This window comes from Schistocerca cancellata, chromosome 10 (genome assembly GCF_023864275.1).
Source record: "Schistocerca cancellata isolate TAMUIC-IGC-003103 chromosome 10, iqSchCanc2.1, whole genome shotgun sequence".
Lineage (NCBI taxonomy): Eukaryota > Metazoa > Arthropoda > Insecta > Orthoptera > Acrididae > Schistocerca > Schistocerca cancellata.
Window position 1 is genome coordinate 11100977 of NC_064635.1, and position 288358 is coordinate 11389334.

At 43.9% G+C, this 288358-nt stretch overlaps 1 non-coding gene across 1 annotated transcript; it reads right to left on the reverse strand.

Moving 5' to 3' along the window:
• Positions 1-116633: 116633 nt before the first annotated feature.
• Trnas-cga (transfer RNA serine (anticodon CGA)) lies at positions 116634-116708 on the reverse strand. The gene has a single exon. It is a non-coding gene; the product is annotated as a tRNA-Ser (tRNA).
• Between the last annotated feature and the right edge of the window lie 171650 nt (positions 116709-288358).

A 288358-nucleotide genomic window follows, 5' to 3' on the forward strand; every position in this document is an offset into this window, starting at 1 on the left:
TTTTTTTTTTTTTTTGAAACGAGACGTCAGCAATAGCGTTGATTCCGGAAATACGAAAAGAAGTACAAAGAAGGAAGATGAAAAATTAAAAATGCTAGAGCGAAACGTTTTTAAGAATAAAATACTGTATTTAGAGGGCTTTCAAATCAGAGAAATAAGAAATCAGCAAGAACATAAACAGATGAACAGAAACGGGGGAAGCAGATGAAATAGTACTGCGAAATTACGAAATAACAAGGAGAGGAGAAGATGTGAAGTTGCTGCGTGATCCTAGTTGGTCAGCAACAAGATGAAAGAAAAACAGTGGCCGGGGAGACAGTATTATTCATCGCTTGGTTTTACACCTCTTCCAGCAGCCGCATTTGCACACAACATTGCTATCAAATCCGCCTGTTATGCAAGCAACTTTTTTCTACAGACAACCAAATATGTTTCAGCACCTTTGTGCAACGTCAGGGTGTACCCTTTAATTAATTCTGTAAAATGTAAACGTCTTTCAGTTAATAATTATTCTAACAAAAGTAGGCCTAAAATAGTGTTTGTCGTTATCATTTTCCTAAATTTTTCTACATGATTGGGTGGAAAAGTGTTCTTTGCGAGTGTAGTTCCGCAAGATATGTAAGGTGTTTGTGTGTGCAGTTAAAAAAGAGATGGGAAGATGGCTGACAACGGGTATTTCGAAACTAGCACTAAGTAATCGCAAAATATATCGGCAAAACAAAATTAGGTTTACAGATTGTGAATTTGTTTGGCGAGTAAACAAAAAAATGTCTCTGAGCACTATGGGACTTAACATCTGTGGTCATCAGTCCCCTAGAACTTAAGAACTACTTAAACCTAACTAACCTAAGGACATCACACACATCCATGCCCGAGGCAGGATTCGAACCTGCGACCGTAGCAGTCGCGCGGTTCCGGACTGAGCGCCTAGAACCGCTAGACCACCGCGGCCGGCGGCGAGTAAACAGCTCAGTTACATAATTTGATTGCAGCTGACAAGCTACTAACATCCAATAGAGTGCACAAGCTGAAAGGTCTCTGGTGGATTACTTTCATGTTAATTTCTTAAATCTGTTGTCATTTACGGCATACATTCCACTTCTAAATTTACTGTGGTGTTTTTGACTCTATCTGGGAGGAGACTGAGCAGTGGAACGTGTTACTTTTACACATAATCAAGAACGATCTGTCACACTACTACACTTTAAAACACACTTTATATGTAATTCATGTCACACAGTCTCATACGAACCCTACATGTGCTTTCTTTTATATACTGTATATGATAAGATACTGTCATCCCCCTTCCCTTCTGTGTGAAAGGATGAATGAGCAAATATGTTTCTAGTTGCATGCTGGATGGTAGGAGACAAGCCTGTCTGCTAGAGAACAGTAGGTGTTAGTATGGTCCTGTCCGTCCCTTGTCGTGTTGGTATAGGAAGCTGCCTCTCTGGTCACTTCCGTTTGTATCTGTGAGCCACCCATTGGTAGGGGCCCACGCCAGTCTGTCCGCGGCGAGCGTCAGAAGTGGTAAGATCTCCGGCTAAGCGCGTCTCGCTAAGTCTGTAGGACAATGGATATCTCAAGTTCAGCCTAACTGAAAATTTAATCACCTTTATTTCAGGTTTAGTTCTAAAATATCTTATCTTAAATTGCAACCCAGTGTAATTTGAGTGTGAAGTTCAGAATATCTTCCAGTAGTTGCTTTGTCACTACTTTGTGAGTAAACTGGAACCACGTGTTGATGATCCGTAACTGTTACTAAGATCATCAATCTTAAATGCGAATGTGCGTGAGATTATAACATCTCGTCTTGACAATATTTTTCAATATAGCAACTTTTCTTTATGTTCAACCCACGTGGGGTGTACTTTGTGAGACCAGTACCACGTGCTTATACAATTGTTTGACCCATCAGGTTAATAGTAAGACGATAGTAACCAGTTCGAGGTTTTTCTTTTGTAAATTGCGTATCGATGTAATTTATTTTAATTATCAAAATTATTGTGGAGTTACACTCTGTGTGTAAACCAAGTTGACCACGTGAAGCATGTGGTGTAAGCATCAAAGTAGCCCTGAGCTATTCTTTTCGGGAAGATTTCACAGAGAGACAGTATGAATTTAGTATACCAGTGTGTGGTAATTTGATGACGGACAGGATTGCGCTACGAACGTAACTTCTTTGGGTGAAAATTGAATCGGTTGGTTGTGGTTAATTTCCTCTTGCATATGTTTCAACGTTCCTCGTGTGTTATTTTATGAATGCAGTGTTGTATGTAGTCTCCGAATCTTGGCTCCCTATTTGATGTGTTCCATAAGATTACAAACTCACATTTTCACAGTCCTAAATAAGGCACCAGCTTAGTTATGACTCAAGTTTAATATGCTGAAATTTTAACGGAACAATGATCAATGTTAAAATAAATGTCCAAATATAAACTGATTTATTTCTTTTTATTTAAATTCTCTTTATACAGGGTGAGTCACCTAACGTTACCGCTGGATGTATTTCGTAAACCACATCAAATACTGACGAATCGATTCCACAGACCGAACGTGAGGAGAGGGGCTAGTGTAATTGTTTAATACAAACCATACAAAAATGCACGGAAGTATGTTTTTTAACACAAACCTACGTTTTTTTATGTGGAACCCCGTTAGTTTTGTTAGCACATCTGAACATATAAACAAATAAGTAATCAGTGCCGTTTGTTGCATTGTAAAATGTTAATTACATCCGGAGATATTTTAACCTAAAGTTGACGCTTGAAACCTCCGACGTTCAGTTGCGTGTTGTAACAACCACGGGCCACGGTCGGCGAGCAGCATCTGCAGGGACATGTTTACGATGACGACCGTGTTTACGAGTGTGGCTGTAGTGCACTGTTGTGGTTTGGTCTAGCTGTCGCAGTGTCCGCATGTAGCGCTTGCTGCTATTGTTATTCTGCATTCGTCTCCGCACGCAGACCAACTGTAGTACACCGTGTTACCAGACGTCTGTGATAGTGTAGTGTTGTAGGAACTGTGACCATGGTGTATTCGAACTCTGAAAAGGCGGAGATGATACTCATCTATGGCGAGAGTCGACGAAATGCAGCTGAAGCCTGCAGGGTGTATGCAGAACGGTACCCTGTCAGAGAGCATCCAACGTGCCGCACATTGCGAAACATCTACCACCAACTGCATGCAACAGGTATGGTCGTAGCACGCAAACGGGTCCGTAACAGGCCCGTCACAGGAGAAGCGGGTGCAGGTGGTGTGTTAGCTGCTGTTGCCATGAACCCACACGAGTACACGGGACATTGCGAGAGCCGGTGGACTGAGTCAAAGTAGTGTCATGCGCATACTGCATCGTCACCGCTTACACCCGTTTCATGTGTCGCTACATTAGCAATTACATGACTTTAATCATGGAGTGCATTTCTGTCAGTGGTCATTAAGAGAGAATGCGTTGCAGTTCTACCCGTTTACCGATGAAGCGGGTTTCACAAACCACGGGGCAGTGAATCTACGGAACATGCATTACTGGTCCGTGGACAATCCTCGCTGGCTCAGACAGGTAGAGCGACAGCGACCGTGGACTGTAAATGTATGGTGCGGAATCATTGGCGACCACCTCATTGGTCCTCACTTCATTGCAGGGGCCCAAACAGCTTTAACATACATCGCGTTTCTACAGAATGATCTGCCAACGTTGCTCGAAAATGTCCCACTGGAAACGCGTCGACGTATGTGGTATCAGTATGACGGTGCACCTGCACATTCCGCAATTAACACTAGGCTGACCCTTGACAGGATGTTCAACGGGCATTTCATAGGACCCATAAATTGGCCAGCCCGTTCTCCTGATCTTATACCTCTGGACTTCTTTCTGTGGGGTACGTTAAAGGAGAATGTGTACCGTGATGTGCCTACAATCCCAGAGGATATGAAACAACGTATTGTGGCAGCCTGCGGCGACATTACACCAGATGTACTGCGGCGTGTACGACATTCATTACGCCAGAGATTGCAATTGTGTGCAGCAAATGATGGCCACCACATTGAACATCTGTTGGCCTGACATGTCCGTACACACTCTATTCCACTCCGTAATTGAAAACGGAAACCACGTGTGTACGTGTACCTCACCCCTCACGGTAATGTACATGTGCGTCAGTGAAAAAGACCAATAAAAAGGTGTTAGCATGTGGACGTAATGTGCTGTTCCAGTCTCTTCTGTACCTAAGGTCCATCACCGTTCCCTTTGGATCCCTACGTAATTCGGTGCTCTCCGATACACACGATCGAACAGCGGAGGAGTGGTACTCAAGCGTCAACTTTAGGTTACAATATCTCCGGATGTAATTAACATTTTACAATGCAAGAAACGGCACTGATTACGTATTTGTTTATATGTTCAGATGTGCTAACAAAACTAACGGTGTTCCATTTTTAAAAAAACGTAGGTTTGTGTTGAAAAACATACTTCCGTGCATTTTTTTTATGGTTTGTATTAACCAATTACACTAGCCCCTCTCCTCACGTTCGGTCTGTGGAATCTATTCGTCAGTATTTGATGTGGTTTACGAAATATATATATATATATATATATATATATATATACCAATCACCGGTTGTCGTACGGTGACTGTTAAAAGATTATAATTAATGTTAGTCTGGTTGGGATTTTGGTAAGCTAGACTGGATACCTGGTGAAACAGTTGCTCAGTAATGCAAGGTTAACTTTCCCAGATACCTCACAGCTGTTAACCCGCTTCTATTGTCTTGAATATCAGCACCGCTTTCAGAACAACTTAATGCATCGACATTACAAAGCTCCTATGTAACCCAATAATGTACATAAATTAAGGTAGCCGGCCGGAGTGGCCATGCGGTTATAGGCGCTACAGTCTGGAACCGCGCGACCGCCGCAGTCGCAGGTTCGAATCCTGCCTCGGGCATGGATGTGTGTGATGTCCTTAGATTAGTTCGGTTTAAGTAGTTCTAAGTTCTAGGGGACTGATGACCACAGCAGATAAGTCCCATAGTGCTCAGAGCCATTTGAACCATTTTTTTAAATTAAGGTAATGAAAATAACAAAAACTGTTTATTAATTTCGCTAGAATAATTATTACTGAAAACATTATCACATTTTCCAGAGCTGAATGAAGAGTATCCACTGACGGCAGCACAAAGGTGCTGGAACGTAGTCATTACCATCGTATTAAACTGAGTTGGAGAAAGTTTTTCATGTGTATAATGCTCTTACGATGTAGGGTAACGGATCAAGGCTGTGCTGTGATCAAGTGATACAAACGAGTTACCGCACGCGTGGCACAAGTACGTAAATAAAAGTAAACAGTGACATGCAGCAAGGAGGGGTGGTCCCGCTGCCTGGGAGGGGCCGTGTCGGCTACGGCTGTCCTTTACTGGGGTGTGTGGCTCGCGTGTGTTTGCGAGAAACAAGTGAGGCGCCAGACGCGGCAATAAAGTAGGCAGCAGATGCTCAGCGGATAGCGCGTGAGGTGCCGCTTCGCCATCGCAGTATTTTCGTCTCCTCGACGTGGTTGTGTTGTAGAAGTACTGAAACGTCTTGGCCGATTTGTACCTCACACCACTTTCCACGGTTTCTCTGCCCCTCCCTACAACGTTTGACAACCTCTCACGCATCAGCAGATTGTGATGTAAGAGCAATCCTGGTCCTTTGTAAGTAGTCACACGCTTTGACGTATGCAGTGAGGTGGAACACAGCAGTTGCATTCCAGTCAGCTTCTTGTTTATGTATACGTGTGTGTGTGTGTGTGTGTGTGTGTGTGTGTGAGAGAGAGAGAGAGAGAGAGAGAGAGAGAGAGAGAGAGAGGGGGGGGGGGGTCACACCTTCGCAGGGCTTGCTAGCAGCAGCGTTAATTTGCGTACAGGTGAGGTGTGCCAAACGAATCGCGGTCAGCGAAGTGTATGTCTTTTTTTTTTTTCTTTTTACTGAACGGAATCCACTCGACAAGGGAGCTGAACTTTTGAAAACGGTTAGTGGGCAGTCGTGGTGCGTATTTGTGCCATACCAAATTATATTTTGGGGTTTGCTGAAATTCACCACTTTGTTCGCATATGCTTCACAATTAAGTGTCTTCAAATTATTTATCTCAGCAAAGCACACTTTTTCCGTCTTATATCCGCGTCGACTTACATGTTTAGCAACACACTGCACACTGTGTGGCAAAGACCATTTGGTAGTGTCCGCACAGAATATGGTTCGTTGCTTGATTTGGAATGAGGACCAAACAGTGAGGTCATCGGTCCCAGCGGATTAGGGAAGGAAATCGGGCGTGCCCTTCCAAAGGAACCAGCCCTGCATTTACCTGAAGCGATTTAGGGAAATCCGCAGAAAACCAAAATCAGGACGGCCGGACTCAGGTTCGAACCGTCGTCCTACCGAATCAGAATGAGGTGACCGGTAGATGTGTAGTCTTCACAGCACGTGTGGAAGGAGCAGTAGTGGTGGGGGTTATGGGCAGACGCTGCAGGGGAAATGCCGAGCGCTGTAGGGGAAGTGCCGTTCTAAACCGAAGCCTACACCCACACTTTTTGTAAATATTAATTGGAGCTCGTCCATGCCCACACAAAAAGACCCACTGTAACCTCTGCTTTTGTTAATATCTAAAAAGTATTCCACTGAAAATGCAACTAAACGAGCTATTTATTATTGTCTGGCATGTTAACAATTTGTAGCTTTCAGAAAAGCGACATTAGGGAATGGCAATTGAATCTTAATGTGGACAAGTGCAATGTGCTGCGAATACATAGAAAGAAAGATCCCTTATCATTTAGCTACAATATAGCAAGTCAGTAACTGGAAGCAGTTAATTCCATAAATTATCTGGGAGTACGCGTTAGGAGTGATTTAAAATGAATTGATCATATGAAGTTGATCGTCGGTAAAGCAGATGCCAGACTGAGATTCATTGGAAGAATCCTAAGGAAATGCAATCCGAAAACAAAGGAAGTAGGTTACAGTACGATCGTTCGTCCACTGCTTGAATACTGCTCAGCAGTGTGGGATCCGTACCAGATAGGGTTGACAGACGAGATAGAGAAGATCCAACGGAGAGCAGCGCGCTTCGTTACAGGATCATTTAATAATCGCGAAAGCGTTACGGAGATGATAGATAAGCTGCAGGAGAGACGCCCAGTAGCTCGGTACGGGCTTCTGTTAAAATTTCGAGAACATACATTCACCGAGGAGTCAAGCAGTATATTGCTCCCTCCTACGTATATCTCGCGAAGAGACCATGAGGATAAAATCAGAGAGATTAGAGCCCACACAGAGGCATACCTACAATCCTTCTTTCCACGAACGATGCGAGACGGGAATGGAAGGGAGAACCGATAGAGGTACTTAAGCTACCCTCCGCCACGCAGTCAGGTGGCATGCGGAGTATGGATGTAGATATAGATTAGTGGCAAGTTTAGAGTAAAACTTACACATTCCTCTTGTTGCCAAGTTAAAATTTGCTTCTTTTGCTGCAACACAGCAAAGTTTGTGCAGTGTCGCTTCACTAACGTGTTGTGCAGACGCAACTGCGAGAGAATTCTGAAACAGTAGTTTGTTGAGTAAGGAACTGAGGAAAAGCAAGATCAGTAGATTATGAAAAGGCATATTCTTGGTGCAAAAATAAATGTGGTATGTCTTCACTTGCGTAGTTCCAAAACCCACAGCATTTCTCGTTTCACCAGCTGTCGATGGCTCTTAAAAATTACATTCTTTTCTCGAAAAAGTTCGTAATTGTGCAATAATGTAGTTTTGCATAATAATCATATGGCAAAATACTCCTCTTTGTATTCTATCATTTGACGAAATCTCATTTCGATATCTCAAATCATTTATTGAACTTGAGGAATGTTGTGGCTATTTCGCTCTGGCTTTGCTGCTGCCACTCGCGAGCGCAAATGAGTGCGTTACGTCAGATCAATTTTCTCGAGATTGGTGACCAGTGAAGTCTCCGCACAAGTCTAAAGGAAAATTCAATATGTTAGCGAAGTTTCATACACACCAACATATTATGTAATATTCACCAACCGCAAAATCGTTGCAAACATTTCGAATTTCACGCTGCGTGTTACTTCCACGTACGTGAGTATCACATTAACAATGACCAGTAACGATAGATGGGCACGTAGTTCTCAGCACAAACATTGGATGTTAGAAACACTTTGCCAGCACGTGGTACAAGTTAGCGTACAAGGTGTGTCCCGATGGTGAACTGGAGAAGGTCGTTATGCCACAAGTACGCGCTCACCGTCTGTCGTATGGTATCGTAGAGACTCAGTGAACATTGGACGTCACCTCAATGTTAAGTATGTCCATCGCATTCTTAAAAAATGGACTATAGATGCCTCACAGAGGCGGAAGGAGCGTGGTAGAAACGCGGAGGAGGCGGCAGATATTTTACAAGGCGTGACTCAAGAGTCCACAAGCCACTGCGCCGCTTGTCAGCAGAGCCGATTACACCGTACACAACATGTCGGAGGGTTGTCACACAGTACCTTGACGTGTGTATTCAGCGCACGCAAGCGCTGACAGCTGAATGACGCCGCTCAACTCCAGTCTGTTGAGGCGGTGTGTGAGCGGCAGGAAGCGGACGACAAGTGGTTAAAACGATGGATTTTCACGGACAAAGGCACATTTCATGTGACTAGCCGAGTCAGCGCACATAACTGCATCATGTGGGGAAACGAGAATTCGCAGTCTCATACGAACTCGAAAGAGCCAGCCCTGAAGTGAGAGTGTCTAGTGCGGGGTGACCCACCAAAAGGTTTTCCACCCATTCTTTTTTACGGAGGAGACTTTTCTGCTACCGATTACCTTGACATGAGCGACTAGTATGTGCTCGTTCAGTTACAGCAAGATGGGATATTGGACAGTATTATCTGTTAACGAAATGGCGGTGCACTGCAAGGTGGCCTCATAGTGCTCGAACAATTAAACCAGATACATGAAACGTATTCGTTTTTGAGAATATGGACAACTATCAGATGTATAACGGAATGACGACAGCGAAAATTTGGGCCAGAATGGGACTCGATCCTGGATTTCCAGTGTGTGGGGGCTGTCGTCTTATGATTAGGCTATCTGTGCACGACTCACAGCCAGAGCCAAACTACAATGTTTCGTCAGCCATTTGTCGACAACCAGTACTCGTACATTCATATGTACTGTATATTCCCGTTGAGGCGAGACATTTTAATTGAAGGTGGCATGTCCGGAGTCAGCGAATAAATAAGATATTGCAGTTGCATGTCCGAAGGAAATTTGGTTCGTATTTCTGAACAACACAGGCTCTGAAATACCGTAATTAAAGCAGATATTCGACGACCGCTGATGCGGCCTTGCCGGACCTATCTTATAGCTTTCTAATAGCCCTGACCTAAAGCCTACAGGTTTTTTTTGCGCGGTGCTGCGACAGCACTTTGTGCACCAACACCACATAATCTGGCTGACCTATGGAGACAGATTACAGCGGCCTTCCACCAAAGCACTCCAGAAACGCTGCATGCCTCAACATGGATGCCAGGTACGGTATATGCCGCATCCGCAATGGCGGACATATTGAGTGCTAACGGGGTGTGACACAAACTCCAGGCTCTCCTGCACATGTATATACCGTTAACAATCGATATATTCACTTAGTTTCTTGTAGATAGTACAGTGGGCCCCACTCAAACCTCCCTGATTTCAAAGACACAGGAAGGGGGGGGGGGGGGACACAGCAGATACGACAGTGAAAAATGCACCACATTGTAGAGCATCTCAAGGAATTTATTTATTTATCAGCAGTGTGAACCATTTGTAGCACGAAGAATATCGAGTCTATATTCAATTTCTTGCCAAGTTCTTTGTAACATTTCCTCTTATTGTTGCAAGCGCATCACTGATGCGATGTCGCAACGTAGGAACATCGTCCACATTGGTCGCATACACGCGGTCCTTCACGAATCCCCACACGAAGAAATCAAGCGGCGTAATATCAGGTGAATGTGTTGGCCAGGCAATGGGTCCCCCGAGTCCTATCCAACGACTGGGGAATTTCCTATCCAGGAACTTGCGAACAGCCGTTGGCCAATGCGGCGGAGTTCCATCTTGTTGAAAAATGATGTTGAGTTGCAAGTCTTGTATCTGAGATTAAACAAACAGCTCCAATATGTCCCGATACACTGACCCATTCACTGTTTGTTCCGCAAAGAAGAACGGTCCAACAACCCTGTCGTGCATTGCCCCACACCAGACGTTTAGTTCAGAGCTATCACGAACATGTTCGATGACAACGTGCGGACTTCGCGAACCCCAAATCCGAATGTTATGCCTATTAAGCCTTCCTGATAGATGAAAGGTTGCCTCATCCGAGAATAAACATCTTTCCAGGAAGATGGCATCCACATCAATACACTGCAGCATATCCGCAGCAAATTGTTGTCGGCGTGGTTTGTCGGTCGATATCAGATGTTGCAGAATTTGAACTTTGTGAGCACGCATACGAAGACGCTGGTGAACTACACGATACAATGTTGATCGAGGTGCATCAAGCTGCCTAGATGCTTGACGGATTCACTTACGTGGCCTTCTGAGAAACGTTTGTCTGATGTCTTCCACTGTCTCTTCTGAAACTCCGTAACGTGCACCGCCAGAATGTTTCAGAACATTTCCTGTTGCCAGAAACTTCCTGTACCATTCCCTAATTGTTTTCAAATCAGGTGGATCACATTCGTACACACGACGACAATTTCTTTGCACAGTAATCGGCGATTTTGTTCCTGCAAACCACACTACTGCTTGCGTTCGCTGCTGTAGGGTAGCCATTTCATGCGACCATGCTGCACTCTGGCGATGATAGTTGGCACTTGTGACGCGTGAATATAAATTCTTTGAGATGCTCTACAATGTGATGCATGTTTCAATGTCGTATCTGCTGTAGTTTTTCTCTCCTGGGTCTTTGAAATGAGGGAGGTTTGAGTGGGACATCCTGCATTTTACGTTTCTGACATTTCAAACGGATCACATAGCAAATCGGTCAAGATCTTTTCGAGAGTCTTGGTAACAACGCTAAACAACGACCTTCTTTACGTAGTAGCTAGTACTAGCAGAGAAACCCGTGTTGCCCAGGTGTTTATTTACAACTCAGCGTCCGCGCCCGTACGGCGCAGAGTCTGGCCTTGTGCGTAATGTTTATGGCGTCATGTCCCCTGAAATATGTGTCGTACAATCATGTAATTCTGTAGGTACATTCCGCGGCATATGTGGATACTGTGTGCGAAATTTATTGCGAATAAAGTTAAGTAGCAAAGAGGTAATAAATTTAAACGTCGTGGATGATGCGGCAGTTATTCACGCGTCTCATTGTTCACGACGTCATATTTCCTGAATAACGTGTCGTAAAATGATATATTTTGCAGTTACATTCAGTGGTAAATGTGCCTAATGTGTCGCGAATACAGTTAGTAGTAAAGATGTCATAGATTATAACGTAATGCCTGATGCGGTGCTTTGGTTGAACAGCGGAAAAGTGGTAAGTGATAAACTTTTTTCGTTTCATAATTTTGTGGGGGTTACCAGCAGGAAGAAATTTCGTATAGGTTTGAAATGTGCACAGTTATTTGCATGTCGTTAAGTGTTCTTATTCTCAAACACAGGATGAAGAAAGTCTGGGAATTCATACGTCGCGGTCTATGTTTCTCTCTCACCACTCCACCCTTTATCCTTTCCCCTTTGATAGGTAGGGGGTTCTTACCCTCACAGCGATTGTCCCTTAACAGTAAGGTATATGAGCACCAAGCTGAAATCGGTCGAGTGGTTTAAGGGGAGATGTGGAACACCAAACACACACACACACACACACACACACACACCTTTTGTAATATGTATGGATACATTCCGGTGATGCATGGAGCGAGGGGGGAAATGAATTCCTGTATGTGATTAGAATTTTCTAACACAGTCAAAACAGTCGTTAAATATTTCTAATAAGAAAATAAATAGTGGAAATAAATATACAAAAACAAGAAAAGAAAATAAGGACGCGAACCGTAAGGATTGGGACAGAATCTGGCAGCATTAATCAAGAAGCCAGGCGAGACTGCCCACAGTTTCCCTACCCTATACAACGTGTATATTCAGGGCATCATTCATAAATACTTGATTATGTTAAACGGCACATTAAAAAGCGAGAATTTTATCTACATGACTCTACAACTTGCTGATCATCAGCGAATAAGAAGAGAATCTGAAGGTAAGGTTCAGATTGCAGTACGTAAGTTGCGTCAAGTTGCCGGAATGAGAGTATCTACAGATTAAACAAAAGTGATGCCATTTCAAGGGTTGGAACCTATAAAATCTGAAACTGTTATGGACGGACAAATAACTGAACAAGTAAGAGAGCTGAAATATCCAGGGTGCAGTTTTAAACTGCCCGAGTCAGATGATGTAGAGCTAAAATTGGACACATTGAGACATATCTTTGAAACCGTACAAAGCGCATCGAAAGGTCACGTACGAAAAAAACATTACGTAAACTTTACAGAATAATAGCCTCGACCTTGCTGCTGTAAGACAGCAAATATTGCACTTTAACATTTGATCACTTCCGATGAATTGATTTACTACCAATGAAGTTCCTTCACTTCGTAGCAGAGTATTCGTTATTGGACCATAAAAGAACGAGATATAGAACCCATTACAGCTATAACTGACAGATACACACAGAGTTTGAGACACTATGTCCAACGTACGTCTAATAATAGAATAACTAAAGCAGCAATACTGTATAGTCTAATAGAGGTGGCGTGAACGATTATGAGGTGGCGTGGGCCAAAAACGCCAACTCCTTGAGTACCTGAACATGTTTCGTGATAAGTTGAAATGAAGGTTGAGTTGCTGTTATGACCAGGTGAAACTACAACTGCCTGGCCATAACTAGGGTTCACTGATTGCTTTGGGAGATGGCTCATTGGAAGTACAACATATGATATTTTAGTTCACTTTATTATATGAATACCGGCCGGTGTGGCCAAGCGGTTCTAGGCCCTTCGGTCTGGAACCGCGCGACCGCTACGGTCGCAGGTTCGAATCCTGCCTCGGGCATGGATGTGTGTGATGTCGTTAGATTAGTTAGGTTTAAGTAGTTCTAAGTTCTAGGGGACTGATGACCTCAGATGCTAAGTCCCATAGTGCTCAGAGCCATCTTTTTTATTACATGAATGACAAAAAGATTTGCTTAAGTTGACACAGTCCTCTGCCACAGAAGTCCTTGATAATTTACAACTCTCATTGACTATTAAAGCATCACTTGATGGATTAATTAACAAACTGTTTTGAACTATAGTGTTCAACATTTATAAAGGTACATTTACATCTAAGACTTGAGTAACTCAGTAGTCCTATTTCATGATGTTGACTGATTCAGATGATGACACGAATTGGACAGAGCGCTTCTGTGCTCAGCTCTATATTGACCTCCGTGCGAGGACGCTGCCATGCAGAGATAGATAGATTGATAGAGAGAGAGAGAGAGAGAGAGAGAGAGAGGAAGGGAGGGGGGGTGGGGGCGTGATTTCTTCAGCCCCTCCCGTTCGTCATTGTGGATTGCAGCGAGAGATGGCTAAAGTCTGTGGTGTCAATGCACGTAACCGGCTTTGGTGTGACACCGCGATCCAGAGATCTTTGGACGATTCCACTTATAGCGAACGCACACCTTACTACCGTGTACAACTGATGTGGCCGTCACGGCCTCCAGAAAACGGCATGCCCGCTCCTTGCTCTGCCGACCACTTCACGCACTAGATGCGTGACGCCACAACCGGCAGGTACGGAGCGTACTTTCTGCATCTATACTCCACAAGCTACATTACGGTGTGTGGCGGAGGGTACTTTGTGCACCACTGCCACTTCATCTTTTTCCCGTTCCATTCATGAATGGAACGACAATTGGTAGTAAGCCTTCGTGTGAGCTCGAATCTGGAAGTCTACATTCTCGGTCTTTTCGCGAGATTTACGTACGAGGAAGCAATGTACAGGTTGACACACCAACAAACGTGCGCTGTCTTGCAGTGTGGGCCACTGCACTCACTACACTCGTTGGACCGTTTCTCGAGTATTTTTCGTCAGATTAAGACCTTCTAGGAGTAACAGAAGATCCGTCGACGAGGGGCGCGTTTCGTCATGGGATCGTTACGGAAATGCTACGAAAAAAAGAGAAAGGAGGAGGAGGAGAATAAGAAGAAGAAGAAGAAGAAGAAGAAGAAGAATGCAGTGTCAGACGCTACAAGAGAGGCGTTCTATATCACGGAAAGGTTACAGTTTCGCGAGCTTATGTTCCAAGAAGTGACTGTAGGAAAATACAAGACGACTTAGACAAAATTTCCAGTTGGTGTAGAAAAATGTAAGTTAATGCAGATGAGTAGGAAGAATAAACCTGAAATGTTCGGGTACAGCATTACCAGTGAATGTCCTGCTTGTCACTGTCACGTCGTTTAAGTACTTTGGCGCAACGCTGCGAATCGGTATAAGGTGGAACGAGCATGTGGACTGTGGTACAGAAGAGTGGTTCACCTGTAAAGGAGACAGCATAAAGGACGCCCGTGCGACCTATTCTTAAGTACTGCTCGAGGGTTTAGGATCTGTACAAGGTCGGACTGAAGAAAGACATCGAAGCAATTCAGAGGCCGGCTGCTAGATTTGTTACCCGTAGGTTCGAACAACAGGTAAGTGTTACTGACATGTTTTGGGAAACCAAATGGGAATCCCTGGAAAGAACATGACGTTCTTTTCGAGAAACACTATTGGGAAAATTTAGAGAACCGGAATCAGAAGCTCACTGCCGAACGATTGTACTGCCGTCAACATACATTGCGCGTAGGGACCATGAAGATAACATACGAGAAATGAGGGGTCATACGGAGGCTTACAGACGGTAGTTTTTCCCTCGCTGTATTTGCGAGTGGTACACGGTAGTAGTGGTACACGGTACCCTCCGCCACGAACTGTACAGTGGCTTGCGGAGTATCTATGTACATGTAAAACAATGGGGCAACATATTAGTTCCCAGAATGAGATTTTCACTCTGCAGCGGAGTGTGCGCTGATATGAAACTTCCTGGTAGATTAAAACTGTGTGCCGGGCCGAGACTCGAACTCTGGACCTTTGCCTTTCGCGGGCAAGTGCTCTACCAACTGAGCTACCCAAGCAAGTTTGGAAGGTAGGAGACGAGGTACTGGCAGAAGTAAAGCTGTGAGGACGGGGCGTGAGTCGTGCTTGGGTAGCTCAGCTCACTACTCAACTACTTGACTTCTAGGTATTGTACTCGATTCTTTTCATCTTCCTAGTACCGGTCATTGTACTAACCGGTTTGCTGGCAGCACTTTGGAACTCACGAGTGGATCCTTCCGCTGATTTCGTGCGTATTTTTTTATTTTATTTTTTTACAACCACATTCCGCAGTGCTCGACGCTCACTGTCGGTCATGTGAGCAGCTTCAGAAGGTTTGAAACGTCTCCGATGTATTTGTGACTCAGGTCTCGTCCAATCACCAGATCACGTTCGGAGTCGCTGACCTCTTCTGACGGACCCATTCTGCTGTTACTGCTTCTAAGCTGATAACTCACCTCCTTGTCTATTGACGGGCACGTCTTTCGTGACATCTAATGATCAATCCCGCGTCGTATAGGAGTGTCCGGACGCGTTTGGGTGATAGTGGACGTCTCTTTCCTACACCCTTGCCGGCCTGTGTGGCCGAGCGGTTCTAGGCGCTTCAGTCCGGAACCGCGCGACTGCTACTGTCGCAGGTTCGAATCCTGCCTCAGGCATGGATGTGTGTGATGTCCTTAGGTTAGTTAGGTTTAAGTAGTTCTAAGTTCAAGGGGACTGATGACCTCAGATGTTAAGTCCCATAGTACTCAGAGCCATTTGAACCATCCTACACCCTTCTGTGATACACACTGGTGTCCAAAATTAAGGTAACAAAGCGCTGTTTCCCCGTCCTCTGTCTAATTCACGATATAATGGTACGAATTGTAAACCAACTCTCTGTACGATCGTGTTCTGGACGACAGAAGTCATTCCGGCAAAGAACAACCGTGCCAACGATGACGTCACGACACCTATCAGATGGAATACTGTTTCCCGGGTAGTCCCACATCCACAATCTCTGTGTACACAGTCACAGACGGTGCAGTATGGCAGAGAGATGACGCCTACCAGGCTCCCTGCGGTGGAGAGACAGAGGAAGAAAGGAAGCAGGGCAGCCGCAGACCGATTTGCCCCGATGGCTTAGCGTGAATCGATCTGTTATTTCTCTGATCTGGAGACAGTGTATAGAGACCGAAACTGTATCTCGAAGACCAGGGCAGGGCCGACCACGTGTGACTTTAGAAGAGACGACCTTATCTGGTACGACATTGCCGTCTTGATACTGCACGGCAACTGGCATGTGAGGTCGCAGCATCCACTGGCCGTGTTATATCGAGGCACACGGCATGCAGAAGGCTTTGGCAGAGTGGCCTTCGTTTTTGGAGACGTGCTGTACGTCCACCTCTGACGCGTCTTCACAGAAGTCTTAGAGTGGAGTCATGAACATGCCACCTGGGTGGCCAAACAGTGGGCCAATGTTAGTCTTCACAGATGAGTCTTGCTTTGGTTTGGAGGGTGATTCTCCCGGAGTGGCCGAGCGGTTCTAGGCGCTACAGTCCGGAACCGCGCGACCGCTGTGGTCGCAGGTTCGAATCCTGCCTCGGGCGTGGATGTGTGTGATGTCCTTAGCTTAGTTCGGTTTAAGTTCTAGGGGGCTGATGACCTCAGATGTTAAGTCCCATAGTGCTCAGAGCCAATTGAACCAATTGACGGTGATTCTCGATGGATTCGCATCTGGAGGGAACGTGGAACACGATTTCCGGAGCCAAACATTGTGGAAAGAGACTGATATTGAGCAGAATCCCGCGTGGTGTGGACAGGGATTATGTTGACCACTCTAACACCTATTCATGAAATTGTACGGGTGAATCGGCAAAGTTTGACCGCTGTCAGGTGTCGTGACGCGCTCTTGGGACCGTATGTGCGGTTGTTGCGAGGTCCTGTTGGTACGAACTGATGGACGATAATGGTCGATCTCGTATAGCACGGGTGGTTGATGTTTTCTCGGAAACGGAATAATTTGCACGCATGTCCTAGCCTGCTCGCTCTCCCGATTTAAATCCCCTACATCACGTCTGGGATGCACTAGGGGGCAGGGGTTCCATCACGTCAGCATCCACCAACCACTCTCTAAGACTTGCGAGCAGCGCTGGAGGAAGAATGGGTGTTACTGCCTCAACATGAGACTCATGACATAGTTCACAGCATGCCGCCTCAGGTCTGTATTGGTGCCACAGGTGGTACTGAACACGTTAACCAGTTGTCGGAATGTGTCTGCAAATCCGTTAAATAGGAAAAATCGAAGAACATTTTTGCCTACCGTTATGCATGTTGCATTTGGTTACGTTCTGTATTCTTTACATTGTTTCCTCTTTGGTATCACCTGCTTACACTGTTTTGTGGCAAAATAAACGCTGCCTTACAAAATATCCGTTTCTTGCGTAATTTTGGACAGTAGTGTAATTTGTACCTTTTGTTAGACATCGGAGTGTTTCGCTAGACCCACAGATAGAAACACAAGAATGTGCATATTTTTACGGTGGGTAATGAGTGCGACTGCTGTAATCCAGCGTCGCGTTCCAGCAGGTTTAGGCAACAGTAGCGGTGTCCAGTGCTGGCGACCACAGGCCAGCGCGGCCGTGCGTGGACTGCGTTTCGGCCGCGGGCCCGCGGGCATTTTCAGGCGCGCCTGCGTCGGACGCGATGCTGCCGAGCAATTAAAGCTGCCGTAAAAATTAAAACGCCGCGTTGCGCGCAGGCCGCGGGCCCAGTTGGTCTCAAAGCGGCTCGCACGCCGAGACGCCTGTGCCGACCCTCTCTCCCTGCAGTTTTCCCCCTGTTTGTGCCGCATTTCTGTTCTGTTTTGCTTCCGACGTGCACGTATTAGCGTAAGCAGCATGCCGCTGCCCAGGCGCACAGCGTAGTCGCGAGAATGAAAAGCGCAAAACTTTCCGTGTGTAACGCGCCGGACGCTCTACTGGGGAACAGGCCTCCAGATCGAAGGTTGACCATACGTAAACACGCCTCACCGTAAAATTCTGCAGCTTTGGCAGTCCCAGTTGCACTGACTGAGTCACCACATTTGCGACCAAGGTACAGCGACAAGCCGTAAGTATGTATGATGAAAATTCATCACCTGGATCTGTGACGTTGAGCGGGCTGTTTTCGTTTCCTTTTGTACAACACATTGCACCCTGGCTAGAACAGTGGCACTACTAAAAAATGCGCTATTTGAGATAAATCGGCGTAAAGAATTCTGTAAAAAATTTATACTGAAATGGAATGAACGTCCTTGAAATTTAAAGTTAAGTAATTTTGCTACTAAAGGCATTATACTCTTTACAGTGGTAATATGGACATTTAGTACTGTTCTTGTACAATGCGAATTTTTTATCAGGCATTTATTAATTAATTATTTAAGTTGTGTTACATTTGTTAATTTTCTAATACGTTTCTTTTTTGTTTTTTTTTCTTATGGTCCTTTATGTTAAACGTTTGCCACATTTCACCCCCAAATTATATTTTTCTTACTTACTCTAACATGAGACGACATTCAAAAATGAAAAACAATTTCAAATTGTTGTATTAGAAAAAATACAAAATTCAAAACTGTAATTCATGAAAATTAATACAATTTAATAAGGAACAGGAACTAGGTAAAATTTACGGAACACACTTTAGGAAAACATTGGATCATAAATGGGCTTATATAAGGTAGGAATACTTTTCACCAAGAAAAGGAATTCAATATTAACTTTCTTAATAGCAGAAATGTCCATTTTTTTTTTCGTTGTACGTTGCAGTGCACGAAATTTCGTAATATTTACAACAGCTGTAATCGACAAACAAACGTCCGAAGGAAGGATATCGTGATGCAAGATACAGACTCTTTATAAACAAAGGCATTACAAAATTCAATGATATTAAAAATTGCATTTAACTTGCCTTATTCATGAAAAGTCCCACCATTCACAATGTGCTGCTCTTCCTGAATGAGCGATGCACCCCTGCGAGTACCAACGCTGAAACGACGCTGTTTTTGCCTTTGGCGAACCATGAAGAAGTGTGCAAGAGAATCGACACAACTGTCCTGAAGTGGAGAGGACAGACTGCCAGATAGATACGTACACGTTGGGACACTCCACACCCATTTTCACCGACAAAAACTAAAAATTGCTGCTTTTGGCTTGTGTCACTTTCCTTGCAAGGATGCGATATGATGCTGTACCAGTTAAAGTAAGATAATTTAATTCCTGTTCTTGCCAGCCCGGATAGCCGCATGCGTTAGCACTCCGATTCTGGGATCTGGGGAGATGCGCCGGCCCGGGATCGAATCGGCTCGGCGGATTAACGACAGGGATGAGAAAGAATAACCGGTTAGAGCATATACCGGTATTGGGGTTCTGAATAACCGGAATTTGTTTGCTCTGGACTGTAACAACTTTGATCATTTTTTTGCTAACAAACAGGTAGAATAATGGCCACATCAATCTAGCATTGCAGCAGTACAAAAATATTCAGTTCTTAAATAAAAGAAAATAAGAGAACCACTTGTATGAACATCAAGAGCTCAGATGGAAACCCAGTTCTAAGCAAAGAAGGGAAAGCAGAAAGGTGGTAGGAGTATACAGAGGGTCTATACAAGGGCGATGTACTTGAGGACAATATTATGGAAATGGAAGAGGATGTAGATGAAGATGAAATGGGAGATAAGATACTGCGTGAAGAGTTTGACAGAGCACTGAAAGACCTGAGTCAAAACGAGGCCCCCGGAGTAGACAAGATTCCGTTGGAACTACTGACGGCCTTCGGAGAGCCAGTCCTGACAAATCTCTACCATCTGGTAAGCAAGATGTATGAAACAGGCGAAATACCCTCAGACTTCAAGAAGAATATAATAATTCCAATCCCAAAGAAAGCAGATGTTGACAGATGTGAAAATTACCGAACAATCAGTTTAATAAGCCACAGCTGCAAAATACTAACACGAATTCTTTACAGACGAATGGAAAAACTGGTAGAAGCCGACCTCGGGGAAGATCAGTTTGGATTCCGTAGAAATGTTGGAACACGTGAGGCAATACTGACCTTACGACTTATCTTAGAAGAAAGATTAAGGAAAGGCAAACCTACGTTTCTAGCATTTGTAGACTTAGAGAAAGCTTTTGACAATGTTGACTGGAATACTCTCTTTCAAATTCTAAAGGTGGCAGGGGTAAAACACAGGGAGCGAAAGGCTATTCACAATTTGTACAGAAACCAGATGGCAGTTATAAGAGTCGAGGGACATGAAAGGGAAGCAGTTGTTGGGAAGGGAGTAAGACAGGGTTGTAGCCTCTCCCGAATGTTATTCAATCTGTATATTGAGCAAGCAGTAAAGGAAACAAAAGAAAAGTTGGAAGTAGGTATTAAAATCCATGGAGGAGAAATAAAAACTTTGAGGTTCGCCGATGACATTGTAATTCTGTCAGAGACAGCAAACGACTTGGGAGAGCAGTTGAACGGATTGGACAGTGTCTTGAAAGGAGGGTATAAGATGAACACCAACAAAAGCAAAACGAGGATAATGGAATGTAGTCGAATTAAGTCGGGTGATGCTGAGGGAATTAGATTAGGAAATGAGACACTTTAGGTAGTAAAGGAGTTTTGCTATTTGGGGAGCAAAATAACTGATGATGGTCGAAGTAGAGACGATATAAAATGTAGACTGGCAATGGCAAGGAAAGCGTTTCTGAAGAAGAGAAATTTGTTAACATCGAGTATAGATTTAAGTGTGAGGAAGTCGTTTCTGAAAGTATTTGTATGGAGTGTAGCCATGTATGGAAGTGAAAAATGGACGATAACTAGTTTGGACAAGAAGAGAATAGAAGCTTTTGAAATGTGGTGCTACAGAAGAATGCTGAAGATTAGATGGGTAGATCACATAACTAATGAGGAAGTATTGAATAGGATTGGGGAGAAGAGGAGTTTGTGGCACAACTTGACCAGAAGAAGGGATCGGTTGGTAGGACATGTTCTGAGGCATCAAGGGATCACCAATTTAGTATTGGAGGGCAGCGTGGAGGGTAAAAATCGTAGAGGGAGACCAAGAGATGAATACACTGAACAGATTCAGAAGGATGTAGGTTGCAGTAGGTACTGGGAGATGAAGAAGCTTGCACAGGATAGAGTAGCATGGAGAGCTGCATCAAACCAGTCTCAGGACTGAAGACCATAACAACAACAAATAAAACTTTTTTTAAAAAAAAACTAGTAATGTTTATTCGTAAAGTTTCCACTGCTTTGAAATACAATGAAGTGACATCGTGGGACAGCGATAGATACAGATGGCGGTAGTATCGCCTACCACAGGGTATAAAATGGCAGTGCATTGACTGGGCTGTCATTTCTACCCAGGTGTTTCAAGTTGAAAAGGTTTCCGACTTGATTATGGCCGTACGATGGGAATTGACAGACTCTGAACGCGGAATGGTAGTTGCAGCTAGACACATCGGGCATTTTATTTGGAAATCGTTAGGGGATTCAGTGTTCCGAGGTACAAGGTGTGAAGAGTGAACCCGGAATACCGAATTTCAGGCATCACCTCTCACCACGAACAACGCAGTGGCCGACGGCCTTCACTTAACGACAGAGAGCAGCGCCGTCTGCGTAGAGTTGTCCTTCGTACCAGACAAGCGACACTGCGTGAAATAACCACAGAAATCACAGCGGAACGTACGACGAACGTATCCGTTTCGACAGCGCGGCGAAATCTGGCGTTACTGGGCTGTGGCAGCAGACGACCGACGCGAGTGCCTCCGCTAACATCACGACATCGCCTGCAGCGCCTCTCTGGGCTCGTGACCGTATCGGTTGGATTCTAAACTATTGGAAAACCGTGGCCTGGTCATATGAGCCCGGATTGCAGCTGGTAAATAGTAATAGTAGGGTCCGAGTGTGGTGCAGACCTCACGAAACCAGATTGTTGTCAACGCACTGTGCAAGCTGGTGCAGTGGGCTGTGTTCTCGTGAAATGTACTGGGTCCTGTGGTCCAAATGAACCGCTTATTGACTAGAAATGCTCATGTTCGGCTACCTGGAGACAATTTGCAGCCATTCATAGAGTATACGTTCCCAAACAACTATGGAATTTTTATGGACGACAATGCACTAAGTCACCGGGCTACAATTGTCTGCGATTGGTGGTCTCAAGAACATTCTGGACAATTCTAGCGAATGATTTGGCACATAGATCCAACGACGTGAATACCATCGGACATTTGTGGGACGTAATCGAGAGAGAGGTCAGTCCGTACACAAACTCCTGCACCGGCGACACTTTCGAAATTGTGGTCGGCTATAGAGGCAACATGGCCCAGCGTTTCTGCAGGGGACTTCCGACCAGTTGCTGAGTCCGCGCCACGTCGAATTGCTGGACTACTCCGGGAAAAACAAGTTCCGACGCGGTATCCCAGTGACTTCTGTCACGTTAGTGTGTTGTGTTAGTCGAGAATACGTGGAAAACGATCAGTGCAGATTTTATAACAATGGCAACAGCCAGAAATTAGTATCGGATCAGCACTGTTCGTGTTGACGGGTGGCGTAGCCTCTTAGACGATACGCCTGCACGTGCAGCGACCAAGACTTGTCCATATTAGGTCTGTACGGTAGTTTCTCGTTCTCGTCCCTGGGCATCGGTTGTATTGTGGAATGGCACCGTTCCTAGTTTGGAAGTATTTTACGAAGTGTGGTAACAATGAAGTACAATGCTCCATTTGCTTAATAAGGTTAAAAACGGGAGGAGATATAAGAAACTTTCGACTTCATCAATCATTGTCCGAAGCCGACATTTATTACTGGAAACAACAGTAATAAAAAAAAACGAAAGATCGATTATCTCAGGAAACGGTTAATCTGAGGGAGGCCGAGAGGAGGGTTGACATTAAGGCCTTCCGGTCTGACATTCTATTTCTCATTGATACGGTATGTATTAAGTGCTTCTCTTGTAATATTGTTTTCAATTTAATCTGTGAGGGTTCTTTAAATTATTTTTCTATTTCATTTTATTTTACTTTTTTTCTGTCCATGCAGCGTTTAGCTACAGTTAGTTTGCTACTCAGAATGGCTACTGTAAATTTCAGAAATGTATTTCTTTTATTTCTTCTCAGGACGCAGCTCACAGGCCTATCTCCATGGGAAACTTTTGTTTGACATAAGAAATCTATTTTTTACGATAGTGTTGTTGGGAGTTTCAGACTACTTTCATTTGCAGGTGAACAAGATGGCCACTAGAACCGAGCTACACCTTAATAGCTTGGAATTGTATACTTTTAGGGATTCAGAAAACAGAAACGTGCATACAGAGACTACAAATACATTATAAAAATATCATGTCAGAAAGAACACAATAATTTTTATTATATTGCGGATGTTAGGATTTTGTAGTCCTAACTTGATGCTGACAAAACAGGCGACAGTAGCCAATAGTGATATACAGTCAGTAATGTTATTTTTTATTCTTATAGAAAAATAGTTTCATTTAACGAATTTGACATGGATGTAGACTAATATTTTTTCTCAAATGATGCAATGACCTGAACTGAAATACTATTTCAAATGAGGTACAAAAATACTCAATCACACATTGTTAAGACTTTTATAACGGTGCATAGACTGGCAAAGTGTTTTAAATGTTCAAAAAAGTAAAATTGTGTAAAACGCAAGTAGTAGAATATGAATGAGTCACAGCTGAAATTATTCAACTCCTAAAAATACTTGGATATAACAATTTGCGGAGGTACGAAATGGAACGCTCGCGTGGACTGGGACATACATAAAACAGGCGGTAAACATTGGTTCATTCGCAGAATACTGGGCACATGCAGTCAGTCAGCAAAGGAGACTGCTTACAAATCACTCGTGCGATCCCTCCTAGAATACTGCTGAGTTGTGTGGAATCCGAACCAAATGCGACATTTTGGAGGCGTACAAAGAAAGGACAGCTCGTGAATATAACGTGCGGGTGTTTGTCTGAGCCACGGGAGGACGTCAAGGAAATGCTGAAGAGCTTGAACGCGCAGAAGCTTGCAGATGGAGGTCTACTATCTCGACGTAGCCTATAAGTGACTGATTAATCCAGTAATACAGTATCTGATCAGAATTACCCTGACTCCTCTGTGTAATGGGGGAATGGACGACAGGATGTCTCGGGAGGCGCACCCGCCGGTATACGAAGAGGACGAGAGTTGGTCGATTGACTTTGTGGTGGGGGAAACCAAAGAGCGAGGTCATCGGTCCCAGCGGGTTAGGAAAGGCCTGGGGAAGGAAATCGGCCGTGCTCTTTCACAGCAACATCCCGGCATTTGGCTGAAGCCGTTTAGGAAAATCACGGAAAACCTAAATCAGCACGGCAAGACGCGGGCTTTGACTGTCGTCCTCCCGAATGCGAGTCCAGTCAGACGGAGGGTAGTGTACTGTCAGCAGAGAAGCGCTGACAGCAGAGTGGGTCGGTGTCGAGAGCTCAGTGATTTCGAAAGTGGACTAGTCACTGCATGTCACCTGAGCAACAAATCCGTCAGGGACATTGCAGCCGTGCTACAAACTGGCCAAGTAGACAGCTGACTGTGAAGCTGAAACGCGGAGGAACAGCCACGGCCAAAATACCAGGCAGACCTCGTGTAGTGGTGGACAGCGGTCGCGGAGCATTGCGGAGGGTGCTTTTACAGACTAGCATGAAAAGGGCGGAAGGAATCGCTCGCGACTTGCAGAGTGGTACCAGCGGTGCAGCTTGCACAGTGGCTGTGAGAAAGAGAATAGGGGACAGGACAGTGGCCGAGCAGCTCTTAGTAAGCCACGCATTTCTCCAGTCAGTGCTATCGGCGCTGGAGGCGCTTTAAGAAGCAAAACCACTGGACAGTGGATGTCTCGAAATGAGTGATTCGGAGTAACGAGTGACGCTGTACGTCCTGCCAGTCCGGCCGATGAATTCGGGTTTGGCCTGGAGAACGTTACCCGCCAGCACGTGTAGCGCCAGCAGTGAAGGGTTCCGGTGTGGGCGTACTTTTCTCGGTTAGGGCGTGGCTCCCTTATTGCCCTTAACGAAACTCTACATGCGGAGAGATATGAACAGATTTTTCAGCACTGTCTTCTGCATACAGTAGAGGAACAGTTCGGAGAAGATCGTATCAGCATGAGAAGGCGCCCTGTCAGAAAGCAGCACTGGTTTGTGGATAAAAACGTTACTGTAGTGGACTGGCCTGCTCAGAGTCTGGAGCTGAAGCCAGTGGAACGTCTTTTGGGATGAATTGTTGCGTCGACTTGGCTGCAGTCCCCAGCGTCTGCTTTTCATAGTTTCACGGTTTCGGGTCTCGAGGAACAGTGGGGAGCAGTTCCTGCTCAGACATTGGCACACCTTACTGAAAGTGGGTTGTGGGATTAAAGGGACCAGACTGCTACGGTAATCGGTCTAAAGCGTCCCTAGCAGAGTTCAAGCAGCCATAAATGGTAACTGTGAACCCCCAGTGTTGACATCCACTAACAGGAGTCTTCTGCCCCTACTCTTCAGCCAGTAGATCGAAGGAGCAATAACGGAAGTAAAACAAGGTGTCAAGAGTGTGATTAAAATTCAGAGAGGAAGTGAATGACAAGATTCGCTGATGGCATTGCTATAATCAGTGAAAATGAATAAGAGTTACAGCATCTACTGCACGGAATGAACAGACTAATCAGTATTGAATATGGATTGAGAGTAAATCGAAGAGAAACGAAAGAGGTGAGAAGTAGCAGAAACGAGAACAGCGAGAAACTTAACATCGGAATGGGAGTGACGAAGTTAATGAATTATCTTACCTCGGCAACAAAGTAATCGGTAACAGACGGCGCAGGGAGGACATCAAAAGCAGACTCACTCACACTCTCTCTCTCTCTCTCTCTCTCTCTCTCTCTCTCTCCGTCCGAACAGGCTTTGCAAGGACCAACGGTACCGACCGGCCGCCGTGTCATCCTCAGAACCACAGGCGTCGCTGGATGCGGATATCGAGGCACATGTGGTCAGCACACCGCTCTCCCGGCCGTATGTTCTGTTGGTTCAAATGGGTCTGAGCACTATGGGACTTAACTTCTCAGGTCATCAGTCCCCTAGAACTTAGAACTACTTAAACCTAACTAACCTAAGGACATGACATACATCCATCGCCGAGGCAGGAATCGAACCGTCGCGCTGTAGCGCCTAGAACCGCTCGGTCACTTCGGCCGGCGCCGTATGTTGGTTCACGAGACCGGAGCCGCTACTTCCCAATCGAGCAGCTCCTCAGTTCGCCTCGCAGGGGCTGAGTGCACCCCGCTTGGCAACAGCGCTCGGCAGACCGGATGGTCACCCCACCGAGTGCTAGCCCCGCCTCATAGCGCTTAACTTGGGTGATCTAACGGGAACTGGTGGTACCACTGAGGCAAGGCGGCTGGCCAAAAGCAGACTAGCCCTGGAAAAAAGGGCATTCCTGACCAAGAGAAGTGTGCTCGTCCAAACAAAGGCGGCCTTAATTTGAGCGTTCTGAGAATGTGCGTTTCGAGGGAACTACACAGCAAACATAAACACAGACAAAGCCTTGCAGACAAACAAAAATTACGCGAAGCGAAATTTAGTGTGAGGAGGGCTATGCGAGAGGCGTTCAATGAATTCGAAAGTAAAGTTCTATGTACTGACTTGGAAGCAAATCCTAAGAAATTTTGGTCTTATGTCAAAGCAGTAGGTGGATCAAAACAAAATGTCCAGACACTCTGTGACCAAAATGGTACTGAAACAGAGGATGACAGACTAAAGGCAGAAATACTAAATGTCTTTTTCCAAAGCTGTGTCACAGAGGAAGACTGCACTGTAGTTCCTTCTCTAGATTGTCGCACAGATGACAAAATGGTAGATATCGAAATAGACGACAGAGGGATAGAGAAACAATTAAAATCGCTCAAAAGAGGAAAGGCCTCTGGACCTGATGGGATACCAGTTCAATTTTACACAGAGTACGCGAAGGAACTTGCCCCCCTTCTTGCAGCGGTGTACCGTAGGTCTCTAGAAGAGCGTAGCGTTCCAAAGGATTGGAAAAGGGCACAGGTCATCCCCGTTTTCAAGAAGGGACGTCGAACAGATGTGCAGAACTATAGACCTACATCTCTAACGTCGATCAGTTGTAGAATTTTGGAACACGTATTGTGTTCGAGTATAATGACTTTTCTGGAGACTAGAAATCTACTCGGTGGGAATCACCATGGGTTTCGAAAAAGACGGTCATGTGAAACACAGCTCGCTCTATTCGTCCACGAGACTCAGAGGGCCATAGACACGGGTTCACAGGTAGATGCCGTGTTTCTTGACTTCCGCAAGGCGTTCGATACAGTTCCCCACAGTCATTGAATCAACAAATTAAGAGCATATGGACTATCAGACCAATTGTGTGATTGGATTGAAGAGTTCCTAGATAACAGAACGCAGCATGTCATTCTCAATGGAGAGGAGTCTTCCGAAGTAAGAGTGATTTGAGGTGTGCCGCAGGGGAGTGTCGTAGGACCGTTGCTATTCACAATATACCTTGTGGATGACATCGAAAGTTCACTGAGGCTTTTTGCAGATGATGCTCTAGTATATCGAGAGGTTGTAACAATGGAAAATTGCACTGAAATGCAGGAGGATCTTCAGCGACTTGACGCATGGTGCAGGGAATGGCAACTGAATCTAAATTTAGTCAAGTGTAATGTGCTGCCAATGCATAGAAATGAAGATCCCTTATCATTTAGCTACAATATAGCAGGTCAGCAGCTGGAAGCAGTTAATTCCATAAATTATCTGGGAGTAGGCATTAGGAGTGATTTAAAATGGAATGATCATATAAAGCTGATCGTCGGAAAAGCAGATGCTAGACTGAGATCCACTGGAAGAATCCTAAGGAAATGCAATCCGAAAACAAAGGAAGTAGGTTACAGTACGCTTGTTCGCCCACTGCTTGAATACTGCTCAGCAGTGTGGGATCCGTACCAGATAGGGTTGATAGAAGAGATAGAGAAGATCCAACGGAGAGCAGCGCGCTTCGTTACAGGATCATTTAGTAATCGCGAAAGCGTTACGGAGATGATAGATAAACTCCAGTGGAAGACTCTGCAGGAGAGACGCTCAGTAGCTCGGTACGGGCTTTTGTTAAAGTTTCGAGATCATACCTTCACCGAAGAGTCAAGCAGTATATTGCTCCCTCCTACGTATATCTCGCGAAGAGACCATGAGGATAAAATCAGAGAGATTAGAGCCCACACAGAGGCATACCGACAATCCTTCTTTCCACGAACAATACGAGACTGGAAGAGAAGGGAGAACCGATAGGGGTACTCAAGGTACCCTCCGCCACACACTTCAGGTGGCTTGCGGAGTATGTATGTAGATGTAGAGCACTGCATTGTATGGTAGTGAAAAATGGACTGTAGGGAAACTGGAACAGAAGAAACTCGAAGTATTTCAGATGTGGTGTTACAGATTAATGTTGACAAGCAGTGGACTGGTAAGGTAGGTGATAAGGAGGTTGTGCTCAGAATCGGAGAGGAAAGAAACACATGGAAAACACTGACGAGAGGACATTTGTTAAGACGTCAGGCATTAACTTTTCATGGTGCTATAGGGGAGATATAGAAGGTGAAAACTGCAGAGGAAGACATAGGTTGCAGTACTTCCAGGAAACAACTTAGGACGTATGTTGCACGTGGTACTCTGAGATGGAGGGGTTGCACAGAAAAGAAATTCTTGGCTGGTCGCATCTAACCAGTCAGATGGTACTGTTGCGCAATTGAGAGGTTTGTCCAGGACTGAGCTGGCCCCTTCATCGAATTCCTCTGATGCAAAGTTCACGTTTTAGATCCAGAGTGATGTCTTTTTGTGAGCAGAGTAAAGAACTCACTAATGACAGGCGAAATGGGGAGTTTCCCTGACCAGTTGTGGGCCCTATCGAGTCCCGCTGGTAACCCGCCACCGCGTAGCGTCGCTGACGCGTCCCTCCCCGGTGACGGCCGCTGCCGGCCGGTGCTGAGGTCCAGTGAGGCTGGTTCCGCCTCGCCTGCACCCGGGGCCACCCACGCCGTTCCCAGCAGGAGGGTCGGAGGGCCGCCCGGACCCTCTGCGTGGCGGGAACGCCCCCACTCAGCACTGAGCAGGCTCGTCCTCCTGCCGAAACGCCGCCTTCCTGGAAACGGCGCGAGCTGGCACCGCTTTCTGCTGCACTACGGCGCTGACAGACTCCACTCGCGGTCCGGATCGTAATCAACACGGCAACAAAAGCCCGTTTCGCACGCGCGGCTCGTGGTTACTACGTAGAAGGTTGGGCTACAGCACTGTGCAGTACAAGCTGAACAATCCACCATTTTGAATCCCAAGTTGAAGGCGTCCGTTTACAACATGGAGGTAAAAATAAGAGGAGTTGTCATGACGTCACAAACTTGAAGCCGACCTAAGTCAATATCCGCCATGTTAGCTACCCCAAAACATTCGTTTCCGGTAGTTTGATTCCATGTAGTCGTGAGTGTTTTGATAAAAAATGCCGGGTTGCGTCGCTTACTGGTGTACTAATCGTTCTGATTGTAGCCTAAAGTTTAAACAAACCCCATTTCATTCGTAAGTGGACTTATTTAAGCGCTGTTTTCGTATATATACTTGACATTCTGATGCACTGTGAAGTTCTACAGTATGGTTTTATTTCTGTGATTTGACTTTTAGATTTCCTATCAGTCCAATGCGAAGAACTCTCTGGAGGTGAACAATACACTTGGTTTTCATTGTTTGGTTATTCCCAACTAACTGAAAAGTCCTGGCAAGAAATATCCTGGAAATGGCGACTAATGTTTTAAAACGCGGTAATTTAATATAAAAATTGTGTAACTTCATGTAGTTAATTAAATCTTCGGTAAAATCTATGGAACACATGTTACAGTGGTTCAATTATGAGTACTTAAAGGGTTACATATTTGTTAAAGCAAAGTTCCCTATCTATGTCCAGGCTATTTACATCATTACATTAATTACTGTGTTGTCGTGTCACCCTGTAAATTGCTGTTATTTGCCACACTGAATGTCACTTGGTAGGCACAATTTAAAAACAAAGTAGATGTGTAAACTACAATGGGCCTGCAATCCTAAATTCCGTTCTTTTCCTTCGTAATTTAACGAACCTTTTACTTTGTTGACATGACAGCTGGCTTGTTTATATCATCGCTGCATGCATCTATGGGACACCAAAGGAAATAAGGCAAGTTTCTTGCAAACATGAACATTTAAAATTTGCATTTGATTTGAAAATGCAACGAATACAAATCGGTGCCTCTAAACTAACAATCATTGCTTTTGGAGTTCCGGTATTATCAATTATCGACACAGACACAATGAAAGTGAATAGAAATGGATTAGGAAAGCACGTTTTTTATAGCACGTACTTCTCTTCTCGGTTATTCGAAGTGTATAAACAAAAAGGAATTACAGTACTGAGACCAGAAGCTTCATATTTTGGTGTCATATTACTGTATCGAATACGCATTTAAGACCAGAAAAACGTTTGAAGTTGCGTTCCTTAAGCTGTGATGTTCACGAAAACAGTGTAACATTTACTATATAAAATAAATATTGCGTGCACACGACAGAAATAACGAACGAGAAGGAATTGTAAACACTCGTCTGCTTATGTTTTGGGGATCCAAGATGGCGGCAGGCCCCGCCCACTGGCTTCAAAACAACGTACAGCGTGTCTGTAGCGCCATCTCCCCTTATTCTACCTCCATGGTTTAAACTCTACGCAACACTTCAGCCCGTCTCACACGGAGCAAGTTTCGCTGCAAGTTGGCGTGCATGCCTGCCGGCTTGCATTACTGTTTGACATTATAACTATACGAGTCATCATCATCATCATCAGCCAATTCAATCATTAAATGATGTGGCCTCTTCGAGTCGTGGATTCAGGTAGGCTTTCAGAAGTCTTCTCCAAGTGGGACGGTCTTGGGCAGTTCTCTGCCAGGTGTTACCAGCGATCTTCTTGATGTCTTTGTCCCATCTGTCTGGTGGCCTTCCTCTAGGCCTCCGGTGCTCTCTCGGACTCCACTCCAGTACTAGCTTCGTCCATCTGTTGTCTTTTCTTCTTGCGACGTGGCCAGCCCACTGCCATTTCAAGGAACCTACTCTCTCTAAGATGTCATTAACCTTCGTCACAGACCGGATGTCATCTGCCCTTTTCCTGTCCTTTCTTGTATAGCCCAGCATTGATCTCTCCATAGCTCTCTGTGCTGTCCTAAGTTTCCCTTTTGTGAATGAGTTCAGTGTCCATGTCTCGCATCCGTACGTCATCACAGGAAGAATGCATTGATCAAATACTGCTTTCTTCAGATTTACTGGCATTTTTGATCTGAATACTTCTGAATTCTTCCCAAATGCTTGCCAACCAAGCTTGATGCGTCGATAGATTTCTGGTCTTATGTCTCCCTTCATATTTATAATCTGGCCAAGGTAGACATATTCACTGACCTCTTCTAGTAGACTGTCCTTGACTTTCACATCTCCAGCTGGGACCCATTTGTTGGATATTACTTTTGTTTTGGAAAGGTTCATGTTCAAGCCAACCATCTGACATTCCGATGCAAGATCTGTAACTAAGTTTTGGAGCTCTGCGAAGTCTTTGGCCAGTAAGGCAATATCATCAGCAAATCTCAAGTTGGTAAGCCTTCTTCCATTAATTCTAATTCCCTTACCTTCCCAGCTCAGCTTTGACATAGCCATTTCCAATACAGCAGAGAACAGTTTTGGGGAGATGGGATCGCCTTGCTTGACACCCCTCATGATGCGGAATTCTTGAGTTGATTCGCCGATGTTAACATAAGCTGAAGAATTCTCGTAGATTTTCCTGAGCACTTCAATGTATGCTGCTCCCACTCCTTGCTCACTCAAAGCTTGGAGGACAGCTACATGGCTAACGGAGTCAAATGCCTTTTCAAAGTCAACAAAGGCAATGCAGAGAGGCAGTTGGTATTCATTCGCTCTGCTTATCACTTCACTAACGGTCAGAATGTGGTCAATAGTGCTAAAATTGTTTCGGAATCCAGCTTGTTCTATAGGTTGGGCTGAGTCTAGGGTGGAACTAATTCGGTTTAACAAGATCTTTGTAAAAATTTTGTACAAAATTGAGAGCAAGCTGATAGGACGGTAGTTTTTAATATTGTGAATACTTCCTTTCTTGTGTATCAAAATAATCTTAGCCTTGTTCCACGATTGTGGGATTGAAGCACAGTGCAGGCAGGAAGTAAATACTTTTGCCAAGTGATTTATTGTTACCTCTCCTGCCAGTTTGAGGATGTCAATGCTGAGCTCATCATCACCCGGCACTGTTCCCTTCTTCATGCTATCTAGAGCACACTTGACTTCCGATGGGAGTATATCTGGAACACTAGATATATTATTTAAATTAGATACACTCAAATTTTCCCCTGGATTGCTATACAAATTGCTATAAAAGTCTCTGATGAACTTCAAAACCGCCTCCTTTTCAGTGATTCGACTGTCATTTCCATCGAGTGCGATAATCTGCTTTTTACCAATTGTGAGTTTGCGTTTGGCTGACTTTAAACTTGTCTTGTTCTCCAAGCTTGCTCGTAAGGTGTCTTCAGTGAATTTCTGTATGTCAGTTTTCATTTCTCTTCGCACTGCCTTACATAGTTCGGAATACGCCACCATGTCACGATCGGTTTGGATCTTCATTTCTCTCCTCTGTTGTAAAAGGGTTTCAGTTTTGGCACTGAATTTCTTTGGTTGTTTATTTTTTTGGCATAGGCCACCGACTTCTTGTGCACTTGAAACAATCATTTCCGCCAAATCACAATCTTTAGTTACGTGGAACTTGCTTTGGAGGACTTCTTGGAATTTAGAGGAATGTTCTTCCAGGTTTTTGAGGTTGATTACCCTTCTCTTCCCTTTCATAAGTTTACTCCTTTCATTTCTTACGTTGAGTTCGACCCTTGCTCTCACAAGACGGTGATCACTGCCAGTGTTGAACTGATTTAGCACTGATACGTCTTTTACAATCTGCGGAATATTTGACAGAATAAAGTCTATCTCATTTTTGACACTGAAATTTGGGCTCCTCCAAGTCCATTTTCGGTCAGGGTGCTTCTTAAAGAACGTATTCATGATGGACATACTGGTGTACTCAGCGAACTGGACTAATCTCTCACCTCTATCGTTTCGGTCATCAATCCCATAGTTGCCCACCACTGTGTCGCCTTGTTTCTTGGTGCCAACTTTTGCATTGAAATCGCCAATGACCATCTGGAAGTGACAATCGCTACCTTTTTTACAGGTGTTATCCAGACTTTCATAAAAGGATTCAATTTCTTCGTCAGGGTGACTTGAGGTGGGAGCGTACACCTGAACAATCTGTATTTTATACCTATTCGACACCTTCAGGACCATTCGAGCTGTCCTGCTGGAAGTTCCTTCTAAGACAGATACTCTATCAGCAATATTCTTGTTGATTAAGAACCCAACTCCATTGAGTTTTCCTTCTGGGTCGCCACAAAAGTAAAACAAGTTGCCAGAGCGCAAACGGAGACAGTCTTCCCCTTTTCGGCGAACTTCGCTTAAACCAACAATACTCCAGTTGATTTTTGTAAGCTCTTTCTCGATCTCTTCTAGTCTGTCGTTGCCTATTAGAGAGCGACAATTATATGTACAGACGTGAAGAGTCTGTATCTTCTTCTCAGCACCACTTGGTGTTTGGGACATCAAAGTTGCTCCCACCCGGAGATCCGACTGTGGGGCTATTACTCCGGAAAATTTAACATTAATGTCACACAACATAACTCGAAGGTGAGAAGCATAATCGCCACGCTTGCTTCAGAACGGATTGGCGATATAATTTCCAGGCCGCCCCTGACATGGGGTACAGACACCTTTGGTAGGCCGCTCCACTAGAGTACAGACGCCACCACACTATACGAGTAATGACTGTTATATACGACTTTATTTTATACGATAGAAGATCGTACATCCTTTGCAAATTTTATACGAACGGATGTATTGGTATTTGAAGAACTGCTTTTCGATGATTTTACTTTGGCATACTCCACTTCAAATTTAGTAAGTAAATTGTGTATTTTGCTATAGCAGTCCTTGCTCGTCGTATATGGTCGAACAAGACACACGGCACTGGCAACTCTTTCGAGTGCTTCTGCATGCAAGTATTTATTATAATAGTTTGCGCAATTCACGACGTACAGACACTGTTCTTCCCTATAAGTACATATCAGTGCTTCAATAGCTTCCTTGGACCGCTGCGGTGCCGTCATTTAATAATTATGAGAACTTCTTACCGCACCTCACAACCGCAGAAAAGCGACTATCAACAAAGTCTTCCCGTCCAAGCTTTCCGCGTCTGACGTCACAAACGAAACGTCTCATGATTGGCCAACGCAGGTAGTACGCAGGGACCCTTACAAGAAAAATAGCACCGGACGTATCCTGGAAATCTTGCAAGGTTGCCAGCAAGGCAGCCCGCTAGCAGACGACGGAGCCCGCAAGGTAGCCGCCGCGCGAGCCAGCAGGGAAACTTGCAGCGAAACTTGCTCCGTGTGAGACAGGCTTTACACTTCTTAACACGCTCTTAAGGCCACGAAATGCACATTCCTTGCGTTAATAATACACTGAAGCGCCAAAGAAACTGGTATAGGCAGATTACAGCGCTTCAGTCGGCAACGGCTATGTAAGGCAACAAGTGTCTGGCGCAGTTGCTACACTCCTGGAATGGAAAAAAGAACACATTGACACCGGTGTGTCAGACCCACCATACTTGCTCCGGACACTGCGAGAGGGCTGTACAAGCAATGATCACACGCACGGCACAGCGGACACACCAGGAACCGCGGTGTTGGCCGTCGAATGGCGCTAGCTGCGCAGCATTTGTGCACCGCCGCCGTCAGTGTCAGCCAGTTTGCCGTGGCATACGGAGCTCCATCGCAGTCTTTAACACTGGTAGCATGCCGCGACAGCGTTGACGTGATCCGTATGTGCAGCTGACGGACTTTGAGCGAGGGCGTATAGTGGGCATGCGGGAGGCCGGGTGGACGTACCGCCGAATTGCTCAACACGTGGGGCGTGAGGTCTCCACAGTACATCGATGTTGTCGCCAGTGGTCGGCGGAAGGTTGCTCGTGCCCGTCGACCTGGGACCGGACCGCAGCGACGCACGGATGCACGCCAAGACCGTAGGATCCTACGCAGTGCCGTAGGGGACCGCACCGCCACTTCCCAGCAAATTAGGGACACTGTTGCTCCTGGGGTATCGGCGAGGACCATTCGCAACCGTCTCCATGAAGCTGGGCTACGGTCCCGTACACCGTTAGGCCGTCTTCCGCTCACGCCCCAACATCGTGCAGCCCGCCTCCAGTGGTGTCGCGACAGGCGTGAATGGAGGGACGAATGGAGACGTGTCGTCTTCAGCGATGAGAGTCGCTTCTGCCTCGGTGCCAATGATGGTCGTATGCGTGTTTGGCGCCGTGCAGGTGAGCGCCACAATCAGGACTGCATACGACCGAGGCACACAGGGCCAACACCCGGCATCACGGTGTGGGGAGCGATCTCCTACACTGGCCGTACACCACTGGTGATCGTCGATGGGACACTGAATAGTGCACGGTACATCCAAACCGTCATCGAACCCATCGTTCTACCATTCCTAGACCGGCAAGGGAACTTGCTGTTCCAACAGGACAATGCACGTCCGCATGTATCCCGTGCCACCCAACGTGCTCTAGAAGGTGTAAGTCAACTACCCTGGCCAGCAAGATCTCCGGATCTGTCCCCCATTGAGCATGTTTGGGACTGGATGAAGCGTCGTCTCACGCGGTCTGCACGTCCAGCACGAACGCTGGTCCAACTGAGGCGCCAGGTGGAAATGGCATGGCAAGCCGTTCCACAGGACTACATCCAGCATCTCTACGATCGTCTCCATGGGAGAATAGCAGCCTGCATTGCTGCGAAAGGTGGATATACACTGTACTAGTGCCGACATTGTGCATGCTCTGTTGCCTGTGTCTATGTGCCTGTGGTTCTGTCAGTGTGATCATGTGATGTATCTGACCCCAGGAATGTGTCAATAAAGTTTCCCCTTCCTGGGACAATGAATTCACGGTGTTCTTATTTCAATTTCCAGGAGTGTAGATCGGTTACTGCTGCTACAGTGGCAGGCTGTAAAGATGTAAGTCAGTTTGAACGTGGTCTCTGCTGCCGGCCGGTGAGGCCCAGCGGTTCTAGGCGCTTCAGTCTGGAACCGCGCTACCGCTACGGCCGCAGGTTCGAATCCTGCCTCGGGCATGGATGTGTGTGATGTCCTTAGGTTAGTTAGGTTTAAGCAATTCTAAGTTCTAGGGGACTGATGACCTCAGAAGTTAAGTCCCATAGTGCTCAGAGCCATTTGAACCATTTGAAACCGTGGACCCTGCATGTCAGCAGGGGACTGTTCAAGCTGGTGGAAGCTGTGAAACGGTGTGGGGCGTGTGCAGTTGGAGTGATATGGGACCCGTCATACGTCTAGATACGTGACACGTACGTAAGCAACCTATCTGATCACCTGCATCCATTCATGTCCATTGTGCATTCAGACTTGGGCAATTCCAGCAAGACAATGCGACACTGTACACGCCCAGAATTACTACAGAGAGGCTCCAGGGACACCCTTCTGAGATTAAACACTTCCGCCGGAAGCCAAACTCCTCAGAGCACATCTGGGATGCCTTGCAACGTGCTGTTCAGAAAAAAATCCCCACCGCCTCGTACTCTTACGGATTTATGGACAGCCCTGCAGGATTCGTGGTGTCAGTTCCCTCCTGCACTACTCCAGACATTAGTCGAGTCCACGCCATGGCATGTTGCGGCACCTCTGCGTGGTCGCGGACACCCTACAGGCCTACACGATATTAGGCAGGTGTGTCAGCTTCTTTGCCTGTTCAGTGTATTACAGCGTAGTAAACGTATTGACTTACATTAGACTTTAGGGGGCAAGCAAATGAAAGTACATGATTATACGAGGAGTTTGAAATACGATAAATTCTCTTACGTCCCGTATAATGTATACATTGCTGTTTTAAACATTTACCAAATACAGTTAAACTGCGTTACCAGCATCGTATTTTCTGGTTTATGTATGGTATATCCACTTAAATTGATGGTAACTAAGAGCTGCATTCGTAAACAATTACGGAATAATGTTATAATGGAACACAACAGGCATAAAAATTTCATGCCAGCACAAGAGGGAATTGCATGGGATCTCAAAGTGTATTACTGATCCCAGTACTATTCACTATTTCAAAAGCTTTAAAAGAAATCTGTCGTAAGTTATTCAAAAAGTGAAAATGACAATCTGTTTGGGTAAGAATTATTAATTTACTCTCTCTCTAAAATTAACAGCTCCTTGGGATAACTTGTGGTTTTATACTGTTATTGTAACGCAAATCAAGAATACTAGCTTACTTTAAATTTGCACCGTTACGTCGTGTTATGTAAACATTGATTGAAGATTGATTAAAGATTGAAACGGACACACTTCTTACGTATACAGTTTCATTACCACCGCTCTGTGAGCACGTGTATTTCTAAAACGAAGAAAAGAAGCTTTTTTATTTACATTACACGGGTGGTTGCTCGATATTGGTCATGCGACCTCGAATTAGCAAGAGTCCTTTTATGCCGATCTGTATCTGAAGGAAACTGATAAAACTTACAGCGACCAGTTGTTCGATCTACCAGGAACTCCGCACCGAACCATTGGACGCTGTGGAACAATAAAATTTAGCAAAATTTGCAGACTCACATTCCGACGCCACGCGAAGTATACATTAAAACACTGTCCTCGCTTTGGGATTCAAAATGGCGGACTGTTCAGCTCGGTATATCGAGTGCTTTAGGCGGCTGGGCCACTGCGTTCTGGCGTTCCTGCGTGACGTCACTGCCGAGACGCGGCAGCGGCGCGAACGACTGTCTCACGCTCTGGTATCGCACTGTTCCGCTTAACCCAACACTTCTTATTTACTACAACTGAGCAACAATGTTATTAGTCACTCGGATGCCAGAAATATGTGTAGGGGTAGGTTGCTATCGATGGTCCACCTAAAGAAAATGTGTAATAACAGCTTCGGATACCGTAATAAATGTTTTATTTTCACTATAGCTTAAGCATTACCTTTTGTAAATTACTATAGCAGGCACAGAAGTCATAAATTTCCACTCTTAATGAAATAGTTCAAAAATAAAAACATGTTTCATTGGCCCAATCAGTGGAAGTCGTTTCCTTCACTAGGATAGGCGGTTTCCTTGATGGGCTATAGTGTAATAGCTGTTAAATACTACTCACATCTAAATAAGCGTCAATACATTTCACACTTTTTTTATTTTAAAGAGTTTTTCGTTGGCATCAGAAGCCAAACAACGTGTATTCAAAACCAAGGAGACTAAAAGTAGAAACGTCGCTTCCGAAGGTATATAAACAGAATCGTTTGATTGGTCATCAAAAATTCAATTTGTTCATGGAACGTTGCGAAACATAGGCGATGGACCCAGAAACCCGTAAATCTAAGGTACGGTTCGGGTACGTTGATGACACCTGCGTCATGTGGAGCCGTGCTGAGGAACACCTCGGTGACTTCCTAAGACATCCGAGCAGTCGCCACGCCAACATAAAAATTTACCATGGAGGTGGGAAAGGACCAACAGCTACCCTCTCTAGGAGTGTTGGTTACGAAGAGTGGCGAGAACCTGGGACACAGCGTGTATCGCACACTGGCATCTGCACAAACTGCCAAACCAGGGTCAGTGTTTTCCAGTGCACTGTGGAACATGTCGATTGTGGCTAGGTGGTAAAGTGCAGTGCAGTAAACGTCACTGGAAAACATTCATTATCTTTCCCAAAATGCTGTGTGCACCAACAACCAATCAACGGGTACTAATAACTGTAAGCAACGCAGAAAAAACCGACCTCATAATGTGAATAATTCTCGCCACACTCAGTCCTTACATGTTTCGTCTATACATCTTGCCACAGCTACACGACTCCCACACTACTGCAGACAAACAATATATATATGTACCATCTGATGATGAATCGCTAGGCGGTTCGAAAACGGTAGGGGAACAATAAAAAAGGTTGAAGAATGAAACAATATGTGACTGGTTGCAATAACTTCAAGAAACCTTTAATAATAGATTTCTCTTTCGTATCACATACAAATTTTTGCTTTTCTTATCAGTTCTTTGTATCAAATTTTTATCAATTTTGAACCAAGTTCTTCGCAAAATTTTCTAAAATTTGAATACTTCTGGTGAGATTTTTTCACGTCCGACACAACTTACATAGCTAAAGGGTATCTTATGTGTAACACCTCAGTATAAAATTGACGCTTTTTTTATATTTCTATGCCATTCTCGCTATAGAAAGTAAAAGAATGTTGAATTACAGGGTTCCATTGTTAAACTAAAAAAAAAATTATAATTTCACACTTTCCTCTCAGTTTGTTAGGTAGCATGTTTTTAATCAAAGTTGGAGAACACAATAGGCTTACTTCTTCCTGAATTTACTAAAGACTTTTTAACGTTTTGGAAGGACCATAAATGGAACTGAATACATTGGTACCTAGCTCAAGAATAAGATTCAAAAATTTATTTCTGTTACAGATGAATGTTTATATAACATTGCAAAAACAGACATAATGTCTGATGGGATAACAGCAATCGCCGGCCGCGGTGGCCGAGCGGTTCCAGGGGCGTCAGTCCGGAACCGCGCTGCTGCTACGGTCGCAGGTTCGAATCCTCTCCCGGGCATGGATGTGTGTGATGTCCTTACGTTAGTTAGGTTTAAGTGGCTCTAAGTCTAGGGGACTGATGACCTCATAAGTCCCATAGTGCTCAGAGCCATTTGAACCATTTATGATAACAGCAATCGGTGATTTTATAATGTTACTTATAATCCGTCTTGATTGCAAATTTTTTATTCATATGACCGGTTTCGGTTCATCCAGAACCATTTTCAGATCTGATATTTCATTTACAAGAGTAACCCGTCCACATCCAGCAACTTTCACATGCTGCGTCACATCTGAATGAACCGGAACCGGTCACATGAATAAAAAAAAAATTCAATCAAGACGGATTATAAGTAACATTATAGTCTATATAACATTTATTTTAAAAGAAGAAACAATCCATTTCCACGACCGCAACGTTCAGATTTATTTTTAGTCTTACCGAGAGTTCGAGGAAAGATAAATATGGTGTTGAGGAGATGGTGAATGGAGGGGGATGGGGAAGATAAATAATACGTCGCTTACGTGAGAGAATGTTGTCGAACCGGCCATGCGTTTTCCTCTTACTAAGGAAAGGTTTGAAAATTTGCTGCCAGCTTTCTGACGGTGTTGTGGACAAAAGTGGGCCCGTACGTCTTGATGAGGACGTGCAGAACCGGCGGTGTTGTGGCCCCCCTGCTCGCGCACACAAAGGCGCCGCCGCCGCCGCCGCCTTCCAGGTAGAGCGGGGACTACCTGCCAGCTGTGATGACGTCACGGCCTGCGGCGGCGCCTGTGTTGTCGCCCCCCGCGGTCGAACTCAAACAACTGGGCGGGCCGCGGCGTCTGCCTGGTGGGGAATCCTCGTCTGCAGCCCCAGCCCTGACAAAACAACCTGTCTCTCGGTAATATATGAGCTGCACCTACGGTAAGCGTACTGCGTAAACCGCTGCTGGTACTGCTGCTCGACTCGTGTATAAAGTGGCCAGATGTCTCGATTTTCGCAGGAGGTCCCGATTTTTAGGGCTGTCGTCACCTGTTGCACTTAAGCCACGTGTGGGATGCCAGATGCAGCGACGTTCGGGCACTGCTGGTTGACGCGCAGCTAGGGATGCAGTCCCCTGGAAGGAGGTACCAAAACTTTCCGGGGTTCTGTGGCATGAGTCATAGTTAATTTTTTTTTAAGTCGTTTTATTCCTAATACTTAGAGAGTGGGCGGGTAACTAGAGAGCCGATAATGTTTAGAACAGCAACGTATGATTTACATGGAACGTAAGTGAATGTATCATATCTCGAAATACTGGCCTAATCTCCTACTTCAATTTGCTTTGATCTTACAGTCAAATGTAAGCCCATACAATTACTACGCTTTAATATCATCTTCTCAAGGAATGTACTGAAAAGTGTAAGTGTGCCGTAGAGCCTAAACGAGCTCCTTCAACGTGGAATTCAAAATGGCGGATTGTTCAGCTTGTGCTGTACAGTGCTCCAGTCAAGCGTATCCGAGATGCGTTCACACGGAGGGAGCCCTCGGCAGTTCGCTAGACGGCAGGTCAGTAAATTCAGCTTCCTCAAGCAACAGAAGGTATGAATTTTGCACATCACTTCTTCAGGATATGACACTTGTTCTTAAAGACTCATCTTTTAGGAGAAATCGACGTCTCATTTATCGCGTAAAGTAAACCGCCATAAGGTAAGAGTTTCGGGGCCGCAAAACCCTGGCGTCATCGTCCAACAGGAAAGAGACTCACCGAAACTCAGAGTTTTGTGCCGCTTCTGTTCACGAAGTTTATGGACCTTTCCTTTTTGTGGAGGAAACGGTGACAGCAATGTCATACCTGCGCACTCTGCAAAATTGATTGTTTACTTAACTCCACGAAGATTTCAATGAGATCATTTTTAAGCATGTGGCTCCCTGTGTCAATTTCACCTTGAGGAGCGGTGCTACCTTAACACCACTATCCCCGAACGTTCGACTGGAAGAGTTGGACAACAGGATCTTGTTCACTCCTTGCGGCCTTCCAGGTCACGAAACCTCACATCCTGCGAATTTTTTCTGTATGGAGGGGGGGGCGGGGTGCATCAAAGACAGTCATTGTCCCACCTATTGCAGCTAACCTTGAAGAGGTGAGAAGTGCGATTGTTGAGGCTGTCGAGTCAATAAACAGGGACCTGTTGATTTGTGTGTGGAATGAAGCGGTCTTTCTTCTCGATGTTTCTGGAGTAACACGTGGTGTTCGTGTTAAGTATGTGGTATGGTGTCTCGGACAGAAAACTTGGAACATTCCTCTTTCCAGTGAAAAGCGCAATTTTTTTCTATCTTTAATGAGACTCGCCAACAATGAAAACGTTTTGGGCTCAAAAATAGTTAATTCTTATGTATCTTGGATGCAACATGTCCAATAAAATCCGTTTTATCAACTCCCATCTAGACTTTTTCCCTCCTGTGGAGCTGTCAGTGATGAACCCGGAGGAAGATTCGACCAGGACATTTCTGTTATGGAACAAAGATAGCAGGATCATTGGAATGAAGGAATGCTTGTGGTCTTCGTGTAGCGATGCTCCGGAACTCTGTTCCAAGAGACAAGCTAAAACATGACGAACTCATGCAGCGACCACGCGATTCTCTTCAGACCTATCTGCGAGTATTCTTCCAGCAATTTAGAACTCTTAAAAAGTAAATAGTAGTGAAAAAATTTAACTCCACCTTCGGCAGAACACGGCGCTGCGGTCGGCAACGCCTATTTAAGACAACAAGTATCTGAGGCAGTTGTTAGATCGGTTACTGCTCAAAAAATTGTTCAAATGGTTCTGAGAACTATGGGACTTAACATCTTAAGTCATAAGTCCCCTAGAACTTAGAACTAATTAAACCTAACTAACCTAAGGACATCACACACATCCATGCCCGAGGCAGGATTCGAACCTGCGACCGTAGCAGTCCCGCGGTTCCGCACTGCAGCGCCTAGAACTGCACGACCACCGCGGCCGGCTCGGTTACTGCTGCTACAGTGCCAGGTTACCAAGATTTAAGTGAGTTTGAACGTGGTGCTATAGCTGACGCATGAGCGATGGGACACAGCATCTCCGAGGTGAATTGGAGTCTCATATTGCTTCATTCTTCAACCTTTTTTTATTGTTCCCCTACCGTTTTCGAACCGCTTAGCGATTCATCATCAGATATATATTGTTTGTCTGCAGTAGTGTGGGAGTCGTGGGTACCGTGAATGTCAAGAATCCGGTAAAACATCAAATCTCCGACACCGCAACAACGGGACCACCGACGACTGAAGAGAATCATTCGACGTGACAGAAGTGCAAGTCTTCCGCTAATTACTACAGATGCAGATGCAGATATTGAGCATATCTGGGATATATATATATATATATATATATATATATTGTTTGTCTGCAGTAGTGTGGGAGTCGTGGGTACCGTGAATGTCAAGAATCCGGTAAAACATCAAATCTCCGACACCGAAACAACGGGACCACCGACGACTGAAGAGAATCATTCGACGTGACAGAAGTGCAAGTCTTCCGCTAATTACTACAGATGCAGATGCAGATATAGAGCATATCTGGGATGTCTTGTAACGTGCTGTTCAGAAGAAATCTCCACTTCCTCGTACTCTAACGGATTTATGGACAGCCCTGCAGGATTCATGGTGTCAGTTTGTAGCAGCGCTGCTTCAGAAATTAGTCGAGTCCGTGCCGCATCGTATTTCGGCACTAGTCGCGGCTGTCGGTAAACTGAAGAGCGAGCGAGTCCCCACTCTGCCAACCCAGCTACGTCACGAGGCGCTTCCACAGGCTGTTTCACAACACACTGTAGTACCGGCCCTGCCGCGGCGCGCGCTTTAAATCTGTGGCGGCGCCGTGTAGAGATAGATACGTCTCGGTTGCGTTTATTTTTAGAAAAATGCATTAAGAGCATAAGGAATACAAAAAACGATGGCTTCTTCCTCCAAAACACAACTTTATAGAGTAAATATTATTAACATAAGAACGGAAGTCAGGATTCTACTAAAACATAGAACCAAATGCCAATTCATTTGAATGTATGTTCCTCTATTGCTATTCGTAAGACGGACCCCATATAATGCAATCAGTTTGTACAATTTAAGGCTTGTTCTCATTTTGTGTCTCTACTAAAAGGTAGAAGTTTTCTTTGAAGGACTGCGTTGAAACTTAACAATTCTTGCAAGACGAAGAGTGTTTAAAAAGTGAGCAGAAATTTATAATTTTGTGTGTTGTATTAGTCCGATTTGCACCACTTTCTTGTCACTGCCTTTGTAAACGTGCCTCAAAAGTATGTGCACAATGTTATGCATGTTGGGTATTTGCTCTGTTGTCAGCTGTCAGAAAAGTTACATGTGTTTTGGTAGCATCCACGATTATTTGTTTTGTATAAAAATAAATTAGAGAATCTGTATTAAATTTTGTTATAAGAATGGAATAAAGTGTATGAAGTTTTTAGAAATGGTAAATATTGCTTTTGGTGAGCCTGTTATGAGTAAACCAAGGGCAGACAAGTGGTATAAACATTTCAGAGCAGGCCTTAAAGGACAGCGATTTTTCAAGCATGGATGAGATTAAAAATGCACAGTTAAGAGACCTATAAACTATCCCGAAGAAACAGCTCATAAAGTGTTTCGGGAACTGGAAAAAGCACTGGTATAGTATGTATTCGGGAATATTTTGAAGAGGATAACATTGCTGTTGATTAACAAATAAAGTTCTTACCAAAAAATAAAAATGAATATGTCAACTCACCTCGAATGTCAAGCTTTTTTGCTTAGAAGTCCAGAATCGGTGGTTATGTTTCGAAGGAAATTTCAGCAGTGTTTAGAATAGCTATTGCGCACATGTTTTAAGCAATATGTCTTAGACTCAGACGGAATAGTGACCGGGATACAGATTTAGTGTTCCATAAGCATCTAAGGTTTTACGTGATTTTGAAACTGTCTATACCGATAGGTTTCCTCCCAAAATTATTAGTTTTCCTTCGTGGCGATTCCAGCAAACCATGCGGCTTATTTTTCCGTTCCTTACTTATGTGTCCTATTGGGTCAGGCTGACGTTTGCATAGATTGCAGCCCTTTAATTGGGACTGGTAATATTAGCCAACAGTTCTTTTTGGGTCGCCCCTTTAATACACGTTGCAATAACATTAGAGACGATCGAACGCTCGTTGGCCCTAAATACCTCCACTTCTTCGTATTCTGCACATTTTATTGCAATGCTAGACGAATATGCATCACTTCCAGAAATGGAAGTACATCAGTAAGTATACAAAGTTTACTCACTGATACTGGCAACTAAGATCATACGAACAGAAACGACGTGTATCACTGCACGCCGATATACGCCACTAGACAGGTAACGGGCAACAGATTTTGGGTGCCCCTGTAGGCCTGTGGCAGGGTTCTTCCGGGAAAGGCCACTTCCCCCACCAAAAGCGCTGCTCGCTCTTGACAGACTATACACGATATTAGGCAGGTGTACCAGTTTCTTTGGGTCTTCAGTGCATAAGTAAAAGCCCAAGGTAGGCAATTAATGAATGGAGGAAAGGGGGGCGGGCAAGCGGGGAGGGCACGTAATGATACGTCGCTTGTGTGCAGAAATGTTGTGGAGGCGGCGGCCCTTTAGCAGGCAGCAGGCGGCTGTTTACCTGGTGCAGCTGGAGGCTCCAGCAGCAGGGGCTGCCAGGGCGGCGCCAGCCACTGTGCGTGGGTGGAGGTGGAGGCGGAGGCGGAGGCGGCTGCCATGTCGGCGAGCTGGACGGCCGAGCGACACTGGACAGCGGCCACCGGCGCGGCCTTGGCGGGGTCCCGCTAAACGCGCCGCCGCGGCTGGAAGGCCACCGCGGCTAACTTCTTCCTTCCCGTGACGTCGGCCTGCGCAGGTGCCCGTGTGACGTGTCCAGTGGCATGGGGAGGGGGGGGGGGTACCACCCACGCAGCCGCAGGCCGCTGGGTTTTTTCCTGTGCGCCGAGGCATTCCTGCCGGCGGTACACTGACCACGGGCCCTGGTCAGAGCCACCGCGGCAGGTGTACACTGAGGTGGCGAAAGTAATGGCGTAGCGGTGTACACGAATACACATGGTGGTTGGTCGATTTCGTGGAGGGGTTCCAAACAGCGACGTGATCGGTCTCATCGGATTACGAGAGGATGTGGAAGGATGTCGGCCGTCCCCTTTCAAAGGAACCGTCGCTGAAGCTGAAGCGATTTAGGGAAATCACGGAAAACTTAAATCAGGATTTCCGGACGTGCGTTTGAATGTTTGTCCTGCCGAATGCTAGTCGAGTGTGCTAACCACTGCGCCACCTCGTTCGGTATACAGGGTGGTCCATTGATCGTGACCGGGCCAAATATCTCACGAAATAAGCATCAAACGAAAAAACTACAAATAAAGAAGCTTGTCTAGCTTGAAGGGGGAAACCAGATGGCACTATGGTTGGCCCGCTAGATGGCGCTTCCATAGGTCAAACGGATATAAACTGCGATATTTTGAATAGGAACTCCCATTTTTTATTACATATTCGTGTAGTACGTAAAGAAATATGAATGTTTTATTTGGACCACTTTTTTCGCTTTGTGATAGATGGCGCTGTAATAGTCACAAATGTATAAGTACGTGGTATCACGTAACATTCCGCCAGTGCGGACGGTATTTGCTTCGTGATACATTACCCGTGTTAAATGCTCTGAGCACTATGGGACTTAACATCTAAGGTCATCAGTCCCCTAGAACTTAGAACTACTTAAACCTAACTAACCTAAGGACGTCACACACATCCATGCCCGAGGCAGGATTCGAACCTGCGACCGTAGCAGTCGCACGGTTCCGGACTGAAGCGCCTATAACCGCTCGACCATCGTGGCCGGCACCCGTGTTAAAATGGACCGTTTTACAAATTGCGGGAAAGGTCGATATCATGTTGATGTATGGCTATTGTCATCAAAATGTCCAACGGGCGTGTGCTGTCTATGCTGCTCGGTATCCTGGACGACATCATCCAAGTTTCCGGACCGTTCGCCGGATAGTTACGTTATTTAAGGAAACAGGAAGTGTTCAGCCACATGTGAAACGTCAACCACGACCTACAAAAAATGATGATGCCCAAGTACATGTTTTAGCTACTGTCGTGCATAATCCGCACATGAGTAGCAGACAAATTGTGCGAGAATCGGGAATCTCAAAAACGTCGGTGTTCAGAATGCTACATCAATATCGACTGAGCCCGTACCATATTTCTATGCACAAGAAATTGCATAGTGACGACTTTGAACGTCGAGTACAGTTCTGACACTGGGCACAGAAATTACGGGACGATGACAGATTTTTTGCACGCGTTCTATTTAGCGACGAAGCGTCACTCACCAACAGCGGTAACGTAAACCGGCATGATATGCGCTATTGGGCAACGGAAAATCCACGATGGCTGCGACAAGTGGAACATCAGCGACCTTGGCGGGTTAATGTATGGTGCGGCATTATGGGAGGAAGGATAATTGGCCCCCATTTTATCAATGGCAATCTACATTGTGCAATGAATGCTGATATCCTACGTAATGTTCTACCGATGTTACTACAAGATGTTTCACTGCATGAGAGAATGGCGATGTACTTCCAATATGACGAATGTCCGGCACATAGCTCGCGTGCGGTTGAAGCGGTATTGAACAGGATATTTCATGACAGGTGGATTGGTCGTCGAAGCACCATACCATGACGCGCACGTTCACTGGGTCTGACGTCCCCGGATTTCTTTCTGTGGGGAAAGTTGAAGGATATTTGCTATCGTGATCCACCGACAACGCCTGACAACATGCGTCAGCGCGTTGTCAAATGGTTCAAATGGCTCCGGGCACTATGGGACTTAACATCTGTGGTCATCAGTCCCCTAGAACTTAGAACTACTTAAACCTAACTAACCTAAGGACATCACACACATCCATGCCCGAGGCAGGATTCGAACCTGCGACCGTAGCAGTCGCGCGGTTCCGGACTGAGCGCCTAGAACCGCTAGACCACCGCGGCCGGCAGCGCAATGTCAATGCATGTGCGAACACGAGCATTTATTGCATTAATGTGGTATTTACAGGTAATCACGTTGTAACACCATGCGTTCTCAGGATATCAACCTTTTCCGCAATTGGTAAACGATGCATTTTAACACGGGTAATGTATCACGGAGCAACGGAGATACCACGTACTTATACGTTTGTGACTATTACAGCGCCATCTATCACAAAGCGAAAGAAGTGGTCCAACTAAAGCATTCACATTTCCTTACGTACTACACGAATATGTAATAAAAATGGGGGTTCCTATTTTAAAAGACGCAGTTGATATCTGTTTGACCTATGGCAGCGCCATCTAGCGGGCCAACCTTAGCGCCATCTGGTTTCCCCCTTCAAGCTAGACAAGCTTCTTTATTTGTAGTTTTTTCGTTTGATGCTTATTTATTTCGTGAGATATTTGGCCCGGTCACGATCAACGGACCACCCTGTATATTAATGGCGGTAGTATCACGTACTCGGGGCATAAAAGGGCAGTGGATTGGCGGAGTTCTGACTTGTACTCAGCTTGTTCATGTGAAAACTTTAGCGGCTGATTATGGCCGCACGGCAGGAATTACCGCACACTGAACGCGGAATGCTACTGGATGCATGGGACCTTCCATTTCAGAAATCGTTAGGGAATTCAATATTCCGAGATCCACAGTGCCAAGAGTGTGTCTAGAATACCAAATTTCGGGCATTACCTCCATCACGGACAATAAAGTCGCCAGCGGCATTCTCCTTCCAAGATGCTACTGCTGGCAGGTGTGAAATGAATGTGCGCCCTGTCTGACTACCCCCTGAAGCAGATCTTAGGATCTCTTAATGATGATACCTCCTCCTCCTTGCTCTTTAACGTATAAATTACAACATAAAAATAAATGGATGATTAAGGGAACTAGTAATTGTAAAACTGTAAATGCTATTTCCGCTTATATATTTATTGTAGATTAAGACCAGTTTTTATTACAACTATTTATACATCAATGTCCAATGGACATAAAGAGATACAAATGAATTTCCTAACTAATAGTATTGATCAGTTGCCCAAATCTGCCCCTATTTATGGCTGCGCGATCTAAGACAAATAACGCGAGACGACTGACATCATCTACGTACCAAACGATAGAAGACGCTACTTTCAAAACCGACCGAGGTGGCGCAGTGGTTAGCACACTGGACTCGCATTCGGGAGGACGACGGTTCAATCCAGCGTCCGGCCATTCTGATTTAGGTTTTCCGTGATTTCCCTAAATCGCTCCATGCAAATGCCGGGATGGTTCCTTTGGTAGGGCTCGGTCGACTTCCTTCCCCGTCGTTCCCTAATCCGATGAGACCGATGACCTCGCTGTCTGGTCTCGTCCCCAAAACAACCCAAACCACTACTTTCAAAGATGGTCTACAGTGGTGTGCAACCTCAGTGGAAATAAAATTTACGTGATCACAGCTTTTAGCTTTATAGCCCTAATAAACCGAGGCAGTTAGCAATATCACCGTATGTACTGCGTTCGGTGTGTCGGAGTGATGTTTCTCGTACTCGTCTGCGACGACGGAAGAACTCCAGCCAAAAATAAACTCTTTTTAAACGCTAGGACGGCAGAAGGCGGTCCTCTGACTAGTATACTCTAACACTGTCGTCTCCTGTCTGTGATCTACAGACAAGAAAGACGAACTCCCAGCCACAAGGACGGACTTCAGATAACATCTCAAACGTGAGTATGGACAGAGGAAGTGCTCTCAATCACTGAACGCTGCGTACTCAAAGACGACTCCCTACCCGGAGGCGATGTTCAGATTCGTATAAGCTCACAACAGTACAGTGCCTAACCGTTCTAACCATAAAATCTGCTGAGAGCAAAGACAGCAAGTCCGTCCGTACCAACAAAAGCTGACACTGAGCTACCGTCAAACATGGGCGCTCAAAACGGAAGACCTCCCTCTCTCTTCACCGCTGGATTCCCAGCAAAGCTCGGCTCCTCTCCCTCGTAACTCACATCGCGAGTCGTATTCTCGAAACCACGGAATATTCTCCCTCTCTACAGACTCTTCCGAACGCCGACCAACGACATTTTAGTCTTCTGTCGTCCAGCGCGGAAAGTTTGCGAGGAAATCTTATACTCATACAATGGTACGCTTCTGAGAGTAAAAAATCCTCGGAAATGAGCCAGCCAGCGAGTACAAGGACACGTTTTCGCCCGGGAAAGTGTAGCGCAATATCCATGCATTAGAATCTGGGGCTGCACCTGAATCCGGTTTCGGACGGGCTGGTACAGCACAGTGTTCGTACAGTAGAGTATAACACTGTCCCCGGACATGGTTTCGGAGGGATGGTGCAGCACAGTAGCTGGACGGACTAGGGTGTCGTGGGGTTTCCTACGTGCAGTGGCGCTCTAAGCCTGTCAGAGGCCCGGGCCGGCAAAACAAATCGAGGCTCCCCTTGCTGCCCCCTCCCACCCTCCTCACCATACAGGATTTCTCCGAGAGTTTCAGACGCAAACGGAAGGAAGTCCCACATTGCTTATCATCTTCATTTTGGCTCTAAGCACTATGGGACTTAACATCTGAGGTCATCAGTCCCCTAGAACTTAGAACTACTTAAACCTAACTAACCTAAGGACATCACACACATCCATGCCCGAGGCGGAGTTCGAACCTGCGACCGTAGTGGTCGCGCGGTTCCAGACTGTAGCATCTTCATTTTGTGTCGTGATAATTCACAAGGTATAACGTTATTTTACGTAACATTGAAAGTGACTGCTCTCGTAATCTCGTTACCATTATTTAACAGATATTTTGCCCCTTGTACGACAGAAATCATTACTTGATTTCTGTTGTTCGAATGTATTCAAAAAAATGGTTCAAATGGCTCTGAGCACTATGGGACTCAACATCTGAGGTCATCAATCCCCTATAACTACTTAACCTAAGTAACCTAAGGACATCACACACATCCATGCCCGAGCCAGGATTCGGACCTGCTACCGTAACGGTCGCTCGGTTCCAGACTGTAGCCCCTAGAACCGCACGGCCTTACAGTTAGTAATTAGATAAAGATTTACACGACAATGGGCGTGTTCATCTGAAAGAAATTACACAATATTTCCCTATGGTTAGATGCGGCGTATAAAGTGTCGATGACTAGAGAGTTGTTCTTGATGTCGCTACAGATGATAAAATTCGTTGCTTAATGTAGATGACTCCATCAAAGTTCATCTAGTTGGAATTTCATCTTTATAAAATGAACTACACAATAATCAGCTGAAAAATGCTCCTGTTGGAGCACAATAAAGGCAAATATGATCGTGTTTAAAAGTCTCTGACAGAAAAGTGGGCAACCAGCTGTCTGGGTCCTCATTCCGCCTTCCTCACCAAAAATTCTGGGAGCTTCACAGGATGAGTGACCATGTTATCTAAGAACTTTACCAAGTAAAATTTCAGATTTGTTGAGATAAAAATTAATAAATAGCAGATTGTGTATTAGAACTTTAGAAATACCGTTAAAAGCGTACTTTTGTGAATGAGATCCGTCAGATACAAATAATTAGTTTCATATGACATATATGACGAAACTCAGCAAGTTGACTTTGCGAAATTATTGATGCTGATCGACGACGACACTGTCTGAGAGACGGTGACAACACCTGCACTGGGGGTGAGCGACTGGGGCAGACAAGCAGTGGGGGAGGCTCAGTTCGCAAACACCTCGTTACGGAACCGGTTGCTCTGGGCTGCCTCGCTACCTGCTGCACCCTTGTACGAAACCCCACGGTAGGAAACCCCACGTAGCCCGGACTAGTGTATCGTAGTATCCGGGCGTGGTAGCGGTGTTGTGTGGTGCAGGATAGGGTGGTACTCGCGGGGGGCAGTCGCCTTCCCTCCCACGGACATCTTGCGCACAAAATAGTGCAAATGGGCTAGGATCTAAGCTGAGCGTATGACCGGAAATCACGTGACCGGAAGTGCACTTATCCCGGATTTGTAGAGTATAAAAGTATGCACGTTGGCCGCATCTAATCAGTCTTCTGTGGTAGTTGAAAGTGTCAACATGGATTCCTCTGAAGTGCTTAACATGCCTCAAGTATTAGGGAGGAGGACGAGACCAACTGACGAACGCTTCGGTTTATGGTTACTACTGGAGAACCTGGACAATCTTGTTACTGACGTTGGTAACACAAATTACAACGAAAATGGTACGCTCCTTAGCAAGAAGAATTAAAATGTGCTTACTCCTATTACAGAGCCCTTTTGCGATAACATTATGGTACTTAAAATCTGTGCTCAAGAGGATTGTCAGGAGCAGTTGGAGAAGGGACGATCTGTAAGGTTAAATAAGGAGGTGTGTGGCTCATTTAACTGTTATCTACGTAGTAAATTCTCCAAGTTCGTCACCGCGAGACATGGTATCAAGGCGAAGCTACCATTTCTCCTACATGGAAGCGACAGTGTGACGGCAAGAGAAGTACTGGACAAAATCGGCAAGGAAGCACTGGAGACGATATACAAGGAATATAAAAATCCTGTGGCTATAGCATATAAAGTGGAATTAGCGGACGTTAAATTGGATGTTCTAATGGAGGAGTTGTCCGGGATATTGCAGCAGCTACTTGCAGACGATTATTACCTTTTGGATTTAGACATAACGCAAGACTTGGCCGGAATTTTTAATAAAATGGAGATCTGCGACTACCTAACATCAACCCCCGACTTCTGCGTGGAAGGAGAGCGTCAGGAACGCAGCAATATGATTGTGGACAACGATAAAACAGCTGGAATAGACTGTTTGACGTGGATGAGCTCCAATTGTAGGGTAAAGGTATATAACAAATTTATATGTCAAATGACAAGTCCGGGAGTAAATAAAGTTATAGAAAGTTATAGGTAACCATCTTATAGATTTTATTAAGTGTCCAGACACGCGACTACGGGAAACTTTTACGTCTTCTTTGGTTAAGGAGCATGGCATTACCATGCTGGAGGCCACAACATACAACTACAGAATGGACCGTGTGATCGACGCAGTGCAAAGCTGTTTAAGTGTATTAGACAGCAGCAAGCAGTATTTACAATGCGCTCCACTTTACTCTGTGCCAATTGCATCCATGTGGTGTCAGCTAACTAATAATTTACAGAAACGTTGCTCTGTGGTGTTTACCAACGTTCTACAATTTGTCTACTGGGGTAATAAGAACCCCCGAAAATTGACTGGTGTGCAGGTAAGTCTGCTTGACTCTCAGCACCGATAAAAGCTTATAAGTTATGCTCTGTCTGCATACAGTTTTAACTATCTGCCTGTAAACTACGTGGAGGTTCTTAACTCTGACTCCAACTAAGACAATACAATATTACGCATACTGATATAGATATCGCCGCATTGGGACTGGTTACTACAAATAATGTTATACGTCAAGTCTTAAGAAAGAGGACCAATTTATCAAACAGGCTTAAACCGTTTCCCATTAAAGAAATTACTCCTGTAAGTGCAGGTAATGCATTAAGTGTACGGAAACGAAAACTGGAAATGGAGGACCTCGAAGTAAAGAAAAGGAAACTGGAGTAAATGGGGAAGACAACTGCTAAAAAGGAGGACTATAAGCTGCAATTTGAAAAGGAAGAAGCTATTGTTCGATGTGCAGGCCAGGTTTACGTACGGATTTAAACATTCTGTATGGAAAAATCTGACTACGAAGGGGGAATACAAGATAATAGCGTTTACTGTAAAGAGCAGTGGTAGGTGGCCGTGTGTTGGTGTCCTGGCCGAAATCAGTGGGATCGAGAAAGTCTACTATATTAAGGGACGCACGAAAAGTGTGTTTATCAAACTCCATTCCTCCTTAGAGCTGCTTAAAAAGGGATACATTATAGCGAAATGTGGTGGGCTCGATGCCATACACTTAGCAACAGAACAGCCGTTTGCAGAGCTTAATACCAACGGAATAACAACCTTTAATGGCTCTTCGTTTGCTACAATTGTAAACTTAAAGTTCTATACCTAAATACCGCAAGAATGTGCAGCAGAAGAACTTGCAGCTTATACCCAGGAGGATGTGGAGTGTTATAACAACAGTATCATGCAGGAAATAAAAGGAGAAATTAAAGTCCCCGAATGCTCTCGTCTAGAAGAACTGCCGGAAGGAACAGAACTAATTATTAAAGCCTTAAAAGAAGTAGTTTACAGAAAAAAAATTAGATATATACTGGAGTTCGAAAACGTACCTTCTCTGTATTTGTCAAATTACTGGCTGGAGAAAGAAATCGATGATTCAGATGTGGATTTAAGTTATAATTTAAAAATTAAACTGGACATTATTAAAGCTACACCTACCAAAAATAAGGAAAGAGTTGTTTTCTGTAGGTAAATGTATATGCAAAAGTTAATAAAGATTTGGTACTAGAATATTTGTTTGTCTTATTCGCTAATCTACCAAAATTCCTAAGACATTTCCTATATACTCTGATCCATGGGCATATATTTTGATTGTGGAAAGTGGGTAGTGGGATGATCTTGAAAAGTAGTTGAAACTAGGTAGTTGAAAGTACAATAACCCCCTTTCCTTACCTGTATGAACCATAATCGGAAGTGAACAGTGGACACTATACATCTCTGGAAAGTCCGCCCCAGTAGCTGAGTGGTCAGCGTGACGGATTGCCGTCCTCCGGGCCCGGGTTCGATTCCCGGCTGGGTCGGAGATTTTCTCCGCTCAGGGACTGGGTGTTGTGTTGTGTTCATCATCATTTCATCCCCATCCGGCGTGCAGGTCGCCCAATGTGGCGCCGAATGTAATAAGACCTGCGCCAAGGCGGCCGGACCTGCCCCGCGAGGGGCCTCCCGGCCAATGACGCCAAACGCTCATCATCATCATCATCTCTGGAAAGCCATATTGTGCTCGTATCACACAGAGCCAATGTTTTAAGGGAGTAGTTATTTCATTTTACTGTTCGATAACATAGTTTATCGTAGAGAAACCTGGAAGGAGGATGTATGTCATGCGCTTGAAGCATATTTATTACATTGGAATATTAACAGTGCTACATTCCTTACGGGCGATAGGTCGGAAGAGCAAGCGTTCTAACACTGTAGCCCGTTTTAAGTGCAGTACTTTGTAGCCTTAGGAGTGCGTGTGTTTATGTTCGCTCTTACCTATAACCTCCTAGACTCTGGGATAATACTTTAAAATTGATAGCTTGGTTGATTCAGGTGAAAATGCGTCGAACTCCATCCATCTGGAGCTCGATGCATAAAAATCATGCATTTTTTTGTTCTTAACTGTCTGCTATTACATGACGACACTTTCAAATATGTTAATATACATTGATAATGAGTACTAACCTCCTCGACATGGGCTCATCTCGACAAATATTGTGCGTTTGGATGCCCTGTGACTACCATCAGCGTAAACTAAGTACTATGCTCCATGTGTTACAAATATGTAGAGCGTTGTCTGATGTATGTGTTCGAGAATTAACAATGAATGAACGTACTGCCCAGTAATCTACCCACATTCGCAATCATACTCGCAAAGTGATGTAAAAGGGGCGGTTTAGCTGTGATGCTGAAATTGGGGGCCATGCTGTCACATCATTGGTCGGTGTTGAAATTAGTGTAAAAGTGTTAAAATTGTTCACACTATCAACTAAAATGCTTAATATTAGAGTGTATCGGTGGTGTATTTTCCACCCCATCTGTCCACTGACATGCTGTTGGTTACGAAATAATGATTGAGAATGCTTGTTTGAGTTGGAGGGAGAGTTCTGGCGGCTGGGCTATATACCTTCTGGCCTGGGTAGCACCGAAACGGTGATCGCTTACATGAATGCAATGTGATGAATCAGTCGAAATGGAACGTAGAGTTATCAGCTATTCTGTCAGTGTGGGAGATGAGTCTGAATGTAGAGCTCGTGAATCACCTTCGGACTGTAATGTGGAGACTCTACACAATGCGAGCAAACTCTTCCGGTTTACTTATGTTGTAGCTGTCTTTTATTTAAAATAATCTGATGTGTGGCATGTTATGCTATCCTCTGTAAGAATATGATTTACATCGTGCAACGTCTAGTTTCCTGCGAAAGCCCGTGGATCAGAACTTCGTAATGTCGGTTTAGAACCTGGCGCAGGCCTCGAGGTCGTGGAAGACAAACGAAATGTTTGGCAGTGTACACAGCGTGTTAGAAAACAGTGTTCCAAACAACTAAACGAGACCACAGGGGGAGTTTCTTGCGATTTACAATATATAGTATGTGGGATACGATCATTCTCGTAGAGTTGAGGTGATGAAACTTTAAAACTACCCTCTGTAGTGTATCAATAGGTCAGTAATAGGTTCGTTACACGCAGGGAGCAGTAGCAGCAGCAGCAGCAGTTTGACTGATAAATTCAGCGAGGGTCGAAGTATGCCGTTAGGTATGCTAGGAGGGCTGCACGCTGTGCTATTCTGGGAAGCATTGCGAAATGTCTCTCTCTCTCTCTCTCTCTCTCTCTCTCTCTCTCTGTCCTCGCGCTGGACCCCCACCGCGCGAGTAATGGCGTCTATGTGAGTTCTGTATCGGATGAAGTTATTTGAGCTTCTATAGTTGTTAATTTTTCTCTGTTGGGGGGCTAGAGAATAACGATGATAGCATGTTGGGCTGATAGATTTGAATGGACGTGGATCTCTAGTATTTGTATGTAGTTTGGGAACGCTCCACAATGCGCGCATTTCCGCCGAATCCTGTCGTACTAACTCAGTTCGCTCTGTTTCTAGACGGGTTGCAGAAGGTGGTGGATAAGGATTTGTCCGACTTCTGCTCGGTTTCGACTTAAAATGGAATGATCACATAAGCAAAGCTGTAGAAATGGAATCAGTTGCAAGATGTATAGGGACTGACTAAGACCATGTCGGATTTTTACTGTGCAGATAGGTACGAGAAAGGTGACTCGTTTCGAGATATGAGAGCGCGAGAAATGTGATTCGCCTGTAGCTGTGATCCGGCGCAGGTATCTGGCTGAATGGGAGGACCTGATTCCAAATCATAGACATCATTTCTGGCGGATAGCGTAACACTGGAGGTGTGAAAAGCTAGTGTACATTTCTACGACTTCAATAAGCATACGATTTATTACTGTTTATAATCCTTCTCAATCAGTCGTCGCCTTTAACTCAGTGGACATTTAACGGAACCTCTGACATGGTATAGAGACAGAATACGTTAGACATACTGGATAAATATCTAGCAGCGTGAGGGAGTTGCAAATACCGGTCACATACCGCGTTCCTTAGCCAAATGACTTTCAAAATACACAGATTTTATAACGAGGTTGCATAGTTGGCTGTTAATACATACATTTCTACGATCACCATCACCGTGTATGTCCAGAAAACACCACCTCATTCAGAGGTAATGTCGTACCTCGATTCGTAAATTCAAATGGCTCTGAGCACTATGGGACTTAACTTCTGAGGTCATCAGTCCCCTAGAACTTAGAACTACTTAAACCCAACTAACCTAAGGACATCACACACACCCATGCCCGAGGCAGGATTCGAACCTGAGACCGTAGCGGTCGCCCTGTTCCAGACTGTAGCGCCTAGGACCGCTCGGCCACTCCGGCCGGCTCGATTCGTAAAGCGGGTATAGGTTTTAACACGGATACTTGGGTGCACCTGTAGAACCAAGAGCGCTTGTGAGAGTAACATGCAGTAGTTGTTGGGATCGGGATTTTTTTCTTTAACATCTGCTCGAGTACGTCTATTACACGATGGTATGACTCGCAGGAAGAACGTCAGACATATGGACACCTGTCGTAGATTTTCGGTCGGTATTATTTGGTATCGTATGCTTCCACTTACTGACGAGGTAATATTATACTTAGTATTGGTGCTGGGTGTGTTATATGCTCGCATTTGATTATCGGGTTTATAAAGTATATGTGTTTGTGTAAAGGAAATGTCTATGTGCTGTTGTAGGGAGGGTGATGTTGTAGGGAGGATATGGATTTGACTTGGAGTACTGTGATAGGAAAAGGAAGAGTATATCAAGTCATAAGAATGGTAGTGATATTTTTATTTCCAGAGCCACTGCCGACAGCAGGGTGTATTTTCGATACTTTGCCCGTTGTGGAATGCCGCTGAATTGAGACCGCGATCGTAAGATTTAATTGTAAGTATAATGATAAAACATATATGGGAGCGGTTTTCTAGAGTGATTCCGTGTATGCATGGTCTGTGGTCGGAATGATTCACGTTTCCCGTTAACGGCAGTAGCCGTCCGAATGCATAGGCCTGTGGGACTGTATCTAACTTTGCCCTCCTCTAGAGGAGCGAATAGCGAACTAATACATAGTATATAGTATGTGTTGGGCGGCTTTCGTCATCAAGTGGAAATCTGAGATGATGGTGCGTTTGTGGTGGAACATTATTGCCTCCTATGTAAATTGTTTGGTTGACTGCTTCTATACATTTCACGCCTTTATTTTATTTGTAAGAAGATCGATTGTGGTGTGTTGGACACACGTTTGACTGTTTTCTAGACATGGGAAAGACCTTAGTTGGCTGATAAATTATAGCCGGCTGCGGTGGTCTAGCGGTTCTAGGCGCTCAGTCTGGAACCGCGCGACTGCTACGGTCGCAGGTTCGAATCCTGCCTCGGGCATGGATGTGTGTGATGTCCTTAGGTTAGTTAGGTTTAAGTAGTTCTAAGTTCTAGGGGACTGATGACCACAGATGTGAAGTCCCATAGTGCTCAGAGCCATTTGTAAATTATACGGATGATTTGGAATCTGTTACATCACCAACATCGGTATTCGAGAGTGGAAATATCAGTTTCCTGTATTTGTTTCTAGTTACTCAGTGGTTTACAGCACGCTGCACCTCGCCAAAGTTTGGGGTTTGTAGATAAATAATTTCCAGTCTATGTCTTTGGACTTATGTTGCGCTAGCGATCGGTAGAATGCTGCCTAATGCTTGAGAAGTACCGCGAAAATGGTGTAATATTATGGCGAAAATATGTGTGTTCTTGTAATCCCAGAGTCTGGAGATGTGTGTAGAAAAGCGAGCAAGCAGGGAAGCAGGTTCGGAGCAGAAACAGTAACGCGATTGTGCCGAGGGCAAACGAGTGCGCGTTAGTACACGTTAGTGCACGGTAGTACACGTTTATGTGCGTTAATGTATGTGACAATCTTCCCTTGAAATATATAACTTGGAGTTCATTCTGCAGTGTAGCTGTCGTAGCTCAATATTCAAGCTCCTGTCCTCAGTGGGAGAGCAGTGTAATTGAGTAAGAGTCTTTCCGTATCTGACGGTATGTATGGCACTTTGCGAGGCTTAGATGTCGGTGCAATATGGTGATCAGTGTAGAATAACCGCTGAAAGTCTCGTCCGCAGGAGGAAAAAAGGCGGACAGTGCTTCGATATCGGAGGTATCAGTAATTCGATGGGAAAATTCGATAAGAGCGAATAATAATGCTCGATTGATTGTGGCGGGATATAGGAGCGGTTGTTGAGAGCAGGAAGGCTATCACGTTATATCCGGGAGGGAGGCTGGATTCGGCGATATTTTGGTAAACAGGTTCTGTTAGGGCAGGAATTTTGGCGCACAGGAGCTGAGACAACAAGAAAGCGAGCGTCAACTATTTCTGGGACACTATAAAATTACGGAGAGCTGGACTTGGCTGATATTTTTTTTTTTCACAAACCCATGTGAGGTAATAATAACATTGAGAATGTTTTAGATGGCGATGTGTCATTTAAGCTGGGGCGGGTACGTGCGGTTGAACGCGTGTATCAACACACTCTGTGCTGTTCTGCCTTCAATGGTAAAGGCAAGTGGCGCCTGGGGACGCCTCGAATAGGAGACTGGCGTGAACGCGCTTTGGAATGCTACGACTGTATAACGGTGACTGTATAGAGGGACGCAACTTTCGCCGGTGTTCGGTGGCGGCGGCTGGCGTGTGCGACGGAGCGCGCGTCCGTGGCCGGTCGCGCTAGGAGCTGTGTCTGGGTGAACACGTACTGGGACAGGAGTTTCTGTGAAATGATGTATGAAAGGGATGTGGTCGCCTGATGCCCGCGGGACCAGAGCTGACAGCTAACGAACGCGTCACTTCGTGGTCCTGTGGACAGGGTGTGGCGGAGGGTGCTTTCGCGCGTTGATTGCATTATTTTGCGAGCGGCCCCGTAGTCTGTGCTATGCGTTATTTGGACAGTTTACGAGTACCGAGCGTGTTTGCAGATATGTGTACTGCATTATTTAGGAGCAGTTTGCTATTGTGTGATGAAATTACGATTTGGTTGCGTGTCCGTGGGCTGTGCGACATGGCCCCAGGCACATCTGGGTGGGTGTTTTGTGACAGATATACTCTATCGTTAAATAAGTTGTTTCAAAATAAATAGAGTGCTGTCAATCCTTACTCTCCCCAGCAGGCTGAGTCGTTTTGCCACCATCTTCCCTAACCATCTCGGTTTACGTCAGGAAACGGACGACAGCGTCCTCTGCTGGTGGTACAGAGTACTAGACCTAGTGGAGAACATAGTGGAGAACATACTGTTTCCCGCCATCACGGATAACTGTACTTGCGTGATCAATTGGTGTCACGGTGGCGTCCTCCGGCGGCGACGAGATGTACTAAACCAGGTGGGGTCTGGAGCCAGTCGTGAACCCACTAGGTAGCGCCATCTAAGATTACGGTACTTGTGTCATAACCTGACGTCACTACAGAGTCCTCTAGTGGCATCGATATGAACTAAGTCAGTTGGGCAAATACACTTGGTGCTGCCTCTAATCGTTTAAATAAAGACTGGTGTATGATTTAGACAGTTGAAGATTAGCAAGGAGAGTCTTTTGGATGGATTATTATTTTGACAAGTTAAGAGTTGTTTGACTATCTGGACGTAAATGTATTACATTATTTACAAGTGGTCCGCATGTCTGTAGGCTGTGCAGTGCGTTATTTTTGACAGTTTACAATTAGCAAGCATGTGTGTAGAGCTTTATACATGAGCTATGTAGGGGTAGTTTGCAGGTCTGTATAATGTGGGGCATGTCAGAGCGTGTGTTCTGTGATAAATATGCCCCATCCCTTAAACAAATTGCGTCCAAATAAATAAAGTACATTCCTTTCTCCCTTCATCACGCTAGTGTGGGCTGAGTCCTTTTACCAGCAACCCCTAGGAAGAGGCGGCGGCCTGGGGAGCTTCGTTTGCAACAATGTTCTTACGTTGGCAGCGAAAACAGAAGTGACGTTTCTTTACTGCTAGAATTCTAACTTGGCGGTCGGGTGGCTGAGGTTAGTACAAGGGTCCTTTCTTTCCCACAATTTTCTTACATAGAGTCAAGTGACTAGTGCTGTATCGAATAGGAGAGCAGCATTCTAGGGGTGGGGGTTGGTACGTCATGAAGGACCACAGCGCCCATAATGCAAAAATGTGAATGTTGTCATTTGTTCATTCAATATCGAAGTGGTACATTAAAATTGAAATGGAATTAAGTACTTGGGTAATTCATACGCTAGATGCGCGATGTGGGTGTCAGAATATTTACGAAATACCATGTCCAGAGCGTGTATGGAGGGGGCGCTCGTCCGCTCGCGGGCCTGTGACGTCAGGAGGTGACTCCAGATCGTCAGCTTTCTCTCTCGCGCTACGTCACGGTGGCGACCTCTGAACGCACGGATATGAACTAAGTCAGTTGCAGTTCAGACTCAGAGCCGAACACACATGCTTGAAAGTGGTTAAATAATAAAGACAAGTGCGTTTTTCTCCCCATTACAGTTCTGAAATTTGAAATTCCCGCCATTTTCTGGGGGGGAGGGGGATTAGGTTAGTGGAGGCAGCCCAAGTGTCGTATCTTCCCGCCAAAATCCACCATCTTGGATGACGCCGCAGTGGCGCTCTCTGGTGGCAACGATATGAACTAAGTCAGTTGGATCCCAGACACAGTGGAGAACACACATGCTTGAAATTGGTTACATAATAAAGACAAGTCCTTTTTTCCCGCCATTTTCTTTGCTGGGTAGAGTTAAATGGCGTGTGAGGCATTATTATGTTGGAATTTGAACTTTCCGCTATTTTTCTGGGCGAGGAAGGAGTGGCACTTTCCCACCAAAATTCAAACTTCCCGCCAAAATCCGCCATCTTGAATGATGTCACGGCTGCCATCTTGGATAACGGTAGTTTGTAGCAAAAACCTGTTGTTCCAATACTCACGACATCCCCTGCAGCGCCTCTCCTGGGCTGGTGACCATATCAGTTCGTCCTTAGACGACTGGAAACCGGGGCCTGGTCAGGTGAGTCCCGATTTTAGTAGTAGATCTCACGAAGCCATGGACTCAAGCTGGTAACAAGGCACTGTGCAAGCTGTTTCTGGGTCCATAATGCGGTGGGCTGTGCTTAAATGTGATGGACAGGTCCTCTGTTCCAACTGAACCGATCATTGACAGGAAACTGTTACATTCAACTACTTGCAGTCATTCATAGACTACATGCTACCAAATAACAATGGAATTTTCACGGATGACAATGTGCCTTATCAGCGGGCCACCATTGTTCACCGTTGGTTTGAAGAACACTCTGGACAATGTGAGTGAATGTTATCCACCCCATGCGACATGAATCCCATGCAATAATAAAAATTGTAAACTAAGAAGCAGCCCCTACAAAAACTCAATAATCGTGGCGTGAAATGTTGCAAGAATCAGTAGGAATTAAGTATAAGTAGCATTGGCTGAAGTAAAGAGAAGAGCTGCGAAATAATGCATGCACGACAAAACGCTACCAACGTTTCAAAGCTCTACGAAACTAAAAGAATTTAAGCATGTTTTGACCGAAAATAAATTTTCTACGACATAGTGTAGCAGTTTCCGAATAAAACGCAGTAAAAGCATTTTGTATTGCTTAAAAATAAGGTGATCTTCCTAACAATTATTTGTATAACAATTTTCGGGTTAGTTTAATTTTCTGCGTGGTCATCGATTAAGCTTTAAATGGTCGATCTAATTGTATATCGTTCTGTACGGCACAAGACGTAAATCTGGTTTGGTACAGGTATTGTTTTGCACGTTCAAAGATTTTTCCACCATTTTAAGTCACTGTTGAATAAAATCTTTAACGTATAAACGACGAAACGATAATCAGCTGTAATAAAAGTGTATACAAATGCAGCGCTTAAAATGCAACGCATTTCTGCGAAATACAGTTTCATGTGCAGACCCGTTATTTTCGGCACGTAAAAGCCGAAACGCTTCTTAATGTTACCGTAAGAAAATACCTTTTATGATTATCTGTATAACTTTCAACCGTCTCAGCACGTGCGATTCTCATATAACCGAATTTTACCTGCATTTTATGTGCAACTTTAGACCACTATATCGCGGCAACGGATAAAGCTTTCCGCAAAACAGCAAAACTCTCATTAATTACATGCATTTATCTACCTTCCTGCAAAATTTGAACAGATCGGCACAGGTCTGAAACACAGACGTGGCGCGCGTAAGAAAACTCTCAGAAAACGTTCGCATCTAAAATCCGAATGAAGGTAGATTTTTCAAAATGAGTTTTCAGTTTTATCGTAAGAATGTATTTTTTATTTATCTGATTCATTTTAAACCGTTACCATGGATTCAGTTTACCTGTTACATTTAGCTTGACTTCGAGAAATCGTATCTCGACAATGGATAATGGTTACTGTATGGAATAATTCGTTTTGACTTTATCCATTTATATATAGTCGTGCAAAGATTGAATCGATTCGTGCAAATTTAAAGTACGGGAGTGACGCACTTCAAAAACCGCTCAGAAAAACGGATTTTCCACACGTAAAATCCAAACGAAGCAAGATTTAATAAAATAAAATGGTTCAAATGGCTCTGAGCACTATGGGACTTGACTTCTGAGGTCATCAGTCCCCTAGAACTTAGAACTACTTAAACTTAACTAACCGAAGGACATCACACACATCCATGCCCGAGGCAGGATTCGAAACTGCGAGCGTATCGGTCGCGCGGTTCCAGACTGTAGCGCTTAGAACCGCTCGGCCACTACGGCCGGCAGATTTTTTCACATGATTAAATTTATCTTAGACCAAGATCCGATACATGGATGGACCAAATTTGAACCATATCCCGCTGCAGTCCAAATTATCTAAGGGAGACTAATTCTGCAGGCAAAATCCGAACGAGGATGCCACTTTTCGCTCGTTAATACGAACGGTGCCATTAGCTGAGGGTTAATTTCAGGGCAATTAAAATCTTTTGCAAAATGAATTAATCGATTCGCACAATTTGCCTGGGCACCAGCTCGGATTGGTCTTTCAAATCCTGCTTAATATGCTGCAACATAACTGCAGTGAGACAGGTGTTCGAGAGGCTATTCAAATGGCCGATGGTCTGGGCAAAACCAAAAGCTTTTCACCCCATGTCCCTAGCTCAAATAGGAACCGAGCTACAAGCGCCGAGCAAACGGCGATTCTGCACACTGGCTTTTCATACAAACTTGTTGCATCGCTTCCGCGTATAGGTAGCAGAACAATAATGGGGCAAAGCGTTTTCTATACAGGCACTGAAAGCCCCACAACATGACAAAGTACAGATGAGTATATAAACATGGATTCGGATTTTGTGCTACAAGGACTACGTTATAATGGAACTTTTAATAATGGTAGGTTTACAAGGAATACATAAGTACTGGACAACATACATAATTATTTCCGTACCAACGTGGTAACTGTGACAATTTAGGACGTTTATGTATGTACTGGCCACTCATACCGTATCAAATATGGAGCGGATCTCCTGCCAAACCGTTTTAGTTTGTAGATCACCGTGAATCGTTGTATTCCTAACCACAATCTGAAGTTTGTTGTGATGCACGGACATTGCAATGCCGCCATGCTGACCACCAGCAGCATCAACGTCCTGCTGCCGGAAATACGGCGTCTCCAAATGGCGACGTAATGATGTTCCGTATGCCTTCTTTATATGCCCTCTTTCATAAGAATACTGCACTTGTTCTATTTGGTTTGACTTTTAAATCCTGCTTCTCCTTCTTTCATGATGCCTGCTCTGTACCAAACTGAAAAGTCATGTAATTCTTGTCATTTTAAATTTTTTTTGTTATTAAGTAAGTTATTTTACGATGCTTGAGAATACCATGCTTAATATATCCACTCTCAGACACAATAAAACAAAACAAATAAAGTAAAAACGACGCAACACGAAGGAATTATTCGAACGGGACGGAATTCTGTAGACATGAACATGCATAGGAAAAAATTTTTACAATTTCAGAGAAATTGGATGATTTAATCTAGACAAAGAACGTCATAAATTGTGGAAGTCAGTAACTCGTTGGTCCACCTGTGTGGCCTCATTCTCCTGCTGCTACATTCGCCTGGCGTCCAGAAGTTCTCTGCTCGTCTCACCGGAAGCTAAGTTACTTTCTACTAATTATTAATTGGTGTAGTGGAATTGTTTGTAGTGTAATTTGTATTTGTGTTGATTGTTTGTAGTGTAATTTGTATTGTTTAATCTGCCGTCATGTGTGACATGTGGATGTTGTCGTAGATTAGTGGGTACGGGAGTGAAATGTCAGGATTGTGGGTTGGTGTTTCACTGGAGTGATCGTAGTGGGGAAGCTGTTATAGTGCCAGATGAGGCTCGCCAATGGAGTTGTAGATTACGTAGGCGTAACAAGAAAATAATGGAACAGGGGAAAAAAGATTTGTGCCCTTCAGGCTGAACTAGAAACGGTGTACGTTGAATTAGACAGGTTGAAGGGGGAAAGGGACAATGGGAGCTGGGAACAGGTAACAAGTCGTAGTCATAAAGGAGAAAACCCCAGAAATCACTTTTGAGATTCCAGTGAGCAATGTTTGAAATGATACCTGAATTAGAAGAGCCTCAAACAGTTTTCGAGCAAAGTAGGGTGCAGCGGACTCGTAGTAACAATTGTAATGCTAGGTCGGGGGTAAAGTCAGGCAGAAAGAAAAGAGTTCTGCTGCTAGGTAGCAGTCACGGGAGAGGTGTAGGCCAGCTGGTACAGGATAGGCTAGGAGTCGAGTACCAGGACACAAGCATTATGAAACCTAGTGCAAAGCTTAGCCAGGTTATAGAAAACCTAGGGGCCTTGTGCAAAGATTTCGATGGTGAGGACCATGTTCTTACAGTAGGAGGATAAAATATAACTTTCTATTTATATTACTTCAAAGAATGTTAAATCTTGTTAAACAGAGAGAATAATTTATAATTGAGATGACTTCTATTGACAGTAAATAGTAACTTTTATAGGTTAAGTTAGCAACATGAGATTTACCTTTTGTAGTATCTGTAGCAAAGTTCTGGAAGAAGTCATTCAGCGGTAAATATATCATTTTGGTGTGTATGATGGCTAGCTTTTAAAGAGCAGGGTAAAACTTAGCAAAGAAAAGTATTTTTTCGTATTAGTGTCCAGAAGTGGGGTCGTCTAATGATGAAATATAGAATATCTGAGACTCTGGAAATATAACTACTAAATAATTTTGTGAAAACCCTTTTTTTATAGCATTTGAGGTTATTATTTAGAAAAATTATTTCGTACATTTTCAAGTTTCATGGCAGACATTTTCTGCAAAGAAAAAACAATTGAATGTGCGAACTTACGGCAAAAATTAGTTATTGTTAATAAACTTTAATTAGAAATTAGATTGCTCATCAGCAGAGCAAATCATTGTGGGAAATAATAATGTCGCGGTAATTGCGAAGAATAATACGTCATAAGACAAAAATAATAATTACTATATTAAGAACTAGAGCTCACTAGAGCTAAAATGACTGACAAGATAGAATGTGATAGTTCGAGAGGCTAACAGAAAAGCGCTAGAACAACAGAGAGCGCAAAATCGTAATTTATAGTCGTAACACAGATGTTAATGACGCGCCGATCACAGTAAGCTTGGCATTAACAATCAATCAGCGTTATATGATCGCTCCAGTAAACGCAAAATACACTCCTGGAAATGGAAAAAAAACACATTGACACCGGTGTGTCAGACCCACCATACTTGCTCCGGACACTGCGAGAGGGCTGTACAAGCAATGATCACACGCACGGCACAGCGGACACACCAGGAACCGCGGTGTTGGCCGTCGAATGGCGCTAGCTGCGCAGCATTTGTGCACCGCCGCCGTCAGTGTCAGCCAGTTTGCCGTGGCATACGGAGCTCCATCGCAGTCTTTAACACTGGTAGCATGCCGCGACAGTGTGGACGTGAACCGTATGTGCAGTTGACGGACTTTGAGCGAGGGCGTATAGTGGGCATGCGGGAGGCCGGGTGGACGTACCGCCGAATTGCTCAACACGTGGGGCGTGAGGTCTCCACAGTACATCGATGTTGTCGCCAGTGGTCGGCGGAAGGTGCACGTGCCCGTCGACCTGGGACCGGACAGCAGCGACGCACGGATGCACGCCAAGACCGTAGGATCCTACGCAGTGCCGTAGGGGACCGCACCGCACCGCCACTTCCCAGCAAGTTAGGGACACTGTTGCTCCTGGGGTATCGGCGAGGACCATTCGCAACCGTCTCCATGAAGCTGGGCTACGGTCCCGCACACCGTTAGGCCGTCTTCCGCTCACGCCCCAACATCATGCAGCCCGCCTCCAGTGGTGTCGCGACAGGCGTGAATGGAGGGACGAATGGAGACGTGTCGTCTTCAGCGATGAGAGTCGCTTCTGTCTTGGTGCCAATGATGGTCGTATGCGTGTTTGGCGCCGTGCAGGTGAGCGCCACAATCGGGACTGCATACGACCGAGGCACACAGGCCCAACACCCGGCATCATGGTGTGGGGAGCGATCTCCTACACTGGCCGTATACCACTGGTGATCGTCGAGGGGACACTGAATAGTGCACGGTACATCCAAACCGTCATCGAACCCATCGTTCTACCATTCCTAGACCGGCAAGGGAACTTGCTGTTCCAACAGGACAATGCACGTCCGCATGTATCCCGTGCCACCCAACGTGCTCTAGAAGGTGTAAGTCAACTACCCTGGCCAGCAAGATCTCCGGATCTGTCCCCCATTGAGCATGTTTGGGACTGGATGAAGCATCGTCTCACGCGGTCTGCACGTCCAGCACGAACGCTGGTCCAACTGAGGCGCCAGGTGGAAATGGCATGGCAAGCCGTTCCGCAGGACTACATCCAGCATCTCTACGATCGTCTCCATGGGAGAATAGCAGCCTGCATTGCTGCGAAAGGTGGATATACACTGTACTAGTGCCGACATTGTGCATGCTCTGTTGCCTGTGTCTATGTGCCTGTGGTTCTGTCAGTGTGATCATGTGATGTATCTGACCCCAGGAATGTGTCAATAAAGTTTCCCCTTCCTGGGACAATGAATTCACGGTGTTCTTATTTCAATTTCCAGGAGTGCACGAAGCCGGCCGCGGTGGTCTAGCGTTTCCGGGCGCTCAGCCCGGAACCGCACGACTGCTACGGTCGCAGGTTGGAATCCTGCCTCGGGCATGGACGTGTGTGATGTCCTTAGGTTAGTTGGGTTTAAGTAGTTCTAAGTTCTAGGGGACTGATGGCTAAGTCCCATATTGCTCAGAGCCATTTGAACCATTAATTGCACAAAAGAGAGCAGTGAGAATAATTAGTGGTGTTCACCCAAGGACGTCATGTTGGGTATTGTAACTGCACCATCAGAGTACATATATTCGCTAATGAAATTCGTTATAAATAATCCATCAGAATTCGCGAAGAACAGTGATGTTCACATGTACAACACTAGAGGGAAAAATGACCTTTCCTATCAGTTATTGAAACTGTCAGGTGCTCAAAAAGGAGTACATTATTTAGCAACAAAAATCTTTGATCGTTTGCCCAACAACATACAGTGTCTGGCAGGTAGCAGATTAAGTTTTGAATCTAGCTTAAAATCATTTCTTTTGGGCAACCCCTTCTATTCCATGGACGAGTTTCTGTTTCAGAACTGTTAAAGAAAAGAACACATTTTTAGCTCTAAATGTAGTTGCATGTGCAGAAATAAAAATTTCAGTAAAATTAATATTAGCAGTTTTCATGTGTGTGTGTGTGTGTGTGTGCGTGTGTGTGTATGTGTGTATCTGGTAATCTGACTTGTTCCACATCATATCGATAAAATAATCGTGAAAATGATCTACGGAACATGACATGACATGACAGGACTAAAGTAAAACTAGAATGAATGCAAGCCGTTGACTGACAGAGTGGTCGGATGCCCTCGTGAGGGATGTCGCGCCACATTCTCAGCAGGTGGCGCCTCAGATCATCAGAATCCCGAGCGGGTTGGATGGCCCTGGTCATGACGCTCCAAACGATCTGAACTGGTCAGTGGTGCGGAGAGCTTGCTGGCCAAGGCAGGGTTTGGCAAGCGCGAAGACGAGCGGCAGAAACTCTCACCGTGTGCGGGCGGGCGTCGGCGGCTTCCTGAAATGTAAGAGCAGCGAGGGCAACAAAAAGGGGCGTGGAACATCGTTGACATATGGCTGTGCTGTAATGGTGCGGCGGAAGGTGATCGAAAGCGTCCTGTTATCAAATGTAATAGCACGGCGGGCCAGCACTCCTAGATATACGGCCGTATGGCGGGCCGCGGTCAGGGTGGTATACGCAGGGTGTCACAAAAAGGTACGGCCAAACTTTCAGCAAACATTCCTCACACACAAAGAAAGAAAATATGTTATGTGGACGTGTGTCCGGAAACGCTTACTTTCCATGTTAGAGCTCATTTTATTACTTCTCTTCAAATCACATTATTCATGGAATGGAAACACACAGCAACAGAACGTACCAGCGTGACTTCAAACACTTTGTTACAGGAAATGTTCAAAATGTCCTCAGTTAGCGAGGATACATGCATCCACCCTCCGTCGCGTGGAATCCCTGACGCGCTGATGCAGCGCTGGAGAATGGCGTATTGTATCACAGCCGTCCACAATACGAGCACGAAGAGTCTCTACATTTGGTACCAGGGTTGCGTAGACGAGAGCTTTCAAATGCCCCCATAAATGAAAGTCAAGAGGGTTGAGGTCAGGAGAGCGTCGTGGCCATGGAACTGGTCCGCCTCTACCAATCCATCGGTCACCGAATCTGTTGTTGAGAAGCGTACGAACACTTCGAATGAAATGTGCAGGAGCTCCATCGTGCATGAACCACATGTTGTGTCGTACTTGTAAAGACACATGTTCTAGCAGTACAGGTAGAGTATCCCGTATGAAATCATGATAACGTGCTCCATTGAGCGTAGCTGGAAGAACATGTGGCCCAATCGAGACATCACCAACAATGGATGCCCAAACGTTCACAGAAAATCTGTGTTGATGACGTGATTGTACAACTGCGTGCGGATTCTCGTCAGCCCACACATGTTGATTGTGAAAGTTTACAATTTGATCACGTCGGAATGAAGCCTCATCCGTAAAGAGAACATTTGCACTGAAATGAGGATTGACACATTGTGGGATGAATCATTCGCAGAAGTGTACCCGTGGAGGCCAGTCAGCTGCTGATAGTACCTGCACACGCTGTACATGGTACGGAAACAACTGGTTCTCCCGTAGCACTCTCCATACAGTGACGTGGTCAACGTTACCTTGTACAGCAGCAACTTCTCTGACGCTGCCATTAGGGTTATCATCAACTGCATGAAGAATTGCCTCGTCCATTGCAGGTGTCCTTGTCGTTCTAGGTCTTCCCCAGTCGCGAGTCGTAGGCTGGAATGTTCCGTGCTCCCTAAGACGCCGATCAATTGCGTCGAACGTCTTCCTGTCGGGACATCTTCGTTCTGGAAATCTGTCTCGATACAAACGTACCTCGCCACGGCTATTGCCCCTTGATAATCCATACATCAAATGGGTATCTGCCAACTCCGCATTTATAAACATTGCACTGACTGCAAAACCACGTTCGTGATGAACACTAACCTGTCGATGCTACTTACTGATGTGCTTGATGCTAGTACTGTAGAGCAATGAGTCGCATGTCAACAGAAGCACCGAAGTCAACATTACCTTCCTTCAATTGGGCCAACTGGCGGTGAATCGAGGAAGTATAGTACATACTGACGAAACTAAAATGAGCTCTAACATGGAAAGTAAGCGTTTCCGGACACATGTGCACATAACATCTTTTCTTTATTTGTGTTTGAGTAATGTTTGCTGAAAGTTTGGCCGTACCTTTCAGTAACACCCTGTATATATGCCACAGCGGTCTGGGACGTCTGTCTTCGCTGGTGTTTGGGGCTCAGTTCGAAGTCATCAGTGAAGACAGTTCAGTCAATGAGAGTTCAGACCGAAGACAGTGGTGGGACACCACCAACCTGAGCGTAGCCTGTCATACGGCCTGACAACAGGGAGTGAAGGTTTGGGCTGCCATCTGTTTGGTTCTCATCCGAGACACTGTTACAGGACAGCGGTACGTCGACAATATTCTACGCACCGTTTTGTTGCCCATAATGGCAAACCATCCTGGGGTTAAATTTCTCCAGGATAAAGCCCGCCAGCACTGGACGAGGGTTTCTCCAGCTCGTCTTCGTGCTTGCCAAAACTCAGCTTGACGAGCAAGGTCGCCGGATCTTTGAGCGGTTCAGATGGCTTGGAGCATCACGGGCAGGGCCCTCCTACCAGCTCGGGATTTTCGTGATCTAACGAGCCAACTGGATAATATTTGGATCTTTATCCCTCAGCAGGACATGCGACAGCTCTTATCAATCAATGCCAAGCCAAATAACTTGTTGCATAAGAGCCGAAGGTGGACCAACGAATTAATGAGTAGCTCAATTTGTGAAGTTTTTTCTCTTAAATAAACCATCCAATTTCTTTGAAACTGTAACATTTGTTTGCCGTACATGTACATCACATTTACCGATTTCCGTGCGACTCGATAATTTCTGCGTGGTGCGTCGTTTTCATTTCTTAGAGATTATTATGAGATCTTGTTGGAGACGTGGTCATCCTATGCAATCGAGTGAAAAAGAGCCGCTTATTCAGTAGCATAGACAGACCACGTGTCCAGGAAAGCAGTTGTTCTTCCTGGCCTTTATCCCGTAGCTCGAAGGGGTCGGCTTCTTAATTATTCGGTTTAGCAGTGTTAGTGGTAGAAAGGGCCTCTTGCTCCTTTAGTCACGACGGGTGCCATAAGCGAATTCGGATGACAATCATTAAAACAAAGGCGTCTTTCTCTGCGACGAGATCTTTCCTCGAAATTTCACTCCACTTTCTCCTTCAAATCGCAAAATATTTTTCTGACTCGCAGTTACATAGGGAGAAACTAGAAATGGGCATTGTGATAAAATAGGAGAAATCAGAACCTGCGCGGAAAGATTTAAGTGTTCATTTTACCCAGACACTCGTCTAGAGTCGAACGATCGAAAGATAGCCCGAAAATTATTCTACGGATCCTCTGCAAAAGAATGAAGTGTGAACTGCATAATGGTGATGTAGATATAGGTGTAGGTTAAGATTCGTAAGGAATAACCATGGGGATTGGGTGAACAGGGAGACAACCATAGCACCGGCAAGGGCGCGAATTTTCTACGTCGATTGGTTCAAATTGCTCTGAGCACTATGGGACTTAACATCTGTGGTCATCAGTCCCCTAGAACTTACAACTACTTAAACCTAACTAATCTAAGGACATCACACACATCCATGCCCGAGGCAGGATTCGAACCTGGTACGTCGATTGATCTTATTCACTTACGGCTGCTAATTAGTTAGACAGTTGGAAATGAAAGCAGAAAAAAGACTGCGCTATCAGTGATCATCAGGTTTCACAGGTTGACAACAATGGTTACTGCCATATCTTCGATACGTATCATGAAAAGCAATGGAGCAAGTACAGACAGCTGTTGCAACTCCTACTTTACGTGACCTGCAGCCAGATTCAGACTTCTTCCCTGTTTGTGTACACTGCACGACTACCTATTTCTTATTTTCTAGATACAAAGTAAACTGTTGTCGAGCTTGTTTCCTCATCCGCCAGTGTTCAAACTTCTGAAAAAATTTTGCGTGCTCCACATGGGCTTGTTACGTGAAAGAAAACACCTATGGCCTCATCCTATCCTTATGCCCTGCTAGTGCCTCACACGCAGAAGAAAAAATTAGCAGTTTCTGTGGATACTCCTCCAGTGATGCACAACACAGAGTCTGCCAAGAAAGATTATTGTATATTTTGCACAGCTCTGCTAGATCACTAATAGATTCACTTTGACACAAGAGAGATGTAGTATACTGACATTCCATCCTTCTACCTGTTTCACAGTCGACAGTTTAGTTTTAATCTTGTTCTGAGATCTTTCTATTCTCTCGATGCAATGTGTTGTATTAGGCCGTCTGCTGCAGTGCTGTCTGTAGGGAAATTTTGTCACACCACGTCCCAGTGAACAGGAACTCTTCGCTGACAATCAAATGGTTCAAGTGGCTCTGAGCGCTGTGGGACAACATCTGAGGTCATCAGTCGCATAGACAGAACTACTTAAACGTAACTAACTTTCGCTGGCTCTTTACTATTTGCTTTGTTTTACTATTACTCGCGTAACAACTAATATATGAGATAAAATATGTTGCTACGAAAAGAGCCCCGAAATACCTTTTAGTGATGCTGTGCTGTGACTTTCTTTGGATCATTAATTTTCAGCAAAACAAAATATATTATGTTGTTATTATTCTGGATCTGGCTTTCTATTAAAGGAACATTTTTTCGTTACTGTAACTCGCTATAAAGTTCAACATATCTTCCTTGCTTTATACTTATTGAAAAGGTTAATGAAAATTACTTCGTTATCAATGCTGATGTTACAGTACGCAATGATCGTTCAACATCAAAATTTTGTAGTGGATTTTTGTTCACAGTAAAACACCAATAAGTACCACGACTAACACGAGAACATGAGACTATTGTCATAGAAAAAGATGTTTTTACTATAAGATTGGCCAGACCAGAACTACGCACAGCAAGATTTCTTTTATGTTATGAAGGTAAATTATCTTTTTGCGCTGTTAATAATATATTGTCAGCAGCCCGCGTCAACCTGTAAAACACATCGTAAAATCTGCTGCTCTGCTCTGCAATTCCGAAGCTGAAAGAAACAATTTTAGTTCACTATTACCTGCCCGCTTCTTTGCGGTATGATGGATTTCATTTAATGCAGTTTGAATGCGCCGCGGCAACGGCTCGTTCGTTCGTAGCGCAGCTCTGCACCACGAATAATATTTAAATAACTGAAAATGTCTTAAAGGGATGGGATAAAATACCAGGCAAGCTTATTACAAATCATAATGCAAGGTTTCACTAACTAACTCTATTCAAAACATTTAAACAAATCTAGTTATTACACACCTTTCCAATGCTATGTCTAATGGCGTCCCTCTCACAATCTTGACAAAAGAATGCTACGCAAGCGTACAATATGAAACGTCACAGGCTCTTCCTACTCACGTAACTCCAAGAAGACGACAGAGAAATTAATGTTCGTTCTGTACGTTTTATAGTAGTCACATGTTCTGATCTTTGTTTGATATTTAATAAGTATCGTCTGTGGCGGTTTCAGTACTCGCCGACACAGATATTATCTAAAAAAAAGAACAGTACATAATTCTATACAAGAACAAAGCATGACACACAATGCTTTCTCTTTGTTACATAATATGTCTTTTGCTAAGAGACGATACATAACCTAAGGACATCACACACATCCATGCCCGAGGCAGGATTCGAACCTGCGACAGTAGCGGTCGCGCGGTTCCAGACTGAAGAGCCTACAAGCGCTCGGCCACAGCGGCCGGCGCTGACAACCACATCACGAGTGTGATAAGCCCTTGTGCGCGGCTGACTGGGCGCCCACGTCACGCTCGGAAGGCTCGACAGGATTGGCCCGACATTACACGGCCGGCGGTGAGTTCCGCAGGGGTCAGTTCACGGGCCATAAAATAAAAATCACAGTCTCCCGGACGCCGCGCCTTAAAAGCAGAGTTGGTCGACAGTTCTGGGCTTTAAGTGGCTCCGTTACGACCAGCGCGTCACTCTGTGTGGGGAGAAGAGGGCGCGCGCGGGCGCGCGTGTGTGTGTGTGTGTGTGTGTGTGTGTGTGTGTGTGTAGCTGCGAGATGTCGGATTCCAGCCGAGCAAATAAATAAACCACCATCCGAAGCGGCGGCAGTTTTTTAGGGGTCGTGGTAGTAGCGGTGAGATGTTGAGATAGCGTGTTTGTGTGTGTGTGTGTGTGTGGGTGGGCGGGTGGGTGGGTGGGTGAGAGGCACTCCATTATTTGTTTATGGCTCAGTTTAGTGCGTGTGACGCTTCGATTTCGTCGTCGTCTCGTCTTGCGTCGGGAGCGGATAACGCAGTGAGAGTAACGATCTCAGAGTTTTGACAGTTAACTGCGGCTCGTCCTGAAGAACTTATCTTCTCTCAGCGGCGCCAGCACACTTTTCCTTTTTGCTGTTTTTATGAACTCTCTCGAGCTGAGAGTTGAGGTTGAGGTCTACAGGGATCGGTGCGTGGTCACACACTGGATGACGTCAGCACGGCAGAGTCCAAGAGCGAGACGACCTTGAGCGGCCAGGGTCGACCACACCTTGAGGACATGTCCGACACAACAGGCACCACTGGTGTTACAGTGGCCGTAAAGAAACTGTATTACGAGGAATCAGGACTTCGGCCACCTGAAGGCATTGGAATAAATCAATGATAATGACTGGAAATTTGTATCAGACTGGGACTCGAACACGGATGGTCCGCTTCTCTAGAACTTCTCACGAATTTGGGGTTGGACGAGAGGCGTGTCCGGATGGCTGAGGTAGTTCAGGCAACTGCTCTATACAAGCAGAGAGTCCAGGATCGAGTCCTAGCCTGTCGCAAATTTTCAGCCATCACCATTGATTTATTCCAATGCCTGTAGGTGGTGAAGACGTGGTTTCTCACAATAGTTTTTTTTTTTTCAAAAATTTCACAAGGCTTATTCTTTCATTTCTGCTCTCTTTGAATCTAAGTCCACACACAGCTAGCAGACGGAGTGGGAGTTACAAGAGGATGGATGGTCCATGTAGATTTAGATCCAGCCATTGGCGATAGAAGTAGGAGAGGTACATCTACATCTACGTAATTGCTGTGGATCAGTGGCCTGAACCAAGTCTTCCTACCGGACGCCAGCCGGGGAAAGGGGGTCTTACAGTTTATTAACATGGAATCAGAACCAGTAACACGAAAACGAAGACTGAAAAATCCGCGGTCTGGCCGGGTTTCGAACCCACATATCTCGGCTTCCGTGCAGGGCTTCACTGACCCCAGTGGTGGGAGGGGGGCGGGAGGGGAGGAGGGGCAGTAGTACTATACGGCTTAAACGATGAGAAACTGTAATAGCGAGGATCACTGCGGTAACTAGAGCGCTATATTCACACAACAAATTACTGTTATCCGATGGTTTTTTTTTTCCTTCCAAGAGGAACCAAAATAAGGATGTATCCATACATGTCATATAAGCTAAATGTGTGTGTGTGTGTGTGTGTGTGTGTGTGTGTGTGTGTGTGCGCTCTTTTTTTTCCAACATCTCCTCGTAAACCACTGGACGTATTTGAAGCTTGGTACACATACCCCTCACTGTCAGAGGTACGAACCGCCTACACATGATAATTCGGGAGATACGACGTCATAAACAGTGACGTACGTGGAAAACGGCCGTCTCTTGTATGAAGTTCAAATTTATTAGTTCTATGGTACTAACTCTATTCGCAGTACATAAAGCAGACAGTAAACACATATGCGGAGAAATGTAGCTACAAAATAACATCAGGATTACAAGACGCACTTTTTTCTCCGCTAAATTGGCTCCAAAATTAAAGTGCGTCTTGTACTCGAAATTAATACAAAAATATCGTGTGTTTGATTTCAAATTCCCGCCGGTCTTAAAAATGGCCATATATTCGATGCAGCGGCAGACCTATCTCTATCTTTTGACTAAAGTTCAGTCTTGATCACTCATGTATGTTTTAATGATACAGGTAACCGGTTTCGGTTCTTTCTACAGAACCATCATCAGACCCATGGCTCCCTTAGGATGGTAGGCGGAGCTCTCCTCGCTGCTACGCAGTTACGTGCTTTACCTTTCGCGTAGAAGGCTGCCCACATCACAACACTTCACCACGAAAACTTCTCCCCATTCTTACCTGCTGCTCTGTTCTCAGATCATGACAATCATACTGAAATCTACCAGGCCCATCTAAATTAAACTGCTTCTCAGCCCTGAAACTCACTTTTCCTGTTGTGACGTCCGTGGCATCTGTTTTTGATCAAGCTCCAATCTAACCTGCTTATATTTGGGTGTTAGAGGAGGCTTCTGCAGTCGTTTCTTGAATACATCATCTTTGTTTTGTAACAAAATTTCTTTTACGCGTCTGGCAGTTGCTGGTAACTGTAAATCAGCAACAAGTTGAGGAAAATAACGGTTTGTGGCCTTTGCTTCGGGCAAACATAACTGATCCGATGCCTCAGATAATTTCTACTCCAGCCACATTTCCCTCTCCATCCACATTGTGCGCGAAATCTAAAGAAATTATCAATCACTGCACTCTAAAGGCTCAACTTTTTGGCGATTTGACGGTTACAGGGTCCCATTTCCTTGTACACATTGGTTTTTGCTTTATCACATGTAACTTTTTTCCGTGTGGCTGTGTCAACCGTTCATGTCTTGTTATGAACTGTACTACTGTCATTAAATGCTATACCATTTGACTGCATTTGTCAGTATACTCGATCTATTGCATGTAGTGTGTGCGCAACTGTTCGGACCGACAATGTTAATTTTCCTACAAATATTGATACTTTACACTGATGTCTGCTACTTTATAATATTGTCTTTCTGTGTTAAATCTTTAATGTATGGTTATATTTTTTAATGAGTAGATTATGACAACATTTTAAAGCTTTAAATTCGTTCTGTGATTAGGTGAAATACTATAAATATAATTCTTGTTGCCCTAGGAGCCGGCAGAGAGGCAACCTGCAACTGGGGTTGTCCACTGTGAATCGGGTTAGCCATTTGGTAATATACCCTGGTGTGGCAACTCTAAGTGGAAAATTAGCTTTCCGATGATGCTTCATTGCCAAATAACACAATTTTTGTGGACCACACATAGGAAGAACTGCTACAGTATACTACAGAAAGAAACTGAAATATGTACACAATGAGCCGGCCGATGTGGCCGTGCGGTTGCGGGCGCTGCAGTCTGGAACCGCGTGACCGCTACGGTCGCAGGTTCGAATCCTGCCTCGGGCATGGATGTGCGTGCTGTCCTTAGGTTAGTTAGGTTTAAGTAGTTCTACGTTCTAGGCGACTGATGACCTCAGATGTCAAGTCCCATAGTGCTCAGAGCCATTTGAATCATTTGTACACAATGATACGAAGTGACACTTTTATTCAGGGACAATAATCACATTGAAGTCAGTGGAATTCATGATGCCCATCCACACACTGCAAAAGGTGAGACATGATTCTTAATAGAGTGTGTGAACCACGGGTGGCACGTAATAAAAGTGCGTGTGGACTTGACCAAGAGTAAAAAACATGCTGCATTCCATATGCACAACAGTTTTCTAATTACTTAAGTTTTACAATATACTTTTCTAATTCACAAAAGAATCAGAGGTCTGCAGCAGTGAAGCCGCGATGTTGTTGCGATCGATGGCTCTCGAAAGATCGCATTAACATATACACTGAAGCGGCAAAGAAACTGTTATGGACATGCGTATTCAAATAGAGAGAGATATGTAAACAGGCAGAATACGGTGCTGCCGTCGGCAACGCCTATTCAAGACAAGTGTCTACAGAAGTTGTTAGATCGGTGACTGCTGCTACAGTGGCAGGTTATCAATATATAAGTGAGTTTGAACGTGGTGCTATAGTTGGCGCACGAGCCATGGGACACAGCATCTCCGAGGTAGCGATGAATTGGAGATTTTCCCGTACGACCATTTCACGAGTGTACCGTGAATATCGGGAATCTGGCAAAACGTCAAATCTCCGACATCGCTGCGGCAGGAAAAAGATCCTGCAAGAATGGGACCAACGACGACTGAAGAGAATCGTTCAACGCGACAGAAGTGCAACCCTTCCACAGATTGTTGCAGATTTCAATGCTGGGCGATTAACAAGTGTCAGCAAGCGAACCATTCAACGAAGCATCATCGATATGGGCTTTCGGAGCTAAATGGCCACTCGTGTACCCTTGATGACTGCACGACACAAAGCTTTACACCTCGCCTGGGCCCATCAACACCGACATTGGAGTGTTGATGATCCAAAACATGTTGCCTGGTCAAACGAGTCTCGTTTCGAATTGTATCGAGCGGATGGACGTGTACGGGTAGGGAGACAACCTCATGAATCCGTGAACCCTGCATGTCAACTGTGGAGTGTTCAAGCTGCTGGAGCCTCTGTAATGGTGTGAGGCGTGTGCAGTTGGAGTGATATGGGACCCCTTATACGTCTTCATACGCCTCTGACACGTCACACGTACCTATGCATTCTGTCTGATCACCTTGCATACAGTCATTAATATTGCGCATTCCGACTGACTTAGTCAATTTCAGCAGGACAATGCGACGCCCCATACGTCCAGAATTGCTACAGAGTGGCTGCAGGAACCTCTTCTGAGTGGAAACACTTCCGCTGGCCACCAGACTACGCAGTCATGAATACTATTGAGCATATCTGGGATGCCTTGCAATGTGCTGTTCCGAAGAGATCTCCACCCTCTCGTACTTTTACGGATTTATGGACAGCCCTGCAGGATTCGTGGTGTCAGTCCCCTGCAGCAGTACTCCAGACATTGAAAGGGTCCTGTAGCCACCTTTCATTAGTCCGGTAGCCCATTTTCACTAGTATTTCTCCTTCTTTTCCTTGTTTCTCTTTCCTCATAACTCTCATAATGGTGCGATTGAATGGATGTGGTTGTGTGTCACGTTGCTAGACGGTGGCGTAGTCTGCTGAAGAAAGTCTGCGATAGTGATACAGAGTCAGCAGCAGTTGTACAGAATAGCCAACTCTCTTAGTGGTCAAGTAGGCAAAGAGGTTTGCGCTACTTGTGAGAAATCCACCTGCGTTAGGTTGGTGGCGGAAATGGCATCCTTGGGTTTTCCGGTCCACGCGGAGCGTGGAGGAGGCTGGAGAGGAAAAAGGGAGGCAGTCTGCCGCCGGTACGGGAAGCGTCCACAGCTGTGCTCCAGTCGAAGAAGGGTGAGTTAGACTGACCGCGTGGCGCGTCGTTACTGGGCTAGAGGAGAGCTGTTAGCTTTTGGTCTCGCTTTTCAGCTCTGAAAGATTGCTTTGCCTTGTCGCAGCGAGGAATGCAAAACGTCGGCACATTTTTCTTTTAGTAAATTTCTGTAGCAGACTTGGATCCGCCGGAAGAGCGCCACACAAAGGTGTTAATAAGAAGTGAGCCCTCGCTTCTGTATGAATGTCTGTTTGCCTTCAGCTTTTATTTTCCTAAATATCAATAGCTTTGCCTTCTCGTAAATTTTCCTTGCTTTATGTATCTTTCGTCCGTGGGGAGCCAAACACGTGGTTGAACATTAGTTTGTTGGGCTACCGTCATCGCCAACTGTCCGGTCTTATGTTTGTTTTAAAGAATGTTAACTGTTCATGATTGTGTGATATGATATTGTTATAACTTGGCCACGATACCTAGAAATTGCGTCTCCACAAACCACGTGGTCACGCGGACGTACTGCGAAACGTGTACCGTTTCACGAGTTATTGCTATCAGTTATCAGGCAACAGCAGTTGTATGACATCTACATCTACATCTACATTTATACTCCGCAAGCCACCCAACGGTGTGTGGCGGAGGGCACTTTACGTGCCACTGTCATTATCTCCCTTTCCTGTTCCAGTCGCGTATGGTTCGCGGGAAGAACGACTGTCTGAAAGCCTCTGTGCGCGCTCTAATCTCTCTAATTTTACATTCGTGATCTCCTCGGGAGGTATAAGTAGGGGGAAGCAATATATTCGATACCTCATCCAGAAACGCACCCTCTCGAAACCTGGCGAGCAAGCTACACCGCGATGCAGAGCGCCTCTCTTGCAGAGTCTGCCACTTGAGTTTGTTAAACATCTCCGTAACGCTATCACGGTTACCAAATAACCCTGTGACGAAACGCGCCGCTCTTCTTTGGATCTTCTCTATCTCCTCCGTCAACCCGATCTGGTACGGATCCCACACTGATGCGCAATACTCAAGTATAGGTCGAACGAGTGTTTTGTAAGCCACCTCCTTTGTTGATGGACTACATTTTCTAAGGACTCTCCCAATGAATCTCAACCTGGTACCCGCCCTACCAACAATTAATTTTATATGATCATTCCACTTCAAATCGTTCCGCACGCATACTCCCAGATATTTTACAGAAGTAACTGCTACCATGAATGATTCACACCAATGATTTGAGGTGTACATTATAACGGTGAATGTATCGATGCTTTTCTTTAATGTTTTAGGAATTAATGTTATCAGGAATTGTGTACATGCCTCACATCCACATCTTAGAAATAAATGATTTTATCCACAATTTTCTCTTGCATTCCGAGGTTACGTTTCTGCACCTAAGCCACTCACCTCGTAGCTTTCCCGTTAGCACATCCAACGCGTTTCCTTACGCATTGGTCCAGTGATTAGTTTCCCGTTTTATTTTAAAACAGATGCTTTAGATTAAGTCTTATTTTCAAGTGTGTTGCTGGGACCTGATTGTATGCACAGTGTTAATGTATTTTCTATTTTATTTTAAATATTGGATTCTCGTGAACAGTGCACGGGCAATACTATTAATTACATCGCATCTCCTATGAGCGATATGACAACGTATGCATTTTATGAGTTTTTGGTCTGTGATCAAATTAATCTATTTTCCGACTCGGCCAAACCTTTGGTTAGTTGTATGGTTAGAGTCGGTGGCGACCCTAATCTTAACGTAATAGCCCGTAGAAACAGGTTAGTTACAACAGACAAGAAAGAGAGCTATAAAAGCGTGTTAAAGTACATATCGCCGCTAAGATGTTTACTGTGCAGTGCATATAGAAGCAGCATTTACTGCTGTCGTTAGACACTGCTGGCCACTAGGAGTGCAACATCACGAGGAATCCACACAGGCGTGACGTGTGACGCAAGCTCAGGCACGCACGCGATTAGCGCCTCATATCAGCCACGCAGTAAAGGTAGCAGTACAGCCGCCTACAGTCTGTGTATAAGGAAAAATTACGTAGCGAACTTCTCATTCATCCAGATATCGCATTTGAGTATCGGCCGTTTGTGCGAAGGTCGTGATGTGCGTCTCCTAAGGAGGAGGAAACTGCGATTTGGACTGCGGCCAGCACAGCGGTTGCAAGCATCATCTTTGTCAGCCGGACGGTGCATTACCTGAAGATGGCCTGCTACTAGAGCTCGAAATCGGTCATCTTTTTAGTAAATGACTGTGCGATCGAGACTGCTTCTTTTACTAATTTAACATATGTTGTGTCCGCCCCCGGTAGCTGAGTGTTCAGCGCGACAGAATGTCAATCCTAAGGGCCCGGGTTCGATTCCCCGCTGGGTCGGAGATTTTCTCCGCTCAGGGACTGGGTGTCGTGTTGTCCTAATCATCATCATTTCATTCCCATCGACGCGCAAGTCGCCAAAGTGGCGTCAAATCGAAAGACTTGCACCAGGCGAACGGTCTACCCGCCGGGAGACCCTGGTTACACGAAATTTTTAACATATGTTGTGTCACACCAACTATTCTGAGTTTTCAGCTTCGCAGAATATCACCATGTTCTTCTCAGCATCATTATGCCAGAACAAACGCACCCCATATACAGTTTTCACACTTAATGTGTTCAGATCAATATGAAATTCCCGAATACTAGTAGGTAATTTCAGCAGGATTTTACGGCTGGCTTTGTAAATCGAGTTACGTAGGCAATCGATATCTACTACGGTTTTTCTTTGCGTGTGTTCTCCTTTCTGGTGACTATCTACTAGTTTCAAAGGTCTCTCACATATATCTTCTGCAGTTTTCCTCTTTAGGTCACCGACTATTTTCTGCCTCTGAATTTTATAACTAGGTATGTCTTGATGTTGTAGTCGTCTTCACTCTGAACGTTATCGAACTATCAATGTAATAAGACATGGTTGCAAATTCCAACACGAATGAGAGAACTGGTACAAGCCGATCTCTGGGGAGATCAGTTTCGATTCCGTAGAAATGTACGAACACGGGAAGCAATACTAACGCTACTAGAAAGAATGAGGAAAGGCAAACCTACGTTTCTAGGATTTGTAGACTTGGTACACTTAGAGAAAGATTTTGCCAGTGTTCACTGGAATACTCTCAAACTCTGAAGGTGGCAGGGGTAAAATAGAAGGAGCGAAAGGCTATTTACAGTTTGTACAGAAACGAGATGCCAATTACAAGAGTCGAGGGGTATGAAAGGGGAGCAGTGATTTGGTACGGAGTGAGACAGGGTAGTAGCCTAGCCCCGATGTTATTCAATATGTATATTGGACAAGCAGTAAAGGAAACGAGAGAAAAATTTGGAGAAGGAATTAAAACTCAGGGAGAAGAAATAAACATTTTGAGGTTTCGCGATGGCATTGTAATTTGTCAGAGACAGCAGCGCGCGTGGAAGAGCAGTTGCTGAACGGAATGGACAGTGTCTTGAAAGGAGGATATAAGATGAACATCAACAAAAGGAAAACGAGGATAATGGAATGTAATCGTATTAAATCAGGTGATGCTGAGTGTATTAGATTAGGAAACGAGACACTCAAAGTAGTAGACGAGTTTTGCTATTCGGGAAGCAAAATAACTGATGATGGTCGAAATAGAGAGGATATGAAACGTAGACTGGCGGTGGCAAGGAAAGCGTTTCTGAAGAAAAGAAATTTGTTAATATCGAGTACAGACTTGAGTGTCAGGAAGTCCTTTGTGAAATTATTTGTATAGAGAGTAGCCATCTATGGAAGTGAAACATGGACGATTAACAGTGTAGACAAGAAGAGAAAAGAAGATTTTGAAATGTGGTGCTACAGATGAATACTGAAGATTAGATGGGTCGATCGCGTAACTAATGAGGAGGTATTAAATAGAATTGGGGAGAAGAGGAATTTGTGGCACAACTTGAGTAGAAGAAGGGGTCGGTTGGTAGGACACCTTCTGAGGCATCAAGGGATCACGCTGGAGAGAAGCATGGAGGGTAAAAATCGTAGAGGGGAATCGGAGATGAATACACTGAGCAGATTCAGAAGCATGTAGGTTGCAGTAGTTACCTGGACGTGAAGAGGCTTACACAGGATACGGTAGGATGTATAGCTGCATGAAACCAGTCTTTGGACTGAAGACAACAACGACAAAAACCTTAGTGAGGTACCATTTTCCTTCCCATTCTACTAACTATAACTGTAGTCACGTTAAAGGGCATGTTTACTAAATGATCTGACATAAACTGAAACCTGAGACCTCAAAATACCACTCCAAGGACTCTGGGAGGCCTTGGGGTGACTACCCCCTGGTGGTGAGACTGATTCCAGAGGCAAGGACCCCACTACCTGCTGAGCGCACCTGGTTACGGCTGGCGTGGATCCTGCGCCCCCAGTGACAGTAGTGGACATGGGTGTTTCGCACGAGTCATCATAATGGCTGTAACCATATGTGGAGATGCCAAGGAAACCTACAGAGGTTGTATTTCTCATCGACGTACGGGCTGAATAACTGGAATGGTGGTGTGGGGTGCCATTGAGTACCGAAAACGATCACCTCAGGTGATCTGAGAGTAGCCGTTTCATTTTTTACGTTTTATGTCCTGTATCGGTGGTCTCCACGACATAATGTTTGAATAAGCTGACCAAGACCGCATGTTGCCCTTGCTGTCCTGATCTACCTCCATGCAGAGGGCGTTCGACTGCTTTCGTGATCCCTCAGTCACCGAAAACGTCTGGCCATGAGTTGAAGAGAGACGGCACGCCATCCTTCACCAACCATTACAGATGACGAACTCGGGCGCAGAGCTGAAGCGGCAGGTTACTTACATGTTCCGTAGATCACTTGAACAATCCTTTGGTCGAAATGATGTGGAACGAGTCAGTTCACAGGATATGTACATATGGTTACTTCTGGTCGTACACATGCAACTACACTTAAATAAATAAAATTATTTTATTTTTTTACAGGCTAGCAGTCTTTAAGTAGAAATTCGTCAATGGAATAGAAGGAGTTGTCCATGAGAAATCATTTTAAATCAGATTTAAACTTACTTCACTACCTTCTAGACAATGGTTCAAATGGCTCTGAGCACTATGGGACTTTACAGCTGTGGTCATCAGTCCCCTAGAACTTAGAACAACTTAAACCTAACTAACCTAATTACATCACACACATTCATGCCCGAGGCAGGATTCGAACCTGCGACCGTAGCGGCCACGCGGTTCCAGACTGTAGCGCCTAGAACCGCTCGGCCACCCCGGCCGGCCCTTCTAGACAGTTTATGATTTTGGACAAATGATCAGACACTGACAGCTTTAACGGTGGGTAATAAAGGCAATTTTTCCCCTCCAGTGTTGTAGGTGTATAGATCACTGTTCGTCTCAAATTGTGATGGATTACTTATGATGAATTTCGTATGTACTGTTACGGCGCAGTTCAAATGCCGAGCTGCTTGAAGAGGTACCTACACGACATTCATGGGTGAACACCACAAATTATTCTTATTGCTCGCTGTTGTGCAATCGCTACTGCCTTTCTAATGACGAGTAAGAGAGTATTGAGTCGAAATATGCAAAACATGTCAGGAAGGTGATATGTTTGTTTACAAGATTAGCAATTATACAAAGAGCAAAAGTAACTGCATTTTTAAGATAGGATTTCGGCAAATTAATGCCAGGTGCTTGAAATAAGATGGTAAATTTATAGTAATTAATGTCGACATACTAAACTAAACGATGTTGTTGACGCAAATAATATACAAGAATAATGAAGTAAATTATCCGTTGCTCGCCTTGTCACAAGCAGTGCAGTTGAGCATGCGCAGAACACCTCCGCAGATTCTTCGTGTCTCACATCAGACAAAAAAGGGCATAATGTCTACCTTTGGTCGCCGGCCGCAGTGGCCGTGCGGTTCTAGGCGCTACACTCTGGAACCGCGAGACCGCTACGGTCGCAGGTTCGAATCCTACCACGGGCGTGGATGTGTGTGATGTCCTTAGGTTAGTTAGGTTTAAGTAGTTCGAAGTTCTAGGGGACTGATGACCTCAGATGTTGAGTCCCATAGTGCTGAGAGCCATTTGAACTCTAACAAAGTTGACACAAAATACTTACTGTCCCGCAGAGTGCATCACTATATGACCTTAATCACTGCTAGCTTGATACCTCCTACATTTCAGGCTGTCTTTCTTCCACATAAAAAGCGTTCACAAAACTAAAAACGACAAGGCACACCTTTCAACCTATTTCGACGCTGTCCACTGGGTCAGCCTATTGTACTCTTGAAGTAACGTCCCTCATAGAAAAGGCGCTCACAAAACAGTACGACAAGGGAAGAAGTTTGGCTTTGAATACTGCGGTTTTCGTAATAATAACATATAAGATCGTTAGGAAGAACTCAGATTTTATAAATACGATTGTTTTAAATTCTTAAACTCAGCATGATTCATCTGCCCCTACCCATGGATTTTACGCAACTCACAACGCCGCGAGGGATTAGCCGAGCTGTCTTAGGCGCTGCAGTCATGGATGTGCGGCTGGTCCCAGCGGAGGTTCGAGTCCTCCCTCGGGCATGGGCGTGTGTGTTTGTCCTGAATATAATTTAGGTTAAGTAGTGTGTAAGCTTAGGGACTGATGACCTTAGCAGTTAAGTCCCATAAGATTTTACACACATTGAACATTTCAATTTCATATTCTCTCGGCTGCCATGCGCAAACTATTAGTCCTGCAGAAAAAATGAATAGGATCTTTTTGTACGGAATTTAATGTAGTTAAGTTTTGTACGAGAATAAATTTTCGCTATAGTGCATAGTTTCCGGATTATTCAAGAAAAACGTACAAAAGTGACCTTAAACGAGTTTTTCATAATAACTCGAAAACCGTGCCTTTCATCGAAAATGTATCACAAGATTTAACTGCATTAAATTTCCTACAAGAAAGGTCCTGCTCATTTTTTGTGCAGGATTACCAATTTGCAGGTAGCGAGCGAGAGAACATGAAAATTTCGTATGTGGTTTTTGAATGCACTGCGGGTTGCATAAAACCTACCGGTAGGGTAGCCGAATCGCCCTGTATTTAACACTGAAATCAAAGTGCAGCTGCTAATCACAATTTACTTTTACAGTTGTTTCGTAACATTTCTTCCTCATAATACTAATCAAAATTCACGACTAAAAGTAATTTCCAATAACGGTAACACGTTACATGAATGTGAAAGTAACACGGTTCCATTACAAGATACTAGGCCCCGATCGCGGCTTATTTAGAAGGATTGCAGAAAGACCGGAGACAAGTTCTGGTGTCCACAACAAATGGCTCTCAGCACTATGGGACTTAACATCTAAGGTCATCAGTTCCATAGACTTAGAACTACTTGAACCTAACTAACCGAATGACATCACACACAGCCGGCCGGGGTGGCCGAAGGGTTCTAGGCGCTTCAGTCCGGAACCGCGCTGCTGCTACGGTGGCAGGTTCGAACCCTGTCTCGGGCATGGATGTGTGTGATATCCTTAGGTTAGTTAGGTTTAAGTAGTTCTAAGTTCTAGGGGACTGATGACCTCAGAAGTTAAGTCCCATAGTGCTGAGAGCCATTTGGACATCACACGCATCCATGCCCGAGACAGGATTCGAACCTGCGACCTTAGCAGCAGCGCGGTTCCGCACTGAAGCGCCTAGAACCGCTCGGTCAAAGCGGCCGGCTATCAACAAGAGCCCAAGGACAAGCTAGTGGGCTAGGTCAGCAAATGGCGTGAGTCAGGCTGTCTGGTGTCAAGTTTTCGGAGAGACTAGGGACTGTGCAGTTACGGCCATCTACTAAACTATTGCAAGAGGTATGAGCCCTATGACAGCTCGCCACGTACGCATGCTTTGCGAGGAGCCGTGTGTGTGTGTGTGTGTGTGTGTGTGTGTGTGTATGTGTGTGTGACACTGGCCTTGAGGTTGACGACCTCTTTACTCAGATCCGAGCGTCTGCGTCGTATTTGACGTGACGTAACGGCAGCCGTGTGGCTGTAAACACCGCGGCTTGTGTTTGTGTTTGCGTTGGCGATTACGCCTGTGCGGCCTTAAGCTGCTGCAGGCGCCGCGAGCGGTCTACACTTCTTTATACTGTTTCCCCACGCAGAGGCGCCGGCGGTGTGCCGAACCGTACTCTCGAGTTGTTCTTCCTTCGACGAAACGAGCTCACGGTACTTCAGCACAGTTGGCTGCGTCTGATCGCCGTGCGGCGCCTTTAAACTGGCTCTAGGGAAGTGTAAGCAAATCATGAGAACGTTTGTCGGTCTTGTTAAACACAGACTTATTTTACTGTAAAAATAGACGTAAGGATGTCTTCAGCCCCAAGGTCGATTTCTACAGCACAGCACTTTGCTAGCCACAGTCCTGTTGAACGAGCTACGACCTTGGCTTGCCTTGTTAGGACCTCTGAGCCGCCTTAGCCAGACAGTTACAGTATGCGGACCAACACTGTAACCTGGACTTCGAACCGCGGTGCAGTCGACATTTTTTCACATTTAACGAAAATTGTCAGAGCTGAGTGAAACGGAAAGTGAAGAGAAATAATATTTGGACCAATAGAGGACTGAATTTTGAGACATTAGATTTGTAGCCTTCGGCGCACAGCCGTATTTAAATTACAAGTTGTAATGGGATATCCTCCTCTAGCATTACTTTCCCTCCACAGTAATTCTCGATACCAGTATTATCTTTCGAATTTTGTACAGATCAATATTATCTCGGCTGCTTTTCTGAAAACTTTCATATAATTTATACACTATAGGTTATATTTCAAGCTGAAATTTATGTCGGCAGCTCGCGGTCTAATGGAAAAAAGAAGTGGCTATCGTTGCTGCCTCTGGATCACCGGATCCCGGGTTCAATTCCCTGCCGGATTGGTGATTTTCTCTGCCTGGGGACTGGATGTTTGTGTTGTTCTCATCATATCATCATCATCTTCAAGCTAAAATTTATGAAAGTAAATTAGTTTATTTTCGATGTTATAATCGATAAGTACTAGCTCTGAATGTACAGTTGAAATTATTTTTTAGAGACATTTGAAATAACAATTTATTGTCACACTTATAATTTTTGTTATTAATTATGCTATCTAGTACTGTTTACTATTTTTATTTCTGGAGTCATTTATGAAATAATAATCGAAATTAATATAAATTATTTTGTCAAGAAAAACTGTACACGCTTTGGAACATGTTTATTCCTGCAAAATGAAATACTAGTAAGCATGCTTCTGATGTGATTGGACGTATTTTGGGCGACACTGTGATTTCGGCTTTGTTAATGCGAAAATTAAAAAAAAACTGTATCATATACTAAATTGTGTCAAAATGTACTAACATAACAACAAAAATTCTCCAACAACCATCTTCAAATTTATTTAGATCAATTCAACCATGAGGACCTAAAATGTTAGATTTTCAGGTTCAAGAATCAGACCCCTAGACAAGAAGAACTGGAGCCAACTCTACAGGAAAAGCTATGTAAACGAGAAAGTTTATTGTAGGCTTCGCTCCTCTCAAATTTTTTGTAAAAGACATTGGTTATTGTAGACAACAGTGGCAATTAGGAGAGAGGGAGAGGGGGCATTTCAAAGTGCAGCTTATTTTTCTGCTGTGTACCGAAAAACGTTAGAGATTTTGGAAGATTCCAGGAGGAAAATAAACTGAAAGTGGAAACCTTGCATGGGGGCTTAATTATGATCAAACTTGAAAAAATTTTCTGTCGCTGTATGTCCGATTACGCTGTGTCTTGTAAACGGCTGGCCCTGACTAGTTTTTGTACGCAATCTGACTGCATGGAACAACAACAAGGAATGAAATGAAATTTCCGTTAACACAATTAATTAATTAAGTCCCCAGCAACTATAAAATCTACGAAGCCAACAAAGCACAAGTGTAACTGTTCTGTGTGTGGAAGTGTGACTCAACGTACATCTGGCACGGTTCTTCTTCAACAAGACAAGAAATTTCAAGTACCAATTATACTGACGTGATAAAAGAAAATTAGAAATACTATAATTGCGTAAGGAAAGCAGAATTACACTCTAATACAAGAACACAAGCCAGATGCTTTGTTGACTGAACCTGTAATGATGCATTATTTGAGATACAGAAATATTAAAAAGAAAAAACAGGGAATTTGTTACCTTCATATATATCTTAGATCATTACAATATCTCCATTATAATAACATCTGCTATCTCTCCCATCAAATAACTGCATAAAACATGGAACAAACACTCCCTACTACCACATTCAACAACTCTCCACTACATCTGAACAAGAAGTGTCCACAACAACGTCTTGGCAAGAACTCTCCACTACATCTGAACAAGAACCGCCTAGCACCGCTTCTCGACAAGAACTGCCTGCCGCTACTTCTCGATAATCACTGCCAGTGGAGGCGGCAGAACAATACTCTCTGGCGCGATCTCTGGCGCTGTGGCTCAGTGTAGCCACCTTTCAACCTGTGTCTGAAGCTGTCATCCACTGAGGCAACGGAATTCACATGAGACCAGGCATACCTATGCATCATCCAGCTCCACCTTCTCCACTGGCAATCAGTCGCAATGGCTGAACACCAGACAACATTGCGAGACGTTCCAACTGTGGAACGCATCCTATAGCCACGTTTGCTGCCGAACGGGTGGCCTAGTTGCAGGTGCCGACGCCTATAACTTCGAAGCTCTGTGGCGTCTCCAGATGACGTTTCCAGACACAGGTTCCCATCCCTGATTTGTTCCCCAAGAAACCCTCTACAGCCCCTCGAAGTTTGTCGCAACATCCTGTAAAAAAGGACGTCAGTTTTGAGAATGGTGATCATCTTTCTGCAATCTTGTCGTCCTCTTGATTCCTTGACACTGTGCTGTCTGGTTACTGATTGCATGTGATAGTGATCTGTCATGTTAAAGGATGCTGACATCGTTCTGTCCTCGCCTTAAGTTAAAACTGTGCTAAACAATGATTAGAAGCCGCTGCTACTGATTTCTTATCCTGACTTTTAAAGGTAGTTATCTTACGACATACACTCACTAGAGTTGTTCTCTTAGCAAAGCAATCATGCAGCTCTTGTCACTGGGGCACTGAATAACAAACTGTGTGCTTTTCCTAACTTAACCGTTACTTGGGAAGCCTGATTAAAGGGCAAGGTCTGTGCAGTAAGCTTCTCGGTGTGCTAATTAAGTTTTTTAAACTGATGGTCATGTGTTTGAAAAGGCAAAGAATTGTTGTTGTCTAATGTGTGAAGCGTTTATCATCAGTGCACCGAATAACTGTTGTGTTTAGTTAATGGTCATGTTTTTTTAAAAGCGCAAAGTGTTTGTCGTGAGTAAACAAAATTGCGTGGCACCTAGTGTATGGCACAACCTTGCCTCATGTTTTGCAGAGTGTTCTGGTAATGTGGTTTTTGTGTGTCCAGTGTTTTCAAAGAGTGTTTCTGGTAAGAGTCCCTCTGTTTTATATAGTTGTATTTTGTTGTTGTGGCGCGCACTGTTTCGAGGAGTGAGTGGCTGAATGTTCAGTGAACGCCTTGTAGAAACTTAAGGTGCAGCCTTTTGAGTCCTCGCCGCGCGTGCCTGTTTGTAGGCCGGCGTTACTTATGTGGTTTCTTGCATTGCTGGGATGGAGTCCTCTACTTAAAAGCGTCGTTGTTTATTAAATGGCAATGCCTGAGTAGCGCTGCATGCTTGGCGGGCCAGAGGGATGCTGTCGCTGATGGAATATTGATTATTATTCCTCGTGTTTTACTGTCTCTGTTAACATACATCGATAAACGAATATCGCACTAAAGTGGGCCTTCGCTATCGAATGGGCACGTAAAATTCCGCTTTAAAATCATTTTGTATGTAACGAGAAACAAACCGACGTGTATATATATATATAAGCTGTTGTTGCGATCAATTATCAAGTGTACTTACTGCTGACGTGTACAGGCCAAATATTGTGTGAAATAAAGATAACTAACTGTGTTTGCTTCTGTGGGCTAAGTGGCATCCACTCCCAGATCCCGACATCCTGTTATCACTTCTCAGTAGGCTGACGGAGCTCGTAACAACGGCAAACGATAAGGACGTAAATGTGAGCATCTGCTTAAAAGTCGCTGGAACTGCTAATTCACGACTAGCCTTCCTGACTGACTCTCCCATTCGTTCAGCACATTCCTCAACTACCCTCGGTCGTCTCGTGCTCTTCGCTTTGCAAAGACAGCCCATGTGTTCAGATTGATGATTCCACCTACGGATTTTACTGTCACTTGGAGGGTTACATTGGAACGCGTTCTGCGCTGCAACTACAGATTCAGTCCTTGCCAACTGCGGAAAACAAAAAGCTTTCTGTTCACTACTCGCCATCTTTGTTACTAGCGCGACACATAGGTGCCCATTTGAAACGGTATGCAAAAAATTTTTTCATTTGACTTGCTCTTCATTATTTATAAACGTGTGTTGACTCTAATAAATGCTAGAAAGCCTTAAAACTCCACTATTCATTTTGAAACACGTGGTATTATAAACACGAATTGCATGGGAAGAGAATCGGCAATTTGTGGGGGACTACAAATATTATTAGGATGCATTGTATTATCTGTCTACGAGACCGTCAGCATAATTTAAAATTACATTAAACTTAATTTGATTTATAAGATACCTCGTACTTCTGACGTGGGTCTTGTCTGGTGCCCGTACGAATTACGTCACTACCCATTAGAACATGGACTAAGATAAATACAGACCTGAGCGCATGCATGTGTGACGTCAGCAGCGTAGTGTTTGTGGCCAGCGATAAATACTTCTCAAAGCTCCTTCGTCAAATCATATGGTCTACGTTTGACTATGTAGTAGGGAAGCTTGTAGCAAAGATATTTGATAGCAATTGGAACGAGCCGTTGCATACGTGTCGCTTTGCTTGGTTTAGCGCATTTAAGCTATAAAATGACGTATTATATTAAGTGCGTGACTACCGCCGCAGTGATCATAGCAAATTATGAAGAATATGAAACTCTTCTTAACACAGAGCACGCTAACTACAAAAGCCGAATAAGTCGTTGGACTCTTACAAAGAAATAGCTGCAGCAGTCAGCTCCATTCGAGATGGCTACACTATGCATGATATTAAGCTTACATAAAGAAAGGAAGGATGTGGAAGGAGATGGAGATCTGAAAAGCCAAGTTTGTTCAGAGTGAGCATAAGTAAAATAAACGTATTGATTTGTACTACAAATACCGGCTTAACCTTCACAAATTCCTCCTTAGGTGAATTATATATTAGTTCACACGTTTCCGAAGTAATACGTAAAATGGTACACTGTGGGAATCGAGATCTATATTACAAGCGGGAATAGCTTTCTCCGGTTTATAAAAAACTTAATCTGACAATGAGACGATCTTTTACTAGAAATTGCTTTCATTATTTTAATAGTGAAACACAGCACCAGTTTCGTACTTTTTTCACGAATCGCACAACGCTTCGCGAGAATTTATTCTCATGTTCAAGCATACATTTACTTAGTATTTTAAGTGAGGTTTCGAAAAGTGGGACAGAAGAAATCAGTCTGATTGCAGTAAACCACAGAAAGGGCAAGAGAGGCAGAACAATACAGGTAAAAACACCTTCAATACCCATGTAAATATTTCCTCTTCGTAATGAGAATAAATTCTCGAAACGTGTCATATTAAGCGTGAAAAAATACGTAACTAGTGCAGTGTTTTATTATTTCAGTCTTGAATGACAGTTGCAGGCTTTCCAAAAACACTGATTATGATCAATGAGCCGGCCGGAGTGGGCGAGCGGCTCTAGGCGCTACAGTGTGGAACCGCGCGACCGCTACGGTCGCAGGTTCGAATCCTGCCTCGGGCATGAATGTGTGTGATGTCGTTAGGTTAGTTAGGTTTAAGTAGTTCTAAGTTCTAGGGGACTGATGACCTCCCATAGTGCTCAGAACCATTTGAACGATTTTTGATTAATGAAATTAATAAAAGGTGTTTCTTCAATGAGCACCGTATTTGTAAATATGAGAGGTCAGTTTGATGAGGGCAAACTGAAATGTTTGTTCGTCCATTCTCAAGCAATTTTCGTTGCTCTTTATGTCCTCACACTGCAGCTGACGAAGAAAATTCGGAAAACATTTCGAGCTTCTCGCCAAACACGGTTTCACCCACAATCGTTTCCATTTTTCTGTCTTCTAACGTAATGCGCTCGCCACCAACATATGTTGTACAGTCGATTAACTGTTCGGCATATATTCCCAGACGGCAATGATGAACAATTTTACGAGTATGTAATAACTCGAATGAAGTAGTTTGGTGTAACACATTCGACAAAATCTTTGACAAGCTTTACAGTGTTGAAACGTCCCCATTGAAAAATTTATGAATGACTGTGCTGATAAACCTCTTACATTGTTTGATTTTCAAACAGCTGAGCGAAACTCTACGTACTCAGACATTTCTCTCTTTACTTATTCTGATCAACACTAAACTGACACACAATATTTATAGCGCAACGCAATCTGACTTTCAAAAATCCCTACAAAAGAATAGCCCTGACTAACAATAACCTATACCTTTCACGAATCACTTACCTCACAAAAATCTTAGTTACTCGAACTACTGCAATACAGCGAGCGCCAATACTGCCAGCTAAATAAAAGATTCTAACTACTGAAGGCACTAACTACTGATAGGCATAGTTAGCAAATGAAAGATTTTCATAGATAACAAAGAATGTATTTAGTTTAATAGTGTTCACTTTAATATACATATATATACATACACACACACACACACACACACACATATATATATATATCTCAGTTCATGACATGCAGTCTTACAAATTTGCTGTCTCTGATGGACACACGTCCAGATCATCCGCTCTCAAAACTCCATCTCTCACCCCACATCCACCACTGCTGGCGGCTCACCTCCAACTGCGCAACACTACGCGCTGTTCACATCCAGCTGCCCAACACTACAATAGCTAATATTACAACAATGCCAACCAGCCATAGACTGCACACAGCACAAGTCAGTGATTTTCATATCGACCGCTACATGGCGTTACCAACATAAAAACCTAAACTGCCTACTTACAGTGTACACGAGCCGCAGTATTAATGCGTTTGTGTCGGCGGGGAGTAACACAACATTGCTGACGTCGCACACGCGCCTGCATTTATCGTAGGTCGCACTACCAGAATGAAACAAGCACCGTCAGCTGAGTGGGGCACTTGTGGTATCTTGGCACAGCATGATACTGGCAGCTACAGGTGACTGTTTTTCAAGGTGGTTGAAGTGGCTCTGAGCACTGTGGGACTTAACATCTGAGGTCATCAGTCCCCTAGAACTTGGAACTACTTAAACCTAACTAACCTAAGGACATCGCACACAGCCATGCCCGAGGCAGGATTCGAACCTGCGACCGTAGCAGCAGCGCGGTTCCGGACTGAAGCGCCTAGAACCGCTCGGTCGCATCGGCCAGCTTTTCAAGATGGCGCTGTATTCTTTTTGCCCAGGATGAATGTGGAGGCAACGAGATATTTCCGTGCGTCGTGCTCGTGTTACTGCTAGTATCAACCATTGACTTCAGTTTGGGGGGAAAAAATTCTGAAAATGCACATTTGGAAGCAGCGCACCGTCTGGAAGTTAATCGTGGGCTGCCGGAAGTCGAAGCGTTTGAAACTTGGTGCTGTAGAAATGTGTTGAAAAACAGTTCGATTGATAAGGTAAGGGATGAGGAGAGGAACTTGTGGGAAATATTAAGGGACATGACGATAGTACACGTGTTCAGACGTCAGGGAGTACAGGGAGCCGTATAGGGTAGAAACTGCCAGGCAAAACAGACATTGGAATATGCCCAACGGATACAGTGGTTTGGAGAAAAAGAAATAGATTGACCCCGAAAAATGCGTGCTTCAACATGAATACAAGTGCTAGCCGAACTGCAGGCTGCACTGACGTGTTTGACCACTGACGGACTCGCTGCGCCGCCCTCAATACGCTACCAAGTGTAACTAGTGGTCAGAACAGGGTTCTCTGTAGTTGTGATCGTATTATGTCGAAGCTTAGTGGATTCGAGTTGTTGGCTGTTGTTCCGAAACCAAGGTAGACGAAGTGTTTGTGCTTTGAGAGGGACTGCATCGGATACTTATACCACACTGAAAAACACACGTCACAACGCAGAGGAAAGAGTGTCTATGGTGACGGCGACGAGGCGGTCATTGGAGATGATTATGACGAAAACTATGTAAGATGGCAAGAACTATGCCCCTTACATGAAGTCATTAAAGATCACCTAACTCTCGCTGAGTGAACAGTAGGGCTGAACAAAAATGACTGACAAGGGACAATGCACTTTGTAGAGGGTATAGTATGGACGTATTGGAATAATTAATGTTGGGTGATGGTTTTAAAGTAATTCACACGACATGAAAACTTTGTGGAAACGCGTCGATTTACTAGAAGCTAGTAGAGAACTTGTACGCCTGTTGATAAATGTCCGTCGTCCCGTTTTCAGTGAAACATGCGAGAAAGCCACGCAAAGCTACGGTGGAGCAGTCAACAGAGGTCAAAATATGTGTGTTTTGACTATAGCAACTTCACGCTGAATTCACAGTCTGCAGAGTCTGAAGTAAATCAGGTGGAGAGCGACAGAATGAAATACGCCGGCCTCCGATGGAACGTAGGACCGAGGAATCTGAAGTACTCTCCTGGAAGTCAGAATTCCGGAAAAATTGGTGTTTGTGCAGACGCTACCTTGATGGGTGGCCTGGGAGGAGCTAAATATCAGAAGTTGAGAGGAAGGGAAATTTTGTGGGAATTTGTTCACTTCCCAGAGCAGGCATTCGTCGGCACTGGGAAGCGACGCATAATTAACGCGACTTGCGCTGCAATTCGCGTAAGTGATTTTGCTGGAGGGGAAAACGAGGTGAAGAGTGGACTGGGAGAAGTCTCCGTAGAGGTCTTCCGTTCCCAGCTTGCCTAGAGTGCAGACGTGGCGATCTTGACTCAGCTTGCCTGAGAAAGAGTGAGCATCTCTGCAGTTTAGGGCTTAGCAAATGGAACGATTGAGCTTGGAGATAGGAAGTTTGGGTTCAGCTATGTACTGAGCAAGATAGCTAGGAGCGAATAGACGAGGGCAGCACCACGAGGTCGGCCGACGTCCGCACAACGACGCCGCTCCGCCACGCTGAATTCCGTGACATTGCGCCCGCTCCAGCCACTGATTAATTTGCTGGATCACGTCGGCAGTTTCGTCCAGGGTTTCATGGGCCGTGTATTGTAGAATTCTTCTCGCACTTCGCGTTACGCCTGGGTCAGTCGATAGGAATTACTTTTGATTTATCGCGCTTTACTCCACGCAAACGCAATTTATTACCACTGCCTGTTAGGAGAGTCATGTAATGTGATCATTGAAGGTCGTGAGTTAAAATAAATCTGTGCTAATCGACTGCGTCTGTTTTCAATCAAGTAGTTGAAATCCCAAGTCACTTTCTTAATTAATTTTATGTTCAACATTTGCATCTGGTGTTCAATAGCTGAATATAACATCAATGTGCACCTCTTTTAATTAAAAAGTGGTCAATTAATGTCAACACTGCCACCGCAGTTCAATCAGGAGTCACAGGGCCTTATTACTTTCTTTGCGTTATCCGACATTGCGGCAGTTTTGCACTCTCTGTTGATCTGTTAGTCAATTACCTGGGGTGAACACACACGAAAACCAGATAAGTGACGGGTGGGGTGTTACAACTAACACGACGTGTGTTGTAAAAGTCACTGCGGAGCTGAATGACGTACTCTAGAGGCCTGTAAGCGACAAATCAGCGCGAACGGAGTTGCAGAAGCATGGAATTTCAGCGTTAGCTGGAATGCAAAACCGCTGATCAGTGATGCTAATGCCCATAACACGGAAACGTGGTGCCGAAGCCATAAAACCTGGACTGTGGAGCAGTGGAAGAAAGTCATTTCGTCGGTTGAGTCTCTTTCCAACTTCTGGCCGAGTTTACGTCCGAAGAGTGAAACAAGATGGGGGTTCGGTAATGATTTGGGCTGCCATATCGTGGTACTGCATGGGACCCTTGGTTACTGTGCGAGATCGCATTACTGCCAAGGGTTATGTGACAATTTTGGTTGATTAGGTCCATCCCATGGTACAGTATTTGTTCCCCAACGATGATACTGCGCTTCAAGACGACAGTGCCCCTGACCACAAGGCTCGCATCAGCCAGGACTGGTTTTGTGAGCACGAAGATGAATCATCGCATCTCCTCTGGATACCACTGTGCCTTTGTGATCTACTTAGCAGCGAAGGGTACACGATCGCTGTCATTATTAACTTAACTTTCCATTACTTTGCAGCAAGAGTTGTATAACATTCCCTTGAAAACCACACAGGACCTGTATTGTATCCATGCCGAAGTTACTGGAGCCTACTCTGTATGCCAATACTTTTCCTACAACACTTTAGTCACGGTAATGTGTTCTGTATGCGATGTTTCGATATTTTGGTCCAACCCCTGTACCTGCTACTCTCAGACGAAATGTTTGGTACAAGGGAGGAATTCGTGGGGGGTGGGTGGGGGGTGGGGGGGGGGGAGAGGAGGAGTGCTGGAAATGGAAATTTGTGGTAAGTCCTATAGGACCAAACTGCTGAAGTCATCGGTCCCTAAGCTTACACACTACTTAAACTAACTTTCGCTAAAGACAACACACACTCCCATGCCCGAGGGAGGATTCGAACCTCCGACGGGAGCAGCCCCGAGGAGTGCTGCATCAAATCTCTCTGAAGACGGATAAATACCAGTAAATGAAAAGAAAACATCGAGACAGTTCCATGAATAATTATTCCTCCCCATCGGAGAGCGGTAGGAACTCACATTGCCCATGTGACTAGGTGTTACTCAGTTTTCCTGTCGTCTTTATAACAGAACATTGATTGCTGCGTAAGAGCAATCTGTGGGTGCTAGTGTCCAGGAGAAGGACTATTGTCCAATCTGGAAATGATCGATCAGAATCACTGCAGTCCTCCTACACAGGTTCTTGTCAGAGCCAACTACGATGGTCTAAGGGCCAGTCGCTTTGCCACGATGTGTAAATGAACGATCGAAAGGTGCCAGTAGAAAACAGCACTCTGCAGAGAAATGCTGTTAATGGGAGCAGGAACTGGCCAGTGCAAATGCCTGCACTCTGTTCCTGGGGATCACTGGTTGAGACGCACCGATGTTGAGACAGTTTTTCGTTCAGCGGCTGGAAGCTCTCCAAATCGTGGAAGTCAGGCAGCAGCCCTCGCGGGTGTAGGAGCCAGCCTGTGTGCCGGCAGGGGTGGAGCTCATCTCCTAAACTCGCCGACTTTCTGAAGTTAGAAGTGTACGCACCCTAATCTAAATGTACATCTACGACGGGTGTTCAGTAAGTACAGCAACACTCTTTTTCCTCTGCCGATTTCGGTTGAAAAAATGTGCAATTTGTTGTGAGACACGTTGGAACGCCTCCACTGCAGCCGCTTTTGGTTTATTGGTAGCAGTGGTACACGCAGCCTTTAAAGTGGTCTTTAAGATGATCTTGGTTTGCGTAAGGCTCGGGTCTATCGTATTCCTTGCAGTTGTGGCATGTCATATATTGGTCAGACAATCAGGACTGTGGAAGACCGGTGTATTGAACATAAGCGTCACACACGCTTACAACAGGCGAGCAAATCCGCTATTGCAGAACATTGCCTTGACACCGGTCATCCTATGGAATACAACAACACGGAGATTCTGGCTTGGACGTCCAGCTATTGGGATAGTGTTATTAAGGAAGCTGTTAAAATCAGACTATCAAGCAACCTTATTAACAGAGATGGTGGATTTTGTGTAAATGCTGCTTGGAATCCGACTCTGTCTCTCATCAAAAAACAGAGGGACAGAATTAGTGCTACCTCACCTGTTGATTAATAGTAACTATCGATATTTCTGACGTTGGTTATCTTTGGTTGTGTTGACACTTGTCCTGTGTGTGGTGTCTTCCTTGTTTCTCCTCTGTCAACCGAGGTATTAAATTTGCTTGTACATTTTTTCTTCCTTGCATTTGTGCCTTGAGAATGGCAGGGTGTGCTCCTGTCGAAATATCGGCTGTGTTCGACGACGTCACCCGGCAGCGAAGCCGTAAGTTATTTGAACATTCGATTCGCCGGGAAAAGTTAAGGTCTCACATAGGTTTAAGTAGTTCTAAGTTCTAGGGGACTGATGACCTCAGACGTTAAGACCCATAGTGCTCAGAGCCATTTGAACCATATATCTACTATTGTGCTATTTGGTAGGGGTCCCAGAGCGATGAGCAGTACTCAAGAATCGATCGAACGAGTGTTTTGAAAGCCACTCCTTCTTGGATGAGTTAAATTTCTTTAAGGTTCTTCCTACGAATCTCCGTCCGGCATCTGCTTTTCCTGCTATTTGTTTTATGTGGTCATTCCACTGAGGGTCACTCCGGAGGGTTACTCTTAGCTGCTTTATGGTAGATAATGTTTTCAGCAATTTGAGATCGATGGTATAGTTGTACGGTAGTGGATTTCTTTTCCTACGTAAGGGCAATATGTCACACTGCAAATCGATCCTGTTTTCTGGCGTTGCTACTTTCTGTTAGACCACCGCATCTTCTGCGAATAGCTTAATGGAGCTTCCGACACCTTCTGGTAGATAATATATCTATATTATAAGCAGTAGCGGTCCTACGACATTTCCTTGGGGTACTCCGGAAATTACCTTTACATCTGTCGATTTTGTTCCGTTAAGAACGACGTGTTGAGTTTTTCCTGGGAGGGTCTCTAATTCAGTCTGCAAACCTGGTCCGATACTCGGTAAACTCGCGGTTGTTTTCGCTAACCGGCAGTGCGTTACGAAAAGCCTAGCTGAAGTCAACGAACACGGCATCAACGTGGGGGCCGTTGCCTACAGCGCTTTGGTTCACATGGAGGAACAGAGCGAGCTGAGTTATGCAAAGTTCTCTGTTTGCGGAGTCCATGTTGTAGGCGAGATTTTCGTTCTCCAAAAACGCCAAAACGCCATAATACGTGAGCATAAAACATGTTCCACAATACTACGACAGACTGACGACAGCGGTACTGACCTATAATGAACTGTACCAGTCCTAGAACCCTTCTTGAAAACGAGAATGACCTGCGTTTCTTTTTCCAGTCGCTCGGTACCCTAATCGCTTGCCAAAGTGCGGGTTAGCGCTTTCGCATCCCGGCTGGTGCCGTAAGCCAGTCAGAGGTAGACTCACCGCGCACATATGTAGGGCACTGCAAATAAAGAGGGGAGGGGGTGGGGGAGGTGAGAACGATGCTGGCACTCAGTTGGTTAAAGTCACTCTCCTCCGCGTTGGTTGACACTTCAGCCATTCTCCACGCCTCTTCCGTAGAGCACTTGCACAGCGGGCTGACTCATGCTGCTCTAACAACAAACGCACTTGCGTATATTCTGAAAGTGCTTCAGTCAAAGCATTGAGTTACTGAGGTACTGCACACGTTTGGAGGCATTACTCCTCATGTTAGTGCTTCAATGCTGTTTACCAAGCAGGTAAACAAAAATTCCTTCTTTTATGGTTCAAAATGGTTCAAATGGCTCTGAGCACTATCGGACTTAACATCTGAGGTCATCAGTCCCCTAGAACTTAGAACTACTTAAACCTAACTAACCTAAAGACATCACACACATCCATGCCCGAGGCAGGACTCGAACCTGCGACCGTAGTGGTCACGCGGTCCCAGACTGTAGCGCCTAGAGCCGCTCGGCCACCCCGGCTGGCCCTTCTTTTATGGCTGAATGTTTTGTTTGTGTGTGCCAAACATGTTACACCTATACATAATAGGTATCATGAGTACTCTCTAATACTAGGTTACTGCAAATGATTCATTCGTTTGCAAAACTCTGTATTTTGCAAAGTAATACGTGTACGAACATGTTTGCGGCATGAATAGAACCGTAAAACCACCATATCTGAATTTTACATACTAAACATGTCCTATGAGCGCCCCTATTGTCAAACGATACACGCCCAAGCGGCAGTCAGATTCGTTCCACATGTTATGTAGCTGCGTCCTAGGGGAAAAGTTGAAATACTTACGAGTGTTAAAGTTAAGCTGAATTACTGGCGTGTGCTATAAGTTGGAAATATTTAAGAAATGGCGCGTGCAGGACTTGAAATTAGAGACGAGTACTTCCACGTGATGAGTACTGTGTGAGTCTCAATCTGTGTGTGAGACAAAGGATAAAGAGAAGTACTCGTCCATGGTATCAGTTGAGGACTCGCGTGTGTGACGAATATGTTCTTAATATTACTTTGCGTGTTATGTTACCGTGTGACGCTGGATTCAAACTCTAATACTCTGAGAGTGAAGCAAGGTGAGTCAGCCGTCTATCCAGCAACGCCACTTGGCTTGTATTGCACAGGAAGACATGCATGTATCCTCCAGCGTTCATAATAGGAAAGAAAAGTTACGAAGTGGGGCAGTGTCGTGTGAAACTGGGATGAATTCTAATTGAAGTGGGGAAGCTGAACGTGATGTGATTCTAACGTTGTGACTATTCTTTGTGTTGTATTGTATGTTGCCAGTGTGATGTATTTCGTGTAATTTAAGTATGTGTGGTTTGCATGGGAGAGCAGCAAGATAGGTTCAGAGTCAGTGAGTTATGCATGTTCCTTTTTGTACCACTCCGTCTGGAGTAAAATTTCGTGATGATGGCTGTGAGAGTCGAAGTGTGAGATATAGCAAAAGATCCACCATCCTATCCAGGAAGTGCACTGTAGCGTTAGATAATTACGAGACCATAAGATAGAGAGTCACCAATGTGAAGCCATGCCCACTGGGCGCAGTTTCTCATGTGTAATTGTTGTATAAAATGTAATGGTGTGTTTAAGTTATCTTTGAACCATAATAGAATTTATCGGAATAAATAAGATAGTGAAAAGAAAAAGATTGGTGGCCTTTCCTTCGAATTGTATGTTGTCATGATACCCAGAATTTATAATGTGTGCGCCATTCACATTCAGTGCGATGGCCACGTGTTGAACAAAGCCGTTGAGCAAGAAAGAAAATGTGGTATTGGCAGTGCGTAGTGAACAATCAGAGTTGTGTAAATTACTAATAGTCAGGTGTGCGTTATCCGTTTCCGTTGCGTAATATTCAACCATGAGAATAATTTGTAGCTTAATTGTGAGTACTGGAGCTCATAATCAGTCATTGATGTTTTGCGATAAATAAGAATAAATCCACTCGCTTGTCAGACCACTCATCTTGCAGGCCTGACTGCTTGATGCCACAGTATGAGCAAGGCATGTGGGTGCCTCTCAATAATAGATACCATCAGTAGTCTGTAATACTAGGTTACTCTAAATAATTCATTCGTTTGCAAAACTCTATATGTTCAAAATGGTTCAAATGGCTCTGAGCACTATGCGACTTCAGCTGAGGTCATCAGTCGCCTAGAACTTAGAACTAATTAAACCTAACTAACCTAAGGACATCACACACATCCATGCCCGAGGCAGGATTCAAACCTGTGACCGTAGCGGTCGCTCGGTTCCAGACTGTAGCGCGTAGAACCGCACGGCCACTCCGGTCGGCTACTCTGTATGTTCCAAAGTATTTCGTGTACGAACGTGATTGCTGCATGAATAGAACCGTAAATCCACCAGATATGAATTTTACATTCTGAACATGTCCTATGAGCGCCCGTACTGGCAAACGATAAACGTCCAAGCGGCAGTCAAATTCGTTCCACATGCTATGTAGCAGAATCCTGTGGGAAAAAAAAATCACAAAGCGTTAGGTGAGGCGATCTGCAGCGCCGACGGAACAGAGCCACTTCATCTTCACCAATAGGCCCAATCCAATTCGTCGTTCAGGTTGCAGTCAACATCGGTACTACAGCGAGGGGTTGTCTCGTGTTGTTGGAGGATGAAATTCTCGGAATCAGCAATCAGCTGTGGAAACAGCCGCGACTGCAACATATCGAGGTGAGAGGTACCCGTCACAGTCTTCTCACAGAAGAAGAACGCCCCCTACAGCTACGTCTGTGGCACTACGCAGAAAACATAGCCTTCGGCGAAATTCGTGCATGCGCCACAGTTTCACGAGGACTTTCAGCCCCCCCCCCCACTCCCACACCGTGGCGGCTCATCTTTCCAGATAAATGGAAGGCCGCTTCTTCGCTGATCATCATATTGGAGGCGAAATGTTTATCCTCAACTCCTTCCTGCATTGTGAGGCGTCGGCCGTAATCTTCCGGTTTTAACTGTTGCTCTAGCAGCAGGCTGTAGAGTCTGAAATGTAACCGCCGTTGCGAAATGTTCCACATAGTTGCCTGCGGAATTCCGAGTTCGTCGCTTGCGAGGTCCGTTGATATTCTGTTGACTGCCGCTCCAAACTCACCCCCCCCCCCCCCTCTCCCTCACCTCACCTTCTCAAAGTTTGCGTCTGGCACACTTGGTCCACAGATATTTTTCTCCAGGCACAACCGACGTCCCTAAAATGTGAACAGCGACGCACGATGCTGTGTTTACACCGCGATTCTTTTCTACAGTGCCTTGCGAATATGTATATGCTGCGCTGTTGTGGTGTAGAAAGAGCGAAGGAGACAATGGCAGTGTGAGAGAAAGAGAGAGACACAATGGCATTGGGGTGTAGTAGACAGTGAAGGAATGAATGAGACAGCGGCAGTAAGAGACAGCGAGAGAAGACAATAGCAGTAGCACAGAACATAGGCGACTGTGGCTAGGAAAACTGTATTATGTTCGAGTATAATGACTTTTATGGAGACTAGAAATCTACTGTGTAGGAATCAGCATGGGTTTCGAAAAAGACGGTCGTGTGAAACCCAGGTCGCGCTATTCGTCCAAGAGACTCAGAGAGCCATAGACACGGGTTCACAGGTAGATGCCGTGTTTCTTGACTTCCGCAAGGCGTTCGATACAGTTCCCCATAGTCTTTTAATGAACAAAGTAAGAGCATATGGACTATCAGACCAATTGTGTGATTGGATTGAAGAGTTCCTAGATAACAGAACGCAGCATGTCATTCTCAATGGAGAGAAGTCTTCAGAAGTAAGAGTGATTTCAGTGGTGCCGCAGGGGAGTGTCGTAGGACCGTTGCTATTCCCAATATACATAAATGACCTTGTGGATAACATCGGAAGGTCACTGAGGCTTTTTTGGGATGATGCTGTGGTATATCGAGAGGTTGTAACAATGGAAAGTTGTACTGAAATGCAGGAGGATCTGCAGCGAATTGACGCATGGTGCAGGGAATGGCAATTGAATCTCAATGTAGACAAGTGTAATGTGCTGCGAATATACAGAAAGAAAGATCCCTTATCATTTAGCTACAATATAGCAGGTCAGCAACTGGAAGCAGTTAATTCCATAAATTATGTGGGAGTACGCATTAGGAGTGATTTATAATGGAATGATCATATAAAGTTGGTCGTCGGTAAAGCAGATGCCAGACTGTGATTCACTGGAAGAATCCTAAGGAAATGCAATCCTAAAACAAAGGAGCTAGGTTACAGTACACTTGTTCGCCCACTGCTTGAATATTGCTCTCCGGTGTGGGATCCGTACCAGATAGGATTGATAGAAGAGATAGAGAAGATCCAACAGAGAGCAGCGCGCTTCGTTACAGAATCATGTAGTAATCGCGAAAGCGTTACGGAGATGATAGATAAACTCCAGTGGAAGACTCTGCAGGAGAGACGCTGAGTAGCTCGGTACGGGCTTTTGTTGAAGTTTCGAGAACATACCTTCACCGAGGAGTCAAGCAGTATATTGCTCCCTCCTACATATATCTTGCGAAGAGACCATGAGGATAAAATGAGAGAGATTAGAGCCCACACAGAGGCACACCAACAATCCTTCTTTCCAAGAACAATACGAGATTGGAATAGAAGGGAGAACCGATAGAGGTACTCAAGGTACCCTCCGCCACACACCGTCAGGTGGCTTGCGGAGCATGGATGTAGATGTAGAAAGAGAGAGTGACAGTGGGAGCGGAAGTAGTAGTAGGAGGAGTAGGAGTAGGAGTAGGAGGAGGAGGAGGAGGACAGAACGAAGGAGACAGTGACAGTTGGGGAGCCACAAACAGGTGAAGACAATGAGGTGGGGTGAGTGAGTGAAATTGGTCAATTGGAAGTAGATGGATCTGAGAGAGTTACGGCGACAGATTAGTGCTTGTGAGCGAGTTACAGTTAGGGCAGCGTGTGGAAGTCTAACGACAGTTGCATGTTAAGAAAAGCGCAAATTTGTTCCCGTGCGGAACTTCTGGGAAAATTTTTGAAAGGACTGAGAAAGGTAGAAATTGGCAGCTCATACCCCACGTCTCAGTCAGTGTCTGTTAATGAAGAGGAGCATAGTCGCCTTTTCTGCGCTCCGCTATGAACATTTTTCCGCTGGTTAGTTTTCGTTCTATGGTCGGCCTCGTGGTATGAGACGAGGGCGCACGTATTGCTTCTGTAATCACTCACTGTCTCTTCACTAGATAATAATACGGCGCAAATTTCAGGCAATAAAGAGCACGCTTTCACGTTATTAAAATCGCCCGCTGCACTCGGTGTCAAACGCCACGCTGGTCGTATGCCGCCAGAGCCGTCTGCCACGACGCGCTGTTTGGAATACCCCGACTCGTCCTGACCCAGATTGCTGGCGCGGAGGCGGCGACACGACGGCAAAAAGAGGCGAGAGGCTGCGCTCCGCAGTGTGGGACTGGGCGCCCGGCCTCAAGTGTCGGCGAGCCTGGAATTACGTCTACGTACACTGGCCGGAATGCGAACCGGGTAAGATAACCGAACCGTCAGCATTTTCTCACACCTTCTGTGTGTGTTACAGGGATTAACTAAGTGCGTGACCGATTTCTAAAGTTCATCTACTCCGTACGTATTTAGGGGATTGGCCACACGCCTGTTTATTTATTTATTTATTTATTGTACATGGAGAACTTCGAGGAGCAAGCCCTGTCGTCATCCGGATGGAAACCTACTTGCTTTTTCCGTTACGTGGACGACACCTTCGTCACCTGGCCACATGGTATGGATAAACTCCTTGACTTCCTTACACATCTAAACTCCATACACCCCAACATCAAATTCACTATGGAGACTGAAACGGAGGGTAAATTACCTTTCCTTGACGTCTTGGTCAAGAGAAGGGCTGACGGCACCTTAGGTCATGGGGTGTATCGGAAGACAACGCACACTGATCTTTATTTGCACGCAGACAGCTGCCACCACCCTTCACAGAGGAACGGGGTACTTAAAACTCTAGTACATAGGGCGCGCACTATCTCTGACGCAGAGAGTCTACCCCAGGAATTGGAACACCTGAGAACTGTATTTCGAAAAAATGGGTACTCAGAGTGGAAGATTCAACGTGCTCTCCGCCCAACCACTGCAGCACAACCTGTGGAGATGGATGAAATCACGAGGGAGGAGGTAGGCACTGCGTTTATTCCATATATAGGCGCACTCTCGGGGAAAATCGCCCGCATTTTGAAGAAACACCGGGTCGCAACTGTGTTTTGTCCTCCGAATAAAACTCGTGCACTGGTGGGGAGCGCCAAAGATGACCTCGGTTTGAGGAAGGCCGGCGCGTACCAGATTCCGTGTCAATGTGGCAAGTCGTATATTGGTCAGACGATGCGTACCGTCGATGATCGATGCCGTGAACACCAGAGGCACACTCGACTGATGTATCCGAGCAAGTCGGCGGTCGCTGAACATTGTTTGTCGGAAAATCACGCCATGGAGTATGAACGCACGATGATTCTGGTACAGACGTCGAGATACTGGGACAGCGTTGTTAGAGAGCCCATCGAAATTCGCACCTATGATGACCCCATAAACCGTGACTGAGGCTATAATCTTAGCAAGGCTTGGGAACCAGCGATTGGGTTAATCGAGAGTAAATCGAGCAAACGTATAGTTGTGACGACTACGGCGGACAGAGCCATCACACCGACGTCATCTCAGACGCCGTCGCAATCTGTTCCACCGCGCGACCGTGGCGCGGACAGCGGAGGGAGCGCGCCGCGGGCGGAGGGTATTTAAATCGGCCGCCGCCGCGACCGAACACAGTTCCCCCTGAGCAGCCATAGCGTACGGATCTCCGTGCCGGCACGTTCACAGGAGCTCAGTCCGTCAGTTCACCTGATGATGGCGACATGTATGATCGCCGAAATATTGTGCCCGTAGGACACTATAGACCGGCAGCACACTCGTGGATATTTTGATTATTTATTTGTTGTTCCGTGGGACCAAATTAAGGAGAAGTCTCCATGGTCGTGGAACGAGTCAATACATGAAATTATAACACGATAGTAGAAACAGATAAAATGAAATATAAAAAATATATTCAGGCGACAAGTCGTAAGCTTAAATAAAGAAAATCAACAATGTAACATTGGAATTTCCTTAATTTTTTTAGCTCTTCCAGGAGCTCCTCGACAGAATAGAAGGAGTGAGCCATGAGGAAACTCTTCAGTTTAGACTTAAAAGCGTTTGGGCTACTGCTAAGATTTTTGAGTTCTTGTGGTAGCTTATTGAAAATGGATGCAGCAGAACACTGCACTTCTGTCTGCACAAGAGTCAATGTAGCGCATTCCACATGCAGATTTGATTTCTGCCTAGTATTAACTAAGTGAAAGCTGCTAACTCTTGGGAATAAGCTAATATTGCTAACAACAAACGACATTAAAGAAAATATATACTGTGAGGGCAATGTCAGAATTGCCGGACTATTGAATAGGGGTCGACAAGAGGTTCTCGGACTTACACCACACATAGCTCGAACAGCCCGTTTTTAGCCAAAAATAGCCTTTTTGGATCAGAAGAATTATCCCAAAAAATAATACCATACGACATAAGCGTATGAAAATATGCGAAGTAGACTACTTTTCGTGTTAACTATCACTTATTTCAGATAGTGTTCTAATGGTAAATAAAGCAGCATTTAGTTTCTGAACAAGATCCTGAACATGGGCTTTCCACAACAGCATACAATCTATCCGAACGCCTAGGAACATGAACTGTGAGGGCAATGTCAGAACTATTTACAACAGTCTGCTAACGCTTGCGTAACTGTTCTATTCAGCGACTGCACAAGTCACGTGGTTTTGAGGCGAAAAACTAGTCAAACCATGGTCGGAGGGCATTTTCATCCAGAAACGATGTTCCATGAAGGTTGTGCGAGAGACTATCACCTTGCTTTCAATTGTTCTGCTAAGGATCTTTACTGTGGCTCTTGTCTCTGTCATTGTCTTATTAGTTTAGCACATATACGAACGTCTTTCAGTACTCTACATAGTTATTGCCGATTTATGCTGTCAAAGGCTTGTTTGAAGTCGATGAATAGGAAATGCAGATCTATATCATATTCATAGAACTTTTCCATCATTTGTCTTATCATAAATATTTGATCAGTTGTTCGTCTGGTCGAAAGCCGTACTGATATTGCCCTAGTATGCCTTCTGCACAATTCTGTATCCTTTCATTTAATATACTTGTGAAGATCTTCTAAGCTGTGCTTAGGAGTGTTGTACCTCTATAGTTTTCACATGCTGTTCTGTCCCCTTTCTTATAAATGAGGATTATTATTCCATTTTCCAATTATGTGGCATAGTTTCTGTTTCCCATATATCTCATATTAATGTGTGCAGTTCCTTTATTACAGCCTCACCAGCAATTTTTAATAATTCAGCGATTATGCTGTCTTTTCCAGGGGCTCGATTGTTTTTTGACTTTTACACAGCCTGGGGGACCTCTTGTAGTGTTGGCTTTCTTGCCTCATTGGTTTCATTATCTACTTCCAGCTCCATTCTTTGCTCCTGTGCGGCTGTCTCTTCATCTTCTAGGCTGGTTTGGTTCAAATGGCTCTGAACACTATAAGACTTAACATCTGAGGTCATTAGTCCCCTAGAACTTAGAACTACTTAAACCTAAGGACATCACACACATCCACGCCCGAGGCAGGATTCGAACCTGCGACCGTAGCGGTCGCGCGGTTCCAGACTGTAGCGCCTAGAACCGCTCGGCCACTCTGGCCGGCTCTAGGCTGGTGCTTAGTGTATCTTTGAAATACTCTGCCCATGTTCCCACTATCTGTTCTTTCTCCCTTATCATTTTCCCATCTTTACTGGAAAAGGCCATTGTTTTTGGTTGGAATCTATTCTTCATTTTGCCTGTAGCATGATAGGACTTTCATATTTCACTCTGTTCCTTTAATTCTTCTAGTTCTTGGAATTTCTTCTTATTCCACTCTCTTTTCTTTCTCTTGCAGAGTCTTTTAGCTCTTCTCCTTAATTCTCTATATTGTTCCACATTATTTCTGGTTTCTCTCTGTAGCACTTTTGTTCTTGCCCTCTTCTTTTCCTCTATTGCTAACCTGCAATCTTCATCAAACCATTCCCGAGTTCTTCTATCCCTTCTTGTGCCTGTTATTTCCTCTGCAGCATCCTTAATGGCTTTTTTAATCCTGTTCCCCCTTTCGTGTACTCCTAATGCGGTCTCTTCATTGGTCAACTTTCTGCTTAGTGTTATTTTTTTACTTCATCAGGGATGTTCAGTTTGTCTGTATTCCATTTCATCATCTTTCCTATTCGGTTGCCATTTGTTAGTGGCAATTTCTCTCTCAAGACTGATTTTATCACAAAGTTGTCTGAATCACAGTTTGGTCTTCTGCAGCTCCGAACATCCGTAACTGACGTGGAGTGGCGTGCAGTCACTAAAACACTCCATTGGCTGCAGACTTCCAAGTACCCAGATGTATCGTTTTGTGTGGAAAGCAGGTACTGCATCTTCTAAATTACGCTTCTTTAAAGAGACTTACACCTTTCTGACGTTATTTCAGAAAGTAATGAAGGTAAATAAATCTGTCTTTGCAAATAGAAGAGAATGCATATTTTTGCCACCAAATGCGTTTCTTTTTATTGAAATAAAGCATCATCAGCTGGCTGCAATGAAACATTATTATAATCTGGGCTTGCTTTCTCAATCTAAAAACAAAATAGGTTGGTGTTGCTTACGATATATTACGTCCGATTTCTGCTCACATCAGGAAACTGTGTCTGCTTGCCTGTTATTGAGATAACCCCTCGTTTGGCAATGCTTTCAGTTTTGGTAACACTGTCCTCCAGAGTTGGAATACTGTCTCGAAATTTTTCAAACCATCTATGTGTACGCCATATTTTTTACATTTCTGTGTAATGTTCACGTGTCAGTCTTCATAAAAAAAAAATATTTCGCGATATAGTTGTATAAATTTTTCAGTTTGGTCAAAATCGTTCAAATGGCTCTGAGCACTATGGGACTTAACAGCGGAGGTGATCAGTCTTCTAGAACTTTCACGACACTTATAGCTTTATTTGTTAGCTCCCTGATGAAGTGTCTATCATTTCGCTAGTGGTCACAGCTAATGTGATACTTTGCATGTAAGTAACACACTGCGTAAAATTAGAAAATTTTGCAATGAAAAATAGGGGCCGCTATGAATTTGTGTTTGGTGCATAATACATCGCTGCGTACGAAATTCAGCGAACATGTTCACGTTTCCTTTAGACTTCGGAGGTGGTCTCCGTTTATCTCGGGAAAACATGTTACGTATCAGGCTCATTTGCGTTTGTGCGTGTTGTCAATAAAGCTGGAATGAAGTACTGACAGCAATCCTCATATCTCAGAAAAAGTTTGAGATATTGAAACGAGATTTTGTCAAACAGAGAGAACAGTATTTTTCCATAGGTAGACAAGCGGAATTTTCTTACATATCGGGATATGCGAGTAACTGCAGACTTTTGCGATGGGATGACGTAATTTTTTAAGAGTCATCGGTAGGTGGTGAAATCAGGATTAGTATCGCCTTTGCAAGAAAGTAAGTGAAGAAGTTACACGTTTATATTTGTACCAAGAATGTGTTTTTTTATAAGCTTTTCACCTAAATTACCTAAGTTCTTCGTTTGACAAACCACTGTTTCAGGATTCTTCATTTGGATGTTACGAAGTGTAAACTCTGCTTTTTTTCTGACAAAAGGAGCAAATTTTAACATCCCTCAGCAAGTGATATGTACATTAATTTCGAAATTCACCACTGATCAATGTGTGGTTCTCAGGTTAAAGCAAGTTTTAGTTACTACAAGTACGGTAAAAATGATGAAACTAAAAAACTTACACACCTGTACTGTCAAGTACTTCGTTTGTGAAACTTGACACCTCAGTGTTACACAAACAACAACGTAAAAACATACGGTGTACAGAGAGATATACAGCCGGCCGCGGTGGCCAAGCGGTTCTAGGCGCTTCAGTTCGGAACCGCACGACTGCGACGTCGCAGGTTCGAATCATGCCTCGGGCATGGATATGTGTGATGTCCTCAGGTTAGTTAGGTTGAAGTAGTTCTAAGTTCTAGGGGACTGATGACCTCAGAAGTTGAGTCCCATAGTGCTCGGAGCCATGTGAACCGAGAGATGAATACAATAATGGGTGTCGGTTGCAGTAGTCATTCGGAGACGCTGGGACGGGATGGAGTAGCTTGGAGAGCTGCATCAAACGAGTCTTTGGATTGACGACCACAACGAAAATAGAATTAGCTGAAGGAGTTTTGTGTAGATGAACATCCATGAAACTTAAGACGCAGAAATACACGTTGGTAACGCTACACATTAAAAGATTACCGTCAAACCACCTTGCCTAGAGACGCCAGATGGAAGTTGATGTCGTCAAGCCCTGAATGAAAATTGCGCAACGGATAACTGTGGAGGGGAGCTTGAGAGCGCTACCCAGAGAGCGTGCCCTTTCTGTACGATACTAGGCAAGGGGCTGGAGGGCTCACACGCTCATGTGTGGCTCCCTGCATTCTATATCTTTTATTTTAAATGAATTTCTTTTGACTCTTTTGTGATTTTTAGGGTATGCTAAAGATTGATGACAATTGAATATTTATTTATTTTAAACATTATCACTCGACCTTACAGCGATTGATCCAGTTTAAAGATATTTCAATTTTACAACTTGTATACTAATCTGCACGCAAGACGGAATTGCGTTGGCCAAATGTATACCACCAAAATCTCCCAATATTTTACATAGGACATCCACTATGTGAGGAGGATGACGGACAAACTAGGGACCAGATACATTAACACAGGCGTCAAATTTCCGAAATTAAACGACAACATTCATTTCCTTACACAATCCGAAGCTGGAAATAAAAGAATTAGTACAAATATTCAAATACCTCTCTTCCATGCGTGAACACTGAGACAGACGCACTGAGGGCACGTCTGCTCACTTACCCGTCTTCTGTAACACTCCCAGGATATGGCGGGCACCCGGAGGTCTTCCTGGGCCCCGGTGGAGGGGGTGGCGGAACCACTTGGCCGTGACCAACCTCTCCACCCCAAATCTTGTGACACTGGAACGTCTTTGACATTTACCTGCCTGTGATGTGTCTCTCTGATCCCCTGCCCAGGAGTAAGGTTGGCACTACTGTACTACAGAACTACTTCCCAACTAAGATTTGGCCACGCTTTACGGAAAGGTGTTGAAGAGGATTAGAAAAGTTCATGTGCAGATTCTCAAAAAATGGTTCAAATGGCTCTGAGCACTATGGGACTCAACATCTTAGGTCATAAGTCTCCTAGAACTTAGAACTACTTAAACCTAACTAACCTAAGGACATAACACACACCCATGCCCGAGGCAGGATTCGAACCTGCGACCGTAGCAGTCCCGCAGATTCTCATTCACGTACAATAAATGTATAATACGCGACATATATAAATATGTATTATGAAGCTTGACACATTTCTTTCCACCCGTCCACATGGGTTCTGTTGCAACCGCGGCCGGCCGCGTCGTGCAATAAAATTGGCGGCGGTGCGAGCGAGCAGCGAAACTACCGTACCGTTTCAACATTATGGGTGAAACAATCAAGCTCACACTGAAAAATACCGAGAATGTGTGTGGTGGTTTGGCGGTTGGGTAGCAGCAGTGTTGGGGACGCGCGCAGACGGGACAAAGAGAAGTGTGGCGTGAGGGGCTGCCGCTGCTACAGGTGGCCTTCAGATAAGGGCCTTATCTGGCGGTGTTTACTGCCCGCCATCACGTGCGCAGGCTCGGTCCGAGTTTAAAGCTCCGGCGCTGCTGGGCGATCGTCTTCTGTCCGGCGACCACCAACGGCTACTGTGCGTTAACGACACTGCGGTCGTCGATAACGCCGAACAAAAGTGGACCTCCTTGCGGTCGCTGTTTCTCGCAGCAGCTATACTTGGTGTAGACGATAAGACGTACCACAGTGGTGTACAGGAAGTCATCACATCGCCACGGTACGGGAATACGTCACACCTTCACCTGCCCATGTTAGGCAAAATTTCTGCCTGACTCATGTAGTACTATCACCGTCAGAGGGTGGTACGGGACTACAAGTCCCACCGCCACACCTCCAAAGTGAATTGCAGTGACGCAGTCACTGCCCTGTGGAAATTTACTGCCTCACCAACAGTTAGACCGCAATAGACCGGTGATGCTGTATTGTAACATATCACCCCGGACTACAAGTCCATTGAAAAAAAAAAAAAAGTACAGGAAGTCGAGGTGGACGAGTTAATACTGGATACGTGCCTCGCTTCCTCAAACAGACCTTCGAAAGCCCCTTATAAGTATGTCCATAGAAACACAAGTGAGGTGCGAGAGCGCTAATTATGTCGCAGAAAGTATGAAACTGTCACTTAGGCATCTTGGCAGTTTCGTATTTCATGCAGCAAATGCACTGCTTTCGTATCGTGTTTCATACTTTTCAATTGGCTGAGGACAGCCATAGCTTAAGACAGAAGAACCACCACGAACGGAACTGGAGGTGGGAGCAAACTGCAGAAACAACGTATATGCTACTGGGATTCCCACATTCCCTTAGTATGGGTAATATACCCATCCTGCTAATTTCCATGCACACAAAGGGAATCATTGTGGGTAATAGGCACAGTGACTACAGACTCACAAATAACGCCAAATAATTCGAATAAATAACAAAATAAATTTTGTCTTTCAAGGTGTTTCGAACCGTTACTATAAATTCACCATGCTTCCCAGCCCTTCCCGTTCACCATTACACTATCAGTGATAAGTCAAACAGATTGCTTGCAATTATACCTACATCAAATTTATGTATATGTCTAATAACGGTCACTCTACGCCTTGTTTTTATTCAAAATGTTGTGGGCTTACTTGCGTTTCTAAATATGATTACTGTACATGAACAGAGAAGCGTTGGTTTAAGAAAAACGTAATTAAACTGAATGATTTTGACATATTTATTATTTTGAATCTGAATACTATGCGTTGTTTTATTGTTTGGTTAGTGTTTATAAAGCAGATGTTACGCCATTACGGAATAGGACAGTCAGCTAGAAACGAAGCTTTATTTTCGGATTACTTAAGCTTCATGCTATTGCTTGTCAAAAAGATTTCGACACTCTTAAAAGTGTTTCATGAAGTGGTATGTTGTCTTTCAGTGCCTGTGCCGAGCCCGCATCTCGTCCGACACAGAGCGGAATGAAACATTTAGTCCGTTCCAAGCACAGGTGGACTGAAACAGCTTTATTTTGAAACAACGATACAGTTTCTGTGTCTGGCTTGAGATCGAATCTGGTCCGGTTATCCGAGACAGGGGCGGAATGAAACGCCACTCTTTCGAAACAGTGAACCACAGCCGTTCCGAAACACTGAAACAGTTCCACGTATCGATACACTGTATCGAAACATAGAAACAGTGGCCAAGTCTAATTTGTAGAAAGTTTAATGTTGTAACGAAATAAGCTTCGCTAGAGGCGTTACTCTCACCCCCCCCCAATCCCCCGGTCAGGGCTTTGCCCCTCTGAGGCCCACTGTTAGTGCAACTAGCTAGCTCGCCCAGCTGCAGACTGGCAAAACATGTGGGAGGGTTATTAGCACCAAAACTGCACTTTCTGAACGCCCCGTCTTAAACTCGCAGACATTAAAAGAGACACTCCGGAAAATGAAAATAGGCCGAAACGACTTAATTGTTAGTCTGAGAGTCGTGTCACATTTTACGAGGGTGGCAGTACAAGACACGCTGGATCTTTTGGCCCAGCGGCTTCCGCAAGCAATCAGGTTGTTGCGCCATGTTCTAACGATGACGTACATCTTGTACTGCGACGAATACTATGAGGTGATGGATGGTGATGATACCTCCCTGATACTGCCTCACGGTGAAAATGCACTGCAGCAGTTTGTCTCGGATGTTTAAGTTGAGAGGAAGGCAGGAGGCCGATTTGGGCATTCAGCGTAGAGGAAACTGACTCATACTGATCGATATGAAACTTCCTGGCAGATTAAAACTGTGTGCCCGACCGAGACTCGAACTCGGGACCTTTGCCTTTCGGGGGCAAGTGCTCTACCAACTGAGCTACCGAAGCACGACTCACGTCCGGTACTCACAGCTTTACTTCTGCCAGTACCTATCCTTTCTTTCAGGAGTGCTAGTTCTGCAAGTTTCGCAGGAGAGCTTCTGTAAAGTTTGGAAGGTAGGAGACGAGGTACTGGCAGAAGTAAAGCTGTGAGTACCGGACGTGAGTCGTGCTTCGGTAGCTCAGTTGGTAGAGCACTTGCCCGCGAAAGGCAAAGGTCCCGAGTTCGAGTCTCGGTCGGGCACACAGTTTTAATCTGCCAGGAAGTTTCATATCAGCGCACACTCCGCTGCAGAGTGAAAATCTCATTCTGCATACTGATCGATACTTTAACGCCGATAATTTTCAGCACCCCTGTAAGCAAGAAGGTGGTCCTGAACATATTAGTACATTAGAGCAATGATTATTTCTGACGACGACCACGTACAGTCTGAATTGCAGGCATTTGAGACACGTGTGCAGAGACATACGAAATGTGCTGCACCCTGTTAAACTCTTGCCGTGTGCGGGCGCGAATCACCTTGCTGAAATGTGAGCTGACGACGGCAGGACAACAAACCTGGGCGTAGAATATCGTCGACTTACCGCTGTGCTGTATGGGTGCCGCCGATGGCAACCAAAGGGCTTCTGCCGTGAAAAGAAATCGCAGCCCAAACTATCACTCCTGGCTGTCCGGCCGCGCAGCAGGAGACAGCCGTGTTGGTACGCCGCCATTGTCTGGAGCGTCGTCAGACATCGCTTGGTCATAGCACAGCGGTACGTTGACGGTATTCTACGGCCCATTTTGTTGCCCTTCATGGCAAACCATCCATGGGCTTACATTTCAGCAAGATAGTGCCCGGCCGGGCACGGTGAGAGTTTCTGCTGCTTGTCTTTGTGTTTACCAAAACCTACCTTGGCCAGTACGGTCGCCGGATCTCTCTCTAACCAGCTCGGGATTCTGACTATCTAACAGGCCAGTTGGACAGAATTTGCCACTGTGTCCCTCGGGAGGACATCCACCAACTGCATCGATCAGTGCCGCGCCCAGTAACTGCCTGCATAAGGGCCAGAGCTGGACAAATGCTTTATTGACTTCCTCAATTTGTGAAGCTCTCTCTCCTGAATAAATCATCAAATGTTGTTGAAATTGTATTCATTTGTTTGTCTATACACGTACGTCACCTCTAACGATTTACGTCCCATTTCGATAATTCCTTCGTGGAGAGTCGTTTTTTTGTGCTAGAATATACAAAATTCTTCTGTAACACCACATTTCGAAAGCTTCTATTCTCTTCTTGTCCAAACTACTTATCTTCCGTGTTTCACTTCCGTACATGGTTACACTCCATACAAATACTTTCAGAAACGAGTTCCTGACACTTAAATCAATACTCGATGTTAACAAATTTCTCTTCTTCAGAAACGATTTCTTGCCATTGCCAGTCTCCTTGTATTTTACCCCTGCCACCTTCAGAATTTGAAAGAGAGTATTCCAGTCAACATTGTCAAAAGCTTTCTCCAAGTCTACAAGTGCTAGAAACGTAGGTTTGCCTTTCCTTAATCTTTCTTCTAAGATAAGTCATAGGGTCAGTATTGCCTCACGTGTTCCAATATTTGTACGGAATCCAAAATGATCTTCCCCGAGGTCGGCTTCTATCAGTTTTTCTATTCGTCTGTGAAGAATTCGCGTTAGTATTTTGCATCCGTGACTTATTAAACTGATTGTTCGGTAATTTTCACATCTGTCAGTCTTTGGGATTGGAATTATTATATTCTTCTTGAAGTCTGAGGGTATTTCGCCTGTCTCATACATCTTGCTCACCAGATGGTAGAGTTTTGTCAGGACTGGCACTCCCAAGGCCGTCAGTAGATGGGTAGATCATATAACTAATGAGGAGGTACTGAATAGGACTGGGGAGAAGAGAAGTTTGTGGCACAACTTGACTAGAAGAAGGGATCGGTTGGTTGGACATGTTCTGAGGCATCAAGGGATCACCAATTTACTACTGGAGGGCAGCGTGGAGGGTAAAAATCGTAGAGGGAAACCAAGAGATGAATACACTAAGCAGGTTCAGAAGGATGTAGGTTGCAATAGGTACTGGGAGATGAAGAAGCTTGCACAGGATAGAGTAGCATGGAGAGCTGCATCAAACCAGTCTCAGGACTGAAGACCACAACAACAACATACAACATTCAGAAAAGATTTGAAGGAACTCCATGACAAACTGCTCAAAGGTTTTGGACGAACAGAATGAGTTAATACAAGTTGCATCTAATATCAAAGATACTTGTGGTGTCGGTGTGTTAACTTCTGTAATTACTACATGCAACTCAATCTATGAGCCAGTCCAACCGATCTGCAAACTGATAGACAGTGCCAATGAAAAAAAAATTAACAATTGGAAGGATTTTTGCTCATTGCCAAGACTAACTCCTGAATAACTTACTATCCTGAGAGGGTATCATGAAGAGACGAGTCCATCGCTACAAGGTTTGCTACAGGGTGAACAAACATGTTCGTGCGTTCTTCTCCCAGTAAAAGCTGAAGCTGAAGCTGTCCACTAAGCTGACACTGTTCTTCTAGGATTGCAGAAGAGGTTTGGACATGCATTTCAAAATAAAGCTCTAATCCTATCTGTATGCTTCCTCCAAGATTCAAAACGAATGTAGCGGAGGTTTTGGACACCATACTGCAAACAACAGCTGTGTGGCACACTGCCAGCAGAGAAGCACAAGTAGTGGAGGGCGAGGAGGATTTTTTTGCTACTTTGAGAGACAAAATGCGCTTACCTCATGTGCTCAGCATGATCTTGGACAATTTTTACTAAATTCTTCAACAGACATACAAATCTCAGTAGGTTTCCCCACAATCGAGACCCCCTTCTATCAAATATAATACAGAGATATCGACTAGGGGATCTACAGAGGGAGTTTTCAGCATAGGGGCTACTGCGCTGAGGCCAATGAGGGGAAAATTGGGGGATGAAACATTTCAAAAACACTTTTTGTTGAAAATGAACATGTAGTTCAAGTGGGATGCACTCAGACAGAAGAGGCTATAGAAAATGTATTTAATTATTGGTCGAAGTTAATGGTTGTTTCCTTTTAGATAGATTTACAGACGAGTTATAATTTTTTTGAAGTTAAGGAAGTAAGTGTAATGATAGCAGTAACTGATGCTGTACATGTATAGTAACTATAACTGCAACTAATCTTTTCCTGTAACTTAGTTACTTTCCCAACTCTGCTCTCGACGAATGGCGAATATAAATTTCGCTTTTTGACACCAGATTCATGTGGCACTCGTGCTACGCCCTCCTCTCTCTTTCTCTCTTGCAAGTAGAATCTCCGACACACTTTATTCCAAACCAGTGTGGCGCGGTGGTACAGCAATCTTGTATTGTGAATAACATTAAAAGAAAGGCCTAGGTACCACAGTATTTATTGGCTCAAAAACAACCGTTTCATCCGCACAGGGCATCCTCACCAGTACTACTGTGTATTCACTGTGTGAGCGCCGATCGGCCACCGACACTTTGATCTGGAGCCACGTTTACAGTTTACGTGCCTGCTCATACCCTGATCTGCTTTCACTGATGACCAGCATCGCGTAGCTCGCATGATGACGCCCTACCTGGGTGAAACGCGTCGGCTTTGAGCCAACAAAGAGCACTGTGCAACCCACGACCGTCTTTTACCGTCACAGCATATTTATTGTGGTCAGGCACGTACCGTACCGAAGAAGAAATCCACGCCCTCCAGGAAAGCTGCGATGTAGTCAACGGCTCAGTTCACTTTCAACAAGCGTTGCTCACCTGAAAATTAAACAGGGCACAGCATTAGTTACGGTATTAGCATCTGAGCTTAGTAGCAACATTAGTTGTATGTAATTTCTTGGGCTACACTTCTGTTTAATAAAATACTTTGGTGTGGTATAGGAATCTTATTCAATAAAGGAAATATATATTCAAAAGCGAATCAACCTTTACTCGGATATGAAAGTTATAGCGACACATTTAAAAAGAATGGAACCAACAAGGTTAACTGGGCAAGGTGTGAAATTCTACGAAAGTCGCAGTACAGCTAATACTGGAACAATAAAATGAGTCGGTGCAATAAAAGAAGACCTGTACGAAGTAGGAACAACTAGGGACAAGACAAAAAAATTGTTGTTTAATGGTCAAATTCGGTGTTATTTTTCACCGCATCCGGTGTTACTATTTACAAAAAAAATGCTATTTTTTGGCAGATTCATTGTTATTTTTGTAAATCACTTAATACTGCTTACGAAATCGTTGTTATTGTGTGCCAAATTGGTGCTACTTCTTACTCAATTTGTTATATTTGTATGCCAAATTCGGTGTATTTTTGGGCAAATTTGGTGTACTTTTATGCCAAATTCGGTGTCTTTTCGATAATTCGATGTTTTTTTCGAAATATTCGATGCTTTTTGGGCAAGTTCGATGTTACTTTTTATCCAAATTATTTGTTTGCAAAATTCGCTGTTTTTTGCGACATTCGGTGTTATTTTATGCAAAATTCGGCGCAAATATTTTACCAAATGCGATGTTATGTTTCCACCAAATGCAGTGTTTTTTTTTCAAATGTGTTAGCTTTTTGCCAATTGCAGTGTTATTCTTTTCCCAAATACGGTCTTTCGGTGTTTTTTTTCTTTCCTAATTGGCTTTTTTTACCACGTTCATTATTAATTTTTGGCAAATTCAATGATATTTTTTGCCAAATCTGGTTTTATTTTTTTACCAAATTCGCTTTTTCCCGAATTCTATGTTATTTACTTGCCTAATTTCGTGTTGTTTTCTTGTAAAATTCGCTGTAAATTTTTGCCAAATGAGTTACTTTTTGACTAATTCATTTTTTTGTCAGATTCGGATTATTTTTGCCAGCCAATGCTTTTTTTTGCAGATTCGTAGATATCTTTTTAGCCAGAATTGGTATTATTTTTTTGTATATTCGGTGTTTTTTTTGCAAAATTCGGTGCGATTTTTTACAAACTCGGAGTTATATTTTTCCCATATTGGTTGTTATGTTTCTGTCAAAAGCAGTGTTATTTTTTGCCAAGTACATTCTCGTTTATTTTGAGAAATTCTGTGTTGTGTGTTTTGGCAAATTCGATGTTTTTGTCAAATTCGGTGTTCTTTTGACAAATTCTGTGTTTTCTGTCAAATTCCGTGTTATTTTTGCTACTTTCGGTGCTACTTTCATCATCACATCGAAGTTAGTTATATGGGAAATGAACTGTCAGTTGAAATTATACAATACTCTCAGCCTTGGGGAGAAATTACAGACTTCGCGATCTAGTGAAAATCACCGCTTCGCGTTATTTAGCTAAAAACCGCATTTTTTTCGTGGGACAGGGAGCCCAGTAATGTGGGCACAGAAAGCCAGAATAAATCTCTGAATATGCTTCATGTCGGAGATTTCGCGTCCCACTAAGACTAAATATAAATAACAATAATAACAGCAATAATAATAATAATAATAATAATAATAATAATAATAATACCATGTTCAATTACCCGAAAGTTCCTAAATGCAATGTAACATATACCGTACAGTTAAAAGGAAGTCACGTTTGATTAAGGTTCGCGTCACTTTCCATTTTTAACCAGACATAATGTCTGAGAAAGGAAAGAAATAATAATAATAATAATAATAATAATAATAATAATAATAATACTTGCTGAATTGAAACCAGCACTCATCCACCCTCTGTACAAAAAGAGTGATTGAACTGACGTCAATAATTATCGTGGCGCTTTTATCGTACGTCAGAGTTACAAAGTAGTCTCCAAAGCACTGCAAGCCACGCCTGTTGAGCAAGTATGAATGAATATCAAGAGGGAGTCAGGAAAGATAGTCATGTGTCGAGAAGATTTGGAGCCTGAAAAGAGGGTTGGAAAATTACATCAAACCGATCAATGTACAGATCACTGATCGGCCACTCTAAAAGGGCTGCTACGGTGGGCAGGAAAAGAAAAGTGATGCGGAAGAGGCAGGTGGCCAGAGGCACAGTGAAGTGCTACTGGCCCGCGAAAAAGGCTTCCATAAATGTCTTTTAGTTCCTTGATATTGTCTCTAATGGTCCTAAATGAGAGGAAAAAAGTCTTACTTCAGTAAATCACAATTATTATTGTTAAAATAATAACATAAAAGTTTGAGTGTCAACAGTTTTTTTACGTAATCTATTTGTCATTTGGAATACACAGTTCTGTTTGACATCGGGCGCGACTCTTCCGCACCATGCTCCTGCAAGGGCCTGCTATCCAGATTAGTCGCAGTCGAACTGTGTGGTCCTCGATTCAAAGTTCTCTGCTGACTTCACAGTTACCCAGGCGCATCACCGAGCACACCGACTGAGCGAAACTTAGTGCGAGTCTACTGAGAGGATTGTAAAGTCCGTTCGTAGTACGTTTTCCGATTCTTTAATGGGTGATTCCAGTGCCGCACTGTCCAGATCTTCGGCATCTGCTAGGAGTTCAGTCGTGTCCTATTGGTAGAGGTTAAAGAGCGCAGGTGGCAGTATCGACCCGTGTGGTACACCGCTTGGCCTCACACGTTTCCTGCTCCTTCAACCACCCAGACGTCATGTAAATCCGCGTTCCCACGCCGTGAGTCCGTACGAATAATGACTGGCCTCGCAGCTGGACACCCCATCCACAGAAAGGCTCACCCTTCGGAGGCAGTGAAGGTGCAACCCCCTCTGTATAAGGGGGAGGGTGCGGCAGAGCCGGCCCCCGTCTTTTGTATGGGCTCCTCCTCACGCAATCCTGTGTGCTGTTTCGCCTCGGGTGGAAGAAACCATACTTCACTTACACTCTCTCTTGTGGGTCCTTAAAAGCTCCCAGTGACTCTTAACGCTCTAGCACGTCACTCGGTAATACAGCTTGTACGGTATTTGTTGATGCGGACATTCTGAAGTATTGAAATGTTTCGTGCAAAAACAGTAAACAAGACGGTAAATTTTTTACTCTATTAGGGGAATAAGACAAGGGACTTAGGAGGAGCAGGTCGACATCAGATGAATTTACAATTAAACAAATAATCGAAAAACAGATAGAATGCAATAGGAAACATATTTAGCATTTATTGATTTCATTAAGACATTTGATAATGCAGATAGAGGGAAAATGTGGAGGATTATGAGGAGAAGAGGGTATCCGTCAAATAAAATAAATATTATAAATGGTTCGAATGGCTCTGAGCGCTATGGGACTTACCTTCTGAGGTCATCTGTCCCCTAGAAGTTAGAAGTACTTAAACCTAACTAACCTAAAGACATCAAACACATCCATGCCCGAGGCAGGATTCGAACCTGCGACCGTAGAGGTCGCGCGGTTCCAGACTGTAGCGCCTAGAACCGCTCGGCCATCCCGGCAGAGGGAGGCCATACCACCTGTACAGTAGCGTGCATCAACTGAGACAGTTCGTTGTCCAAACGAACCTCAGGCTTGTCTACGCACGTGTGTCTGAGTGGGTGTGCATGACACCTCATGTACGGCCACATCTACATCTCATCTGCACAATCCACAGTGGAGTGGATGGCAGAGGGTACTTCCCTTTGTACCTCACATTACGTCTCCTTCCCGCTTGACTAATGTCTGGAGCGCTGGAAAGAACTACTGTTTAAACCCTTCTTTGCGCACTATCTCATTGAAAGTATTTGGACACCCCTTTGTACTTCGGAGTTTTGTGCAACCCGGAATGTTATAGCTCACCTTCATTAACCACACGCCAGATTTTCATATTATCCCGCTCGCTACGTGCATACCCTTACTCCTACATAAAAAATGAGCAGGACCTTTTGCAGGAAATTTAATGCATTTGAATTGTGTACTGGGATTCGTTTTCGCCGGAGGACATAGTTTTCGAGCTCTTCAACAAGATCGTAGAAAAATCAGCTTCAAATGCATCTCCACCCCACACTCATCCTTCAGCAGTCACGATCTCTGGTACGTTGTTCGACGCAATCTCACCTACCACGTACAAAAATTTTCGACTACACGAAATATTCCCGATATTCGACCGTTTTTGGTCTCTATTGATTAGGCTATTTCTCCACCAGCGGCTACTTCGCTAACATTATTAATTTAAACGTACCTGGGAGAGTAATGAACGAAAAACGACTTTTGGAAACGTTACGGTAAAACTAATTACGTTGAGAGTTCGATTCAAACTTAACCCTTACAGTTGCAGCAGTTCCGTAGTCAGAAGGCCTGACTAACACAACGATATAATTGTTTATTTTATGCAGTTAAATTGACAGAGTTGTTACGTAATGTTTACACAAACGCCAGTTTTACAGTTTTAAGTGCTCGACTAAGTTGGTCGTAATAACGCCAGTCAATGAAGTGCAAAGAAAGTAGAACGTGGGAAATAATTCCTGCAGTCGCAAGTGAAGTGCCATGAACAACATAGTAGAAATAGTGACTGGTGGGGGCAAAAGTGTGGGAGCGGGGGTGCATTAACAGGTCACTTTTGTAAGTTTCTCTCGAACAACTCGAATACTATGGGCGCTAACGAAATTTATGCCGGCCGGAGTGGCCGAGCGGTTCTAGGCGCTGCAGTCTGGAACCCCGCGACCGCTACGGTCGCTGGTTCGAATCCTGCCTCGGGCGTGGATGTCTGTGATGTCCTTAGGTTAGTGAGGTTTAAGTAGTTCTAAGTTCTAGGGGACTGATGACCTCAGAAGTCAAGTCGCATAGTGCTGAGAGCCATTTGAACCATTTTTTTGAAAATGTATCCCAGCACAAAATTTAACCACATTAAATTACCTACATAAATGTGCTGTTTCTTTTTTCTGTAGGACTAATAGTTTGCGTGTAGCGAGCGAGAGAATACGAAAATCTCGCACTTGTTTTATGAAGGCCAGAATAAAATGGTGGGTTGCATAAAACGGCAGCACTAGGGGCAGCTGGGTCACCGTGTGGCGCAGCGGTCAGCATACTGGACTCGCATTCGGGAAGACGACGGTTAAGATTCCGCCCCCCCCCCCCCCCCAAAAAAAAAAAAATAAAAAAATAAAAAAATTAAAATCTGGACTTTAAATACCTAGGAGTGACATTGCAACCAAGAGCCAAATGCTTCACAAAACATACAACAGAACGTACAGCCCAAGCAATAATAGCAATACAGGACATCAAAAACATTCGCCTACTCAGTCTAGAAACAGCCACGAAATTATTCAACACAAAAATCTTGCCAATCCTGGCCTATGGGATGGAGGTTATATGGGACCACCTGACAGAAAAAAATCTAGAAACACTAGAAAAGGTAAAATCGACCTATCTAAAAAGAGCACTAGGTCTCTCAACGACAACAAGATCTAGACCAGTGTACCTGCTAGCGAGATAGACATTCCTAATTGAAGACATCAGACTTCGATATATGATGCCACACACCAGGGCTTCCAGGAAGCAACTGAAGTTCATGGAGGACAAACGAGAAAAAATATGGCCGGAGTTTTATGGCACCGAAGCAATGACGAACCGCTCATGGACAGTACCAAACTTCGAACAGCGACATGTCGTTACTAGACTTTCTATTCACGGCTTTCATCATCTAATCTGCAAAAACAAAACTTATCACGACCCAACCACAACATGTGTGTGTGAATTGTGTAACGAAGCCTGTGAACGATATCACATAGGACTGTGCAGTAAAATAGTGAAATCGATAAATAAATATGTAAAATGTAAATGTAAAATGTTAACCAAAGTAACTGTATATGGCTATTTGGCTGAAATTTTATTACGAGTTGCATTCAAGTTCTAAGGCCCCCAATTTTTTTTCTAATTAACTACTCACCCGAAATCGATGAAACTGGCGTTACTTCTCGACGTAATCGCCCTGCAGACGTACACATTTTTCACAACGCTGACGCCATGATTCCATGGCAGCGGCGAAGGCTTCTTTAGGAGTCTGTTTTGACCACTGGAAAATCGCTGAGGCAATAGCAGCACGGCTGGTGAATGTGCGGCCACGGAGAGTGTCTTTCATTGTTGGAAGGAGGCTAGGAGCCAGGTCAGGTGAGTAGGGAGCATGAGGAATGACTTCAAAGTTGTTATCACGAAGAAACTGTTGCGTAACGTTAGCTCGATGTGCGGGTGCGTTGGCTTGGTGAAGCAGCAGACGCGCAGCCCTTCCCGGACGTTTTTGTTGCAGTGCAGGAAGGAATTTGTTCTTCAAAACATTTTCGTAGGATGCACCTGTTACCGTAATGCCCTTTGGAACGCAATGGGTAAGGATTACGCCCTCGCTGTCCCAGAACATGGACACCATCATTTTTTCAGCACTGGCGGTACCCGAAATTTTTTTGGTGGCGGTGAATCTGTGTGCTTCCATTGAGCTGACTGGCGCTTTGTTTCTGGATTGAAAAATGGCATCCACGTCTCATCCATTGTCACGACCGACGAAAAGAAAGTCCCATCATGCTGTCGTTGCGCGTCAACATTGCTTGGCAACATGCCACACGGGCAGCCATGTGGTCGTCCGTCAGCATTCGTGGCACCCACCTGGATGACACTTTTCGCATTTTCAGGTCGTCATGCAAGATTGTGTGCACAGAACCCACAGAAATGCCAACTCTGGAGGCGATCTGTTCAACAGTCATTCGGCGATCCTCCAAAACAATTGTCTCCACTTTCTCGATCATGTCGTCAGACCGGCTTGTGCGAGCCCGAGGTTGTTTCGGTTTGTTGTCACACGATGTTCTGCCTTCATTAAACTGTCGCACCCACAAACGCACTTTCGACACATCCATAACTCCATCACCACATGTTTCCTTCAACTGTCGATGAATTTCAATTGGTTTCACACCACGCATATTCAGAAAACGAATGATTGCACGCTGTTCCAGTAAGGAAAACGTCGCCATTTTAAGTATTTAAAACAGTTCTCATTCTCGCTGCTGGCGGTAGAATTCCATCTGCCGTACGGTGCTGCCATCTCTGGGACGTATTGACAATGAACGCGGCCTCATTTTAAAACAATGCGCATGTTTATATCTCTTTCCAGTCCGGAGAAAAAAGATCGGAGGCCTTAGAACTTGAATGCACCTCGTAAATAGAAGATCCCCGTCCGCCGAACCAGCTTTAGGTTGTCCGTGATGCCCCTAAATCGCTTGAGGCAAATGCCGGGTTGTTTCCTTGAAAAGGGCATGGCAGATTTCCTTCCCCTACCGTTAAAATAATCCCTGCTTGTGCTCTGTCTCTAATAACCTCGACGTCGACGGGACTTTAAACACTAATCTTGCTTCCTTTCGTCCGCCAGTACGAAAGGAGGCAGGGAGGAATGCGTTATCAGTAGAGAAGGAGTAACCGCAGAATGTTTTTGTCAGAAGGATGACGCCCGAGTGAAGAATCAACGAGGGACAGTTCAAGCGTTCTAAAACTGCCCAAATCGATGGAAGAGCTTGGGTTTGGGGAATGCCTGGAGAAAGTTTTTTCCATCGTGTGTAGCGGCAACAGTGAAGCACGGGGGAGGTGGTGTTAAGGTATGGGTGTTCGTTGTCAGGGTCTCGTCCGCTCGTTGCACTTAATAAAGCGTTAAATGAAGATGGATATGAACTCACTACATAGCATTATGTACTGCATACAGCGGAGGAAGAGATCAGAGTCAGTGATTGATTGTTTATATCGGATTGACAGTGCAGCCTGTCTAGAATCGTAAAACTACAGTAGGCTATTATCACCTGTCACAAGTAAACTGAGACTACGGCAGATTTCCTAGTCCCTTCGATCTGTCAAGATCGTAACCGCGTTACCTGTACACCTATCGGGTGTTGCCGTATTTCGATCGCTTTGTCTACATGTGCGACCAGTGTCTTACCAGATTCCCACAGAAACTGAGTGAGGATATATAAAGGACCACGTACGCTACGGAACATTTTTGTTCTACATAGCTATCCACCTGTTTCTTACTTAAGAGTAAACAATATTTATAGCAAAATTTAAATTGTCAACATTTCATTCAAGTTTTATCCGAAAATTGTTGATTTGCGATGTGAAACAGACGGATGTTGCAGTAAAAATAAAAAACCATACATATTTATCATACAGAGCAAGAAGTCGCAATTTCCTCAATAACCAGGTAAAATTTTTAAAAAAATACATAATAAAAACACATGAAACATCTCTTCACTTCTTCAGTATTTCATCGGGCTTATATAAAACATGTTCGTGTTATTCATAAACAACTTCCGCACTTCTCAATAATAACAGGAATCTCTTGCCTTTGGTCATGATGAAGAACGTCCTCTTGAGTACACAATAATTTTATATTTTTCATGTCTGTGCATGTAAACCGTACCTGCATTACAAATAACTGCCTTGGTTACATAAAATCGCAGAAGTTACGCGATCACGTAATTTTTATTACTTATAAAATACAATTTATCTTTTGTAAGGATATGTTGGACTTGTTGTTGTCTTCAGTCCAAAGACTGGTTTGAGGCAGCTCTCCATGCTACTGTATCCTGTGCAAGCCTCTTCATCTCCGAGTAACTACTGCAACCTACATCCTTCTGAATCTGCTTACTGTATTCATCTCTTGGTCTCCCTCTACGATTTTTGCCCCCAGCCCCTCTCCCCACGCTTCCCTCCAGTACTAAACTGGTCATCCCTTGATGCTTCAGAATGTGTCCTACCAACTGATGCCTTCTTCTGTTCAGGTTGTACCACAAATTTTTATTTTCCAAAATTCTATTCAGTACCTCTTCATTAGTTACGTGATCTACCCATCTAATCCTCAGCATACGTCTGCAGCACCACATGTCAAAGGCTCTATTCTCTGATTGTCTGAACTGTTTATCGTCCATGTTTCACTTCCATACATGGCTACACTCAATACAAATACTTTCGGAACGGACTTTGCCGGCCTGGGTGGCCGAGCGGTTCGAGGCGCTACAGTTTGTAACCGCACGACCGCTACGGTCGCAGGTTCGAATCCTGCCACCGGCATGGATGTGTGTGATGTCCTTAGGTTAGTTAGGTTTAAGTAGTTCTAAGTTCTAGGGGACTGATGACCTCAGCAGTTAAGTCGCATAGTGCTCAGAGCCATTTGGACCATTTGAATGGACTTTCTGACATTTAAATCTGTACTTGATATCAACACACTTTTCTTTTTCGGAAACGGTTTTCTTGCTATTACCAGTCTACATTTTGTATCCTCCCTAATTCGACCATCATCAGTTATTTTGCTTTCCAAATACCAAAACTCATCTAATACTTTTAAGGTCTCATTTCCTAATCTAATTCCCTCAGTATCACTTGATTTAATTCGAGTACATTCCACTATCCTCGTTTTGTCTTTGTTGATTTGTAAGGATATAGAGTACACAATGGACAGACACTAAACGATGTGCCGTTCCAGTTGTCTGCAAAACAGACAAACAAAAGCCAAAGAGAAGTAGTCGGCTCCAATTTCTCTGTCACGCATTCATTTATGTTTCGTTCCCTGCCAGTGCTACAAATACTAGCGGTAATCCTTCCATTTACTACATCATTTACGTATTGTGCCAAAACAGACTGAACCGTAGTTTTGGTACGGCACAACTCTAACCCTGCCATAAAGCAGCATCTGTGTCGCGATAGCTTTTGGACAGTCACGTTCCTGCCCAGAAACCTTACGTGAACCCAGAGTGACACCTTCGGGGATGAGTCAGAACGCCGACTTCGCTGCTGACCACGGAGTCCAACATCGCTGCCTTCCCTGGTTTCGGGCATTGAATCGGCTGCCATTCCCCCCCCCCCCCCCCACACACACACAGACACAGAACCCCCCCCCCTCCCCGCCTCCCCCATCCCCATCAAGAGTCTTCCAGCGGAGGTCAGAGACGACGATTAGGGGTAGACACGACCTGTATTAGTGTCCACTGACAGGCTCCGGGTACTTTTGATCACGTATTTGGCCTGCACTCCAGCTGGTCTGCGGCCGCTACTGCAGCAGGCAGCAGGTAGCAAGTAGCTCGGTGCTGTTTGTTTACACTCTGGGCACGCCTCGCCGCTGTTTACCCGCGTGTTCGCCGCGGCTGCCCGCAAACATCTGCCCACGGTGCAGCGCGCCCTGGCCCGCTCAGCCGCCGCCTACACCTGCACCTGCACCACTGCTCATTTACTCCAATAAACCTAAAAACTGTCATCTAATGCCCTCTACATCTGTATATACGTACAAAAGAAAGTCGTGTTATTTACACTATTTATAACTCAAGAACTGCTGGACCGATTTGGCTGAAAATTGGTGGAGAGGTAGCTTAGAATCAGGAGACGGACATAGGATACTTTTTATCCCGTTTGACCGCTATAAAACGTAGTATAACAGAAACGCAGCTGACATGGAATAACAAAACGCAAATGACAGCTAAACGCCTATGGTTAAATTTTTGGCCAACATGGTTGTGGAGAGAAGCAGCGATTAGTATGATTAATCAATAATTCAAGAACAGTCTTAATCGCATTTATTCTTGTTATAATGCCGCCAACCGGTTTCAACCCGACGTAGGGGTCATCTTCTGGGCGGTTACACTGTGAAATTATAGATATCCGTCAGAAAGGCTCTATTATACAACAGCTAAAGTTACGTAAATTTAAAGTATGTTACCCATTGGTCTACTGCTGGTGGTGTCACTCCTGTCTACATAACGGCAGGAAATTATACGAGACTAAACCTTCGTATGGGCTTAAATAGCGTGCTGAGATCACGTGAATAGACGGCAACACCCCCAGCGGCGATCAACGGCATTTAATACAGTTTGTTATATGTAATTACTAGTCACCTTGGTTTAAAACAAATTTAAGTGACAGTAAATAACAGAAAACGGAACCATTCCATTTAAAAAGAGTTACAATTGTAGTGTTAATTTTAAAATAATAATGATAAGTGTTTCATAGTCAACTCGTAAAATTCGTAAAAGCATATTACATTATGTGTCATAATATAAAGTAAAACAATCTGTGACACACAAAAAGTGGTGTCGTCTTGTATTACAATATACATTTACATAGAAAACATTTGAGTCAACTTACTAAAACGGTTAATATGGAAGGACTACAACGCCCTCTACTCCTTGTGGTGAGGACGCTGTTGCCATGGATTACGAAGCGTATATCAGGCGCCGTCTAGTCTGTCTAGTGGCGGCTGAAGAGCGGCGGATTGTGCCGCTGACAGCCCTCCCCTGCCCATATGGGGCAGGGGAATGAAATCACAATAAAGAAAAAAAAAAGATCTGTCTAGTGAGGACGCCGTCCTAGATGAAGAGCCATGACATACTGCTACCACGGCAACGGACGCCGTGGCCGGGGCAAAGATAACACCATATGAACACACCAGCTGCTACCATGATGACGGCGTCCTCGCTAGACAGACTAGAGGGCGCCTGATATACGCTTCGTAATCCATGGCAAAGGCGTCCTCACCACAAGGAGTAGAGGGCGTTGTAGTCCTTCCATATTAACCGTTTTAGTAAACTGACTCAAATGTTTTCTACGTAAATGTATATTGTAATACAAGACGACACCACTTTTTGTGTGTCACAGGTTGTTTTACTTTATATTATGACACATAATGTAATATGCCTTTACGAATTTTACGAGTTGACTATGAAACATTTATCATTACTATTTTAAAATTAACACTACAATTGTAACTCTTTTTAAATGGAATGGTTCCGTTTTCTGTTATTTACTGTCACTTAAATTTGTTTTAAACCAAGGTGACTAGTAATTACATATAACAAACTGTATTAAATGCCGTTGATCGCCGCTGGTGGAGTTGCCGTCTATTCACGTGATCTCAGTATGCTATTTAAGCCCATACGAAGGGTTGGTCTCGCCCAAAACCCAGGCGATCATTGTAGGCAAAACCACCCCTTCTTTCCGCCTCCTTGATTTCTATCTCACAATCTATGGCCGTCCTATCGCCCTCACCCCCACCCTTAAGTACCTTGGCGTCACCCTCGACCGTCGCCTCTCCTGGACTCCCCACCTCCGGACAATCCAAGCCAAGGCACGCTCCTGCCTCAGTCTCCTCAAGCTCCTCTCTGGCCGTACGTGGGGTCTGGACCCCTCCACCATCCTCCACACCTATAAGTCCCTCATCCGCCCTATCCTTTGTTATGCCCATCCGGCTTGGATCTCCGCCCCCCCCCCTACCTTTTATAAATCCCTCCAAATCCTTGAACGTCATGCTCTCCGCCTCGCCTATGGCATCCGTCTCCCCTCCCCCACGCGGATCCTGTACAATCTCATCCCCTTCCCCCACCTCCTCCTTTTCCTTGAAAGGATACGGATCCTGTACACCTCCCGCAAACTCGATCCTCCTCACCCACTCGTCTCCCCGATCCTCTCCCACCCCCGCCCGCTGCCGCGCCTGTATTCGCACGTCCCACCCGGTCTCCATCTCTCCACCCTCCTTACCCTCTCCCAAGGTGGCTTCCGCCAGCTCCCCCTCCCTGATGATGCCCTCCTCCCCTCCATCTACCCCTCCTACCAACTTTGATCCTCCTGCCCTCCTCCTGTGCTTGCTCCTCTGGGCACCCTCCCTCCCTTCTCTCCCTTTTTCCCTCCCTCCTCCTTTTCTCCCCCCTCCTCCCCCGGGCCTCCACTCCCCTGTCCCTCTCCTCCTGCCCCCGTCTCCTCCGCCATTGGCATCCTTTTTCTCCCCTCTCCCCCACCTCACCCCTGTTCCCCTCTTGGCAGGTCCCCGGACTCGCACACGCTAAGTGGACATTCGCGCGTCGGAGATCACCGCCATCAGTGTTTCGTGTGTGCCGTCGTCCTCAGTGTTCACCGTCACACTCCCTCGTTCACCAGTGCCATCGTCATCTTCAGTGTTTGTGCGTCGTCTCATCAGTTAGCAGTGTGGATTATCGACGAGTGTGAACGGCTCCGTGTTTGTCTCTACGTGTCTCCTGTTTTATTGCCCACCGTTCTGTCACTTATGTGTCTTCTCACTGTTTTTGCTCCTTGTATTTTCTATGGCTGAAGAGCAGCGTAGTGTGCTGCTGACAGCCTGCCTGTTGTATTGGCTTTAAATAACAATAAAGTAAAAAAAAAAAAAAGTTGGTCTCGCATAGTTTCCTGCCGTTCTGTAGACAGGAGTGACACCACCAGCAGTAGACCAATGGGTAACATATTTTCAATTTACGTAACTTTAGCTGCTGTATAATAGAGCCTTTCTGACGGACATCTATAATTTCACAGTGTAAACGCCCAGAAGATGACCCCTACGTCGGGTTGAAACCGGTTGGCGGTATTATAACAATAATAAATGCGATTAAGACTGTTCTTGAATTATTGGTCTATGGTTAAATATGAGTATATAGCATTAATTAAAAATTGAAAGATGTAAGTTGTATTTTCTTTGAATCATTATTAAGAATGCCGCGACCAAGACGAAGGCAATTAATAATGGAGATGGTGTTTTATATTTCCTGGATGCCCCTGGTGGAACTGCCAAGACATTACTCATGTCATTAGTTTTAGCCACTGTTCGTGCGAGATCCAACATTGCGGTTGCAGTTGCTTCTTCTGCAATAGCAGCCACATTGTTAGACGGATGCCGTACGGCTCATTCAGCACTAAAATTACCGTTAAATATTCAAGCTACTGAAGAACCAACACGTAATATTACAAAAAACTCAGCAATGGCCAAAGTTTTATCAGCATCCAAGATCTTGGACGAATGCACAATGGCGCATAAACGTGCATTAGAGGCACTTAACCGAACATTGAAAGGTCTACGCAACGACTCGAGATGTTTTGGAGGAGCAATGATTTTAATGTCTGGCGATTTCCACCAAACACTGCCAGTACTTCCAAGATGAACGGCTGCAGACGAAATAAATGCTTTTCTCAAATCGTCGAATCTGTGGCGCACGCTGTGAAGAAACTTCAGCTGACAGCAAACATGAGAGTTGCATTACTTAATGATACATCTGCTGAAGATTTCTCTGAGCAGTTGCTGACTGTCGGTAATTGTCGAGTACCTGTCGAAGAATCGAGCGGATTGATTTCATTTCCTCATAATTTCTATAACTTTGTCTCATCGAAAGACGGACTTATCAACAAAATATTCCCAAACATCATTACTAACTCCAAAAGTATTGAATGGTTGAGTGAGCGAGCAATTTTAGCGGCTAACAATAAAGATGTAGATGACCTAAACTACATACTTCAGAATGAGATCATTGCTAAAATGCATTCATTCAGATCTGTTGACTGTGTAAGAAACGAAGATGAAGCCACCAACTCTCCAATTGAATTTTTAAACTCCTTGGATGTGCCTGGCTTACCAGCGCACAATTTACGCCTAAAAGTTGGCTCCGTAGTAATCATGCTTCGAAACATAAACCAACCAAAACTGTGCAACGGTACGCGTTTGGTGGTAAGTAAATTGATGAACAATGTTATTTGCGCGACCATACTCAAAGGAAAGTTCGAAAGTGAGGGAGTTCTCATTCCGAGGAGCCCGAGGGTCCCAACCGATGTGCCGTTTGAGTTTAAAAGACTTCAATTTCCGAACCATCTTGCATTCACCATGACCATTAACGAATCACAAGGCCAGTCCTTGAAAGTTTGTGGTTTAAATCTGGAATGTCCATGTTTTTCACATGGTCAATTATATGTTGCAAGTTCACGGGTCGGAAGACCATCTCCGTTGTTTGTTCTTGTGCCTGATAATAAAACAAAAAATGTCGTGTATCACAAGGTAATTAATTGAAGAGTGGAAGCTATGCACCACAAAACATAAAGAATAAAGAATCATTAAAATACTTAATTTTTTTATTTGTGTTTCCTAATAAAAAATTGAACTTAACATCCAAAATCTGACTATTTATTGGCTTTAAGGCGGAACCGTATAATACCAAGTCTATGGTTGAGCAAGCAGACGAATAGTACAACATCGATTAACATGTCAACTTTGTGTATTTGGTTTCATCTACACACAGTGTATTACAGAAGAGTAAAGTGTACATAGAAAATAGTAACGTGAACTTCTGTGTTTGTTTACCTGTGTGACGAATGAATGCTCATTCCACATTGCCCTGTTTTTCCCTGTCGTGCTGTGGTGTCCGCAGTGTATTTCCAGCAGTGGTACGATACCTACTAAATGGTTACTGGACTTGAGTGCCTAAATGACAATTACCAGCATGCAGTTCGTTATGGCTCCAAACGTGGAGGGGTGGAAAATTGTGCTGCAGTTTGTAGCGTTTACAGTTAATCGTGGTAAACACTGATATGTTCTGTTGAGCTACGCCAGGCACGTATAAATAGGTGTTACAATCTTGTATCATAGATGAATTGTTGTACTAAAAATACTATGTCTATTCCTTGTTTCATGCTCTACGATCGAGTCCAGGCAAGGTGTTTCAACGAGAAATCAAGAAATTGTAACTAGTATTGTATCTGATGTCTAGGTATGTTCTACCAGATATCTGTCTTTTGGTGATTTATTTCATGTGCGAATTCCTAAGAAGAAAGAGAGGTACGAAATTTAATTTTGAGGGTTTTTAGCTGCAGGCAGATTCGATAAGCAACTTCAATAGAAATTCCCTTGGCTCGTACGAATTCGTAAAGAAGCTCGATGGAAGTTTAATGACGATACACATTGTTACGCATTGCATGTCATCGGAAGTGAAAAATAATGTGTCTGACGGTTAATAGTGAAAAGACTCAATTATTATTTAACAGGTCAGTGTGCAATCACCTACTGAAAAGTGAAACAAGTTTTCTGTATTGCAGAGGCTCATGAAGCTATCATCTGAGCGGATTGCTACTTAAGGCACCAAAGAACTATTTAATAGAATTCTGAATTCAGTGCATGTGAGTTATGGTGAGTGGTCTGGATTGACTTATTAAAGGTAATTAGGCTTTGCTAAAGAAATTACACGACCGAATTGTGACTAATATATTTGCTGTTATCTTCCAAGCCCACTGTAACAAATATCGAGGTGATATTTTAGCAACTATATTCCGCTTCTTAGTGTGTATGCTGTCTCTGACTGCGGTTCATATCTGAAGTGAACAAAAGTACCTAACCTTTATTAACGAAGTTCAGATAGCGATACCAAATTGTAGGCAGTCATTTTGGTGCTCATGGACCCTGAAGGAAGAACCCTTTTTTCTAGATATGGACGAAAGAAGCCGTTGTCACAAGAGATTAATGAACTGTGTGAATATCGATTGACTGATACTTTGTTTGTGCCACGCGGAGTGGCCGCGCGGTTTGAGGCGTCATGTCACGGACTGCGCGGCCCCACCCGCCGGAGGTTCGAGTCCTCCCTCGGGCATGTGTGTGTGTGTGTGTGTTTGTTTGTTTGTTTGTTTGTTGTTCTCAGCATAAGTTAGTTTAAGTAGTGTGTAAGTCTGGGGACCGATGACCTCAGCAGTTTGGTCCCTTAGGAATTCACACACATTTGAACATACTTTGTTTGTTTCACAAAATTGCAAACTTTTTCATACTATCGGACTTCAACATTCTAGGACCTACATTATCCCTGGGCCCCCTTCTTGTTATCGAATTGAATCGGCTGTTGAAAAATAAAATTTGATAGGAGAAGATTTTAATTACTTCAGTACTGATGCAGGTTCGTCTAATTCCTGGTTAGACTACGTTTTGTACCTCCACCGTGCCGACACACCATCACAACACCAACTACGTAAGAAATAAAAGCCCTTATCCGCTAAATAATTCGTCGCAGGTAGTCTTTAGTGGGCACAATGACAGGCGGAACAATGCGAATTGTAGCACTCAGAGAGCAGGTTAATGTACGAGGTGCATTCAAGTTCTAAGGCCTCCGATTTTTTTTTCTAATTAACTACTCACCCTAAATCGATGAAACTGGCGTTACTTCTCGACGTAATCGCCCTGCAGACGTACACATTTTTCACAACTCTGACGCCATGATTCCATGGCAGCGGCGAAGGCTTCTTTAGGAGTCTGTTTTGACTGGAAAATCGCTGAGGCAATAGCAGCACGGCTGGTGAATGTGCGGCCACGGAGAGTGTCTTTCATTGTTGGAAAAAGCCAGGTCAGGTGAGTAGGGAGCATGAGGAATCACTTCAAAGTTGTTATCACGAAGAAACTGTTGCGTAACGTTAGCTCGATGTGCGGGTGCGTTGTCTTCGTGAAACAGCACACGCTCAGCTTTTCCCGGGCGTTTTTGTTGTAGTGCAGGAAGGAATTTGTTCTTCAAAACATTTTCGTAGGATGCACCTGTTACCGTAGTGCCCTTTGGAACGCAATGGGTAAGGATTACGACCTCGCTGTCCCAGAACATGGACACCATCATTTTTTCAGCACTGGCGGTTACCAGAAATTTTTTTGGTGGCGGTGAATCTGTGTGCTTCCATTGAGCTGACTGGCGCTTTGTTTCTGGATTGAAAAATGGCATCCACGTCTCATCTATTGTCACAACCGACGAAAAGAAAGTCCCATTCATGCTGTCGTTGCACGTCAACATTGCTTGGCAACATGCCACACGGGCAGCCGTGTGGTCGTCCGTCAGCATTCGTGGCACCCACCTGGATGACACTTTTCGCATTTTCAGGTCGTCATGCAGGATTGTGTGCACAGAACCCACAGAAATGCCAACTCTGGAGGCGATCTGTTCAACAGTCATTCGGCGATCCCCCAAAACAATTCTCTCCACTTTCTCGATCGTGTCGTCAGACCGGTTTGTGCGAGCCCGAGGTTGTTTCGGTTTGTTGTCACACGATGTTCTGCCTTCATTAAACTCTCGCACCCACGAACGCACTTTCGACACATCCATAACTCCATCACCACATGTCTCCTTCAACTGTCGATGAATTTCATTTGGTTTCACACCACGCAAATTCAGAAAACGAATGATTGCACGATGTTCAAGTAAGGAAAACGTCGCCATTTTAAGTATTTAAAACAGTTCTCATTCTCGCCGCTGGCGGTAAAATTCCATCTGCCGTACGGTGCTGCCATCCCTGGGACGTATTGACAATGAATGCGGCCTCATTTTAAAACAATGCGCATGTTTCTATCTCTTTCCAGTCCGGAGAAAAAAAATCGGAGGCCTTAGAACTTGAATGCACCTCGTATGGCCCAAAATGCGAAACAGTATGGCTTGTGCAGGAGAAACGCCATAAAAACTTCACTTGCAGAAGACAAGTAGCAATAACGACCTACCACGACCAGGAAGATCTAGTAAAGCAACTTAAAGTGATGAAAATTCATCAGCATTTCTAGTAAGAGAAATACGTTCAAAACAGCGGCACAAAGTCGCGCAGAACTGGTAGAAATGAACCAGAAAAACATTTCTGTTGCAATAGTAAAAAAGACTGGTTCGAAAAGACGTGTGGCAGTTAGGGAACCGCTTCTGAAGGCCGTAAATAAAGATAAGTGACTCGGATGTGTTAGGAAATATAGTAAGTGGGCACACGAAGAGTGGAAGTGTTATTCACAGATGAAACAAAATTCAAGAGTTTTGGTATCAGGTGGAGGACATTTGTTCGTCGATCTGATGGAGAAAGGGTTGTCCAGCAGTGCATTCTACTTAAACACAGTAGAGGGTGTTTTGCAGGGGATGGAGTTGGCGACTTTGTGAAAATAGGAGAGTGCATGGACCAGAAGAACTACCACCACATACTTCAGTATTGTACGCCATGCGGATTGCGCTTCTTAAGGAAAGGCGTCACATTACAACGGGATAATGATCCAAAACATCGGTCAGCGGTCTGTAAGAAGTACCTTGCACCAAAGGAAAAACAGAAGGTACCGAAAGATGTGGAGTGGCCGTCACGAAGCCTTGACTGTAATCCTACTGAAATGGTCTGGGACGAGGTGGACGGACGTATCTGGAAAGATCACATAACAGGCAACGAACATTTCTGGAACGTCGTTAAGGCTGCATGGAATCGTATCGAGTCGCAGTACCTATAAAAACTTATTGACAGCATGCCTCTAGTTTGTGTGCGAGGCACTGAGGGTTGCATTTATCATTTTAAAGCCGGAATTCACAGCTGTGTAAGTACGTTTATTGTCATTTAACAATAATACCAAACGTAATTCATATAATTAATGTTTTTATGTGAATCGCCCTAACTAGTGATGTATATGCAAGGTGTGCCCGTTGCCACCACGTTCATAAGCAATCTGTGATAGAGACACCGTTTGGTGCAGCTGCCTCCATCTGATACGTGGAAAATAAGATATGTAGTTATAGTTTTTGACAATGACGGAGATGTGTTTTTACTTATATTTCTGACTTTATTTTTCTATCCTCGAACTGGCTATAACTTTTGACATGTTTCACTACCAGACAGCTTGAAAATTCCCAAGGAGACGAAATTAGCTAATAGCGAAAAATCATGAGAAAAGGATTTATTTCCAAATTAAAAACAGCCTACACAGGGCAATGACTTCCCTGAAGATATTCACAGCGTCTGTTGACCTATATATATACAGAATACTACTTCCTTTCTGTTGAACCCGCTTTATGATGCATCTACATGGTTTGACATTGGATATTCACCTGTTGGGCTATCTTGTTTTGGGTGTTCTAGGCGCGAATTTCGAACTTTGTAATGACAGTAGGCTTTGGTGTGTAAGTGTTTTATGTTCCATTATCTTCTGATCTTTCACGACTGAGAACGGGGTTCCACTGCAGTATGGTTATTTTCTTCTGTTATAGTTTCTGCTGAGGGCTGTTTTGCAGTTAAGAATTCTTAGGGCGATGTTTGTGTCCGTCAGTCTGTGATTCATATCGGCAAGGTGATCCGCAAAAGTTGAATGACTGCCGTTACTCTTGAGAGGTGGCATGAGCCCCCTCTCATATTTCTATGTTACTCTGAGTAATTCGATTTTCCTCTCTAATTGGATGCGGTGAAAAGTCGCTATTCCTTCACATGCGGACTTCCCACGCAGTGTCTCTCGTCACCCGGGTGGTCCGGTGGCAGGCGGGTTCTGCTGATCTTGAAAAGGTTCTGCCGACGGGTGTGAGGGAGTCGAGTGGATGCTTTCCAGACGCCGACATTGCCATAAGAGTGGCGGCGACACGCCCACAGGGGCCTGACGGAGCGGCTGGGCTAGAGAGATTCCGTTACTTTGCAGAAACTTAGTGAAAACACTTTCCCGCGTTTTCTGCAAAATCATAATTGTGATTGGCTAGCTCCATGACATAGCACAATCGGCGCAGAAATTGGCGCCGAAAATCTCCATTGGTGTAATAGTAATGCGTCAGCAATAGAGTGGAATTTTCCGCCGGTTTTCGAGTTTCTGATTGGAACGTTTAACTATGACCACTGTCGTTGGGGCGGGAATGTTCTGTGTTCGGCTTGTACAGGTGCTCTTGAGAGGGTCAGCTCTCGCCTTTCGGTCGGAGTAGGTTACAAGACTGAGCTCTCGCTACTCTGGACAGCCTTTCATTTAATTGTAACTGTTTGACGGAGTTGCTGAAGTTTCGACTTCAACGTATGTTTCTGAGTACTGTTGGAAATTGAGCGTTCTGCGTACAAGCGGCCTATGTTGTCCATCTTGAGCAGTTTTGGCTAAAGTTGACTGTATCGGGGCTACTGTGTGACTTCGCTTGTTAAAATAAATCACTGTACCGTCAGTGATGGTGTGGCGAGCCTCCTTCGTCTCCCTCAGAGGCATTTGTATTGCTAGCAAGGCTTTAGTCTGGAACAACCAGACCAGCATAATTTGTTTCGGGCTATACTCGCGACATTATCATCACCACGACGGGACGTTGAAGTAACCAGCCGTCGCTTCCGGTACGCCAGATCGTGTGCTTGCAGTTAAGAAGACAGCTTGGTAATGTATGTCCGCAGCTCCGGCAGATTAGGGAATTTGCTCTGTGATAATCGGAGCTCAGCAGAGCGCGCCTGTTCCCGTCTTTTCTTACGTGGTTCTGTCTTGGATGTTCATTGTCTGAGTTCACACTACTGTAGCAGCAATTAATGTTGGGTTGGCTGCGTGTTTCTCTTAAGATTTGAGTTGCAAGGAATTGGCTCCACATATCACTTGGTCATAAATGTCACAATCTGGTTTATGGACAACTTCACCTTCACAGAATTTATCTGAGTATCCAATTCGAGCCAATTTGATGTATTGTAAATGTTTCATGTGTTTTGTTTATTATTTTGAGGTTAGTCATAATAAATCATATTGTTATTTTGGACAGAACTTTCATTGTGTTAATCGGTAGAGCAACCATTTGATTTCTCACTACGTTAATGAAACTTTCCTTTATCTAATTAATTTCTATCAAATTAAATTATTGCAGGTGCCAAACTCTTTTCTACACCACTCGCAGGGTCGATTACATTCAGTTCGCGTTTCTTCTTAATCCGCGTGCAACAGCAAAAGTCGGAGTTAGAAAAGGGGGGGGGGGGCTTAGAGCATCATTTCCATATGAAGATTCTAGAAGAATTTAGTGTTAAATACACTGCTAGCTCCGTCACCTCACACTCTTAAGCTCCCTCATGTGTTCGAGTGTATCTAACGTTGAAATTCCTACCTGTCTGCAAAATTATAAACTGTGTTGCAGTCTTGAAATGTGAGTGTATAGATTCAAGACTTGTTGTCTTTGTGTGTCTTAGACCTGCTTGTCATCAGCTTCTTTCGTATAGAGTTGTTGTTCTGTACGCTATTCTCAGTCCGTGTTTTTCGAAATATTTCTCTGGAGTATTATTTCGGGTGCAGGAGTAAACGGTAGACGCTAGATTCACCTCGGTGACAGTTCCCTGTTACGTCAGTACGCTATGACGTGTACACGCGCGATGTCGACCGTCGGGGACGTCGGTCGTCTTTCGCGTTCGTATTGAGTCTGAGCGCAGTGAGCCTGCCGTGGTACGGACATCAGTTTTGTGTTTGTGGAGGGCTGGCGCGCCATTGTAATGTTGAGACATGCCAGCACCTGGGCAACGCTTTTGCAACAGCAGTATACCGATCTGAAATAATGTGACTGGTTGCTGCTTTCAACACCTAATTATTTCCAAGCATGAAAGTAATGCGTGGATAGCAAAGGTATGTTCTTTTCAGAAATGGTCTGCAAATACGGAGTCATCGTGTCTACCTCGGTAGTGTTAAAAACTGAAACATATTTACTGGCTGCGTACCAGTACATAAGTCACATCTTTCATCATCTTATTCGATTTTTCCTTTTTACTGACTTCGTTTTATTTGATACATTTACTCATTTAAGGAGATAAGACATAACTTATTTTTTTCTTGTTACATGTAGAAAGTTATATGTGCTTTGCACACCAGAACAATAAATGTAGTACTACCGCAACAGTCCTCTGAAATCCCAAAATGAGCGCAAATACGAAGTATGGTTGTGAGTCTGGTATTCATTCTTGCTCACGAAATAGAGAAGCAAACTCATATCTTCAGTTGATATATTCACTGAAATTTTGGAAACTATTTTTGCGTTTTCTTTCTTGGAAAGAACCCACCAACTTCATAAACGTTATTTAGATACTGTAATTATGTATTACCAAAAGTACTTCCTTATTAAGCTTCCCCTATGTTAAAATTGTGCTGTTTGTGAAAAGTACGCTATGCTCTAATTTCTGCGAATAATTACTATTCACTGCGAGAAATATGAACTACTTCCTTAGAACTTTTGAAAGTAAATGAAATGACGAGAAAGAACTGTGGCTGGTACATTCCTGTACCAGTACCAAAATATATTACGCCTGCATACGTATTTGACGTTCTTGTTTCGTAATCTCCTAAAATAACTAGCTTGTAAATTTTCGTTTGTACTCCATAACCGGCTGAGATTAATTTTGAATTCTTTTTCAGGTGTACCAGTACTTGCTAAGGTTTTTGTTCTGGATGGTACAATAGGTACTTTGCTTTACAAGATGATCAACGTACTCTGAAAATTTACTACCGTTTTCGTGTTTGATGCTTCATTTGTAAATGATTGACAGTTTCATCTCGCTGCTGGGAAAGAGCGCTCTTATACAATGACGGAAGAAAATCGCAACAGCAAATCAGTAATGAAATTTCGAGAATACATTTGGCTAGGTAACGTATGTAAGTGATTAAAATTGCAAGATCACAGATCCTCGATTCACTGGCAGAACACTTAGAAGGTACAGCTGTTTGTCCGCCCTATTCCGGGGAACTGCTGTGCGGCGTGGGATCCGCATCAGGTGGGACTGGCAGGTGACATCGAAAAAGTTTAAAGAAGGGCGGCTCATTTTGTACTATCGCGAAATAGCGGAGATAGTGCCACAGACATGATACGTGGAGTGGCAATCATTAAAACAAAGGCGTCTTTCGTTGCGACGGGATCTTCTCATGAAATTTCGATCACCAGTTTTCTCCTCCGATTGGGAAAACATTCTGCTGGCACCCACCTACATAGGGAGAAATGATCATCACGATAAAATAAGAGAACTCAGGGCTTGCACAGAAAAATTTAAGTGCTCGTTTTTCCCGTTCACTGAACCCTATGCGAGGCACTTTATTGTGAGTAGCAGGGTAATCACGTAGATGGAGATTAACCTCAGCGCGAGGTAAGCCGTGGAAAATGTGTGAAACTCTGGTACATTAATAACCGTGTAACCGCCAGATTGTTGAATGCAAGCGTGCGTGCCTTGTGACGTACAAGTGCCGTATGTCAGTTTGTGGGATGGAGTTGCACGCCTCTCGCACTTGGTCGGTCGATACAGGAAGGGTTGAAGCTGTTTGTGGAGGAGGCTGGAGTTGTCGCCCGATGGCGTCCCATACGCTGGAGTCGACTGGAGACAGATCTGGTGATCGAGCAGGACAAGGCAACACGTCGACACTCCGTAGGGCATATTGGGTCACAACAGCGGTATGTCGCCGAGCGTTATCCTGTTGGAATACCCTCCCTCCACCCTCGACGATACTGTTCATGAATGTCAGCACAACATGTCAGAACACTAAACAGCAGTACAATTTTGCAGTCACTGTTCGTGCGATGACCGCTCGAGTACTCTTGCTATCATATGAAGTCGCAGCCCAGATCAAAACTGCAGCCAGGTCTAGGTCCTGTGTGTGTAGCACGCAGACAGGTTGGTTGCAGGTCCTCAACTGGGCCCTGTCTAACCAACACACTTCCCTCCATCTCTGGCACCGAGTCCGCAGCTCGTGGTCGTGTGGTAGCGTTCTCGCTTCCCACGCTCGGGTTCCCGGGTTCGATTCCCGGCGGGGTCAGGGATTTTCTCTGCCTCGTGATGGCTGGGTGTTGTGTGACGTCCTTAGGTTAGTTAGGTTTAAGTAGTTCTAAGTTCTAGGGGACTGATGACCATAGATGTTAAGTCCCATAGTGCTCAGAGCCATTTGAACCAATTTTCTGGCACCGAGAGAGAACCAGTTCTCATCACATAACAGAACAGACGTCCACCATGCCCCGCAATGAGCTCTCGCTTGACACAACTCGAGTCGCAAATGGCGGTGGTTTGGAGTCGGTGGAATGCACGCTGCAGGGCTTCCGGCTCTGAGTGTGCTTGAGGTAACCGATTTGAAACAGTTCGTTGTGTCACTGTGGTGCCCACAGCTGCTAAAATGTCCGCCTCAGATGCAGTTACGATGGGTGTCCAGACATTTGCCACGCCGGACATTTGCCACGATTTTCCCTGCTCCGAAGGGTTGGGTCCCTTGCCTCCCCCTTCCCCTCCTCCTCCTCATCGCTTACTGAGCCTTTTACACTGGTTTTCTTAACATAGGATCAGAATCTCTTGTCTCCCCCTCCTCCTCCTACTCCTCCTCCTCATCGCTTACTGAGCCTTTCCGCTGGTTTTCTTAACATAGGACAAGAATTTCTTTGGATTTTCCGCCACATGTGTAGAGAGAGTTTCGTTGTGGAAACTATTAAATGCATCTCGCATTGAAATCCGCACCAAATTTCGAGCGTCAGTAAAACTTCGCCAATCTTGGAGATTTTGCGTTCGTCTAAATTATACGTGCCTTTTTCGGTGCTCCTGCAGCAGATTTCTGTCGTGTGTTTTGTGTACCATGGGGGATCAGTTCCGTCTCTTATTAATTTATTTGGTATGAATCTCTCGAGTGCTGTTGATAATATTTCTTTGAACTTAAACCACACGTGGTCTTCTCTTACATAGTTTGGAAGAACTGGAGATTGTCTCCTTAATACGTCAACCGAATTTTTAGTTGCTTTTATAAATACATATATTTTGCGTTTAGTTTCGGTGAATTTCTTTGTTACGGAATTGAGCCTAGCTACGACTGTGTGTTCACTAATCCCTGTATCCATCGTGATGCTCAGGATTCTTTGTGGCTAAGAGGTCAAGTGTGTTTTCGCAACCATTACAATTTGAATTGCCTTGTGAACTAATTCTTCAAAATAATAATAAAAAAAGCATTTAGAACAATTACGAAAGTCGTTTTTTTCTACGATAAGGGTGTGAAAATGTATTTTTGTCAACATATGGAGGGTCGATTGAAGTCATTGCCAACTATAATTGTATGATTAGGGTACCTATTTGTCATGAGACTCAGGTTTTCTTTGAACTGTTCGGCAACAGCTTCATCTGACCCCGCGGATTGGTAAAAGGAGCCAGTTATTGACTTATTCCGTTTGTCGAACATAACCTCCGTCCATACTAAGTCACAGGAACTATCTGCTTCAATGTCGCTTGTGAGCCGGCCGGAGTGGCCGTGCGGTTCTAGGCGCTACAGTCTGGAACCGAGCGACCGCTACGGTTGCAGGTTCGAATCCTGCCTCGGGCATGGATGTGTATGATGTCCGTAGGTTAGTTAGGTTTAATTAGTTCTAAGCTCTAGGCGACTGATGACCTCAGAAGTTAAGTCGCATAGTGCTCAGTGCCATTTATTTGTTGCTTGTGAGCTGAAACACACATTACATTATTTTCCTTAAGTTGTGCTTCTTGTTTCTATTGTAGGGCAGATCATAACAATTACGACTTTTCCCTCCAAAACCTAAGATGCTTTCTCTGTGGCCCTGTAAATACCAGAGCTAAACAATGTAGAACAACAACGTACGTTACAAGCACATCATTCTGTAACACTTCATTTCCTTATTTCAAACATTTCAAAACTGTACGTCGACTTTAGATGGCATGTCAATCATATATGTTCTGATCTCTATTTAGTGAACGTATTTTCAGTCATGTTTTGAAAATTGTCCCGCTACACTTTATTAACTAATGTTTCGCCGTAAGGGATATAGAGAGTAAATTGATATGGAGTATGTCGTTCTTCTTTTCAAACATTCACATACCCATTTCTTCTTTCCTTTTTGTCTTTTTGGTATGCAGTTGCAGTAATTAAAGTAGGCACAAATGCGGTGGTCAAAAAGAAATGACTAGCGTAGATTCGCACTCTCGTTACATCGGTCCTTTCTTGTTGCTCCCATGGCGATGGACTGTTTCTATCGCAATCAGTAAACCGTACAGTCAGAGGGATCTTATATTTATACTTGGCAGAACTGATTACATACTGACGTAATCGTCGGTATTGCTTTCGTTTCCCACACGTTATAAATATTTCTATTTCGGAAAAGAAGCTCTGTATTTGGCCAAGATGTCGAAGAAGAAGGTCCCTTACGTACTGGTTGTATCGAGTAAGACGTGGAGACGGGGATTTGAAAGCGGACAGAAGTAGTACGAGGAAGGGCGTCCCTTACCTGAGGGATCGCTACTCAAGCTACCTGGCGAAGGGGCAAGTGCGGGAAATGTCCGGCGTGGCAAATGTCCGGCATTCGTTGCGATGCGCCACCGCCGTACGCAGAACACGGCGCTCTTCCCTCTCGGTGTTGCCACGTAGCCGTGCCCAGCCCGGCCTTCTTGCGACCGCCCATTGTCGTCACCACCACTGCCACCAGTCAAGTACAGTGGCTACATTCCTGGCGAGTCTTTCTGTAATATCGCGGAAGGAACATCCCGCTTCTCGTAGCCCCATTACACAACCTCATTCAAACACACTGAGTTATTAATAATGCTGTCATTCTCACCATAAACCATTTATAATGGATCAAATCGGAACATAAAGGAATCCTCAACCATAAATTCAACACCTACATTTTCCAAGGTAACTATCGCTCGCGACCCTTACAGCGCGTGTTTAAAGCAAACCTGATTTGTCTCCTCTTAATGGCGCTACTGGGGCCACTCTTACGCGACTGGCGCCAAATTTGAACAGCCGTCGCCTGTCAGATATAGGAACACACCTACGAACTTCCGTTTATGTCGCACAAATCCTTCTATCGATTATTTTTCCGTCAGTGATGTTAATATAACATCAACTACACTACTGGCCATTAACATTGCTACACCAAGAAGAAATGCAGATGATCAACGGGTGTTCGATCGACAATACGCCTGGGCATTGAGTCAAACAGAGCTTGGATGGCGTCTACAGGTACAGCTGCCGATGCAGCTTCAACACGATACCACAGTTCACCAAGAGTAGTGACTGGCGTATTGTGACGATCCAGTTGCTCGGCCACCATTCACCAGACGTTTTCAATTGGTGAGAGATGTGGAGAATGTGCTGGCCAGGGCAGCAGTCGAACATTTTCTGTATCAGAAAGGCCCGTACAGGACCTGCAACATGCGGTCGTGCATTATCCTGCTGAAATGTAGGTTTTTGCAGGGATCGAATGAAGCGTAGAGCCACGGGTCGTAACACATCTGAAATGTAACGTCCACTGTTCAAAGTGCCGTCAATGCGAACAAGAGGTGACCGAGACGTGTAACCAATGGAACTCCATACCATCACGCCGGGTGATACGCCAGTATGGCGATGACGAATACACGCTTCCTATGTGCGTCCACCGCGATGTCGCCAAACACGGATGCGACCATTATGATAGCGTAAAGAGAACCTGGATTCATCCGAAAATATGACGTTTTGCCATTCGTGCACCCAGGTTCGTCGTTGACTACACCATCGTAGGCGCTCCTGTCTGTGATGCAGCGTCAAGGGTAACCGCGGCCATGGTCTCCGAGCTTATAGTCCGTGCTGCTGCAAACGTTATCGAACTGTTCGTGTAGATGGTTGTTGTCTTGCAAACGTCCCCATCTGTTGACTCAGGAATCGAGACGTGGCTGCACGATCCCTTACAGCCGTGCGGATAAGATGCCTGTCATCTCGATTGCTAGTGATACGAGGCCGTTGGGATCCAGCACGGCGTTCCGTATTACCCTCCTGAACCCACCGATTCCATATTCTGCTAACAGTCATTGGATCTCGACCAACGCGAGTAGCAATGTCGCGATACGATAAAACGCAGTCGCGATCGGCTACAATCCGACCTTTATCACAGTCGGAAACGTGATTGTACGCATTTCTCATCCTTACACGAGGCATCACAACAACGGTTCACCAGGCAACGCCAGTCACTGCTGTTTGTGTATGAGAAATCGGTTGGAAACTTTCCTCATGTCAGCACGTTGTAGGTGTCGCCACCGGCGCCAACCTTGTGTGAATGCTCTGAAAAGCTAATTATTTGCATATCAGAGCATCTTCTTCCTGTCGGTTAAATTTCGCGTCTGTAGCACGTCATCTTCGTGCTGTAGCAATTTTAGTGGCCAGTAGTGTATTACAATACGTAATGAGATTTTCACTCTGCAGCGGAGTGTGCGCCGATATGAAACTTCCTGGCAGATTAAAACTGTGTGCCGGACCGAGAGTCGAACTCGGGACCTTTGGCTTTCCCGGGCAAGTGCCCTACCATCTGAGCTACCCAAGCACGACTCACGCCCCGTCCTCACAGCTTTACTTCCGCCAGTACCTCGTCTCCTACCTTCCAAACTTTACAGAAGCTCTCCTGCGAAAGGCAAAGGTTCCGAGTTCGAGTCTCGGTCCGGCAAACAGTTTTAATCTGCCAGGAACTTTCATTACAGAACATACTTTCCTTAAATTCATAGGGTCCCAGAATCTCTCAAAAAAGCGAAGGAGAAAAAATGTAACATAACAGGGCAAAAACCGACGCACCAGCTAAATTCCTTTTCGTGCCCCTACACACTAACTGGTATGTCACTGTAGAACGTTGCAATTACCATCTCGGTTTTAAAATTCAAACACCGTGACGACTTCAACTGCTGTTATGTTTTTACTTTATATTTAATTATAACAAATCGTATCAAGAGCGACGCGGTTTCGAGGGGTCCTCGATATTTGAAGCAGCTTACATTTATAGGGCATACGTAGCACGAGGGTAAGTCAATTATTATCCGCAATTTAGTTATATTTTTGTTTATTTTGGTAGTACTGTCGTTTTACGTTGATGACACATGCTTTGTTTATTTGTTATTATATCTTTGCAATTTTCAAGCTGCTAAGTTAGTTTCGTTATCGCTGCCGTACTGTTGATCATGGTTGCTCCGCACCAACGAAGAGCAACGTTCAGTGATCCGTTTTTTGTGGTCGGAAGGTGTTTCAGGGGCCGAAATTCATCGAAGACTTTAGGTACAGTACGGGAACAGTGTTTCGGAACAATGGAGTGTCTGCAAATGAATTGAAAAATTCCGAAATGGTCGCACAAGTGTTACGCACGATGAAGAAGCCGGACGACCGTTTACCACCACAAATGAAGAAAACATTGAGCGTTCACATGAAATGATTCTCTTAGACAGACGATTAACTATTCACGAAGTGGCACATCGTCTGCAAATTTGTCACGGTTCTGCGAAAGAAATCATCCACAACAGACTTGGGTTTCATAAAGTTTGTGCAAGATGGGCCCCAAAACAACTCACATAGTTGCATAAACAAACGCGCTTGGACATCTGTAAAAAAACATTTGGGTCGCTATGGTAAGAAAGGGGACAAATTCTTAGACGGGATCATTACTGGTGACGGAACATCGATCCATCAATTCGAGCCGGAGAGTAAACGGCAGAGTATAGAATGGAAACATCCAAATTCGCCGTGCAAGACCCAACCGTCCGCAGGAAAACTGATGCTTGCGGTTTTTTTGGGCCGCACAAGGTCCTGTACCGGAACATTATGGGGAAAGGGGCACAACAGTAAAGAGTGTACGTTACAGTGATCATGCTTACTGCCTGGCAAACGCCGAGGATTGCTGTCGAAAGGTGTTGTGTTATTGCACGACAATGCCCGTCCGCATACTTCTGCCCACACCGTTGAAAGGCTCCATAAACTCAAATTTGAAGTACTGGATAATCCTCCATACAGTCCCGATGTTGCCCTTTCTGACTGTCACTTGGAAGGTCCACTCAATCAGGCATTAAGAGGCCGGCGATTTGCCTCGGACCAAGCAGTGAAAGAAGCGGTGCATTTCTGGCTCGCAGCTCAACCGAGAAACTTCTTTTATGAGGGCATCAGGAAGCTTGTACAACGATGGACCAAGTGCGTTGAAACGCAAGGCGACTATGTTGGAAAAGGATGTTCTTGTAAGTTTCCTATTTGATTACAATAAAATTTCATAACTACTTTGCGGATAATAATTGACTTACCCTCGTAGTTCAAAGCTATCTTACATGGCTTCAGCCCACTTCTCAGGTCTCGAAACGAGCACGGAAGTCTGTAGACCTCCCGACGGTAGGAAGTGGGCGTGAGCACGGTCATTGTGACGTCACGGAAATTCGCAACTAAATTGAATCTAGCGTGTCCCGGGATTAAAAAAAAAAAGTTCAAATGTGTGTGAAATCTTATGGGACTTGACTGCTAAGGTCATCAGTCCCTAAGCTTACACACTACTTAACCTAAATTATCCTAAGGACAAACACACACACCCATGCCCGAGGGAGGACTCGAACCTCCGCCAGGACCACCGGGATTCAGTGGCCTTTTTGTAGCCACCTACAGTTAGCGCGCTCCATCCAGAATATTAGTGCGGGAATGTGCCTGGTGGGGACTAAAAGGCAATAGACATAATCTTTGAAAACTTAATAAAACATAAAAAATTGTCAATTGCAGAACTATCAAAAGTCAAGGACACGCTAGAGCTAATATTGTCTCACAATTACTTGACATTTAATGGGAAAGTTTACCAACATAATGAGAGTCTTCCCATGGGCAGTAGCATTTCAAGTTTTCTGGCAGACATATTTCTCAATCACCTGGAAAGTAAGCTCTTTAATGAAGACAGTAGACTCAAAAGTAAAATAGTATTACTGGAGATATGTTGATGACACCTTGCTGCCATTTGATGGAACAAAAGATCAGCTCGAAGAAGTACTAGCAGTATTCAATTCTTTCCACAAAAACATAAAATTCACAATAGAACATGAGGACAACAAAAGCATAAATTTCCTGGATCTTAAAATCACCAACCACCAACAAAAACCCAAGTTCAGCATACGCAGAAAACGCACATACAGAGACATAACGCTGGACAACTCATCATGCCATCCCACCACACAGAAACATGCTGCATTTAGATCCATGCTACAGAGAGTACAGTCCCTTGATTTAGAAGAAAACACTGTGAAGAATGAGATAGATAGAATAAAGAGCAGTGCCATAAGCAATGGCTACACAGTCAAAACAATTGACAATTTAAGCAGACAAATACACAAAAGTAAGACAACGAATGGACACACTGTGAAAGAAGAGAAAATATTTGCCAGTATCCCATTCTGGGGCACCATATTAGAAAAAATGGCCAACCTTTTCAGAAAAACAAATGTAACAGTTGCATTCTCAACCAATAATAGGAAACATACTTACCCATAATGTAAAATGAAATACACAAACATCCAATAACAGCGGAATGTACAAATTATCATGTCCCAGTTGTCCTGCCTACTGTGTAGGGAAAACAGGCAGAAACTTGAAGACCCGTTTTCAAGAACATGTAAGTGCTTTCAAGCTCAAGAATTTCGAAAAATCAGTGATTGCACAACATATGTTGCAAATGAAGGATGTCATCAACAGTCTAGAAAACAATATGGTAGTACTAGATAACGAACCAAATAGTAAGACCTTAAGTCTGTTAGAACAACTGGTGATATACCTCCACAAAATCAAAAAACCAGAATCTAAGTTAAATGAACAAACAGGTTTCGCAAGAAATAGTGTTTTCAGTAATTTTAAAGACTTATTCTAAAGTTATTTCTTGCAATTGTCAATTGTTTAATAGTTATATCTTTAGCACTACGAATAAATTCATCTTAGACAACACCATGTTCAAAAACATCTGTGAAGTGTTTATAAATATGTGTGTGTGTGCAAATGTACAGTACATCTTGAATGAAGTGAGATGTACTAAAACGACGGAGACAAGAATGTTTGCCGGCACTAAAGCGTTAAAAATGCTTTCCTTGTGTTATGTGGTAAGTTTGCACTGTTCATTTTCCACTATTTTGCTCATATTTTCCGCGTTCGACTTACGAATTTCATAACCTAACATTAAACCTTTTCGTGACAGGAATATGCATTTCAACTAAAAAATGTTCAAATGTGTGTGAAATCTTATGGGACTTAACTGCTAAGGTCATCAGTCCCCTAAGCTTACACACTACTTAACCTAAAGTATCCTATGAAGAAACACACACACCCATCCCCGAGGGGGGACTCGAACCTCCTCTGGGACCAGCCGCACAGTCCATGACTGTAGCGCCCTAGACCGCTCGGCTAATCCCTAGCGGCCTAACATTTCAACTCATTCAGGAGAAGAAGTGAAACATGTATCGAGACAAATTAACCTGACGATGGACCCGCAGGTTAATGAAACACGAAAAAGTTGTGACTGAGGGCGTTGTTTGATTCATACCTCCAATGTTTTGAATACAGTCACGTTTTAAGCTGAAAAATTTGGATAAAAGTAAAGTAAAAGTGATCGCTGCGAGTTTGGGTTACGCGAAGCTGTTGTAACAGCAGGTAAGTATACCTGTAGGGCGCTGGGTGGCGTGACCAGGTGGGGACACTGCGGGAGAGACCCGCCCCTGAGGGTGGCAAGAAGGGCAGGAAGGAAGGGAGGAAGGGTGGCCCAGGTGGACGGCTGAGCGAGCGGGCCGCCACGGAGTCACGTAGGCCTGGCAGGGGGGGGGGGGGGGCGGAAGGAGACCGACCTGCCCCAGCTGCGAGGCGGCCCCACGGTCACCGCAAGTGCGGGCTGGCACTTCGTACAGCTGCCATAGGGCACTCAGAGAGGTGCTGTGGGGTGAGGTATACGTAGAAAGAAATGTTAATGACAGATTCAGTTTATTCCACAGTGAAACTGTGTCAATATGTAAACGTAGCGTGTCCCAAAGAACATTACATCGAACTATACATGTACGAGGGCTGGAACTTTGATAGTTCAAAACTGGTTCAAATGGCTCTGAGCACTATGAGACTTTACTGCTGTGGTCATCAGCCCCCTAGAACTTAGAACTACTTAAACCTAACTAACCTAAGGACATCACACACATCCATGCCCGAGGCAGGGTTCGAACCTGCGACCGTAGCGGTCACGCGGTTCCAGACTGAAGCGCCTAGAACCGCACGGCCACACCGGCCGGCTTTCAGATCTTAAGTCAGCGGAGTGCAGTAGGTGGTACAGCACTTAGCAGCCCCATCAGTCAAATAAACCAGTAACAGCTTGCACTGTACGTCCTTGAGCATTGTCCTGCAATATCATGGTCATGTCTTGCAGAAAGTGTCATCACTTTTGTCTCTATACTGTTCATTTTTAGAACACAACCTACGACCAGCTTAGAGGCAGAAGTGATGACGCTTTCTGCAGGACCTGACCATCATTTTTCAGGAAAATGCTCAAGCACGTACAGTGCAAGCTGTTACTGATTTATTGAACTGATGGGGTTGCTAAGTGCTATACCACCTACTGCACTCCGCTGACTTAAGCCCTCGTAACTTCAACTCGATTTCTAAACTGAAGAAAAGACTTCACGGCATTCGCTTAAGAACTGCTGGGTTCGCAGGAGAGCTTCTGCGGAGTTTGGAAGGTAGGAGACGAGGTATTGGCGGAATTAAAGCTGCGAGGACGGGTCGTGAGTCGTGCTTGGGTAGCTCAGTTGGTAGAGCACTTTCCCGCGAATGGCAAAGGTCCCGAGTTCGAGTCTCGGTCTGGCACACAGTTTTAATCTGCCAGGAAGTTTCATATCAGCGCACACTCCGCTGTAGAGTGAAAATTTCATTCTTCCTACAAATTCCTCGGGCAGTAGACCGCGCCGCTCGAACTGTCAACACAACTGGCTCTGCTAAGAGTATCCTACGACTTCCACATCGCTGGCGACGGGTTATACACAATTCTGGTGACTACTCTGAAGGCCAGTACAACTTTGAAATACGTATCTATTTTTTACGAGCTGTAAATAAATAGTTGCCACTATTAAAGTTCCAATCCTCGTACTTTAAGATATATACAGACACTACCCTACTGTATTTCATGCCAAAGTAAAGCAGTCTGACGAGCAAAAGAATTTCTCTCCCTGTGTGGGAACCATACGATTTGTATGCGAGCGCTGTGGGATGTAGGCACTGGGACATACAGAAATTTGGGTCTGGCCGTGCCGTGAGTCTTGCACGGACAGCCAGAATGGTTAAGGCCACCGCTGGCGTAAAGCCCGAATACGTGTTGAAACCCGATCCAGCACAAATTTTCACATGTTAGCAGTAAATCGAACAACTGCTGTATATCGTATTCGCAATATCGCGAATGCACTTCATAGTTATCCATAAAGTCGATGAGAAAAAAAAGCAAGTTAGCCATGGATAATGCACGAAATTAAAATTTCATGTAAGAGGAAGTAGGTAGAGTAATGGTGGTGAACGCGTACGTGGAGAACTTGTTTGCGCAGCAATCGGCGACATGTGTAGCTGAGGCGGAATAAGGGGAACCAGCCCGCATTCGCCGAGGCAGATGGAAAACCGCCTAAAAACCATCCACAGACTGGCCGGCTCACCGGACCTCCACACAAGTCCGCTGGGCGGATTCGTGCCGGGGACCAGGCGCTCCTTCCCGCTCCAGAAAGCCGTGCGTCAGACCGCTCGGCTAACCGAGCAGGCTAGATCCGACGTTACTTGCATACTGCAGAAAAGACTGCTATTTTAAGGAAAGTCATTAAAATGTTAAGAAGTATGCACATGCTGACAGACATAAATAACGCAGATTAAAACTATGTGGGATATTTATTGAACGAAAAACCAGTCCAAGTTGCATTTTTTTTCATTCAATGACTAGTTTCGGACCGAGACCCATTTTCAAATCGACATAACAATGTCGAAAATGGCATTTCCAAAAATGTTAAAAAATGTGTAATGTTCATTTATAGTGCATACAGATTTTTTGACATCTTCGGAAGTCCCATTTTCGATTTTGTCACGTTGATTTGAAAATGTGTCTCAGCCCGAAACTAGTCATTGAATTAAAAAAAGAAATTTCAACTTGGACTGGTTTTTCGTTCTGTTGGTTAACAGAAGTTGCTGATCCAAGCTACTCCAGCATGCTGGAAGTTCCTTTAGCATGTGGGATATTGTCAAATAGGAGATAGGACAGCCAGTCAGCGAACAGTAAACCATAACAATTACACGAAATGACAGTGTTGTGACAGATAATGCAAAAATTGTGAGTACTTGTAACAGTCACTCCCTAAATGTAGCAGCGAAGTTAGGATAGCCGGCCGCGGTGGTCTAGCGGTTCTGGCGCTGCAGTCCGGAACCGCGGGACTGGTACGGTCGCAGGTTCGAATCCTGCCTCGGGCATGGGGTGTGTGTGATGTCCTTAGGTTAGTTAGGTTTAAGTAGTTCTAAGTTCTAGGGGACTTATGACCTAAGATGTTGAGTCCCATAGTGCTCAGAGCCATTTTTTTGAAGTTAGGATAAAATAGTGCAGCTGAAGAAGCCAAAAATATATGTTTAAAATGTCATTCCACAAAACGTTTAGCAGCTAGAAGTAACACCAACACCCCTCACAGAAATTAATAGAATTGTAAAAACTCTAAAAACGAAAAGCTTGTATGTTGTTGATGGAATTTCAAACAGAATTTTGAAAGTTGCTCTAACTTAAGGAGATCATTAATGACAAATGTAATGCATGACCAGGCCACGAAATTTTTCCAGACACGTTAAAATATGCAACTATAAAACCTCTTTATGAGAAAGATATCAGGAAAGAGTTCGGTAATTATCGTCCAATTTCCTTATTGACATCTCTTTTCCAAATTATTCAAAAAAAAAATAATGTTTTCAAGAATAGTCTCACACAATTAGTCACACTCAAGGAAGACAATTTACTCAGCATATCACAGTTCGGATTCCAGAAGTGTTGCTCAGCCGAGAATGCTATTTATACATTCGCTCACCAAATGTTAGAAGACTTAAATAATCAAACATCCCCAGCTTATTTTTTGTGGCCTTTCCAAGCCGTTTGATTGTGTAGATCATCTTGCACTTTTAGAAAATCTTAAGTTTCATGGAACAGATGGCTTTACACACAACTCGTTTAAATTATATTTAACAAACAGAACGGAAAAAGTTACACTGAATAATTCAAACAATGTTGGAAGGGTAGAAAATTTTAGTGACAGGGGAGAAATCAGAAACGGAGTCCCGCAAGTTCCAATTTTGACTCCACACCTATTCCTTATACATCTGGAAGAACTTCCATTTAACATGCGACAAGCAGAATTGGTCTTCTTTGAGCCGAAACTAGTACTGAAATAAATCCCATTAAAGCGCAAGCAACAGAAGAGAGTTTTAATGATGTTTGACAAAGTATTATTAAGGTGTTCTCTGAAATTCGACTATCCCTAAGTTTTGAGGAAACACGCTACTCATTGCATAGAACTGAATTTTGTATAGAATTGAATTTAGAGGTATTTCAACAATCGACGTAAACATCAAGAGGAGTAAGTAAACAGGCTAGATTTCTCCAAACCTTTAGATACACGTGTCGATGAAAGGGAGGCTATTACAGAGCTGCTCAGACAATTAAGTTCAGGTGCTTTTGCTCTTCGTGTAATTGCTAGTCTTGGAAACAGAGGAGTCCACCTCTTGAGATATTTTTCTTGCATGTTTCCACTCAGTTAAGTCTTACGAAATAATTTTTGGGGGTAAGTCATCACTTGGAAACAAAGTATTGATTACACAAAAGCGATCTTCACGCGGTGCTCACCAGCAGTCGCAATGTATGCACCTCTTCAAGGAGTTGGGCTTTTTAACTGCACCACCAGAGTACGTATAATAGCGAACGAAATTCGTCACAAATAATCGACCACAATCTGGAAAAAAAAGTCACACTAGGAAGCAAGAGGCCACGCTCGAGACAGATCCGCGCACTCAGCGTTCCGTACGAACTTAATTATGTACATCGAATCGACAATGTTAACGACTTTTGCCTATTATCAGTATCGATACTGGCAACATGGTGTTCCCGGGAACCCCAAAATCTACAGTAGTTCCTGAGACTAGTCCGGACAAACAAAAGGAAGCGAGCAGGAGACTTCAGTTTGCATATGTTGAGCGAGAAGACTTAATAAAACGTTTTTGTATTTACTTACTAAAACGTGACTGCAACTTACAATTTATCTTTGCATGAAGTAATGTTTGTCTGTCGACAGGTCATGAATGCAATCTGTATTCTAAGGGCGAAAAATATTTTTTGTGTAGTATTATTACAATTTAACAAGTTTCAGATTTTTACATTAGTTGCACTGTGAAACAGGATGGGTTTTCGAGTATCAAGATACTCCATTGTCCGCCCCGGTAGCTGAGTGTTCAGCGTGACAGAATGTCTATCCTCAGGGCCCGGGTTCGATTCCCGGCTAGGTCGGAGATTTTCTCCACTCAGGGACTGGGTGTTGTGTTGTCCTAATCATCATCATTTCATCCCCATCGACGCGCAGGTCGCCGAAGTGGCGTCAAATCGAAAGACCTGCACCAGGCGAACGGTCTACCCGACGGGGGGCCCTAGTCACACGATATTTTTATGTGACATAAACGGCCGTAAGTTTTAGGTCGAGTGACTTCAAAGTGCCTAGACTTCCAAGGGACCGTAGGCCTTAACATCTGACATAAATCTGAACTTGACACGTCTACTCGTTTCCGAGAAAAAGGCTTCATAATAGACGGAAGCACACAGACCTAAAACAAAGTGATCGTACGATATAAGGATTCCGTTTTTACAGTTTCAGGCACGGAACCCTAAAACTGACATTGATTACAGATTATTAAAGCTGTCAGTGACTCAGGAAGGAGTTCAATATGCAGCAAGGAACGTTTTTGATCATTTTCCCAATAGCATAAAAATGTCTGGCGGGTAGTAAAGCAAATTTGAAATCTAACGTAAAATCATTTCTCCTGGACAAATCCTTTCTAGTAAAGCAGTAGGTGGGTTGTTAAAAAATAAAAAAAGAACTAATTTAAATGTAGTTACATGAGTGGGACTGAAAAATAAGTGTTTATCAAAGTTAACACGAAACGTGAAACGTGTATACACTTCCTGTAAAGTGACTTGTTCCAAATCATTAGATAAAAGAATGGTTCAGATGAACTGTGGGACGTCTAACTAAATACACTCCTGGAAATTGAAATAAGAACACCGTGAATTCATTGTCCCAGGAAGGGGAAACTTTATTGACACATTCCTGGGGTCAGATACATCACATGATCACACTGACAGAACCACAGGCACATAGACACAGGCAACATAGCATGCACAATGTCGGCACTAGTACAGTGTATATCCACCTTTCGCAGCAATGCAGGCTGCTATTCTCCCATGGAGACGATCGTAGAGATGCTGGATGTAGTCCTGTGGAACGGCTTGCCATGCCATTTCCACCTGGCGCCTCAGTTGGACCAGCGTTCGTGCTGGACGTGCAGACCGCGTGAGACGACGCTTCATCCAGTCCCAAAGATGCTCAATGGGGGACAGATCCGGAGATCTTGCTGGCCAGAGTAGTTGACTTACACCTTCTAGAGCACGTTGGGTGGCACGGGATACATGCGGACGTGCATTGTCCTGTTGGAACAGCAAGTTCCCTTGCCGGTCTAGGAATGGTAGAACGATGGGTTCGATGACGGTTTGGATGTACCGTGCACTATTCAGTGTCCCCTCGACGATCACCAGTGGTGTACGGCCAGTGTAGGAGATCGCTCCCCACACCATGATGCCGGGTGTTGGCCCTGTGTGCCTCGGTCGTATGCAGTCCTGATTGCGGCGCTCACCTGCACGGCGCCAAACACGCATACGACCATCATTGGCACCAAGGCAGAAGCGACTCTCATCGCTGAAGACGACACGTCCCCATTCGTCCCTCCATTCACGCCTGTCGCGACACCACTGGAGGCGGGTTGCACGATGTTGGGGCGTGAGCGGAAGACGGCCTAACGGTGTGCGGGACCGTAGCCCAGCTTCATGGAGACGGTTGCGAATGGTCCTCGCCGATACCCCAGGAGCAACAGTGTCCCTAATTTGCTGGGAAGTGGCGGTGCGGTCCCCTACGGCACTGCGTAGGGTCCTACGGTCTTGGCGTGCATCCGTGCGTCGCTGCGGTCCGGTCCCAGGTCGACGGGCACGTGCACCTTCCGCCGACCACTGGCGACAACATCGATGTACTGTGGAGACCTCACGCCCCACGTGTTGAGCAATTCGGCGGTACGTCCACCCGGCCTCCCGCATGCCCACTATACGCCCTCGCTCAAAGTCCGTCAACTGCACATACGGTTCACGTCCACGCTGTCGCGGCTTGCTACCAGTGTTAAAGACTGCGATGGAGCTCCGTATGCCACGGCAAACTGGCTGACACTGACGGCGGCGGTGCACAAATGCTGCGCAGCTAGCGCCATTCGACGGCCAACACCGCGGTTCCTGGTGTGTCCGCTGTGCCGTGCGTGTGATCATTGCTTATACAGCCCTCTCGCAGTGTCCGGAGCAAGTATGGTGGGTCTGACACACCGGTGTCAATGTGTTCTTTTTTCCATTTCCAGGAGTGTATGATAACGCCATTAATGAATGCATATACTAGATCAGTTGAAAAGAGACTGCCTGAAAAAAAAAAAAAAAAGTGAAGCTCCCAGAATGGGAAGAGGAGGAAACGAAATGAAACTTCACGGGTTGAGAAGGTATGCGATGTCACTTCAGTGTCCAGCATTAGCAGCCCACTTGTCAGTATGAGGCTGGACTCTCACTGTGCTGGACGCGTGCACCGGTCTGGTTGGGAAGAGCGTCACAGGGTGGTTGGAGGCAAACTGGACCACAGCTGACGTAATTGGTTCATCATGGCGTGAATACAGGCAGTGGGACGCAGTTGATGTTCTATCGGGGACAGCTGTGGGGGATCTTGCTGCCAACATCAGCGAGTCAGTTCACAGAGACACGAGCCACACGAAAAGTGGCGCCACAATACAGTCCCACGAGGGCCGCACGTGAGGACGCAGGATGTCCTTGACGTACTGCTGTGTCGCCAGTGTGTCCTGCTGTACTGGGTACGTACGATAAGGGTAAAATTTCGTTACTTGGTATTCTTCCCAGTGTTGCATTTTTAGAAGCCATCACTGTACTGAAGACGAGGGGTGATTAGAATGTTGGTGTCAGCTGTAACACAGCGACCAGTCAGAAATAGAATGATGGTGTCAGCTGTAACACAGCGACCAGTCAGAAATAGAATGTTGGTGTCAGCTGTAACAGAGCGACCAGTCAGAAGTACCGGCTGTTGGAATCCTCTTCACACGCCACAAACAAAGACGTGATTCGCAAATGGTTCTGTTTCTGAACTGTAAAAATTTCCGTCCCTAAAAAACTGCTGGCCAGGCCACCTAAGTGACTGTGCTAGGGGTCTCGTGACCACCCGCTGTGAGGGGTACAGACAGGCTAATGCGGTGGGAACCCCTCAGCCCCTCGCGCCCCCCTTTACCACCTGCGGGCGCGCTCCAGGCGCAACAATGGCTACTCCTCCAGCTGGGTGCGAGGAAACCCGTTCTCGTGCGAGCCGGCGGTGACCCAGTGATCGGTTCAAAATCCCAACGGACCCCTGTCGAAAGGAGCCTTCGCGTCGCGGATGTTAACTTCCTTTGCGTAGCTGCTGACAGGTCTGCGTAAAGAAGCGACTCCAGCAGTGGTTAAGGTGGAATTAAACCCTGCTCTTCCTTTCCTGCCCTCCCCATTCGCGAAACCAGCGTCGTGTCACCGCTGACGCAGCCGCCCCCGACCGCTGTCAGCCCCGAGGCCACAGCGGAGGGTGTTACCGTCGGCGCCGAACGCTTCCTCAGTGCCGTCTGATGTACTCTTTCTGCGGGGTCAATCAAACTGATCTCCCAACCAATTCCAGTAACAAATGACAAACAGTCAGTTATCTTTAAAGGTATTGATAAGGGAAAGGATTAATTCGCCCCAATGCTTCACTTTCGATTTTGAATTTATTGTCACACCCTTCAGTGCAGACCACAGAACAGGCAAGTGTAACAATCAGAAAATTTTTGCACTCGTAATATTTGCTATATAACTTAAGAATTACTTAACAAACAATAGGAATCTAAGATTATTCATTTTTAACAAACATACATTTAAGACCATAAACGATAAAAATCAACGGTTAATAAAGTCCCATAAACGTGAGCAAGGATCACCTTTTCTGTCTTTGAATGAAGTCAGTAGGTGACATATGGGACAATCGGACATACATTACATGTTAACTATTAAGGATGATCACTCATAAAGAATATTAACCACAGATTAAAGAAGTTTCATTTAAAGCAATTAACATCAATAGCAAATAATCAAGTCACGTAGCAGCAAATGTATCAAAACCAAATGTTTCGGTTCAGTCACAATGTTGGATCGTGGATTACGCCGGATTACCAACACAGAAGGCTAAATTTTGCAGAAGAACAATTTGTCCAAAGCTAGAACTATCTTAGTAGTTTACAATACCTAGGTTATACAGGACTACTCTAATTCGCCTTTCTTCGGCAAGACGGTGGCGACGAGGCTACTACGGTGTGGCCATATCGTCCGTGCTTGCTTTAAAATTCCTGAGGGCATCTTAATTCCGTCGTTACAACTACCATACAATGCGTCTTTTTATCAGCAGATTCGCTTTATTGACGTGAAGCATCATCAGTGGTCTGTAATTAAAGATATTTGCAATTTGATTTGTTGTCTGCCCCCAGTGACTGAGTGGTCAGCGCGACAGACTGTCAATCCTAAGGAGCCGGGTTCGATTCCAGGCTGGGTCGGAGATTTTCCCCGCTCAGGGAATGGGTGTTGTTGTGTTGTCCGAATCATCACCATTTTATCCCCATCGACGCGTAAGTCACCGAAGTGGCGTCAAATGGAAAGACTTGCACCTGGCGAACGTTCTACCCGACGGGAGGCTCTAGTCACACGACTGTGTGTATATATATCGAAACACAGTTCATTAACAATTTTTTACTTACGCAAATTTCTGCTTCGTTTGTCACCTACTTCAGGAAACGCCATCTGCTAGCACGTCTTTTTCTTCTCGTCATTAGGCACTTGTGGTCTATTTTCCGGTGCTTCTCTTACCTATGCACGGTTTCATACACCACTGTTTTCTATTTATTTGTATCCTTCTAAGTCTGCATTGAGTTCTGTAGTGTTATCAACACTGCCACTACTTTGTCTCTGACCTGTATTTTTCTGTTGTTTTTTTTTTCTGTAGTCATATGTGTGTTATGCATCAACACTGCTTACAAAACAAACAAGAAAACTCAATACAAAAGCACATCCCAAAACTGAAATGAAAACCAGACTGATACCTATCAGCTGAGCTGCAGAGACTGGAATGACTGGCGGGACATTTGACACAAGATATAAAGAACAAATCAGAGCACTGAAATACCGTACAAACCATTCAGCATTTGCAGTCCATCTAAAACTGAAATACCACAGACCAAGCACTGTTGAAAAAGATACGAACATCACAAGAATCAGTGAAGACAGACACATCCTCCCTTTCCGAGAAAACTTCCACGTACAGAAAGCATTAATACAAAATAAAAAATAAATGTTGGAAACCAGACGCTATAGGAAATAACTAAAGAAATCACATGAAAAAGAAAACGGCCTTTTCATGCTTTACCCTTCCCCCCTCCCCAATTTCATTTCACTTTTTGCTCCTCACGTTTTCTTCCAACTCACTCTCCATCACACTACTATGCACTTATCTCCACTTGAGTTTTCGTCTTTTCTTCTCCCCCCCCTCCCCCTACCTAAACACGAAAAAAAGCAGCTCCATCACTATTCCGTTACTACTCTTACACGGTACAAACGCACAGCAACATAATTAAATAGAATAACACACATGTAATTAACTACAGAGAAAAAGACAAAAAGTGTAGGACGAAGACAAACTATTGGCAAAGTTAACAACACTAAAAAAACACAATACACACTTACAAGTATACAAATTAACAGTAAACTGTGGTGTACGAAAAGTGTGCTTGTGTAAAACGTAAGAAATGCATAGTTCTGTAAAGGAGTGGAAAATGACCACAAGTATCACTGTCTAATGTAGAAAGAAAGCAAAGACATGCTAGCAGACAGTCTTTCCCGATATGGGTCAAAAACCAAGCAGACATTTCCATAAGTAAACATCACAAAATTGTTAACGAACTGTTTTTCGATCTTAAAAAGAAATCGAAATGTAAGTATCTTTAATTACAGACCACTGATGATGCTTTACAGCAATAAAGCGAAACGCGTCTGGTGATAAAAAAACAAGCATTTTTTGTAGTTGTAACGACGGGAGAAAAATCCCCTCCGGTAGTGTAGTTCTGTTTCGATTCGCTTTGCCCTATGTCACTACCTGATATATTACTATAATTTTCTTTTGTAAACACTAGCATTTTCTGGAAGTCGCGAACACCCAGAGCAGTGCATCTGACAGCAGGTAAGATTCTTGAAAATCAAGGGCGTGTGTCTCTTGAGGTGACAGTGAGAGAAGCGTAATTTCTAGTGTAAAATAGTATGACCAAAAGCCAGCCACAACTGCATCGACCAAGACTGGGTAGCAGCCTATGGGTCAGTGTAGAAGATGGACGAAGCAATATGTAAAATACGTTCACGTTCCCCGCTCAGCAGCGAACGGCTGCTGCAATAAAAATATGGATGGCGCGGACCTGATTGACAGGATGATGAGGTTTTAGATCGTCTGCACCAAGGCCAAAACGTGTGCTGAAAAACTATATTTCACTTCATAGATCCGATAATTGTAAATAGCTTTATTCACCACATGATTTACCGCATTAAGAATTTGTAGATCATTTGTTAAGTGGCCAAGAGGGACAAAATTATCAAGAATCCTGAAAGGGGAAGACTATTGCCGTTACAATGACGCTCAGCTGCTGTAGCCCATTTGCCAGAAATGACGCCGGCCGAAGTGGCCGAGCGGTTCTAGGCGCGTCATTCCGGAACCGCGCGACTGCTACGGTCGCAGGTTTGAATCCTGCATCGGGCATGGATGTGTGTGATGTCCTTAGGTTAGTTAGAACTACTTAAACCTAAGTTATAGGGGACTGATGACCTCAGATGTCAAGTCCCATAGTGCTCGGAGCCATTTGAACCAAGCCAGAAATGACGGAGTTGAAAAATAGTTCGAGGTGCGAGAACACTGGCTACACGAAGAAAACCAAAATAAAGTGCCAAGGCTCTTCAGCTTTCGTCATAGAACATTCTCGAGTATCATCAGAAATAAAATCGTCACAGTTTATGTCTCTTTTAAAAATTTATAATCAGTATACAAATGATATCTGCCTAATAACTCTGTATTTTTTAAGTAAACAGCCAATACAGAACTTTTGTTTTACATTTTTCACTTTCTTCCAAATGCTAACTTACTCTGTCTCCAAGATCCAGCAAATCGTGATTTTTTTTAGTTATACAATTTTTGTGAACTGAATTTCCCTGTCTTCTGTTTAACAGGTACATAGATCTATTTCAAATAAATCCATGGCAGTTGCCGCCATGTTTCAGGAGGACGTAACACGGCTGCGGCAGAATGAAACCAAACAGGGTACCTGTGACAGGGTGTGGAATTGTACGGAACTCACAGTAAACCAAAAACTGAAACAATAATACAAAATTCATGACAAACATAAAAAATACACCAGAATTCGTAGAAATACAAGTAGGTAAAAGTAGAGCGAGTCAATAAAGTCAGATATGTTGGAGAAACTGTACAACAGAATGGCTGTAAGAGTTAACAAAATGGTGAGAACACACGGTTTGACAAAGAATATTTACGACAAGAAATGCATATCTAGAAAAACAGAATTAAAACATTATACCAGTGGTACGAGAAGAATGCGGATGTGAATGCGTAACACTGAACTATAACTGGACAGAACAGAGGCACTTGAAAGGCCGATAGTTAGAAAAATAATGGGTGCAATACAAACTACAGATGCCTGAAAAATGAGAAGTAATGAGGAGATCTACAAAAATATAGAGGAAATGGAAGTAATGGCTAAAAGAAGATTAATCTTTTTTGGTCACATCTAGAGAAGGAATGAGAACAGGCTAACGAAACAAATATTCCTGTACTTCTGGAAGAAGAAACCGACAGTAGCATGGATTACAGAAATAAGGAAAGATCTAGAAAGAAAGGTCATCAAAGAATCGGAAATAACAGACGGAAATATTTCAAGAATAATATATTAAATGGAAAAGGCCTTCGATGCAGAAGAAATACGCAATCGGGAACAACATGGACAGAAGAAATTAAAAGACAACAAGGGGAGTAGATGAAGGCGTACAAGGGAAGAAAAGGAACTGAAGTTGTTACGTGATCCTAGTTGGTCTATACGAAAAAAAAGATTGATACAGTACAAAAGACCAAAACGAATGAGGAATAAGATTACTAGATATAGCATACAAAAAAACTCTAGGCAGAAAATTCATAATTCGACAATACGTATCTTTTTAGGTAGGGTCCCGCCTTTAGCAAAACACAATTTTGTTTTTTAACCCAAACATGTTTCACTGCAGTTGCAGCATCTTCACTGGGCTTTAATTTCTCATCTGTTAAAGATAAAGAATATTCTTTACTGTTTCTATACATGTAACTATTAGGTTTTAAATCGTAATTACAGTTATTTGAAAAAACACATATATTATGGATTAATACCTTTTTATATGGTGTGGTTTTTCTGATGTGTTGTGTTTCTATAGTGACTGTTTTGTTCCACAGTTTGTCATCTGCAGCCACTTACACCTTAAAATAGATAAATTGTTTAAGCCAAAATTACGATTTGAAATTGTTATTTCTATGCCTGAAATTAATTAATTGTATGTGTGTGTGTGTCTGTCTGTGTGTGTGTCTATTTACATAATGTTTCACTTACGCTTTCTTTCTCCTCATCTTCATCACTGACATACACTATATATAGAGTTGCCACTGTCACTGTCACCGTTTCACTGTTTACCAGCTGTAAAAACAAACATGGCGGGCAGTGGAACAGTTGAAGGTGTAAAAACAAGATAGCTGACAGTGGAACAGTTGTTTTTACACCTTCAACTGTTCCACTGCCCGCCATGTTTGTTTTTACAGCTGGTAAACAGTGAAACAGTGACAGTGGCAACTCAATATATAGTGTATGTCAGTGATGAAGATGAGGAGAAAGAAAGCGTAAGTGAAACATTATGTAAATAGACACACACACAGACAGACATAGAATTAATTAATTTCAGGCATAGAAATAACAATTTCAAATCTTAATTTTGGCTTAAACAATTTATCTACTTTAAGATGTAAGTGGTTCCAGATGACAAACTGTGGAACAAAACAGTCACTATAGAAACAACACACATCAGAAAAACCACACCATGTGGTAAAAAGGTATGAATCCATAATATATGTGTTTTTCCAAATATCTGTAATTACGATTTAAAACCTAATAGTTACATCTATAGAAACAGTAAAGAATATTCTTTATCTTTAACAGATGAGAAATTAAAGCCCAGTGAAGATGCTGCAACTGCAGTGAAACATGTTTGGATTAAAAAACAAAATGGTGTTTTGCTAAAGACGGACCCTATCCAAAAACATACGTATTGTGTGGTGTCACCGCCAGACACCACACTTGCTAGGTGGTAGCCTTTAAATCGGCCGCGGTCCGCTAGTATACGTCGGACCCGCGTGTCGCCACTGTCAGTGATTGCAGACCGAGCCTCGCCACACGGCAGGTCTAGAGAGACGTGCTAGCACTCGCCCCAGTTGTACAGCAGACTTTGCTAGCGATGCTACACTGACAAATACGCTCTCATTTGCCGGGACGATAGTTAGCATAACCTTCAGCTACGTCATTTGCTACGACCTAGCAAGGCGCCATTACCAGTTTATATTGAGATTGTACTTATGTATCCTCAAGAGCAATGTTCTCCAATTATGGATTAAAGTTAAGTATTACATCAACTACGTACTTTATTTATTAGACTCAACTCCTTTAATTGTTCCAGACCTCACGCCAGTTTGCGTGAGCTTAAACGCGTGCATTTCGGCCTCCTCTAGCAACACGGTGTTGGCTCTTCTGCCAACACATCATATTGTTAAAGCAAATACGGAAAAAAGACCTTCAACCCCAAGATGATCATAATTCGACAGTTGGTGGTCATAATTCGACAATTGGCCTCGCAGCAGAATCCAAGAAAACCGGAAAAAGTTCATATGAGGAACGGGACAGAGCCTATTCTGATTGTGAGGAGAGAGTAACATGGCCACAAAGAAAAGCCAAAGCAAACAAAACTTTGGAAATGCCCCTTGTTGTACACCGCATAGTCCAGTAGGGCCAAACCATGAATACGTAGTGTGACGTGGGGAAAATCAAACAGAAATCTCGTTTGCCGCCTCGGTCGGCTGTTCCCTTGGCTGCTACCCCGACACCCTCAGCTGCTGACAATTTGCTCCAGATGGGGTGGGTCGGGCCTCAGGAGGGGTGAGGGAGGAGAGGGGCGACACTTGTCCTGCGCGCCGGCCCTCAGCCCTCAGCCCTCGCTCCTCACCCTTAACACACCGGCCCATGCGGCAGCTCTCCCTCTCTCACAAAAGCGGCCCTCTCCCAGAAACCCAGCGCCACAACAAGTAGCTCTGTTCGGAACAGTTCGGCCCTGCCGCACACACTGCACATGTCCTTCGCTTCTGACTGGGGAGAAATCACTACGGAATTCCAGAAGGCTTGATTTTAGGTCCACTGTTGCCTCTCGTACAGGTGAACGACCTCCCATCCGACATACAACAAGCACAATTAGTTCTTTTTGCAGTGCTGATGACACTAGAACTGTAATCAGTCCAAACCTACAGGCGCCAAGACACGAATACCAAATAATACACTTTGTCTTCTTTTGTTTTTCGGCCTCTTTTTTCCTCAGTTGCAGATGTTGTCAGTTTTATAGATAACGACTTTTGCATCTGTGATGAAAGTCTTCTTAAGATCAAACGCGTTTCACATTATTCTAAAGCATCGTCGGCAGTCACTGTAACAATAAATGTCTTTTTATCTTACAATTTTGTTTGCTAGAGTCATGCTTTAACTTACTACTATAAACGGTATTAGTTATTATCGCTGCTCACGATTTTTTTTTTGTTCTTCACGCCTTTATTCTGTTCTTCGACATATTTGTTTTATATTTTCGCACATTGCGCTTTCACCAACACTAAAGATAATCACATTTTCGTGTTGTGAACAGGCCGGCCGCGGTGGCCGAGCGGTTCTAGGCGCTTCAGTTCGGAACCGCGCGACTGTTACGGTCGCAGGTTCGAATCCTGCCTCGGGTATGGCTGTGTGTCATGTCCTTAGGTTAGTTAGGTTTAAGTAGTTCTAAGTTCTAGGGGACTTATGACCTAAGATGTTGAGTCCCATAGTGGTCAGAGCTATTTGAACCATTTTTTGTGTTGTGAACAACCACTGTCATTTCGCTATTTGATGTGAAAGTAGGCAGATTCAGGAACAAGAAACATTTCCTAAACCTACAACACAACTTCCAAATTCGAAAAGTAATAACAGAGAAGAAACACATAATAAATGACCAGACAAACATCAGCAACCAGACGTTTTAAAGAAAAACATATTGTAGAGGAAGAGACACACAAGACAAATCACAAACTACATCATCAACCACTGTATCCCACTAAAGCAATAATTTGCACATACAGTAGTGAAAACATGTTAGCTCCCTTTACACATACACACATACACACGCACAGAGGAATAACATACGCTCCCACCACAACAAAAGAAACATAAGACGAACACTCCCGCAATAACAAAACAAAACACACGAAACAGCGAGAGACCAGAGTGATTCTGCTAAACACAAAAACACCTGGCAGAACAGGTTAATTGTAAGTTATAATAAAATTATATCATTACAGCGATCACTGAAGATTCTTTAGAATAAAGTGAAACGCGTTTATTTTTAAGAAGACTTTCATTACACTTGCAAAAGGCGGAATTTAACCTATACAACTTGCACTCAATAATGTTCTTAAGGTATTATTGAGCTGTTTCCTGCAAATAGCTTCTCTCCCAATTTCAAAAAGATACAACATATTCATCTCTGCATAATTACAATATACATGTAACACACAGGTGGATACTAGCTGGATGGGAACTTCAAGACTTTTAGTTGTCCATATCGAGAAGAATTTGTACTGGAAAGAAAAAGAAACATATTTCAGAGTTGTTAAAGTAATTCACTTAATGTATATTTGCAATTAGAATCATGGCACTTTTTGTGGAGAGACAAATCAGCACGTTAATATGTTGCTGCTGTCTTCATTCCGAAGACTGGTTTGATTCAGCTCTTCATGCTACTCTACCCCGCACAAGCCTCATCATCTCCAAATAACTAGCGCAACTACATCTACTGGAACGCGCTTGCTATATTCATCTGATAGTCTCCCTCTACAATGTTTACCCTCCATACTACCTTCCATTACCAAATTGACAATTCGTTGACGGCTTAAGGTGTGTCATATCAATCGATCGCATCTGAAAGCCAAATTGTGCCATGATTTTCTGTTTTCCTCAATTCGACTCCGTAACTCAAGTTCACTAAAAGAAATTATCGACTGGTAGGCATATCCTAAGGCATCAAGAACAATGAAACTGAGTGATGGAGAGAAATGTGGGCTATAAAAACTGAAGAAAGAGATAAAGAGTTGATACAATAAACAGGTTGTAGTGGATGTAGGATGCAGTAGGTATTCGGAGATTAAGAGGTTTTTACGAGATACAGTAGTACGGAGAGATGCATCAAACCGATCTTCGGAATGAAGACCAGAACAGCAACTACAGAAACCTCTTCATCAGTTACTCCACCTACACATCTAATCTTCATCATTATTTTTAATGAATTAAAGAAGATTCGACTTCTTGCCAGAACACAAAACTTTTTGGCTTTGTTTAGTCGCGAAAAGTGTTTCATAACCGTTGTGAAATCTTCAATGGGCTTCTTCTTCCATTTTTTTTACAATATGTACGTACAAATTTTGTGTACGTTAGGAATACAATGAAATATGATGTTGTTGTTGTTTATATTAAATACGTGGTTTAGCTGTTCTAAGATTGTGTGTACCATGTGCCTGCAAACAGCAATGATCCACAAGTCTATATTAATACTGCACTTCATTTGTAACACAGGGGGATGTTAGGACAACGTCTGAATTGAACTTTTGTTTAGAACAGAAACTCAGAACTACGTAAGCGTAGATCTGTAGTTAGCTGACTACATCGCATAAAGAGCCATACAGCAGGTTGAAGGAATGACTTTACTGATGAAAAATCACTGATGTGCCTTGTGAGTTATGTTATTAATTACACACTGGCGATTAATCTGTCTTACGGTTATGTACTTTAAGGTACATTTGACACTGCTATTTTAATATGGTCTCTCCTTCTTGTCCCCTCTTCCACTGCTCCCCAACGCTCACTCCCTGCAACCAACCCCTCGCCCTTCTACTCACTCCCTTCCTGCCCCCTCTCCCCCCTTTCCCCCACCCTTATTTTCAATACCTTACCTCATTTGCATGGATCTCTATCCACCACCTCTTCCCCCAGCTTCCCACCCTTATCTCCATCGGCCACATACTATTTCATTGGCTACTTATTTGTTGCTTTTGTGTTTTAATTCTGTAGTATAACATTTTAAACCTATACTATTAACGTTTCGTTATTTTAATGCCCTGCTATTCGCGCATCCATACGCCTGTTGTGTTGAAAATGTCAGCTTTATTGTGATGGTTTTGTTCCACTATATGTTCAGGTATTACCATAGCAAATTGTTAATGTTGGCTGCAAATTGTTAATGTTGGCTGGACACTGCTTGACAATAAATCATACGATTCTAACTATTAGTGGTCAGTGACCTACATACTTGGAACATATTATCTATATGCCACATTTTTAATGTTTCCCTTATTATGTTATTAAAATATCTCGTTACACTGTATTATTTCCATGTGAACTTTTAACTTGGTCACTTTATGTAATTTATTATCATAGTACCTATGAGACGGTGGCACCATGTTTACCCTGCTGCCATCTAGCGCCGATTTTGACTTCCATTCCTGGTTATTCTGAATATATGGTTAATAAACCATCCATTTTTCTAATGAAAAGAGTGTGATTGTGATTGGCGATTTCAACAGCCACAGTAATGTTTGGGGCTATGATCATGAGGATGAGAACGGGGCGGTAGTAGAAGAGTGTCCAGAAGTAAATGAGTTGCATTTAATCCACGATGCATAATTATCAGCATCATTCAACAGCGGGAGGTGGCAGCGAGGCTGTAATTCTGACCTCATAAACTGAAGAACCAGAAAAACTGGTACACCTGCCTAATATCGTGCAGGGCCCCGCGAGCACACAGAGGTGCCACAACACGACGTGGCATGGACTCCACTAATGTCTGAAGTAGTGCTGGAGGGAACTGACACCATGAATCCTGCAGGGCTGTCCATAAATCCGGAAGAGTACGAGGGGGTGGAGATCTCTTCTAAACAGCACGTTGCAAGACGTCCCAGATATGCTCAATAATGTTCATGTCTGCGGAATTTGGTGGCCAGCGGAAGTGTTTAAACTCAGAAGAGTGTTCCCCAAGCCACTCTATATAACTTCTAGGCATGTGAGGGGTCACATTGTCCTGCTGGAATTGCCCAAGTCCGTCGGAATGTACAATGGACATGAACGGATGCAGATGATCAAACAGTATGCTTACGTAATTGTCACCTGTCAGAGTCGTATCTAGACGTATCAGGGGTCCCACATCACTCCAAGTGCACACGCCACACACCATTACAGAGCCTCCACCAGCTTGAACATTACCGTGCTGACATGCAGGGTCCACCGATTCATGAGGTTGTCTCCATAACCGTACACGTCCATCTGCTAGATACAATTTGAAGCGAGACTCGTGGGACCAGTCAACATGATTCCAGTCATCAACAGTCCAATGTCGGTGTTGACGGACTCAGGGGAGGTGTAAAGCTTTGTGTCGTGCAGTCATCCTTGGGCTGTCTCTCCGTTTGCCCACCCGCGGAAAGGTGGTTATTTATAACTTGGGTGGTCCGTTTTTTTTTTTTTCCTTTGTGGAGTAGGGGCGGGTTAGAGAAACCTGTGGTTCGGGTTGTTCGGTAATCTCCGTATCAATCTGCCGTACGTTAATAGCTGCCTCTGTCATGTTTGTCGGATTCGGTGTGTTGTCGAATTTATTGCTTGAAGTGTAACGGCCTAATTCCTGAAATATGTTTTTATCTTGCCTATCATCTTGAGAGGCGGTATATGTGTACTGTAGAGCATGTTTGGCCAACCTTGTATAATTTTATGTAAGATTGCATTTCATGGGCTTTTATTTAAATGGTCATTTTACTATATAAAGTTGCCACCCTTCCACCGTAAGACTTTTCTTAGAAGTTAAAATCAAGTTAATCTTATAATTTTAGTGTTTTTTACCATTTCCATCTCTCCTACGGGGTGCATAGTTTGTGTCCTTGTGTGAATTGTTAAAACTTTTACTTTAAGTTAATCTGGTGTGACAAACTGCCTATTGGCTTCTGTCTCGGGTTCTTCGGCCGACGTTCATCTAATGATTTTTTCTGACGTTTCGCCAGCACGAGTGGCTGGCATTGTCAGAGCTTCACCCTCCATTGCCGGCGGTGAACTGGAGGCGAGCTCGCGGCCGCAGGCTATATGTACCTGGCGCGCCAACGTCCGAGGGCTTCTCCGCGGTCATTTCCGGTGCGTTTCTCCTCTTGCTACCTGCGACGGTCGATCGCTGCAGTACGGGAAGCCGGAATCCGTTTACCTTAAGGCTTTCCTCTTTCTTGTTGAAACTGTTCGCGTGTTTTTGGATTTCTACAGCTTCTCTGAACAAGCGCGTGTGGATAGTTTTTCTCTACAGCCAGAACTTCCGTGTCGGCGAATTTTATTACGTGGTCGGTCTCATTCAGTGCGTGCTCTGCCACGGCCGATTTCTCCACCTGCCCCAACCTGCAATGTCGCTTATGCTCTTTGATCCTGGTGTTAATGGATCGTCCAGTCATTCTGACATGAGCTTTTCCGCATGTGCAAGGTATACGGTATATTCCCGACATTGCAAGTGGGTCTCTTTTCTCCTTCGCCGATCTAAGACACTCTTTGATCTTCCTTGTCGGTTTGAAAATCGTCTTTACGCCGTGTTTGCGCAGAGCAGGACGAATATGTGAGCCTCAACACCTCATACGAGAAATGCAACACCTGGAAACTGTTCTAAGGAGCAATAGGTACTCCACAAATTACATTAGAAGTGTAACAGAGCCAAACACTCGGCGAAGTAAGGAACCAGAAAAAACTCTTCTGAGTTTAAACACTTCCGCTGGCCACCAAATTCCCCAGATATGGCCTTTCTGCCATACATTCCCAGAGTGACGGACAGAATCGGCCGTATAAATCTCTGTCTTACCATTATATAATCTATCTGATACCTTTTAGTATCTCCAGGGTTCTTCCATGTATACAACCTTCTTTGATGATTCTTAAACCAAGTATTGGCTATGATTAAGTTATGCTCTGCGCAAAATTCTACCAGGCGGCTTCCTCTTTCATTTCTTAGCCCCAGTCTATATTCACCTACTATGTTTCCTTCTCTCCCTTTTCCTACTGACGAATTCCAGCCACCCATGACTATTAAATTTTCGTCTCCCTTCACTACCTGAATAATTTCTTTTATCTCATCATACATTTCATCAATTTCTTCATCATCTGCAGAGCTAGTTGGCATATAAACTTGTACTACTGTAGTAGGCGTGGGTTTCGTGTCTATCTTGGCCATAATAATGCGTTCACTATGCTGTTTGTAGTAGCTTACCCGTACACCTATTTTTTTTATTCATTATTAAACCCACTCGTGCATTACCCCTATTTGATTTTGTATTTATAACCTTGTATTCACCTGACCAGAAGTCTTGTTCCTCCTGCCACCGAACTTCAGTAATTCCCACTATATCTAACTTTAACCTATCCATTTCCCTTTTTAAATTTTCTAACCTACCTGCCCGATTAAGGGATCTGACATTCCACGCTCCGATCCGTAGAACACCAGTTTTCTTCCTCTCGATAACAACGTCCTCTTGAGTAGTCCCCGCCCGGAGATCCGAATGGGGAACTATTTTACCTCCGGAATATTTTACCCAAGAGGACGCCGTCATCATTTATCCATACAGTAAAGCTGCATGCCCTCGGAAAAAATTACGGCCGTAGTTTCCCCTTGCTTTCAGCCGTTCGCAGTACCAGAACAGCAAGGCCATTTTGGTTAATGTTGCAAGGCCAGGTCAGTCAATCGTCCAGACTGTTGCCCCTGTAACTACTGAAAAGGCTGCTGCCCCTCTTCAGGAACCACACGTTTGTCTGGCCTCTCAACAGATACCCCTCCGTTGTGGTTGCACCTACGGTACGGCTATCTGTATCGTTGAGGCACGCAAGCCTCCCCACCAACGGCAAGGCCCATGGTTCATTGGAGTGGGGGGGGGGGGGGGGGGAGTAGAAAGAGTTTCGTTGTGGAAACTGTTAAATGCATCTTGCATTGAAATCCGCACCAAATTTCGAGCCTCAGTAAAATTTCGCCAATCTTGGAGATTTTCGTTCGTCTAAATTATACGTGCCTTTTTCGGTGCTCCTGCATTAGCTTTCTGTCGTGTTTTGTGTACCATGGGGGATCAGGTCCGTGTGTTATTAATTTATTTGGTATGAATCTCTCGAATGCTGTTAATACTATTTCTTTGAACTTAAGCCACATATGGTCTTCAGTTACATAGTTTGGAAGGATCTCTTAGAAAGATGTCAACCGGATTTTCAGTTACTTTTATAAATAGACATATTTCGCATTTAGTTTTAATGAATTTCTTTGATACGGAATTGAGCCTCGCTACGACTGTGTCTTCACTAATCCCTGTATCCGTCGTGATGCTCAGGATAATTTGTGGCTAAGAGGTCAAGTGTATTTTCGTAACCATTTACAATATGAATGGCCTCGTGAACTAACTGTTCAAAATAATTTTGAAAAAAAGCATTTAGAACAATTACGGAAGTTGTTTTCTCTGTACAATAGGGTCTGAAAATGTTTTTTTGTCAACATACGGAAGGTAGATTGAAGTCACTGCCAACAATAATTGTATGAGTAGGGTACCTATTTGCGATGAGACTCGAGTTTTCTTTGAACTGTTCAGCAACTGTTTCATCTGAGACCTGGGGTCGGTAAAAGGAGTCAGTTATTAATTTATTCCGGTTGTCGAATATAACCTCTGTCCATACTAAGTCACCGTAATTATTTGCTTCAATGTCGCTTTTGAGCTGAAATTAACATTACATTATGTTTCCTTAAGTTGTGCTTTTTGTTTCTGTTGTAGTGATCATTACAATTACGGCTTTTCCCTCCAAAGCCTAGGATGCTTTCTCTGTGACCCTGTAAATACCAGACCTAAACAATGTAGAACAACAACGTACATTACAAGCATAGCGTTCTGTATTACTTCATTTCCTTATTTCTAACATTTTAAAAATGTACGTCGACTTTAGATGATATATTAATGATAGCTGTTCTTATCTCTGTTTATGGACGTACTTTCAGTCATGTCTTGAACATTGTCCCACTACGCTTTATTAACTAATGTTTCGCCGCAATAGATATCGGATTTTAGAGAGTAAATTAGTGTGGAGTATGTCGTTCTTCTTTTCAAACATTCACATACCCATTTCTTCTTTCCTTATCGTCTTTTGGGCATGCAGTTGTAGTAATTAAAGTAGGCACAAATGCAGTGATCCAAAAGAAATGATTAGCGTACATTCGCATTATCTTTACATCGTTCCTTTCTTGTTGCTCTCATGGCGATGGACTGTTTCTGTTGCAGTCAGTAAGGGTAAAAGGAAGCTACCGTACAGTCAGAGGGATCTTATATTTATACTTGGCAAAACTGATTACATACTGACATAATCGTCGGAATTGCTTTCGCTTCCCAAAAGTTATAAATATTTCGATTTCGGAAAAGAAGCTCTGTATTTGGCTAAGATGTCGAAGAAGGAGGTACCTTATGTACTTGTTGTATCGAGTAAGATGTGGAGACGGGGGTTTGAAAGCGGACAGAAGAAGTACGAGGAAGGGCGACCCTGTTATCTGAGCTACCTGGCGAAGCAGCAAGTGTGGCAGATGTCCGGTGTGGCAAATGTCCGGCATTAACTGACGGGGGGAGCGGGGGGGGGGGCGAGGGGGAGGGGGGGAGGGAACGTGCACAGCCGGTATTTTATACAGGCGGGGCGCATCGCTTGTTAAGACTGGGCGTCGCGTCGTGGCGCTGGTTGAGCGGATTCTCTGGCGAATGCGGGCAGTCTGTTCGGAGCGCAGGCAGCGGCGGCGGCAGCGGCTCGGACTGACTGCTCCGCGTAAACGCAGGCGGAAGCGAACCGGTTCTCTCCGTGGCGAATCGCGCACGGTAGCGTGCTCCAGCTAAAGGCTTCTCCGACAGGCACACCAACATAGAGCCCTGTAACACTAGAAAGGAGTACCGAGAGAGAAGTGCTCCGATTGAAAAGGGTGTGAGGAAGGGCTGCACACTTCTACCCCTACTGTTAAATATATCTTGTTGTGATCTTCAGTCCGAAGACTGGTTTGATGCAGCTCTCCATGTTACTCTATTCTGTGCAAGCCTCTTCATCTCCAAGTAGCTACTGCGACCTACATCCTTCTGAATCTCCTTAAAGTATTCATCTCTCTACCTCCCCCTACGACTTTTACCCCCTCGCATGTCTCCAGTAGTAAATTAGTTGAAGAATGAAATTTTCACTCTGCAGCGGAGTATGCGCTGATATGAAACTTCCTGGCATATGAAAACTGGGTGCCGGACCGAGACTCGAACTCGGGACCTTTGCCTTTCGCGGGCAAGTGGACGGGGCGTGAGTCGTGCTTGGGTAGCTCAGTTGGTAGAGCACATGCCGGCGAAAGGGAAAGGTCCCGAGTTCGAGTCTCGGTCCGGCAGACAGTTTTGATCTGCCAGGAAGTTTCAGTAAATTAGTTATCGCTTGATGCCTCAGAATGGGTCCTATCAACCGGTCCCTTCTTCTAGTCACGTTGTACCACAAATTTCTCTTCTCTTCAGTTCCATTCAGTACCTGCTCGTTAGTTATATGATCTACCCATCTAATCTTCAGCATTCTTCCGTAGCACCACATTTCGAAAGCCTTTATTCTCTTCTTGTCTAAACTATTTATCGTCCATGTTTCACTTCCATACATGGGTGCACTTCATTCAAATATTCCAGAAAGGACTTCCTGATACTTAAATCTATACTCGACTTTAACAAATTTCTCTTCTTGAGAAACGCTTTCTTTGCCAGGCTACATTTTGTATCCTCCCTATTTCGACAGTCATCATATATTCTGCTTCCCAAACAGCAAAACTCATTTACTACTTTGAGTGCTTCATTTCCTAATCTACTTCCGTCAGCATCACTTGATTTAATTCGAATACATTCCATATTAATGCTTCTGTTTCTATTCCCAGGTACATTTCTTTCAGGGTATCGGCATTTCTTCTTGCTCTTCCAATGTCGTCAACATATGCACATATATAGACAATTTTCATGAAGATCTTGCCTCTTTTGTTGATGTTATTTACTACGCTGTGAGGCACTGTATTGGATAAGACGGTAGAGAAACTGTCACCTTAGTTCACTCCTTTATTCAAGACAAAGCTTTCACCTGTCCTACTCAATATCACAGTAGATCGTCATTCCCGTGTGTGTGGCTACGAAACGAACGAAGCGAATGAGAGGGTTGTAGACTATCCCTCATGTTATTCAATCTGTACATTGAGGAAGCAGGAAAAGAAAAGAAAGAAAAATTTGGAGTAGGAATTAGAGTCCAGGGAGAAGAAATAAAAACTTTGAGGTTTGCCGACGACACTGTAATTCTGTCAGGGACAGCAAAGGACTCGGAAAGGCATTTGAACGGAATGGACAGTGTCTTGAAAGGAGGATATAAGATGAACATCAACAAAAGCAACACAAGGATAATGGAATGTAGTCGAATTAAATCAGGCGATGCTAAGGGAATCGAATTAGGTAACGAGACACTTAAAGTAGTAGATGAGTTTTGCTATTTGGGCAGCAGGATACCTGATGATGAACGAAGTAGAGAGGATATGAAATGTACTGGCAATGGCAAGGAAAGCATTTCCGAAGAAGAGAAATCTGTTATCATCGAAGTGTTAGGAAGTCTGCCGGCCATTGTGGCCGTGAGGTTCTAGGCGCTTCAGTCCGGAACCGCGCTGTTGCTATGGTCGCAGGTTCGAATCCTGCCTCGGGCATGGACGTGTGTGATGTCTTTAGGTTAGTTAGGTTTACGTAGTTCTAAGTCCAGGGGTCTGATGACCTCAGATGTTAAGTCCCATAGTGCTTAGAGCCATTTGAACAATTTTTTTTAGGAAGTCTTTTCTGAAGGTATTTGTCTGGAGTGTGACCAAGTATGAAAGTCAAACTGGACGATAAACAGTTTAGACTAGAAGAGAATAGAAGCTTTTGATATGTGGTGCTACAGAAGAATGCTGATGATTAGATGGGCACAACCTGACTAGAAGAAGTGATCGGTCGGTAGGACACATCCTGAGACATTAAGGAATCACCAGTTTAGTACTACAGAGAAATGGGGGGGGGGGGTAAAGATCATAGAGGGTGACCAAGAGATGAATACAGTAAGCAGATGTTAAAGGATGTAGGTTGAAGTAGTTACTCGGAGATGAAGAGGCTTGCACAGGATACAGTAGCATGGAGAGGTGTACCAAACCAGTTTTCATACTAAGACCACATTAACAGCAGGTTAAATTTGGACATTATAGTTGAAAAAAAAAACGAATGTCCTACACAATAAAAAGACAGAGAGTCAGTTGCATAATTTAAAATCTAGAAGGATGGTTTCTTTACTCCGTAACATAAACGAATGGAAAATGAGTGTTACACACGAATATACACTGAGGTGATGTATGTCTTGGGTTGGCGATATGCACATACAAGGATGGCTGTAGCATCGCACACACATGGCATGTAAGCGCAGCACATTACCCGAGCTGTCATTTTGTACTCAGGTGAGTCATGTGATAAGGTTTCCGACGTGTTTATGGCCTCACGACGGGAATTAACAGACTTTGAAAGGGGGATTGTAGTTGGGTCTACACACGTGGGACATGCGGTTTGGGAAATTGCTGAAGAATTCAACATTACGAGACCTACAGTGTCAAAAGTGTGCCGAGAATACGAAATTTCCAGCATTACCTCTCACCACTGGCAACGGAGTCGCTGACGGACTTCACTTAACGACCTAGAGCAGCTGTCTTTGCGTAGAGAAGTCTGTGCTAATACCCAAGGAACATTGCGTGGGCCAACCACAGAAATCAATGTGGGAAGTTACCCGTTAGGACAGTGCGGCGAAATTTGGCGATAATGGGCTATGTCTGCAGACGACCGGCGCGAATGCCTCTGCTAACAGCAGGACCTGCTGGGCTGGTGATCATATCGCTTGGACCCTAGACGAATGATCAGATGAGTCCGGAATTCAGTTGGTGCGAGCTGAAGGTAGGGTTAGAGTGTGGGGCAAACCCCAGGTGGCCACGGACCCAAATTGTCAACAAGGCACTGTATACGCTGGTGGCGGCTCCATAACGGCGTGGGCTGTGTTTACGTGGAATGGACTGGACTGCGTCCTCTGGTCCAACTGAAGTGACTGGAAATGTTTATGTTAGGCTACTTGGAGACTATCTGCAGCCATCCATTCATGGACTTATCGTTCCCAATCAGCGATGTCGTAGCACAGGACCACAATTGTTCTCGACTGGTTTGAAGGATACTCTCGTCAGCTCGAGCGAGTGATTTGGCAGCCCAGATCGCCCGATGTGATTCCCATCCAACATTTATGGGACGTGGCAGAGAGGTGAGTTCGTGCACAAAGTCCTGCACCGGCGAAACTTTCGGAGTTATGAACGATTATGAAGGCAGCACGCCTCAGTATTTCTGCAGGGGGACTTCCAACGACTTCTTGAGTCGGCGCCATCTCGAATTGCTGCGCTACAGCGCGTAAAAGGAGGTTCGACACGATATTAAGAGGTATCAAATGACTTATGTCACCGCAGTGTAATGAAACAGATTTGTTTTCTCGGGCAATTTCCGTTGAACAGATGCAGAATTTGGTGTCGGACAGTGTGGAATATTCCCGATTCAGCCTTTATAATTTCATAAAATTCCGATGAGTGACGGCGCTGTACGTAGCCTTCAAAATAGCGTCTTTAACAGAGGTGCGTTCCAAACACAGACCTGCCATTGAATTTATTTTGGCGGAAAAGCAGAGCATCACCGATAGTCATATGCTGTTGGAGAATGATTACGGAGTCTTGGCAGTGAACAAAAGGAGAATGTCTACGAAGACCTGGCGGTGAACAAAAGCACGGTGAGCCGTTGGGCGAGGCGTCTATCATCGCAACGAGGTCGCGCAAACCTCTCCGACATTCCGCGTGCCGGCCGGTCGCAGGCAGCTGTGGCTCCCGCAGTGTAGGAACGTGCGGACACTCTCACTCGAGGTGGGCGCTTGATCACAGTCAAATACGTCGCTGCACAACTGGACGTCTCCTTGGTAGTGCTGAGACACTGATCCACCAGTTGTTGTGTACTGAACGGTGTGTGACCGCTGGGTTCCCCGTCACTTGACACGAGACAATAAAGAGCAGTGAAGGACCACCTGTGCGGAACTGCTTGCGCGATACGAGGCTCATGGCGACAAGTTTTTGGTGCACATTGTCAGAGGTGATGAGGCATGGGTGGTACCTGCCAGTAAGGTGGAGTAAGACCGTGCCACTGGACGGAGATTATGTTGACTAATAGGGTTCCGTAGCCAAAAGAGTGCGGAAGAACATGGTGTATTGGAAACCTGAATAAAAGCAACTTCTTTCAGAAAAAAAATGTTGCATTACTCATTGTACGCGACTCGTGTATTTAGTAGATGTCTTGTTAATCTCTAATCTCGATGTCCCAATGGAAATGGAAATGAGCCCTTGGCGTCATTGGCCAGCAGGCCCCTTGTGCGGCAGGTCCGGCCGCCTTGGTGCAGGTGTTATTACACTACTGGCCATTAAAATAGCTACACCAAAAAGAAATGCAGATGATAAACGGGTATTCATTGCACAAATATATTATACTAGAACTGACATGTGATTACATTTTCACGCAATTTTGGTGCATAGATCCTGACAAATCAGTACCCAGAACAACAACCTCTGGCCGTAATAACCGCCTTGATACGCCTGGACATTGAGTCAAACAGAGCTTGGATGGGGTGTACAGGTTCAGCTGCCCATGCAGCTTCAATGCGATACCACAGCTCATCAAGAGTAGTGACTGGCTTATTGTGACGAGCCAGCTGCTCGGCCGCCATTGACCAGACGTTTTCAATTGGTGAGAGATCTGGAGAATGTGCTGGCCGGGGCAGCAGTAGAACATTTTCTGTATCCAGAAAGGCCCGTACAGGACCTGCAACATGCAGTCGTGCATTATTCTGCTGAAATGTACGGTTTCGCAGGGATCGAATGAAGGGTAGAGCCACGGGTCTTAACACATCTGTAATGGAACGTCCACTGCTCAAAGTGCCGTCAATGCAAACAAGAGGTGACCGAGACGTGTAAGCAATGGCACCCCATACCGTCACGTCGGGTGATACGCCAGTATGGCGATGACGAATACACGCTACCAATGTGCGTTCACCGCGATGTCCCCAAACACGGGTGCGACCATCATGATGCTGCAAACAGAACCTGGATTCATCCTATAAAGTGACGTTTTGCCATTCGTGCACCCAGGTTCGTCGTCGAGTACGCCATCGCAGGCGCTCCTGTCTGTGGTGCAGCGTCAGCGATAACCGCAGCCACGGTCTCCGAGCTGATAGTGGATGCTGCTTCAAACGTCGCTGAACTGTTCGTGCAGATGGTTGTTGTCTCGCAAACGTCTCCATCTGTTGACTCAGGGATAGAGACGTGGCTGCACGATCCGTTACAGCCATGCGGATAAGATGCCTGTCATCTCAACTGATAGATACGAGGCCGTTGGGATCCAGCACGGCGTTCCGTATTACCCTCCTGAACCCACCGATTCCATATTCTGTTAACAGTCATTGGATCTCGACCAACGCGAGCAGCATTGTCGCGATACGATAAACCGCAGTCGCGATAGGCTACAATCCGACCTTCATCAAACTCGGAAACGTGATGGTACGCATGTCTCCTTCTTACTCGAGGCATCACAAGAACGTTTCACCAGGCAATGCTGGTCAACTGCTGTTTGTGCATAAGAAATCGGTTGGAAACTTTCCTCATGTCAGCACGTTGTAGGTGTCGCCACCGTTGCCAGCCGTGTGTGAATGCTCTGAAAAGCTTATCATTTGCGTATCACACCATCTTCTTCCTGTCGGTTAAATTTCGCGTCTGTAGCACGCCATCTTCGTGGTGTAGCAATTTTAATGGGCAGTAGTGTACATTCGACGCCACATTGCGCGCCGGATGGGGATGAAATGATGATGAACACAGCAGAACACCGAGTCCCTGAGCGGATAAAATCCGCGACCCAGCCGGGAATCGAACCCGCGCGCTTAGGACGGCAATCCGTCACGCTGGCCACTCAGTTATCGGGGCGGACGATGTCCCAATAATACTTTGTCACCATTCGAGAATGTGGCATAACAAAATGGAATATCTGTTTCATGCCGGTGGGGACTTTTAGACGGATCATTTGACAAACTTTCCAGTGTGGTTGTGAAGCAGTGCACAGGATATTGGAGCTGCAGCCGACAAAACAGCGGGCCGCGTGCAGCCGGCGTGCCGTGTCACGCTCCTCGGCGTTCCCGCAGCCCCCCGCGTGACGGAGCAGGGAGCGGGCCTCGCTCCCATATGGCAGCCCCCAGCGCTGCGCCGCTACGCAGGCCTATTGTCTGCCGAGTGCGTGTGTGCGTGTGTGCGTGCCTGCGTGAGCGTGCGTGCTCTGCCGGTAGCGGCGGGGGCTGTCCCGCCGGCGAAAGAGGCAGGATTAATTACTGTTCTGGCCGCGCCGCGCAGTCCCGCCTGTGGAGTCTGGGTTAAAGGCGCGCGTGGGGGTGGATGAAGAGTGGTGGAGGGGGGGGGGAGGGGGGGGGGGCGCAGCGGCGTCGACAGGGCGAGTCGTGTCTGCCAGGGCGGCAGTCGATAACCGGCGCTCTGTTGTCGCGTCACACGCCTTTAGGAGACGTTCAGTGGTTAAATCACCCACAGTACAAGCCGGCACTTGCCCCTCCTGATGATGGGCAGTCAATTACAGAGGGTCCGCCTTTCCGCAAAAAACACGATTTTTGATTTGTTCAACACGGGAACATTTTTTGCCCCAGTGTGGCGTCATTAGCCAGTTTCTTTCTTCTTCTATTGTTTACGAAATGTATAGGGAAGTTAATCCACGGAGAAGAAATAAAAATTTTGAGGTTCGCCGATGACATTGTATTTCTGTCAGAGACAGCAAAGGACTTGGAAGAGCAGTTGAACGGAATGGACAGTGTCTTGAAAGGAGGATATAAGATGAACACCAACAAAAGCAAAACGAGGATAATGGAATGTAGTCGAATTAAGTCAGGTGACGCTGAGGAATTAGATTAGGAAACGAGACACTTAAAGTAGTAGAGGAGTTTTGCTATTTGGGGACCAAAATAACTGATGATAGTCGAAGTAGAGAGGATATAAAATGTAGACTGCCAATGGAAAGGAAAGCGTTTCTGAAGAAGAGAAATTTGTTAACATCGAGTATAGCTTTCAGTGTCAGGAAGTCGTTACTGAAAGTATTTGTATGGAGTGTAGCCATGTATGGAAGTGAAGCGTGGACGATAAATAGTTAAGACAAGAAGAGAATAAAAGCTTTCGAAATGTGGTGCTACAGAAGAATGCTGAAGATTACATGGGTAGATCACATAACTAATGAGGAGGTATTGAATAGAATTGGGGAGAAGAAAAATTTGTGGCACAACTTGACAAGAAGAAGGGACCGGTTGGTAGGACATGTTCTGAGGCATCAAGGAATCACATATTTATCATTGGAGGGCAGCGTGGAGGGTAAAAATCGTAGATGGAGAGAAAGAGATGAATACACTAAGCAGATTCAGAAGGATGTAGGTTGCAGTAGGTACTGCGAGATGAAGAAGTTTGCACAGGATAGAGTAGCATGGAGAGCTGTATCAAACCAGTCTCAGGACTGAAGACCACAACAACAACAACATAGGGAAGTTGAAGTAAAGTGGCAACTCTAAGCGAAACAGAACTTTCACCAAACGATGGTTGCTGATACAAACTGACCCGCTTACACATTTTGAATCTCTATATCTTTTATAACGTATCACCGACAATATTTTAAAGTGAAAAATAAAATTATGTGTAGGAACTATACGCATTTTTCAGAAACATACATATGTTGTTGTGGACTTCAGTCCGAAGACGTTTGATACAGCACTCCATGCTACTCTACCCTGTGCATGTAACTACTGCAACCTATATGCTTGTGAATCTGCTTTCTGCGTTCATCTGTTGGTCTCCCTCTACGGTTTTTACCCCTAGACGAGTCCCTCCAGTACTAAATTGATCATTCCTTGATGCCTCAGAATATGTCCTACCAATCGCTCCCTCCTTCAGATTGTGCCTCGAATTCCTTTTCTCCTCAATTCTTTGCCGACCGTTGTGGCCGAGCGATTCTAGGTGCTTCAGTCGGGAACCGTACTACTGCTACGGTCGCAGGTTCGAATCCTGCCTCGGGCATGGATGTGTGTGATGTCCTTAGGTCAATTAGATTTAAGTAGTTCTAAGTTCTAGGGGACTGATGACCACAGATGTTAAGTCCCATAGCGCTCAGAGCCGTTTTTCAGCATTCTTCTGTAGCACTACATTTCGAAAGCTTCTATTATCTTCTTGTCTAAACTATTTATCGTCCATATTTCAGTTCCATACATCGGTACACTCCATCCAAATACTTTAAGAAAAGACTTCCTGAGAACTCTACACTTAATGTTAACAAATTTCTCTCTATCAGAAGCGCTTTCCTTTCCATCGCCAGTCTACATTTTATATCCTCTCTACTTCGGCCATCATCAGTTATTTTGTTTCCCAAATGGCAAAACTCATCTACTACTTTGTCTCGTTTCCTCATCTAATATCCTCAGCATCATCTGATTTAACTGGACTACGTTTCATTATTCTCGTCTTGCTTTTGTTGATGTGTGGACACTTTTCCGTATCAGTACATGTTCTTAGTATAAAAACCATTTGGTCTTTCGTTCCGCTCTGTCAACTGTTATGCTGATATCCGTAGATCAATGGATCCTTAAAATTTGTTTTCCATTTAAAAAATATAATTAAGGATTTCTTGTCCTTCGTTTACATTGAACACCACGTTAAGCTATCCCATAATCCTTTTACCACGTACTACGCCTCTTTTTTTATTCGAGAACTCTCCTTTTCAGTATTCTACGTTGAAAATCAAACTGCTTCGGTTCTGTAGAAAAAGGCATTTTGTGATTCTTCACTGCCTCAATTGCATTTCCTACCCTGCAGAGATCCACGTTTGTTGCTCCAATTTCCGACATGTTTCGAGACATCTTGATGTTATAATACGCAAAACGATTCCAAGCGGCTGATAAGGCTATTTCCAATCGGTTATTTGTATTAAGTCAACTGTTTACGTAACAGAGATGTTTGTAAATATCATTAATTAATTAATTCCAAATAGTCACAAAGAGATAAAATGACAGATGGTACCTTTCGTTATACAAGAATTTATAAATCAGTCTGTAGTATTATGTACGATACATGGAAGTAAATAACTCTTAAGGGGGGAAAACAGATCAAATATGAACTACTGAGAAAAGATGCAATCTTCGCCACGCACACCTGAACCAACAAGAAGAATGTGAGTCACTTGCTGTGTATCAGTCGAATGAATATCAGAAACGTTTTTAATAAAGCAGAACGAAACAAGCCTCCTCTGTCACACTCACTGACAACAATCATGGTGCCTACTTCTCGGCAGGCAGCAACACCGTACAAGACAAAATATAAGCAATGGCCACTTCTGCCAATCTGGCCACTTTACCCCACTTTCCCCTCCATACTAATTTTATGTAGGTTGAGAGTACGTTAATCAGATTTAATTGTTGTTTCAGTTACATATGTACATTACATGTTTTACGTTATGTGTGCCCTTTGGCCGCCACCAGAAATTAGTCCCAAGTCTAAATAAATACAGCATGTCACCTCCAACACGGGGATCTTAGAGTAACATCTAAATTTTTGTGCAGGCTATATATTCTGATAAAATAGTGCCACATGCCCCATTTCTAACGGTTACCATTGCAATGTTGGACTTGTCCTGAGCTTCTTGTTTGCCTACTAAATGTGACCTGTGCACATCGGCAAAAATTTTGTGAGACTTTGATATGGAGAACTCTTTGGTGTGGTTTGTTGTTGATACATCATGTTGCATGTTTTATCAGCGTTTACTTATAATTTCCCCTGCTCGCTGGCGAGGCCTGCATCTTATTATGTTGCTGTGGCTTAAACATATTGTTAATTAGAGCATTAGGTTACTAATGTTTTCGAAAAGTGCGCATTCGTCTGCCTAAACGATATGTGGTGTAGTTCTGTTATTTATCACGGGTCTGATCGGGACATAGGGCTGAATTTTGTTTTATGGGCATTAGGTACCGTTCAAGGCTTCTGACTGCACCTAATGTGTCGTCAACTAAAGCTGCAGGCATCATCAGAGGCAATCAGACATGAGTTTCAGCAAGCCGAACTGTTTATACGTATCAGTGCAAAGATCGTGAAAGGTATCTGTTGGATTCCTTTCCTGTTAATTTCTTAAATCTGTTGTCATTTACGGCATACATTCCACTTCTAAATTTACTGCGGTGTTTCTGACTCTATCTGGGAGGAGACTGAGCAGTGGAACGTGTTACTTTTACACATAAAAAAGAACGATCTGTCACACTACTACACTTTAAAACACAGTTTATATGTAGTTCATGTCACACAGTCTCATACGGAACCTACATTCGCTTTCTTTTATATACTGTATATGATAAGATACTGTCAACCCCCTTCCCTTCTGCGCTACGGTCGCAGGTTCGAATCCCGCCTCGGGCATGGATGTGTGTGATGTCCTTAGCTTAGTTAGGTTTAAGTAGTTCTAAATTCTAGGGGACTGATGACCTCAGATTTAAGTCCCATAATGCTCAGAGCCATTTGAACCAGCCTTCCCTTCTGTGTGAAAGGATGAATGAGCAAATTTGTTTCTAGTTGCATGCTTGATGGTAGCAGACAAGCCTGTCTGCTAGAGAACAGTAGGACCAACATCGGAACAGGTAGCTACACTTTCTAAAAGCAAAGAGGTTTCTATTCTTGGTATGGTCCTGTCCATCCCTTGTCATGTTGGTATAGGAAGCTGCCTCTCTAGTCACTTCCGCTTGTATCTGTGAAGCACCCTCGGTAGGGGCCCACGCCAGTCTGTCCGCGGCGAGCGTCTGAAGTGGTAAGATCTCCTGCTAAGCGCGTCTCTGCTAAGTCCGTAAGCCAATGGATTTCTTAAGTTCAGCCTAACTGAAAATCTAATCACCTTTATTTCAGGTTTAGATCTAAAATATCTTACGTTATCTTAAATTGCAACACAGTGTAATTAGAGTGTGAAGTTCAGAATATCTTCCAGTAGTAACTCTAACTAAGATCATCAATCTTAAATGTGAATGTGCGTGAGATTATAACGTCTCGTCTTGACAATATTTTTCAAAATAGCAACTTTTATTTATGTTCAACCCACGTGCGGTGTACTTTGTGAGACCAGTACCACGTGCTTATACAATTGTTTCACCCATCAGGTTAATAGTAAGACGATAGTAATCAGTTCGAGGTTTTTCTTTTGTAAATTGCGTTTCGATCTAATTTATTTTAATTATCAAAATTATTGTGGAGTTAGACTCTTTGTGTAAACCAAGTTGACCACGTGGAGCATGTGGTGTAATCATCAAAGTAGCCCTCAGCTGTTCTTTTCGGGAAGATTTTACAGAGAGTTAGTACGAATTTAGTATACCAGTGTGTGGCAATTTCATGACGGAGAGGATGGCGCTCCGAACGTAACTTCTTTGGGTGAAAATTGAATCGGTTGGTTGTGGTTAATTTCCTCTTGCATATGTTTCAACGTTCTTCGTGTGTTCTTTTATGAATGCAGTGCTGTATGCAGTCTCCCACTCTTGGCTCCATATTTGATGTGTTCCGTAAGATTACAAACTCACATTTTCACAATCCTAAATAAGGCACCAGTTTAGTTATGAATCAAGTTTAATGTGCTGAAATTTTAACGGAACAATGATCAATGTTAAAATAAATGAACTGATTTATTTCTTTTTATTTAAATTGCCTTTTTATATATATATCGTCGTAAGATGACTATTAAAAGATTACAAATAATGTTAGCGTGGTTGGCAATTTGGTAAACTAAACCGGATACGTGTTAAAAAAACAGTTCTTCCCAGACAGCTCACAGCTTTTAACCCGCTTTTATTATCTTGAATATCAGCACCGCTTTCAGAACAAAATCATCAACATCACAATCGTTTCACGACCTGTTAAGACGCGCTGCCTGAGATCGCACAGTCGCACCGACGTGTGTTGCGGAGCTCCTGGAGTGGAAGAGTTGGTGCTGTTTGCTTCATAGTAAGATCCGCTATTACCGTGGACCCGACACTACCCATATCACTGGCATTGGAACCTCACTAGTATCACGTGATTCCGCAAGCTCAGTAGGGGTATCTCAGTTATCAGAACAATGTAGGATTTCGTTTCAGAGCACTCGATTTGTACGCGGCGCTGGCTGCCCGAAGTCCCTGTGAGGTGTGCTCTGTGTAAACGGTTCTGGGGGTGGAGTCGCCAGGGCCTTCGTTAACAGGTCGTAATAACAGACTCTCTCTCTCTCTCTGTCTCTGTGTGTGTGTGTGTGTGTGTGTGTGTGTGTGTGTCCGGAGCCATTTAATCGCCGCGGCACACAAAGGGCTCCAGGGTATCGGGTTATAAGGTTAACGACCACAGCTGCTGCGTATGCGGCCAGCGCGCATGCGCGGACAATTGCAACTCGCCCCCCCCCATTCCCCCCTCCCCCCCATCACGACAACACTCACGCTGCACCGACATTCGATTGTTTTCAAATGAAGCCGCAAACGGGTGGGGGGGCAGCGCAGCGCGATAGCAAAGCGAAGTGGACGGAGGCATCGCGGGGTCTTAAGAGCCTTCAGCGTTCGGCGCCGCCACGGGTTGCGTGGGTGGTCTGTTATTGTCTGTTGCGTTTCGGCGGTAATCGTCCAGGATTTTAAAACAAATACACTCCTTCATTAAGATAACGCCGGGAACAAAAGTGCCCCCTACCCACCTTTCCCTGTACAGGGTGTATCGCAATTAATAGCGGACACTGAAACGCCTGAAAGTATAATACAATAGAAAAACGCCCCAGTAAACACTGACACGAGGGCGGTCCGTTTACGAGATACAGTAACTGCGAATGCGCGATTATAGTCTGTTCATCATAAGAATAAACGTGATGTAAACATTGCGCCTGTATTCTTCCGCGTTTGCTTGAATCTCATTGGACTTCGTTTCACGTGAAGCGGAAGCCAAGCTGTGAGCAGTACAGTCAAGTACGATGACGAGGATACGTTCCACGCTGGGTCACACGCACGCAGACTGAGCGACAGCACTGGCCAACCAGTTGATCCAACTAACGAGCAATGGTGTCAGCCGTTGCGGTTCAGACTTGAAAACAGACGAGCAAAGAAACAACATAGCTTCGCATGTCATTTAATTTTTAAACAGAATGAGATACTATTCGGCAAAACTCCAGCATTACCACGCGCTTCTTAAGTAACCAGCCGGAAAGCATAAAATGTTCTCTTTCTCACCTTACGTAGTATTCTAATTACAAACAAGGGTGATGAAACTTCATAACTAAAACACAGGGCAATCCTTCTGAGCGAGCTGTGTGTGGTGCAAAAGCGTACTGCAGGGATTTCACCGTACTGTTGAATACTGAAGGCAATGAAGGTATGAATTACAATCAAGTCGTCAGGTAATCTCTTAACTCCTTCCTTCTCCCAATCCGAGAAATACGTTTCAGTTCTGCAACTGTCACCTGCTACGTCGGTAACGAGTCGACCAACAACAGAACCCACGAAGCCAACCAGGCGCCGCACTTTGTCCTCTTCTTGGATGACCTGCTGTTCTGAATCCCGCCAGCGTTCGGCAGTGACGTGTGAAACAGCCGAGTGCGTTAGTTCCAGTAAGTCTGGCAGCTTAACAGTCTTACTATTTCTCGCGACAAATCCCTTAACTCTTCCCCAGATCAGTTCCGTTGGGTTCCTATTGTTATGGAACAGCGGCAAGTGTAAAAATGCAGCATTTGTATAGTCTGCTCGATGTTGTGAAAATGATTGTTTTCCATGTTTCTACGACACTTATCTACATCTGTGGTATAAAACAATGCACATCGTCCAAATAAAAATTATTTCCTTTTTCATTTTTTCCTTAAAAATTAAATTTTTATGTTTTCTTAATTTAAGAAACATTTGTATTTCATAAAATATCGATAATTAAGAATTTATATTTGAAATCAATACAGGAATTTCGCGAGAAATATGTAATTAGAAACAAGAAGACGTGCATTATTCATAAAAAATTATGATGAATTTTACAATTACGAGTTGTACGTATTTCGAACTGAACGAGAAAAAAAAATTACTTAGGCGAGACTTGCACTAGAGAACCATGAACTGGACTGAACTACCAGTCTACTACGCTACCATTACTACGCTATACATACAATGCGAGTTTTTGTGTCAACTGTATGTAACAGAGTCACTCGGAGACCTTCAAAGCCGATTATCTCTGTAAATGTATGCCGGCCGCGGTGGTCTAGAGGTTCTGGCGCTGCAGTCCGGAACCGCGGGACTGCTACGGTCGCAGGTTCGAATCCTGCTTCGGGCATGGGTGTGTGTGATGTCCTTAGGTTAGGTAGGTTTAAGTAGTTCTACGTTCTAGGGGACTTATGACCTAAGATGTTGAGTCCCATAGTGCTCAGAGCCATTTGAACCATTTTTTGTAAATGTATGAAAAACATTAATAACAAGCTATTTCTCGGCATTTTTTAACGTGTTTAACTACGGGACAGTAAGCAGCCTCAGCCATTTTCATACTGCGTACTAACAGCGCGACAGTCAGGGCACTACAGTATAAGGGCTGTGACTGTACACGATTATTGAAATAAAAACTGCGTAGGTAAAGCGTGTCTGAGAAATACCTTGATGGTTGTTAATACTTTTGCATATCTTAAAGTTTCGTTTAACTTAACATAGTAATAAGATATCTGACACATAAGTGGGACCTACTTCCAAGAGCGTAACAGCACCAGAGCACGTGTGCTACGGCTCCTGACCAATCATCGCGTTTGTTTGTTTACATCAAGTTTAGTCTCATGGCGGAAAGAGTATAGTAGCCGAGACCGATTTCAGATCAAATATTGTCACACTTAGCACAAAGCTGTTTAGTGAGACAATATGTTTCCAGAGACCTTTTCAAGTCAAAAGCATCTATGACACATACACACAGACGGAAGCACCGAATGAAAATTTGTACGAAGGCAGGGATTCGAACCTGGGTCTCCTGCTCTCTAGGTAGCACCCGTGCCTGGGTTTCAGTCAGGATCCTCCGTTTCGAAGAATTTTTAGCATATTGCAGCCCCGTCAGCAACTGCGAAAGACTAATATTTTGAAGGATCAGCCTCAGTCGCGCAAATTTTGTGGTCTTCACCAGGTTTCGGCTAAATTAATCTAGCCTTCTTCAGAAGCATAAAATTACTATAACATGCCACAGTAAAGGACAGTCAACATTAAAATTAGAACCTATAGTACCGTGGTACCATGTCGAATTAAAACTACTTAACTGAAGTCCAGCCCCGGCATCTCTTCACCACGCGGTCGGTTGTCACAAATATCCTATTACTTTCAAACTTGGTGTGCTTATTAAACACAAACTCCTTAATTTAAAACTCTAGAAATTTCCAAATCTATCAAAAACTGTGGTAAAAGTTGAGGTAATTAACTATAAAATTTGAATTTTTTCTAAACATGTAGTTTAAAATGTAATAACTCATTCATTTTTTCATAAATTTCATAAATTCTAGAGTTTCATACGCCTGTAAGTATGGTTTGTATGCTGTGCAGAATTCATCGAAGAATCTCTCTTACTTATGCTGAAAAGTGTACGTATAGCAACAAATGCAGCCAATAGCAACTGAAAAAAATGATGAAATTTCACATGTAAAAAAAAAAATATTTTGTCTTGATTTCGAAGTTCCACTGCTATGAATGTGAATCCTGAATCCTTCGTGGCCACGCTGACGAAGTTTTATGAATTTATTTGTGAACGTATAGACAGTGGAAATTAAAATGTCCTGTGGTGCCTCTCCTGCTCCAAGTCGGCCGGTTTGGCGTTCTTCCCTCCTTAAGAAAGGGTAGGACGTCAAATGGTTCAAACGGCTCAGAGCACAATGGGACTTAACATCTATGGTCATCAGTCCCCTAGAACTTAGAACAACTTAAACCTAACTAACCTAAGGACAGCACACACATGCATGCCCAAGGCAGGATTCGAACCTGCGACCGTAGGAGTCGCACGGCTCCGGACTGAGCGCCTAGAACCGCTCGGTCACAGCGGCCGGCCGGTAGGACGTCAAACGGGCCGACTTGGAGCAGGAGAGGCATCACAGGACCTTTTAATTTCCAGTGGTTATACTTTTACAAATAAATTCATAAAACTTTGTCAGCATCACCACGAAGGATTCAGGATTCACACTCATTGCAGTGGAACTTCGAAAACATATCAGCTTTTTTTTCTTTACATGTGAAATTCAGGATTTACACTCATTGCAGTGGAACTTCGAAAACATATCAGCTTTTTTTTATTTAAATGTGAAATTTCATCATTTTTTCACTTACTGATCGCTGCATTTGTTGCTATGGGTACACTTTTCTTCATAAGTTAGAGAGATACTTCGATGAATTTTGCACAGCATACAAACCATACTTACAGGTGTATGTAACTCTAAAATTTATGAAATTTATGAAAAAAAGGATGAGCTGCTATATTTCAAAGTTCATGTTTAGAAAAAACACAAATTTTATAGTTAATTACCTCAAATTTTACACAGTTTTTAATAGATTTGGAAAATTCTAGAGTTTCATACACCTTTAAGTATGCTTTGTATGCTGTGCAAAATTCATCGAAGAATCTCTCTTACTTATGAAGAAAAGTGTACGTATAGCAACAAATGCTGCCATTAGTAAGAGAAAAAAATGATGAAATTTCAGATATAAAAAAAATTACTTCGTTATGTTTTCGAACTTCCACTGCTATGAGTGTGAGTCCTGAATCCTTCCTGGCCACGCTGACAAAGTTTTACGAATTTATTTGTAAAAGTATAGACAGTGGAAATCAAAACGTCCTGGGGTGCCTCTCTTGCTTCAAGTCGGCCCGTTTGGCGTTCTTCCCTCCTTAAAGCCACGAGTTCCATGTAACCCTTGTTTCTGTAGGAGAGGGAAGTGATCTGCGCAGTCGAACCCCTACTGACAGCTGCCGATATTTTGTTAATTAAGGTAAGTAATATGCGGCTAGTGAATGTACGAATGGCGTTCTCAGTCGACCGTCCCGTCCACATTGCGGTGTGTTCAGTGAGCCGTGGGAAAAATTGCTGTTTTGAAGAGCGCGTAGAGTGAAGCAGTCGCCCTCCGTATCTGGCGGTGGCGCCGCTGTGCCAATCGCAGCTTTGGTGTCTCCCTCTGGTGGGAAAGGTTGCCTGTTCACGTGCATTTAAGGGGCGCTATGAGCTCGCCAGTGAGTCAGTCTGAGCCGGTCAGTCCCTCGTCCCCAGCTTGCTAGTCTGTCTCTCGTCCGCATTTGTTAGGCAGTTAGTGTCCGTCTGTCGTTCGGATCAACCTCTAATGCCGGGAAAATGAGATGAAAGGGTCCTGTAGCCACCTTTCATTAGTCCGGTAGCCCAATTTCATAAGTATTTCTCTTTCTTTTCCTTGTTTCTCTTTTCTCTTTACTCTCATAGTGGCGTGATTGAATGAATGTGGTTGTGTGTCACGTTGCTAGACGGTGGCGTAGTCTGCTGCAGAAAGTCTGCGATAGTCGTACAGATTCAGAAGCACTGGTACAGAATAGCCAACTCTCGTGGTGGTCAAGTAGGCAAAGAGGTTTGCGCTACTTGTGAGAAATCCACCTGCGTTAGGTTGGTGGCGGAAATGGCATCTTTGGGCTTTCCGGTCCACGCGCAGCGTGGAGGAGGCTGGAGAGGAAACAGGGAGGCAGTCTGCCGCCGGTACGGGAAGCGTCCACAGCTGTGCTCCAGTCGAAGAAGGGTGAGTTAGACTGACCGCGTGGCGCGTTGTTACTTGGCGAGGGGAGAGCTGTCAGCTTTTGGTCTCTCTTTTCAAATCTGGAAGATTGCTTTGCCTTGTCGCAGCAAGGAATGCAAAACTTTGGCAGATTTTTCTTTTAGCCAATTTCTGTAGCAGACTTGGATCCGCCGGAAGAGCGCCACACAAAGGTGTCGATAAGAAGTGAGCACTCGCTTCTGTATGAATGTCTGTTTGCCTTCAGCTGTGCCTGCATAAGCTTTCACCTTTCTAAATATTTAGAGCCTTGCCTTCTCGTAAATTTTCCTTGTTTTATGTGTCTTTCGTCCGTGGGGAGCCAACCACGTGGTAGAACATTATAGTTGTTGGGCTGCCGGCATCACTAACTGTCCGATCGCATGTTTGTTTTAGATAATGTTAACATGATTGTGTGATGTGATATTGTTGGAATTTGGCACTATACCTAGAAATTGTGTCTCCACAAACCACGTGTTATCAGGAATCGTGTACATGCCTCACACCCTTATCTTAAGAATAAATGATTTTATCTACAATTTTCTCTTGTGTTCAGAGATTACGTTTTTGCACCTAAGCCACTCACTTCGTAGCTTTCCCGTTAGCACGTCAAATGCGTTTCCTTATGCACAGGTCCAGTGATTAGTCTCCCCTTGTATTTCATAACAAATTCTTTAGATTAAGTCTTATTTTCAGGTGTGTTACTGGGAGTTGATCTTATGCAGTGTTCATGCATTTCCTATTTCATTTTAAATGTTTGATTGTCGTGAACAGTGCACGGGCAATACTATTAATTACATCGTATCCGCTATGAGCGACCTCACAACGTATGCATTTTTGGGAGTTTTTGGTCTGTGATCAAATTAATTTATTTTCCGACTCCACCAAACCTTCGATTAGTTGTATGGTTAGAGGCGGTGGCGACCCTAATCTTCTCAAGTTAACTTCACAAGCAATAAGTATTTACATTCCCAATAATAATGTAATAACCCGTAGTAACAGGTTAGTTACAGAGAGTCTTTCCACTCCACCAGTAACAGAACTCAGCCAGTGGTCGCCCGGTCGGGGCTGAGTTCCTGCATCTGAGTCTGCGCGTTAGGCCTTCAGTCTGCTCAGGCAATGGTCATTGGCGGTTGGATCGATCGATCGGTTGGTCGGTCGCGCACTGAGACAGATGACTTGTCCACCTTGAGCGTCGGCGCATGTGAGGTCGCCACGTGAGTCCAGTGGGCCGCGCAGTATACCGAGGGGTAGTGACTTCGCGGTGGACACGAGGGTAACAGGAGTCAACCCGTGACATCGGTCTGGCCGGAGCGAGCTGCGACGCCGTGACACGGAGATCGGCGCGCCTTCTTGCGTCCGTTGGAGCGGCTGGCAGCGGACGGTTCGGGAGAGCGATTTGGGGGTGCTGCGCCAGGTCTTCTCGAGAAATCGCAGTTTATTAGAAGTTAAGTGATTGGTGATATGTTGCTTCATTTACTTGTTTTCTTGGTGAGGTCGCCAGCCGTTTTGCTGTTACGTCGTCCCACCATTCTTCTCCGTTTGCCCACTCGCGGGAAGGTGGTTGTTTATAAATTGGATGGTCCGTTTTTTTCCTTGTTGAGCAGGGGCGGGTTAGAGCAACCTGCGGTTCGGGTTGTTCGGTAATCTGCCTATCAATCTACCGTACGTTAGTAGCTGCCTCTGTCATGTTTGTCGGATTTGGTGTGTTAACGAATTTATTGCTTGGACTGTATCGGTCTAATACCTGAAATATGTTTTGATCTTTGGAAACTTGGATATATTGCCTATGATCTAGAGAGGCGGTATCTGTGTACTGTAGAGCATCTTAACTATTGTTTGGCCAACCTTGTAGAATTTTATATAACATTGCATTTCATGGGCTTTTGTTTAAATGATCATTTTAGTATATAAAGTTGCCACCCTGTAAGATTTTTCTTAGAAGTTAAAATCAGGTTGCACTTTCGGTGCAAAGGTTAATATTTTAATTGTTAGTGTTTTGTACCATTTTCATCCCTCCTACGGGAGGTGCATAGTTTGTGTGCTTGTGTAAATTGTTGAAACTCTTAGTTTAAAGTTATCTGGTGTATTGCAGATTTGCACCCGTGTAGTCTTTCAAGAGGCTGTTGTGAGCGGTGGTAACTACAGCCGTGTCAAAAGGGAGCGGCAAGGTTCTCTGCGCGAAAGCTCATACAGTCAAAACTTGTCTCTTTCTGCCTCTGAATAAATTGTAACTTTGATATTTAGAGGGTGCTTTCCGATTATAATTTTAAATCTGTTTCTTAAAAAAATTGCTTTTAGGCACTATCACAGTGAATAAAATTCCTATTTGTTAACAGGAATTTGGTTATGATTTCATCAGTTACTCCCTGGCAACTACTTCTATGCTTACATAGTGTGATTAAATGTGTTAACGTTTTTGATGAGCCGCTAGTAAATAAAATAAATTCTTAAGAATATTCTTTGAAAATAAATCACGGTTCATTCAGTAAATTGTTTCTGCTCGGATTTGAGATTGTTCTGCCGGCCGATGTGGCCGAGCGGTTCTAGGCGCTTCAGTCTGGAACCGCGAGACCGCTACGGTCGCAGGTTCGAATCGTGCCTCGGGCACGGATGTGTGTGATGTCCTTAGGTTAGTTAGGTTTAAGTAGTTCTAAGTTCTAGGGGACTGATGACCTCAGATGTTAAGTCCCAAAGTTCTTCGAGCCATTTGATCCATTTTGAGACTGTTGTCGAGTGCGCCTCTCTTCCGGATGGCTGGTGGGCAGGTCGCCGGCTCCACCGCCTCACTGCGCCGCATCGACCCGCTGAGACAATCGGGCAGGCCTCGCTCACAGCCAGCCCCCGCCGCGAGGGTTCCCCTACCCTCAGCTGGGGGCGCCGTAATCACGCCGCCAGCCCCCTCCCCCTGCACTGCCCTGCCGGTACCCCAGCTCCTGGGGAGACTCGTCCCACCCCTGGCTGGCTGGCGGCTTTTCGCGACTCGCCCCTACCCAGGTCCCCGACGACACCCTCCCCCCCCGCCCCCCCCCGCCAAGGCGGACAGCCACCCCTAGCCGCGCATTATCCCCCTCGGGGGCTTTCAAATTAATTTCTAAAATCTCCACTGTTTAATATTCTAATCACGACCGTGCCACCAATTACGCCACAGTTCGCGGCTTGCCGGTGATCGGCGAGAGAGCTGCAGTCATTGCCCTATCTCTCCCTCTACTCCCGTCACCGCAGTAGCAAATCCGCCAAACCTGTTGTGGTGGCTCAAGTCTAAACACCGTCCCACGCGTTGCAGCTTTATACAGGGTGATTTTTCTCCACCGTGTACAAACTCTGGGGATTGATCGATGAGAGGATATGGAACAAAAAAGGTCTAATGAACTTATGTCCGAAAACGCATGATTTCCATGCTACAGACCAGTTATTCAATCTCACTTTGTTACAGAGACTGCGGTCTAATATGCACAGTATCCTGCAGCCACACTTAAAGATCACTGAACTCACATAGAGCGAACAGTAGGGCTGAACGAAACTGACTGACAAGGCACAATGCATCTTGTAGAGGGTATAGTATGGACGTATTGGAATAATTAATGTTGGGTGATGGTTTTAAAGTAATTCACGCAACATCAATACTTTGAGGAAATGCGTCGATTTACTGGAGGCTAGTTTGTCCCAGGGAAGTGTTCAGAGTTAGGGAAGTGTTCAGAGTTGCCGCCGCCGGGCGGTGGCACGTGGCTGGGGAGCGGCGAAGGGAAACGACAATAGGCAGCTTCGGCGGCTCGAGCTCTGAGAAAGCGGTAACGGGGCGCGGCCTCCGGCTGCCTTAAGATGAGTGACAGCGATGGGGTGGTTGACCCCAACTCCATGCTGGTGTACCGGGAAGCAGACAGAGAACTGATAAGCCTGTTGATAAATGTCCGTCGTCCCGTTTTCAGTGAAACATGCGAGAAAGCCGCGAAAAGCTACGGTGGAGCAGTCAACAGAGGTCAAAATATGCGTGTTCGTGATTATAGCAACTTCACGCTGAATTCACAGTCCGCAGAGGCTGAAGTAAATCAGGTGAAGAGCGACAGAATGAAATACGCCGACCTTCGATGGGAACTTAGGACCGAGGAATTTGAAGTACTCTCCTGGGAGTCAGAATTCCGGAAAAATTGGTGTTTTGTGCAGACGCTAACCTTGATGGGTGGCCTGGGAGGAACTAAATAGCAGAAGTTCAGAGGAAGGGAAATTGTGTGGGAATTTGTTCACTTCCCAGAGCAGGCATTGGTCGGCGCTGGGAAGCGACACATAATAAACGCGATGCGCACTGCAATTGGCGTAAGTGATTTTGCTGGAGGGGAAACCGAGGTGAAGAGCGGACTGTGAGAAGTCTCCATTGAGGTCTTCCGTTCCCAGCTTGCCTAGAGTCCGGACGTGGCGTTCTTTACTCAGCTTCCCTGAGAGAGCATCTCTCCAGTTTAGGACTTAGCAAATGGCACGATTGAGCTTGGAGATAGGAAGTTTGGGTTCAGCTATGTACTGAGCAAGATAGCTAGGAGTGAATAGACGAGCGCAGCCTTGCAGCACCACGAGGTCGGCCGACGTCCACACAATGAAGCCGCTGTATTCGGTGATATTGCGCCCGCTCCGGCCATTGATTAATTTGCTGGATCACGTCAGTAAAATTTCCACGAGGGTTTCATGGACCGTGTATTGTGGAATTCTTTTCGCACTTCGCTTTACGCCTTGGTCAGTCGATAGGAATTAATATTGATTTATCGCGTTTTACTCCCTGTAAACGCAATTTATTCCTACTGCCTGTTAGGAGAGTCGTGTAATGTGATGATTGAAGGTCGTGAGTTAAAATAAATTTTTGCTAATCGACTGCATCTGTTTTCAATCAAGTAGTTGAAATCCCAAGTCACTTTCTTAATTAATTTTATGTTCAACATTTGCATCTGGTGTTCAATCGCTGAATACAACATCATTGTGCACTCCTTTTTAATTAAAAGGGATCAATTCTGAATCAATTAATGTCAACACTGCCACCGCAGTTCAATCAGGAGTCACAGGGCCGTATTACTTTCTTTGCGTTATCCGATATTGCGGCAGTTTTGCACTCTCTGTTGATCTGTTAGTGAAGTAGCTGGGGTGAACACACGCCAAAACCAGATAAGTGACGGGTCGGTCGTTACAACCTAAATTGGAACGATCACATAGATAATATTGTGGGTAGAGCAAATCAAAAAGTGCGATTCATTGGCAGAACACTTAGAAGGTGCAACAGATCTACAAAGGAGACTGCTTACACTGCACTTGTCCGCCCTATTCTGGAGTACTGCTGTGCGGTGTGGGATCCGCATCAGGTGGGGCTGACGGATGACATCCAAAAAGTACAAAGAAGGGCAGCTCGTTTTGTATTATCGCGAAATAGGGGAGATAGCGTCACAGACATGGTACGTGAATTGGAGTGGTAATCATTGAAAGAAAGGCGTTTTTCGTTGCGACGGGATGTTCTCATGAAATTTCAATCACCAGTTTTCTCCTCCGATTGCTAAAACGTTCTGTAGGCACCCACCTACATAGGGAGAAATGATTATCACGATAAAATAAGAGAAATCAGGGCTAGCACAGAAAAATTTAAGTGCTCGTTTTTCCCGCGTGCCGTTCGAGAGTGGAACGGTAGAGAGACAGCATGAAGGTGGTTCATCGAACCCTCTGCCAGGCACTTTATTGTGAATATGGCTAATGGCTCTGAGCACTATGGGACTTAACTGCTGAGGTCATCAGTCCCCTAGAACTTAGAACTACTTAAACCTAACTAACCTAAGGACATCACACACATCCATGCCCGAGGCAGGATTCGAACCTGCGACCGTAGAGGTCGCGCGGTTCCAGACTGTAGCGCCTAGAACCGCTCGGAAAGTCCGGCCGGCGTATTGTGAATAGCAGAGTTATGACGTAGACGTAGATGTAGACAATAAAAAAAGCGTCTGAGCAGTGGACGTGACTCTTCGATACGTTGCAAAAGGGATGCTGATGATTTCTGAACTAAGATACTGTCCGGGTCAGCTTATGAAACACTTCAATCGAATCGACGATCAGTGAATAGCAGGCACACTGCGTCACCAGTAAAGACTAATGCGAAGGAAATCTCGACAACTCGAAGAGAGATGTGCATAGTATTTTGTGTGAGACACGACTTTCATGAAATTTGCGAAGCAGTCAATGCAAATGTTTATCGTGTGACACTTAGAACATGGCGTCGCGCAGTACAGAACAGACGTCGCTGAAAGCTCACGCACGGTACTGTTCACTTTATGTGAATGAATCTTAAAAACAGACTCTATAAGGAACATTTTAAGCCAATAAAAAATTAGGCTAACAAAATTTCTGCCCTGGTCTACCCCCGCAATAAGGACCTTCTAAGGCCAATGTCAGATAATTGTTTCCTTAGTTAAAACAACCGGTTTCGACAAGACGCTGTCACCTTTCAGACTGTAACAAAGCGAATATGCATGGAACGTGTCTCACAACATGAGTTAAGACGTAGTATTTGAGATAAAAATTTTAGTTTGGCATAGTCACTTGCACAAGGAGCGTCATGTATTTAATATTTTACTTATCACAGCCCTTTTATAATGTGCCGTTTTTTCTCCAGATGACAACATGACGTGAGGTTCAACTTTAAGACGTTTCGTAACAAAAACATTTTTTAAACATTTAAATGCACAGTTCCATTTCCGTTTTTTGTAAAGGCAAACTAAATTTTTATGAGATTCTTGAGGTTTTCCCGGCGCACTCAATAATCAATGAGGTTTCGGGATTGCAGCCGGATGATGCTCACTTCTTGCCACAGTGTTTCGGCTGACAAGCTTCCAGCCACCTTCAGGTCAGTCTTTTCTTTTTTTTTTTAGCACGTTTCATTCCTTCTCCTGAGGGGAGAAGGCGGGCTGTTTTAAGGCTTATCTTAGTGCCCTTCATCATACAGAGTTTATATCTTTATTTTATTTATTGTACATAATTTATATTTTTTAATACATGCTATACATAATATTGTTTTTTGGTTCATTAACATATAAATAAGTGATTGGTAACATTATAAATGAAAATAATTGAAATAAAAATATATAGGTGATGTTTCATTGAGCAGTGGTTTACATTGTTTTTTTTTTCCTGCTTGCTTGTGCAGGAGTGTTATGGGTTGTGGTGTTCGTAATGTTGTGTTTTCACTTACTTCTACATTACAGGTTCTCCTTTCCTGTTACTAGAGTACTCGGAGTTGGGTATTACAATATTTTCCTTAGTCTATGATTGTTCTTGTTCTCTTTTGTTGTGTTTTATGTGTGTTGAAGTGTTTTTGTGTGTGATACTTGTGTGTTTGTGTGTTTTGTGCGGTGTGGAGCCGTTGCGGTGTTTTGCATGTGGGTTTTGGTGCGTTATACTTCGTGTCATGGGCTTTTGTTATGGTCTTTCGTCTAGGTGAGGTGGAGTTGTTTCAAGATGAGTCAGTTGTGTCATTGTTGGTGCTAGGTCGGGGAATATTCTGGAGGTTTTTTGAGCTACTGTACGCGCTGGATAGATGTATTTAAATTTTGGTCGTCGTGTCGTTGGTGCTTTGTTTGTCAGTATGTCTTCCATGTCTGGTCTTTGGTGGAGGATATGGGATCCATATCTTGCTCTGAGTTTGGCGAGCCTTGTCTGGAGCGGTGTCATGTCTGTGATCTGGTATACTTCGTTGCTTGGGGTGCGAGGTGGTAGTTTTGCGATGCTGCGCAATAGTCGTCGCTCTGTTGCGTATAGTTTTTTTGCTATAGTCTTCGGTATCAGGTGAGTCTCGATAGAGGACACTCCTTTGACGGCCGCCGATGCGCGTGCGTTTCCGCGCCAACTTCTGCTATAAAGCTGATACCGCAAACTAGCAGTCTCACCTGAAGATGGCTGGGCGGTTGCCAGCCGAAATACTGTGGCTGAAAGTCAACACGGTCCGTCTGCAATCTCGAAACGTCATTGAATAAAACTTTTATCTCAAATGTTACGCCTTAACTCACGTTAAATAGATATATGCAATGTATATGCACTTTGTTACAGACCTGAAGGTAACTGCAAAATCTGTCGAAACCTGTTGTGTGAAATGAAGAAATACTTACACGATCTTGGCCTTTGAACGTTAAAAACGTTCCTTCCCGCTTCTCAGAATGAGACAATTATACCGTCTTCCGTCGAGCTGTATCGAGTGGAAACCCCGCTTAACGGCGGTGTGGGCGGGCCGACGTGTCGGTCAGTTACCCCGCAGTGCCGGCCGTGTAGGCGCCGCAGACTTCTGAAATAATAACAGCAATTGACAGCCGCGCAACAAAGCTGTGGGGACTCGTCAGCGCAGGGGTTGGGGAATAATAGCGTGCCGAGTGGCGAGGAAAGCAGAGGGGAGGGGGGGGGGCGGTTTGCGGTGAGTGGCGAAGGGGAGGGGAGGGACCGCTGCCTCACTCAAGCGTCCACTCCCCTCCCACCCTTCTCTGGCGCGATACATCTTTTATAACCCGACATTCACCCGCCATCGACACTCGGTTTTTAAAAATATCCGTGGCCGAACTAATCGCTGGGGTGGAGTGGGGGTGGACGGGGCTGAGTGGGTCGAGTTAACTGCGCTGTTGGCGGGCGGCGAGACGCGAACGCCGACGAGGGGAGCGTGGCTCCGTGTCGACAACGGCCGGGTGTCCGCTCACATGACCCGCCAAGTGCGGGCGACGCGAACAGGCGGGCGTAGTGACCGCGTAGTGATGTGGGCGGACCGTGTCACTGTCGCTGTGATCCAGTCGTGTGCGAGGGCGGCGCGAGGGTGCGACGAAACGGGGGAGAAGTCAGCGTGCTGTTTCAGCCGGTGTCTCATCCTCAGGCACGAAGGCAGCTCCGACTGCACCCGGTACTGCGCGTCACAAATTCTGGTAACCCACTTGCTAGCTCTCCATTACGTGTAGTCATTTAAGTTGCGAGGTGCCGAGGCTAACAGTGTATTTAACACTAAATTCTTCTAGAATCTTCATATATAAATGATGCTCTAAGCCCCCCCCTCCTATTCTAACTCCGACTTTTGCTGTTGCACATGGATTAAAAAGAATCGCAAACTGACTGTAATCGACCCTGCAAGTGGAGTGGAAAAGAGTTTGGCACCTGCAATAATTTAATTTGATAACTAAGTTAAATAAAGGAAAGTTTCATTAACGTAGTGAGAAATGAAAGGGTTGCTCTACCGATTAACAGAATGACAGTTTTGTCCAAAAGAACAATATGATTTATTATGACTAAACTCAAAATAATAAACAAAACACATGAAACATTTACAATACATCAAATAAGCTCAAATTGGATATTCAAATAAATGGTGTGAAGGTGACGTCCCTAAACTAGATTGTGACATTTATGACGACGTAGTATGTGGAGCCAATTCCTTGCAACTCAGATCTTAAGAGAAACACACAGCCAACCCAACATTAATTGCTGCTACAGTGGTGAGGACTCAGACCATGAACACCCAAGACAGAACAAAGTTAGAAAAGACGGGAACAGGCGCGCTCTGCTGAGCTCTGATTATCACAGAGCAAATTCACTAATCTGCCGGTGCTGCGGACATACATTACCAAGCTGTCTTCTTAACTGCAAGGACACGATCTGGCGTACCGGAGGCGATGACTCGTTGCTTCGACGTCCCTCCGTGGTCGTCATAATATCGCGAGTATAGCCCGAAACAAATTATCCTGGTCTGGTTGTTCCAGACTAAAGACTTCCTAGCAATACAAATGCGCCTCTGAGGGAGACGAAGAAGGCTCGGCACACACTCACTGACAGTACAGTGATTGATTTTAACAAGCGAAGTCACACAGTAACTCCGATACAGTCAACTTTAGCCAAAACTGCTCAAGACGGACAACATAGGCCGCTTGTACGCAGAACACTCAATTGCCAACTGTACTCAGAAAGCTACATTGAAGTCGAAACTTCAGCAACTTCGTCAAACAGTTTCAATTAAAGAAAAGTATATTAGACAGCCAACGGAAGGCAGGCTGTCCAGAGCAGCGAGAGCTCAGTCTTGTAACCTACTCCGACCGAAAGGCGAGAGCCGACTCTCCAAAGAGCATCCGTACAAACCGAACACAGGACATTCCCGCCCCCACGACAGTGGCCGTGGTTAATCATTCCAATCAGCAACTCGAAAACCGGCGGAAAATTCCACTCAATTCTGAAGCACTACCTTTCCACCAATGGAGATTCTTGGCGCCAATTTCTGCGGCGATTTTGCTATGTCACGGAGCTATCCCCTGAGCAAGCCAATCACAGTTACGATTTTGCAGAAAACGTGGCAATTTGCCCGACAAGACTGCCTGGGAACACAAGTCATTCCCACGTCTCGCTGGTAGCCCGCCAGAAAGTGTTTCCATTAAGTTTCTGCGAAGTAACGGAATCTCTAGCCCAGCCGCTCCTTCAGACCCCTGTGGGCGTGTCGCCGCCGCTCTTATGACAATGTCGGCGTCTGGAAAGCATCCACTCAACTCCCTCACACCCGTCGGCTTAACTCTTTCAAGATCAGCAGTTCTCGCCTGTCACCGGACCACCGGGTGACGAGTCGCTGCATGGGAAGTCCGCATGTGAAGGAATAGCAACTTTTCACCGCATGCAATTGGAGAGGAAAATCGAATTACTCAGAGTAAGATAGAAATATGAGAGGGGGCTCCTGCCACCTCTCAAAGTGATAGTGGATATAGCTCGAGAAACTAATTTATGCTGTGGGTATGCAGACTGAAACGACAAATGAAAATTTCTACCAAGGCCAGGGTTGGAAACTGGTGTCCTGCTCAGTAGGCATATGTTCTAACCACTAAGCCATCCTGGCACAGTGGCTTTGCACAATGGCAGGGATCTCCCTCCTCAATCCAGTAGTGGTTAGCGCATCTGCCTAGTGAGCAGCAGACCTGGCTTTGAATCCCAGCCTCGGTACATATTTTCATTCGTCACTTCAGTCTGCACATATACTGTGTGATCAAAAAGTCAGTATAAAATTGAAAACTGAATAAATCACGAAATAATATAGATAGAGAGGTACAAAATGACACACATGCTTGGAATGACAAGGGGTTTTATTAGAACCAAAAAACTAAAGAAGTTCAAAAAATGTCCGAAAGATGGCGCTTCATCTGATCAGGATAGCAATAATTAGCATAACAAAGTAAGACAAAGCAAAGATGATGTTCTTTACAGGAAATGCTCAATATGTCCACCATTCCTCAACAATAGCTTTACTCGAGGAATTATGTCGTGAACAGCACCGTAAAGCATGTCCGGAGTTATGGTGAGGCATTGGCGTCGGATGTTGTCTTTCAGCATCCCTAGAGATGTAGGTCGATCACAATACACTTGCGACTTCAGCTAACCCCAAAGCCAATAATCGCACGGACTGAGGTCTGGGGAACTGGGAAGCCAAGCATGACGAAAGTCGCGGCTGAACGCACGATCATCACTAAACGACGCGCGCAAGAGATCTTTCACGTGTCTACCAATACTTCCTTTTTTTGGGTTCTAATAAAACTCCATGTCATTCCAAGCATGTGTGGCAATTTTTACCTCTATATCTACATTTTTCCGTGGTTTATTAAGTTTTCAAATTTATACTGACTTTGTGATCACCCAGTACATCACAGACATCGGAGACATGACAAGATCACGGTTGACTGATTTGGGGGAGGGGACCAAACAGTGGGGTAATCGGTCCCATTCGTATTAGAGAAGAATGGGGAAGGAAGACAGCCATACCCTTCCAAAGGAACCATCGAGCCATTTGTCTTAAGTGATTTAGGGAAAACACGGATAACCTAAATCAGGATGATTGGACGCGGTTTTGAACCGTCGTCCTCCCGAATGCGAAAAAATGGTTCAAATGGCTCTGAACACTATGGGAATTGACATCTGAGGTCATCAGTCCGCTAGAACTTAGAACTACTTAAAGCTAACTAACCTAAGGACATCACAGACATCCATGCTAGAGGCAGCATTAGAACCTGCGAACGTAGCGGTCGCTGGGTTCCAGAATGAAGCGCCTAGAACCGCTCGGCCACACAGGCCGGCCTCCCGAATGCGAGTTCAGTGTGCTAAGCACTGCGCTACCTTACATCTACATTTATACTCCACAAGCCACCCAACGGTGTGTGGCGGAGGGCACTTTACGTGCCACTGTCGTTACCTCCCTTTCCTATTCCAGTCGCGTATGGTTCGCGGGAAGAACAATTGCCGGAAAGCCTCCGTGCGCGCTCGAATCTCTCTAATTTTACATTCGTGATCTCCTCGGGAGGTATAAGTAGGGAGAAGCAATATATTCGATACCCCATCCAGAAACGCACCCTCTCGAAACCTGGAGAGCAAGCTACACTTTGTGAGAAGGTCTCTGCAACCTTTTAATTTCATCTGATTTATACTGCCTGACAAAAAGAAGTGAAGAACACAGAAGACGTTGTGAGATGTGAATGTAACTATGCACTCATACACACCATCAGCAGGTATGTAAATGATGAGAGTTGCAGTTCTCTGTGACAGGTAGATGACGACCCCCCCCCCCCCCCCACCAAGGGTGGATCAGTGGTGTTCATGTTTTAGTGTTGTTAGCAGGCTTGATAGAGTATATAAGGCCCGTGAAGAGCGTCAGATGTTGAGTGATGTCTGTGAAAGACATGGAGATGACACATACTTGTGTCAGACAGTGTTTCCATATCTGACTGAGTTGAAAGGGTTGTCATTGTAGATCGGTCGAATCGAGCAACATTCAAAATTGGGGGGGTATACATATGTTACAGTGCCGCGATGGTGGATTCCACGAGACAATTAGGGCAGCCATATTCATTGTCAAGGTTCCCATCGCCCATGTCTGACCACCATGTACATCTACATCGATACTCTGCAAATCACATTTAAGTGCCTGGCATGAGCGAAGATGGCAGTACTTTTCATCAAGCACATCGTAATCCCTCCAGCACCATTGGTCGGAGTCTAGCAGCAGCCAAATTAGGAACTAGTGGGGCATTCAGTTGTGTTAGCCCTCTGATGGTCGATTGTACGGGACCCTCACTCTCGTTGTCATTGTTCCCACTGACCATGTCTGACCACAGTACAGTGCACCATGCATTTCGTAACCTCTTCATATGTGCACCTCCCACATTCTGTCATCCAGTACAGGTGGTTGGAGTCTAGCAGCAGCCACACTAGGGAATACCCAGATGTGTGGGGCTTTCGGATGTGACAGCGCGCCGTGGTGGATGGCGTGGGACCGCGAGGGCAGCCACACTCTGTGTTCCCACAGACCACGTCTGACCACCACGAGGCAGGGTCGCAGTGCTGTGCGGCGGGCACTTCGCAACACCTTCACATCTGGCGCCTGCCACATTTGAATCGCTTATTGCAGAAACCACCTAAGTACACTTTTCCACCCTGCCGGTGTGGCCGAGCGGTTCTAGGCGCTACAGTCTGGAACCGCGCGACTGCTACGGTCGCAGGTTCAAATCCTGCCTCGGGCATGAATGTGTGTGATGTCCTTCGGTTAGTTAGGTTTAAGTAGTTCTAAGTTCTAGGGGACTGATGACCTCAGATGGTAAGTCCCATAGTGCTCAGAGCCATTTGAACCATTTGAGCTGAAGATAATCGTTCAACGTGACTGAAGCGCAACCCTTCCGCAAATTGCTGCAGATTTCAATGCTGGGCCATCAAAAGTGACAGCTGCAAACAATTCAAAGAAATGTCATCGATATGGGCTTCCGGAGCCGAAGGCCCTCTCGTGTATCCTTGATGACTGCATGACACAAAGCTTTACGCCTCGCCTGGACCCGTCAACACCGACATTGGGGTGTTGAAGACGTGAAGTATGTTGCCTAGTCGCAGGAGTCTCGTTTCAAATCGTATCGGGTGGATGGACTTGTACGGGGAAGGAAAGAACCTCATGAATCCATGGATCCTGCATGTCAGCAGGGGACTCTTCAAGATGGTGGAGGCTCTGTAATGGTGTGGTTCGTGTGCAGTTGGAGTGATATGGGATCCCTGATACGTCTAAATACGACTCTGACAGGTGACAAGTACGTAAGCATACTGTCTTATCACGTGCATCCATTCATATCCATCGTGCATTCCGACGGACATGGACAATTCCAGCAGGACAATGCGACACCTCACACGTCCAGAATTTATACATAGTGGCTCGAGGACCACTTTTCTGTGTTTACGTACTTCCGCTGGCCACCAAATTCCCCAGAGATGAACATTATTGGTTCAAATGGCTCTGAGCACTATGGGTCTTAACATCTGAGGTCATCAGTCCCCTAGAACTTAGAACTACTTAAACCTAACTGACGTAAGGACATCACACACATCCATACCCGAGGCAGGATTCGAACCAGCGACCGTAGCGGTCGCGCGGTTGCAGACTGAAGATCCTAGAACCGCTCAGCCACACCGGCCGGCTGAACATTACTGAGCACATCTGTAATGCCTTGCAACATGCCGTTCAGAAGAGATCTTCATCCACTCGTACACGTACGGATTTCTGGCCAGTCCTGCAGAATTCATGGTGTCGTTTCCCTCCAGCAGTACTTCAGATATTACTCGAGCCCATGCGACGTCGTCTTGCGGCACTTCTGCGTACTCGCGGGGGCCCTACACTATATTGGGCAGGTGTAACAGTTTATTTGGCTCTTCAGTGTATATGTTACAGACGATTATTAGCAACGAGAAAGCACAAACGATGTACAGATCGTTGTTTTTCTTGTTGTGGTCTTCAGTCCTGAGACTGGTTTGATGCAGCTCTCCATGCTACCCCATCATGTGCAAGCTTCTTCATCTCCCAGTACCTGCTGCAGCCTACATCCTTCTGAATCTGCTTAGTGTATTCATCTCTTGGTCTCCCTCTACGATTTTTACCCTCGACGCTGCCCTCCAGTACTAAATTGGTGATCCCTTGATGCCTCAGAATATGTCCTACCAACCGATCCCTTCTTCTGGTCAAGTTGTGCCACAAACACCTCTTCTCCCCAATTCTATTCAATACCTCCTCATTACTTATGTGATCTATCCATCTAATCTTCAGCATTCTTCTGTAGCACCACATTTCGAAAGCTTCTATTCTCTTCTTGTCCAAACTATTTACCGTCCATGTTTCACTTCCATACATGGCAACAGTCCATACAAATACTTTCAGAAATGACTTCCTGACACTTAAATCAATACTCGATGTTAACAAATTTCTCTTCTTCAGAAACGCTTTCCTTGCCACTGACAATCTATATTTTATATCCTCTCTACTTCGACCATAATCAGTTATTTTGCTCCCCAAATAGCAAAACTCCTTTACTACTGTAAGTGTCTCATTTCCTAATCTAATTCCCTCAGCATAACCCGACTTAATTCGACTACATTCCATTATCCTCGATTTGCTTTTGTTGATGTTCATCTTATACCCTCCTTTCAAGACACTGTCCATTCCGTTCAACTGCTCTTCCCAAGTCCTTTGCTGTCTCTGGCAGAATGACAATGTCATCAGCGAACCTCAAAGTTTATATTTCTTCTGCATGGATTTTAATACCTACTCCGAACTTTTCTTTCGTTTCCTTTACTGCTTGCTCAATATACAGATTGAATAACATCGGGGAGAGGCTACCACCCTGTCCCACTGTACAGATCGTTGGGATTTACAAAAGAGGCGATTTGAGAAGGAGAAATCTTTTTTAATTATATAGTCCCACCCCACCACTCCTCCTATCTTGCTTCAGTACAGACGTGGCTGGCGAACCGTGTAAGAGCAGCCTCATATCCAGAATGGAAACGGCGGCAGCAGGGGGAAATATCGCGCCGTTGTGGTGGTCCGGGCGCGAGCAGAGATGACGTCACACAGTGGCGGCGCGTCAGGAAGGAGCGAGCGAGCCGAGGCGCAGGTAGGCACGAGTCCGCCCCCGCCTACCCACACTACGACACGGCTGCCCGCGGCGACAAGTAAATCTCGCCGCGTACACGAGTAAAGCAGAGCAAGGCGGCGCCCGAGTGAATGGGCGGCGGCGGCGGCGGCGGCGGCGAGGTGCGTGTCGCGCTGCGTTACGCGCCCAGGGCTTCTTCGCCTCTTGTTTTTGCGCACGAGCTGACGCACCGCACCCCCTCACGCGCACACACTTTTTGTTTTTTTCCTCTCTTCTGTTCCTCGCAAACGCGAGCGCGTGCGGGTCTACGGCTCGTTCAGTTTTTCCCCCCCACCCCACCTTTCTCCCCCTCCCCGTCAGTTCCTCCCACCGACGGACCGCCTCCCCCACACCCTTACCGATGCGGCACAAATGAAGGGGTCCGGGACAATGGGAAAAAAATCTTTATGCCTCTCTGCGAGGCCGTTCTCCGCTGTTCTCCAGAGCTCTGCGCCCCTTTAAGGCACCAACACAGCACGCACGCACACACGCACACACACACACACACACAGACACTCGAAAGGAAATACACACCACTCACTCCTCACGTATCGACCGCCACTGGGTCCGAACACTGTCTCAAATAAAGTACGGGGCGGTTGCAGTTAAAGTGCAGCTACTCGAGGGAGCCCATTATGGCTGTAATTACGATATAGCAGCTGAACTTAGCACGTATTCTAATGGGTTCCATTGTTGGCCACCAGGTGCAAATCTGGAGCTGTGAATGCAGGGAATACACACGGAAACGTTTCCATATGTAATGGATTAGGAATGGGACGTGAGCAGAAGAGGTCAAACAACTCAGAAAGGCGTAACGCTGATTTCATTCTTAATCGCTGCTTACACATATATTGAAGAGGAGCACTGGAGAAGTCGATGAGATGCTGTACAGCGCCATATTGGCACCTCGTGGCCAAAATTGCAACTAGTTTTTTTTTCAGTGTAAATAGGTTCCACATAAAAACATTAGCATATTTACAAAGTTTCGCAGCCTGAAACTCTTTCGTAATTTTTTTTATTAAACACTGACCTACAGAATTTTCCCTGAAAAAGACAGCTCAAACTTAACCTACTGATTTATTACCCACAATATAAAAGCCCAACGCAATCTGACTGCTATCCAATAATTAACACAAAAGACTGGCCCTCAATTGCAAGAAATCCTAACAATAATACGAATCCAAAAGATATGAAATTAAAGAAATATGAAAGTAGCCGAGTGGTCTGAGGCACTGCAGTCATGGACTGTGCGGGTGTTCCCGGCGGAGGTTCGAGTCCTCCCTCGGGCATGGGTGTGTGTGTGTTTGTCCTTAGGATAATTTAGGTGAACAAGTCTGTAAGCTTAGGGACTGATGACCTTACCAGTTAAGTCCCATAAGATTTCACACACATTTGAACATTTGAAATATGAAACTACTTCCAACTGTGTTAATTGCCTAAACTCATTCCAATCACGAATCCCGATAGTGGAAACCGCATTCTTTTTCATAAGTCACTTACCTCACAGAAAATCTTCATAACACGAACTACAGTAATTACAGCAAGTAGCAACAACAGCCAGCTAAATAAAAAGATTCTAACTACTATAGACTCTAAATACTAGGAGGCATATGGTTAGCACAAGAGAGATTTTGTTGAAGAGCAAACAATGTATTTAGAAAATTTTACCTTATTCATGTGACATCCAGTTCCAAAAAAATTCTATAGCTGTCAATAATTCGACTAGCCAAACATTATCTACAGCATCCATCCTCAAACATTTCCTTGCATATTTCTTTATAAACGCGTCGTTTCATCTCTCTTCACAATGCATGCCGTACCAACACAGAGTCCCAACTAAGAATATCATGTCCATACACTTCCCAATCCATTCGCTAACTGCCAGTCCGTCCAACAACAGAAACCGTTGCCGAGGGCGCAGATAACACAGTCTACAGCACTGCCAACATACAAACGGGCTACTTACAAGCCATACCATAATTACGACCCTCACTGGACCTCTGTGAGTAGCTGCACTTTAATTATAACCACCAAGTACTTAGGAAGGCCCTACATCACGGAAATATGGTACATTAATTGATCAAAATTATCCACACACCAGTTACTGGACATAGGGTTGGAACTCGAATAGTGGCAACTATTTATTCACAACCGATACAAAAGAGTTACATGTTTGCACCTGTTACTGTCCTTCAGAGTAGTCAGCAGCGTTGTGTACAACCCGTTGCCAGCGATGTGGAAGGCGTAGTATACCGTTAGCAGAGCCTGTTCTGTTGATGGTGCGAATGGAGTGGTCTACTGCCTGTAGAATCTCTGTAACAGCTCTGGAGCGAATGCCACGAAATGGTCCCTTCATCTTCGGAATCAAATCAAAGTCACAAGTCCGGGGACTATGGTGGATGGTACAGTACTTCCCAAGCCCATCAACCGAACAGAGCAGCCACAGCTTAAGCTGTATGCTTCCCCGTGTTGTCGTGCATAATGACTGGTGGGTTGCGAGCTGATGCTGCAAAACCGAACAGTGATACTGTGCACCGACGGTCTGCCGTGGAGGAATGTAGTCGTACACGAGAATCACAATAACTTTAGACCGGTCCATTCGCACCATCAACAGAACAGGCTCTGCTGACGGTATACTATGCCTTCCACATCGCTGGCAACGGGCTCTACACAACGCTGCTGACTACTTTGAAGGACAGTAACAGGTGCAAACATGTAACTCTTTTTGTATCTGTTGTGAGTAAATAGTTGCCACTATTTAACTTCCAGTCCTCGTATGATGCGTGCCCACCCATCCCCTTTACGCTGTCTTGAACTCTGCTGAGGAAACTTTCAGTGAGGTGACTGAATGTGTGAAGCCCAGTTTTCCTCAAGAGCTGAAACCAGGAGGAGGTCTGGCGTATGTAGCGAAGACAATGTTCTAACTCACCCCAAACGGTTTCCGTTGCATTCAGGTTACGACTCAGGTGAGGAAGGTCTGTTTCGGGAACACCACTGTCTACAAAGCATTGCGTCACAGATACTGCTTTATGACAGGATGCGTTGCCATGCCCACACAAAACCATCACTGTCTCGAAACTGTTTCTATACCGTACGGAGTATGCAGTCCCATAAAATGTGGACCTTGCCGCTGGTGGGGAGGCTTGCGTGCCTCAGCGATACAGATGGCCGTACCGTAGGTGCAACCACAACGGAGGGGTATCTGTTGAGAGGCCAGACAAACATGTGGTTCCTGAAGAGGGGCAGCAGCCTTTTCAGTAGTTGCAGGGGCAACAGTCTGGATGATTGACTGATCTGGCCTTGTAACATTAACCAAAACGGCCTTGCTGTGCTGGTACTGCGAACGGCTGAAAGCAAGGGGAAACTACAGCCGTAATTTTTCCCGAGGACATGCAGCTCTACTGTATGATTAAATGATGATGGCGTCCTCTTGGGTAAAATATTCCGGAGGTAAAATAGTCCCCCATTCGGATCTCCGGGCGGGGACTACTCAGGAGGACGTCGTTATCAGGAGAAAGAAAACTGGCGTTCTACGGATCGGAGCGTGGAATGTCAGATCCCTTAATCGGGCAGGTAGGTTAGAAAATTTAAAAAGGGAAATGGATAGGTTAGAGTTAGATATAGTGGGAATTAGTGAAGTTCGGTGGCAGGAGGAACAGGACTTTTGGTCAGGTGATTACAGGGTTATAAATACAAAATCAAATAGGGGTAATGCAGGAGTAGGTTTAATAATGAATAAAAAAATAGGAGTGCGGGTTAGCTACTACAAACAGCATAGTGAACGCATTATTGTGGCCAAGATAGACACAAAGCCCATGCCTACTACAGTAGTACAAGTTTATATGCCAACTACCTCTGCAGATGATGAAGAAATAGATGAAATGTATGACGAGATAAAAGAAATTATTCAGGTAGTGAAAGGAGACGAAAATTTAATAGTCATGGGTGACTGGAATTCGTCAGTAGGAAAAGGGAGAGAAGGAAACATAGTAGGTGAATATGGATTGGGGGGAAGGAATGAAAGAGGAAGCCGCCTTGTAGAATTTTGCACAGAGCATAACTTAATCATAGCCAACACTTGGTTCAAGAATCATAAAAGAAGGTTGTATACCTGGAAGAATCCTGGAGATACTAGTAGGTATCAGATAGATTATATAATGGTAAGACAGAGATTTAGGAACCAGGTTTTAAATTGTAAGACATTTCCTGGGGCAGATGTGGATTCTGACCACAATCTATTGGTTATGAACTGCAGATTGAAACTGAAGAAACTGCAAAAAGGTGGGAATTTAAGGAGATGGGACCTGGATAAACTGAAAGAACCAGAGGTTGTAGAAAGTTTCAGGGAGAGCATAAGGGAACAATTGACAGGAATGGGGGAAAGAAATACAGTAGAAGAAGAATGGGTAGCTCTGAGGGATGAAGTAGTGAAGGCAGCAGAGGATCAAGTAGGTAAAAAGACGAGGGCTAATAGAAATCCTTGGGTAACAGAAGAAATATTGAATTTAATTGATGAAAGGAGAAAATACAAAAAATGCAGTAAATGAAGCAGGCAAAAAGGAATACAGACGTCTCAAAAATGAGATCGACAGGAAGTGCAAAATGGCTAAGCAGGGATGGCTAGAGGACAAATGTAAGGATTTAGAGGCTTGTCTCACTAGGGGTAAGATAGATACTGCCTACAGGAAAATTAAAGAGACCTTTGGAGAGAAGAGAACCACCTGTATGAATATCAAGAGCTCAGATGGCAACCCAGTTCTAAGCAAAGAAGGGAAGGCAGAAAGGTGGAAGGAGTATATAGAGGGTTTATACAAGGGCGATGTACTTGAGGACAATATTATGGAAATGGAAGAGGATGTAGATGAAGACGAAATGGGAGATAAGATACTGCGTGAAGAGTTTGACAGAGCACTGAAAGACCTGAGTCGAAACAAGGCCCCGGGAGTAGACAACATTCCATTTGAACTACTGATGGCCTCGGGAGAGCCAGTCATGACAAAACTCTACCATCTGGTGAGCACGATGTATGAGACAGGCGAAATACCCTCAGACTTCAAGAAGAATATAATAATTCCAATCCCAAAGAAAGCAGGTGCTGACAGATGTGAAAATTACCGAACTATCAGTTTAATAAGTCACAGCTGCAAAATACTAACGCGAATTCTTTACAGACGAATGGAAAAACTGGTAGAAGCCGACCTTGGGGAAGATCAGTTTGGATTCCGTAGAAATGTTGGAACACGTGAGGCAATACTGACCTTACGACTTATCTTAGAAGAAAGATTAAGAAAAGGCAAACCTACGTTTCTAGCATTTGTAGACTTAGAGAAAGCTTTTGACAATGTTAACTGGAATACTCTCTTTCAAATTCTGAAGGTGACAGGGGTAAAATATAGGGAGCGAAAGGCTATTTACAGTTTGTACAGAAACCAGATGGCAGTTATAAGAGTCGAGGGGCATGAAAGGGAAGCAGTGGTTGGGAAAGGAGTCAGACAGGGTTGTAGCCTCTCCCCGATGTTATTCAATCTGTATATTGAGCAAGCAGTAAAGGAAACAAAAGAAAAATTCGGAGTAGGTATTAAAATTCATGGAGAAGAAGTAAAAACTTTGAGGTTCGCCGATGACATTGTAATTCTGTCGGAGACAGCAAAGGACTTGGAAGAGCAGTTGAACGGAATGGACAGTGTCTTGAAAGGAGGATATAAGATGAACATCAACAAAAGCAAAACGAGGATAATGGAATGTAGTCAAATTAAGTCGGGTGATGCTGAGGGAATTAGGTTAGGAAATGAGACACTTAAAGTAGTAAAGGAGTTTTGCTATTTAGGGAGTAAAATAACCGATGATGGTCGAAGTAGAGAGGATATAAAATGTAGACTGGCAATGGCAAGGAAAGCGTTTCTCAAGAAGAGGAATTTGTTAACATCGAGTATAGATTTAAGTGTCAGGAAGTCGTTTCTGAAAGTATTTGTATGGAGTGTAGCCATGTATGGAAGTGAAACATGGACGATAACTAGTTTGGACAAGAAGAGAATAGAAGCTTTCGAAATGTGGTGCTACAGAAGAATGCTGAAGATAAGGTGGGTAGATCACGTAACTAATGAGGAGGTATTGAATAGGATTGGGGAGAAGAGAAGTTTGTGGCACAACTTGACTAGAAGAAGGGATCGGTTGGTAGGACATGTTTTGAGGCATCAAGGGATCACAAATTTAGCATTGGAGGGCAGTGTGGAGGGTAAAAATCGTAGAGGGAGACCAAGAGATGAATACACTAAGCAGATTCAGAAGGATGTAGGTTGCAGTAGATACTGGGAGATGAAGAAGCTTGCACAGGATAGAGTAGCATGGAGAGCTGCATCAAACCAGTCTCAGGACTGAAGACCACAACAACAACAACATCTTTCTGGATTTAGCATTTTCATAACCGCGACTGGGGGACCTCACCACAACCACGTAAAATGCTTCCATACCCTAACACTGTATGTACTTCACTGTTGGTGCTAAACATGAGGCAAGGTGACGTTCTGCAGCCATTCTCCAAACCCGAACCCTCGCACTGCATTTACACAGATGGTATAGCACGCCTCATCACTCCAGATCTGTCCTTCAGGTCACCCACTGTCCAGTGGCTTCGCTTTTACATCACCTTATGCAAGTTTGCGCCACGTATAACGCTATGCTCACAGACTTGTGTTACCCTGTGGGAGGAGTTTTGTGTTTGCACCTAATGGATAGAGGGTATCGAACAATAATTTCGTATATGTGGCAATCAATGGAAAACTTAACGGGCTTTACTTGGGTGGTAATGAAAGTACAGAAGTGCATACAAATGAAATAACAAACGGTCGCCAGCCTAATCAGGCATAATAATTTGAAACATTATGTTCAAGGAGATTGAATATGAGTAGCTAAACTGACTTTCATTAACACTACCTTCGAATAGTGCGCTGGATACACACTACTACAGGGCAAACTAAGTTGTAGGTTGCAGTAGTTATCATTTACATAAATCAGTAATCATAGGAAGCTAAATAGTGCTCTATTCATGATAATAATAGTTACTGTCGCTATCATTAATCAACTCAGCACAGAGACGTTACTGCAGTAAACACTAGGCTAAAGTTGAGCATGTAAAGAACTCTGACTTAACTAATATACAATTATCACAAATGAAATTACAGCATACACACTTTTTTATACTCCCGTTTACAGTAATGTATCAGATCTCTTTAGTAACAACAAAATATCCCAATTATCTGTCTAATATGAGCAAATAATATGGTGAGTTTCCATAAACTGATACTGTCTGCCCAGGCAAACTCTATGATTATTTCAGAACTAAAGTGCAATTCACTAATATTGATTCCTAACCTCACTTGGAATAGTTTATAATTTTCCTTCTTTAAAGCGAATTACTCAAACACAAAGTTCAATTAACCTCAGAAAATAGTTCATCTTAACAATCAAAGCTAAATTACGTTTCATATAAGTTCAATTTGTCTGCCCTTTTCATCACCTGAGACGCAGGTGTTTTAGACACAAACATTTACACCCTTTGGCACTGAACTTTTGCACATTTAATACGAAACCAAATCACTATTTTGTTAGCAACAGGATACTCGGTTTCTGCACATTTAGGATGGGATCCTGCATTCATGATTAGGATAACTTCAAGGTTCTAACACAGGTTTATAGCACTTGAATTATTATTGAAAAACACTCACGCAAATATACTGGTCCATGCTATGTTACGTATCTGTGTTCCTTAAGTTGGCTGAGCATTGGTGTAATAGTGGTATCAAGCAACGTGCCGGCTAACTGGTCTCACACTCTTGATGTTGAATGCTCTTTGCAATTTCTTCTTGGCGATGGAATTTTCACGTTTTAGAGCCATTCCGTAATACCAAGAGCACCATGCAACAGCCGAATCCACATTCGAGGCAAATTTCCATATTAATTGGATTCCAAATGCCTCATTTGGCATCCTCGATGATTACCGTACAACGGCTAGCCACTGACTGCGTAGCGTTCCCACCAAGTAGCTACTCAGATCGACCGCCAAAACAACCTTTTACTGCGCGCCAAGCCACTTCCGTAGCGGACGGGGGGTCCCTACAGCTTTTACACTTTGCAATACAAGTTCCCTAAGCATTCTCTTCTGTGAACAGACATATATTATGATATTTCACTATTTTTAAACATCCTTTAGCTTTTACAATACACACATTACGAACTTTAATTTTCCTCTCACAAATCAATTACCTTCATTAGTAAAGACTAACCACTTCATAGCCACATACACATGGTTACCTAGCATAACCATATTGGTGTTACAACCTGAGGCGTCACTTAGCATTGCCTAGAGAAATGTGTATATCGCGAGTGTGTGCTCGACCACTGTACCCCATTTACTGTAACTTCCTATGCGCGGTCACTGTGCTAGCCAGGCTGCTGGCAGCTCTTTGGAACTTACCAGTGGTTTCTTCCGCCGATTTCGTGCGATTTTTTACAGACACCTTCCACAGTGGTCAACGCTCACTGCCAGTACATGAGGCCTGCCTAATACTTGTTTAACTGCGACTATTCCTTCGCGTTTCCACTTCACAGTCACATCACCAGCGGTCGACTGGGCAGCCTTAGAAGTTTTGAAATGTTTCTGATGGAGCTGTCACTCAGGTGACAGCCACTGACCAGTCCGAATTCGAAGCCACTGAGTTCCTCTGATCGACCCATCGTGCTACTACTGCTTCTGTGCTAACAACACATCACTCCTTACCTGCCGTTTATGCTGGTGGAGCCAACTCCCGTGACATCCAGTGGTTAGTTCCGCATTACATAAGGATGTCTGGATACTTCTGATTAGATGGTGTGCATCAACCAAAACTAACCTGTAATGCATTTCTCACTAAATCAAAGAACGTAAGTACATCTTGTTTTACACCTCTAGATGTAGTTCGTAAGTAACTTGGGAGTTAAAGAGTTAGTGGGTGCGTAATCCTGCGGCCCCAGTTGCCACTACACAATACAGGCAAGCGGATGAATATTTAACGACAGTGTGCGTACAGGGTGTATACGCGGACAAGGAAAAAAAAATTCCCGGATTTTTCCCGGATTTCCCGGTTAAAAATACACTTTTTCCCAGATGAAAATACACTTTTTCCGTGTTATACTCTTCCTCGGCACTGTAAAACTCATCAGTCCTATGGTTTTATATGCGGGAGTAGAATTTCCCGGCACTTTAGAAAACGAAACTCAGAGGGGGGGAAGACACGTTTTGAAAGACCTTTGATGTGCAACATGTACGCTGCATATTTTCGTATTACGAAGGTATGAATTTGAATTCCACCAAACACCGCATGTTACTTCCCGAAACATTGAAATCGAGATTGCGGTGCGCTTTTGTAAGACAGTCATAGTTCCTGTCACGTGATCTCGCCAGCTGATGGCAGCATAGGACACGTGATGTAGTGAGCCAATAGCAAGATCACTCTTAAAGAGCGCGAAAACACAAATTAGAAAAGTTAATGGTTTAAATTAATATACACAGCATTCACATATAATATTGGTCTCGAAGATTACTAAACTGGAAAAGAAGCTAAGCTTCCACATATAATGTTGATCTTTTTGGCGCGTGTTACACTTTAAGATACATCAGACAAATGTGCCTACCTGACGGTAGTGAAACTTTATCAAAACACGTATGAGCGTTACAGAGATTCTTTGCCCCTAAGCAGAACCATATTTCCATAAATACGTATTTGAAAACAAAAAGAGATAAAAAAAGTGACCTACAACCACTACGCGAATAACTAGATGTAATAACGTAGGGTGAACTGAATAATTAAATGACTATGAATAACTGCAAATTTTAACTGAAAATAAGACCTGTGAGGGATACATACTCCACAATGTAAGACGCTGTGACGGCGATGTTGCTGACCAAGGCGGTGTTTGTCGAGCACGAAGGCATGTAGTACAGTCCGTGGCCAAATTATTAGATGCACTGCACATTTCAAACTTTATTTGTAATAATTACCTGTCAGGTACTACATTTAATGCAATTAATCGGAAAATTTATGACAGTTATTCGGGACACTTATTACATTCTTGAATTTTGTACCTATTGTTGCTATGTGACATTGGATTGTTGACTTATTGTAGGTATCAACGTGCAGAGTACAGCGTACACGAAAGGACCTGTTCAGTGGCTTCTTGCGTGTAACTGGTGTAATACTTTGTTCGCTTTATCAATTTCGTAATATCGACATCACAATTGATCGTTTAACAGCATGATACTAATTGTGACGTTTAAAAATGGGTGAAAGAGGGGACATTTCATTATGCATAAAAGGTGATATCAAAGCCCTCGTTAATATTAATACGAAAATGTATTCCAATCGGGAAATTTCACGAAGGTTGGAAATGTCAGAAGCGTGAGGCGCATAAAGAAGAACATTGATTCAGGTGAAGAACTGAGCCCCAGAACGAAGAATAAATGTGGAAGAAAACCAATTTTCATTGCAAGTTCAGAAAGATTTCTCAAAAGAATTTGCCTAGAAAACAACGAAACAGATCAGATCTCGACTGGAAGAGACTAATGTCAAACCAAAGTTAACAGCCACAATGAAAGCAAAGCGTCTGAAGTGGTGTAAACAGTGGTGTGATAAGGATGTGAACTTTTGGAGATGTGTAATTTAACTTTAAAATTACTGTTTGCGATATTATATGTACATTTATTCATAGTATAGCAATTATGTTTCTTGATTTTTCAGGTTTGCTTCAGCGATGAAAGCACGTTTGAAATTTTAACCAACAAATCTAAGTATGTGCGCCGTCGAACAGGAGAAAAATTTCATCCCGAATGCATTATTCAGGCCGTAAAACAATCAACTAAGGTGATGACTTGGTCTGTCATCTGTGGCAAGGGTACAAGACGTCTTTACGATGAGGCAAGACCAGTACAAGGAAGTCCTGCAAAAACGGTTAATACCGCAGCTCAGAGAATGGTTCCCCAATGGGGGAACCACTTATAATTATGCGGGATGGAGCTCCCTGTCACACAGCCTGGTCAGTTAAATCCTTTCTGAAGCAACAAAATATCCCTTACAGTAACCAGGTAATAGTCCCGACATGAACCCCATAGAAAACGTATGGGATCTACTGATGAGGGAGGTGGCAAAAGACGTCGTCACAACAGAAGCACAGCTCTCAGAGAAAATCATCCATGTGTGGTACCATCATCCACGAATGCAAAACACAGTACAGACCTGCTTCGACAGCATGCCACGTCGTATTAAGGCTCTCTTAGCTGCAAAAAGTGGCAACTACAAATACTCGTGTTTTTTTCATCAGACACGTTTCGCTTTATTGAGGTAAAGTGCCATCAGCGCTCTATAATTAACTTATTTTCATTTTTCGATCTTAAAGCAAATCAAAATGTTGTTGTTGTTGTGGTCTTCAGTCCTGAGACTGGTTTGATGCAGCTCTCCATGCTACTCTATCCTGTGCAACCTTCTTCATCTCCCAGTACCTACTGCAACCTACATCCTTCTGAATCTGCTTAGTGTATTCATCTCTTGGTCTCCCTGTACGATTTTTACCCTCCACGCTGTGCTCCAGTACTAAATTGGTGATCCCTTGAAGCCTCAAAACATGTCCTACCAACCGATCCCTTCTTCTAGTCAAGTTGTGCCACAAACTCCTCTTCTCCCCAATTCTATTCAATACCTCATCATTAGTTATGTGATCTACCCACCTAATCTTCAGCATTCTTCTGTAGCAGCACATTTCGAAAGCTTATATTCTCTTCTTGTCTAAACTATTTATCGTCCATGTTTCACTTCCATACATGGCTATACTCCATACAAATACTTTCAGGAACGACTTCCTGACACTTAAATTTATAGTCGATGTTAACAAATTTCTCTTCTTCAGAAACGCTTTCCTTGCCATTGACAGTCTACATTTTATATCCTCTCTACTTCGACCATCATCAGTTATTTTGCTCCGCAAATAGCAAAACTCCTTTACTACTTGAAGTGTCTCATTTCCTAATCTAATTCCCTCAGCATCACCCGACATAATTCGACTACATTCCACTATCCTCGTTTTGCTTTTGTTGATGTTCATCTTATATCCTCCTTTCAAGACACTGTCCATTCCGTTCAACTGCTCTTCCAACTCCTTTGCTGTTTCTGACAGAATTACAATGTCATCGGCGAACCTCAAAAAGTTTATAATTCTTCCCCATGGATTTTAATACCTACTCCGAACTTTTCTTTTGTTTCCTTTACTGCTTGCTCAATATACAGATTGAATACCACGGGGAGAGGCTACAACCTTGTCTCACTCCCTTCCCAACCACTGCTTCCCTTTCATGCCCCTCGACTCTTATAACTGCCATCTGGTTTCTGTACAAATTGTAAATAGCCTTTCGCTCCCTGTATTTTACCCCTGCCACCTTCAGAATTTGAAAGGGAGTATTCCAGTCAACATTGCCAAAAGCTTTCTCTAGGTCTACAAATGCTAGAAACGTAGGTTTGCCTTTCCTTAATCTTTCTTCTAAGATATGGCGTAAGGTCAGTATTGCCTCACGTGTTCCAGTATTTCTACGGAATCCAAACTGATCTTACGCGAGGTCGGGTTCTACCAGTTTTTCCATTCGTCTGTAAAGAATTCGCGTTAGTATTTTGCAGCTGTGACTTAGTAAACTGATAGTTCGGTAATTTTCACATCTGTCAACACCTGCTTTCTTTGGGATTGGAATTATTATATTCTTCTTGAACTCTGAGGGAATTTCGCCCGTCTCATACATCTTGCTCACCAGATAGTAAAGTTTTGTCAGGACTGGCTCTCCCAAGGCTGTCAGTAGTTCTTTACTCCCGGGGCCTTGTTTCGACTTAGGTCAAATGTAAGTAACTGAATTAGAGACCACTGATGCTTTACCTCACTAAAGCGAAAAGCGTCTGGTGAAAAAAAAACACGCATTTTCTGCAGTTGCAGTGACAGAACGAAAATACGCTCAACAAGAATTCGTAGCACTGTCTCGCAGTCACATTCATAGCGTCTATGTCACCCTTCAGTGCTGTGACTGTTGCTGTTTTCTGTCATCTTTCTGTCCTGCAGTTCTGTTAACATTATCGGTCAGCTGGGAATATTTTACGTTTTTTTGACATCGTTGTTTATACGAGCCGTTGCTGACACAGTGTTGCAAACACGGCCTGGTCGGCGTGTTTCGCCCTTCTGTGTTTACCACAGGGGGGGCCTCGCTGTCACCGTCCCCCTGCCCCCTCTCCCACCCCTTCTGCTGTGGCCCTTCATCCCTTCCCTCCCCCTCCCCCCCCCTCCGCAGTGTTAGCCCTTCCGCTTAACAAAGGGCCGTCCGTGCGCGGGGAGGCAGGCGCCAGCCCTCGCCTCCCTCCACTCATAACCCAGAGAGGGCCGCCAGCCCTTCCGCAGATTAATTCTCGAACCCGCGGCTCCCGATGTCCCGCGCCGTCTGCTCGCCGCTTTACTCTCGTGTTCCTGTGACGCAGACCTGCCAGCCCTCCCACGAGCCTTAAGCCCGTCTCACACGGAGCAAGATTCGCTGTAAGTTTCCTTGCTGGCTCGCGCGGCGGCTACCTTGCGGGCTCCGTCGTCTGCTAGCGGGCCACCTTGCTGGGAACCTTGCAAGATTTCCAGGACAGGTCCGGTGCTATTTTTCTTGCAAGGTTCCCTGCGTGCTACCTGCGTTGGCCAATCATGAGGCGTTTCGTTTGTGACGTCAGACGCGGAAAGCTTGGGCGGGAAGCTTTTGTTGATAGTCGCTTTTATGCTGTCGTGAGGTGCGGTAGGAAGTTCTTATAATTATAAAATAAATGCACCGCAGTGATCCAAGGAAGCGATTGAAGCATTGATATGTACTTATAGGGAAGAACAGTGTCTGTACGTAGTGAAAAGCGCAAACTATTATAAGAAACGCTTGCGTGCAGAGGCACTCGAAAGAGTTGCAAATACCAATACATCCATTCGTATAAAATTTGCAAAGGATGTACGATCTTCTATCCTATAAAATAAAGTCGTATATAACAGTCTTTATTGGTATATTTATAAAATCAAACAGTAAAGTAGGTGTTATGCGAATTAACCTCAACTCTTTATGAAGCATGGAGAGCACACCTTTTCCAGCGTTTCTCCTCTTAATCCAGTTTTTCGTCTATTCTTTCTTTTTTCTTCTCCCATTAGCATGCATTTCTGCAGTGTTTAGCACCAAAACAGCTAATAACGCCAGTTTGCTCTGAACATCTGTACCTGAAGCAGCCATCTTCGTTCGATACAACATGCTGCCGATCTTGCACCGTGGGAGAGCTTCGGCATGGAAGATAGCCGGCTCCCTTCCCTGCAAGCCGGCAGGCATGCACGCCATCTCGCAAACTTGCGGCGAACGTTGCTCCGTGTGAGAGGGGCTTTACTCCGCTGTTTCTGGGGTGGCAGAGCGGCTCGGCGCGCCTGTTAAAGGGGGTGGCTGGCGCGTGCCGGCTGAAAGAGAAATGTTTTCGTACGTCCATGCTTTTGACTATAGGTCATGCGGACCACGGCCGGTCACTGCAGTATGATAATTAAGCGCCTACAGCCGTCTTTATGATCTTATTTGATGTGTAGCTACCAGTTTCGGATCTTCAGTGCGCCGTCATCAGGCCTTAATTGGTGCTGAGGGGGTTATCGCGAAATATATACTGAAGAGCCAAAAAAACTGGTACACCTGTCTAATATCGTGTAGAGCCCCCGAAAGCACTCAGATTGCCACAACGCGACGTGGCGTGGACTCGACTAATGTATGAAGTAGTGCTGGAGGGAATTGACACCACGAATCCTACAGGGCAGTCCATAAATCCGTAAGAGTGCGAGAGGGTGGAGGTCTCTTCTGAATAGAACGCTGCAAAAGCATCCCAGATTTGCTCAATAGTGTTCATGTCTGGGGAGTTTGGTCGCCAGCGGATGTGTTTAAGCTTAGAACGGTGTCGTGGGGTTTCCTACCGTGGCGTTTGCTACCGTGTGGTTTCCTACGAGCAGTGGCGCTCTAAACCTGTCAGAAGCCCGGACCGGCAAAACAAATCGAGGCTCCCCTTGCTGCCCCCTCCCACCCTCCTCACCACACAGGATTTCTCCGAGAGTTTCAAACGCAAACGGAAGGAAGTTCCACATTGCTTATCATCTTCATTTTGTGTCGTGATAATTTACAAGGTGTAACATTATTTTACGTAGCACTGAAAGTGACTGCTCTCGTAATCTCGTTACTATTATTTAGTAGCTATGTTGCCCCTTATACGACAGAAATCATCACATGGTTTCTGTTGTTCGAATCTATCATTTATGTTTCGCAACTAAGTCGGCATAGAGCGAGCGGGGTGTATAAAAATGAATTCCTACTTCCCAAACCAAGAGGAAGGTCACTGTCTACATAAAACTTCGTTCAGTGCATGGTGGAAGGTACTTTACTTACGGATTTCAACAAAAGCCACCGTGTTGCTCCGATGTTCATGAAATTTTGTACATTTGACCTTCAAAACAAGCGGAACCTCACCGTCTACGTGAAATTTCATACGGTGTATGGCGGAGGGTGCCTTACAACAGAATTACACACCGTTTGACTTATCAGCTTGGGAGTTGGCTCATGTATGTATGTTTTCATGGTGAAGGCATTTACACAAGCCAATGTATGCTGGATGGCGGATGGGGTCTTCCTTTAAATAAATTCAACATCGTCTCGTAAATCAGCATGAAAGTTGGCAGATATACGTATTTCTTCATAGACGGGAAAAGAGGAGATGGCATGACGGAAGCGGAGGAGGAGATATACGGAGAGAGAAGAACGTGATAGAGGCGTGGAAGGGGGAGGAAGTGCATCCAGAGAAGTGAGAGAAGCAGATTAAAATAGAGAGGGAGCAGCAGGTAATCAGAGAAAGGGGGAAGGTGATGAATGACTAACGGAACACTGTAATAGATACATAAATTAGGGGTGTTATTGTGAATTTGATGTACTATTAGAAAAAGCGGTGGAGGAGATGGACAGAGACGGGAAGATGGATGGAGAAGAAGAGGAGTATGGAGAGGAGGAGGAAGTGTTGTGAAAGAGGGGGCAAGATGGCGGAGATGGAAAGAGAGACAGATGGGCGGAAGGAGGAGGTGAATAGAGAGACGAGAGATGAGGCAAGAGGGGATGAACTGACATAAAACTGGGATGAATAAATATCCGGGCAACGCCGGGTTTACAGTTAGTAATTAGATAAAGATTTACGCGACAATGGGCGTGTTCATCTGAAAGATATTACAGAATACTCCCCTATGGTTATATGTGGCGTATAAAGTCTCGATAACCAGAGTGTTGTTCTTGATGTGTTGTTTTTGTTGTGGTCTTCAGTCCTGAGACTGGTTTGATGCAGCTTCTTCATCTCCCAGTATCTACTGCAACCTACATCCTTCTGAATCTGCTTAGTGTATTCATCTCTTGGTCTCCCTCTACGATTTTTACCCTCCACACTGCCCTCCAATGCTAAATTTGTGATCCCTTGATGCCTCAGAACATGTCCTACCAACCGATCCCTTCTTCTAGTCAAGTTGTGCCACAAACTTCTCTTCTCCCCAATCCTATTCAATACCTCCTCATTAGTTACGTAATCTACCCACCTTATCTTCAGCATTCTTCTGTAGCACCACATTTCGAAAGCTTCTATTCTCTTCTTGTCCAAACTAGTTATCGTCCATGTTTCACTTCCATACATGGCTACACTCCATACAAAAACTTTCAGAAACGACTTCCTGACACTTAAATCTATACCCGATGTTAACAAATTCCTCTTCTTGAGAAACGCTTTCCTTGCCATTGCCAGTCTACATTTTATATCCTCTCTACTTCGACCATCATCGGTTATTTTACTCCCTAAATAGCAAAACTCCTTTACTACTTTAAGTGTCTCATTTCCTAATCTAATTCCCTCAGCATCACCCGACTTAATTTGACTACATTCCATTATCCTCGTTTTGCTTTTGTTGATGTTCATCTTATATCCTCCTTTCAAGACACTGTCCATTCCGTTCAACTGCTCTTCCAAGTCCTTTGCTGTCTCTGACAGAATTACAATGTCATCGGCGAACCTCAAAGTTTTTACTTCTTCTCCATGAATTTTAATACCTACTCCGAATTTTTCTTTTGTTTCCTTTACTGCTTGCTCAATATACAGATTGAATAACATCGGGGAGAGGCTACAACCCTGTCTTACTCCCTTCCCAACCACTGCTTCCCTTTCATGTCCCTCGACTTTTAGAACTGCCATCTGGTTTCTGTACAAATTGTAAATAGCCTTTCGCTCCCTGTATTTTCCCCTTGCCACCTTCAGAATTTGAAAGAGAGTATTCCAGTCAATATTGTTAAAAGCTTTCTTTAAGTCCACAAATGCTAGAAACGTAGGTTTGCCTTTCCTTAATCTTTCTTCTAAGATCAGTCGTAAGGTCAGTATTGCCTCACGTGTTCCAGTATTTCTACGGAATCCAAACTGATCTTCCCCGAGGTCGGCTTCTACCAGTTTTTCCATTCGTCTGTAAAGAATTCGCGTTAGTATTTTGCAGCTGTGACTTATTAAACTGATAGTTCGGTAATTTTCACATCTGTCAACACCTGCTTTCTTTGGGATTGGAATTATTATATTCTTCTGGAAGTCTGAGGGTATTTCGCCTGTCTCATACATCGTGCTCACCAGATGGTAGAGTTTTGTCATGACTGGCTCTCCCGAGGCCATCAGTAGTTCAAATGGAATGTTGTCTACCCCCGGGGCCTTGTTTCGACTCAGGTCTTTCAGTGCTCTGTCAAACTCTCCACGCAGTATCTTATCTCCCATTTCGTCTTCATCTACATCCTCTTCCATTTCCATAATATTGTCCTCAAGTACATCGCCCTTGTATAAACCCTTTATATACTCCTTCCACCTTTCTGCCTTCCCTTCTTTGCTTAGAACTGGGTTGCCATCTGAGCTCTTGATATTCATAAATGTGGTTCTCTTCTCTCCAAAGGTCTCTTTAATTTTCCTGTAGGCAGTATCTATCTTACCCCTAGTGAGACAAGCCTCTACATCCTTACATGTGTCCTCTAGCCATCCCTGCTTAGCCATTTTGCACTTCCTGTCGATATCATTTTTGAGACGTTTGTATTCCTTTTTGCCTGCTTCATTTACTGCATTTTTATATTTTCTCCTTTCATCAATTAAATTCAATATTTCTTCTGTTACCCAAGGATTTCTATTAGCCCTCGTCTTTTTACCTACTTGATCCTCTGCTGCCTTCACTACTTCATCCCTCAGAGCTACCCATTCTTCTTCTACTGTATTTCTTTCCCCCATTCTGTCAATTGTTCCCTTATGCTCTCCCTGAAACTCCGTACAACCTCTGGTTTAGTCAGTTTATCCAGATCCCATCTCCTTAAATTCCCACCTTTTTGCAATTTCTTCAGTTATAATCTACAGTTCATAACCAATAGATTGTGGTCAGAATCCACATTTGCCCCAGGAAATGTCTTACAATTTAAAACCTGGTTCCTAAATCTCTGTCGTACCATTATATAATCTATCTGATACCTTTTAGTATCTCCAGGAGTCTTCCAGGTATACAACCTTCTTTTATGATTCTTGAACCAAGTGTTGGCTATTATTAAGTTATGCTCTGTGCAAAATTCTACAAGGCGGCTTCCTCTTTCATTCCTTCCCCCCAATCCATATTCACCTACTATGTTTCCTTCTCTCCCTTTTCCTACTGACGAATTCCAGTCACCCATGACTATTAAATTTTCGTCTCCCTTCACTACCTGAATAATTTCTTTTATCTCGTCATACATTTCATCTATTTCTTCATCATCTGCAGAGGTAGTTGGCATATAAACTTGTACTACTGTAGTAGGCATGGGCTTTGTGTCTATCTTGGCCACAATAATGCGTTCACTATGCTGTTTGTAGTAGCTAACCCGCACTCCTATTTTTTATTCATTATTAAACCTACTCCTGCATTACCCCTATTTGATTTTGTATTTATAACCCTGTAATCACCTGACCAAAAGTCTTGTTCCTCCTGCCACCGAACTTCACTAATTCCCACTATATCTAACTTTAACGTATCCATTTCCCTTTTTAAATTTTCTAACCTACCTGCCCGATTAATGGATCTGACATTCCACGCTCCGATCCGTAGAACGCCAGTTTTCTTTCTCCTGATAACGACGTCCTCCTGAGTAGACCCCGCCCGGAGATCCGAATGGGGGACTATTTTACCTCCGGAATATTTTACCCAAGAGGACGCCATCGTCATTTAATCATACAGTAGAGCTGCATGTCCTCGGGAAAAATTACGGCTGTAGTTTCCCCTTGCTTTCAGCCGTTCGCAGTACCAGCACAGCAAGGCCGTTTTGGTTATTGTTACAAGGCCAGATCAGTCAATCATCCAGACTGTTGCCCTTGCAACTACTGAAAAGGCTGCTGCCCCTCTTCAGGAACCACATGTTTGTCTGGCCTCTCAACAGATACCCCTCCGTTGTGGTTGCACCTACGGTACGGCCATCTGTATCGCTGAGGCACGCAAGCCTCCCCACCAACGGCAAGGTCCATGGTTCATGGGGGGTCTTGATGTGTACAGATAATAAAATTCGTTGCTTAATATAGATGACTCCATCAAAGTTCATCTAGTTGGAATTTCATCTTTATAAAATGAACTACACAATCAGCTGAAAAATGCTCCTGCTGGAGCACAATAAAGGGAAATCCGATCGTGTTTAAAAATCTCTGACGGAAAAGTGAGCAACCAGCTGGCTGAGTCCTCACTCCACCTTCCTCACCAAAAATTCTGGAAGCTTCACAGGACGAGTGACCATTTTATGTAAGAAATTACCAAGTAAAATTTCAGTTTTGTTGAGATAAAAATTTAATAAATAGCAGATTGTGTATTAGACCTTCAGAAATACCGTTAAAAGCGTACTTTTGTGAATGAGATCCGCCAAATACAAATAATTAGTTTTGTATGACATATATGACGAAATTCCAGAATCGTCAAGTTAACTTTGCGAAATTATTGATGCTGATCGACGACGGCACTGTCTGAGAAATGGGGACAACACCTGCACAGAGGGTGAGCGACTGGGGTAGACAAGCAGTGGGGGAGGCTCAGTTCTCAAACACCTCGTTAGGGAACCGGTTAATCTGGACAGCTTCGCTGCCTCCTGCACCCTTGCAGGAAACCCCACGGTAGGAAACCCCACGTAGGCCTTAGAACGGTGTTCCTGGAGCCACTCTGTAGCAATTCTAGACATATAGAGTGTCGCATTGTCCTGCTGGAATTGCCCAACTCCGTCGAAGTGCACAATGGACAGGAATGGATGCAGGTGATCAGAAAGGACGCTTACGACGTGTCACTTGTCAGTCGTATCTGGACGTATCAGGAGTCCCATATCACTCCAACTACATATGCACCACACCATTAGTTTGTATGTTGGCCACTGATGTAGCGTATATATAGAGCGCGAAAAACCCTTCAGCGTAAACTACGGCCTGAAGATGGCGCATTCGAGCGCCGAAACTGGTAGCTACACAATAAATAAGACCATAAGGACGGCTGTAGGCGTCTCATTTTCTTACAAACGAAAAAGAAATGCGCCCTTACGTCGAGAGTCTGTGTAGCAGTTCTTCGTATCATGAAAAGAATCTTCTAGCACCAACACATTACACTTACAAGGGAAAAAGGGAACTTCCCATCGTACGCACCCCCCCCCCCCCCCTCCCCGCCCAGATTTAGTAGTATGATGGATCAGTGGATAGACCATCAAAAACTGAAAGTAGATCAAGCATGAAAACAGGAGGGGGGCGGGGGGGGGGGACTGAAGTGTCAAAAAAGAAGTAAAATACGAACAGTGAATAGTGCAAGCTTCAGGTGTGTAACATCGGGCGAACGTAATTAGCCACAGCGTCGTGGTTACAGTGTTGGACTGCGGAAGGGGAGATCCGTTTCAAACCTCCGCCGTGCCTCTTTTTTTTCACAAAATTATGAACTACTCGTCTAGTCACTGACGTGTCTGTTGGCTGTATTCAAATTTATGTCTGTGCCGTGGTGTAACGACCGTTTGCAACAGCGAGGTGCACGGAAGGGAACTCCAAACGTATGTATCTCCTATTTGTTCTACGCAAGTGCTACGTGTTCTTACTCTTGCGTTCCGTTTTGGAAGTTTTGACTCTTGAATTCTTTTGCTGTAGCATAGTTCGCACCCCTTTGCTTGTTGTTTTAATTTCTGTGAGAGGTATATGCGCCATTTCGCCTGCTTTCACTATTCGTCACATTTATCTGCTCTGTGAGTCCCAGCCGCAAAGAGATAGATCGTAAATTATGCACAATGCTCGGGGTGCTAGAAATGAGCGCTGTCTGGTATTCTTTTACGATGTATGTTTTCGAGAATTAACAATGAATGGACGTACAGCACAGTCAGCTATCTACATTTGCAACAATACTCGCAAAGTAGACAAGTGGCAGTTTAGCTATGGTACTGAAATTGGGAAACATGCTGTCGCATCATTGGTCGGTGTTGAAACTACTGTAAAATTGCAAAAAATTGTTCACACTGTCAACTCTGATGCTTATTGTTACAGTACATCGACGGTGTCTACTTCATCCCATCTGTCCACTGGGACACTGTTGATTACCACAAAATGATTGACTGGCATCGCTTGTTTGAGATGGAGAAAGAGTTTTGGTGGAGGTGCAACACCTTCCGGGGAAGGCTATCACCGAAACAGTGATCACATACATGACTGCAATACGAGGAATCAGTCGGAATGGAATGCAGAGCCATCAGCTATTCCGACACCGTGACAGACGAGTTTAAATGTAGAGGTCGTCAATCAGCTTCTGACAGCACTTTGTAATCTCCCCACAACGCCGCCAAACTCTTCCAGTTTCCTTATGTTGCAACTGTTTTTTATTTAAAATCATGCAGTATATGTGGTGTGTTATGGCAGCAGCAGCCACAATGACTTATACAGTGCGACGTCTAGTTTTCTGTGAGAAATTGTGGATCAGAACGTGTTAATGAGAGTTTAGACCTCAAAGTCGTGGCAGAAAAACGAAATGTATGACAGTGTATAAAGCCATGTCCATTATAATTATCCGGGCTGTTATGCCGTGGTCGGTTGATGAATTCTGTGTCGATTCCCAACGTTTCGTCTCCGACTGCGGGAGACATCTTCAAGGGGGTCCGTAGCTCTATGGAAGGTCCAACACACCCACTGGCTCGCTACTGACTGCCGCTAAATTCCGTGTCCGCGCGCTCCCACGCCGCGGCGTGACGTCACGTGTTTTGAAAACGTCAGTGCAATTGGCCGTTGTCCGTCGCCGTCGATCGCCGTTGCCATCACCCAGTAGTGGACGGGTGGTACACATCTTCTTTAACACCGGCATCCATATGCCGTTTAATTTCACGCCCTCCTCCTTACGGTTGAAATTATTAGGGTGTTTAGCGATTTCGATTGCCTCCCAGTAGAGCCTTTCGTAATATCCGCTCGTGGCCGCTAGTACTTGCGTCTCCTCGAAACGAATATTGTGGTTGCCTGGCTGGAAAGCATGCTCCGCAACAGCTGATCGTTCCGTTTCTTCTCTTCTGCAATTTCCTTTATGATCTTCCAAACGTTTAGAAACAGTTCCCACATAAACATCACCACAGCTGCATGGGATCCTATACACTCCAGCTTTTTCCAGTGGTTTGCGAGCGTCCTTGGCAGGCTTAAGGTATTCCTGTATCTTCCTGGTGGGCTTGTAAATTACGGTAATATTCCGCTTCGTCAAGATCTTCCCTATTCTTTCCGTTACATTTTTAACAAACGGCAGGAAAACCTTAGATTTTGCAGTAGCCTGTGCGTCAGTATGATTTCTGCGTGGGTGCCTCAACGCACGTTTTATTTCGGCGGACGAATATCCGTTCTTCATTAGTGCATTGTGGAGATGTTCCATGTCAGCGTCGAGCAACTCAGGTTCACAAATATTTCTAGCTCTGCCCGCTAACGTCTTGATAACACCCCGCTTCTGTTTTGGGTGGTGGTTCGAATCCCGGTGCAAGTAACGGTCCGTGTGCGTGGATTTGCGGTATACTGAGTGGCCCAAACTACCATTTTCGTTTCTAAAAACAAGCACAGCGAGGAAATGTAACCTGCCGTCTACCTCCTCCTCCATTGTAAACTGAATTCTCGAGTTTATACTGTTCAGATGGTCATGGAACCGGCTTAGTTCCTCCCTACCATGTCTCCACAGCACAAACGTGTCATCCACGTATCGGAACCATACATTTGGTTTTTTGCTGGCAGAATTCATCAATCGACCACGGCATAACAGCCCGGATAATTATAATGGACATGATATTTCCGGCCGTGAAAGTCTACATTTTAGTGTATAAAGCGTGTTACAGCAGAAGAAAAGAATGTTTCAAACAATGACTTAAGGTCGCAGGGAGCGTCTCTTCGACTTACAGTATAGTTTGTGGGCTACTGTCATCCTCCTACAGTACTGGTCATGAAACTTTAAACTGGTCCACGAAGTCGATCAATACCTTTATATTTAATAGGATCGTCACATGTGCTCGACGCCAGCACACAGACGGTATTTGTTTACAATATACGGGAGGAGAGAGACGCAGTAAAAATCTTATCGAGTTCTCTATCGGATGAAGTTAGTGGAGCTTTTATAGTTCGTAATTTTTCTCTATTGGTTGGTGCAGAGTAACGAAGATAGCATGTTGGGGTGGTAGATGTGAATGGGCCCTGAGGGACGCGGAAATGCTTCGGCAGAACTTTTATATGGTTTGGGGACGCACCATAGTGCAGTAGCAAAAATCCTCGTCATTCCCCCAGTTTCTGTACCATCTTTTATACTACCTCGTGTTGCAGGAGCAGGTTTTTTTGGCACTGACCTCACACATCATACACTGTTGGCGGAGCTACAACTACATGTTCCCATTTCCACAGACTTAAATTGGAACGATCACATGTGCAAAGCTGCAGACATTGCAGCAATTTGCAAGAGGCATAGCGACTGTCTAAAATTTTACTGTAGCTGATAGGTTCGATAAAGGTGTCTCGTTTCAGGACATGAGAGTACCAGAAATATGATTCACTAGTGGCTGTAATCATTAAAGGACTTCTCCATAAGATCCCATGTAGGTATTTGGTTGAATGCAAAGATTTGATTCCAAATACCAGACAGCCCCAAGCATTGTTCACATTTATATCGCTTTTGACTGCAAAACTCCTCTGATACCGAGTTACTTGTTAACATCATCGAGTTCCGCACTGGTCAGCTTGATGAGCGAACCTTACAGTTTCAAACTTGGCAGCGCAGGGCACATTCCCGTAAGAGATCGAGCATCACCGCCGACATTTGTCACGCCAATTTGATTCGTATGTTTATCTTCCGAAAATTGTTTTTAATAAATGATACTGCAGATTAAAGAAGGAACTGAGAGACTGGGGAAAAGCCACCAACACCAAGAGTGTTCAGCTGTAAATGAACCCAAATGAAATCACCACAGATACCTCTAGATTTTGAAGATGACTTGTTATTTATTGCCGGCTCATTGGACAGTGCCAAAAAACATGTCACAGAGCAGCAGAAGCAAGCAGACAAAGTACGACTAAAAATATCATTTTGAAAAACGCACTTCATGACAAATGTCAGTGATGCACTTCCAAATCTTAAAATTCATAACACAATATCTAAAACAAAACTGTTTTAAATACGTAGGAGAATGGTTAACAAGCAAGCAAAAGTAAAAGTAACCATAGAAAATGGAATACATAAAATCAAAGGGCATTCCAAATGACGAGAAACATGTATCACAAAACAACTTTGCTCTGGAAAACAGAATTAAGACATTATCAATGGCAAGGCTTGAAACATTATACACAGCAGAAACACTTAAACTAACATGATTTGGGGACCCTGAAAAACGAAAAAATTAAAAGAATAATTCTAAGGAAAATACTGCGACCTAGAAGTAATAGTAATGTTGAACAGAGATTTAGATCAAATAGAGAGCTCTATTCGAAAATGGAGAGGCTAACTGACGTAACGAAGAAAAGGAGATTATAGTTTCATGGTCACATATACAGAATGGGTACTGACAGACTAAGCAAGCAGATCTTCTGCCTACTAAACAGTTAGAAACCCACATGGCTCACCAAAACTGACAAAGATAAGAAAAATAGTGAAATTAAAACGAACGTAATGGATACCAGAATACTTTGTAGAGCAGCAACACAAAAAGCAGGATTTCAGGAAAGAGAGATGTCTGCTAAAAGAGAGAAAGTGGACACAGGAAGAAAAGAAACTGTCGCTCTAAGAATGAAAGAAATCTGGGAGTCACGAAAATTAAACACAGAGAAGCAAAACCAAAGTTAATTTATCGTACGCACAAAAGGGTTATTCCAACAGATAAGTAACACTGCGAATATAAAGCGTCACTAAGCTCAGCTTTCTTTGGTAACTTATTTATTGTCTGTTGTTTCGGTCAGCAGTTACTCAGGGACAAAGGCTACCGCTGACAGAGAGTTTTCGTACACTAGAAGCCTAGGTACGTTGACCAGCTGCCACTGTGGGCTGGGAAAACCTGCTACGAAGATCGTGACATCTGCATCCGTGCAGACAGAAAAACAGCTCTGAAATCTCTACCAGGCCCTGAAACACCATCAAAGGTCGTTTCTGAATGCAATGAATTTCTTACGAGGATAGGGTAAAGCGACCAAGGTGCGTCCCTGACCGCTCAGCAATTGGTGTTGATGGACGAGCTGATACGATGGTCAGGGCACAGATCAAACTCCATTCGTTGGACACGAGGAACCTGTCTTAACCACAACTAAGTCGTTTGTAAAACAAATACTACATAGCTGGATCACTAGGCAGCACGCACAATATTGGACAAAGATCCTAAAACAAAAAGACATGGCAGGTTAATGTTGCCGAAACTATGTTGTAAGGTAAGTTCTCCAGTCCTGGCGGAGTGGACGGTGACAGTCTCGACGTGACCCACTCCCCTACCAGTGTTTCGGTGTGATGAGAAGAAGACGAGCGAAACACGGAGCGTACACGTACCTCTCGGCCCTGTCAGATGCGCTACTCGAAGGCTAGCAGAACGTGGCCCATCAAAAAACCAAAAATTAGGCATGTTCTAAGAATATGACAAGCCAACATTGGAGGCTGTAGCACAGCTAAAGGTGATATCCTCTCCAAAATTATGAAAGACAATGAGGTAGATGTACTGGCACATACCGATGAGAGTTCAACTTACCAACGTAAAGTGCAGGGATTTACCACAGTTGCCTCCAAAGGCCATGAAAAGCACCGAATCGCAACACTTATTAAAAATGAGCTACTGAATAATACTACAGAGCTTCCCATGCCCCCGCCTTCACCATAGGGATAAAAGTATACGACTTAACGATAGTCAACGTGTACAAACCTCCATCCAAAAACTGGGCGTCTCCTGTTCTTCCTGGTGTAAGCCACCCAGCAGTGTAAATTGGGGATTTCAATTGTCAGCATTTCAGATGGGGATGCCACTCCTGTGGTAGCCTAGGTCTCCTGCTAGCAGACTGGGCTGATGTCAACAACATCCATCTCGTATACGATGCTAAGGACAAGGCCACATTTACGTCGAATGCGTGGAAAACTTCAACTTTGCCAGATCTCTATTTCGTGACGACCAGCAATAACGGGATCTCAATGCACGCAAAGCGAACTGTTTTGACACGCCTGCCGAAGAGCCAACACTCACCAGTCATTGTGGAGACTGGTCTGCAGGTACCAGTCATAGACAGCCCACCAATCCCCAGCTGGAACCTTCGTAAGGCACAGTGGGACAAATCCCAACCTAGCGTGGAACAAACTGTGACCAGAATTCCTCCAATTCTGATAAAATATAAACTGTTTGCTAAACTACTGCTGCTGCGAGCAGCCCAAGAAATTATCCCACGTGGAGCTAGAAGAGAATACGTACCAGGCTTTACAAAACAACGTGAATCTCTTCTTCAGGAATGCAACAACACTGGAAATCTCCAGACTGCAGGCTCACTGACCAAGCTTCTTGAAGAAGAAAAAAGGAAACTCTGGCATGAGCTAGTTGAGCAGCTTGACTTTATCCATTCCTGCTGTAAAAGTTGGGGGCCTTCTCACAAAATTTGGGGGTGCTGTACATCCTAGCTCCGAACAGAGTGCAGTTACCCTGATAAAATACGCTCAGTTACACTTGAAAACTCCAAGATCCACGTCCCTACACAACAGAAGAAGGACCTCGAGAAACTCATGGCTGAAGCACTGAAGAACTGCGCAGTCAGACATTATGAGCACTGTCCCGGAAGAAGAGTTTATAACTGCAATACATGATATCAAATCAAGGAAAGCGGCCGGACCCGGTGGAATCCTACCGGAGCTTCTAAAGAACCTAGGTCCAAGAGCACGCACACGGCTCTGCATATTTTTCTCCACCATACTTGAGACTGGAAACATCCCAAACAAATGGAAGGAGTTGAAGATAATAGTCGTCTTGAAGCCTGGAAAGGACGAGAGAGATCCCAAGAGCTACAGACCTATCTCTCTGCTGTGTGTGATGTACAAACTTCTCGAGAAAATCCTCCTAAAGTGAGTGACCCAACTACTAGATGCAGCAATACCCGTGGAGTAAGCTGGTTTCAGGTCGAAGAGGAGCTGCTACGTTCAAGTCCTGGCACTAACCACGCATATTGAACGTGGTTTTCAGAACAAAAAAAAAACACCGGTGTAGGATTTACAGATCTCCCAGCTGCATACGACACACTATGGCTTAAAGGATTACTGTATAACCTTGCTACAGTAGTCAAATGTAAGAAGAAGTCATTAAGGCTCTTTTATAATATTCTATCGACAATGAAGTACAGAGTACACGGAATAACAAGCAAAGCCCGAATCCTCAATAATGGACTGCCACAAGGCTCTGTGCTAGTTCCTTCACTGTTTAATTTGTACATCTCTGATATGCCGGAACTCAAATCACGGAAGTTCGCATATGCCGATGATCTGTCTATTGCTTTGCATGGCGAGTCATTCAAACAATTGGAATCAGGCCTAAATCCTGACTTGGTGCAACTTCGTAACTACCACAGGACCTGGCATCTGAACCTTAATGCATCAGAAACAGTAAACACAGGGATGCACCCGAATAACAAACAAGCAGACAGGAAGCTGCGCGCCGCTCGGGATTGGCCGAACGGTCTCAGGCGCTGCAGTCAGGGACTGTGCGGGTGGTCCCGGCGGAGGTTCGAGTCCTCCCTCGGGCATGGGTGTGTGTGTTTGTCCTTAGGATAATTTGGGTTAAGTAGTGTGTAAGCTTAGGACTGATGACCTTAGCAGTTGAGTCCCATAAGATTTCACACACATTTGAACATTTTTTGGAAGCTGCGCTTGAATATAACAGGCCAGAATATAAGTCATGAAAGAGCACCAAAATACCTGAGTGTTGAACTGGACCGCAGCCTAAAATTCGAAGAACACCTGCAAGATGTCAACCAAAAACTCAGAGGCAGAGTCAATATCATACAGAAACTTGCAGGCTCTACCTGGAGAAGTAATGCTGTGACACTTCGCACTTCCTCCTTTGGCTCTAGTCTACAGCGTTGCGTAATACAGTGCGCCTGTATGGGCCAACAGTTCGCTCGTAAATAAAGTAGATGTTCGCCTAAGTGACACCTAAGTGAAACAGCGAGATCTACCCCAACACCATGGCTCTCTGTGCTGGCAAACACTGAACCTTCCTCACTCCACAGACAACATGCAATCCAAAGAGGAATGCAAAAAATTGCTGCTGACACCACACGGCCAATACACGCTCATCTGCATGGCCCGATACAATTAAAATCAAGAAATCCCTTCTGGAACCACCCCTAGAACAATCGGGACACCATAGCAGAATGGAAACACCTTTGGAAACAAGCAAATGTCAACAACGGACACCTCTCGAAAAACCCGGCTGATCGTGTTCCTGGCTTCAACATGCCTCGAAGAACCTGGGTGGCACCAAACAGAATAAGGACTGGTGTTGGACGGAGCCACGAGCTGATGGCCAAGTGGGGCTACGTCGACGATCCTCACCGTGACTGCGGTGAAATACAGATGGTACAGCACACAATCGAGTGTGGAATTCATGATTTTCGGGACGGTTCACTAGAGGATTTGCGTAGACTCACAGACTGTGCCATTTATTGGCTTTGCAATTTAAGTGTTTCTATTTAATTGTTAATTTTTGACAGATTACAACATGTATGCACTACAGGTTTATAAGTACTGTAATATGTATAACTAAATTTATAGTGAATGATGTTTTGTCACATCTGCATGTTAATTAAGTTTTCAATACTGAATGTATATAGTACTGTAAGGCATCTGGCATATCGAACACAATATAAATCCAGTCCTGGCCTTAAACAGGAGGCAGATGAAACTTATGATGAGCCCCTGGAACTTCAGAAAACACCCACATACGATCATTATTGAAAAATAAAAGCCCTAAATGCAGTCAATGTGATGTGGGGGATCAAACAGAAATGTTCTTAATCTTCCAACGCGAATCACTTGAGGCCAAAAGACGCAGAATATTTCTATCATTCATTCCTGAAGAAACTGTGTCTAACAAAGACCTAGTAAAGTGTCTTCTACAACTCAAAATCAGTACTGGCTGGCTCGATTTACAGTCACAGGAAGAGCAGACGCCCAGTAAACTCAGTTTCGGTGCGGTAACAGTGGGTCAAGACCATCGTTGTTTTGTTTCCTTGAGTAAATCAAATCAAATCAGATTAGCCTGTGCTGTTCGTCAAAACGACCTTAGCTACATGTATATCAACCATCTATCTCCATTATTACAATTTTTATTATTAGCTATAACGTTAAATGTATTATTATTTAATCAAACTGCAATCCAAAAAAACTTCTGTAATATCATGGTCCGATCTAAGAAGGAGTATGAAGTTCCTAATCTGGTCATGTTAAATAGAAAAATAAAATGTTGCACAGTTGTCGAAGAAAGTTAGACTCAGTGAGGTACACTGATCAGAACAAAGTGTGGGTAAAAGTTTCGTCTCCTGGACATCTGTCGCTCATACAAGCGCTCATCCCAACGACCTCCCCTTTTTTCTTGTCCAGTACTGGATCCAGTTTCCCGCTTATAGCGGGTTCAGCATAAGCCTGGAACGCCGTGCAACATCATCAGGACAGAGGCAGCGAAATGTCGCAACTGATACTCCTATGCAGAAACAAAGGTGTATGTAAACTATAAAGTTTTCTCAGAAAGTAATTTCCAGTGTAGAAGAAATAACCTTCGATGCATATGATTTTGTAACTAATAATAATAATAATAATAACGGTAATAACAGAGATGGAAGAATGATCTGCATGTATCTAAGATGATTCCACTGGCAAGATGAATCTTGAGGATGTAACTGTTGGCAGATGTCTTCAAGACAAAATTCACTTATACTGCATGGCAAACGCTGATGACAGTGCAGTTGTGTCCAGTGACGGACGAGAGACAATTCAGTCTGAAGGAAAAAAAAACCTGCTGCATAAAATAGCTGCAAAATTCAGACTCCATATATTATACGAGAAGTTGCAATATATGAACGCAACCAGATCGACTTTTAACAATTAGTTTTTTAATCGACTGTTTCGGGAACATCTCGCGGATGTACAGGTTCAAATATTCAAATTACTGAACCGGTAGAGCTGAACCAGAAACAGAAAAAGAAACAATTGCAAAACGATAAAGAAGATAAAAACCTCTTACGAGTAGTTGTAACAGAAAGATCTCTGTTGCAAAAGGCAAGAGTGTTTTTCTATTTTTTATTTTATTTTCTTTTTCACTTTTGGCGCACAGAGACAGTGAACCATATTTACTTTTGGGATGAAAGGCAGTCGTCTATCTTTATTTCGGCTGTGTTGGTTTTTAACCGATACGTGTTTCGGAGTGAAAGAGGCATCATCATGTTTTCCAATATTCATTCAATGGTTTTCATCATTAAACAGGTGGAGCAGTCGCACGCGAGGGATGTTGTGTTGCCATGAAACGGAGAAATGTATAAGGTCTAGGAAAAAAAGCTATAGCGTAATAAAATACTTACATATTCCCGTAACCTATTTCGTTGGCGGTCCATGCTGAAATTTCTCAACGATTTTTGGTTTCCATTACACAAATTGGCGTTGACAAATTGAAGTAGGGTAATATTGGAAGTAAGCACCCTCTGTCGCCAAAGACATTCGATTAAAGTAGTTCTAATCTGTAGATATAATACATTGGATAAACAAGATTGCATTCAAAGACTATAATTTTCTTACTACTATGAGAAATTATGTAAGTCATAATGTAAAGAAGTAGATACTTTATTTACTGTTTTTTTTTCAATAATAATGTTTGTTTTAGATTTTCTACGATATTTTCAGCCGAGTTTCTTTTTCAAGGAACTTACGATTATAAGATGAAGTAAGAGCATGAAATGAGTGGGATATTGCCAGCAAAAGTATCTTCAAACAATTGAATATTTTCGTGTATTCGCTGTCTGTTTATCGTTAAGTATGAGGTGTGGTTTTGTGCCTGTAAAAGTAATCCACCGATTGTAAGCTGTAAGTTGTTCCTATCATTCAAAAATCAGTTCTTGAGAAAAAAAATGTAAAACAACACTCCTTACCACTTTCCATTATGATTCCCATAGTTTCTCGTAGTATTTTTTTGATAGAAATCTTGTTTCTTAAACGTATTATATTTATAGAACAGAATATCGTTGGAAAACTGCGATATTTACCGCTAATCTTTTAATATTTCAATATGTTGACGATGCATGCTGAATGTGCCAAATAATAACCAAATAACTTCGAAGAATTTCGCCATAAACCCACCAGTTATGCAGATTCTCGCGATGTATAGCTATTTAACAGCTCTGTAATTTTTTTTCACTAACAGTCATATGTTTCTCCCTTTGTATAAAAAAAAATCTCCCTCAGGAGGGAGTAGTTCACCAGGTCATGACTAAAAGCCTCAGGCGGGTGAAGCTTTTACTCCGAAACACGTATCAGAAATGAAAAAAACTTAAAAAAACGAAATACAGACAGTCGACGGACTTTTATTCACATTATGTAGGACACTATACCACACTAGTTAAAACAGAAGCACACGTCCTTTACTCATTTGAAGCGAGGGCAATTGGCTTCACATCTCACTCAAACAAAAATCACCGAAAACCTGGAAGGAAAACCTGTGACGAAAATCCTTGGACCGAAATGCCAAAGTGGGATTTGGAGGCGACACAGTAAAAGGTATGGAGTATAGAATAATAACCGGTACCAGTCATGAGAGAAGGTGATTTTATTTAATACACAACGAGTTTCGGGCTTGTGCCCAACTTCAGGTGGTTTACATTCAGATACTTCTTTTCTCCTCAATGTCGGAGATCACTCTCTAAATCAAAAGCAGGTAATGTCATGATGACAAGAACGTGACTGCTTAGCCACAACCATTGAAGGCAACCTACAAATACTGCACACTGTCAACAAAGGAAAGTAAATGAATCTTCTCGAAGAGCTCCAAATTGACACCCATAGCTCTAAATCGCGACGCCTAATTCTCAATGAACAAGGAGATCTTGCAAACAAGTCATTTCTACACATATTTAATGAATTATTCTAAATATCAAAAACTATAAATTTCATGGCCTTACAGCTAGCAATTTTAAAAAAAGTTCAAATGCCTACTTAACCTTATATAACTTACCAGCAGCCATTCTAGATATTATAAATGACAGTGTGGTCCCACAATCATGTAACAGTTTCAATTTAATAATTGGTAATATCTGTTGTGTATCTGTATGTCTAACATCTCTGTACTTCCTTAAAGTAGGTTCTTTGACTATAACTTAACTTTTTCAAACGTAAACACGTCGGATGTTGTAAGTGCATGTGTCTCCAAAGGACGACCGGAGTGGCCGAGCGGTTCTGGCCGCTACAGTCTGGATCCGCGCTACCACTACGGTCGCAGGTTCGAATCCTGCCTCGGGCATGGATGTGTGTGAAGTTCTTAGGTTAGTTAGGTTTGAGTAGTTCTAAGTTCTAGGGGAGTGATGACCTCAGCTGTTGAGTCCCATAGTGCTCAGAGCCATTTGAACCATCTCTCTAAAGACACCAACGTCTAAAATGTCACTACTTCATCAAAGACGTAATATGGATGTGATCAATGTAATGTGAAAACGATATGGATACATCAGTTTTATGTAAGTACTATAATATTTTGCAACACGTGTCACTTAACCACTTCCGAATGTTTCGTTTGGTCTACTTAGTCATCATCACGTTATTTATTTTTGATTTAAAAAGTTAACTCCAGCACTGAGTATGGGAACATGTACCTGAAGATGGGCACAAGCCTCAAACCGCTCGTGTGTTAAATAAAATCACCTTGTGCTGTGATTGGTAGCAGTTATTATTGTACACTCAATAAAGAAACAGTCACGGAGTTAACTTGTATTCGTTATGGATAAAATACAGTAAAAAGTATGTTGATACACACAAAAATCATGGTTTTGCGTATGTACATATTTAAATTCGTGCGATCTTGCAAGTAAACGTTAAATATTTGGTGTATCTCGAGTTCGAAAGGGGAGGAACACACACAGCACTGGCAGGTTCATTTAGGTCGGCTCTCCCACCCAGGGGGACGATTCCGAAGCGTTGTGCGTCCGTCGAATGGCATGCACATCGGCAATGGACTTTAAAGTGGGCGCAGTTAAGATAACGAAACGCATGATCGGCGATTACTGGTTAACGATCAGGAGGACCTTGAAGCAGTTGGATGTCAAGGCACTTTCGCGGGAGTGGCTTAGCAAATACAACCGATAAGCAAAAAGACCCCTGATAACGAGCATCTGTATTAAACACAGCTATATGTTGCAACAGAGCCAAGATTTCTTGTTTCGTTTACTGAGTAGTTGGAACTTGATTGAAACCAGTTTGTGTTCAGTTAAGAGACATCCAGCGACGCCGTCACATTTTTCTGAGACAGAGATTACTTTATGCGTCTCTCTCTTCTATTAATCGTTGCCCAACGCTTGAAAAACACTGTGCGAAGCACGTCTTTCGATCTCCGTAAAAATTTATGGAAAATATTGGGAAATTATTCGTGTAGAACAATTAAATTCGCATGAAATAGTTTTCGAAAGTCACGTGACAGCCCTCGGAAAGTATCGTAAGGCATGACATATTTACAGCGAGGAATCTGAAATGGAGCGGTGCGTAATGCAGGAGACTCACGTCTAATCGTTTTTGACAGTTGAGAAATATTGCATCTATCTGATCACGTAAGTGGCATAGAAATTGCGATCCCTGTACGATCAAAAAAACGAACGTTGTGTTCTTGACATGAACTTTTAACTTATTTCGAAAGCCTAACAACGACTGACTTCACAATAGCTTCAACGCCGTAATTGCTATAGAATACATAGATGGCAAAAACTGGCCAGGTGCATGTAGTATTCGCACTCTGAGGGGTCCGTAAAAGCGTAATTCTGTATGCAGACAGTTCATCCATACCGAAAGTGTCTACAAAAGGGAGATGTACTTGAGGACAATATCATGGAAATGGAAGCGGATGTAGATGAAGGTGAAATGGCAGATATGATACTGCGTGAAGAGTCTGACAGAGCACTGAAACACCTAAGTCGAAACAAGGCCCCAGAAGCAGACAACATTCCATTAGAACTACTGACAACCTTGGGAGAGTCAGCCCTGACAAAACCCTACCATCTGGCGAGCAAGATGTATGAGACAGGCGAAATACCCTCAAACTTCAGGAATAATATAATAATTCCAATCCCAAAGAAAGCAGGTGTTGACAAATGTGGAATTTACAAACGAATGGAAAAACTGGTAGAAGCCGACCTTGGGGAAGATCAGTTTTGATTCCGTAGAAATGTTGGAACACGTGAGGCAATACTGACCCTACAAACTATCTTAGAGGATATATCAAGGAAAGGCAAATCTACGTTTCTAGCATTTGTAGACTTAGAGAAAGCTTTTGACGATGTTGACTGGAACACTATCTTTCAGATTCTGAAGGTGGCAGGGTAAAATACAGGGAGCGAAAGGCTATTTACAATTTGAACAGAAACCAGATGGCAGTTGTAAGAGTCGAGGAACATGAAAGGGAAGTAGTGGTTGGGAACGGAGTGAGACAGGATTGTAGCCTATCCCCTATGTTATTCAATCTCTATATTGAGCAAGCAGTAAAGGAAATAAAATAAAAATTCGGAGTAGGAATTAAAATCCATGGAGAAGAAATAAAAACCTTGAGGTTTGCCGATGACATTGTAATTCTGTCAGAGACAGCAAGGGACTTGGAATAGCAGCTGAACGGAATGGACAGTGGCTTGAAAGGAGGGTATAAGATGGACATCAACAAAAGCGAAACGAGGATAATGGAATGTAGTCGCATTAAATCGGATGATGCTGAGGGAATTAGATTAGGAAATGAGACACTTAAAGTAGTAAATGAGTTTTGCTATTTGGGGACCAAATAACTGATGATGGTCGAAGTAGAGAGGATATAAAATGTAGACTGGCAATGGCAAGGAAAGCGTTTTTGAAGAAGAGAAATTTGTTAACATCGAGTATAGATTTGAGTGTCAGGAAGCCCTTTCCTTTCTGAAAGTATTTGTGTGGAGAGTAACCATGTATGGAAATGAAATATGGACCATAAATAGTTTGGCCAAGAAGAGAATAGTAGCTTTCGAAATGTGGTGCTGCACAAGAATGCTGAAGATTAGATGGGTAGATCACATAACTAATGAGGAGGTATTGAATAGAATTGGAGAGAAGAGAAATTTGTGGCACAACTTGACTAGAAGAAGGGATCGGTTGGTAGGACATGTTCTGAGGCTTCAAGGGATCACCAATTTAGTATTGGAGAGCAGCGTAGGGGGTAAAAATCGTAGAGGGAGACCAAGAGATGAATACACTAAGCAGATTCAGAAGGATGTAGGTTGCAGTAAGTACTGGGAGATGAAGAAGCTTGCTCAGGATAGAGTAGCTTGGAGAGCTGCATCAAGCCAGTCTCTGGACTGAAGGCCACAACAACAACAGCAACAACAACAACAACAACTACTACTACTACTACTTTGCAATGTCCTTTGCGCGTATAACAATATCGTCTGCATATGCATATGAGATTAACCACTCCTCTTGGGATATTCTTACAGTTTCTTCAGCTGCAAGGATAAATAACAGAGGACTCAGTGGGTCTACCTGAAGAACACTGCTTCACTAGAGTAGCGGCTCCGATAGGGAAAGGTTATAAGAGACGCAGATTCCGTTCCATCGCAGTACTGCGCTTATGATTCGTGCCCGTATCATGTTTTCACTTACGATTCAATTTAGTTCTTTGGTCATTAATTTTCTATCTTCAAGGGCTTCCCATGGGCTCTTTATCAGGAGTTCTTCTGCAGTTAGAGTAGATCCTCCTTTTCTGAATCCCGCTTGGCTTTTTTGGAGGTGCGCATCGATTGTTTGCTTTATTCTTTCTGTTCTCTGAAAGATGAGTTTCCTAGGGCTATGCCTCCATATTTGCTAGGATCCCTGGGGGTCTCCTTTCCTTTTGTAGAGCACTATTCACTGTCTCCATCGTTCTGGAATGAAGGCCGTTTACAGAGTTCACATTGGCGTTAGTATTTGGGAGTGTCTTTTAAATATTCCCTATAAAGTCTATCAGGGCCTGCAGTTTTATTGTTCTCGGTGCTATTAATGGCATCTTTGATGGCTTCTCTGACCTCTTCTGTGGCCATTCCGTAGTTGTTGGTGGTACCAAAGTATGTGACCTAAATAGCCGTCTCTCTTGATCATTGGCGTGGAGGATTAAACTGTTTACATCGCGAAGGAATCGTAGACTTTACAAAGGGAGCTCCCCACCGCAGCTCCCTCAGATTTAGTTGTAAGATGGCCCAGTGGGTTGCTCGACAAAAACTGAAGACAGATCAAACGTGAAAAAACGAAGAAGGTCTACTGAACTGTGACAAAAGAAACAAAACAGAAACAGTGAACGTTCCAAGCTCAAAGATGTTGTAACATGGAGCGAACTGGAATAGCCATTGAGTCGTGGTTATCTGGTCACAGTGTTGAACTGGGAAGGGGGAGGTCCATGTACAAATCTCCCTCGTGCGCACATTTTTTTCCTCATAATTGTGACCTTTCCGTCCGGTCACTGACGTATCTGTTCGCTGTATTGAAATCTGTGTCTGTGTCGTGGTGTAACATCGTCTGCAACAGCGAGGTGTACGGAAGGGACTTGCAGATGTTGCACTAGCGAGGTGTAAGGAATGGGCTCCAGCCGTCCGTAGCTCCTGTTTGTTCAACGCAAGTACCGCATGTTACCACGTTTGCGTTGCATTCTGACTCTTGAATTCGTTGGTTGTGACTTAGCTGACACCTGTTTATTTGTTGGTTTCATTTCTGTAAGAGGTCTATGCAGCATCTCTCCTCCGCTCACTATTCATCGCAATTTGCTTGTGACGGTAATATACTACTGGCCATTATAATTGCCACACCAAGAAGAAATGAGGATGATACACGGGTATTCATTGGACAAATACATTATACTAGAACTGACATGTGATTACATTTTCACGCAATTTGGGTGGATAGATTCTGAGAAATCAGTACCCGGGACAACCACGTCTGGCCGTAATAACGGCTTTGATACGCCTGGGCGTTGAGTCAAACAGAGCTTGGATAGCGCGTACAGGTACAGCTGCCCATGCAGCTTCAACACGATACCACGAGGCATCACAACAACGTTTCACCAGGCAACGCCGGTCAACTGCTGTTTGTGTATGAGAAATCGGTTGGAAACTTTCCTCGTGTCAGCACGTTGTAGGTGTCGCCACCGGCGCCAATCTTGTGTGAATGCTCTGAAAAACGAATCATTTGCGTGTCACAGCATCTTCTTCCTGTCGGTTGAATTTCGCGTCTGTAGCACGTCATCTTCGTGGTGTAGCAATTTTAATGGCCAGTAGTGTATCTTGTTACCACGTGACTCATATTCTGTAAAATGTATAGCGTGACAAGTGCCAAGACTACAGAAGGAGAGCAGACACGTCAATGAACGAACGGAAAGTTCATAAATTTGTAGGAAAAAAAGAGAGAGATTTGAACACGAATCTTCCGCAATGCACCACTGCGTTGTTGTCCGAACAAGACGCAGCCACGCTAGAAGCACCGCAGGCGCAGAGATGCGAACTGGTACCGGTGCCTTGGAGACTCTCCACTTGCGCGAGTTCCAACAGCGCCACGGGCGGCGCTGATGATGAACATATCGACTTCGCCTCGGCCAACTGCCGGCCGAGTACAATCCGCCAACGACCGGGAGACAGAAGAGCAGCTCTCACCCACTTAGTTATAGATCATCGTTCAGGTCTGACTTATCCAGGGAACGTCGTTTAGTGAACCCTTATAAGGGAACAGACAGTAGTTGTAAATTATACTTGCTACGTTGTTGTTGTTGTTGTGGTCTTCAGTCCTGACACTGGTTTGATGCAGGTCTCCATGCTACTCTATCCTGTGCAAGCTTCTTCATCTCCCAGTACCTACTGCAACCTACACCCTTCTGAATTTGCTTAGTGTATTCATCTCTTGGTCTCCCTCTACGATTTTTACCCTCCACGCTGCCCTCCAATACTAAATTGGTGATCCCTTGATGCCTCAGAACATGTCCTACCGACCGATCCCTTCTTCTGGGCAAGTTGTGGCACAAACTTCTCTTCTCCCCAATCCTATTCAATACCTCCTCATTAGTTATGTGATCTACCCACCTAATCCTCAGCATTCTTCTGTAGCACCACATTTCGAAAGCTTCTATTCTCTTCTTTACCGTCCATGTTTCACTTCCATACATGGCTACACTCTATACAAATACTTTGAGAAACGACTTCCTGACACTTAAATCTATAGTCGATGTTAACAAATTTCTCTTCTGCCAGTCTACATTTCATATCCTCTCTATTTCGACCATCATCAGTTATTTTGCTCCCCAAATAGCAAAACTCCTTTACTACTTTAAGTGTCTCATTTCCTAATCTAATTCCCTCAGCATCCTCGTTTTGCTTTTGTTGATGTTCATCTTATACCCTCCTTTCAAGTCACTATCCATTCCGTTCAACTGCTCTTCCAAATACTTCGCTGTCTCTGACAGAATTACAATGTCATCGGCGAACCTCAAAGTTTTTGTTTCTTCTCCATGGATTTTAATACCCACTCCGAATTTTTCTTTTGTTTCATTTACTGCTTGCTCAATATACAGATTGAATAAATCGGGGAGAGGCTACAACCCTGTCTCACTCCCTCTCCAACCGCTGCTTCCCTTTCATGCCCCTCGACTCTTATAACTGCCATCTGGTTTCTGTAGAAATTGTAAATACCCTTTCGCTCCCTGTATTTTACCCCTGCCACCTTCAGAATTTGAGAGTATTCCATTCAACATTGTCAAAAGCTTTCTCTAAGTCTACAAATGATCGTTCTACTAAGATAAGTAGTTGGGTCGGTATTGCCTCACGTGTTCCAACATTTGTACGGAATCCAAACTGATCTTCCCCGACGTCGACTTCTACCAGTTTTTCCATTCATCTGCAAAGAATTCGTGTTAGTATTTTGCTTCTGTGACTTATTAAACTTATAGTTCGGTAATTTTCTCATCTGTCAACACCTGCTTTATTTGGGATTTGAATTATTATATTATTCCTGAAGTCTGAGGGAATTTCGCCTGTCTCATACATCTTGCTCACCAGATGGTAGAGTTTTGTAAGGACCGGCTCTCCCAAGGCCGTCAGTAGTTCTAATGGAATGTTGTCTACTCGCGGGGCCTTGTTTCGACTCAGGTCTTCCAGTGCGTACTGTCAAGTTTACCTACGATTATCTGCACTTAGCCACTGAGGTCCTTTTTTTTGTGGTACATTACAAGCTTTGTTGGTGACTTGATTATTCAACAAGTCGCAAAGATAAGTTAACCTTTTTAACACATTTGTGTGGCTTTGTTACTAATTTGTTGGAGTGCTGTACAACCTTCGTTCTCCTATCCCGTTAGCTGACCCTGGAGCACAGCTGTGTAATAGTGGCAGGGAGGAATTGCCTTAGCGGCGTACTGCACCAGAAGCCGTTCCACGAACTCTCGAACTCGGCCTACCGTAACAACAGTGGCTGCTCGGCCTCCACAGCAGTAGCGACGAGGTCTTTGCAAAACTGGCGACAAGGCTTTGCAAAAACTCCAACATCGTGACCTTATAACTACGACCCCGTGGCTATTCGAATTCGCATTGTGTTGCATAACTTGAGCTTCGGCCCTTCACTGTTTCTATTTTGCTCCCTTTTACAAAGTCCAATACAGCTTCTTCCTCTTTTCATGTTTGATCTGTGTTCAGTTTTTGACGGACTACCCAGTGGTCCATTTTACCACTAAATTTGAGGGGAGGTGGAGGGGGGGTGCGATGGGGAGTTTCCCTCGTTAATATGTGCTATACATTTCAACTTGACACTTCTACACATTCCTGAGAGGCTTTTTAAGAGTCGGACAGACAGATGGACAGTAAAGCAGAGTTCCTTTTTCACCGGCTGAGATACGGGACACTAATAAACAACGCTCAAATGGCGAAAGCATCACCATTAAGACGATTCTACATGACTACGACTAGCAATATTAAGAAATAGTTTTGGACAATTTCGATAACTTTTCTTTTTGAATTCGTTGTCAGTGGTACGTCACACGTTTTAGCGTTTACAATTTGCAGTTGGATTGCTTATGTGTCAGTTTCAGTAAATTCTATATCAGCCTTCTCAGAAGATGAGGTTAAGTAACAACAGGTCAGCTGATGTCTCCTGGTTTCAGTCCAGCGTTTGCTTTTGCCATACCGGTGTCTGCAATGAGAAGACAGTGTGTTTTCTTTTTAATTAACCAGACTAACTGTGAGGGTATTCCAAATTTTCATTGTTGTGGAAAACCTAAATCTGAATGACTGATCGGGGATATGAACCGCAGTGCTTACGAACACTACACCAGCGGTTAACCGTTGCGCCACATCGCCGAGTCTCGTGACATTTCGCACTGTCTGTTTGTGCGCTGATGATACTGCCCTCATTGCAGGAACTTAGTGATCTGTCGTCCAAAGATTATTGGTTTAGATTATGATCTAGAGATAAACATGGAAAGGACCAAACTAATGACAACGCGAGTGAAGCACTGGACGCTAAGCTAGTGACAGTATTTTTAGTACATATATACTACGAAACAACATAGTTTTAAAAAAGGACATTTCGATGGTAGACAATATTGAAAGGAAAAATTAAAGGCAGAATACCACGAAGAGGAGCAATAAGTAGATTGTAGGATCGAGCAAAGGTGGTTGTCTCTTGGCATTACATTAAGAATAGCTAAAGATTACTAAGGTTGGAGACGTCTCCTCAAAGATTCAGTTACTTGAGAAATGAATGAAGAGATGCGGTAACGACACACTGCAACGAGTAAACCGACTGATTATTGGTTTGTGCCTACGTGGGACTTAAAGAAATTTAATACAGACCCCTGCATCAAGTTTGAAAATGTCTGTATATTCTCCGTTTTTGTTTCAGAGCGAACTGGTGGTTCATTTTCTCCCCATCTACCTGTTATTTGCTATTTACTATTATTTACCTTACACACTGTATCACCTATGACTGGTATCGACTACGACACTTTTATGCGACCTCTTTGTTTCCTATACTTACTGTGATATCTGAGTTATGTATGTTCTTTGATATAAAACGTATGAAAATAATGGTAGTTATTTTGTAATCTTATCTTCCCAGAAGTAAGTTTTGTAAATCGATGTGTGGGGCGGCGGGTGGAAATTATTGTTAATATAAATAGAATGTTAAGTAGAAAAGATGCATTTCCTGGCCGATTAACCATATGTGGGGCGCCGGGTGGAATTAATTGTTGTTAAATGTAGAATGTAAAGTAGAAAAGATGTTTTTCCCGGCCGATTAACCATATATGGTGCGGCAGGTGGAATTAATTGTTGTTAAATGTTCCTAATATTTATGCAGTCTTTTGACGTTCTCAACACTGGCTCTCTAACTACAATATTGGCAACCAGAAAGTGATTAACAAAACGTGAAGCCTGTAATTAGAATTCCTAGTGCCCACTTCATCTGAGAAATACATTTATAGCTACAGCTTATAGCTCTGAGAAATTAGGAGATTGTCTGGGATTCATAAAAAAAAAAGATTCTCTCTAAAATGTTCACTATATTCTGAAAGTCACAGACCAAAAGGAATCCACACAATCCAACTACCAGAGCAGTTCAGAGTCTAATGCACTGATGCAACTATAATTGTTGAAATTAAATGTTTAAGTGAATGCTCGCCATAATTTGATGATAATGTTCATCAAACGCCACGCTAAATAATGGTAGAATGTCTGTCCCGCGGCGGCACGTGAAAATACGACATACGCAAACTGAGGATAGATCATTAAAGTCATCCCAGAATTAACACTTCACTCGAAAACGATTTCATGGTTACTCGTATTCCGAGTAACTTATTACGGCATCAGAGGCTGTTTATAGCAACGATACCTACGCGACGCGACTCCTGGCACAGGTGGTGCGCTATTCAGCGCCTGGAGAGAAATGGGGCCTATTCTCTCGCGCAGCGTTCTTATATATAAAGCCGCGGTGCGGACGGCTAAGGGAACGCATGATCAAAATTGCTCTCCCGACTAGCCGCTGGGCTAGTAATGCACCACTTTAAGTCATCGAATAAATCATTGCTTCCTTTGCTGATGGCCGATGAAGCTCACAATTTAAATGTGCAATCAGCACACAGGTAAGTAATCATAATAAAAGTTTGACGTGGCTAAGTCAAATATTTTGGGCGAGAGAATTAATTTAATTATTCTACATGCAGTAGATGAGCTCTGAACTTGCTCTTTGGAGATACGCTATAGCTATAGTTTTATAGTTGTTCAATTGAAACTTCTCACATCTTTATGATTATAGCGGATCTCGCTTCTACTTAAATTTAAACATCCTAGCCTTATTTATTCGCCTACTTAATCTATCTTGCTTCCTTAATTTCTAAGACAAAAACCAGAAAATCATAAATTTCTACTAAAATTTTAATTTATGAGATCCAGAATACTGTTTCTACTAAATTATTATGAAAAAGGAATCCAAATATAAATTTTTAAGTTTCTAGCTCTATTCTGTTGCGCCAATGATTTTTACAGAAAAACGTCCAAATTTCGAAAATGGTTAAAGTTATTGAACTGATATTCAACACATATTGATTTAGTATTACTCCTGACATGCTAGAAACGTTTCAGGTTATTTACTTGATTTTTAAAGTATTGCGCAACATTTATGACGTCAGAGCTAGTTACAGCAGACTGGCTGGCACACAATGGAAAGACTGATGTGAATTTTATACGGCGTGAGTAGGCTGCTTCCCTACAGATGGTAGGCAATGAAAACCTCTGTCTGTGAAAACTCCTGATTCTAGTAACCATTAGCTCCATAATTAGAGAGAGATTTGGAAGTGCATGGATTACCCTAATCTGCCAATAACTAGGCTTCTACTACACAGTTATACGTGTAGCAACTTTGTATATCAGCTTATATTATTTTTTTAATGAAATATTTTTGCTGCACCTGCAAAACTTGACAAAATAGAGATACGACGTTTTCATTGTCTACTATCGAAATGTCCTTTTTTAAAACTATGTTGTTTCTAGTGTATACGCACTAAAATATATTGTTACTAGCTTAGCGTCCGTTGCTTCGTTCCCTTTGACTGTATGGTCTGCACAATTTTTAGTTTTATTTAATTGAATTTTTATGTTGTTACGCCCATTTCTCATGTGTCAATCAACACATTGTGCAAATAGTGTAAAATCAAATACCAATTTTTGTTAAGTCTAGCTTGAAAATTGCCTTAATAGCGACATATTGTTCAAAAAGCTTTCTTCCGCTGTTTCATTCTCTTAAGGGTGGAATTTCGAGAAATCCCTTGTTCGACGATGCCTACCGTATAAACTCAACACCATCTCCAATTGCCTTAATAGCGACATATTTTCGAAAGACCTTTCAACCCCAATTTCGCGCACTTACAGATCAAATTTTGAAAAATTCCTTCTTAAGCAATGCCTACAGTATAAGATCAATACCACCTCCAAATCTCACGTGTCTGTCCTCAGTGGTTTGGGCCGGGCAGTGATGAATCATTGAATCAGTCATGCCATATTTCACCCTTTTCGGACTTGAATTTCCAAAAAAACACTGAAACACGTATTATTTATTTCTTTGTGACAGAGATGTAGTCTGTGGGCAGCATCCAAGTATCCAACATCCCGAGTGCTTAGGGAGGCAAGGACTGCAGTAAAAGTGGAACACATATGCCTCGGATGTGAGGTACTATTTGTCTTAGCATGCACTGACTTGTTCTGAAACGTGACATTCCGACGCCAGGAAGATATATTACAGAGCGTGTTACATCATGATCCATGATTTCAAGATATGTCATCATTCTGATCCCACAGAAGAGTGCCAATGCAACAATATTCAAACACAGTAGATATTAACTTAATATTTACTTGCATATGCCAGAAGTTTGCTGAAGTTGCTAAAAGTTAAGTAATTCAGTTTTGTGTCGTGAACCCTGATTTATCCTTACTCATTTACTTTGATATGGTTTTTTTCCTGTTGCTGAAATATTCCGATTGTTTTTCAAAGCTGATGAACCATACAATCAATATTCTTAAACATTTTTGCTAAATTTCGTGGAGTAGCAATTTTCAGAATGCATTAATTGACGTTTTTTGTGAACTATTCCACGTGTTATCAACGTGATTAAGTTAATTTACGTCCGAAGAATGCCCGTTTAAAATGCTTAATTGAAGTGGTAAATTTAAATTATTATTTAAAATCATTGCACAGCACTTTAATTTTGCAAAGTAAAACAGTGGTTACAGTGTAGACCATAACAGCTGAAGACCTACATATGTCTTATTTCCATTACAGCTTTGTGACAGTGGTTTTCTTTGTGTTTATGTTTATGTTCGGACTGTTACTGTGTTACTTTAGCGGTGTTAGTCGAAAATGCAGTCAGTAGATGGGTTTCTGGGGGCTCCTATGCTGAATTAGTGGTTTAGCAAGTGTACAGTTAAAGTTTGTACAAGGTCCATTAATTATTCTAGAAACATTTGTACCCTTGAAAATAATAACTTGAGTCAAGCTATAACAGATTCAAGGTCCTCATTACCCATCGTGTCCTGTGTAACGAAAAAAAGTGTATACATATTTAGTGACAACAATAGTTAGATGTATAGCTTAGTAACTGTATCACTATTACTGTTTTTTAGTAGTGAAGCACTGGAGCCACCTCATGTCCAAAGCATCTATATTTCCCTTCTGGTGGGCGGTACATCGTCATTATAATTATCATTCACACTTTAAAGCGGGCAGCGTACATTAGTGTGAAGTATTTTGTTGGCACTTAACTTGGCCAGATTGTAGCTCTAATCATGAATGGTCTCGACGCTGTTTTGTCTAAAATGGACGTGTTGTGAAGCGTGGTGGTAATACTGTAAGGTTTATAATTGAAACAGCAGCCAATCTCAAGTATAGTTTAACATGGTTTATTTTGATCAAAACATGACCGGTTTCGGATTTATTACAAATTCAGCTTGAGATGATTGAAACTTCCTGGCAGATTAAAACTGTGTGCCGGACCGAGACTCGAACTCTGGACCTTTGCCTTTCGCGGGCAAGTGCTCTACCAACTGAGCTACCCAAGCACGACTCCCGCCCCGTCCTCACAGCTTTACTTCTGCCAGTATCTCGTCTTTTCATATCAGCGCACACTCCGCTGCAGAATGAAAATCTCATTCTTGAGATGATTATTACACGTTCCGTTGTTTCCTTGCTGGGGCCTCCTCCTGTATGCGTTACTGATCTGCTGTACTAGGATAGTCAAAAGTATTTTATTCACTGCTTGGTAAAGTTTACGAGAGATTTATTTCTTATGACCTCTGTCAAAGTATTTATGAAAAGGTTTAAAGCTATTAAAACGTGAAATGTGGTGAAAATACATACTAGAATGTGCTGTTGTTTTCATGTCCGATTTACTCAACAGATTTCGATGTAACGTGAAATGTAATTCAGTAATTATTTTACTTATTTACAGTATAGTTACTTGAAATTATTTTTGCTTAATTAGGCTGGCAACTGTCTTTGATATGTATGAGCACAGGTTTACTTTTGAACTATAGTACTGTTGGTTCGATTCCCGCAAGAATAACTGCTACTTCCTCTCAATACGTAACGTTTCAGGTGACGAATTGCTGTCCGATTCGTCCCCTTTTACACACGATCACGGTCAAACTTCAATTACTGTTGAAGAGATACAACTGTAGGTTGAAATTTCTTTCAGAGTACACCTCTATTGTGTTACAAGTGAGTTACTAGGTTATTAAACGACCAAAACGATAATGGGGCGGCAAAATAGCGGGAAACTGCTTTCCCATGTGAATCCATACCGGTGTCCGCAGGTGGTGGTCCTGAGCCGGACTTCCCTCCCAAAGGGCGAGTCAGCCCTTCTTGAGTCGGTGAGGGTTGAACCCTTCTGCTTATGCAGGGGAGAGGGTGCCCCGTCTTTGTGGGGCCCGCTCTCTGCCATCACGTACTGTGCCAGGTGCGAGGACAAGCACCCCACCCATATCGAGTCTAGCAGCGGCCCAGTAGCCCCAAGACGGATGGAAGGAAATAAATTGAGAGACGGCGGTGATGTTGGATTTAGGGCTCTCAGCAGCATGGACGTCAGGGTTCTTACTCGATGCCGACATTAATACCTCGTGGTCGGAACGATGCCTGTTCTCACAAGTGACATCTTTGCGACTATTCCCGACGAACATGTATCAGGAGTTTCCTTCAGAATGTCGGCCTATTTATACATCTGCGTCTACCCCTATAATTCGTAAGGCGTCTTATGGTGTTGTACTGTATCCTGTACGGTTGTTCTGCACGTTTTATGGATCCAGAATGAGATTTTCACTCTGCTGCGGAGTGTGCGCTGATATGAAACTTCCTGGCAGATTAAAACTGTGTGCCGGACCGAGACTCGAACTCGGGACCTTTGCCTTTCGCGGGCAAGTCCTCTACCAGGCTGTGGCTAAGCCATGTCTCCGCAATATCCTTTCTTTCAGGAGTGCTAGTTCTGCAAGGTTCGCAGGAGAGCTTCTGTAAAGTTTGGAAGGTAGGAGACGAGGTACTGGCAGAAGTAAAGCTGTGAGGACGGGGCGTGAGTCGTGCTTGGGTAGCTCAGTTGATAGAGCACTTGCCCGCGAAAGGCAAAGGTCCCGAGTTCGAGTCTCGGTCCGGCACACGGTTTTAATCTGCCAGGAAGTTTCATATCAGCGCACACTCCGCTGCAGAGTGGAAATCTCATTCTGGAAACATCCCCCAGGCTGTGGCTAATAAGCCATGTCTCCGCAATATCCTTTCTTTCAGGAGTGCTAGTTCTGCAAGGTTCGCAGGATAGCTTCTGTAAAGTTTGGAAGGTAGGAGACGAGGTACTGGCAGAAGTAAAGCTGTGAGGATGGGGCGTGAGTCGTGCTTGGGTAGCTCAGTTGGTAGAGCACTTGCCCGCGAAAGGCAAAGGTCCCGAGTTCGAATCTCGGTTCGGCACACAGTTTTAATCTGCCAGGGAGTTTCAAGTTTTATGGATGTTTGCGAGTTGTACGTTCGTATATTGGAATGTGGGGAATTGACGCGCAACTGATCGGTCGGAGTTGATATGGCCGGTGAGCGAGCACGACGGACAAATGTAGGTTTATCCTGCAAATAATGCGTGGAAAATTTTAAAACTAAACTGAAAACGTTTCTCTTTCATAACTCCTCTCATTCCGGGGAAGATTATGTATTACTGTTATGTGTAAATGGCGGTGGGTTGGTATATCTCAAAGCATGGTATAGACCAGGGGTGTCCAAACTACGGCCCGCGAGGGCTGGCAAACCGGCCCGCGTTAGCTGGCCGGACATCCCTGGTATCCGGCCCGCCACATATTCGAGGTGCTACCTATACCGTCAACAATTGAGTTTCGAGACCTATCGTGACCAATACACCGCGACATTGTCGGAGCTCCATCTTTACAAAGCGGGAGGTCATGGTTAAACTTGTGGCTATCCACAATAAACAGACAGAAAATTCTCCGTGCGATAGTGAAAAAAAAAAAAAAAGAACAGACTAGTTTGGCGAAAACATTTTAAGTAAAAAAATTCTTTGCATTTTATTCTACTCACGCGTCTGGTGCAAGTCTTTCAAATGGACGCCACTTCGGCGACTAGCCTTAGTAATCAATCATTATGGAAGATGCTTCTTAAGCGAGGTTTCACTTTCTTTTGATTGCGTTGTAAAATACACAAAGCAAGTAAATCGTATAAAATTTTTTTATTTAAAGGCAATTTAAAGAAAATACAATACCTGGTGTACATAATGATATTGGATATTTTAGTTGTAACTGATGTATAAAAATAACTGTAATTAATTTATATCTTGAAAACTCACAGTGTTAGAGTATTCACGTAAAGAAATTTAACATCTTAGTGATAATTAGTGACTTTTATGTAGCTGTAACTTTCCTTTCATAATTACCTCCAGTTGTGGATCAGGTTTACTGGTAGAGATAACCATCAGCGATTTCAAATGCTCATCACTTAAGTTTGATCTGTAAATACTTTTTGCATGTTTCATTTTGAAGAAAGTTTTTTCACACAAATAAGTAGTGCCAAAAGCGGAAAAAATTCACGGCAAAATTTATGTAAATTTGGAAACTGTGTGGATGGAAGACACTTATAAAATTCCAGTAATGTTGACTTTGAATGTTGAAATCAATAATTTCAAACTGATGTTCTGCGGGTAACGCTTCTATATCGACGTCAAAGGGATTTTGAAATATCTTGATATCGTTTGAATTTGCATCGACATCTCAAAAACGTGATTCAAAATTAATTTTTAAAGCGCCCAAAGCTTCAATTACGAAAGTTACAGGAAACGGAATCACAGTTTGCTGACTGAATGTTTGGCATGTATTAAAATGCGTGAAGCATACTTTGTTCGCCGGCCGAAGTGGCCGTGCGGTTAAAGGCGCTGCAGTCTGGAACCGCAAGACCGCTACGGTCGCAGGTTCGAATCCTGCCTCGGGCATGGATGTTTGTGATGTCCTTAGGTTAGTTAGGTTTAACTAGTTCTAAGTTCTAGGGGACTAATGACCTCAGCAGTTGAGTCCCATAGTGCTCAGAGCCATTTGAACCATACTTTGTTCAACTGAGATTGAAAACAAAGCAATCTTTTGTCGAAAGGACTTAATATGCGTGTATAAATCAGGCAGAAATTGGTTTTCACCTTCAAATTTCAAATTAAGGTCATTCATATATTTAGTTAACTCTGAATAAAATGCTAGCTTCCATAACCACTCACCGTTCCGTAACTCCGCCAGAGGGCGATTCCTTTCGTTCAAAGAAATTTCAATTACTGTTCGTAGTTCAAAAAAACGGGTCAGAAGTTCACCGCAGCTAAGCCAGCGCACTGTAGTATAATATGGCAAGTCGCCTTCCTCAATATCTTCAAGAAACTCGCGGAGCTGGCGATGACTGAGTGCATGGGATCTGATATAATTAACAAATAAAATAACTGGCTTTCAAACTTCTGACATATCTAAATGTTTTCCACACAAAAACTGTTGGTGAATAATACAATGCACTACTAATGGTTTTGATGGTTGGTTGGCTCTGAGCACTATGGGACTTAACATCTATGGTCATCAGTCCCCTAGAACTTAGAACTACTTAAACCTAACTAACCTAAGGACAGCACACAACACCCAGCCATCACGAGGCAGAGAAAATCCCTGACCCCGCCGGGAATCGAACCCGGGAACCCGGGCGTGGGAAGCGAGAACGCTACCGCAGGACCACGAGATGCGGGCAATGGTTTTGAGCCACCGTCTTTTTCTACAGCCTTAGAAAGGAGCCCAACAACACGTTTCTTTTTCCTACACATGATTTTGCTACCATCAGTTGTAATACATTTTAATTTCTTCCACATGAAGATTGTTTTACTGAACTGCCCTTTCAACTCCTTTAAAAATATCTTCGCCAGTGGTCGTCCCGTGAATACTGTGAACATCAAGGAGCTCTTCATACACTTCATAATTTTTGTCAGTCCCTCGAATAAAAAGTAGCACTTCAGCAGTATCTGATACATATGTTGACTCATCCACGGCCAAAGAGAACCAGTTCAAAATGGTTCAAATGGCTCTGAGCACTATGGAACTCAACTGCTGTGGTCATCAGTCCCCTAGAACTTAGAACTACTTAAACCTAACTAACCTAAGGACATCACACGCACCCATGCCCGAGGCAGGATTCGAACCTGCGACCGCAGCAGCAGCGCGGCTCCGGACTGGAGCGCCTAGAACCGCACGGCCACCGCGGCCGGCAAAGAGAACCAGTCGAAGTCTTGATTTTTGTCACGCAGTTGTGCTGATATATTTTGTGCAATGTCATCAAATCTTCGAGCCACAGTGTTTGCCGACAAACTTATGTTTTTAAATAAATTAACTTTTTCTGGACACATTTCCTCTGCTGTTGTAATAATGCAGTTCTTAATTAATACACCGTAGGCTAATGGCTTGCACTGTTTCGCTACTAAATGAGCAACACGAAAACTAGCACGAGTTGCTGTATGTTGTTCATCATTTACTTTCTTAAACAGCGACTGCTGGGTTTTTAGCTGGCGTTTCAGCGACTCATACATTTCTAATCATTCGCATCCTGTAAACTTGGAGTAATTCTGAGAGTGCTTATTCTCTTAATGACGTTTTATATTGTATTCTTTGAAGACTGATCTTGCTTCATTGCAAATAACACACATTGATTAGTTGCTTGACTCCACCATGAAATATTGACATCCCCACTGCTCTTTAAAAATTCTACATTCACTGTCAACCTTTCGTTTCTTTTCCACATTTGTACAAAACTTCACAAAAGATTCTAACCTGAAAATAAAATTGTGCTATTTAATACTAATAAAACTAGGGAGTAGTCTGCCTAAACAAAATGCAATGAATTTATTTTTAAGGTACTTTAATTACTAAATTAAATACAATTATACTGTCGTTCCACTAAAAAATACAGTGAAAAAATACTCAAGTCGTGCTATACGTATTTCGATTTTCAGATTTTCCTTGTCTCTTCGAATTCAAACTTTGAATTGTCCCACACTTCGTCGACTCACCTACTAGTACAGCTAATAAAATACTAAAGAACTCATGAGACACTCGCAACATAGACACAATCACGCAACAGAACTATCAGATATATGCTCTGGCTCTGCTACTCGCTGTAAGACTACATAACTAAACTTATTGGCTCTGAGCACTATGGGACTCAACATCTTAGGTCATAAGTCCCCTAGAACTTAGAACTACTTAAACCTAACTAACCTAAGGACATCACACACACCCATGCCCGAGGCAGGATTCGAACCTGCGACCGTAGCAGTCCCGCGGTTCCGGACTGCAGCGCCAGAACCGCTAGACCACCGCGGCCGGCACTAAACTTATTGTTGCGCCGCTTGAAATAACAGTGCGTTGACATATGCTACCTCTGTTACGTCTTGCAGTAATAGTGTTTGTAACAATGATTTTGAAATTTCGTTAACTTTGCAGGAAGCTTTCGTGAAGAATGTGCAGTGACATACTTTTTTGTCGGTGAAACTCGCCAGAACAAAATACGCCAGAATTTCGGGCAGGTACGTCCACCAATCAAAATTATGTAATTAAATAAAAATCGTAGTTCGTTTCAGTGCTAGCTATTCCAACAACCTTAGATTTTTGCGATTTCATCTTTCCTTTAGCCTTACACTACGGTGATCGTGGAGTGCTAGGGTGCTTTAACCCCACTAGGTAGATCTTGGGCCTTATGACTTCGTGGAGGAGTCAATGTGGCCCGCGGACTAAAGTGTTTGGAGACCACTGGTATAGATATATGTACTTTGAAAACCTCAAAATGAAATTCAGAAGTAAAATGAAGCAGATGATCAAAGTAGACGTGCATGCCAATTGTGCTATCTGGTACGGTATCCAAGGATGACGAGCAACATTCAAGTTCTTTGTCTACCATGTTCGTGTGTGGACTATAGTTCTTGAAGATTCTTCCAATCAATGAGTATCTGGTATCTGCCTTTCGTATGATCAGCGTAAGTGGACGTTTCCCTTTAAATCGCTCCGTGCTCACACTGTCCTTTCCGCATATCTGTCGACAATATGTTAGGTTTCTTTGTGCAGAGAGAGTCAATTGCCGGTATTCCTGTGGCAAGCATTGGTCCTCAAAACTTCTTCCGGCATTTCGCTACTATTTTCTAGCCTTACGACTTCCGTACGTACAACACCACCGTGCGAGGAAAGGTTAGTGTAGTTTCCGATGTTATCCACTACGTCATCTGAATAAACTGGGGGAAATAATGGTCCAATAACGCTACCTTCAGGTCTGTGTGACGTTACCTTCACGTATTTACTCCACATCTGACTGGACGTAAACAATGGTTGAATTATTCAAACACTACACGAAAATGGAGCATTTATATTTTTTATCTGTATTTATTTGCATGTAGGACGAGGAATCTATTACGGATCTTGTACGAGATTTCTCTTCGACACAAATATGTTGTTTTCCCTGATAAAATCCCCAAAATGTTTGCAAAAAAAATCGTTATGAGACAGTTAACTATAACACTTGAAATATCCGGATCACTGTTTCTTTGTCACCAGTTAATTAGTAATGAGTTTAGTGCACCTGAAAGCTACGTTACTGGAGGCCAGAAACAGTTTCTTGAAAAGTGAGCCAAAACGGGCAAGAGGTTGCTTATCACATACAGGGTGTCCATAAAGTCTCTTTAAAATTTCAAAAGTTTATTACAACGGCAGTTGTTGAAATATTTTAACAAAATTTCTTTTATTGTAATCACTTTTAACTAAAGTTTTTACATATACTAAAGTTTTGTGTTTCAGATACTCTGTTGATGGAACGAACTGAACCTCTATAAAATGGCGACTCCTTAAGTGAAGGCACAATGTGTATCCTGGATTACTGATACAAAATCGGATGTTCAGACTCAACGACACTTCAGAACGAAGTATGGAAGAGATCCACCATCGCGCCCTTCAATCTGTGCATGGCACAAAAAATTTGTGGAGGCAGGGACAGTGTTGGATAAACGGAGCAGCGGGCGACCAAGAACATCCGAGGAAAACATCGGTCGCTTTTTAAACGCCTTCACTCGTTCACCTACGAAGTCCATCTGCACTGCTGCCAGACAATTGCAGCTACCACGCTCGACTGTGGGTAAGGTCCTCCACAAGAACTTACGGTTGTACGCTTACAAAGTGCAACTCTTACAGACACCTGAGCCAAATGACGAGCCAAAGCGGACACAGTTGGCACTCAACATGCTGGAACGCCTTTCGGTGGATGGAGCGAGCATTCCTCAAGCGAGTTTGTTTCAGTGACGAGGCAACTTTTCACGTTTCTGGGACATTAAACAAAAACAATGTGGGAATCTGGGGATTTAAACACCCCCCCCCCCCCCACTTATGCCTAGGGAGCTTCATCGGTATAGACCAAAAGTGAATGTCTGGTTGTAATCATGTGCAACCGAATAATTGGTCCATTTTTCTTCAACGAGTCAACAATTACTGCAAATGTTTACCTCGACCTTCTGGCCGAATATGTAGCACCACAATTGATTGACTTACAACCAACTATCATTTTCCAGCAAGATGGTGTACCACCACATTGGGGACCACTTGTTCGTCGGTTCATCAATGAAACATTTCCAGCCAGATAGATTGGGAAGGGTGGGCCAATTCCTTGAAAAGCTAATCATCTGCATATCACAGCATCTTCTTCGTGTCGGTTAAATTTCGTGTCTGTAGCATGTCATCTTCGTGGTGTAGCAATTTTAATGGCCATTAGTGTATATTATATATATTACCATAAAATCATGAGTCTTATTTGACATGGTTCGGTTCATTTTCAAAGATGTTTCTCTTCATTCCTACTACTACCCATATCGCAACGACTACACTTATTACAAATACTGTCATTATTTAAAGCTACAGAAGTGTGAAAGTTTCTCACGGGTCCTCTGGTCTCTGTATAACCATGGACAGAATCGTGAAAAATTAGTGAGAGTGGTAGTGTCTTGACTGACACTGGCCTCTTCGTCACTGAAGAGAAGTGTCTTGGTCCTGACTAGAGATGCCACTTAGCGCAACGAGTATTAACCGAACAGGAATGCTGCAACTGCCCTTTGCACGTGGGTGGTCGATAGCCTAACAAAAAACTGGGGCCCAGCCGTTCACCCTGAGCTCGCTGACTTGATCTCCCCAACAGCTGAGGTAACCTACCCTTCACGAGACTTCCTGCACACGCGGTGTCGAAGAAGAAAAGGGCTGTCGATCGACTTTTGCGAAAGTTGGTTCACAACACGGTAGGCGAGCATGAAATTCAAAATGATGACATTCACGTCAAGTTTAGAGAAGTGGACGTTACGCTTTGTATTTACTCCAGCTTACGTTAACCTTGATATTACATCATTTACGAAGGTGTAAAGTTCTGCATTCATGCTGCCTGGGCTGTGGATAAGGGAGAGATTAAAGTGTTGGCATGATTTAATTCGGAAACTTACTCAAAAAGTTTTACCAACTACCTTTCCTAACACGCCTTCATAGGCGCGAAAGTGAGACGACTTACTGATTTAGAAGCGAATCCACTAACGTATTGTACCACAGTGGTAATCAAGGTGTCAACAAAATAAGCTTATTTTTAGAAAGTCTGTGAACTAGTTTCAGTAGTTGGTCTGTAATTAGAAAGGATGGGTAGCCATTCCAGCGGACGAATTAAAGCAACAGTCCATTTGTTTCATGTTCAGTGAATAAATGCTGTTTCAAAAGGTCAACACACCCATCGCAAAGGCGTGGCTACTGGTAAAATTTGTTGTAATAAAATGACGGAAAGCGTAATATTGGTGGTTAAACACGTATTTTGGTTGAAGACGTTTTGCAACGTCCCTTCCTTCCTGGCCTATATTATACTGTACTACTGACTACTGACTCTACAGTTAATGCTTAGTAAATAATTTGGATATAATCTCTAAAGAACTATTACCCAATTAGCTCAGTGTGCTATTAAAATGCAAATGTATCTGGTAAAGTTAAGAAAACGTTCACCTTATTAACATTTATTTATACACTATACTTCTGTATGTAAAATACAAAACAATTGTCCAGAAAACTTTTGTTGTTCAGTTCCTGAATAACGCCACTAATGAGATTTAATTTAGCAAAGCACATAATCACAAACCAGGTAAAAACAACGACAGTATTTCTTGACCGTGACCTTAGTAGAAAATAGGCTATCAGAATCCGAAGACCCTGCACACTGTACAATCATAGTTGTAATTTCACATATTTCACACCAGTATAGACGAAATGTCAGTTTAATAAGTCGTGTATTAGATTAGATTAGATTAGTACTTGTTCCATAGATCACGAAAACGATACTTCGTAAAGATGTGGAACGTGTCAGGTTAATAAAAGGTGTGTATACAAGATATTACGTTAAACAAAATATTACATGACACTTAATTTTCTTTTGGTGGGTGTTGGGGAAATTACCCACTAACTATGTCCAAAAATTCTAGTAATGAGTAGAATGGTCTAATGGTTGCAAGATACCAATACGAATCACTTACGTAAGAATGGAAAAACTGATAGAAGCCGACCTCGGGGAAAATCAATTTTGATTCCGGAGAAATGTTGGAACACACTAGACAATACCACTTATCTTAGAAGTTACGTTAACGACAGATAAAGCTATGTTTAGCATTTGCAGACTTACAGAGAGCTTTTGACAGTGTTGATTGGAATACTCTCTTTCAAATTCTAAAGGTGGCAGGGGTAAAATACAGGGAGCGAAAGGCTATTTAGAATTTGTACAGAAACCAGACACGGCAGTTGTGAGAGTCGACGGGCATGAAAGAGGAGCAGGGGTTGGGAAGGGAGTGAGACAGCGTTGCAATGTATTCCTGTTATTCGACCTCAACACTGAACAATCAGTAAAGAAAACGAAAGAAAAATTTGGAGGAGGACTTAAAGCTCAGGAAAAATAAATAAAAAATTTTGCTGATGACACTGTAATTCTGTCAGAGGCAGCAAAGGAAGTGGAGGAGCAGTTGAACGGAATGAAGATTGTCTTGAAAGGAGGATATAAGATGAACATCAACAAAAGAAAAATAGAAATAATGGGATATAGGGAAATTAATTCAAGTGATAGTGAGAGAATTAGATTAGGAACGAGACACGTAAAGTAGCAGATGAGTTTTATTATTTGGGAAGCAAAGTGGCTAATGAGAGTCCAAGTACAGAGGATATAAAATGTAGACTGGCAATGAAAAGGGGGACATTTCTGAAGAACATAAATTTATTAACATCAAATATAGATTTTAGTGTTAGCAAGTCTTTTCTGAAAGTAGTTATGTGCAGGATAGCCATATATGGAAGTGCAACATGCACCACAAACAGTTTAGACTAGAAGAGGATAGAAGCTTTTGAAATGTGACGCTACAGAAGAATGCTGGAGATTAGATGCGTAGATCGCGTAACCAAAGAGGAGATACTGAACAGAATTGGGGAAAAATGATATTTGTGGCAAAACTTGACAAAAAGAAGGGACCGGTTGACAAGACACATTCTCAGACATCAAGGAATCACGAGTTTAGCATTGGAGGGAAGTGTGCGGGGTATAAATCGTAGAGGCAAACAAAGAGAAGAATACAGTAAGCAGATTCAGAAGAATGTAGGTCGCAGTAGTTGTTCGGAGATGAAGAGGCTGGCACAGGATTCCAGAGAAGAGGCACTGAGCTCTGGCGCCACGTTCAATCACATCAAAAATGTGACGATCGGGTTCGGATCTGGCCAACATATCAATTAGAACTCACCACCGTGTTTGTTGAACCACTCCATCACACTCCTGGCCTTGTGACATGGCGCATTATATTGCTGACAAATGCCACTGCCATCAGGAAACATTGGGGTACGTCGTGTGCAACCAATGTACAGTACTAATTGGCCTTCATGGTGCCTTGCACGAGCTCCACTACATGCATGGATGCCCAAGTCAATTGCAAGACTACACTGGTCCTGCGGTATGAGTTACATTCTGTCACCAATCACATTAACCAGCAAGCCTTCCACTTAACTCTGGCCCAGCTTGACAGGAGCAGGAGGAGGGCCAGTTCCATACCACGATCCACAGGTGGTGGTGTCTCTGGATTTCCACACGTGGCTAAAGTGACCACATGTATGGGAAAACCCGGCTATTTGGCAGCACAATGCCTGCTCATTTCTCAAGGTCGCATTTCACGTCCATTGCAAAGCAAAAGCTTACCCCAAAATTAGTAAATACTGATATGTCCAGTGCAAAATAAAATCTTACCCAAAAATAATGAATACCGACGTGTACAATGCGAAATAAAAGCGTACCCCCAAAATTAATGAATACTGACATGTCCAGTGCAAAATAAAAGCTTACCAAAAATTAATAACTACTGATGTGTCCAGTGAAAAATAAAATCTGATCCCAAAATTAACGAATACTGACGTGCCCAGTGCAAAATAAAAGCTTCCCCCAAAATTATTGACTACTAACGTGTCCAGTGCAAAATAGAAGCCTACCCTAAAATTAACAAATACTGATGTGTTCAGTGTAAAATAAAAGCTTACCAAAAATTAATAAATACTGATGTGTGTAGTGCAAAATAAAAGATTACCCCAAAATTAATGAATACTGACATGTCCAGTGCATATTAAAAGCTTGCCCCAAAATTAATGATTACTGACTTGCCCAGTGCAAATTAAAAGCTTACCCCTAAATTAATGAATACTGATATGTCCAGTGCAAAATAAATGCTTATCCCAGAATTAATGAATGATGATGTGTCCAGTGCAAAATGAAACCTTACCTCAAACTTAATGAATACTGATGTGGATAGTGGAAACTAAAAGCTTACCCAAAAATTATTGAGTACTGACATATCCAGTGCAAAATAAAAGTTTACCTCAAAATTAATGAACACTGATGTGTCCAGTGCAAAATAAATGCCTACCCCAAAATAAATAAATCATGATGTGTCCAGTGCAAAACAGAAGCTTGTCACAAAATTAATGAATACTGATGTGTCCAGCGCAAAATAAAAGCTTATCCCAAAAGTAATGAGTACTGATGTGTCCACTGCAAAGTAAAAACTTATCCCAAAATTAATGAATACTGTTGTTGCCAGTGAAAAGTAAAAGCTTACCCCAAAATTATTGAATGCTGATATAGCCAGTGCAAAGTAAAAGCTTACCCCAAAATTAATGAATAATGATGTGTCCAGTGCAAAATAAAAGCTTATCCCAAAATTAATGAATACTGATGTGTCCAGTGTCAAATAAATGCTTACACCAAAATTAATGAATACTATCATGTGCAGTGCATAATAAAAGCTTATCCCAAAATTAATGAATAATGATGCGTCCAGCGCAAAATAAAAGCTTATCCCAAAATTAATGAATACTGATGTGTCCAGTGCAAAATAAAGGCTTATCGCAAAATAAGTAAGTCCAGCCACATTTACAGCTGCCCACAGTAGTTCTTGTACTGTATAATGTGTGGCTGAATCCATCCATGCAATAGTACAAGCAGTCGTCGTGCTGATACTTAACTTGTGAACAGTTTAGAATTTTGATTTTCCGTGTTTTGAGGTGAAAGACTGAATTTTATTTCATCGACCACACCACATGCACGTTCCTATACAACCTGACAGTCACATATGTGGCCTCATTTCCGTGATAGTTCAGAGTGAACAGATCCAGAAGGCAGCGCAAGATTGTATCATGCGAAACAGTGACTCGACAGTAGAACAGTTTCATCAAACATCGCTACACGCCAGCATCCATGATCACCGCCAGTGCCGAACAGTTGTGGCAGGATGTGCCAAATGCTGAGACCTCCTGCTGCACACATAGGTCGTGGCTTCCACTCACTCAGCCACGGAAAAGCCACTCCACACCACATCCCAACAGCAGCATAGTAGTGCAGCATTCGCCAATAGCAGCAGCAGAGTTGCAGTTACAGATTAAGTTCAAATGGCTCTGAGCACTATGGGACTCAACTTCTGAGGTCATTAGCCCCTAGAACTTAGAACTAGTTATACCTAACTAACCTAAGGACATCACACACCTCCATGCCCGATGCAGGATTCGAACCTGCAACCGTAGCGGTCTCGCGGTTCCAGACTGCAGCGCCTAGAACCGCACGACCACTTCGGACGGCTTACAGATTAAGTGTTTCCACGAGGTGCAATTACGAATTTTGCTCCAGCCACAGTGATGGAGCACAAAATTGGAAAAATCAGAAAATCACCTAGTGACTGTGAAACCACAGCTAGTGGAAACGAGCTTCAAAGCTCAAAGAGACAGAAGAAAGTAGAGAAAACAACCATGATGGGCATGCTTAGGTCACTGATGAGTGAGATGGGAAATCTGAAAACAGGTATGGGCAATATGGATATTTCTGTGGGGAGTTTAGAAACTGAACTGAGTGGTAAAATTGAGTGATTAGCCAGCCAAGTGGAGGATTTAACGATAAAATTTGGGGCAGTGGAAAGTAATGTGTTTGCCACAATTTATACAGCTGAGGCTAAATTGTTGGTTGAGATTGGTTCACACAGGCAGTAAAGAATGCAAGGGATGAGGAGGCAAGTTGTGCTCTTGTTGAGGTGGATAGAGAAATTGTGGCTATCCGTGATGAAAGAAAAACTTTACAGACAGGTGAATTGGCAGGGCACAGCAATATATCTGAGTAAAGAAATGGAGAATGTAGTTGCTGTTAACAATAATGAAATTAAAAAGGTAAATTTAAAGGATAAGTAATTTAGAATTATGTGGTAATTCTGGGAATATGGGGTGGCTTATGTTGCAGACACTCAATGGTGAAACCTTTTCAGGGGAGAGTAACTACCACACTGTAGATTTTCTTCCAGCAGGCAAAGACTGTTTCATTCAGGAACTGAATGATAATGGTAGAATTAATTTTGTTAAAAGATAGTTGGAGGGTTCTGCTCAGACACAGACAAATCAGTGTGCTGAACAGTTCACCCCATATCAAGCGTTTGAACAAATATTTTTAAATAGATACTGGAGCCAAGCAAAGCAGAATAGGCTACAGAATGAATTCCTAAGGGGACCAGTGTGCAGGGGTGGTAAATGTTCAATGTGGGAATGTTGCCAGGAAGCATTTTAAGTAGGTTAGTACTGGTAGGCAGACCATTGGGTGTGTCAACTGAAATCTCTGCTTTAAGCAGGAGATTATCAGACCCACTGATTCTATTGAAAACTTTTTGGGTTTCATTGAAAGGATGGATCATGCAATGAGCTATAAGACAGGTTCAGGGGGTTGTAATACGAGAAATAGTCATGGGAAGCATGGGGAGAAAAGGAACAATATGAGTTGGGGTAACAATGACCAAAATTCAAATAGACATACAAATCAAGGGAAGGGAGTAAGACAGGGTTGTAGCCTCTCCCCGACGTTATTCAATCTGTATATTGAGCAAGCAGTAAAGGAAACAAAAGAAAAATTCGGAGTAGGTATTAAAATCCATGGAGAAGAAATAAAAACTTTGAGGTTCGCCGATGACATTGTAATTCTGTCAGAGACAGCAAAGGACTTGGAAGAACAGTTGAACGGAATGGACAGTGTCTTGAAAGGAGGATATAAGATGAACATCAACAAAATCAAAACGAGGATAATGGAATGTAGTCGAATTATGTCGGGTGATGCTCTGGGAATTAGATTAGGAAATGAGACTCTTAAAGTAGTAAAGGAATTTTGCTATTTGGGGAGCAAAATAACTGATGATGGTCGAAGTAGAGAGGATATAAAATGTAGACTGTCAGTGGCAAGGAGAGCGTTTCTGAAGAAGAGAAATTTGTTAACATCGAGTATAGATTTAAGTGTCAGGAAGTCATTTCTGAAAGTATTTGTATGTAGCGATGTATGGAAGTGAAACGTGGACGATGAATAGTTTAGACAAGAAGAGAATAGAAGCTTTCGAAATGTGGTGCTACAGAAGAATGCTGAAGATTAGATGGGTAGATCACATAACTAATGATGAGGTATTGAATAGAATTGGGGAGAAGAGGAGTTTGTGGCACAACTTGACTAGAAGAAGGGATCGGTTGGTAGGACATGTTCTGAGGCATCAAGGGATAACCAATTTAGTATTGGAGGGCAGCGTGGAGGGTAAAAATCGTAGGGGGAGACCAAGAGATGAATACACTAAGCAGATTCAGAAGGATGTAGGTTGCAGTAGGTACTGGGAGATGAAGAAGCTTGCACATGATAGAGTAGCATGGAGAGCTGCATCAAACCAGTCTCAGGACTGAAGATCACAACAACAACATACAAATCAAAATGAAAACTGGAGGGAAAAGAGAAATAGAGATTAGAAATCAAAATGAAAATTGGAGAGAAAACAGAGGAACGTACAACGATGGAAATAAAAACCATAAGGGTCCAGGGAGGAAGAACTACCAGAATGAGCAATGGCCAGTGCAGGAAGACAGAGAGGGAAGATGAATAATAGAGGGCAACAGGAACAGAATTCTTTAAAATAGGATATCGTCCAATTGGGGTCTGATTTTGGACAAAGCACAAGACAGAAATAGGACTAGGTAACAGGAAAATAACTGTAGGAAAGCTAATGGGGGTTTCAAATGAGTATGTAAGTAAGGCAGTAAGGGAGAAAAAGATATGTGGTATGGAGGCCATTCTTGGCCATAAGGAGTTATTTTGGGCTTGGCTTAATCACTATGATGAGAGGAGAGCTTAAAGAAAAAGGTTGAGAGGAATCAAGGGATGTAAATGAGAGGGATCACTATGCAGTAGATACTGAAATAGATAGTGCTAGGGTGGCAGCCATGTCAAGTAATGAAAATGTATCAGCTGTGGAATTGGATAAAGTGAATGTGTCCTGTCAGGAAGAGAATGAATGTGTGAATGAAGACATGGAAAACATTGAATTTGGTGAATCTGAGACTACTTCAGTGGAAGGTGATGTTAATTATGTGAAGGCAGTAGAGCCTGTTTCTAGTGTTATTATGGCTGGAGATCTGCAAGAAGGTATATGCTTTATGTTTTAGCAGTGGGAATGATAATAGGGATGAGCAGGCTGGAGACTCTGCATTAAATATTTTTATTGATAGTGGTTATGATGTGCAGAATAGGGCTGCAGAGGATAAAGCTGTGATGGAAGCTGTGAGCAATACTGCAGAATCCAGTGACATAATTATTCTCGGAAATGTTGTGAATGAAGAAGTGGAGCATCCACATTTACTTAAGGAAGCTTGGAAGAGTAAAAGGGAAAGTGATTTTGATTGATTGGGTACCCAGGGCCAGGTGGTTTCAGAATTTGGTACCTGAGGACTGGCAGCTAAATAAGAAAGATTATGCTAGGCAGATTAGGGAATTAAATAAAGAAAATCATGAGCATAAAACTGAAATTAAAGAAATATTCAGTGGGATAAATATTCTGAGTTAGGGGGGCAAAAATGGGTGTTCGTGATAGAAAACGGTAATGTGTGGAATGATGATACAGAATGTAATGATTTAATTAGTTGTAGTGATCAGGATGAGAATGAAATTAAAACCTTCCTTACTCTGGTGATGAACAGAAAATGGTTATAGGTGAGAGTGATTTAAATAATGAATGGATAAAGAAGGATGAGTGTGAGTATGATGCTGATGGCTTGGCTAACTCTTCAAAGTTTCAGCAGCAGTTAATACCACAGACATGGGAGGAAGAGAAATATATGGTTGCCAGGAAGCTGAGGGTGGGGGTGGGGGGTTGAGTGTAGGAAGTACAAAATTTAGAGAGGCTTTTGAAGTAACATTTACAGGGGATGAAGATACAGAACTTTTAGGGAATACCACACTTGTACTATGACTGAAGACTGTGTACATGAGATAGAGGAGGAACTTTTAGTTGAAACTGAATTGAAGCACGAGTTTACTGAAAAAGTGCAGCTAATAAATACTGAAGTGGAAAGGGTTTTTGAGCTGCTCTGGTGCACAATGGAAGTTCTATATGTAGGGAGGAAGAGAGTTTTTATGAATACATTAAGAACCAGAAAACTTGATTTTTCAGTTATGGGGATGAGAATTTAAAATGCCACATAGAATTACAGTAAGCCAATAAGAAAGCAGGTGATATTAGATGTAATTATTGGGCGGAGTATTATTTAATCATGTATTCCTGATGGTCCCAAATTTGAGTATAAATCTGGTGTTCAGGACTGATTTTTTGAGCTAATACGAGGCATACATAGATTGTAATGACCAAGTGTTGGGCGAGGAAAAGGGGAAAATTTGCACTCAGTGATGATTTAGTGGCTAGTCTGCATGTGGCACTGTGCTTAATTGTTGAAGTGGTGGTTGAGGAGGAGATAAGGAATAAAGTAAAAAAAAATACTAACAGGATTTCTGAAATTGGGATGGCAGAATTATATCATTTGTTAATCAGAGACAGAGCTATATTCTCAGAATAACCAGAGAATGTGACAGACTTTGAATAGTCACTCAGGGTGAAATGATATGGACCCATTAAGATCAGGCCATACCCATTAGCATTTACAAAGAGGCAGTTAGAATAGAACTATGTTGGAATGGGGAACTGTTGAACAGTGCAGAGTGAATACTGCAACCCAATAGTAGTTGCCAAGAAGGACAAATCTGTGCATTTGACTCTTGAGCCCAGAAGGTCAAATAAAATAATTGTAAGGGAAACAGACCATTCTGAAAATATGGATGAAGTAATTATAGATTTCAAAAATGTAAAATTGTCAACAACTATGGGTATGTCCACCAGATTTAGGCAGGTCCTATTAAAAGCAGAAAGCAGTAAATATACCGCCTTTCTGTTCAAAGGCAGGGCATACTAGTACAAAATAGTACCTTTTGGACTTTGCGTATCTGTTGGTGTATTTGTGAGGGCTCTAAGTTACATGCTGGGAAATGAGCTGATGATAAGACTGACCACATATGTGGACGACATACTGATAATCACGTCAACTTGGAGGGAGCACTACCGTTTGTTGTAGGATGTGTCTGCAGCTTTGCGAAATGGTGGTATGACTGTTGTTAAAAAAAGTGTGAGTTTGTCAAGGCAGAAATAAATTTCTTAGAACATGTGTTGTTGTCAGAAAGTCTTATACCTAACGAAAAAAAGCACTCCGTCATCAGGCCACGAGTGGCCTACCGGGACCATCCGACCGCCGTGTCATCCTCGGTGGAGGATGCGGATAGGAGGGGCGTGGGGTCAGCACACCGCTCTCCCGGTCGTAAGATGGTATTCTTGACCGAAGCCGCTACTATTCATACCTAATAAAGACAAAAGCAGTAACAGAGCATGCCCAGCGAAGGAATCATAAGCAATTAATGTCATTCCTTCGAATGGTGAGTTTATACCAGAAATTCGTGGGTGATTTAAGTCTAAATTCACCAAAATGTCACGTTTGCTTTATAAAAATGCACCGTGGGCGTGGACAGCTCACTGTGATAGGGATTTTGATAAAATAACGGAGAGTTTGAGTATCAGTAGTTTACTCTATTACCTTGCCAAAGACAGCTCAGTCTTTGGAACAGCTGCTGCTCTGTTTGAGAGAAAGTTAGTGGAGGGAAGGATCAAACACTGGAGTGTATTATTTGGCAGCAGGATGCTGACAAAACATAAGCGGACCTAAGGCATATTGGGAAAGGAATTACTGGCAGTGGTACGGGGATTGTTGAATTTTTGGATATATCTGGAAGAACATGAGACCGCTGCAATGACAGATCAAAAGGCTCATAGATTAATACAGGACTGTAACGTGCTGAATAAAAGGCTCATTCAGAGGGCAATATTCTTGCAAGATTTCAAAATCAGATGGAGTATCTCAAGGGCACTTATAATGGGACTGCTGATGTGCCCACATGCTTGCCAGATGGAAATCATGGGACTAATAAAGAAGGGGAAGAGACGAACGAGTTCAGAATGATATACATGGGGGGTGTAGAAGGGGAAATAGAAATATATGCAAGGACATAAATATGGATACAGAAAGCTGATGCTAATTTGAAGTTAGGGAACGTCTTATGACTGATGTGTTCGGCCTGCCAACCAGTAGGGGGGGGGGGGGGTGGAAATACATTTTGCTTGCTGCAGATGTGTTTTATAACCATGTAAAGTTGTGTGGAATGAAAAAGACCACTAGTAGAACTACGATAAAGAAATTGGAATCTTACTTTAAGGACCTATGTAAGCCAAAGTCATCTCGCAGGGATGGAGAAATTTAATGGAGCAGGCAGGTGTGAAGCACATCAGGATCTGAGAATATCGTTCAGATGAATGATACATGTGCAAGCTTGGACGTTCGTGCCAGACATACTGCAGTCACAGACACACCACCTGGGGAGAATATGTGATCTCAATTGAGGATGTGATGAACAGCATGAAAAGTAGTGCTATGGGGTTCACACCACATGGTAGCTGTGGCAGTGATTTTGCCACCAGGTGCCACTGTGTCTGAACAGGACAGACAGAAATTAACTGTGGGGCCAATGGCAAGAGGGCCATTACAGGGGAAATGTAGGACCAACAAAGTAGGAGTTTGGTGACCTAATGCTAGTAAAAACAAAGGCACAGTCAGAGGAAACAGATGGTGAGAACAAAAAGCTTTTTGAACAGTGCCACGGACCCTTTGCTGTAGTAAGCTGTCTTCACCCAAATGCCTACAGGTTGGCGTGCTCCAAGTCACAGAGACAATTGGAACTCAGGAATGCAACTGAGACCTGGCTGCACAAACAGCCAATATAACGAGTGGTACATAATTTTGATGACATGTATTAAATATGTTTGTTAAATTTGCATGTTAGGTTAATACTTTGGGAGTTGTTTTGTCATGTGTGTGTTAGTTTCATTTTTTTGTGATGGTCACTTTAGTGTATATGTGTGTGCTTAACTGGATTTTGGAAGGGTAATTTTTGAAATGGGAATTTGTTTGTTTGTTTGTTTAAGGGGTAATATTTCTGGGTAACCTAGATTTAAGAATTTTTGAGGGGACAGATGTATTGGGGGATCAGAATTGTGGAGTAACAGATGTGAGGCGCAGCTAGTGGAGAATTTAAGACTGGTGTGCTCTGAGTTACAGCAGTTGCGGTTACTGTGCAGCACATGAGTATGACAGGATATGGAGGAAGGTTGAGGAACTTTGCGGATGTAATTTTACTTATTGTAATTTGGAATTTGACAAATACAGATACATTCTTGTATAGATGGTTATTTTGGTCACACACCAAGCTTCTTTTTGGTGCATGTGTGTGAAGTTTGTAATTCAGATGGGATTGACTGGTCACAAGATGGGAGTGAAATAGTGTACAACAAGTTAAATGAACCGATTAAAATATTTTTTTGTGTATAGTTTTCTCTGTAGCAGTCAGAGCGAACAGGCTTAGATGGTGGGGTCATGCTACACGCATGGGAGAAGCAAGGTTACCCAAGAGACTCATGGGTTCAGCAGTAGAGGGTAGGAGGAGTCGGGGGAGACCAAGGAGAAGGAACCTGGATTCGGTTAAGAATGATTTTGAAGTAATAGGCTTAACATCAGAAGAGGCACCAATGTTAGCACTGAATAGGGGATCATGGAGGAATTTTATAAGGGGGACTACGCTCCAGACTGAACGCTGAAAGGCATAATCAGTCTTAAATGATGATGATGATGATGATGATGTATAGTTTTCTGTCAGTATGTTCATGTATTTCTTTATTCAGTAAGGTTAGAATGATATTCTGTATTGTGTTGTGTAATGGGATGTTTATCAATTTTTACTTTTATTCATTTGCATGAAATTTACATAAAATAGTAATGCACTGCAGTTAACTTAATGTTTGCAAAAGAAGTAGCCAAAACTGTAGCTGACGCCTACCATGAAACTGGAGTGTTTATCGGTAGCTGATGACTGCTGTATTTAGCTAGTGCGGCGATGTTTCGACTGCTCGAGCAACGTCTGTTTTAGATCTATCACTCCAAGCAGCTACACCTGGCACCGCCGCTTTAACACTCCCTTACTAGCCTGGCGTAGATACTCACCCTTGAAATTCTTGTGATTTACCTCAGGGTCCAGGTATGCTGTGCCCTGTTCTTCCTCGACATCGAACTTCTTTCTTCCGTGAAGATTTGTATAACCAAAGTGGCTATGACACTAAACACTGCTTCTATACTTAAATAAAGTGTACATAGGTTTCAATTAACTCATTATACTGTCACAAACTTTCACAAAAAGGTTACTCGTTACAAGGGAACCAACTAATATCACTGTTTCAAAAAACTTTGTAAAACTTATTTTGTTGAAGTGTTTCAGTTGTTTCTACATGGCAGGGATGCTTATTACTAGGTCGCCCGTACGGGAGTCTGTACGAGGGTCGAACGGCGGTATGTTTGTACGATTCTTCTGCGTGAACAATTTCTTAAACGGGAAATTTAATACTTCAGCTTTCGTTTTGCTTTCTTCAACTGCCATATCAGACTAGTCAACAAGTGACTGAATGGCGTACAAAACAGCCACCGAAAATTTAAAAAAAAAACAAAACAAAACAGGTGCTGTGCAGATATGATACGTTACAACGTCTGGTTGTAACATGCTATAGAGATATTCCACGAGCTTCATATATTGTCTGTTCACGTTGTTGCAGGAGGAAACTCGGTGTTAGTGAATAGAGTTACGTTATAACCTGGTGGGCATCTCTTCCTTACACCTCTGTGCCGAACATGAGGTTCGTCGCAGCTGGCTGGTCGGTTTGGTTGAGGGCAGTTTTTGCTATTTACCACCTCCATCCAACCATCCAACTACTCTTCTCGCCACTTGTGCGTCACCCTTGTCTCCGAGAGAGCGGCGGCAGTGTGCAGGGTGTGACAGACCAAGTAGCGTAAGCCTTGTCACAAGACAGACTGTCGCACGTCCTTAACTACACACCCATAGCAAATGATCAATATTTTGTGCCGTTATTAGATTAGATTAGTACTTGTTCCATAGATCATGAATACGACACTTCGTAATGATGTGGAACGTGTCAGGTTAATAAAAGCTGTCTATACAAGATATTACATTACACAAAATATTACATGACACTCAATATTTTTAATTTTTAAAATTTTTTATTATTATTATTTTTTGTGGGGGTTGGGAAATTATCCACTTACTATATTAAAAAATTCATCAAATGAGTAGAAGGAGTTGCCATTAAGAAATTCTTTTAGTTTCCTTTTAAATGCTATATGGCTATCTGTCAGGCTTTTGATGCTATTAGGTAAGTGACCAAAGACTTTTGTGGCAGCATAATTTACCCCCTTCTGAGCCAAAGTTAAATTTAACCTTGTTTAGTGAAGCTCATCCTTTCTCCTGGTGTTGTAGCCATGTACACTGCTATTACTTTTGAATTCGTTCGGATTGTTAATAGCAAATTTCGTAAGTGAATATATATATTGTGAGGCTACAGTGAAGATTTCTAGTTCTTTAAATAAGTGTCTGCAGGATTATCTTGGATGAGCTCCAGCAATTATTCTGATTACTCGCTTTTGTGCAATGACCACTCTTTTACTCAATGATGAGTTACCCCAGAACATGATGCCATACCAAAGCAGAGAATGAAAATAGGCGTGGTAAGCTAATTTACTCAGATGTATATCGCCAAAATTTGCAATGACCCTAATAGCATAAGTAGCTTAACTCAAACGTTTCAGCAGATCCACAGTGTGTTTTTTCCAGTTCAACCCCTCATCAATGCATACACCTAGAAATTTTGAATATTCTACCTTAGCTACCGATTTCTGATCGAAGTCTATATTTATTAATGGTGTCATTCCATTTGCTATGTGGAACTGTATACACTGTGTTTTGTCAAAGTTTAATGAGAGCCCATTTGCAGAGAACCACTTATGGATTTTCTGAAAAACATCATTTACAATTTCACCAGTTAATTCTTGACTGTTGGGTGTGATAGCCATACTTGTATCATCGGCAAAAAGCACCAGCTTTGCATCTTCGTGAATATAGAATGCCAAGTCACTAATGTATATTAAGAACAGCAGAGGACCCAAGACCGAACCTTGCGGCACCCCATTCTTGATTGTTCCCCAGTTTGAGAAATCACCATTTTTTTGCATATTATGTGAATTGTTCATTTCAACTTTCTGCACTCTTCCAGTTAGGTATGATTTATACCATTTGAGCACTGTCCCATTCATACCAGAGTACTTGAGCTTATCTAGAAGTGTTCCATGATTTACACAATCAAAATCCTTTCATAGATCACAAAAATTCCAATGGGCGACTTCCGGTTACTCAGAGCATTTAATATTTCATTAGTGAAAGTGTATATAGCATTTTCCGTTGAAAAACCCTTCTGGAAACCAAACTGACATTTTGTTAAAACTTTATTTTTACAAAGGTGTGAAGCTACTCTACAATACATTACTTTTTCAAGAATTTTGGATAAGGCAGTCAGAAGAGAGATTGGGCGGTAGTTGTTGACATCAGATGTATCCCCTTTTTTATGCAGTGGTTTAACAATGGCATACTTCAGTCTATTTGGGAAAATACCCTGCTTCAGAGAGCTATTACATATGTAGCTAAGAATCCCGCTTATTTCTTGGGAACAAGCTTTTATTATCCTGCTGGAAATACCATCAATTCCATGTGAGCTTTTATTTTTGAGAGAGTTTATCATCTTCCTAATTTCAGAAGGAGAGGTGAGTGGAATTTGAATTGTATCAAATGGTGTGGGTAAGGCCTCTTCCATTAACTGCCTTGCTTCTTCTAATGAACATTTAGATCCTATTTTGTCTACAACATTTAAAAAATGATTATTCAAAATATTTTCGACTTCCGGCTTGTTGTTTATCAAGTTTCCATTCTCTTGATTTTACACTCCTGGAAATTGAAATAAGAACACCGTGAATTCATTGTCCCAGGAAGGGGAAACTTTATTGACACATTCCTGGGGTCAGATACATCACATGATCACACTGACAGAACCACAGGCACATAGACACAGGTAACAGAGCATGCACAATGTCGGCACTAGTACAGTGTATATCCACCTTTCGCAGCAATGCAGGCTGCTATTCTCCCATGGAGACGATCGTAGAGATGCTGGATGTAGTCCTGTGGAACGGCTTGCCATGCCATTTCCACCTGGCGCCTCAGTTGGACCAGCGTTCGTGCTGGACGTGCAGACCGCGTGAGACGACGCTTCATCCAGTCCCAAACATGCTCAATGGGGGACAGATCCGGAGATCTTGCTGGCCAGGGTAGTTGACTTACACCTTCTAGAGCACGTTGGGTGGCACGGGATACATGCGGACGTGCATTGTCCTGTTGGAACAGCAAGTTCCCTTGCCGGTCTAGGAATGGTAGAACGATGGGTTCGATGACGGTTTGGATGTACCGTGCACTATTCAGTGTCCCCTCGACGATCACCAGTGGTGTACGGCCAGTGTAGGAGATCGCTCCCCACACCATGATGCCGGGTGTTGGCCCTGTGTGCCTCAGTCGTATGCAGTCCTGATTGTGGCGCTCACCTGCACGGCGCCAAACACGCATACGACCATCATTGGCACCAAGGCAGAAGCGACTCTCATCGCTGAAGACGACACGTCTCCATTCGTCCCTCCATTCACGCCTGTCGCGACACCACTGGAGGCGGGCTGCACGATGTTGGGGCGTGAGCGGAAAACGGCCTAACGGTGTGCGGGACCGTAGCCCAGCTTCATGGAGACGGTTGCGAATGGTCCTCGCCGATACCCCAGGAGCAACAGTGTCCCTAATTTGCTGGGAAGTGGCGGTGCGGTCCCCTACGGCACTGCGTAGGATTCTACGGTCTTGGCGTGCATCCGTGCGTCGCTGCGGTCCGGTCCCAGGTCGACGGGCACGTGCACCTTCCGCCGACCACTGGCGACAACATCGATGTACTGTGGAGACCTCACGCCCCACGTGTTGAGCAATTCGGCGGTACGTCCACCCGGCCTCCCGCATGCCCACTATACGCCCTCGCTCAAAGTCCGTCAACTGCACATACGGTTCACGTCCACGCTGTCGCGGCATGCTACCAGTGTTGAAGACTGCGATGGAGCTCCGTATGCCACGGCAAACTGGCTGACACTGACGGCGGCGGTGCACAAATGCTGCGCAGCTAGCGCCATTCGACGGCCAACACCGCGGTTCCTGGTGAGTCAGCTGTGCCGTGCGTGTGATCATTGCTTGTACAGCCCTCTCGCAGTGTCCGGAGCAAGTATGGTGGGTCTGACACACCGGTGTCAATGTGTTCTTTTTTCCATTTCCAGGAGTGTATCTTTACTTATTTCTTTTAGTTCACACGTTAAACTTGCAAATAAAATGTGTTGTAGACGTATTAAAGGGGATGAGAAGGCGGGTCGATGGCACAAACTGACTAGCAAGAGCCGGCGGAGATCTATCCCCTGATATTATGACACACAGCTGGCCGCTCGTAAATGCAGCGGCAGCTGCGCGCGAAAACTGGACTGTTGTTACAGGTACTAAAAACGCCGTTCTGTTGTCAGTGGTGAAGGTTTCCAGAGTGTGAATGTATGAGACTACCGGAAGGGATGTTGATCATTCCGTCATAACCCGATCATAGCTGAATCAAGATACTGAACCATAACTGATGAAAGCTATTAACACTTAAGGACTGAGTCAAATTCTGTGGATTCTATTACGTGAGATTGCGAATTTGTGATCCTCTTTTTGTGGACGATTTAGGAGACAATCTGAGCAGCTGTCTCAGGTTGTTTGCAGCTGACGCTGTCGTTCATCGACTAGTAAAGTCATCAGGAGATCAAAAAAATTTGCAAAACGATTTACAAAAGATATATGTATGTTGCAAAAATTGGCAATTTACTCTAAATAATGAAAAGTGTGAGGTCATCCACATGGGTGCTAATAAGGAATCCGTTGACCTTCGGTTTCACGACCAATCAGTCAAATCTAGAGATCGTAAATTGAATTAAGTACCTAGGAATTACAGTTACCAAAAAATTAAATTGGAAATATCACACAGAAAATGTTGTGGGGAAGGCAAAACAAAGATTGCGTTTTACTGGCAGAACACTTAGAAAATATAACGTGTCTACTAGAGAGACTGCCTACATCACGCTTGTTCGTCCTCTTTTGGAGTACTGCTGCGCGGTGTGGGATCCTTGCCAGATGGGACTAACAGAGTACATCGAGAAAGTTCAAAGAAGGGCAACACGTTTTATATTATCGCGAAATAGGGGAGAGTGTGTCAAGGACATGATACAGGATTTGGGATGGGCACCACTAAAACAAAGGTGTTTCTCGTTGCGGCGGAGTCTTCTCACGAAGTTTCAATCACCATTTTTCGCCTCAGAATGTGAAAATATTTTGTTGACGCCGACCTATATAGGCAGAAATGATTATTATAACAAAATAAGGGATATAAGAGCTCTCACGGAAAGATACAGGTGTTCGTTTTTTCCGATCTCTGTTCGAGGCAGGAGTAGCAGAAGAATTATACTGAAGGCGGTTCGACGAACCCTATGCCAGGCACTTAAGTGTGTGATGTAGTTGTAGGCCAATTTAAGGAACCTACCACTATGGGGAAGACCGCTATGGTCGCAGGTTCGAATCCTGCCTCGGGCATGGATGTGTGTGATGTCCTTAGGTTAGTTAGGTTTCAGTAGTTCCAAGTTCTAGGGGACTGATCACCTCAGAAGTTAAGTCCCATAGTGCTCAGAGCCATTTGAACTATGGTAAAACGGCGTTCTTAGTCGCCTGATGGGGTAGATAGATCGAGTTACCATACTCTGGAGTATTAAATCGTTGGGGACGGTAGTAGTATAGACAGTAGCCAACGCCTGAAGACGTTGAGAGTTGCTAAAATTTCACTAACGAACAGGGTCAGAGTGACGCTGGCAATCTTTTATTTGTTTGTTTAACGTAGGCTGAGCTATAGTACGATACGCTGTACAGTGAGACCTGAATTCAGCGGAATGTGACGAGTAAATTGCTAATAGACTTCGTTGAACTTATTGCTTTAAGAACTAAAAGAATGGTAACTTTTTTAAAGCTGCAACTAATCAGAATATAGTTTTAGTAATAGAATTCACTCTACTTGCTAATAGTTTACATCTTGAGTCTAAAAGAAAAGACAAATTGATATGAAAGAAAAATATAAACAAAAAAGCGGGATCGGGGGGAACAGGAATACTTTCTGAAAGAAAACACCACAGGCTACAAAACTCTAAAAATAACTTTGATGGTTCAAATGGTTCAAATGGCTCTGAGCACTATGGGACTTAAGATCTATGGTCATCAGTCCCCTAGAACTTCGAACTACTTAAACCTAACTAACCTAAGAACAGCACACAACACCTAGTCATCACGAGGCAGAGAAAATCCCTGACCCCGCCGGGAATAATAACTTTGAGAAAATGGAGAGAAAGAATTACGTATGTTTTATATGTTATTCTCGTTCGGTATAAAGTGTACCCCCCCACGGTTTAAAGCGACTGTATCTTAAATGGTAACATCTCTAAAAGAAGCGGTATTAGATCTTTGCCTTATTGCTGTGTACGTGGAAACAGAATGAAGAGCTTCGTCTGGATTTTCAAAAGGGTTTTTACTTGAAATTAAGTAGGCCCCATTTCATTCGAAGCTACACTGTTAACAAGAACCTGTCGGGTCGTGCACCATCCAAAACGGATGAGAATGCGTGTGATCATTTCAAGGTTTATTATACAGCAGCAGCAGTCAGAGAACGCTTATATAGTACCGTAGTACGTCGCCAAAATCTTCGCGTAAAACAAATGCCTATAGTAAGACTTGGCCCACTAAATGTTGTTTTCGAATACTGATGTAGAGAAATTTCCTATTGCAGTTAAAAACGGTCCTCTCTGTAAACAGAAACGTATTAAATAATAGGTTTTGAAACTGACATTCTCTAGTTAGTCATAGGCTTCGCACACAGGGAACTGTAGGCTAGTTACGTTACAGGGACAGCCCACGCACTGAATCACAAAGGCCCCTCCAGATACCTCACTGGCTGCTTTCGCTGTAGCATCGTTTCCCCTCCCCACATCACAACGTGACCCGGTAACATAGCAGAATACCACGCCTTTGCCTCGGTCTTGATGTGCTGCATGGCTTCTCGGGCAGATTGAATTCTCTCTCTCTCTCTCTCTCTCTCTCTCTCTCTCTATCTCTAACAGATACAGTTATGCAGAGTGCGGGGCACTGACAGAGTCGGAGTAGATGAGAAACCCTCTACTGTGATGGCGTCGCACCTGCTGAACTAAGGTTAGTGTTTAACATCTCGTCGCCGGCCGAAGTGGCCGTGCGGTTAAAGGCGCTGCAGTCTGGAACCGCAAGACCGCTACGGTCGCTGGTTCGAATCCTGCCTCGGGCATGGATGTTTGTGATGTCCTTAGGTTGGTTAGGTTTAACTAGTTCTAAGTTCTAGGGGACTAATGACCTCAGAAGTTGAGTCCCATAGTGCTCAGAGCCAACCCATTTTAACATCTCGTCGACTACCCCTTTCAGTTATCAAAAAGTTGCCCTGGGATGTAACGAATCCTCCGCCATGAGTGGCGCAACTGGCCCGTCGAATTTCGGGGAGTTAACATCCCAAATCAGGCGAGATGCTAGTCCTCTGGCCAACTCAAGCCCAAAAGTTAAAACGTTCTTCGGCATAATCGGCGTCAACTCATTCCTGACGCCATTAAAGCTCTACATAAGTCAAAACTGCAGATAATATTACTCGTTTATCACGATGCACTACTTTGGCAAGAATTTTCCATTTCTAATTATGTCGAACCACTGCTATAAGCAAACGAACTCAACAAATCGCAAGCGCAGGATTCGAAACAATTCAAACACAAGTTTATTCAAATGGTTCAAATGGCTCTGAGCACTATGGGACTTAACTTCTGAGGTCATCAGTCCACTAGAACTTAGAACTACTTAAACCTAACTAACCTAAGGACATCACACAACACCCAGTCATCACGAGGCAGAGAAAATCCCTGACCCCGCCGGGAATCGAACCCGGGAAATCGGGCGTGGGAAGCGAGAACGCTACCGCACGACCACGAGCTGCGGACAACTGACATGTGATTACATTTTAACGCAATTAGGGTGCATAGATCCTGAGAAGTCAGTACCCAGAACAACCACCTCTGGCTGTAATAACGGCCTTGACACGCCTGGGCATTGAAGCAAACAGAGCTTCGATCGCGTGTACAGGTACAGCTGCCCATGCAGCTTCAACACGATACCACAGTTCATCAAGAGTAGTGATTGGCGTATTGTGACGAGCCAGTTGGTCGGCTACCACTGACCAGACGTTTTCAATTGGTGAGAGATCTGGAGAATGTGCTGGCCAGGGCAGCAGTCGAACATTTTCTGTATCCAGAAAGGCCCGTACAGGACCTGCAACATAGGTCGTGCATTATCCTGCTGAAATGTAGCGTTTCGCAGGGATCGAATGAAGGGTAGAGCCACGGGTCGTAACACATCTGAAATGTAACGTCCACTGCTCAAAGTGCCGTCAATGTTAACAAGAGGTGACCAAGACGAGTAAGCAATGGCACCCCATACCGTCACGCCGGGTGATACGCCAGTATGGCGATGACGAATACGCGCTTCCAATGTGCGTTCACCGCAGTGTCACCCAACACGGCAGCGACCATCATGATGCTGTAAACAGAACCTGGATTCATCCGAAAAAATGACGTTTTGCCATTCGTGCACGCAGGTTCGTCGTTGAGTACACCATCGCAGGCGCTCGTGTCTGTGATGCAGGGTCAAGGGTAAACGCAGCCATGGTCTCCCAGCTGATAGTCAATGCTGCTGGAAACGTCGCCGTCTGTCCGTGCAGACGGTTGTTGTCTTGCAAACGTCCTCACCTGTTGACTCAGGGATCGAGACGTGGCTGCACGATCCGTTACAGCCATGCGGGTAAGATGCCTGTCATCTCGACTGCTAGTGATACGAGGCCGTTGGGATCCAGCACGGCGTTCCGTATTACCCTCCTGAACCCACCGATTCCATATTCTGCTAACAGTCAATGGATCTCGACCAACGCGAGCAGCAATGTCGCGATACGATAAACCGCAATCGCGATAGGCTACAATCCGACCTTTATCAAAGCCAGAAACGCGATGGTGCGCATTTCTCCTCCTTACACGAGGCATCACAACAACGTTTCACCAGGCAATCCCAGTCAACTGCTGTTTGTGTATGAGAAATCGGTTGGAAACTTTCCTCATGTCAGCACGTTGTAGGTGTCGCCACCGGCGTCAACCTTGTGTGAATGCTCTGAAAAGCTAATCCTTTCCATGTCACAGCATCTTCTTCCTTTCGGTTAAATTTCGTGTGTGTAGCACGTTATCTTCGTGGTGTAGCAGTTTTAATGGCCAGTAGTGTATGTACACAAACATAATACCTCAGTTTC